The following is a 281,658-nucleotide window of genomic DNA, read 5'->3' on the forward strand; positions in this document are numbered from 1 at the left end:
ATTCTGGCCTAAATGTCGAACTGCTACTAAAATCCTTGAAGCTGCTGAGCCAGGTGACCAGTGCCTCGCTGTGCCCTGTTTCCAAAGAACACAAACCACCCAGGATACCGTCTCTGGCTCTGATTTCTATAACTTCCCAGCCAGACATCCCCTTTCTTGCGTGTGCGGTGCCTCGATTTCCACAACAGCGTCGTTCACACCCGCGGTGTCTCTTGCCGAATGATTGAGGCTTTGCAGGTCCGCGGCTGACGCTTTAGCCCCGCTCAGCTCCAGGCTCCGCGGGGACGAAACACGCCGGAGAAGCCGGCCGTCTGGGCGGAAGGCGCCCCGAAGCTGGGCAGCGGGCGGGCCGGAGAGGTTGACAGCTCCCTCCCTGCCCAGCTGTGCGCCGGGGGGGCAAGCAGGCGGGTCACGTGCCCCCGCAGGAGCGGGGTGTCCGTGGCGCCGGCGGAGGGAGGGAGAGAGAGAGGCCGGTCTGCAGCCGTCCCCGCCCCTTCCAGCGGCGGAGCAGAGACTGGCAGGAGAAGGAGCCAACCGGCCGGCGGAAGGGCTCCGCCGCCCCTCCAATCGTGGGGAGGCTAGTCCCAGGGTAGCTCGGCGGGCTGGGTGGTGCTGCGCTGTAAGACAGTTGATATGTTTTAAAAAGGGGCGAGCGAGACCATTGGTCCCGCAGCCGCCGCGGTGAGGGGGGGGCCGCGGGGCCTCCGAAGGTGCAAGGCAAGGGGCGGCTTTCAGAATACGCCGCAGCGCTCGGTGCGTGTCGGCTGGTGAGTGCTGCCCGGGACCGGCTCTCTTCGCGTGGGTGGGCGGCTGAGGGGAGGCAGCTGTGTGCGCCGGGGCGGGGGTGGGTGTAAGACTTGGGGGAGGGGGGCAGGGAGAAAGTTTAGTGACGTGTCTGAAGAGGGAAACTAACGTATTTTGCAGGCAGGATGGCATCCCCTTGAAGATGGATGTCTGAGGTCCTCCCCCCCCCAACTACACACATGCTCTCTCCCCTTGTGTGGAAAAGTTTAAAGCTTGTTGTAATGGAAGCCTTGCCCTTGCATTGCTTCGTGGACAAGTGAGTGTGTCTTAAATCATGGATTGTGGGTCTGTGTGTGTCGCCTCTTGTGGATTCTAAAATAACTGGGGGGCAGAGTTGCCTTCAGGATGGGCACGCACAAGAAGAGCACCAAACTACAAACACATTGCACGTTAGTGTGCTTCTGATCTCATCGGTTCTGTTTAAAAAAAGAAAAAAACGTAAGTCCTGCTTTGTCTGAGTGCAGGGTATTTTGTATATTTAATTCCTAGCAAATCGTCTGTTTTTTATTTTTTGAATATGTAAATAAATAGTGCTTCTCTGACACTGGAGTGCTGGGGATAACCTCCTAAGTTAAGTCTTTAGAGAAGAACGATCACCTTTTTCTGTAGAAATGAAAAACCCAGCCCTTTTGAAATCAGGTTGAAGATGTTTCTTTTTTTCTTTTAATAAACTTTCCCAGAGAGAAAGTGTTTGTGAGCTGTAGGATGATTGGCAGACAGGTAGAGATGCGCGGAGTCCCCCATATCTTTCAACTGAGATTTTTCTCCATTCGGGAGTTAAACTTTTCATGCAGTTTTAAAGACTGCTCGTTTATGTTTTGGCACCTTTTTTCTTTTGTCCATTTTTAAAAGGTCAAGCACATTGGGCCAGAGGGTATTTTCATGTCCCTAAAATTGTAGTTTCTCTGAATTTCTTATATTGTGCTTAAAATTTCCAGTGAGCTAGAATTCATGTGTATCCCAGTTGACTTGTGGTGTAAAAACAAAATATAACAGAGCAATAATTACAAATCTTCTGGGTTGTGGACAGCTGGGTTAAAGTTATTTCTAAAAAGAATCACCAGTGCGTGTGAAGGAGTAGGAGAAAATTTGTTTGTATTGTTGCTTTCTTGTGTGTGTTTCTATTAGGACATGTTTTACCTACAAAAATAAGTGATCAATGATGGCATGTGCTACTTTTCCAGACTAGTAATATTTCTGATATATGATAAGAACACAAAAGAAACTATTTTCACTGGTTTTCAGCTGTAAGGTAGCAAGTGCTCAAGATGCAGTTAAATGTTTATGCTTAGATTTATTAGCAGAAAATATACATTCTCCAACTTTGGGGTTCTGCCCAGTTTTCAGAGTGGCACCCACAAGTTACATGGGCGTGATTAATAAAAACAAAAATAATTTCAAGGACATTGTATCACTTTAGGCTCACTTATTTTATTTAACAATGTACTTGTCCAACATTGGCTTTTTGATAGGAAATTAAAATCAATGAAGTTATGTAAAACTAATGACAAATATGTATAGTTATAATATGGTCAAACAATTCCTTCCATATACAGTATATAAGAGAGATAAAGTAGATGATGTGAGAGAGTATTTCCTCCTGGGATCAACAGGGCTACAACAGCACTGCAACACACAGTATATAATCTTGTTTTTCTTTGTAGTTGAAATTTTTGGATACAGAAGCAATCCCATAGAGTGTGTGATCTAAGAACATGTGCTTTACAGAAGATGCCTTTCTCTTCCAGTATTAGATTGGACTATGGTCCATCTAATTCAATACAGTGACTTCAGCAGTGGCCAGTACCACGAGCTTGGGAATAGACAGTTAGGGAATAACTTGCCCATAGGAAAAGTTTCTTCCTACCCTGATCAGTTAGTACTTGGCTTGGACCTTGCGGCATGAGTCTTTATATCCCTCATAAATTTACCTCAGTACAACTGTGAATGTTTTTATTCAGTACTACTTATGAATCCTACTAAGATCTTGGCCTCAGTATCTTGTGGCAGCAAGCTCCAGAGATGAATCAAGCTAGGTATAAAAACATATTTCCTTTTATCTGTTTTAAATTTGATGCTTCTTAATTTCACTGTTCTACTAAAAATGATTTTTCCTCTTCTGGCATAAATCAGTTTTATTAATGGAATAGGAAAATGTCATAACTATAAACAACTTATTCTTGTAAAGAAATGGGATATTTTCCCAGAATCCTCTCTTGTCTTTAGTAAACCCTGATGAGCCATGCTTTCTGCAGTAAAACCAAAGTCCTGCATTTTCCATTTTTGGACGCATAGTATATGTATTTCCTGCCTGATCCTGAGAGGTGCCATTGTAGTCATCCACTTCTAGGAGAGTTGTGCTCATTCAGCTGCTTTCTCCTCTGTATCAGCCCCTTCATTCTTTTCACTTGGGTGATCTGTTTGATCTTAGCTTTGATTATATGACTTCAGGCATTGTTCAGTTTAATGCATCTTATCCCATTCCACCCCTAGGCTCAGTAGCCCATGAACTGTTTACATGTGTAGCTGGTCAAGGACAGTAGTTCTTTAGACACCAACTTGACATTTGATATTTGTGAAGGTTGTACGAACAGGAGTTTAACATTTTTAAAGTAGAGGTTAGCACAGCAGTACAACACACGGTTTTCTCTGTAAGCAAATATCTGTGGATATTCTTTTTCACGTGTACACGCACAATAAAAAAAATACAAGTTACTTAAAAATGTGTAAAGCAATCCCTAGTATATTTGAATCATTGACTCTTAAAGCAAATAGCCTTCATTCAAAAGTTATTTCAGTGGACTGACTCCAAGGTTTAAAATAAAATCTGAGCACAGTTATAGCCTGCATTTGTATTATACCTAAATCTTGGGATTTCCTCAAGGTGTAAGGGAGGAGAGGGGAAAACTAGCAAATGGAATGAGCAGCCCAGCTATGGAAAGGAAGGTAGTTTTTAAAAAATGCTTTGTTTTAGTCTTGTCTTATAAAATAATTTAGAGCTTTATCCTGCAAGGTGCTAAGTGCCCCCTGGAAGATGCTACATGACCTCAACTTCCATGAAAACCAACATAAGTTACGGGTACCCAATGCCTCTGCTATCCACAATTCTACTCTAAGCTGCAAAGACCAGGCTACCCCATTCACCTCCTCTCCACAAGCAATATACTTACTTTCTTGAGATTGGTCTGCGATTCTACTACCCAATAACCAGGTAGCTACCCGGACCCCTCCCACTCTACGTCAGGGGCTCGTTCACCTGCACATCTACCAATGTGATATATGCCATCATGTGCCAGCAATGCCCCTCTGCCATGTACATTGGCCAAACCAGACAGTCTCTACGCAAAAGAATAAATGGACACTAATCTGACATCAGGAATCATAACATTCAGAAACCGGTAGGAGAACACTTCAACCTCTCTGGCCACTCAATAAAAGATTTAAGGGTGGCAATTTTGCAACAGAAAAGCTTCAAAAACAGATTCCTATGAGAAACTGCTGAGCTTGAATTAATATGCAAACTAGATACCATTAACCTGGGTTTGAATAGAGACTGGGAGTGGCTGGGTCATTACACATATTGAATCTATTTCCTTAAGTTAAGTATCCTCACACCTTCTTGTCAACTGTCTAAATGGGCCACCTTGATTATCACTACAAAAGTTTTTTTTCTCCCGCTGATGATAGCTCATCTTAATTAGCCTTTCACAGTTTGTATGGCAACTTCCAACTTATTTGTATGTGTATACATATATCTTCTTATTATATGTTCCATTCTGTGCATCCGATGAAGTGGGCTGTAGCCCACGAAAGCTTATGCTCTAATACATTTGTTAGTCTCTAAGGTGCCACAAGTACTCCTGTTCTTTTTGCAGATACCCCAAAGTAACTCTCCTGGAAGCTGACTAGACACCCTGTGACCTAGAGGAGCTGACATACATCCATTATATTACATTTTCATTGTTAATCATTTTTAAAAATAGAAAAGAGGCCAAATTCTTAGTTGGTGTAAATCAGTGTAGTCTCACTTACTTCAATGACCCTATGTCAATTAACACTAGCTAAAGAGCAGGCCCAATAGTTTAAATACTTATAGACATGGGTATAGGATGTTATAAGGATGGTCCACACTGTGATAAGGATATAGGGACAGAGTTACAGTTGTTTTGGCTATTTTAACTCTGTATTGCCATACTTCCAAGCTTTTATATTTATGTCTAACCTTAGTTTTCAGTTTCCTGACTTTCTAAGATTAGATTTTTAAAACAGTAATGTTCTTTTAAAACGTTGGGTTTTTCCCCCCTTACATTTATTGATGTGTATTTCATCCTTAAATCCATTTTAACAGGTTTTTTCCTCTGGAAATTTCCTTCTGTTGTAAATGCTTGTTTTGAATTTTTCCCTCCCAGGACACTTTAGTTATTGATCTTCAGACATTGATGGTATTTACCTGTGCATCATCAAGTATGAATGGTGTGTAATATAAACACCACAGATGCTCCTGTTGTGAATTTTGGTCCTGTTGGAGCCCCTATATGGCTTGTAAATATTTAAAAAGCTAAATAAAGCATGATAATGCTCACTGGAGCTTAGTGGTATGTACTTATGTTAAACAATCTTATAACAGAAAATTGCTTACAACCTTAGCTATGGAAAGGCTAGTGTCTTTCTATAATGAAGTAGATGGAACTTTTCTATTGTTTGTAGAAAAATTATCTGCCTCTAATTTGATTTTTGTAGAGATCATTTTTCATTAGCACTCTGTTCTGAAGTGCATAAGCCAAATTACATAATCTCGATATGAAGATATTTTGATGAGATCTTTCTGTTTTTAAAAAAAGTCTTATTCAGAGCTACAATCAACTGGATTATTCAAATATTTTTCATTCCTACAAAACTGAGGGCACTGTATGTGCTGAAGTAATTGGTTTTGTGGAATTCATGCCTTACTTCATCGCTACACTTGGAGGAAGAGATTTTTCATTCTGTTTCTCACACACCGTTTCTCTTTCACTTTAGGCAATCTCAGATTTATTTTAAAATAAATAGTTTCCAGTGGCATTTCCAGGTTAAAATTGCATAAGCGACTCCAGAACCCTTCTAATGCACTTGTTAATTAAGAACACTTTTGAAAGTGCATCTTAGTCTTGTCTGGCCACATGTGCCTTTTCTCAAGTCTAGCTCCTGTTTTGGTGTGCCCTGGAGCAATTGTCCTGTGTGACTGCTTCATATGGAAGATGGACACTGTTAAATTAACAACTATGAATGAAAATGTAAATGTCTCTTACTCTGAATTCTTACCATTTTCAAGTTAGTCAGTAACCCTGCAACCCAATGGTAGCGGTACTAATAAGTGTTCCACACATTTTTTTAAAGAGCATACATAGATAATGGGTGTTGTGTTGTAGATGTATATGTATAGTCATATTACTGAAAAATGTACACGTGGGTTCACAGAATTTTAAGTTCATCGAGTGATGGTCCCTGTGTGCAATTCCATATGCATGTTATGCACCCAAGTCTGGAAATTCTTCAAAGCAGTGTCCTTTGACCCACACATGTGCAGTCGTTTCCTTCATGCTCCTGACTGAGGGCATAAGAGGCAGTGCAGGTCAACACCTCTCCAGTTCCTTTTTACTGCTTCGTGGCCTGAGTAGGAATTGTCCTTCACTCCATGCATAATTTGTAAAGTAAAATTTTTGTAAATAGTTTTATATCTTAGCTTAGTAGTTGTAGTTAGTCAATTAGTATAGGATAGTTCCCTTCCCCTTCCCTGCCATCGGAAAATCCTCCCCGCCCTGGAACTATGCCCAGAGTCCCAAGATGCAAGAATGTCTCCTGTCCTTGCTCCTTCTCCATCACTGATGAGCATCAATGGTGCCTATACTAACAGAGTGAGGCACATATCTCTGAAAAGTGCAGAATCTGTCTATTCTTTCCACCCAGAACTAGAGAGGCTCAAGAGCGCTAACTAAAAAAAGTTGCTATGAGCCCCCACTCTGACGTGGGCCAGGAGACCTTGTTCCCCCGTACACAGGCCTCAACTGACCAGCCATGCCCCTCCAAGCACAAGCCTTGGAGCGGAGCCTTTACCACCAAAGCCCAAGGACTCCTACTACAAGGCTCCCCATGAGAGTAAGAGGTACTCTAATGGGTGCAGGGACAGATCCCCACAGAGGACTGTCCAGAAGAAATGCGTTTCCTCCCTGAGTTGTCACATATTGTACCCATAGAACCAGCTCTGCTGAAGAGCCCCAGGCTGGAGGGCAAGGCATGGGGGAAAAAAGGGGATCTGCTAATTCTGGTGGTGACTGCAGTACCAAAGCAGAAAGACAGACGTTTGCCAGTCCCATCTATGAATGCAGATCTGGACTCCTCATCGGTGCCACCTCATTCATCCAAAAACTGTTTGGCTGTGACAAACAAGCTGCATCCTTCAGGCATCTCTGCTGGAACTCCCTGGACTTGGGGCTGTATGGAGACCTTTGTAGCACCGGGGGATGTATTCCTCCCCTACTTGCAATCTCCACTCCTTTCAGGCCCTTCCCTCCTGAGGGACTTCCTTAGTCTGGAGGAGGAATCGTTACTGGTTTCTCAGGAACAGTTCCATCTCCACTCATCGGGCAGGAGCACCCTGGTACCAGCAGTACCCCTGCTACCGATGGAACCATCCTTTGGAATCTGAGGAGTCAGAAGAAATAGTTGCACCAGTATCTCTGCAAAGGCACAGGAACCCTGACAGACAGTTCAGAGGCTGTACTTACCATCTCTCCAGATATGACCCCCAGACATGAACAGCAGGTACTGATTCCCTTAGGATCACGATGACCAATGGACCCTTCCTCCTGGTGTTATCGGGGCCTTTGGAGCTCATATGGCAGGCACGCAGACCCCTCTCAGGAGTCATACTGCTCTTTCTCTTCTCACAAGCCAGTTCCATAGGTGTACGAGGAAGAAGAGCGAGAACCAGTTCTGCCAGTAGTAACGGTTCCAGTAGGGGCTTTCTCATAATCTTTGGATGATACCATCACTCCTTCATTGTGTTCTTCACTGGAAGACCAGCATCAGTATCAGGAGCTGTTCCAAAGGGTTGCTAATGATCTACACATCCATTAGAAGAGGTCCAGAACCTTCAACACCGGCTCTTGGACATTTTGCAGCCACAGGGACTGACTGGCGTGGCCCCTTCCAATTCATAAGGCCACATTAAAACCAGCCAGAGTGGTTTGGCACAAACCAGCATCTTGTGCCCGTACAGCAAAAAGACGTTGTTTTGTTCCTGCCAAAGAAGCTGACTTCTTGTTTTCCCATCCTGCTCCTAATTCGCTGGTGGTACTGGCAGCTATGGAAAGAGCTCATGTGATTTCAGCACCTACGTCAGGATCGTGGCCTTTAGAGACAAACTTCACGTGGAAGACCGAGTCCAATGCAGTCCTTTCTGGATGAGGGGAGCTTAGTAGCTTAGGTGGCTCTCCAGGCTGCCATAGATGCTGCAGATACGGCATCCAGAAGTGAAGGGACTCATGGCTCTGGTTGTCGGGCTTTCCTAGAGAGGTCCAAAACACCATCCAACACCTTCCCTTTGAGTTCAATCTTCTTAATGAAAAGACAGATGAATCCTTGCATTCTCTGAAGGACTCGAGCCACTCTGTGATCTCAGGGGATTTATGCTCTAGTCCCTAGAAGGAAACACCAGAGAGAGTCCTTTTAGACTACAACCACCCCACTTCACACTCTCCATATTACCAGTGTTAAGGTGACCAGATAGCAAGTGTGAAAAATCGGGATGAGGGTGAGGAAATAATAGGCACCTATATAAGACAAAGCCCTGAATATTGGGACTGTCACTATAAAATCGGAACATACTGGTCACCCTAACCAGCGTCCACTTGAGCCTCCATATAAATGACCGAGGATTCAGAGGTCCTGTTTCTGGGCTCCCTCTACTGCCACAGCTTCTCCTTATTCCCAACTACAGGCCAAGGGCCACTTTTGACATGCTGATTGAAACCCGTGTGCCACCATTGTTGCCACCTACTTTCTTTCCTGTCATCTTTGGAGGCTGTCTTACTTTCTTCACCCAGCTGGAACAAGATCACCAAAGACAGTTGGATCCTGGAGATTATCCATCAGGGCTACTCCATAGAGTTTTTTCCTTTCCTCCTCACAAACCACCTTCCCTATCCCCCTTAGGGTACCACTCTCATCAATTGTTCAACAGGAAATTGAATCCTTTTAAAGCCAGAGGTGATAGAATGCATCCCGCCTCAGTACCAAGGGAGAAGGATCTACTCCTCATATTTCCGGATTCCAAAAAACACTGAGGGAGGAGACCCATCCTGACCTATGCAACTCAACATCTTTATTCAAAAGCTGAAATTCAGGACAATTATGGTGGCATCTATAGTCTCCTTCCTTCAGGAGGCAATATGGTTCATGGCTCTTGACATCACAAATTCATATTTCCACATAAATATTCACCCATCTCACAGGGCTTCGTGCTTGGACACAAGCACTACTAGTTTTGCATGCTCCCTTGGGCTTGCCATGGCACCCAGAGTTTTAATAAAATTTTTCACTGTGGTAGCAGCCAAGATATGACACAGATTCTTTCTTGTATACCTCTATTACTAGCTAAATGGTAAACATATACCTAAATTCTTAAAGTATAGGCCTTTACAGGCAGGCCTGAATATCTATATCCTAACAGTAGGCCAATCTTTTCAAGAAGTTATGTCAGCAACTTGATCTCTTCAGCTCCTTCTTGTTACCTTAGCCATTTGCATAAAAGAAGAAAAGTCTGCTTTGTCACCATAATTTTTATAGGAGCACAGCTGGACTCAGTCTCTGTGAGAGCATTTCTCCCTGAAGACCGGTTTTACATAATGAGCAACCTGATCTCTTGTGCCACCCACAAATTGCAAACTACAGTGTGCTGATGTCTTTCTCTGTTAGGCCACATGCCCCATGTGACTCCACTTGCGGTGTCTTCAAGCTTGGCTCCACTCAACATACCAACCAAATAGAGATCGTATTGACTCCTCGTTGTTTTTGGGAACAGTGATGGAGTCCGATGGCACCTTAAAGACTAACATTTATTTGGGCATAAGCTTTTGTGGGTACAAAACCTACTTCAGATGCATGGAGTGAAAATTACAGATACAGGCGCAAATATACTGACACATGAAGAGAAGGGAGTTACCTTACAAGTGGAGAACCAGTGCTGACAGGACCAATTCAATCAGGGTGGATGTGGTCCACTTCTAATAATTGATGAGGAGGTGATGAACATGACTGCCCCTCTGATATTGTTCCCAAAAGAGTTCTCATCTTCCATGGTTGGTGGTCCAACCCAAACAGTCATGGAGGGGACTCCCTTCAGCCCCCTCATATCAAGGGCCACCATTCTGACAGATACCTCCCTTATAGCATGGGGTGCTCATATGGACTACCACATTGCTCAGGGTACCTGGACCCCAAGAGAGGCCAGGCTACACATAAAACTTACTGGAACTGAAAGAGGTCCACCTTGTGTGCAAGGCCTTCCTTCCCCTCATATGCTCACTCCATGTACAGATGTCACAGTATAACTACAGTGGTCCATATAAACAAACAGAGGAACGAGATCTTGTCCCCTCTGCCTGGAAGCAGTCAGACTTTGGAACTTGTGTATCAGATGCCACATTATGATATAGGCTGTGTACCTTCTGGGTGTTCACAACTCATTAGCAGACAAGTTTTGCAGAAGCTTCCCTGCAGACCACAGTTCTAACCAATGTAGTTGCACAATGGGGAACTCTGCTATGGGATCTCTTTGCATCGCAGATGATCAGAAACCTTCCCACGTGTTGCTCTAGGGGAGCCCAAGACTGCAGTTTTCAATATGATGCTTTCCTGGATGGATGACCTCAGATACCCCTTTCCCTACATCCCCTTATTACAACAAGTTGTACAGAAGATCTGTTGTGACAGAGCTCCTATCCTTCTCCTAGCAACCTACTGGTCCAGACAGTTCTGGTTCACGGAACTCCTAACGATGTCCGCACACCCACCTATCAGGATCTGCCCATTTCAGGATCCCCTAACCCAGGATTGGAAAATCAAGCAACTCCCAGCCTGGGTTTTGGATGGGCATCCAGCTGTGTGATGTTCCCCTTGTGTTATCTGGACCAGTGATCTGCTAGGTCACTCCAATCCTTCACTCTAGGAGCCAGCCTTACCCTGCTCTGCTGTGAGAACCACCACTCCTGGGTTGTTCACGCACAGCCTCTAGCATGTAAGCTGCTCCCAGCTACTTGCAAGCGAATGACACTAGCCAATGCCTCCGGTCCCAGACACAACCCTGGGAACCTCTATCTTGTAGTGTCCCGTTATGCCCGCTGGATGCTGCACGCTTTTATGAGTTTGTCAATTTAACAAAGAAATTTGATATGTCAGGCATGTTATCCCAAGGGGAGTCTGACACGTTTCAAACCAAACATACTAACTATGAAAGATAGATTTTTAAGTGATTATAAATCAAAGCATAACAAGTCAGATTTGGTCAAATGAAACAAAAGCAAAATGCATTCTAAGCTGATCTTTACACTTCCAGTGCCCTTACAAACTTAGATGCTTCTCACCACAAGCTGGCTGGTTGCTCTTCAGCCAGGCTCTCCCCTTTGATCAGCGCTTCAGTTGCTTGGTGGTGATGTCTGTAGATGGAGGTGGAAGAGAGAGGAAGAGCATGGTAAACATCTCTCCCTTTTATCATGTTCTTTCTTCCCTCCTGGCTTTGCCACCCACCCCCCTTTTCTGAGTCAGGTGAGCATTACTGCATCTTAGTCCCAAACTGACCAAAGGAAGTTGGGTGACTCTCTCTCGAGTCCAACAGATCCTTTGTTGATGCCTAGGCCAGTGTCCTTTGTTCTTATGAGGCTGGGCTGGGTTTGTCCCATACGTGCCCCGATGAGGTGTGAACTGCCTCTCTGCTCTTGGAGAATTTTTGCCTGGGCTTGTTTAAAGCCATGAGAACACATTTTCAGACTCATAACTATATACAAGAAATTACAACCTATAACATTACGGTAACAACCATTACTATAATAACAATGTTCAGTACATCGTGAGCCTTCTGAAGACACTTGACATGACAAACTTTGCATTGGATACCACACAGTCATTTTACAAGGATGAATATGGGGGTGCTGGGTGTCCCCCCGAGGTACAGAGCATCACAAGGTGTCATTAGAAGAGATTTTGGAACAAATTGATAAATTAAACAGTAATAAGTCACCAGGACCAGATGGTATTCACCCAAGAGTTCTGAAGGAACTCAAATGTGAAATTGTAAAACTACTAGTCTGTAACCTATTATTTAAATGAGCTTCTGTACCAAATGACTGGAGGATAGCTAATGTGATGCTAATTTCTAAAAAGGGCTCCTGAGGTGATCCTGGCAATTACTGTATTGGGCAGACTGGTTGAAACTATAGTCAAGAACAAAACTGTCAGACACAGATGAACGTAATTTGTTGGGGGAAGCATCAACATGGTTGTTGTAAAGGGAAATCATGCCCCACCCATCTGCTAGAATTCTTTGAGGGGGTCAATAATCATGAGGGCAAGGGGTATCCAGTACCTTTGGTTTGACCCAGTATAGCCATTCTTATCAGAAATAGAATGCGTATGCTCTTCCCCTGCCTAGGAAATCCTTAACCAAAGTAGAAAAGATTCTACCGGAGCATGTTACTGGGCTAAATGACACTGCCTTGACACATTGCCAACAACATTTGCTTGATTCTGCGGGCATTCCAGTTATCCTAGACTATCTTGTCTCCTTAAAGACCTCTGGTCTGGCCCTTCACTGGCGTGCACCTAGCAGCGGTTTGTGCCTTCCTCCCTCTGTTGAAAGGGCGTTTTGTCTTTAACACTCCTGGCTACTGTGCAATTTATTAAGGACTTGATCAGGACATTTCCACCCATCATTAAGGTCCCTTTGAGGTGTAGGTTTAACCTTGTTCTGTCAACACTCACATGTCCACCCTTAGAACCTATGGCAACATGTGCTATGACCCACTCATCTATAAAAGTGGCGTTATTAGTAAGGATATAATATGTTAACCGATTAACCAATAAGCCACAGGTCCTGGCTGCCCCCCCACCCCTGAGGTCTTGGCTGCCGGCCCTGGGCTCTGCGCGGGGCTGGCAGCGGGATCCCAGGCGCCTAGGGAGGCAGTGGAGCCTAATGGTTAAATGTTTAACCAGTAAAATTTTAATAGTTTAAATGTTTACTTTTTAAAAATGTTATTTACATCCCTAGTTCTTAGTGGCCATTGCTTTGGCCAGAAGGGTGAATGAGCTAGGAGCCATGATGACAGACATTTTTACAGTATTCCACAAAGAGAATGTCTCCCCTAGGTTACATCCCAAATTCCTCCTCAGGATTGTTTGAGGTTACACTTGCCTCTGTTTCTGCCGAAACCCCATGCTTCTTCTGAAGACAAGAAACTTCATTCCGTTGGTGTCAGGTGCATTCTACCTGCAAAGAGCCAAACCCATTAAAAAAAACCTGAGACTCCTTGTTGCTGTAGCAGAAAGAGTGCATGGGCAAGCCATATCCTCACAGAGATTTCTTAGTGGCTTTTGGGATGCATCTTAGAGTGCTACAAAATAGAAAAAATTCCTCCTCCTTGGGGATTTTACAGCTTACTTCACACACACACACACACACACACACACACACACACACACACACACACACACACACACACACACACACACACACACACACACACACACAAATGGCCTTCATGACATCCTTTTAGGACGTTCCACTGCAGGATATTTGCAGAGCAGCAACTTGGAGCTCTGTCCACATGTTTGAGACACACTATGCTCTAACTTGAGCTACAATGGCAGATGTAACCTTAGGAATGGCAGTACTACAAGCATTTCTGCTACCAGGTTCCTCGCACCCATCTCTAGTCTGAACACTGCTTGCCAGTCACCCACATGTGGAATATACATAAGCACCGTTACTCGAAGAAGAAATGGAGACTCCTTACTGTAACTAGATGTTTTTTGAGATGTGTGGTCCATATCCACATTTCGCTACCCACCCTTCTTTCCCTCTGCTTTGGATCCTGTTGGATTGCAGTAAGAAGAGCAACAGGAGAAATGTTGACCCACATTGCCTCTTATACCCACAGTTGAGAGCGCAAAGGAAGCTACTGCACATGTATGAGTCAACAGACACTGCTTTGAACAATATCTGGACTCAAGTGCATGGAGCGCACGGACCCATGTGTGAATACAGATAGGGACCGCACATCTCAAAGAACTTCCAGTTATAGTAAGTAATCCCTATTTTGTTACCAAACCCCCAGGTATATTTGTTTTCCTGATGCTTGTCAATTAATAAGGTTTGTGCTAGATATACAGCACATTTTAATAAGATCAAAGTTATGGATGCAGTATAGGGTTTCTCAAATTTTTCTTAGTGTGGACCTCGTATAGACATAGAAATTGTCATATGGATGTTGTCTTCTCCTATTCACAGAACATCCCTGTTGTAACTTTCATAGAAAATTAATATCGAGAAAGTGCTTACTGTATCCTAACTGTATGTTAATGTAATTTAGAGGGTGTAAAATGGAGGAAAGCCATCTTTTCGTGGACCACCAGCAAATGTCTGGAAAACCACCAGTGGTTTCCAGATCACAGCTTGAGAATCACTAATATAATGTACAGACATATTGTGACAGGTTTCAGAGTAGCAGCCGTGTTAGTCTGTATTCGCAAAAAGAAAAGGAGGAAAGCCTGCTGCAGTTTCCACGATATGCATCTGAGGAAGTGAGCTGTAGCTCACGAAAGCTTATGCTCTAATAAATTGGTTAGACATATTGTGGTAATTATGTTCTTCATACATGATGAGGAAGGGAGATGCATTAATCAGTTTAGGGCAAAATTCCCTTCTCAGATCTATATAATGGATCAGGACTCTAATATTCTGCTCCAGGGATATTGGTAGGAAGCTCCTGTCCTGAGGAAGAGCAGAATCTTGGGGTCAAGATCTGTCGTGTGTCTCTGAGAGGAGAATTTTGCCCTTAATGTCTATCCAGAATTAAACCAATTATACATTTTCTTATAAGAAGGAATCTTGACATGATTAGAAGTAAAAGACTTAGTGAATGGTATTTTTGAACCTCAGGATTAGTAAGCATGACTAGTATTTTTATTTATTTTTTTATTTTTTATTAAAGAACATGAATGATGCTAAGTGGGGAAATGCAAAATGTTTTTGCTGACTTTCTCAGTCCCAAATAAGAACATGGATTCATTTTTTTTCTTAATTGCATGAATCAGCAAAAGTGTGGGAAGCAATGCATAACTGCATAATGTTGATTCATGTCCTACACATTAGCTGCTCAATCATGAAAAGTTAAGCTGAATGTCATGTGCGTGGGCAAATAGTTAACCAGACCAAAAGAAATTTGTTCTGTTGAAGTGGTAGTGAATAGGAGTCCTATTTTTGGAAAATCTGCTTCAGTGACTTACTGTATTGTACAGTACTTGTTACTTGGAACTAAACTCTGAATGTGTGCTATTTGGTTCCAAGTTCAAGATTAAACTTTCGCCCTGGTTTCTATTCTCTACTCTTTTGGAAAGACTGTTCAAAGAATAAAAAAGTTAAGTTGAAACTTTCTAGTTAAGAAAATAGACTATAAACATTCTCTGATGTTACCATATTTTCTTTCATCCTTCACTTATCTAATTAAACGTGGATAATGCATCCATAGATCTCAATATGCATTACAAGGGAGGATAAACATTATCATCTCATTTACAGATAAGGAAATAAGGCAAAGGAATGAAACAAGCTGTTGACCTAGCCCAAGGTATAACATGGATGTCTCTCTCTCTCTCTCTCTCTCTCTCTCTCTCTCTCATAGGCCAGACTTAATTGTGAGCTTTCAACTTTGTAGTTTACATACATTTTTTGGGTGCTCAATTTCTCAACCTTAATATTACAGGAAAGCAAATTTTTTGCATTTACTTTTATATTTTATATAATTGTTCTTGATGCAAACCAGTTGGTCAAACAACCTGTGGTTCAAATAAAATCCTATTGGCATTGGTGACACTACTTTTAAGAATCGAATAATAGATGTCAGATATGTAAAAGACTCTACCCAATCACTGGGTCCATCCAGTGATGAGCTGCCAGAATCTTAACAACCGGTTACCTATAAAAAGTTCTGATGTAAGGGATGTGCCTCTGTCCTGCCCCCTTGCCCTCCCCAGACCTGTTCTCCATCCCAGGTGCCTGCTGGTGGAGCAGGAGTCCTGCAGCCCTTCCTTCAGTGGGTCGCTCCCGGCATGTGGGGCGGCGGCTTCCTGCAGGCAGCCGTCGGCCCGACTCCCCACCGCGGGATGTGAGTGCCCCCAAGCGGTGGAGGCTGGACAGCCCCACAGCTCAGGAGTGGGAGAGACTGGGGCGGGGCTCACCCCAGCATGCCCAAGGCAGCCCCCAGCCATGGCACCAGCTGGTGCTGCCCGGCTCCTGGGGCAGAGGAGGCTGCTGCTGCTGCCAGGGGCTTGGCACCCCAGCCCTACGCGGCTCCCAGTCACATGGTGCCTGATCTCCCTGCCCAGCGCAGCCGGTCGCGCTTCCTGGGCCGGGCAGGAAGCAGCATGGAGCTCGGCTAGCATCGGATCAGCCTCAGCGCGCAGGGCCCTGGAGTGGCTGCCCGGATGGCGGCTCAGTGTAGGTACCAGCTGCAGCGTGGCCCCTGCCCTGAGACAGGACGTGGGGCTCCGCAGCCCTTCCATAGCCCCGCGCCCTCCAAATGGTACTGCTCCATGCACCCTCCTCTAGCACCGAGCCCATTCTCCAATGAGGGCTGGCTCTAGGATTTTTGCTGCCCCAAGCAAAAAAAATTTTGGCCACCCCTGCTTTCTTTCGTGTCCCTCCCAGCTCCGCCCCTTCCCAACCCCTTCCCCAAATCCCCGGCCCTGCCTCCTCCCCCGGGCGTGCCGCATTTCCCCCCCACCCCATTGCTTCCTACGGCTCCCCCCCTGCAACCTCTTGCCCTAGCTCACCTCCGCTACACCTGCTTCCCTGAACATGCCGCTGCTCCGCTTCTCCTCCTCCCTCTCAGGCAAGGGGGAGGCAGCTCATTCAGGGCAGCAGGTGGAGCGGAGGTGAGCAAGAGTGGGCGGGGAGCACAGGAACTAACGGGGGGGGTAGAGGAACCGCTCCCTGCCCCAGCTCGCCTCTGCTCCGCCGCCGCCTCCCCCGTGCGCGCTGTCGCTCGGCTTCTTCCCCCTCTCTCCCAGGCTTGCCGTGCCAAACAGGTGTTTGGCGTGCAGCAAGCCTGGGAGGGAGTGAGGAGAAGCAGAGTGGCGGCGGCATGCTCAGGGGAGCAGGCGAAGTGGAGGCGAGCTGGGGCAGCGGAAGCACATTTCTAGGGGCGTCATGGCCGACGCCAGAATGCCACCCCTAGAAATGTGCCACCCCAAGCACCTGCTTGTTTTGCTGGTGCCTAGAGCTGGCCCTGTCTCCAACAGCCCCCTTCTATAACACTGAGCCCTACACCATGCACCTGTCTAGCGCTGCGTGTTGGGGCCCCCTTGGCCTGGGGGGCTGCCCTAGCCACGGCCCAGCCTGGCTGGGACTTTCTGGGGCGGCGACTGCCTAGCCAACCCACCCCCCCATCCCATGACCGCCTCTTCTCCCCTCCCCCCCAAACCTGGGAGCTCAGGGAGCCCTAACAACCGGTTCTAAAACTGCTTCTAAATTTAACAACTGGTTCACGGGAACCAGCTCCAGCGCACCACTGGGTCCATCTGCATGTAAATTAAGAAGTGAAGATTGTTGGTATCGGGGTTAGGAGCAGAAGTCCCAATATTTTAAAATAATATTTGTAAAGCTTTTTGAAGATGCAGTATACTGTATGCTAGTATTTCCTTTTTGTGTTCTTCCTTGCTTTAGTTACAGTAGAAAAACAATGTCTGCATTGCTACAATATTTCTGATTTGTTTGGATAACATTTCAATATTACAGATAATTGAGTGAATGCAATTATTGATAGTTTTCTGGATTCCACATTCCAATCCTGTTTGTAGGACTAAGTTGCAAAAGCACTTCCCTGTTTACTTCAGATTCTTTGTTAGAGCTATGGAGAATGAGAGATTTTATTGATTATGTTCTTAGTGACCTGTGTTGTTGTTGTTTTTTGTTTTTCTTTAAATGAGGCTGCTGAAAATATTGAAGAACTATGTAATTTTTCAGATGTAGTCAACATTACTTTTCCTGACAGGAAACAAGACCATTCATTTTTCCAAAGGCGATTAGATCCAAAAGAACTGTAAATATTTACATTAACTGCCTCAGTTGGATCCTGATCTGCTAAAATCAATGGGAGTAGAATTAGGACTTTGGTGACTCACATTGACTTGAGTGGGAGGTTGGAGCAAACCCTTCCTTATTTTCCTTTTGTTTTAAAAAAAATAAGTAAATTTCATGTATTGCATCCATACGCTTTTTTTTTTTTTTTTTTTTTTCATTTTGTTTTATTCTGGAAGCCTAAGTTAATTCTGGAGTCACTGGGTGATTTGCTGGGGAAGTAGAATTGTTCTCAAAACAGAACTTTTTCTTTCTCTCACAGCAATCACAAGTCACTTGTGAAAGAACAGAAAAAGCTAGTGTTAATTTTGGTTCTGATGTGGTTTTTATACTAATAAAAATAAGTTTTGACTTATGTCGTTTTAATATGTATGCAGTCAAATAGTGTATAGATCCACATTGTGATTGGAATGTTTTGTGTGGTGTGAAGCATTTTTCTGACCTAATTAAGAATGAAAATCTTTACAAGAACAATTTAGTTACTTTGGTACTTTGACGTCAAAGTATTGAGAGCAAGAGCATTTGGAGGATGAAAAACATTGAATACATTTGGAAAATAATCTATATTTTTCCAAATAGTTATTTTCATTTGAAAGAGACATATAAAGTTATTGACTCTTCCTCATGAGTTAAGTCTTTAGACTTCTCTTTCAGTTTCCAGCCAAACTGAGAATAACTAGATAAAAGAGAAGATTTCTTGTATTATTATTTACTATCTGTATTGAGGTAACACCTAGAAGTCCCATGTTCCTTATTGCGCTAAGCTCTGTAGAAGCAGAGGGGGGAAAAAACCATGGTTCCTGCATACAAGAGCTTCTGATCTAATTTTGCTCTTTTTTACCTTCCATGGTGCCAAGAGTCTTTTTTTCTCTTTGTTTCGGTTAGGCAGATAAATAGATATCTGTGCTATTTTAAATACTAATATGGTCACCATCAGCTCACAATCTTTAATAGAGTTATCCTCATGACACCCAATTCTGTCAAGTCCTAGGTCAGTGCCTTAACCTTTGGACCATCCTCTCTCCTCGGGTAGAAAGTAGAGAATGAAATAGGGGTGGGGGACAATGGTAACCTGGATGACTTGATTAGTTTTTTTTTTTTTCTGGAACGTGAATTCTACTTATTTAGGGTTCAAGTTCTGCAGCTGCTGTTGATGGTGAGTAGTGCCTTATTTCTGAGAGATAGCATGGCCTAGTGGATAGAACACCACACTGGTCCTCAGAGTCTAGTCCAGGCTTTGCCTCCGGCCTGTTGTGTGACCTTGGGCAAGTCACTTCTTCACTCTGTGCCTCCGCTTTTCCCATATGTAAATTGGGGATAATGAAAGTGACCTCTCTCAGCATCGAGGGATGAAAAGCGCTATATAAGAGCTTATTTATTTCTTATAAATAGTCCCACTGTAATCAATGAGGCCATTCACAAAAGGCCAGTCTTTGGCCCATCTTTTCTGCCAACACAAGACAGTAAGGAGATATAAATACTCCATAATCCACAGCACTTCCTACCCCTCTCATGGGTAGCAGTGTGTGAGAGATAAGTGACCATGGAATTGCTCCAGTCTCTCCTACACAGGTGAGCAGGGAGTGGGCAGAGCCTTCGATCCTCTCCTTTTTCCCCAACATATGAGCCATCACATGAGCTGAAGTACCAGGGAAGATAATCTGTAACAGGCACAAGGCCGCTGCAGATAATATCTTCCACTGGCGCAAGGGGGGAGCCAAGAAACAAAGTATGAATCTGAGCCTCAGTATGGTTCTCTGTCCACTCCTTGAACAGAAAAAGTCTGCATTGCTCATTGCTTAGGGCTCGTTGCAATGCCATAATCTATCCTAAAGCAAGGTGCTACTCCGTGTTTGTATAAAGGTGGCAGAATAAGGTTTGAAGGGGTTTTCTGGTAGTTGAATTATATATAAAATATCTCCTGAAAAATGTTTACTCACTGCCAATGGAGTGAATAGCAATAGTTCCTTTGATTTTAATGGGATCAGGGTAGGACCTTGGATACTGAAACATTAGGTCTCATGCTTATTGTATGCATATATTGCTAAGGAAATGTTTTTCCTTATTTTAATTCATTCCACCTATGGTGATTTGGGAAACTTCTTACAAAGATTTTGTTCTATTCCTGAATTTATTAATGTTTTTATTTTGTAGCCCTTGGTATTTCCTTTAATATGTTAGATATTTGTTATTCAATCCAAATATCAATAAAACAATTAAGAATGAAAATTTTGTGATTCATTATTCATATACTCTCGCTATAGGGCTCCCACTGTTGAAAATAGCTGCCCCAGTCTGAATGCCTGCTTAAGTCACCCTTCATAGACAGGTTTCAGAGTAGCAGCCGTGTTAGTCTGTATTCGCAAAAAGAAAAGGAGTACCTGTGGCACCTTAGAGACTAACACATTTATTTGAGCATAAGCTTTTGTGAGCTACAGCTCACTTCATCAGATGCATTCATAGACACTGTCTTTGTAACATGAATCTTGCTTTAATACACAGGATCCGTGGTTCCTAATTATGGCCTTACAGAGAACAAACTGTGCTTGAAATATTTATTTCCTCTCTGCAGAAATTTCAACTTTAGAGATATTAAAAAAATACAATGAAACAAAACCAAACAAACCCCAAATGCTATACAGCAAGATTTATCTCTCAGAGGGAGTTCTATAGTTGGGTGAACAAGGCTCACAATTAGTCATTAACCAGACCATGTTCAATAGTTGGAGTAGGCACAATGGTGTTTTTGACATTCACATACTTGGTGTGGGCAGATTCTTCACTTCCCAGCCCCACTCCCTACAACCTTTCTTATAGCCTTACCGGCTGTCTCACAGCAGTCATTCTACAGCTCACGTGCACAGCACTCTCTTTCTCTCCAAGGGGCAGGCTTGCTTGGAAAATAATCTGCTTCCCTCTTTTCTTTCATGAATTAGGGTATGCTTACTAGCTCATACCTGTTGCACCCTTAGCAATAAAGAATCTTGGTATGACTGCAACTGTGATTCACTCTGTGTTTTAAAGGGCTGCCGTGTAAAATATGGTCTGTGCCGTTGTCAAGTTTGTAGAAATGGCCCTTTTGGTGGAAATGGAAAACTTGGCAGTTTGTGTAATGGCCTGTGCAGGAGGCAGTCCTGTAGTTGAGTGTCTGATTGCCCCTCACAGTTTTGGAGACACTTGTACAGCTCCTGTTTCTGTGGCCTTCCTTCTGTTGCACAAGTAAGTTTTTGGATGAGATTTTTTTATGAAGTGCTCACATGATATATTTGCCTAGAATCAATATGGAGGGATTTTCCTGTGCTGGAAACCCACACAGGACACAGAAACACCATACTCCCAGCTGAAAAATGGTGGTACATTTAAACCATGTGTGGGCAATCTTTTTGGGCTGAGGCCCACATCTGGGAATAGAAATTATATGATGGACCATGAATGCTCAAAAAATAGGGTTTGGGGTGCAGGCTCTGGGGTGGGGCCAGAAATGAGGAGTTCAGGGTGTGGGAGGGGGCTCCAGGCTGGGATACGGAGGGGGTGAAGGCTCCAGCTGGGGGATGCAGGTTCTGGGGTAGGGCTGGGGATGAGGAGTTTGGGATGTAGGCAGTACTCTGGGCTGGGATCAAGGGGTTTGGAGGGTGGGAGAGGGATCAGGGCTGGGGCAGGAGGTTGGGGCGTGGGGAGACTCAGGGGTGCAGGCTCCGAGCAGTGATTACCTCAATCGGCTTCTGGAAGCATCGGCATGTCCCTTCTCCAGCTCCTATGCAGAGGTGTGGTGAGGCGGCTCTGCACGGTGCCCCATCCGCAGGCATTGCCCCTGCAGCTCCCATTGGAGCGCCTGAGGGCGCCATTGGAGTGCGTAGGAGCCAGAGGGGGGCCATGCTGCTGCTACCGGGAGCTAAGTGGTGCGGCCCCCAACCCTGCTCCCTGGCTGGAGCGCCGGAGTGCCAGAGCGGGGCAAGCCCCAGATCCCGCTCCCCAGTAGGAGCTCACTGCCAAGGTTATGCCAAAATTTGAGAGCTTTCTCAAGCAGTAAGATAAACGTGTTCATTAAGCTGTACTACTGGATAGCGTGAGGACTCACCAGTGATCATCCTGACATAGTTATGAGAGGGAATTGGTCCATAGAAAGCAATGGTGACTTTCTTTCAGTGTCCTTTGGGCAAGACTTGCAATGGTTGGAGTTTTGTTACCCTGCCAAGTAGCACTTACTGCTATCAGGGTTTTAGTCTTTTCAATACCAGGAAATCAGACCTTTTCACAAAGAGGTTGGTTAGCCTTCATAAAACCTTAAGGCATGAAGGGCAAGCGCTCAGCACCTCTGAAATTTAGGCCACACCGGGTGTCTTTCATGGTCAAAGCCATGAGATACAGGGTTTACCTTCAGGATGTAACTAGTTATTACGTGTTTCATCTTTGGAAATGTGAGTCCAGTTACTACTCAAGCTGAAAAGAAATGGAAAAATAACCCTATCAAGTGCTTTAGATTGAATTGGGGTTGGAATTCCCACCTTGTTGCCTTGTGATAGGAGGCTATCCTTGGACATCATTCCAGCATCCTATTGCTTTAAACCAACTGTTCTCAAACTTCATTGCACCACGACCCGTTTCGGACCATAAAAATTACTACACAACCCCCGGAGGGTTGAGCCTGAGCTCTGCTGCCCTGGGGGCATGGGGGAGCCAAAGCCGAAGCCTAAGGGCTTCACCCCCACCGCCCATGGCTGAAGCCGAAGTCCGAGCCTTGTTGCCCAGGATGGGGGGCTTGGGCTTCACTTTTGGCCCTGGGCCTGAGCAAGTCTAATGCCAGCCCTCGTGACTCCATTAAAACGGGGTCGGGACCCACTTTAGGGTCCTGACCCACAGTTTGAGAACAGCTGCTTTAAACCATCTTGGTAGCTTTCTGACTCCACTTTCCTGTCGGATGGTTCTGCTTATGTTGACAGAGAACTCTCTCAATGAGCAATCATTGTCCTGGGATGTCCAGACAACACAGCAAAAAAGGCTTGCTGTCCTTAGCGCTTTTTGTTGTTGTTGTTTTGGTTTGGTTTTTGTAGAGTATGGCTTTTGGTTTTGCCACCTGTGGGTCCTTAAGGGGTGTTCCATGACTATAGATGGTTTGACCTTAGGTAGGTGGGGAGGGAATTGTTTGTTTTGCTGTGGGAGTCATTTGAACCCAAAATACAATCTCTCTCTTGTATGACTATGGATGGAACATCAGGCTCTGCATCCAAAATCCAAATTGCACAAAAACATAAAACAAAATTTTTAATGTGTGGAAGGAAAGTCAAATTATTGTAAAGATATATCTATCGGGGTCATAAGACATTCTTCCACGAGCAGCTGCATCTTCTATGGATAACTGCAGGGTCCAGTGACTAGTGTACTAGCCTAGGATTTGGGAGATGTGGATCCAAGTCCCTGCTCTGCCACAGACTTCCTGTGTGGTTTGGGGCAAGTCAGAGTTTCTCTGCATCTCTGTACAATGGGGCACTTCTTACCTCACAGAGGTGTTGTGAGGGATTAAAGATTGCAAGGTACTCAGGTATCAAGGCAAAGGGGACTATGTAAGTATCTTAGTTAAGTAGAGTGTTGTTTTAGCTGTGTCGGTCCCAGGATATTAGAGAGAGAAGACATGTGAGGTAATATTACCTCACCCATATTCAGAGATACAGGGTTTACCTTCAGGATGTAACTAGTTATTACGTGTTTCATCTTTGGAAATGTGAGTTCCAGTTACTACTCAAGCTAAAAAGAAATGGAAAAATAACCCTATCAAGTAACCATAACTCTCTTCCTTTATTTCACATGGTAATTTTGGTGGGGAAAAAATGCATTCCTGATAACACCATTTGAAAGTTTAATAAGCATGCCTTTCTTTTCCACAGAAATATATGGGCGTGAGAGAGGTTTGAGGAGAGACAGGGTGGGGAAATGTTTCCTTTATATTTTAAGGGAAAACACACTTCCTTCTTAATGGATAGATGTTGTGTATGGATGTCAACCCTCTTCAGCCTTAAGCACCAAATGACTTAATAAATATCTATGACTTGATTGAGAATTAGTAATGATGGGTAAAACGCAAAGCAACTGAGAAGAGTGTTTCTTTCATGTAGAAATGTGAATGCTTATCTGACTTATCTGAATACTTTGAGACTGCCAGCAGCTTCCCTCCTAAATCTATAACAGTATGGCAAGTACACTCAGGAACATTTTGTACGTACCAGCTAGGTCTACACACACCAAGTAATGCACAACATGTTAGTGCATGTATAAATCACAGCCCTGTACAGTGCACTACCTCACCATGTAGACAAGCCCTTTGACTTTCCATACTTTTATAGACTCTGAAGACTTTCCCACTCCTTGCATTGTGGGATGATCTAGGCCCAAACCCTGTGAAATCCTTTCCACTCACTGCTTTCTTGAATGAACCAGAAATGGGCCTCTTGGGACTGGGACTCAGGAAACCTGGGTTCCCATCCTGACTCTGCCACTGACTTGTTGTGTAATCTTGGGAAAGTCACTTCACTCCTGTCTGCCTCTGTTTACCCTCTTTCCCTTTGACTGTCTTATCTGTTTAGACTGGAAGCTCTCTAGGGCAGATCTGTCTCTTACCATAGCGTCTAGGACAATGAAGCCCAGTTGGGCCATGTAAGCGTTGCTATAATACAAACAATAATAATGTTTTGGGAAGAGAGAAAAGGCTCTCTCATATTCTGGGATTTTTCTCTTCCATGGTGCACTCTGGGTCAAAATGTGGGGGTGATCCAGAGAATCTTGTTACACTTAAGTCATTGAGAACATTAGGCCCACTGGAGTGCATAGTAGTTGTATTGCACAAGAGAGGAGGGTGATCAGGTTGCCTTTAGAAGCTCAGGCTGGAAGTGGGATACCCAGACACGCTTCTTGTTCCATTCCTTTCCTAAAGGTAAATAGAGGTAAAGGGGGGGCTTAATCAATTTTTTCACACTTTCCAGAAAAGTTGAGTTTAAAAGGGGTTTTTTGTTAGAACTTTTTAAACAGAACCATTTTTTTTCTGGACTTCTTTAAGTCAACAACTTGAACAAAAACTAGGGAAAGACAGTCAAAGTGGTAAAATGCAATGGTTGTTACTTCTCAAGGTGAACAAAGGCAGCCTTATCTGGCACTGCAAATTATTACTGCAAGGTCAACATAAGTTAGTTATTTGTTGCAAGGAAAAAGATACATCAATGTGGTATTTGCTAACAAGCAAGTTTAACTCCATGGTGTTGGGACTGGTGATTTTTGGATGTTAACTGCCAAGTGGAAAATGAATTGTCATGCCTTTATGAGTATTTTAGCACTCCTGACCCTGTGTGTGATGGGAGAAAGGATTTTACAAAAGGGCTTGGCACCCATAGTTTGGGGGCAGATTTTCAAAGCATGTAGGCACTGAAACATGCTCAGTTTATCAAATGAACTTCAGTGTTACAGTGGGAGCTAGCAGTACTGGGCACTTTTGAAAATCTGGCTCTCGTTTAGGTGCCCAAATGAGAGCTGAGCTCTTCAGAAAATCTGACCACAATTGTGAATGCTGAGCACAAGAAAATCAGGCTCCAGGGCCTTTTGCTCCCCCTCTCTTGTCCGAAGACGTTAACGATGGTATTCGATGGCTTAAGTATGAGACTCTGCTAAATCAAAAAGCAGACTCGCTAAATCTAGAAACAATGCTTACCTTCAAAAAATGTGCTTTCTTGCAGAGGTATTTGTTCTGTTAAAGGAACAGAAAATTAGTGGACACAGCAGTATGGAGGCAGAGGATTTCCCTCCCCCACCACCTGAAGGTAACTGGAATATTCCAGCTTTTTAGTTACTCAGTGTGACAGATATATCCCCTCCCCACTAATCACTCCCAAAATCTTTAGTCAATTTGATCTTTTTTTTTCTTTTTCTCCCCAGGTGTTTTTGTTGTACATGTTGGCATTATCCTCATGAACACATTTTGTGTTTGTTCTTTAACCATTATTCCTCAGCCATTCTTCAGGGGTTATGTATATTTAAGGCCTAATTGCTGGCGCATTATGTCGGATTCTTTCCAATGATTTCTGTGAGCATGGGATCAAGAATGAAGTTTCATTTTTAACAGTCTCTCCATTGCTATGAATTTCCTCATCTGTTGATCTGATTTCTGAGCTCTGCCAGTTACTGTCTCCAATATGAGGTGTTAAAAGTTGATTAGACTGATACACAATTATTGTATACTCAGAAATGTCCTCTTTGAGGACTCTCACTTTGTTGTGGTGAAGGGGCTTGTGTGTTCCAGTGATCCTCAGAGCTGAGTTGTTGGGAGCTTCATGTTCCTGGGAGGATCTCCCAAGGCAAACAGATCTGAAGGGAGGTCCCAGACAAAGCACAGTCCAATCCCCCAAGTCCTCAATGATGGATCAGGCGGAAGGGGGATCTCCACAGCTGTGAAAGCGGATGAAGGCTGCAGCAAGTGGAGATCCATAGTCATCTTGGACTTTCTCTGCCACTGGGCCCCAGACCTCCAACTTGTCATGACTGTGAGGTTGCTGTAGGTGCACCAGCTTCCCCATGTTAAACAAAATCATGCACAAGCTTCTACCATGGGAAATAACATCTCTCCAATCTTCCAAGCCCTGTGGTGACAGGGACAGGATTAGTGAATTTGGTAGTCCATAGCCATGAATCTGCACACAGGCGGTGGTAGTTAGATGGTCATCTGGCACCTGGACTGAGACAGGGGTGCAGTTCGGCAGCTACTATCGCGACTGAGCAGTCCTGTTTAGGCTCCCCTCTGTTCACCCTGCGTGGGGAGAGGGCTAGAAAAGGTGCTGTAAACCTAGGCTGTCTCATACACTCCTGGGTGGATTACCACGTCCAGTGGGATCATTCTGCCTTCGGTCAAAGCTATAAAAAGACAGTGACTTTTGCTATATGGAATGTTCGCCCTCGAAGCTGAAAAGAGTGAGAGAGGAGGAAGGAAAAAGAAATAGCTTTCTCCTGGTAGGCCGCTGGCCTGCCAAAAAGTGTCTGTATCTACTGTGGGCGGATTTGTGGTTCCAGGATCGGACCCTGAGTCATCTCAGGACCCATATGTACATCCATGGTAGAGATATCTCAAATTGAGGGATTGCCAATCAATCACTCAGAAATGCGTCAGTGCTGGTTTGATTTGGATATAAACTTTTCTTTTTGTTAGTATTATTAAAAGTAAAAATGGAAATAATTTACATAGCGCCTTCAACTTGCATAGCTCTTTAGAACATGCAATAGGACAAGTTTCCTACCTCAAAGATCTTGGGGACCAATTCTGTCCTTGAGCCTGTCTGATCTATGATTCTTGTGGTCTAACGGGGGCTGCTGTAATGTGGCCTAATAGAAGCTGAGGGAGACTTCCCTAGGTGCAGAGACTACATTTGCCCTCTGACAAGACCTGGCACAGGGGGCGTGCAAAGGCGGAGCAAGGAATGGGAGAGGATGGGGCTGTCCACTATAGCATGGACCACTATGGAAGATTCTGGGTGCTCCAGATTGTGGAGCAGTCTATAGGAAGTTCTTGCAGGTCTCTGGCTGCTTTGATTTATTCTGAGGGGTAGAGTAGCCCAGAATCCTGAGAGCTCAAAGATGGCATTACATACAAAGCTACCTTTGCCCCTCCCTCTCCCATTGGTCTGTGTATACTGTGCTGGAGAGAGAATTCACCTTTAGGCTTTTTCTGTTTCATTTGTGGATTTATGGTGAGCACAGTAAGGTATGTAGGCACTTGTGTCCATTATGCACCATTTGCATCTTGACAGGACAGCCAGAGGAGTGAGTTTCTACATTGTTTCCCTAGTTAGCATCACCATCTTGTTTCTTCCCTGAGTTATTTAACTATTTGTATATGTAACTATTTCAGATTGTCTGAATCTTTCTCTTTTATATATATTACATTAAAACTTCATTTTACTTCATACCAGCTGAGAAGATTCTCGAGCAGTGTAGATTTTCTATCACTGACCATTTTAAAACCGAAATTGGATGTTTTTCTAAAAGCTGTGCTCTAGGAATTATTTTGAGAAAGTTTGATGGCCTGTGTTATACAGAAGGTCAGACTGGATGATCACAATGGTCCCTTCTGGCCTTGGAATCTGTGAATCTATAAACATTTTCCAGTTGCCATAAACATTAAAAATCACTTGTCTTGGTTTTGTTGAGTGATGACTAGGTAGGAACATAGGAATTCCCATTCTGAATCAGAGCAGTGCTTCATCTAGCCTAGTATCCTATCTATGACAGTGTTGCATACCAGATGCTTTAGAGAAAGGTGAAAAAACTCTGCAGTTATGGAATAACATGCCCATAAGGAAAGATTTCATCTGGCCCCACTATTTTGAGGTTGACTTTTTGCCTTGAAGCATGAGGGTTTAGATCCTTCCAAAATGCACACGCTCTCTCTCCCTCTCTCTTAAATCCTTGCTATTATTGCTCTGGATGTGACTCTTGGTTTTGTTTAGTGATGAATTATGAGCATTGGCAGGATATCCAGTTACTATAGAAAGATGAAAAAAATCCCTTTATCAGACTGCTCATATCTAACGAATGTACGTTAGCAGGGGAAAGGCCCATTCTGCACATGGGCTGAGCCTATTATTGAACAAAGAGATCTAGCAAAATAATTGTAGTTGTGGCATCTAAGGCTCCGATTAGCGAAGCATTTTAGCCCATGTGTTACTTTAAGCATGTGCGCCTGTCATAAATATAAAGGGAAGGGTAAACCCCTTTGAAATCCTTCCTGGCCAGGGGAAAGCTCCTCTCACCTGTAAAGGGTTAAGAAGCTAAAGGTAACCTCGCTGGCACCTGACCAAAATGACCAATGAGGAGACAAGATACTTTCAAAAGCTGGGAGGAGGGAGAGAAACAAAGGGTCTGTGTCTGTCTGTATGCTGCTCTTGCCAGGGACAGAACAGGAATGGAGTCTTAGAACTTTTAGTAAGTAATCTAGCTAGGTATGTGTTAGATTATGATTTCTTTAAATGGCTGAGAAAAGAATTGTGCTGAATAGAATAACTATTTCTGTCTGTGTATCTTTTTGTAACTTAAGGTTTTGCCTAGAGGGGTTCTCTATGTTTTTGAATCTAATTACCCTGTAAGATATCTACCATCCTGATTTTACAGGGGGGATTTCTTTATTTCTATTTACTTCTATTTTTATTAAAAGTCTTCTTGTAAGAAAACTGAATGCCTTTTCATTGTTCTCAGATCCAAGGGTTTGGGTCTGTGGTCACCTATGCAAATTGGTGAGGCTTTTATTCCAACATTTCCCAGGAAAGGGGGGGTGCAAGTGTTGGGAGGATTGTTCATTGTTCTTAAGATCCAAGGGTCTGGGTCTGTAGTCACCTAGGCAAATTGGTGAGGCTTTTTACCAAACCTTGTCCAGGAAGTGGGGTGCAAGGTTTTGGGAAGTATTTTGGGGGGAAAGACGCGTCCAAACAGCTCTTCCCCAGTAACCAGTATTAGTTTGGTGGTGGTAGCGGCCAGTCTAAGGACAACGGGGGGAATATTTTGTACCTTGGGGAAGTTTTGACCTAAGCTGGTAAAGATAAGCTTAGGAGGTTTTTCATGCAGGTCCCCACATCTGTACCCTAGAGTTCAGAGGTGGGGGAGGAACCTTGACAGCGCCAATGGGTCTACTTATGTACTTAAAGTTAAGCACATGCTGGATTGCTTTGTTGAGTCAGGACCTAACTTCTGACTCACATTTTAGACAGATAACAGCAAATTTTAGTTCCTTTATTTACTGAGATCTGACTTATTTAAAATGTGCCAAGATGTTGCTCTAGACCCTACTTTTACTGACACTGTTGCCAATGAACATAAAACCCCTGTTCCGAAGAGCTTACAGTCTAAAGATTCCTGAAGCTAGAGTACTTTTTAATTAATGTGGTGATTTATATGAGCTCCAGGATGTGAATGACTTTAATGAACGCACAGATTTGAATTTACTAATGATTTCTCGCTTGAGAAAACCCGATGCTAATAGAAGGCCTGGAAGTTAGATTACAGGAAAGATTCTATGATGCTGAATACAATAGGAAATCTCAGTAATTGCCCTAAAATGCCCTTGTTTTCCAGCTCAGACACCAGTGTTGCTAAGAAGATATAGTGACCTGTGCCTCACGGGGGAGAATACATGTGTTATAGGATGACTGTTTCTCTTATGACTGGGCTCATAGGATCTTTCCCCCCAAAGTGTTCATAGCAGGAGACAGTCATGAATTTGGGTGCTGGGAAGGTTATATCTGAGTTTCTTTTGGATACTGATCTAAATATTGATGATGGTTAATTGGGGAAAAGAAACTCAAATAAAAAGTTCTCTTTAAGCAATTGGGTCAAAATTTTCAAACTTGGGAGCTGAACTTTAGGAACCTAAATCCATATTTAGGCACCTAAATCCATATTTAGGCACCTGAATGAAATTGACCTGACTTTCAGAAAGACAGTCCCTGTAGAATGTATTTGAGAGTGCTCAGGCCCCTCCTTTAAGATCTCTAAATGAAGATGCAGGTGCCTAACTGAAGCGTGTGATTCTGGCTCCTATCCTAGGCAGCCAGGATACAGGGCTAGGTGGACCATGGATCTGATGCAGCATGGCAAACCTTGTGATTTTTTTTAACGCTTTGTAAAATGTTGGCCTTATTTTCCCAACTCCCTTTCTTCCCCTTTTCTATACTGGGATCTTTAGGGTGGCATTTTTGCTCCTCCTACCCTCTTGTTCCATGCTAACCTTGCTATGTTTTTGCTCTGTCCCATCAAAACCCACATTTTGTTCGCTCTCCTGTTCACATTGCAGCTACTAGAATGGCATGACTCGAATATCATGGGGTGCAGGGCAAGAAGGTGGGCTCTCAAGATGTTCCCTGCCACTTGCTAAGGAGATATATGGGGAGGAACTGAAGTCCACGCTTAGCAAACTGGACGTCTCTCTCCCCTTCCCTCTGCTGATTAGTTGGGGAGGTGGCTAAGTCCCCCTGCCCAAACTCATGTGGCTGAGAGGTGGAGGTAAGGCCTGTGGTCAACATGTAAACCCCTCTCTCTGGCTCTGGATGGACATAGACACACAACAGCAGCACAAAGGGAGCTAGAAACATTGAACAGATGAGCACATTGCTAGGATGCTGAGCAGGGGTGGCACTGAGATCCATGCTGTGCATTGACTCCAGTGGCCTCTGGTACATGGTGGTATTCTTTCTCGGAGGATCCACAGCCATCTTAAAGTCCTGAACTATAGTCTAAGGGCCAAATTGTTAGAGGAGGGGAAAAAAATCTAAGTAAGTCAATAGATATTACTCAGCATCTCTGTCTGCCACCCCCACAAATGCAGCCTGAGATTTGAAAGTTATCTGGATTCTTTCCTGTTGATGGGAGGCAGCATGATCTGCAGTGCAAGGCTGGGCATCAGGTGTCTTGAATTCTATTCCTGGCTCTGCCCCTGACTTCCTGTGTAGCCCTGGACAAGTAACTTCACCATGTCTCTCTACCTCAGCATCTCCATGTGTAAAATAGGTTAGCAATATTATCCCCATCTTCCTTGTGGGGGTGATATGAGGGTGAATTACAGTTGTCATGTCAATGCAAAGTATGATTGTTTTAGGATTTGTCTACCTGGTGCATTAGTCTGCACCAGAAGGGTGTAAATTGTAGGGTGCATTAGCATGTCACACACTAACACTGATACGTTAATGTTGTACTGTTTGAAACAAGATTACATTAACACCGCTTAGGGAACTTTTAGTGCATGCCAGCAGGGTCCATCCGGGCCAGTTAGTGCGCAATACACTAGTGCACATTAGAATTCACATACTTCTCCACACGTTACGTTAATCCACACCAGAAGTCCTTACGCAGAGTGGGCAGTAACTCTGTCCCAACTGAGGCATATTATAGGCATGTTTAAGAGGCAGCTGAGGTCTACAGGAGGAACAATATCTGGGAAAGTGGTGCATGTGTTTCCTTCATCTCCTCCTCCCTTTATTGTGCTCATACAACATAACTAACTGTAGCAAACACATGCTGCTGAATTTCGTGTGTGTGTGTGTAATACTGACATTCCATTCATGCAACAATTTAATTTCATGGTGACAAGTTTATATCAGTTAACTCCCACAGAGCAAATGGAGGCACTGCAGAAAATTTTAAAAGATGGTTGTTGTCATGCTCCCTTACCCCTCCCAAGTGACTTGACTTTTTTAAAAGTGATTCTCCTTTGAGGCACAAACATCTGGAATTCCCCAGTATTTGTTTTTGTTCATTTTCAGTGGGCATATGTATTAGCAGGAAGAGATTGAAAAAGGACTCTTATTTAAAAAAAAAAAAAAAAAAAAAAGGCAAAACCAAAAAAACCTGGCACTTGTGAGCTCGGATACTGCCAGCCCATGTTCACTGCTGTCATATATGTGTGTTCATGCATGCATATACAAGAGGTGGAACATTACTTTTAATATTTGTTGATTCATTTGAGACAATAATTAAAACATACTGGTGGCCTCCCCACCAGCAGAGACGAGACTTTAAAGATTAAGCATTAAGGGTAAACAAAGACCATGTACAATGCACTATTATGTTTCTTATTAATTACTGTAGCCAAGTATGTGCTCCACACCCATCTGGACAGTGAAGGGACATGTTGTGGAATGCAGACACTGCGGTAGTTGCCAGGCCTGGAAGGAAAGACTTGCAGCCAGAGAAACAGATGGACTGGTGATTTCTGCGCACTGCATTTCTCTCTGTAGCTGTGCTTTCTTCACACTGACCAGCAAGGACTTGGGTCTGGTTGCTCTGATGCCATCTATTTTGTACTTGTTTATGGTACTGTGTTGAAAAGGGTATTACTTCTCCTACTACCCTGTCACAAAGGTTTTTTCTTCCTACCCACATGGGAACAGTCCTTTTGACCCTGTGAACTGGGATTCCCTCTGCTACTTGCCCTTCCCTCTGGGAGGAATTAGAGATATGTATAGGGACCCTGTTGCGAAGGAAACTGGCCTACCTGCTTCCTCAGCAGGAATGGGTACCAGAAAAATTGTTGCCTGCCTGAAGGAGAAAAATCATCGATTTGTTTTTAACAGACCTTTTTTGGTGTGTTTGTTTCCTCACCTTTTATTTGGTTGCTACCTCTTATTCCTGGGGCAAGGTAGCATCCCTCATCAGTGCCAGATTCAGAACATATTGAAATCTATGGGAGTCTTTGGATCAAGCCCTCAATACTTTGCGCTAATCAGAGTTGTCTTAAAAATAAATCATCCTAACCAAATGGTGTAGCAGCAGAGCAGCAAGATAGGCTACTTAGTAGCAATTAGCTTTGTCAGATTGCTCTAAAAAATTTCTCTTTAGTTGTATTAAAACTCCAGAACCATGCCTATATAGTGCATTCTTTTGTTCCTTAAATATCTGTTTAAAACTGCGTTGAAATTTCATGTTTAGTGTAAAAACTCTCCAGTTGAATGTATTCTTCTTCTGCATTTCCTTACTTCAACTGTTCTGTGCTATTGTAGTGAGCTTTTAAGCAGCTGCCACGCTTTGCTCCAGAGATGGCTGTATGTCATTGCCAGATGAAGTGAATTCCATACTGTTTACAATATGCACTGTGAGATTAAAGGTGCTGTGTATATATATCATTATTCATTTACCTTGTTTCAGTTCCAGAAATATCATATTATTCAACTGGCAGCATCAAGAAATATTTTTATTAAACTTGTGTTGTGAATGACACTGAAACGAGGCAGTTAAACTGGAGTTTTCATAATATTGGTAAGAAAATCAATTGATATGTGTCTTGTGATTTGGTTTATGAAGGTTAGTGGCTGTGAGATAAGTGGGCCCATATTTCATGTTAAAACAGAATAAGTCAGCATTACCATGCTTGCTTTGGGCGTTTTAATAAGATCATTGCCTAAATTAAACTGCAATCATAAAGGGAGTTGGTCTTTGGCTATGCTGCATTGTTTGTAAGAGGCGTCTGTTTTCAGCAGACAGTTAGAAATGATGGTAAAAAATTAAGCCAAGATTGGAGAAGAATGAGAACAGAATATGAATTGTAGTTATGAATAGTCCTTTGTTTCGGAAGCTGTTTGCAGCTTGATGTCTGAATCCCATTTAGAATAGAAAAACTTAAAAGATCACATTACTCTCAATAAATAACAGGAAAGATAAATCAGTTAAAGTAAGGATCAATTAATTAATGAACAGTACATTCAGGGTCTCTAAGTGCAGTAAAAATATTTAGATGGTCAGCAAAACATCTGCAAATTTACGTCACCCCAGACGTGTGTTTCCTCTAATCAAGTGAGTTAAAGACAAAAAGAAAATTGCGAAGTAAAGATTTACTTCCAAATACAATATTTAAAATACAATATTTACAACCCTCGCCCACTCCACCCCTTTGAAAGAAGCCAGCAAACCAGTCACTACTCATTTGTGACTTGGAAACTTATCAGATATGGACCATTCATTAATATTGCAATAAGAAAGGCTAGCTTGTCCATTTTGATGTTTCCTGATATCTCTCTGCTAAATAATTTTTAATTGATATCTTTAATCCGAGTGAATCTTTGTACTGCTCCGTAATGTGCTATTGTTGCCTGACTGAACTTGAGTGAACTAAATATGCTGGAACAAGTCTCAGAGATCTGAATTGAAATCTGTTTGACTTCATGAGACCAAAGAGAGGCTGATAAACATTAATAATAGGGGAAAAGAAGATGAACTCATGTCTGGCCTGGGTAGAATTATAATTAATTTGTTTTTGAAATGAAAAGGGAATATATTTATAAAGGGAAATTTTATTGATTTGTGTATTCATGGGAGAATGTTAAAAGATATTTCTGACATTTGAAGTCCAACAGCGAAATCAGAGTACAGTTGAACCTTGATTTTTATTAACCAGACTTAGAAGAACCATTTATCCTGACTGAAAAAAAATTGCATAACAGACATGATGTTGCCGAAGAACAAATTGACATTCCTTTACATTCTGATGCCCTCAAAACATTGGGAATTACTTTGCAATTGTTTCCAGGACAAGAAGAAAGTGATACAGGGTCCTGTGCTGAAAGGTATACACTGTACCTACTGTAATTTTAAGGTGTTCAATTTTATGAGCTTTTCTATTTTTATGAACTCCTCAATCCCCAATTAGTTGGTAAAACCGGCATCCTACTGTATAAGGGGAAGCTGAGCTTACCTCCCTCCCGTACTTTGGGGCACATAACCAGGACTCATTGGCAGGAGGCAGAGCAGATGGTTTTGCAATAGGCAATAATTTTTTTTCTGCTATACTGTAGGTCCAGGTCAATATTTCAGTATTCCATAACTAAGTCTAGGACCAATCAAGTGGTGCTTTTTGTAGAATTTGCATAGACAAGGTTATATGTCTTATGTGTTGTTGTTATGATTTTTCTCTCTAGGTATAAGATTGTCATTTAAAGCTTCTTTGAGTTAAGCTGAAGATGGTAGCTGAACTATTGAATGAGGCATTTGTTGGTGCTGTTTTCCTGACACCAGAGAGGAAATAAAATACGTGGGCCTTTTAAGGATGGCTGAGGAAAAAGTAGACAACTGCATGAGTAGTAGAGCTTCTCAACATTTTCCCATCTAACCCTTTTTTATGATGGAAACTCAAGTTTTTGGTGAATCCGAAATTTTTACAGTCTGCTTTCCTCAATGTTGTGTTTTGCTGTTTTTATCATAAAACCCAAACCCCTGATTGATTTAATTTTAGATGAATTAGGTGATGGGGGGGGGGGGAATTCATTTGCATCAAAACTTTCTGCAGGATCAAAAAAAAACATTTCTCAGCCAGCTCTCTTGGATACAGATTCTCAGAGATGGTTAGGCTAAATTCTCCTCCAAACAATACCAAACAAGCTGTTGTGAACATGGGGCAACTGAATTGCCCCTGGGGTTGCAGACATGGTTATGAACATACAGAATATTCCAGCATACTGAATTTTTTTAGCCAACAAACAGTTTTGACAAAAAATGGCTTTGTGTCTAGACAGACCTCTTTAATGGAAAAATTTCATTTTTGGTGAAATTTTGCCAAAAGTGTATGTTAAAAAGTGATCCCCTCCCCATTTTTTCTTCTGTATAGAAAATCTAATTTTTAGTGGGGAAATTAGAACAAATGAAAAAAATTAAACCTTTTTTTGAAGTTTTCTTAGAAAAATAATTGGTATTTTTGGATCAGCTCTACATTCCTCCCCTGCCTTGTGGGAAAGAAGAGGGGAAGGTAACGTTTTACAATTTACTGGACACTTAGATGGGGAAGATGAGAAATAAACAAAATTTTGAGCATGATTAAAGCCAAAGCAGAGGTGAGAAGTCCGGTGAATGGAGTCTGAAAATGTATCCCTCTTTCCCCCTCTTCCTTCCCAATTTCTGTGGCTTACCACCCCAAAGCAATTTTTAAATCTCTGGTAGATTCTGTACAGAGAGAAACTGGATATACTCCAGACCACTATCAAAACTTTTGAGGTCATTTCAAGCACAGTCTACCAAATATGATTGTCTGGACAAACCAATGGGAGAATATACAGATACTTGAGAGCAGGTTGCAGTGCTGAAGAAGCAGATTGAGAGGATATGGTCTTTACTAAGTGTCTTACTGCAATGGTTTGGCCCAAAGTAATTTTTTTTCTTTGTTTGCATTGTGATAACTTATAGGCAGAAGCTAGATTAAAAAAAAAAAAATTCAGAGAGAAAGAACAGGCTTTACAGGTGATGTGCTGAGATAGTATCCAAAACATGAAACCTCAAGAGATGGCATTTCTTGAACAGCTACCTGCTTACACTTTCACATAAACAGAACTAGCAAAGCCATCTGTATTAGTATCCCCAGTGATTCACAGTAATATTAAAGCTACTAAAAAAATTACCATGTAGACCGTGAATCAGCAAGATATTTAAGCACTACCCACTTTTAAGCTACGAATAGTCCCATTTGAACTAGTGCTTAAAGTTAAAGTGCATGCTTAGGCACTTGGATAAAGCAGTGACCTAGGACATAACTACACGGCAGTCAAGATATGGAATTGCAGCAAGTGTAGACATGCCCCAGATAGCTTTGCTTTGAGCTAGCTCAAAGCTAGTTCAAGTAGTAATAGCGGTGAAGCTGTGGCTGTACAGGTCATGGCATGGCCTAGTCCTGTACACCGGGACCCTGGGTACATACCTGAGGGGCCACCACCCATGCTGCTGCAGCTTCACTGCTATTGTTACTTGAGCTGCTTTACTTGAGTTAATAAATAATTTTTCTTTAACTAGCTTTTGATTAAAGCGTGGGTGTACTGCAATCACACCTTCCAATTGCAGTATAGAGAGGAGCTTAGTGACTAGAGATGGTCAGTAACTAGAATTTCTCTTCTGCAGGAAATTCTGAAATTTCAAAGTTTTTTTCATTCAGAATCAGAACAAATTGCTGCAGTTCTGAAATTTCCCAGAGAATGCAAAATAAAATTAAAAAATTATATTTGGAACCACTGAATAATTTAGCTTGGACTTTTATGATATTAAAATACTAACTATATTGTACGAAATATATTCTATCAAATATAATCATGTAAATGTATTTAATTTTACTATAAATAAAAGTTTGTGAATTGAATTGACAGTCAAATGTCAACTAATTGTTTTTACCTTATTGAAATGAAATGTTTTCATCTCATCAGAATAAGAAAATGAAAGTGATTTGTTCATAATTCTTCCTGTCAACATTTCCCATCAAAAATTTCATTAAAATCAACATGTTTCCACAAAATATTTAGATATTGACAAAACTGCATTTTCTGATGGGAGTTGTTTTGTTGAAAAATTTTCTGCCAGCTCTGTTGGAGACAGATAATTCAGTTGAGAGCCAGAAAAATACAGGGCCAAATTGTGTCCCCCGATTGGGGCCACAGTGTAGTGGGAGGAGTTCAGGGAAGGACTGTGCCTAAAGGGATCCCCCTGAATGGTTGAGTACCTAGGGGGTGGGAAAAGGGAAAATGTGTTGAGCGGCCCATTTGAAGGGAGTGGGTACCACCTTTGGGACAATATGCAGAGGGCTGGCTATCATAGGTGGCCCTTATGCATGGCATGCAAAGGGTTTGGATTCTCCTTGCATGTTCCTCCTTTTGCTTGCTCGCCTGTGTAAGGGTCATTCACAATCTTACTTCAGATTTCTGGCTTTGTGACTGAAGATTAAGGTATAAAGAGCCCTGATTTTCTTTTACATTTACAACCTACAACTTTTCTGTGTATTCATATTGGAGAAAACCCAATTTATCAATAAATATGGATATAACGTCACGGTAAAATTAAGCAAAATTCACCCAACAGTCACAGGGGGTGCGGGAGGACAAAATTAGGGTCTGGTCACAGCGGGGCTGTAGTCACAGCCCTGCCACCTGGGTCTGACAGCGGGAGCCCGAGCAGAGGTCTGTGACAATCGTATCCTTATCAATAAACAAAACAATAAAAATCTGATATTGGAGAAAGGGCCAGATGTTAAAACAGGCCAGAGAGCAAACAAATTTACTTTTTTAAGGCACTAAAGAGTTAATGTTCTTTCATTTAAGACCACTTACTCTGACCTTGGAGAAGGAGCTTGCTGAAGCAAGAAGTGCATTCAGGGATAAAAGTAGTGGGCTTTTACCCTTCACACGGTTAGGCTGGGAGCATACAAAGACAAATGATTTGGGAAAAGTGAATCTACAATTTGTCTGTCAGCATGAAAGCCAAGGGAGGATTTGGTATAAAGCTTCAGAAATTCAAAGACTTAGTGAAAGGACTAAACTCCTTGAAATAGATTTTCCTGAGTTTGCATAAATACCATGGCATGTGCTTTTTGGAATGTAATAGAGCTGTAGCTTCCTCTGGTAAAGAGTTACCCAAACACGTTCAAATACAAATGCTAAGAACGGTGATGCTATATCCAAGATAACAATAGCCTAGCATTTCTTCGAGTCTTTTTTTTTTAAATAGAAGACTAAAGGATAAATGCTCTGAAAAGAGAACCCTGCTTTATCATTTGTTATCTGTGATTTTATTTGACTGTTGTGAATTTGAACATGTTTAAAAGGCTTCTGCTAGTTTAAGAATCTGTTTCCAGGAAGGTTTTTTATACGATGTGTCAAATCCAGAACATACACACGGCCCAAATGAGTTGGCCTTAGGGAGAAGAGGAAAGAGAATCTTCCTTCACAGATCAGAGTAGCAGTGGAGCCACTGTTAGTGCAGTCACAGGGCCACAATGCTCTTACAGCTGGTGCACTCCCTTATGATGGGAAGAATGGCTTAGGCAAAGAAGATCAGCATGGTTGCAGATTCACTGGCTCCACCACCCATTGCTGACCCCAGCAACTCACGCCAGGTCCATGTATCACGATCAGTGGAAATGAAGTCAGAGGGCTCATGTTTCCTGGAGGAACTATTATTGATGGGACTGTCAGAGACTGGGACATGGGCAGTCGTATCTCATGGTTGGAGCAGGAGTTGGTAGCCGGGAATTGGAGCATAGGGTTAGAATCAGAGGCCAAAGCCAAGGGTCAGAGCTGCAGCCAGAAGTTGGAGTCCAGGGTCAGAACTGGAGTCAAAGGCCAGAGCTGAAATCCGGAGCCAGGAATTGGAGCCAAGGGTCAGAACTGAATTACCTGGAGTGAGGCAAGGTGGCGGCAAGACAGTACCCTCCCTCCCCCACATCCATGGCATGTGCCTCCTAGTTGCCCCGGGGCCAAGCTTCTCAGAGAAGGTACTGGAAAGCTCACAGCAGATCTGGGGTGTAGATGTGATCTTCTGGTTCCCAGGACCATTTGTTCAGATATTGGAGTAGTCCCTTAACAAGTTGGAGGTCAAGGATTTGTCATACTATTTACATGTCTTGCCCTTGGACCTACAGGTAGGGGTGGAGACTGGAATGGTATGGGAAGGGGTTCTTGGTATATGATTTCCGGATGGAGACATAAAACATGGGATGAATCTCAGGGATTTGGGTAATTACAATTTGAGTGTTTTCGGGTTGATCTGAGCCTCAGTCTTGAAAGGGCCTAGATACTGGTGGTCCAGTTTGGCCGAGAGGTGAGATGATTTTAAGATTGTAGGTGGACAGCCATACCTTGTCTCCTACAGCTTGTCTCCTACAGCAAGGTTGGGCGCAGCCTGGTTGTCCTCGTCAGCATGATGCTTATATGCCTCCTTATGGATTTGTAATTGCTTCTTGAGTTCCTGGTGTACTTGGCAGAGATGGTTAGCTAGATCTGTGACGGTGGTGCCGGGGATATTGTGGATGGCATACGGAACCAGAGACAACCAGTTGTACTGATAACTCAGGAATTAGTGAAGGTGTTGCTTGATAATCTGGTTGATACGCTCCATCTATTCATTGGTATGTGGCTGGAAGACAGATGAGAGGAGGAACTCAATCCTCAGAAGCCTTAGAAATTCCCACCAGAACCGGGAAACAAATGGAGAACTGTGGTCTGACATGATGCCTGTTGGTAATCCGTGGAGACGATGAAAGATCTTCTCCATGAAGAGAAGGCAGTAGGGATGATGTGGCAGGGGATGGAAGTGTCATCTTGGTTAGGAGCTCGACCATGATTAGGATTGTTATATGCCCCTGGGAACATGGCAGCTCCACAATTAAGTCGATGGATATGGAAGCCCATGCTGAGATGGAATGGGTATAGGCTGGAGAAGGCCGAGTCGTTCTGAGCATTGGCATTTGCTCTGTGCGCAAAGGTCTCAGGATCTTATATAGTTCTTGACTGAGGTGTGCAATTTCAGCCACCAGAAACTCCTTGGAGTTAGGTTCCAGGTCTTGAGGTGGCTGAACCATTCTGCAAGGGGCATGTGTGACATTCTATACCTTTGGGGAGCATGCTGTAACACCCATATTCCTCATTTTTCATATAATCGTGATCTCACACATAAGCATGCCTTGTAAGGTATCAGGAGAAAAAGGTTATGATCTGCTGAAAGTCATTTCTCTATCCCAGAGGTGGGCAAACTATGGCCTATGGGCCACATGCAGCCTGTGGGACCGTCCTGCCTGACCCCTGAGCTCCTGGCCTGGGAGGCTCGCCCCCGGACCCTCACCCGCTGTTCCCCCCTCCCCCACAGCTATGCCGCTGCGCAGGCAGCGGGCCTGCGAGCGCCTGCCGCGCCGAGTGGCATGGTAAGAGAGCAGCAGCACGCGGCAGTTGGGGGGGTTGGGTTGGGGGGTCGGGGGGCAGTTAGGGGACAGGGGGTGGTTAGGGGTGGGAGGTCCCAGGGGGAAATCAGAGGACAGGGAGCAGAGGACGATTGCATGGGGCAGAGGTTCTGGGGCGGTCAGGGGATGGGGAGCAAGGGGGGTTGGATAGGGTGTGGGAGTCCCGGGGGGCCTGTCAGGGGGCGGGGGTGTGGATAGGTCAGGGCTGTCAGGGGATAGGGAGCAGGGGGGGTTGGATAGGGGGTGGGATTCTGGGGGGTGATGGTTTGGGGCAGGGGTTCCCAGGAGGGGGCAGTCAGAGGACAAGGAGCAGGGGGGGTTGGATGCATCAGGGGTTCTGAGGGGGACAGTCAGGGGGTGGGAAGTGGGAGGGGGCGAATGGGGGCGGGGGCCAGGCTGTTTAGGGGGCACAGCTTTCCCTACCCGGACCTCCAAAGTTTTGCACCCCAAGATGGCCCTCGGGCCAAAATGTTTGCCCACCCCTGCCCTATCCATATATATGTATATACACATATGATACGTGTGTATCATTAATGCATATGAAGTTGAGAATTGTGTTGTATGATGGTCACTAAAGCATGCTATGAGTTCGGGAATCAGTCAGATATTAGCTCCCCAGGGGCAAGAGCAAAGAAAGTAACCAACGCCCGGACGGGGTGTTGAACAATCCATCAGCAGCCATTGTCCAGCAAGGGAGCTACAATGCAATGACTCAATTGCTTGAGGCCACAGCAGGGGAATAGCTCAACTTTGCTTGGAGAGACTCAGCAATGCCCTCCAGATATGCCTGGATTTGTGCTCCCCAGGCACATGGACTGAAAGTATAAAAAAGACAGAGTGGACACATACTGGTCCCTTCTTCTGCCCCCACCTATGCTGCAAGCAACCAAGACACTAGAAGAAAAGACTCCTACACAGGAGATTGGCCCAGGTTTAAGGAACAAACCTATATATTAAGGACTGCAGTGTCCAGGGAGGTGAGAAAAACTGCTTAATCTAGTTGCTGCCAGTCTAATAGGGTTGAGAGTTTAGACTGTGTGCTTATATTTTATTTTGGTAACCACTCTGACTTGTACTTTGACTTATAATCACTTAAAATCTATTATAATTAATAAATTTGTTTGTTCTACCTGAAGCAGTGTGTTTGGTTTGAAGCATGTCAGAGACTCCCCTTGGGATAACGAGCCTGGTACATATCAATTTCTTTGTTAAATTGACGAACTCATAAGCTTGCAGGGTCCAGTGGGCATAACAGGATGCTACAAGATGGAGGTTCCTAGGGTCATATCTGGGACCGGAGATATTGGCTAGTGTCATTCACTTGCAAGTAGCTGGGATCAGTTTACATGCCAGAGGCTGTGCGTGAACAGCCCAGGAGTGGAGGGTAAGGCTGGCTGCCGGAGGGGAACAGCCCAGCAGAGCAGGGTAAGGCTGGCTGCCAGAGGGGAACATCACAGCATGTCATGGCATAACTTCAGAACCTGAAGCCATGGCTGTCCCTCCAGGATGTAGATATGGCACATGTGTCAGAGAACACCATCTTGGAACCTGAACGTGGGGGCTGGTAAGGTGCCAGCTTTGTCTAGGGTCTGGTAGATCCAAACAGAGAAGGGGTCTTGAGCAACCAGGAACAAATTGACGCAATTCAACTCTTGTCTATTGTGCTGTTAATAAAACTGGATACCTTGAAAATTATGGAGGAAATCTTCCCACCAGGGTCTAGGTAGTTGTTCTTACAGTACAGGTTGTTAGCCTTCCTGTTTCTTGTTCCCAGGTGATAGGTAAACTACAAAGTCAAAGCAAGTGAAGAAGAGGGACCAGTGGATCTGGTATTGGTTAAGGTGTCTGGCCATTTGAAGATACTCCAGGTTTTTATGATTTGTGAGAACCTGAATGGGGCACCTGGCTCCATGCAGTAGACTATGCCATTCCTCAAACACCACTTTGATGGCTAAGAATTCCTTGTCCCATATGTCATAATTCTTTTCTGATGACTCTAGCTTGCAAGAATGAAATGCATAGGGGTGAAGTCAACCATCAAGATCCACTGGCTAGGACAGTACTGTACATTCTGGGGTGAATTAACAAAGTGTTTATATGTAACACATGGGAGGTAATTGTCCTGCTCTAGTCGGCACTGGTGACACTTCAGCTGGAGAACAGTGTCCAGATCTGGGCACCACACTTCAATTTGTCCATATTTTTCTTGGAGAGAGTCCAGAGGAGAACAACAAAAAAGATAGATCAGGTTTTCTAAACCTTTTATGAAGAAAGTTTAAACATGCCCACTTTTTTTAGTCTTGAGAAAAGAAGACTGAGAGGGGACCTGATAATAGCCTTCAAATATCTTAAGGGCTGTTACAAGAAGATAGTTATCAATTGTTCTCCATATCCACTGAAAGTAAAAGACAAGAAATAATGGGCTCAATCTGCTGCAAGGGAGATTTAGGTTAGATATTAGGAAAGCTTCCTAACTATAAAGATAGTGCAGCTCTGGAATAGGCTTCCAAGGGAGATTTTTGGAATTCCCATCATAGGCTGTTTTAAAAACTGGTCAGACAAACAGCTGAGACCAATGGTCTAGGTTTACTTGGTCCTGTCACAGGGCAGGAAGCTGGACTTGATGACTTCTTGAGGTCCCTTCCAGCCCTATATTTATGTGATTCTATGATGCAACCCAACTGTGTTCATTGGGCTGTCAGGAGACTGAGCAAGCACAGCTGCGGGACCTTATTCCTTGTCAGGGACACCAGGGAATGCCAGAGAGTTAGGCTGGAAGCAACTCAGCCACATGGACCAGAGCAGTATATAGGATTTAATAAGTTCCACTTGTTCAACCTAACCTGTATTCAGATTCTCTCTTTGTGAATAAAAATGTGGGTTCTCCATTACTGTGGTTAGGAGTATGGTACAAGAACTTAGATTCCACTGGGTCAGGCCCTCTCCACAGCTACAGAGCAGAAAGCAAGGTCAGGCCCTATGAAAAGACTGAATAATCTATTATATAGTGGTTGCCAAAAATAACTACTTAAAAAGTTGATATCACTGTACTGTGGTATTTCATTATAGGGTTAGGCTAGGACAAGAGCACAACTACTGGGAAAAGTCGATATTGTGAAAAGGTGGATGTTGGGAGGGAGTCAGTTAAAGCGGCCTCGAAGCTCCAGACAGCAGTTCTGAGGGGGAAAAGTAAGACAGGCACAAAAACCCTGCCTCGACTAAAGAATGCTGGCATTCCTAGTACTAGTTCAGGCATCTGGCAAGCTTGTGAGATATTTTATATCCACAAATCAACTTTCCTACTATCCATCTGAATTGGAGAAGCTCCAGAGAAGCCTTACAAATGTGCCTGCCTGCCAGTTTAATTCAAACTGTTGCTCAGCTGTTGCTGATGGGAGGAGGCTCAGGTTGAAGCCACACTCATCCAATTGTTCATCCTAGTTCTGTGTCTCAGTGCTTGTGGCCAACCTTCAGATAAAGCTTTGTCATCTCTGAGTACTGACTCTATTACCGGTCAAATCCCTCCCTCGCCAGCAGCATCTTGTGACTCTGCTCTTTCCATGCGGATGTGAGAGGGGTTGAGAAGGTGACTCCCTTCTAAGGGGGATGGAGGCATACAACTGCAGGCCTGAACTGGGAGGTGGGCTGTCTGCCAGGGGCCCATATGGAAGACATTATGGAAGGATTGCCTGGGGATCATCCAACCCTCTGATTACTACCTCATGCTGCTCATCCATGTGGGCACTAATGATACTGCAACATATAACCCTGAGCAGATCAGAAGTGACGAGAGGGCTTGTAGTGAGGGTGAAAGAGTTGGGGGTACAGGTGGTCTCATTGAGCCTTCAGGTCAAGGATAGGAGCCCAGGAAGATATGGAGACATCCTGGAGGTAAATACATGGCTGCATGGATGCTGTCACCAGGAGGGCTTCAGGTGCCTTGACCATGGGATCCTGTTCCATGAAGGACTGCTGACCATAGATGGGGTCCACTTGTCAAGTAAGGGGAAGAGTGTCTTCTGATACAGACTGGCTAACCTAGTGAGGCTGGCTTCAGACTAGATTTGACAGGGGAAGGAGACAAAAGCCCACAGGTAAGTCCAAAACACATTGACCTGAGTGAAGGGCTGGAGTCTGGGGGGAACATGGGCAATCACAGTATGGACAAAGGAGAGACGAGGGAATATAGAGGGGAAATCTAATAAACATCTTAGATGTCTGTATACTAATGTGAGAAGTATGGGGAATTAACAGGAGGAACTAGAAATACTAGTGAGTAATCACAATTACAACATAATTGGTATCACAGAAACTTGGTGGGATAATTCACATGACTGGAGCATTGGTATACAGCTTGTTCCGGAAGGACAGGCAGGGGAAAAAAGGGAGGAGGTGTTGACTGGTATATTGAAGAGGTGTATACTTGCCTTGAGATTGAGATAAGTGTTGAAAATCTCAGGGTAAGGATAAAAGGGGTAAAAAACAAGGGAGATGTCATGGTAGGTGCCTATTATAGATCACCTAACCAGGAAGATGGTGTGGATGAAGCTTTTTAAAAATAACCAAGAAAATTATGTAAAACACAGGAGTGGGTGGTGTTGGGTGACTGCAACTATCCAGACACCTGTTCAAAAAATAATATAGCAGGGCACAGATTATCCAGATAAGTTCTTGGAATGCATTGGAGACCACTTTTTATTTCAGAAGGTGAAGAAAGAGATTAGGGAAGAGGCTGTTCTAGATTTGATTCTGACAAACAGGCAGGAACTAGTTGAGAATTTGAAGGTAGAAGGCAGCTTGGGTGAAAGTGATCATGAAGTAAGAGTTCATGTTTTCTGGGATTGGTAGAAGGGAAAAGAGCATAATAAAGACAATGGACTTCAAAAAGGTAGGCTTCAGCAAACTCAGAGAACTGATAGGTAAGATCCTGTGAGAAGCAAGTTTAAGGGAAAAAGAGTTCAAGAGCTGGCAGTGTTTTGAAGAGACATTGTTCAGGGCACAAGAGCAAACTATCCCAATGTGTAGGAAGGATAGGAAATATGGTAAGAGCTACCCTGGCTTAAATAGGAGATCTCCAATAATCTGAAACTCTCAAATAGAGCCATATAAAAATTGGAAACTAGGTCGGATTACAGAAGATGCATCTAAAAGTACAACCATGTAGGGACAAAATTGGGAAGGTTAAAGCAAAAACAAGACTAACCAAGCTACGGATCTAAAGGGTACCAAAAAGCATTTTACAAATATATGAGAAGCAAGAGGACAGGGTAAACCCATTACTCAATGAGGAGGGAAAGACTATAACAGAAAAAGCAGCAATGGCTGAAGCATTAAATGCTTTTTTAGTTTCAGCTTTCACCAAAAAAGTTAGGAGTCATTGGATAACTAACATAGTGATCAGAGTAAATGGGTTAGAAGCTAAGGCTAAAAAGGAAAAAGAACAAGTTTAAGAATTATTTAGACAAGTATTCTATCACGCCCTGCGGACTTGAAGACATTTAGGGAACTGGCTGAAGAGATCTCTAAGCCATTAGTGATTATCTTTGAGAACTCATGGAGGATGGGAGATACCTGAAGACTGGAAAAAGTCAAACATATAGTACCTTTGTATACAAAGGGGAATTAAAAACAACTCAGGGAATTGTAGACCAGTCAGCTTAACTTTGGTATTTGGACAGATAATGGAGCAAATAATCAAACACTCAATGTATAAGCTTCTAGAAGAAAGTAACAGTCAACATGGATTTGTCAAAAACAATTCATGTCAAACCAACCTAATAGCCTTTTTTGACAGGGTAACAAGCCTTGTGAATAGGAGGGAAGCAGTAGATGTGATTATTCTTGACTTTAGGAAACTTTTGATACTGTCTCACATGACCTCATAAACAACCTAGAGAAATATAGCTTAGATGAACCTGTTAAAGGTGGGTGCACAACTGGGTGGAAAACCGTACTCAGAGAGGAGTTATCAATGGTTCAGAATCAAGCTGGAAGGGCTATCGAGTGGAGTCCTGTAGGGTCCGGTTTTATTCTGTATCTTTGCAAATGATTTGGATGATGGCATAAAGAGTACACTTATAAAGTCTGTGAATGATAACAAGCTGGGAGGGGTTGCAAATGCTCTGGATGTTAGGATTAGAATTCAAAATCATCTTGACACATTGGAGTGTGATGAAGCAGAGAAACTACATACCAGCACAGAAGGGGTTAAAGAGAGCCATTGGGCCCAGCTAACCCCACCCTGTTATACCTGCAGCCAGTGCCAGGCCTGGAGGAGAGAGAAAAGAAGGGAGCCTGACTCAGTTGTGGCTGACTGATGAAAAGGCAGGAGGTAGCTGCCTCCCTACATGAGGGAAAGGATCACTAGCCTGCCAGCCAAGGCAGCCACCAGGAAACAAGCACCATCTTCCTGGCCAGAGGAGACTGAGGAAGAGGCTGAAGAGCACCCAGCCTATGACAGAATGGGGTGACCAAAGCATGGAGATCTTGTGGGGTTCTGACCCCTCAAAACTTACAGCTGCCCCATGGAGGAACCTGGGACCTCAACAGGAAGCTACCCATGGCCCATAAGGGGGCACTAGAGACAAACCACCACTACAACTTGGACCAGGGGTGGGCAAACTTTTTGGCTCAAAGGCCACATCGGATTGCAAAACTGTCTGGGGGGCCGGATAGGGAAGGCTGTGCCTCCCCAAACAGCCTGGCCCTTGCCCCCTATCTGCCCCCTGCCTGCCTCCATCAGAACTCCTTACCCATCCAACCCCCTTGGCCCCCCGCCAGAACCTCTGCCCTATCCAACCTCCCCTGTTCCCTGACTGCCCCCTGGGACTCTCTGCCCCTTATCCAACCCTCTAGCCGCCTTACCGTGCTAGTCAGAGGGGCTGCGGGGGAGGGGAGACAGCGGGGGAGTGGCCAGGGCTAGCCTCCCTGGCCGGGAGCTCAGGGGCCCGACAGGACGGTCCCGCAGGCCGTAGTTTGCCCACCTCTGACTTGGACTGTAGGGGCCAGTCCCCAAACTGAAGGGACAATAGGCCAGGAAGTAGCCCAGAGCAGTGGACATAGACTCCCTGCTGGGAGCTCCTCTGCTCAGGGGTTGACTTACTCAGGGCGCTGGGCTGGGACCTGTGGAGTGGGAGGGTCTGAGTCCCTCTAATTCCCCCCCAGCCTTAAAGCTCAAGGCACCTTGACCAAATAGGGGGCCAAAAAAACCAAGTGCTCCAACCACTAGGCCGCCCGGCCTTCTAAGGTCCCTGTTACATGGTGAATTGGTCAGAATTAAATAGGATGAAATTCAATAAGGAGAAATGCAAAGTACTTAGGAAGGAATAATCAATAGCACAAATACAAAGGCCATTACAGAAGCAGAGTGGCTAGATTCCTTCTTCCCCAGGCCCAGAGATATTCCCCAGCACACCGCCTGGCTGTTCATATTGTGCATTGAAGCCAGGATGTAGGTTTTACGTTGTCTGTCTGAAGATTTGGATGGCAGTACTGCATCAGTTTATCACAGTCACAAGGGGTAGAAAACCCCCTGTTGTTACGGGACAGATTAAATTCTGCAGAATTTGATGGATCGAGCCCCCTGCACTATCCCACTGTTGAAAGTTCTCTGAGCCCCATTCGTTAGTGAATTTACCACACTCTGGTGCATATTAAACTTTATCTCTGTTTATAAATCAGTCAACTCTTTATAGTGCTTTGTAGTCTGTGGGGGGAAAGATGAGAGAGCTGGCAAGAAACCAGCTGAAATCCATACTATTAACATGTGTGGCCTCAGGGTTGTGTAGAATAAATGGCTGAACCTGCTCCAGTACAAGAGGACATGAAGTTTTGTGGATTGTTTCCTTATACAGATTACACCAGGAGGTGCAAATACAAAGTATATGTCAGCATTAAATTAAACTAGATGTTTAATTAAATATCAGCATAACATCACTTAGTAGCTGTGTGATAGGAGATATATAGGTATCAGTTTTGTAGGATAAAATCTGTCCTTGGGATTCAATTTACCTTTCTTTGGGGAAAATAATTTTTTGTTGCACTGAGTCCAAAAAGTAAATTCAATCCCAAATAGAGATTTTTATCCTACAAATTATGTATAATAAAATCTACTATCTTCGTGCTTCTACATTCAACATTTTAAAATATTTCACTTGGATATATATTTACTGATTCTTGGAATTCAGTATGTGCAAGGAGATAGACGCATGGATTTTAGGGCCTATCTAGTCTGACCTCCTGCACATCCCAGGGCACAGACCCTTCCCACTGCCCCCTTTCCCCCCCTCCTATAATAGACCCATCACTTCTGGCTGAGTTACTGAAGTCCTCAAATCATGACTTAAAGACTTTTAAGTTACAGAGAATCCACAGTTTACTCTAGTTTAAACCAGTAAATGACCTGTGCCCCATGCTGCAGAGAAGGGAGAAACCCCCCAGAGTCTCTGCCAACCTGACCTAGGGAAAAATTCCTTCCTGATCCCAAATATGGAGCTATTTATATATAACATAAAATCTACAAAACTGCATGTTGTGTTATGTTAAAACAGGTATATAACCCTAAATCACCCTTTGGGGAATACATGTTACTAATAAAGATTTTGCAATCTTCTTCCCAGTGCTGAAAACGAGTAGGATGGCTGGGTGTGGAGGATCTCCACAAGCTTACGGCCAGGGAGGAAGTCTCTGTAGGCTTGTGGTGCAGTACTGCTGTTCTGAGGAGATTGGTTTAGGGCACTGTTCAGACCTAATGCCTCTCTAATAGGCAGAAGGATTGGCAGTCCACATAGCAGTAGACTTATAGCAGTAGGGCCAGTCTCCCTAAATGCAGTGGAAAAAGGAGCTCAGTTTTACAGGGGGTCCCTTGATAGGGGCTGTGGCCTTCTGAAAACATACACTCCACCACTCTGTTTGCTCAGAAGATCCTTGTTATCCAAAGCAAAAAGAACGATATGTCCCTAAGTGTGTATTAGAGAGGAACATGCCTGGAACACTGGAGCCAAATCCCTTCCAGCTTTGGAGTTCAGATCTGAATCGGAATCCCAAATTTGCAGCTCAGGCCATTTTTCATGTCCATCGTGAGAGAGTTTAAGGCAGATTCTGCCCATTAACAGTAATTGCTTCAATGCACAGGAACAACAGTTTATCTTGTTACTCATATTGTTAACTGGCAACTGTCTCTGAAAATCTGTTTCAAAAATAACCTTTACTTTAAAAAAAAATGGTGACCTCAATTTCAGTTTAAAATTAAATGATTTCAGTAGGTCTTTACCTGGTTTGCTAACTTCTCATTTTCCTCCTCAATGAAATAATATCAGTTCCTTCATACTTCTCCCAAAATCGCAGTTTCGTATCAGGTTTATGGGTTGCTTGGATACATGTGCTGGCAGACTTTGTTGTCAATCTAACAGGTATCAGAGTGGTAGCCGTGTTAGTCTGTATCAGCAAAAAGAACGAGGAGGACTTGTGGCACCTTAGAGACTAACAAATTTATTCGAGCATAAGCTTTCGTGGGCTAAAACCAGCAACCACACCCCACATAACAAAAACACTAACCCAGGAACCTATCCTTGCAACAAAGCCCATTGCCAACTCTGTCCCCATATCTATTCAGCGGACACCATCGTAGGACCAAATCACACCAGCCACACTATCAGAGGCTCATTCACCTGCACGTCTACCAATGTGATATATGCCATCATGTGCCAGCAGTGCCCCTCTGCCATGTACATTGGCCAAACCGGACAGTCTCTACGTAAAAGAATAAATGAACACAAATCAGACATCAAGAATTATAACATTCAAAAGCCAGTCGGCGAACACTTCAATCTCCTTGGTCACTCTATTACAGACCTAAAAGTTGCATTATAACAACAACAGAACTTCAAAAACATACTCCAATGAGAAACTGCTGAATTGGAATTAATTTGCAAACTGGACACCATTAAATTTGGCTTGAATAAGTGAATGGGTCACTACACAAAGTAAAACTATTTCCCCATGCTTATTTTTCCCCCTTACTGTTACTCACACCTTCTTGTCAACTGTTGGAAATGGGCCATCCTGGTTATCACTACAAAAGGTGGCTTTTTTGTTTGTTTTTTTCCTGCTGATAGTAGCTCACCTTAACTGATCACTCTCATTATAATGGGTATGGCAACACCCATTTTTTTCATGGTGTGTGTGTTTGTGTGTGTAATCTTTCTACTGTATTTTCCACTGCATGCATCCTATGAAGTGGGTTTTAGCCCATGAAAGCTTATGCTCACATAAATTTGTTAGTCTCTAAGGTGCCATAAGTATTTCTCATTCTTTTTGTCAATCTAATAGTCACTAGGTTACAAGTTCAAATGATGGCAGTGGTGGGCTGACTAGATTTAGCACAATTCCAATAAGACATTTCCATTATTTTTAATGTAACAAAATCTAGTGCAATTAAAAATGTAAAATCAAGTGTATAATCTACTTGTTAGATCACCTAATAGTTTAATGCCTTCATTATATATCGGTACAAATTAGTTATGTATGATGTCAACCTTCTTTGAATTAATAGTTGTGTCCACACAGTTTGCCAGTCTGTAACTCCTCTCCCCATGTATCATGATTGCCTCTCACACCAATTCTCTATACAGCACAGTGGATTTCCATCCTCTACTTTTGACATACAGATCAATCCATTTTATTTCGATGAGAGGTATTGTACTAATTTAAATGGAATAAATAGGCTAAAGGTATTAACATAACCCAATCACTGTCTAACATTAACAGTGTTAAACAAGATCCGGGATGTGAAATACAGAGACCTCAGCCTGCTTAGCACCACAGCAAATGCACCTTTAAAAATCCTTTGCACCTTTTATTAAAGATACAGAAAAAAGGAAACCCAGTTAAAGCATTTGAGAAGTAAAGTATTGAATAAGGCTTTCATTTTAACAACGTCCCTTGATCTCTTTTTTTAGCTGTAGACAGCTTCTAGGTGGAAAAAACCCATGTTATTTGACAGTCTTTTAGATGGTATCAAAGATGGTAACAATTGTCCTTTTGGGGAGAAGAGAAAAAGTTAGTTTGAGATGGGCTGGAGATGCTGCTGCTGCTGTTAAAGTCCAGCCTAAGAAGGACCAGCCACTTGTTTGACAGCCTCTGGGATGATATCAAAAATGGTAATAACTGTCATCCCAGGTGATGTTTGGGATTCAGCTGGAGCAGGTACATGTGCCTGTGTCATCTGGGTCCATCTCTTTCTGGTCAGGACACCTCTTAGGTTCAGGATATTGAAGGTCTGGGGTCTCAGGAAGTGGTGGGGGTGGCAGCCATGATAGTGAAGCTTACTCTAGTAGCTTCTTTCTTTCTTTCTTTCTTTTCTTTCTTGTTGTTTGTTTGTTCATTCTTTTGTTCTTTCTTTCCCCACAAAATCTTTCTTTTAAGAACCCCAAAAGGGAGTGATGAGTGTTTTGTGCACCAATTAGGCCTAATATCAAACATACCAATTTTGGCTTATTAACTATTGGCTCCCTATCTTCTGTTTTTTAACCAGCATAATTTCTACTCAGTCCTTGAATCATATCAACTTCACCTTTCTATTTAGACTAGTTCAGTTACTCTGTCTCTATTTCATAAGTTTTCCCAGCAACATTGTTGTTAGAGATTATTATAACACCTTATGAACCTTTACATGCTTTTTACAGGTCAGCTCACAACTGGGGTAAATTTGTAGGACTAATTGTCACAACAGAGGCCATTAAAGAGGCTTTCAATCACAAAGCTCCAGTCTCTATTTGCCTGTACAGCATATAGTCCTTTTCCCATATCATAGAGCAGGTCTACAACAAGAGCCTGATTTATGGCATACTTCTGTTTCCATTAGTGCTATGGTTATTCTGCCCTGTATATAGAGACCCTCTCTCACTTGCACTTTTTCTCTTTAGAAATATGACCAAAAACTTTCATTCGATATCAAGTACTCCAGAGGACTAGTTAGAGCAGTTTACAGTCTCTTCTCTGGCTAACTAACCAGCTTCTCTTGAATGGTGAAATATGGGAGATGGTGCAGAAAAGATCCACAAAAATTATTTGTGGGATGGAGAAAATGCCTAACTGAAAGAGACTTAAAAGAATGCCATCAGTTTAGTTTATTAAGAAGAAAGTTTAGAGGTGACTTGATTGCAGTGTATAAGTATCTTCATAGGGAGAAAATACCAGATAATTAAGGGTTCTTTAAGCTAGCAGAGAAAGGCTGAACAAGAACCAAAGCAGAAAGCTGAAGCCAGACCAATTCAAATTAGAAATGAGGAATAATTTTATAACAATGAGGGTGGTTATCCTGAGGACAAACTACCAAGGGAGATAGTGAATTCTCCATTTTTTTTTTTTTTTTTTTTTGGTCTTCACATCAAGAGTGGATGTGTTTCTGGAAGACATAGTTTAGCCAAACACAAATTGCTGGGCTCAATAAAAGGGTAACTGGGGGAAATTTAATGACCTGTGATATACAGGAGGTCAGATTAGATGATCTAATGGTCCCTTCAAGCCGTAAGCTTTATGAATCTATGAAATAAGCATTTTTATTGAGTATATCATATTTTCATTAGCTTATTAAACATCAGTATTGTTTCTTATATGTGATGAACTCAAAAGACCTTGCACACTCTGGTTATGAATGGTCAAATCTGGTCCTGGGTTAAATTCTATATGCTGTCACTACCAGGTTCCTTAAACTCTGTTTAGTGGGTTTAACACTTTTCCTAGGCTCTTTAAACTCTGGAAAGTTTTTATAGAAAAGGAAAATCTCAGGTCATTGCTGCTTTACATCTACAAATGAGCTGACTTTGAATGGTTATACTTTTGCTAGTCTTTGAGTTATATTAGTATTAACACTTCTGCGACTGATTTGAATTCCAGTTCCTTTCAGATATTAAATTTTGCTTCTTTTAGACTTTGGTTTAAGTTTAAAAAGTCACATTACAGCGCAAAGGCCATGATCCAAACCACACTGAAGTCAACTAAAAGACTCTTATTGACTTGAGTGGACTTTTGATAGGGCCTGAAAGCATTATTTAAAGTGGAATGCATAACTTTGTTACTTACCAAGAGGGTTGAAGATAGTTCTCTACAAGAGCAGATAAAAACATCTTTAATTATTTTAAAATCTCATTCTTCTTCCCCTTTTGGAAAGAGTGTATTTGATAATTACAATCTGTATTAATCTGTGCTAATTTCTTCCATTTCTAATAGCATTTTGGACATAGAGAGATAATTAAAAGCCTACCATAAACCCATATTTTAGAAGGTTTGAAAGGCAACATCACAAAAACGTATTACTCTTTTCTACATCTTAGCAATTAATATCTGTTTAAAGTATTGGCTTGGTTATTTTTAAATTATAGGAGTGCAAAATTACCCTAATTCTTCAGAAAGTGCCTAAAAGGAACAGGTTTTCCCTCAATCGAGTATGCAATAATAGCTGAGGGAAAATAATTTAGTTTATCATATGGTAAAACAATAATAATGTATTATTTTTTACTTAATCATTAAAATGTATATTTCAATAGCATTCAAAGGTCCCAGTCAGGGGCAGTGTTCCTAATGTATTGCACTCTACAAATATAGAGCTCAATTCTGCACTAATGATGATAAAGGGAGTGCTCCTGTCTATTGGAATGGGTGCAAAACCAGCTCACAGCAGAGTGTCTCTGCTCCAAGTAGCTTACAATAAAAGGGGCAGCTTGTGAATTCCTGTCTCACCCTGGTGAGAATTTACTCATGCAAGTAGTTTCAATGGCATTACTTGTATTTTTAAGTGCTTACCCAGGAATAAATGCTGTACAATCTGGCCCGGACTCTAAAATTATGAAGGAGATAAAATGTTCAGAACTTACTCATTCCACAGTTGGTTTCCTAAAATCAGAGTTCAGTACCAATGCCAACCAAGGTATGGGTAATACCTTGGACAGACTTTGTAGCTATTGCTCACATTTATCCTATCCACTTGATGTTGTGAGTTTACTACAGTTTGATCCTGCCTACAGGCCTATTACAAAGTTCTGCACTTTTTGGTGTATTTAATCCACTAGTTTAATTAAAGCTTGTGTCAGTTTTCCGTAAGTTTTTAGTTTGTTTCACAGCACGTTTCACTGTGTTTGAAAAAGCCTGTGGTCTAAGCCCACATCCATTTTATCTTGGCAAACAGAAATGGATTTTTATCTCGCTCAGTCAATTACAGCTGCAATAAAAGCTAGTTCCTAAGATTACATCAAAAAGTCCCTCTTGTCCTGGCATAAAGCAGTGTTACATCAGGATGTGATTTCCCCCCCCACCCCCTTTCTGTGATTAAGGACTGATAAAAATGTTGTTGTTATAAAGGACTTCACATTTATTCCACTACACACCAAAAGCTATGTTAAAGAACATCATTAGTAAGGTTGCAAAGTCCATCACTCAGAAGTTAGGAAATGCCAGTATTAAGGTTGCTTGTACAACCTTAATTTGGCGTGTGTGTGTGTGTGTGTGTGTGCATTCTGATACAGTCTTTAATGACTAGTTCTGAGTCCTAGTCTCTGTGTCCCGCCAGTCCCAGTTTGCTCCTTTTCCTCCAGTTCCTTGTCAAAGCTCAGTTTCTGCCCAGCCCCTACTCCCAGTCTCCTTGCTGAATCCATCTCAGTCTCCCATTGTAAACATCCATTCATGCTTTTATGTCCTCACACCAATTTCAGTCTCACCAGACTCCTTGTCCCAATCTACTCCTTTTCCTCCATCTGTCCCTGGGTAGGGTTTCCAACCCTCCCGGTTTTGCCGGCAGTCTACCGGAATCACATGCTATCTCCCAGAGGCTACTGCAGCCAGACCAGGAGATTTTTGGCACCGACAGTCTGGCGGCACAGCGGGGAGAGCCAGCACATCTCTCTGGATCCTAGGGGGGCACAGGGGGTCTCTGTGCTGCCCCCCCCAAGTGCTGACTCCGCAGCTCCCATTGGCCGGGAAATGTGGCCAATGGGTGCTGCGGGGGCGATGCTTGCAGTTAGGGGCAGCGGCGCACAGAGATCCCCTTTACCCTCTCCCCTGTCTAGGAGCTGCTGCCAGAGGGATGTGCTGGTTGCTTTTGGGTGCTGCCCAAGGTAAGCACTGCCCCCCCCACCTCCTCCTGCACCCCAACTCCCTCCCAGAGCCCACACCCCCTCCTACACCGCAATCCCCTGCCCCAGCCCACACTCTGCACTCCCTCCTGCACCGCAAACTCCTGCTTCAGCCTGGTGAAAGTGAGTGAGGGTGGGGAAGAGTGAGGGAGGGGGGATGGAGTGCAGGGTGGGGCCTCAGAGAAGGGGCAGGATGGGGGTGTGGCCTTGGGTGGGGAAGGGAGCAGGGCAAGGGTGTTTAGGTTTGTGCAATTAGACAGTTGGCAATCCTATGCCTGGGAGGCAGCGGGGGGTGGGGTTCAACAGGAACGCAGGAGAGACAAACTTTGCTCTCAGTTCCAGTGCCTTGCCCTCAGCAACAATGATGAGGGAAGTCCAGCTTTGTCCCGGTATCTCTGGGCTGGAGCGAGCATGCTCAGTCACTCTGTGGACATGGCACATGTGCAGTCTGGTGACACACAGGAGCTGTGAGAGGAGGGAGCATGCTCAGTCACTCTGGGGATGGAATATATGCTGTCTGGTTAGCACTAAGAGCATGTGCAAACTAGAATTTTTCAGAAGCTTGTAACTTGGCCAAATTGGGGTGGATTTTCACAGGAACATCAAAAAACTCATCCCTGACACAATGGCCACCCGGCACTGCCAATTTTCAAGTCCCTGCTCCACTTGGGGATGTTAGAGCTTTTTGAAGAAAGAGTCACCAGAATTTTATAACATCGGCAGAACAACATATTTTTCCCTGGCCTTGTTTTTGGAAATGGCTGACCTCTTTTGGCTGAAATAATAATTAAAAAAAAAAAAAAGCAGTCTGAGTGCTGTTCGTATATCAAAAGCAATGTGTGGGAGGGACACTTGCCTAGAACTGCAATTGGCTATGGGTGTGGGGAAAGAGACAACATTGATCAAAATTTTGCTCTGTTACTTCACTGTAACTACTTCTCATGTGGCTGAGAGCAATATTTCCCCAGTGCTGCTTGATTGATGCCTGCCCTTTCAATGCCCAGTTCCATTTTCTTGTGCTCCTCCCTGCCACTGCACACCTATGTAAGAACTAGACAGAATCTGACCCTTTATAGTAATGGTCTGAGAAAGCCAGTAAGTCAGTAAACACTTTCTCTGCTCTTTCTCAGAAGAGGGACAATGAAGTCATCTCTGGCATAGTCCCAGGCTAAGTAACATGCAGGAGATCATGATTCCTGCTGGTTTCCTTTGATTCAGCTTGGTGAATTGGCAAACATCACAATTTTTATGGTAGCTAAATGCATTCCTGGCCAGTAAACATATTAATGTACTTGGTTATTCAACTTTTCATTATATCCATAAGTAGATGATCATGAAAATATTTAAGGAGATTGACTTGAAGGAAACTTGGCACACAGCATTTCAAATATTTGAATAATCCAAAAGGTTTTCATGAAAAAGAAAGAGAAATATATTGGGCAAAAGGCAGGCTGGAATAAGCATCTGCAGCTCCCATGGCAGTCTCTAGGCTAGATTCAGCAATGAAGAACAAAAGCCATGCAAGTACAACTGTCCCCCAAACAAGTATGAATTTTTCAAGACCATTTGCACAAAAAAAAAAAAAAATTCTGTCAGAAAATCTGAATTTGGTAAATTTCTGCTAGCTCTAAATGTAAGCTACTTCTATCTTGCGTGTAAGTGACAAAGAAAACTTGTGCTGATTTGGCATTTGGTGGGTGTGCAAAACAAGTATAAGCTACACACCTGAGAGGTAAAAAAGGTTGGGTGTACAAGAAGAAGATTGATGAGCGCAACTTATTCATTTTGCACTCCCACTATCCTCCAAATAGGTCTCAGTTATGCTTGTGTCTTGTATGTCCTTTTACACCCGTTGCCTGATCAATTTACGCCTGGGGGATATCACTACACCACTATTTTGTTCACCATTGTTCTCGCCCTGTGGTGGGCAATCTACAGTTTATCATCCACTTTTGGCAATGTAGTCGTATTGACTGGGTTCCAGTAGATTTATATCAAAGTGGATGTAACTTACTATTGTAGAACACAAATGCACCACTTGGAATTGGGCCCCATTGTACTAGGTGCTGTGCAACTGTATAGGGCATGGTCCCTGCCTTGAAAAGCTTATTATCTAATTTCAAAAAAAGGCTGCACTATGTAAAGGTAAGGAGCAATAGGAGGGAAATGGGTAGGGAGGATGAGGGTGACAGTAATAAGATAATGTGTTTGAATAGACCAGCAAAGTGCACAGACTTCTTAGTGCTGAATCATTTTAAAGTCTTATAAAATTACTAGGGCTATTTATTAATCGCAATTAACTCACACGATCAACTAAAAAATATTAATTGCTATTAAAAATTTTTATTGCAATTAATCACCGTTTTAATTGCATTGTTAAACAATAGAATACCAAGTGAAATTTATTAAATATTTTGGATGTTTTTCTACATTTTCAAATATATTGATTTCAATTACAGCACAGAATACAAAGTTTACACTGCTCACTTTATATTATTATTTTTATTACAAATATTTGCACTGTAAAAATGATAAACAAAGGAGACAGTATTTTTCAATTCACCTCATACAAGTACTATAGTGCAATCTCTTTATTGTGAAAGTGTAACTTACAAATGTAGATATTTTTGTTACATAACTGCACTCAAAAACAAAACCATGCAAAATTTTAGAGTCTGCAAGTCCATTCAGTCCTACTTCTCATTCAGGCAATCACTAAAACAAACAACTTTTGTTTACATTTTTGGGAGATAATGCTGCCCACTTCTTATTTACAATGTCACCAGAAAGTGAGAACAGGCGTTCACATAGGACTTTTGTAGCCAGCATTGCAAGGTATTTACATGCCAGATATGCTAACCATTCATGCTTCGGCCACCATTCCAGAGGACATGTTTCCATGATGATAATGCTTGTTAAAAAAAAAAAAATGCGTTAATTAAATTTGTGACTGAACTCCTTGGGGGAGAATTGTATGTCTCCTGCTCTGTATTTTACCCGCATTCTGCCATATGTTTCATGTTATAGCAGTCTCAGATGATGACTCAGCAAATGTTCATTTTAAGAACACTTTCGCTGCAGATTTGACAAAACGCAAACAAGGTACCAATGTGAGATTTCTAAAGATAGCTACAGCACTCAATCCAAGGTTTAAGAATCAGAAGTGCCTTCCAAAATCTGATGGGGACGGGGTGCGGAGCATGCTTTCAGAAGTCTTAAAAGGGCAGCATTCCAATGTGGATGACATTCCTTTTGTTTTTTACAGTCCAAATATTTATAATAAAAAATAAATATAAAGTGAGAACTGTACACTTCGTATTCTGTAAAAAGAAAAGGAGTACTTGTGGCACCTTAGAGACTAACCAATTTATTTGAGCATGAGCTTTCGTGAGCTACAGCTCACTTCGTCGGATGCATACCGTGGAAACTGCAGCAGACTTTATATATACCCAGAGAATATGAAACAATACCTCCTCCCACCCCACTGTCCTGCTGGTAATAGCTTATCTAAAGTGATCATCAGGTGGGCCATTTCCAGCACAAGCTATTACCAGCAGGACAGTGGGGTGGGAGGAGGTATTGTTTCATATTCTCTGGGTATATATAAAGTCTGCTGCAGTTTCCACGGTATGCATCCGACGAAGTGAGCTGTAGCTCACGAAAGCTTATGCTCAAATAAATTGGTTAGTCTCTAAGGTGCCACAAGTACTCCTTTTCTTTTTGCGAATACAGACTAACACGGCTGTTACTCTGAAACCTTCGTATTCTGTGTTATAATTGAAATCAATGTATTTGAAAATGTAGAAAAACATCCAAAAAGATTTAAATAAATGGTATTCTGTTATTGTTTAACAGTGCGATTAATCACGATTAATATTTTAGCAGTGCAGTTTATTGTGATGAATTTTTTAATCGCTTGAGAGCCCTAAAAATTACCATCATAAAAATATTCTGGGAAAACATCACCACCTGTGCTCCCTGTCTGTCCCGCAACAAGAAAAAGGAATCCTGAGTTCACTTTACATACCCTATTATCTTTATATTTGTTGTATGTAGTTTAAGAAAATTCAGAATTACTGAATGGGCATGGTACCAACTGGCAGCACAGCCAAAAGGAGACCATTAAAGTTCATGTTAAATTTAGCTACTCACAACCAAGTCTCTATAAACATACTCTGTTTATTTCTGAGGCCTGTTCTGAAGAAAGTAACTTCATTAAATAATATATTGCACAAAACTTTTCATAATTATAACTAATTATAATAATATAGACATAACTAATGTGTGTCATGTTAATAATTATAAGATAATATAACATTCCTTCATTTATCCTGCAATTCGTATGTTCATACATGTACATAACATATAAAGGGACACCAAAGGGACAAAGGTCACATTTGGAATGACATGTTTGGAAACAAAATATGCTTTTGCACCAGACAAATAGAAATGTCTTCATAATATTTTCAGACTTCAAATGGAAATAGTTTTTAAACAAATAAACATTCCCTAACTGTATTTGTAAGTGTAGAATTGTGCTAGCACAATTCTACACTTAAAAGTTAAACTGATTAGTCTATTTTTGTTCGTCAGGCTCAGAAAAATGTATGAAGTACACATAAAGTTAGTTTCTTCCCCCTCCCCCCCCCACTAACTTTTAATAATCTAAGGTGGTGGTTGTCACACAGGGAAGGAAATTTTATACTGATGCCATATTATTAACTATGAGCATTCCAAAATCATGAATCAGGCCCTAAATCATCATGAAATTGGCTTAAGAATCACTAAATTTAAAATAAAATATTTTGGGTCTTTTTATTTGTCTTGTGGTTATTTAGCTTCTGGGATCCCATTTTCAAGCTCTTCTCTGCAACCACAAAGGCTAAAAATCTACTTTCTTTAAAAGAAAGCTGAGGGTCTCACCTCTTCACAAGCTCTCAGGAGCTGGGGCTTTCTGAAATGCACTAAGTATTGCAAGAGAATTGACAGTACTGTACTGCCAGATTTGATTCAGGATTGAATCTGGTTTCTGCCTTCATAAACCCTTGCAGAGCATCCTGGTGGCCTGTTTGTTTGTGTGTAGAGGATTATTGCAGCAGAAAAAATTGGCATAACTGGCATGATAAGAGGAGCCAGGATGGCTGAGGGATTTGCTGAGTCAGTACATTTCCCCCAGTGGAAGAATGTCTTTGGAGCCTTGTTTCTAACAAAAAGAAAAGGAGTACTTGTGGCACCTTAGAGACTAACCAATTTATTTGAGCATAAGCTTTCGTGAGCTACAGCTCACTTCATCGGATGCATACCCGATGTTTCTAACAAAGTTAATTTCCTTGGCAGAAAATCCCAAGAGAGAGCAGCAGCAGTACAACTGCCTGCCGTCCCTTGGTGTAGATTTTCCACTAGGGAGAAGGGGGCAGGGATGATTTCCCTTCATAGATTTCAATTTAGCATTTTCTTTAACTAGATGGTGTCCCTTCAATACAGTGCATTAAGATGAAATAGGCTTTGGGTGCAAAGTCTGGACCTGGAAATGAACTCTTCCAAAGTTTGGGAGTGTCTTGTGGCTGGAGATTTAGTGTGATCTATCATAGGCACACCGGCTACAACATTTGTATCTGAACTTCCTTTAAGTTTGTGGCTATTCAGATCCAGAGCTTGAATTTATCACTAACTGATCTATTTGTAAACAGGTATGTTGGCAACTTCTAGATTGCCTGAGTGTCCAAACAAGTTTAAGCAATATCAGTCAGAACAATCCAATACAATTCCACTGATAAAATTATAAAATAATTAAATGGACAGGATTATGAAAAGAGTGACACTGCCCTACTTGGGCAAATTCTTCCTACTTAATAAACAGAGATCTATGTCCAAAGTTTGAAGAAAACAAATTTCTTTGCTAAAGATTATGATGACTAATTTTGTGTCTTGTTATTGCACGTTAGGAAAAGAAAGGATCAGTGTATGATGGAATATCCTTGGGCCTGAGTCTTCCTTTCCTTTTACTATTACTATTATCTGTTTTACAGTAGCATTTACAGTAGCATCTAGAGACCTTCACCAAGATAAGGACCCTGTTGTGTTCCAAAGAGCTTACAACCTATAGACACAAGACAGAAAAGAACTACTATTACCTTCATTTTGCAGATGAGGAACTGTGACAAAATGAGTTTAAGTGACTTGCTCATGTCACACCAGAAGCTTGTGGCAGAGCCTGAAAATAAACCTAGATCTCCTGAGTCCCAGTCTAGTGCATAAGACTATTAGTTTTCTCTGGATAGGGTAAACCATATGTAACTCCACTGAAGTGGTTAAAACTGGTGTAAGTTAGAGGGTTCTCTCACTGTCTTTCTGGTATAGGTAGTGTTGTAGCGATGTTGGTCCCAGGATATTAGAGACACAAAGTGGGTGAGGTAATATCTTTTATTGGGCCAACTTCTGCTTAGTGAGAGAGAGACAAACTTTCAGGCTTACACAGAGCTCTACTTTAGGTCTGTGTAAGCTCAAAAGCTTGTCTCTCTCAACTCAGAAGTTGGTCCTTCTCTGTCTATTTGATGAAGACTGCTGGGTAGTGGCCTTTGCTTAGCTCACAAGCACACAGCCACAAATAATTTTTTTCTTAAATAGTTTTAATCAAATTGAAACAATTATAAGAATACTTATTTTCAAAACCATATAAAGGTCAGATGTGCTTTCTGTATAAATATAATTATGGGGTTCTACGTTGTGCTATAATATGGGTTTTTATGTTTCAAGTGAAACAATGTGCCCTCAGGATTAAAAGATTCAAAGGAGTAACATTTTTATTATTTATTAGATTCGAGGGATCAATGAAGGTTTAAATGAAGATTTAATTAGCTTAAAGCTATTCATGTTCATACAGAAGAAAGGAAGGAATGTGGCAGTGCCATAAGATAGAATCTAGTTTTAAAATTTTCCTGAAGGAGAATCACTGGTCCACAGATTTAGTGTTTCTAAAATGTGTGTAATATTGTAAGGAGTGTTCTCTCTTTATTTCGCCCCATCACTGGACTGGTGTGGGTGGGAGAGCTTCAACTGTCGGTGCTCTTCAAGTTCTGTGCAGAGGTCATTTCAGAAATGTGGTATGGGGCAATCGATCTATTTAAAAAGCAGGGGCTGCTGTAAAAATTGTGGTTGGACTTTTCAAAAGTGCCTAAGTAAGTTAGAAACAGAAGTCCCATTGAAAGTCAATGAGACTTATTCTTCTAACTCACTAAGGCTCTTTTGAACACACTCCTCTGATTGGGTCATAATCTTTACTTATATCGTTTTCAGTCCCTCACCCTGTTTCTCCTTCCACTTCGCAATGTCTCAGATAAATTTTCTGGAGATGGCAGTTCTTGTCAGTTCTGGGCTACATTCACAGACAAAGGAGGTACATCACTGTAAAACTGGTGTGATGGAATAGTGCATTAAACCTATTGTTTCCAGATGAATACATCTAATCTTATCTGTTTTCTGCCTTCTTTTTTCTGCTTCTCTTTTCGTCTTCAGTGGGCCAGATTTTCCACTGCCTGGCTCCATGTGTCACCATTTACCCTTGTGTAAAGTAGGTGTATAGTGCTACCAAATCAGAATTCTCTACTTATCGGCAGGAAAGGGGGGACAGTGGTACCATGGCCCTGAGCTCAAGCCCTCTCAAAACATCTGTAACAGCTGTGTAAATAAAGAAATGGGAGGGGTAGGGTCACAAGACACATGATATTCCAGGGCCCCAAAGTTCTCTTCATGGGCCTGATCCACTCACACTTCTGCTAGTGTTTTACACAACATTGTTCAGGTATAAATGGCTACACAAGGTGCAAGACAGGAGAATCAGACTGAGATCATCAGGACCAGCAGTTAGATGCATAGCTCAGCAAGAGGTTTGATGGAGATCGGCAGGATAGGCAGCAATGTATATTAAGAGCTGTGGTGTGGCCAGTGGGTTATCAGCTGTACTTATCCACTGACATGACGCCTTCATACACACACAAAAAAGTTTACTCAGACTTTGCACAGGAGTTGAGATTTGAGTTTTCCAATAGCAAGTAAAGCATCTGAAAAAATTGAAAACCATTTTTTCCCCTCCCATGATCTGATAACTCAAAAATGATCACCTAGGCCTAATCCAAAGCCCACTGAAGTCAGTGAAAGCCTTTCTATTGCCTCCAATGAGCACTGGATCAGCCTTGTAGAATTTTATCAATTTGGGGGGTGGGGAAATCACATTGGGACAAATACAAATATGTAAAGGTTCAGCCCCAAAGGTAGCTTTTTACAGTATATAAGCACATGAGTAAAATGGCTTGAAATTAAGTGTCCTGTTGCCTCCACCATAAGATGTGATAGTAAGAAGGCAACTTATACATTTTTGTTCGTTTAAAAAAATGAGTCAACTTTTCCCCTCTAGAGAAGGACTGTGTGAAAGGTCTTGTTATTGTTGTATAATCATAAAATATGCTGTCTCAGCCTGAAGAAACTGAAGCTCTGGCAAGAATGTTTATAACCATGACAATCTTAAACAGTCAAGAGCTGTGAATTGTGTGGGTTTTATCATAAGGATATTGAGCATGTCCTAGCTGGTGAAGATGGTGATAAAATCATCACAACTCAGGAGATTTAATAAGCCCTGCAGGAGTTTGCTTTTACCTCCTATTACCTCAAGAAAAAAATGGTAAATTTTACTTCTCTTACACACTTAGTATGTTATTGAAAAATATGTACTTTAAAAATATATTATGGAATGTGTCATCCTGCTGCTGTGGAAAAGCGTGGGGGAGGCAGAGTGTGTGTGTGGGAACAGGGCAAAAATCCACTCGTTATTACCTCCATCTCATGGGGGTTTCTGGCAGTTTTCTCCTCAGGAGGAATGGGGCTTGGAATGGGGTGTTATGGCAGGCACAGAGTGGAAAGGGGTAAGGTGTGTCTCAACCCTTTGTATCCTGGTGACCCACAAAAAAGAGAGATTGGTGGAAGCAGGTACCACTGCTTGAGCAGGCTTCCTCTTTCTGCTGCTGTGTCCACCATTTCCCTGGCACAATGGCTCCAGTAGGAGCTGAGGCTGCCATTGACTAAGTTCTCTGAACTCAGGCAGTAAGAGCAACAGTGGCAGAATTAAAACTTAATGGGGTATCCAGGATGCTGCTGTCACACATGGATAGTGACACAGACAGCAGCTGGGTCCCAGTTCCTGCCACATAAACCCTGCTGAGACTGGTCTCTGCCAAGAAGATAGAAGGGCCAATGGGGGAAACACCTCCTCCTTCTGCACTTCATCCCTCCCAGATTTTCATGGACAGAGTCAAGGAGCTCTCCCTGTCTGGTTGGTCGCAGGAGAGGTAATTACATTGACTCAGCTGTAACTTTTACAAAGATCAGGGTTTAGAAAAGCGGGGTGCGGTTGACCTACAGGTTTGCTGACAGAATTGAGAGCATTTCACATTAGGTCACTTGCTCAAAGCCAGCTCAGGCTGGTACTGAGCACAACTCAATACCATCTGATAGATATTTGATGGCCTGTGTGAAGAGAGTTTCTGCTATTGTCACACTGGCACTAACTGGTGCTGTTATTGGCAGTTTCAGCAGAGAAACCAAAGTTTGAGTGGGCAGATCTAAAATTAACATGGCACACATTAAATGGATTAAAAACTGAATAACTGATAGGTCTTAAAATGTAAATGGGGAACCATTATTGAGTGGGTGCGTTTTCAGTGGACTCTGTATGCTATTTAACATTTTATCAATGACCTACAAGAAAACATAAAGTCAACACTGATGAAGTTTGCAGATAACACAACAATTGGCGGGAGTGCTAAATAATGAAGAGAACAGATCATGGTACACAGCTATCTGGATCACTTGGTAAATTGGAGCAAGCAAACAATATGTATTTTAATATGGCTAATGTAAATATATATACCTAGAAACAAAGAATGTAGGTCATATTTACAGGATTGAGACTATTCTGGGAAGCAATGAGTTTGAAAAAGATCCACCACACACCCCAAAATAATTAGCTGAACATGAGCTTTCACTGTGATGATGTGGACAGAAGAGCTAATGTGATCTGGGATGCATAAAGAGGGGAATCTTGAGTAGGACTAGAGAAGTTGTTTTACCTCTGTAGAATCTAGCCAGTGGTATGACCATTGCTGGACTACTGTGTCCAGTTCTGGTATCCACAATTCAAGAAAGATGTTGATAAATTGGAGAGATTTCAGAGAAAAGCCACAAGAATGATTAAAGGATTGGAAAACATGCCTTGGATTGATAGGTTTCAGAGTAACAGCCGTGTTAGTCTGTATTTGCAAAAGAAAAGGAGTACTTGTGGCACCTTAGAGACTAACCAATTTATTTGAGCATAAGCTTTCGTGAGCTACAGCTCACTTCATCGGATGCATACTGTGGAAACTGCAGAAGACATTATATACACAGAGACCATGAAACAATACCTCCTCCCACCCCACTCTCCTGCTGGTAATAGCTTATCTAAAGTGATCACTCTCCTTACAATGTATATGATAATCAAGTTGGGCCATTTCCAGACAAATCCAGGTTTTCTCACCCTCCGCCCCCCCCCCACAAACTCACTCTCCTGCTGGTAATAGCCCATTCAAAGTGACCATTCTCTTTACAATGTGTATGATAATCAAGGTGGGCCATTTCCAGCACAATAATGTCACGGCTAACCTGGTGGCTGAACTTTGTGACTTTGTCCTTACCCATAACTATTTTACATTTGGGGACAATGTATACCTTCAGATCAGCGGCACTGCTATGGGTACCCGCATGGCCCCACAGTATGCCAACATTTTTATGGCTGATTTAGAACAACGCTTCCTCAGCTCTTGTCCCCTAATGCCCCATCTCTATTTGCGCTATATTGATGACATCTTCATCATCTGGACCCATGGAAAAGAAGCCCTTGAGGAATTCCACCATGATTTCAACAATTTCCATCCCACCATCAACCTCAGCCTGGACCAGTCCACACAAGAGATCCACTTCCTGGACACTACAGTGCTAATAAACAATGGTCACATAAACACCACCCTATACCGGAAACCTACTGACCGCTATTCCTACCTACATGCCTCCAGCTTTCAACCAGACCACACCACACCATCCATCGTCTACAGCCAAGCTCTGCGATACAACCGCATTTGCTCCAACCCCTCAGACAGAGACAAACACCTACAAGATCTCTATCAAGCATTCTTACAACTACAGTACCCACCTGCGGAAGTGAAGAAACAGATTGGTAGAGCCAGAAGAGTTCCCAGAAGTCACCTACTACAGGACAGGCCTAACAAAGAAAATAACAGAACGCCACTAGCCGTCACCTTCAGCCCCCAACTAAAACCTCTCCAATGCATTATTAAGGATCTACAACCTATCCTGAAGGATGACCCAACACTCTCACAAATCTTGGGAGACAGTCCAGTCCTTGCCTACAGACAGCCCCCCAACCTGAAGCAAATACTCACCAACAACCACATACCACACAACAGAACCACTAACCCAGGAACCTATCCTTGCAACAAAGCCCGTTGCCAACTGTGCCCACATATCTATTCAGGGGACACCATCACAGGGCCTAATAACATCAGCCAAACTATCAGAGGCTCGTTCACCTGCACATCCACCAATGTGATATATGCCATCATGTGCCAGCAATGCCCCTCTGCCATGTACATTGGTCAAACTGGACAGTCTCTACGTAAAAGAATAAATGGACACAAATCAGATGTCAAGAATTATAACATTCATAAACCAGTCGGAGAACACTTCAATCTCTCTGGTCATGCAATTACAGACATGAAGGTCGCTATCTTATAACAAAAAAACTTCAAATCCAGACTCCAGCGAGAAACTGCTGAATTGGAATTCATTTGCAAATTGGATACTATTAATTTAGGCTTAAATAGAGACTGGGAGTGGCTAAATCATTATGCAAGGTAGCCTATTTCCCCTTGTTTTTTCCTACTCCCCCCCACCCCCGCCCCAGACGTTCTGGTTAAACTTGGATTTATGCTGGAAATGGCCCACCTTGATTATCATACATATTGTAAGGAGAGTGGTCAGTTTGGATGAGCTATTACCAGCAGGAGAGTGAGTTTGTGTGTTTGTGTGTGTGTGTGTGGGGGGGGGGTGAGAAAACCTGGATTTGTGCTGGAAATGGCCCAACTTGATTATCATGCACATTGTAGAGAGAGTGGTCACTTTGGATGAGCTATTACCAGCAGGAGAGTGAGTTTGTGTGTGTATGGGGGTAGGGGGTGGGGTGAGAAAACCTGGATTTGTGCTGGAAATGGCCCACCTTGATTACAATGCACATTGTAGGGAAAGTGGTCACTTTGGATAAGCTATTACCAGCAGGAGAGTGGGGTGGGAGGAGGTATTGTTTCATGGTCTCTGTGTATATAATGTCTTCTGCAGTTTCCGCAGTATGCATCCGATGAAGTGAGCTGTAGCTCACAAAAGCTTATGCTCAAATAAATTGGTTAGTCTCTAAGGTGCCACAAGTACTCCTTTTCTTCTTGGAATGATAGACTCTATGAGCTCAATCTATTTAGCTTAACAAAGAGAAGGTTAAGGGGTGACTTGATCCTGTCTGTAGGTATCTATATGGGGAACAAATATTTAATAATGAGCTGTTCAATCTATCAGAGAAAGGTATAGCACAATTTGATGTTAGTTGTGGAAGTTGAAGCTAGACAAATTCAGACTCGAAATAAGGCATAATTTTTTAGCAATTTTGAGTAATTAATCATTGGAACAATTTGCCAAGGGTCATGGTAGATTTTTCCGTCACTAACAATTTTTAAAGTAAGATTTTTGGAAGTTCTTCTAAAAGCTGTGCTCTAGGAATTATTTTGGGGAAGTTGTATGGCCTGCGTTATACAGGAGGTCAAATGATCACAATGATTCCTTCTGGCTTTGGACTTTGTGAATCTATAAGGAGAGAAGGGGCTTACGTCACAAAGTTTAGATTTGGATCTGGATTCAGATCTGAATTTTTTCAAAGTTTTCAGAGGAAGCTATTGAAGTTTATTCATAACAAGTGTTCTGGTTCTGGCTGGTCTCTATTAAAAATAGAAACATGTTGTGTTATATATGTATTTACGTGGCATGGTTTACATTAAAAAGATTACTAAGAACTTCATGATCTTAGAAATATATCAAGGAGCACTGTTTTGTCCTAGAGAGCCTAAAATTCTAGGACCTAATTCTGCAACCCCTATTCACAACAGTGAGCCCTTACTCATCTCATTAAATCATTAATAAAAAATGGTTCCTCTCTGCTCAGTTCTAGAAAATGAATTAAAAGGCAGTGATGAAGAGGAGGAAGAAGGGGAACAATTCGATTTTGATAGTGGCGATGAAATACCAGAAGCAGACAGACAAGCACTTGTGCCACCTGCTTCAGACTCTGGGATTAACGTAGAACACGAAGACACTAACTCCACAGGTGAGCCTTTGTGTCCAGTAGGCCAGGGCAGTACTGCTCAGGTAAGAATCAAGCCCCATGTTCATCAGATGCTTTTCATGCTGACAGAATTGCTGTAGGTCACAAAGATATTTCCATAGACCGAATGTGAAAGTGATTTATTTTACCTCAAATACTTTAGTTCCTTGTGGACTTAACAAGGAGAAAGGGTAGGTATTGTCCCTGACTGGATTCTTATTCCCCTGCTGCACCTCACCTAGGAACTGGTTTCCTCATCCCTATCTTGTGCAGGCATCTGCTGTCACGGTAGGGTCTTTGTTACAGTGATTATCTGTGGGTATCCCTAGGGAAGCCTCATGGGGTGTGTCTGCACAGTCTGCAGAAGTGAGCCTCCCCGCGGGGCTCACACTAGCCCTCTAAAAATAGCTGTGCAGACAGTGCTTTGAAGTTGTGGCTCAGGCTCTGAAGGCTAGAGAGTGGGGTGGGCTTGAGAGCCTGAGCCACTTCAAGGCGCTGTTTACACGGCTATTTTTAGAGCGCTAGCGTGATCCCCACAGACCAGATCTGACGACCTGGGCTGTGAAGACGTAACTAGTGGCAACTTGGCAGCAGGGGGGCATGCTTCACTCAGCTTGGGCAACCTGGTTGGTGGCATTGAGTGGATGTGCTCTTAAAAATAAATGGAGCATATTTTTGTCCCATACATGAAAACAAACCTTCTTTCTTTGACCATTAGGAGCTGTGGACCTGTGTGTCTGTTAAGAGCATTCACCATGTCCATCCACTCTTAGACATGATCTAACCACCAGGCTACAGAATCACTCCCTTAGGAGGTGGGAGAACCAGGATCCCATCCTCCCTGCTCCAATCACTCTTTCATTATTTGTCCGAACTGAAAGGAACATCTTCAACAGGAGAGATTGAGGGAGCTCTGCATCAGACTATCTCATCGCCCCATGGTTAGGACACTCACCTGAGAGGTGGCAGAGCTCTGTTCAAATCTGTTCTCCTTGTCAGGTGGAGGGGGGACTTGAACCAGAAGTCTCCCCCCATCCCAGGTGAGTACCCTAACCACTGGGCTAAAAGGTACAAGGGACATCCCTCCCGCCCAGTGTATTAAAGAAGTTCTGTATTAAAATCACAAATGAGTTTGATTCCCCAGAGTTTAAATTCCAGGGTATTACTAATTAAGAGGTCTCTTGGTTTTTGGTGCTGTTTCTCTCCCTCTATGTGTGTGAAACTTGCAAGCTGCTAATTGTGTTAGTGCATTCTAAGACAGAGTCTGTTCTCAAAGCAATTCACAGAGAGAGAGACTCAAAGCAATACTCTAACAACAGAAACAGCACCCAGAGACTCCCCGCCCTTTTGTTGTATTAACAATTGTGATTAAAATAGAGATAGAGGATGTATGTGGATGGATGCTTGGTGTGGATAATAACTGAATGATCAGGGAGGTGCCAGCCTAAGAATCCAGTGTCCATCGGCTGAAGGAGGCGTCAAGTGGAAATAACCAGAGGACCCCCCGGAGGGCAGACTGGAATCCACCCAACAGCCTCAAGGATGGGAGAACCAAAGAACAAGATAACATCTTGGAGCCGTCAGGAATGTGCTATCTGCTGATTGATTCAGCAACAGCATGATGAAGCAATTCCCATAGACGGGCATAGGAAGAAATTCCTATAAAAATAGACTCTAAAAAGTGAGAACTTCGGGGTCTGATTCTGCAAACCAACTTCCAGGAGCATCAGATGAGCATCTGACAAGGCCCTGCTCCCTCCTCATGTCCAGGCCACCTGGCCAGTGGCTTGGCATGAGCAACTCTAAGGCTGGTAACTATGATAACAACCTTGCAGAACCTGTATGTGTGTGGGTGTGTGTTTGTATGAATGAATGTGTGAATAAATATGAGATTGAATGGAATGTTATAGCTATAACTAACTGCTTACTATGATTCTTTCTGTATTTACAATAAATGTGGTATTTTGCCTTTTCCCTTTAATAAGATCCTGCTGGTTTTTATTTTATTGGTACAACATTTTGGTGGAGAATTGCGAAAGGGGGAATATTGGTTTTTCACACCGCCAGCTCTAGTGAGCTAGGCATTTCTATTAGGTTAAACCAGACCTGCTGGCCTCCGAGAAGGTAGCAGGGGACCTGCTGGCCTCCGAGAAGGTAGCAGGAAAAACAGATTAAACCAGACCTGCTGGCCTCCGAGAAGGTAGCAGGGGACCTGCTGGCCTCCGAGAAGGTAGCAGGGAAAACAGATTAAACTAGACCTGCTGGCCTCCGGGAAGGTAGCAGGGGACCTGCTGGCCTCCGAGAAGGTAGCAGGGAAGAACAGGTTAACCGGACCTGCTGGCCTCCGAGAAGGTAGCAGGGAAGAACAGGTTAACCGGACCTGCTGGCCTCCGAGAAGGTAGCAGGGAGAAATAGGTTAACTGGACCTGCTGGCCTCTGGGAAGGTAGCAGGGGACCTGCTGACCTCCGGGAAGGTAGCAGGGGAAAAACGCATAGATTAAGCTATGATTTCAGAATCTAGGCTGTGTCACTTGCTAAGTAATACCAGCAGTGACAAAGAGATTGAAATATCCATGTTAAGATGTTTAAAAGAAAACAGGGTAAGCGAGTACCAGAGGGAGGAATGGAGTCAGAAGGAACTCCAACCTCACCTTTTGTTAAAGAAATTACACCTTTTAAACAAATCCTTCAAAAATTTGGGCACAGTCCTTGGACTAAACAAGCCCTAGCTGATGTCTGCACTATTTCGGACCTAGAGGATAGATTGGCTCAGTATATCCTCATATACAAACCTTCTAGTGCTGCCAAAAGAGATGCAGCAGCAATTTGGTTGTTGTGGGAGGCATGTAAGGATTCTTCCCTCCGCTTGTCTTCATGTAAAGTGGAAAAGGCACAAATGGAAAAGGGAGCAGACAATTGGAAGGTGCTGGCTACAAATATCCAAAGCCAGCTGAAAATAGTGAAAGAGGCACTCCAGGAATACAAAAAGAGTGAAAAAGTTAACTCTGCAAAGGCTGGAGGGAGGCAGGTAAAGGGGGAGAAGGTCCTATGTACGGCACCCCCAGGCATAATTACAAAGAGAAAAGAGAGTAAAAAAAAAAAAAAAGTTAACTCTGCAGAGGCTGGAGGGAATTAAGCAGTTAAACTTTGTATTTCACCCAAACAACTTTTAACCGAAAATGTTAAAAAGGAAAAGTGTTAGAGCATTCTTGGTTTCTTTGCAGCCATTCTGAAAGAAAAATGGGCCCTTTTCCAAAGGAATGTCTGTAAATTAGCCAGGCAAAAATAAACTATCTGATTAAAATCATTTGACTGGACAATTTAGTCAAATTTGCTAAAAGAACATAAGAGGGTTCTATTGGAACTTAACTGCCTCAAATGTATAAAGGGAATGTAAGATGTAAAAAAACAGAGCAGTGTGGAAGGGATGTTAAGGAAAAGAAAACCACATGGAATATCCTGGACGATCAACCCAGGGTCTTCCCGATCCCATCCAGCACCCGCAGCTCCAGCACCCTTGAGTCCCCAGCAGGCATGAGGAAGAAAGAAACCACGGTGCTGCTGGCAGCCAACTTCACTGCCAATAACAGGAGTAACAAAGGGGCCATGGGCAACTGTGTCACCACCATGGTGCATAACAACTACTCCATTACAGACAAGGCCTCCACTCCGAAAAGTTCCAACCAAGCAGCAACCTCCCTCAACAACATGATCAAGGCAACCTCAAACGAGGACAGTGAGAGCAGCAGCTTCAAGAAGTCTCAGAAGAACTTTTCCAGCAACAACATAATGCCCGCATTCTCCACCAAAATGTTGTACCAATAAAATAAAAACCAGCAGGATCTTATTAAAGGGAAAAGGCAAAATACCACATTTATTGTAAATACAGAAAGAATCATAGTAAGCAGTTAGTTATAGCTATAACATTCCATTCAATCTCATATTTATTCACACATTCATTCATACAAACACACACCCACACACATACAGGTTCTGCAAGGTTGTTATCATAGTTACCAGCCTTAGAGTTGCTCATGCCAAGCCACTGGCCAGGTGGCCTGGACATGAGGAGGGAGCAGGGCCTTGTCAGATGCTCATCTGATGCTCCTGGAAGTTGGTTTGCAGAATCAGACCCCGAAGTTCTCACTTTTTAGAGTCTATTTTTATAGGAATTTCTTCCTATGCCCGTCTATGGGAATTGCTTCATCATGCTGTTGCTGAATCAATCAGCAGATAGCACATTCCTGACAGCTCCAAGATGTTATCTTGTTCTTTGGTTCTCCCATCCTTGAGGCTGTTGGGTGGATTCCAGTCTGCCCTCCGGGGGGTCCTCTGGTTATTTCCACTTGACGCCTCCTTCAGCCGATGGACACTGGATTCTTAGGCTGGCACCTCCCTGATCATTCAGTTATTATCCACACCAAGCATCCATCCACATACATCCTCTATCTCTATTTTAATCACAATTGTTAATACAACAAAAGGGTGGGGAGTCTCTGGGTGCTGTTTCTGTTGTTAGAGTATTGCTTTGAGTCTCTCTCTCTGTGAATTGCTTTGAGAACAGACTCTGTCTTAGAATGCACTAACACAATTAGCAGCTTGCAAGTTTCACACACATAGAGGGAGAGAAACAGCACCAAAAACCAAGAGACCTCTTAATTAGTAATACCCTGGAATTTAAACTCTGGGGAATCAAACTCATTTGTGATTTTAATACAGAACTTCTTTAATATGATCCAACAGTGTGTCAGTTCGCCATCTATAAATTGGGGATAATAGCATGGTCACAATTCACAGGGGTGCTGTGAGAATAAATACTTTAAAGATTCTAAGGTGCTCGGATATTCCAGTGGCAGAAGCCATATAAATACTAGTTACTCTTTAGTGCAATATACATTTGAGCTTGGAAAAGAGATGACTAAGGAGGGATATGACTGAGGTCTACACAATCATGACTTGTGGAGAAAGTAAATAAGGAAGTGTTATTTACTCCTCATAACACAAGAGCTTGGGATCACGAAATGAAATTAATAGGCAACAGGTTTAAACAAAAGGAAGTATTTTTTCACACAGTGCACAGTCAACCTGTGGAACTCCTTGCCAGAGGATGTTTTGAAGGCCAAGACTATACAGGGTTTAAAAAAAACTAGATAAGTTAATGGAGGATATGTCCATCAATGGCTATTAGCCAGGATGGGCAGGGATGGTGCTCCTAGCCTCTGTTTGCCAGAAGCTGGGAATGGGCAACAGGGGATGGATCAATTGATGATTACCTCTGGAGCATCTGACATTGGCCACTGTCTGGGCTCGATGGATCTTTGGTCTGAACCAGTATAGCCATTCTTATGTTCTTATATTCTTATGTGATAAATGAAAGCTTATGCTTCTTTTATTTGTCAAGGGGATGACAACATAGGTAGAACTGAGAAAATACAAACAACAGAATCCCGTGCAGAGGGCGCTCCAACAAAAGTAAACCCGTATTCAGTCATAAATATTTCACCAATCCAAGAAAAGGATCATTCCTCCTCACCAGAACCCAATCCTCAAGATGAAAATGCAAGCCCTAACTTGTCTGGTGGATATTCTGTTCCCGTGCCCTGTGGCTATGCTGTACCATCCAATTTACCACTGATGCTGCCGGCATACTCCAGTCCTGTCATAATACGCAGTGTTTCTGTGGATGAAGAAGGTACACTATCTCTTGAATTTACTTTCTCTCAGGTACTGACCTAGTTTAATTTCAGTGAACCATATTGTCTTCTCCGTTTTTATGTAGCACTCTTCCTTGAAATCTGTGGGGAACTCTGTAACAATTGAAAATCATCTCCATCACAGAGTACACAGCTGAACTTCTCTGCCAGTCATCTGAGAAAGATTTTTGTTTATTAAAGAGAAAGAAAATCCATGAAGGACTCTGTATTATTAGGAATGGGCCATTTAAGAAAACACTATTCAAGTGGGATTAGTTCACTTCAAAGCAAGCGAGCAAACACACAATTTTTTTAAACAAAAAATCCTTCTACGTAGTAAGTTTCTTTAAATCAGTGGTTCTCAGCTATTAGTCAGTGGAGCAAGGACATGAAATTGGGTCTCCCAGGTGAGTACCCTGACCACCAGAGTCACTTATTTTCTCTCTGAATAGTTTCACCTGGAGAGATTGAGAGAGACCCATAACAGATTATTTGATAGGCTAGAGCAAAGTGGGAGACCAAAGTTCACATCTCTTCTCTACCTCAGGTAGTGGCGGGGCGGAACTAAACCCTGATCTGCCTCATCCCAGGAGACTGCCTTACCACTGGACTAAAAGCCATTTTGTACATTTATGAAGTGTCCAGAATCAAAACAAAGCAGTTCATTTTGGTTGAATGAAACATTTTGTCTGACTTGAAACAAACTAGTTGTCAATTATTTTTCAGTTCATCCACATTTTTCTAAATTTTCAGATTTAGTTTCACCTGAAGCAATTTTTTTAAAGATTTTTTTTTTTTTGGAACTGCTAGCAAACTGAAAAACCTGTCATTCATCCAGCTCTAGGTTCTGTTAACAACTCTGCCACTGACTTGCTGTGCCCCTGTGCCTTAGTATCCCCATTGCCAAAATGGATATAACCAACATGAAGAAGCTTAATTATTTTTGAGAGGTGTTCATAAACCACATTGAGATCTGTAGATGAAGGGCATTTTATAAGAGCAGATGATAATTAATAGTAGCAGTATTGTTAATTATTTAAGTTAGAAGCTAATGTGAACCAAAAAAATGTTTTAGTCCTAGCATTCTGGTAACTCTGCTTTCTTCTACTCTTTTTAGTGGGTATGCAGTCAGTAACTGAAGATGGCAATAGTAATTCCCTGAGCTCAGAGGATCCCCCAAATAGGTAATTGGCAGCATTTATCTGTCTCCAAATCCTTAATTCATGAGATGGTTTATTGGTTACTTTTATATTTTTAGTTTTATTTTTTCTTGCCTGACATAATCATTGCTGGGTTTTTAACAACTTCAGCTTTCATTGTGCTTTGTGGTGCCAAATCATCTCTGTTTGTGTACCAGTATCAGCACTGAGTGAACTCTTGCATATAAAACCATTACAAGTGGCCCTTTGACAACTGTGAAAGAGAGAAGTTTAATTTTCTGCCTTACAGGGAGACTGCAAACACAAAGAATTTCTTTGGAAAATGATGAATAAGTGATTTATTTATTTATTTAGGCTAATATTGTCAGCAATGGGTTGCTAAAGTTAAACTCTTAATTCCATATTAAGTCACTTAGATCTTAAAAACAAAAACATAAAACTTACATATTAAGTCTGAACTATCCGACAGTTTTCTAGTATCTTTTAATTTCAGAATGAGAGGGAAAAGGTGAGTAGAACTTAGCTACTTATTGACATGGTTTAAAACTAACATTGCAATATTTTTAGTACATTTATTTTGTGGGTTTTTTTCAAGTGAAGATAACCAGGCCAGTAAAGAAGAAGATGCTCTAGCCAAATGGGTTGCAGATCCTGCAAACACATCATGGATGGAAAGTAAGTGTCAATCAGTCCCAGCAGTGTCACTGTGTCAGTAGGTGAGTCAGCTGCATCATCAGTCACAGCCTGGGAACATCTGCATTATCTTTTCCTGCATTTTTCAAACATGTTCCAGAGCTAAATAACAACAATTAAAAACCACACTTCTCCATTTTTAGTATAAGGATCAAGTTCTGTTCACAATAAGTGTTTGTTGAAGTAAGTGGAGTCATGTATCAGTAGCTGGGGAGATAATTTGGCCCCATCTGATGGATGTATGTTGAGGAAGAAATTTGCTTATGACCGCTAATGATTCCATTAAGTCCCCAGTCTTGTCTTTGGCTGCAGGCCTGTTGGCCTCCTACAGTGACAGTTACGGTATCCCACCCCTGCCTTAAAGGAGGGTACTCGTACCTTGGTAGAGTCACTTGAGGCTGAAACTGACATTACACAACTGCCCAGGTCTATTTTGCCACGTATGACAATTGGATCCATCATGGCGAGGTTGGGAGTGAAAAACTCCGGGCAGGCCAAATGAATCCCTCTATATCCTAATGTGGGAAACTGGCTCTTAGCTTGTTGAATGAGTCTGTCTCAGGGCAGGAAATTGAAAGAGGCCCTGTAGCTTAAAGAGAAAAGGAGTACTTGTGGCACCTTAGAGAAAATAAATTTATTAGTCTCTAAGGTGCCACAAGTCCTCCTTTTCTTTTTGCGGATACAGACTAACACGGCTGCTCTGAAACACTAACTAACACTCTGAAACTTATAGCTTAAAGAGGCATTCTCCCTGCCTGAGCGGTGTTACATAGCTCAGCCAGGACAAAGAGATGGTTCCCACTGATCTGCAAATGTCCCCCACATGGAAATTAGGAGGAGTGGGGAATTACTTCATCACACCAACCTATTTCTTAGTTTACACAACATAATCATTAAATTACTTCCAGTGAGGGTCTGGGTCTTGAACAGTTATATCAGGGATTCTTGACAATGACACCAGCGCCCGCAGTTTAGCACTCATGACAACCTTACGGGTAACAGTTCTCTTGGCTTGCACAAAGGAGGAGAAAACATTTGGCCAACGAAACAGATTTCAGTTTCAAGCTCCCGAAAGGTTATAAATGAGGAGGAAAAAATTGTTAAAAAATTTGTGACAAATACCATGGATAATGTGTGTGCTAGACAGATCTAAAGTCATGGTAAAGAACGACTTTGTGTGGTCCCTGGGGATAGAGTGACTCTGTCCCAGGAAACCAAGAATCTTTTGATTTTCAGGGCCTGTTGTCCTGCCCAGACTGTTTAATGTAAGACCGTGTTTTGCCCTGATTTTTTTTAAACCTTGTAGCCTGGCCCCCTGAAAGAGCCATGGTCCAGCTTGGTCAGTGAAATTCACAGCAGGTTGGGGGAGCACATACATGCCATGTCTGTCACGTTTGCCACCCTGCTGTGGATGAAGATTGTCAGTGAGCACCCCTCCTGCCAGCCCCCCTCTCAGATGGAGTCAGATTCCAGGCAGTTCTGTAAGTGGTGAGCCTATTGGTGGCCCAGCTGTACACAATTATGTCCAGCAGCTTCTGAGCCAGCTGGATTGTGTCAGGGTGTGGGGTGGAGTTGGAACTAAAAAGAGTAAGAAGGAAGATGTAGGATTGAGCGTGAATGAGACAGACAAAGAACTGAATACCTGTGGCATGGGGGGGGGGGGGAGAGAACATTGTAGGGTGGTGAATGTCAGGGGGAAGTGAAGAAATGGAAGAAATAAACAAAGCTTAAAAAATAGAGAAGGATGAGTGTGGGCTGCCTTTTCCTTCCTCCCCACTCCCCTTGGCCCACCCCAGACCCTGGGACAATAGGCTATTTTTTCACCTTGTAAAATCAGATCGAGCTGCAGGGTTGAGGCTGGTGCAGGGATTTGGAATGAGAGAGTGCTGGGAGAGAGCAAGAAAGGAATCGCAGTATATACAGGGGAGCCCCCTGAGTGCACTTTGCAGCTTAACTGAAATTCCTGCCAGACACATGATCATGGCCACATGAGTCATGACCGTTATGATTAATAATATCTATAATAAATATTATTATAATACTTATACTTTATTTATGTTATTTGATTGAATAGAAGTACTGGCAAAATGCTGATATTTCTATGTAAGCGGAAAATAGGGTATGTCTCTATTATACACATATTTGCTAATAAGACCCAAGATCTTTGTTGGTCTGAGTCAAATCTGAAAAGCTTTTCTCACTGTTTTTCCTTTTTGTTATTAGACCCAGATGAAGTAATTTACGACGATGTGCCAAAAGAAGATTCAGACACTGAACCAGGTTTGAGTTTATGTGGGAACTTAGATGATGATGATTTAATACAATCACGGGTTTTATTTTAACGCACACATAAAACTATAATATGATCCAGGGGCATTTGTATCAGACACACAGACAGGTGTAGGTTACATACCCCAAACTGCATGTAAATGCCATTAACATGTCAGAAATCATCAAGTCCTACGAAGTTCCAAATTAAGGACTATGCCTGTCAAAATTTGCCTGCAAAAGCCTCTTCTGTTATGCTGTTCAAAGGCCTGATTCATAGATTCCAAAGCCAGAAGGGACCATTTTGAACATTCAGATCTCTGCCACAGTCACAGTCTTGCCCTTGAGCATTGTTGTTATTAAAAAAATCTAGAATTATACAGAGAACTGGCCTAAAAGAGTATTTTCAAAACCACAAGACTTGGGGTCTTCTTGGGTGAAGGTCACTGCATGCGGAGGTAGAATAGCACTTGATATCTAAATGCAGCAGAGCTTTCTGATGTCTAAAGCTCTAGCTGCTGACTTCCTGGCAAGTCAATCCACTCAAGGGTAAAGTTAGCCAGCAGCCAAGTCTCAAACAAAATCTGCTCTTTGACCAACCGTAACATCATAAATCAGGAGGAGAACTCATGCCAATGAGCTCCTTGTACCCAGCAGTCCACTACTCTACTACTACAGCTTACTGTACATCAATCAGTCAAAGAAGAAATTCAAAGAGGCGGCAACCCACCTATGTATACCTCTGTAGAAAAGTTGTACTCTAAGTCCAGACTAACCTAACTCCTTTACTGGATGGAGGGACAAGAATAGACTTTGATTAAATCCTGGCACCATTTGTTTTTACCTTGAAAATTGTGAGTAGTGGAATGCTGGGTGCGGTGTTGTTTAAAGATATTAGACAATGTGATCTGCAAAATCACACCTTTCTCAGGTGCTTTCCTTACTGGGAAGTCTCCATTTGGACTACATCCCCCATCATACACCAGGACCAGGGATTCTTATGATGCACCATGGTGGTTCCACAAGAGAGGAGACCAAGATGTAGTTCAGTATCTGAGCCCAACCCATAGAAGAGAATGCGGCATGAGGCACCTGAACTGCAATCAAATCTGAATCATACTCTTTGGTTTTAAATCAAATGTTTTCAGCTGAAAATTTTCAGCTTTCTATTTTTAGCTGAAAAATCTAAACTTTCCATAAGGGAAAAAACCTGTTTTTTGTGACCACCTGAACTGATCATTTTGCAATTAACATTTAAGGATGTGTTTCTTTTTAAATTGAGAACAGGTTGGGAATGCATATTTATCCTATTGGATGAATTAATTTCTTGAATTTATAAGGAATTTTTAAAGCAATCACACCATATTTAACAATGAATAGTATTAGGAATTTAGAATGTGTGCTGTTGGTAGTAATGTTTGTACCTTTATAATCCTCAATCTATATGCGTTTTAACAGGAAGAGACTGTCCCTGTCTCATGAATTTCCCATATCTGAGGCTTCCATTCTGCAATTCAGGCAGATCCATTGAATTCACTGGAGTTTAGCTTGGGGGCAGGGTCTACCCACACTGCTGTCATTGTGGAACTGGGGCCTATGGCCCCATCTCATAAGTGCTCTATTGTGCAGATCTCCCCTTGGAGTCAGTGGGAGTTTCACACACAGATTGTTTACAGGACTGGTCCCTAAATCAGAGCTATTTAACTATATGTGATCCACAAATTTTAGAGTTCACTGTTGTTACAATGATTTTTTTGTTAAATTCTCTGTTTTGCTGGAATGCTATTGAACGGTGCCGTTCAAGAAGTGTGTGTTTAAGAACAGACTCTATATTTATGGAAAAAAACAAGCTAGATTCAAAAGTTGAGTTTCAGCATTTTCAGGAGTTCACTTTTTGTTAATACCAAATGCTTAGTTTAAGTAATATTAATTAATATTACAAAACTGTTACTTGTCAAATTTTAGTTTTTGAATTTAATAAGTATTGGACTATTCAAATGTGCAAAAATAAAGTCATTTTTTTCTCTGAAACAATTTGTCATTTACATATAACCTAAATCTTGTCTCTTTTTTGTAGACTGTTGCATAAATCAAACATTATCTCCGAAGTGCTGGTCAGGTGTGCTGAGATTTACAGCAGAGCAGTTTTTAATACTAAATTATAATCCCCCTGAAAATAGGAATTTGTAATAGAAGTGCCTGTCTACCTTAATTGTAGTGGTACAAATATTGCCATTTATAATTATGGCAGCAAATACCTGCTTTCTCTTGATTATTTGGCAGTAAAATCTTTCCATTTCATGTAGAATCAATGTGTGATAGCTAATGCCTGTGCCAGCTAAAACATCAGTTGCAGTAAAGATGGAAAGTAGGAGACAGAAATTAATAAAGCCATTAAAAGCATTTCCCCAAACAATGCAGTCATTGTTAATAACTTATTCAATAAGTAATTGTGCAAACTGTTTTTCATTAATAACTTGGAGTGGCTGCTGATATGAAGCCACTTGGTCAGTGATCAGAAAAAGCTTAAAGTTTTGAGCTCTTATTCTAGTTTATACATAAGGTAATGCTCCTTGGTAATTTGAGGTGAGGCATTCATGACTGCTGAGTATGAATGTAGTTGGGAGGATGAAAATGGGTTTTGGAGCATAGTTCTTGCTATACTTTGGTCTAATTCATTTTACTTAAAGTGGTAACTTTTTAATTTGTCCCTAGCCAAAATATGTCGTCTGTTGTGTGTATTGATCATGAAAAGGTTCCTAAAGTGAGGTGGTATGTGTGGTAGCAAGATACATCAAGGGGAGTTTACATATAGAGGGTCAATTCTTGCTCACCATATACATGGGAGTAATTATGTTGACATCCCCCTGAACTTGGGTGCACAATGAGCAGCATTTGTACAAAGATCTACTGTATATAAAATAAAACATATAGAGGCAACTCCTGCCTGAGCACCAGCAAACCAGCACAATAAAGATGAACGCATATATTGGACACCCTTCTTTGAAGAGGCCACCCTCCCTAGGGAGCAAAGTGTGAGCACCAGAGCATTAGCCATACATGGTACTGTGGTGCACCAAAGAGATATCTGCCTGGAAGCTTGAATGCTGAGAAAAGACTTCCTACTGCTACCTATGTAGTGCAGCAAAGGGCAGACTATAGCCCATAGTGAACAGGCACTTTGGAATTAAAACACATTGGAACTTCTTTGATGCTTAAGTAAAATGTTGTATTTTCTTTTGTGTTTCGGTATTAATGCACACAGAGGAAATGATTTATGATGATGTTGATAATGGAGATGAAGGTGGAAACAGCTCTCTAGAATATGGATGGAGTTCAAGTGAGTTTGAAAGCTATGAAGAACAAAGTGACCCAGAGTGCAAAGATGGAATTCCCAGCTCCTTTTTGCGAGGCAACCACAAAAGACAGGTATGTAACCTACAGCAGCCTTTTCCCTTATTCGGTTTTTCTAATTACCCTGATTGCTCAACATTTACCTTGCTCAGTTGTCCCCATACACTCTCATGAACCCAGCTTCCAAGTACAAAGAGCATCTTTGCAAATGAGTCTGAACCAGTAAGAGAATGAGGACTGAAGGCAAAACATAAAAGGAAAAAACCTCGTGAAAACATAAAGGGAGACAGATCCGCACATGGGCTATGAAAATGGGTTGTTTGTTTCCCATGAACAGTTCTTGACCTTTTCCACTTCTGCAGCTGCTGACATAGTGTAAGTGGAAAATGAGTATGGGAAGTAGTGTGAAGAGTAGAACTGGGTGACCTGCATGGATTTTGAGGCTGTGCAATCCGCATGAATGGGTTTGCAGAATTCACAGAACTAGTCAGTTTGCAAACATTTCTCTGCCCCCTTTGATTTTAACCCTTTATTTTATTGTTCAACTGTGGTTCAACTTTGAAAAAAATGTTTATTGTAGCTTTAGGGAAGCCTCATTGACTCATAGACTTTAAGGTCAGAAGGGACCATTATGATCGTCTAGTCTTACCTCCTGCACAACGCAGGCCACAGAATCTCACCCACCCACTCCTGTAACAAACCTCTCATCTATGTCTGAGCTACTGAAGTCCTCAACTCGTGGTTTAAAGACTTCGAGATTCAGAGAATCCTCCAGCAAGTGACCCGTGCCCCACGCTGCAGAGGAAGGCGAAAAACCCCCAGGGCCTCTGCCAATCTGCCCTGGAGGAAAATTCCTTCCCGATCCCAAATATGGCGATCAGCTAAACCCTGAGCATGTGTGCAAGACTCACCAGCCAGACACCCAGGAAAGGGTTCTTTGTGCTATGTATTGGGGGATAGAAAGACTCAAAGACTGCCTGGTGAGGGTGGATGGTCTGTATACAAGCTGTATAGTGCCTGATTTTCTGGTCTAGTACCTTTGTTTTCCATTGCTCCTGGAGGCAGCTATGGACTTGTTCAACACCTAGAGTATGTTAAACTCAGGCTGCTCTAATTTCTACCAGCTGTTAATGATCCTCTAGTGGTCTTTTGAGAGCTGGGATTTGTTAGAGTGCATAATACTCCAGCCACCTATGTATGCCAAGCTGGTCAGGACTAGATATTGCAAAGCCAGCTGTTGCAGCAGATTGGCAGAGGAACAGAAAGATGCGGATAGTATCAAGGTTCTGAGATGTAGACTATACACTGAATCTGTATTTGAATTACATGTTATATCTCTCCTGTCCTCTGGGTTTTTTGTTTGTTTGTTTGTTTTGGTCTTTCTTCCTACTCTGTCTCCAGGTTTTTTGCCTTATATTTAAATAGTTAAATTTTCTCTCTGCCTTTACACTGCTCTTTTTTCTTGCATTTCTTCTTACCAGGATTGTAAACCCAATAATGTAGCACTTTCAAACACAAAATGTTCAAGTGGGTACAAAGTTAGGGGGAAAAATTCACCTTGGAGAGAAGACTAAAAAGAGAAAATGTTGTTATACAAAGTTGATATAAGACCCAATATAGAATAGACTAGAACAGAATTCCACAGGATCCACATTTTGATTTCACAGATTTCTTAACCCACTGCTCTTCATATCCCTGCTCCATCCATTGCACTATATCCTATCCGTGCAGAATCAGGATCAGGAACTGTGGTAGGGAGGAGGAATGACCGAAGAACTGTATCTACTTAAAAGAAACTCTGTAAGTTAAGTGCTGTTGTTATTTCCCCTGGCTGAAACAAGCTTAAGCTTCTGTACCTGATGCTTGCTGGGGTAATTCTGGACCTGGCTGAAGAAAGATCTGGTTCAGATTCTGAATACATTAGGCTAAAGTTGAGAAATGCTCTGCACATAGTGTGCCTAAAGTGGCAGGATATTTTGTTTCTTCCCTCTTGTTACCTGTGGTGACAGCTTGAAACACAGTAAGAACTCTTTACATGTGTACACAGAGCAAGGTTTACAATAATTTTTAAATGCTTATAAATATACATTGACTCCCCCCACCCCACATAGACTCTAGGTAGGGACTGGGACTGAGTGGGCAAAAAGATTTCCAGGAATGGAAGGCAGGAGTGTGAGAGAAGATGGGCAGTGGTCTGGGAAGGACACACCATGAGTTAAGGGACTGGGTAGCAAGGAGCTGTGCTACCTTGTCCTGGAATGAGAGGTGCCAGGGAGGGGAGGAGGGACTGGTAAGAATAGATTGGGGGGATGGGGAATGAAGGAGATGCAGGTGAGTGGAAGCCATAGGTTGCAGGGCATAGTAGGAGTCATAGTAGGGAATGGAGGGAATCAGAAAGGGGGCTTGGAGGAGTACAGGGAAAGGCAAAGATTCTTTAAATGCTTAACATTTTGTACATATAAATCCTTAAGTGCTTACAGTTTGCAATGTGGATAAAAGCTCCCCCTCTCTAATTTACTATTCACATTCCTATCCACATGTAAATTCCTCCCGCATCTTCACCAACCTTCTATATAATGTTGCTAAAGTCTGCAAAGGGGAGAGGGGGTCTTGCTTTTATGGGTCTCATAATGCATCCTGTGGCCCATATATGCCAGTGGGGGGATAGGCTGGCTCCGTTAGTTGTCCATTTCCAAATATTCATAGGATTGTGCCTATTAAAAGGTCTAAGATTTCTGAAGTGCAATTTTGTTTGTAGGTGTTGGTGGGGCTCCAGTGAAACCTTGTCCTTTTTTTTTGGTGGGGGCGGCATGTTTGCAAAATGAAATGCCCTCTTGTGTGTAGATCAAATTCTGCTCTCATTTACACTGCTGTAAGGCAAGAGTGGTACCAACAGTGTTAATTACATCTTGACCTATAAGGGTGTAGCTGAGGGCAAAATTTTGCCCTTTGTTTTCAACTTGGTGGACATCTCGTTTCATATTACCTCGATTTGTTGTCAAACAATGCTATTGATGTCAAGATGGGAAGTTTTACACTGGATTTTTTCAGTGAATATTTTTCTTTGTACTTTCACCTGAGGTTCTCAGAGTGCTTCACAAACATTAATTAATAAGTCTTACAACAGCCCTTGGCAGGTATTGTCCCTTTATTACAAATTCATGCACATAGTGATTATATGACTTGCCCAAGGCCTGCAGTGAATCTGGATAAAGCTGTGAATAGGGCACAGAATTCCTGATTCCCATTCCTGTGCTCTAACTAGTAGATTATGCATCTTTCCCTACTGGACTATGCTTACCCAGCACTGCAGTGCAATGAACCTCCAGTTTCAAAGATATTCGGAAGTTCTGCAGATACTTTGGCCTATTTTGACAGTTTTTCTTTCAGTTCACCATTCTTGAGGATCTTCAGAAATATAGAAGATAGGATTCATACTTGGCACAATGGAGTGGTGTTCTAGGTTAAAGCTAATATATTATAATAGCAGGAGGTGCACAGTATAACTTTAAATTTAGTTGAACTTAGCACAACTGCTATTCTTTTGGATTGAGGGAAGCTTCCTTTTCCTTCACCATGTAAAGCACTTGCCAATGGATCATGAAGGCCTCAGTCTAAGCCTCAGTGGGTACTCTACCTGGGGATAAAAGACCCACGGCATGGCTGTGGCTGGCCCGGGGTCAGGGTCACAGAGCTTGGGCTCCACCCTGAGCCCGAATGTCTACACAGGAATTTTTCAGCCTGAGCCCTGTGAGTCCAAGTCAGCTGACCCAGGACAGCCATGAGTTTTCATCCCTGTGTAGACATACTCAGTAAGTGCAGCAATGCGTAGAACACACAAACAAAAAATCCAGCTCCCCTAATTGGTTACAGTCTCTCTATTGACTGGACACTGATAGGCAGACAGAATCGCATGCATGATACTTTTCAAGTACTTCAGTGTTAAGTTTGCACTACAGGTTTTTTGAAAAGATTGTATTTTTTTATACACTGTAGCTTTCTCATGACCTAACCCGTTTAAAGGAGCACTATGAGAAAAAGATGAAAGATTTGATGGCAAACACTGTGGGAGCGGTAGAGATTCAGCAACTAAAGCAAAAACATGAGCTGAAGGTAGTGTAGTTAATTTTTGTAACAAGCTACGTGTTAAAATGATTGTTCTTCAAATGCAGACAATGTTATCTTTTTTTGTTAAACAGCAAGTTGAATATCAAAAATGGAACAGTAACTTATTTAAAATTATTTCTAAATGTACTGGATATTGTACAGTTTTTCTTACAAGAACATTGTCAAGGACTTCTATAGTGTTTACTGTCTGTCTGTAATACTTTTACAAGGTCGGCTAGAACACTGTGTTTCCTTAATGATTGAGGCCCTGATCCTGCTACCTGATCCATGTATGCAGATCCCTTCTGCCCTTGTGGAGCCTCATTAAAGTCCATGGGATCTATGTGGGCAGAGGGGTCGTCCCACATGGATCAAATTGCAGGATTAGGGACGTTCATGCTTTCTACAGAATGGAGCTGAAATGAAGGAGGTTGTTTTTTAATAACAACTTCGGCTCATCTACTGAAAGTGCCTTGTCACAACAAGATACTTTTGTTTATGCCCTGTTATAATTGACCGTGTCAGCACAATTGTGGGAGTAGCGTTCATTTTTGCTGTGGCTGCAGTCAGGAAAGGGAGAGCAGTTTTCTGAATGAAGATTTACTAGGAAAATTGTATCTCGGCGTAATAATTATAACACTTTTTTCATGTGTGCCTAAAATAAAATAATGTAGACCCCAATGGGATGTAATTTAAACATCCTTGCAATGTAGTTCTTATTTAAGAATGTAATTAATTATAAATGGAACCAGTGTTCAGATCAGTTTCAGTTTGGGATAGGGTTAATAGATGGCATTTGTGGTTGAACTTGGACCAGGTTTCAGCTTCATGGCAGTGACATTTTGTGATCTATTCTCAGTATATGTCTGCCCAGCTGAACTCTTGAATGGTGGAAATCTAGTGGTTCTTGTAAAATGTCCACCATCTTGGATTGCATCCAAAGCAGATTCAGAAAATAGGTCTCTTCCAGGTGTAGATGTTATCCAAAAAAAATCAGAGGATGGGAGAGATCAGTGTTCAGATTTGAAGTCCCACCTCAATTTATATATTTTAAAATATCCATATATATTCATAACACCTGGAGTAGTTTTTCTTCCATAAGATTATAGTCTTTTGACCATAGGTTAGATTTTGGGCCTAAACTACTTGACAATGTTCTTTTAAAAGGTGACATCTTTTAAGAAGATTCATGCTACAATATGTTGAATTCTACTCTTTTTATTCACTGAACATGTAGAATATGTTTTTTGCTGTCTTGCAGATGCAAAATCTCATGAGGGCTGCTAGGGAAGGTACCAAAGATGGCTATGAAAAGACTAAAGCAGCTGTGAAGAAAGGTCGGTCATTCATCAGAACCAAATCCTTTATTACCCAGGGTAGGTGTAGATTCTTTAAGTTTCTCTATAAAGTTCACTTAGATACCTAGGTGATTGTCTTAGCATGTTATTTATTACCAGCAGTATACTGGACACGTGAGAGCAGAGTTACATTGATAAAGCATGTCTCAGTCACAATCAGGGCTCTGTTAGATCTGTGATTGTGGAATCTCCAAGAGTTTTAAGATTTTGAAGGCAATCCTGAGGACCTTGGAAATCCACTAGAAACCTGAGTCAGCCATATTATGCTTCAGTCAGCCTTGCACAGACATGTAAGCATGATCCTTTACAATAAGCAGTGTCATAGACTCTGCCTAGTCCAAAGCTCATATGCAGTATGGCAAATGGGACCATGGGAAATGTCAGGGGATAAGTGTCCCCCATTGCCTTGTTTCACATACTACCACTATTTCCTGTCCTAAGCATAAAGGGAAACTGTTGTACCTCCATGTCATGCTGTAGGGGATCATTGTGTCAGCCCAGGAAAGAGGAGTCTAAGGATTGCAAGCTGAATGCCACCACCTACCATCCTTCAAGAAATGGAAATTGATAGGAAAGGAAGGAGCTTTCCCAGGACACTGCTGATCTGAATAACCCCTGTCCTTGGTAACAACAGATACACAGCCCTCCCCACTATGAGCTCACCATCAGCAGCAGATCACCATGATAGTTTTTAGCCAGGGAATGTGTCAGGGAGTACAAAGTTCCTTCTCATCCTGAATAAATTCAGGGAGCTAGTCTGTCTCACCTCTCAAGATGCCTGGCAAGAGAATTATTGCAGCCATAAGGCTGTAAGGACTGACACACAGTGCACATCCCTGGTGTGGACTCAGACTGGTTCCTGAACACAGGAGTTTGAGTACTGGAGAATGGGAGGGGTTTTTACACAACTTTCCTGCTCATAAACTTATCCTCATTCATTAGTGTGGCACAGGTGGATTTGGAGTTTCACTATCAAGTCAACCTATCATTGTTTAGTCTGCCATGAAACTAACATATCTAGTTATCTAGGACCTATGTAGCCCAGGAGAAGGGCATGTACATTTCTGGCTGGATCGAGCTCTCAGCCAGTTTCCTGGTTTGTTTTACAGATTCTGTCTGAAGAAACACATAGACTTCGCAAGCTAGCAGAACTCCTTCCTTAATTAGGTTTTTCTAAACCATATCTGCTTATGCTCTTTGTTTCCTGGAGCATTACTTCTCTCATATCTGTATGTCTGTGTGTATTATACTACCAATCACTGTACTATCTGAGTGTTTTCTAGATAAAATCAATAGCAATTGTGAAGTCCCTAATGGAATCGCTGCCTCTCTTCCTTTTCTCTGCTTGAGGAATTTTTGTTTTGGTTGGCTGATTTTCTTGTTTGTTACAGGTTTATGTATGTTGTTTTTGGGGGGAGGGGGTTAGTATGTGTTAGTAGTTAGTGTCAGTATGTGAGTGTCATTCTTGCTATGGTGAAAAGTATTTCTTAAGAGAAAGATTTTGCAGCATTTCTTAAAGACAGTCAGATTATGGATCACCGAATCTCCTGTGGAAGTTTGTTCAACAGATGCATCCCTTTGAACAAGACTGCTTTGTCCCCTGCTGTCATATACTTCATTCTGGGCAGGGAGGAACAAATGGAAGTAAAGCAAAAGACGCAGAGGCTGCCATCTGCACTGAGGATGCTGGGGAACTCTCCCACCCTTGCTATACCATTGATGCACCCCTATCATGGTGAAAACATCAGCAGTTATTCTCTGCATGGCTCCCACGGTTTCTGGCACTGAAGGAACTACACTGGTGCTAGAGTAATGATGGCAGAGTTCATTAACATGCTTGGTGTAGACAAGACTGTGGATACCCCAGTATAATGACTGTGCATGGACAATGGATTCTGGTTTTTCTACCCAAAGATATATAAAAATTGACTTTCTGCTGTATTTAATTATATGTAGATCATAAAGCATCCTGTCTGGAAGAAGAGGAACTAAATTTATTTATTGATGTTGACTGTATGCATACAGAAGCAATTATGACTCCAATGCCTGAAGGATTATCACAGCAACAGGTAGTACTTTGTGTGTGTTTAAATATTATGGAAACATACAGTAAATGTCTTATAGGGCATTTGCATGGACAAAAATCTGTTTTGTGGTGAGTAATTGTGCATGTAAATTAAATAGACAATGCTGCATTCATTGTAGCTTGCATGGTCGTTCACCTGATTTAGAAAGTCATGCCCTAAATCCCTTACCCGTGGTCGCACAGGTAATCTGTAGCAGAGCTTGGACTAGAACCAAGGTTTACTGGATTCCAGCCCTTAACCGCAAGATCATCCTTTTTCCCGACATGGCTGCCATTGCCTGTCTGTTACTCTATACTTCAGTCTAGGTTCAGGTAGGTGAAGAACAGAAATCAAATTAACAAGAAAAATCTCCCTTTCATCCAGAGGGGAAGTTACTAATTTGTATTTAAGAGGATTGGTTTAAATCTAATAATTACTTAAGTTTACTTGAAACTAAATCAGAGAATACAAGGTTTGCAAAATGAAACTATCCTGAGTTTTTATTGGTCAGAATTACCACCTTTGATAAATACACCGTGGGATTTCTAGAAGAAAATGTTGCAGTTGTTAAAAATTACAGGCACTAGAAGCATGTTTAGAAAATAATTATTCTCCACCCTCTTCAGAACCCCATTCTCAGGAAACAAGCATTTTGGATGTTTCAGTTCCTATAACAGGGGTACTTGAAGCAGAGCACGATCTAGAAAATAGTGACAGAAGATAAGCGTAATATACTGTAAGAAAATTAATGAGCCAATAATATATTCATTCTTTAGATGAACAGTGAAGTACCAGACTGAAAACAACTTCAGTAATGCAAAAAGTAATGTCTCTTTTACATTGACTTCTCTTTATTCTTAGGCTTCTGTAATCTGATCTCCTGTCTTCTTCCTTACCCCCTTCAGTTCTGTACAGTTCCACTTTTGAGTCACATTTCTCTTGGATCCATATCCACATTTTCAGATAGATTTGGGAGGTTGACCATACAGATGGTGTGAATTTAAGTAGCTCCATGGAAATTGGTAGACATGCATGCAGTTGCACTAGACATAAGCTTAGCCAGGGATGCGGAATGATGTCCATGATTTTGCTTTTTTAACATTAAAACTTAAAGTTGAATGTGACATAACTTCGGGTGAAATACAGCAGATATCCTTAAACATGTCTATTGGCCTGAGAGATGTTACTATTGCTCTTGGTTCTCCCTTTAAAGTGTAGAAAATCTCTCTCAAACCCCCTGAATCTTAAAAATGTCTTCTGGTTATAATCATTGTCGTTTGAGTAATGTTAAATATTATATATCCACATGTAATACTAAGTATTATCAGTTAAGTATTTGATGTAATTGGATGACAATATAACATTTGTTCAGCCTTCTTACCTGCGGCAGCTAAAGGAGGGTTTTTGCTATATAGTGGGAAGATGTCAAAGACAATCCCTATGTACTTGGGCTCTGGGCTCAGTGCTGGAGAGATCCCCCCAGTTTGTCCCCAGGGAGTGCACAACTGATTGCTGAGGAACTTTTGTTAGTTCAAGGTGCAGAGCTCAGGTTGAAGCTGGCAAAGGAAATTCATACTGGATGCAGACTGAGCTGACAGAGAAATGTGGTGAATGGCTTGAGGAACTTGGAAGCAGACAGATAGAAGCAGGCAACTGTATGATACCTGAAGTGATGAGAAATTGACAAGCAGGGAATCCATTCACACTGGGCACCCTCTATGAGGAGAGGAGAATTAAAACTCCCACTATTCTAGGGACTGCACACTGGTGGACAATGTATAGGGCAGTGCTGACATCCAATTTAAAGGAAGCCATTCTCTTTCTGACATTCTCCCCTTTTTGATGAGAAGATGAGAAAAGTGTTGGTGCCTGGAGGTTATGGTTATTATTGGTATTGGAAGAAAGTATGATCCAACAATGACATGATGAATGAACTTCAGGTCCCAGTCTGTACAGACCTGAAATGACAAGAGAGGACGTATTGTCCTCATGGGAGTGAATAGTCTCTTAATCAAAAAGAGAAATATTTTTGGAAAAACACTAGAAGTGTCTTTTAGTGATGGGGAGTTAGGGCTGGTGTTGTTTTTTAATGGCTACGTGATAAGAATATTAAATTATTTGTGTATTGAGCATAAAATCCATATGCTTCCCACACACGTGCACATTTGTACATGGTGTTTCTTTTTGAATGAAAAATACATTATCGTGTGTGCACTTGGCAATACAATAAGTAGATACTGTACAATTTGGTCTTTTAGACTTTTCTTCATGAACCTGCTGCTGTCAACCACAAGGTGGCATAACAGTTTTTGTTTAAATCCAGGTCCTGTTTGAATTCCTGTTTATATACTGTGTCATACTGTGAGCCTGGAAATGTTGGATCACTGAATCAGTCATTTTAGTGCTTCAATCATAATCTCTGTTACAAGTTTTATACTTTTAGGAATAAAAAATGCTGAGTCATAATTTATTATTTTTCCCACCCATCCATACCAGCAAAAATATGCGTGCAGCAGACTTGTAATATTACACCAAGTAGATAACAGAGCTCTTGTTAGTGTCTCCTAGATATCTGTCTGTATTAGGCATTAATAAGATGTCTATCACAATGATATGTAAGCACTGATATTTTATGTACCGCATTATGTTTTATGTACCACTGGGTTTGATACATGTCAGAAAATTATTATAGTTAAAGTCACAAAACACAACATGCTTTGGAGAAAAATTCAATGGAAATTAGTCATAGAATCATAGGACTTGAAGGGACCTCGAGAGGTCATCTAGTCCAGTCCCCTGCACTCATGGCAGGACTAGGTATTAATATATATCTATATCATGGAACCTATTACAATCCTGTTACACTGTATGAGAATAAAGAAGTATGTTTTTCCTCATGTAAAGTAGCACAGTCAAGGTAATGGGAACAAAGCACTGACCCTACACCAATACTTTTTCACTGTTGTTTATAAGTCCTTATCTTCAAGAGTCTGTCACTGGATTTTTTTTCTCTAAATCAGTGTTACTATGTTATGAAGATGTAAAACAACAAAAACGTGACACTTGAAGCCTGATTTTGAAAACTGGCCAACTATGTTGCATCTGTATATCAAGTAGCTAAGGTTCTATCACCATCTGTGCCCACAGCTAATTGTACCCCAAAAATTGTGGGTAGGAAATAAGAGGCCATATTTTAAAAGTGAACCTTTAAAATGAGACAGTCAAAAAAGAAAACACATATGACTACTGCTATTATAGTATTTCATGCACAATTTAAAACATAATTAGAGTAATAGTAAGTTTCATGAATTTCTGAAGAGATATGACATTTATTTTATTATAGTTCCAATGTCAGGAATACTTTAGCTTGACATATAATACAAGGGTTGATTTATCAGTGTAAGAACTTTATGGTTAACGTTTAATATGAGTCTGTGATTTTGCCTAATACTCTTAACTCTGTTTCCATTTTAGATATAGGGACAACTGGATCAACTGTGTCGTACCCCCCCCCCCCCCGAAGTTAGCTATTTCAGACTAGAAAACAAAAAAGAATTTAGTAAACAAACTCCACATATCTGTTCGTAATCATCATTATTTTCAACAAGTCCCAGAAATGAGGGGAGCATCAACTACTTTAAGTTTGACAGTTTAACTTTTATCACTTTGAACAGGTTGTGAGAAGATATATTCTGGGCTCTGTGGTTGACAGTGAGAAGAATTATGTGGATGCTCTCAAAAGAATTCTGGAGGTATCTAAATATTTTTTGCCTTTTACTATTTGGAAAGGAACCAAATCCTCAAAGAATTATTCATTAATTATACTGTGAATCATATGCATAATGTTAGAGGGGCATCAGATCAAATGTGTTTTCTTTTGACTATAAGTCAGGATTTGGCATAGGTTTACTTTTTGATGTTAAACTCTAATTTTTTTTGGGTTGTTTGAATGAATCTGTTTTCTTTGCTCAGCAATATGAGAAGCCTCTCTCAGAAATGGAACCAAAGCTACTGAGTGAAAGAAAACTCAAAATGGTCTTTTATCGTATTAAGGAGATTCTTCAGTGCCATTCAATGTTTCAGATAGCATTGGCCAGCCGTGTCTCTGAGTGGGATTCTGTTGAAATGATTGGAGACGTCTTTGTTGCTTCAGTAAGTAAATACATGTGAGCAGAGGCATGAAAAATGTCGATTTTTTTTTAATTGTTGATATGTCTATGTACTTCTCTATCTAATTTGGATACCCTATTATTTTCCTATGTTCCCCACTGCTGGTGGCTTTTGTAATAGCCCATGTACCCATTAGGACAACTACATTGACACCAACTCATGTCTTCTGTTTGGTTGGTTGCAAGTGAAAGAGCTTTGGCTAATATTTTCAAACATATGTGCCTCATGTTAGCCACCTAAATCCGCATTTAGGCATCTAAATAAGTGGCTTTGTTTACAGAGATGCTGGGCCTGCACAAATCCACCAAAATCAACATGAGCTGCAGGTGCTTGACACCTCTGAAGAACAGGAGAGCATGGAATGGCCCTTAGCAGATTTGCTTATAGAATCATAGAATCATAGAATATCAGGGTTGGAAGGGACCCCAGAAGGTCATCTAGTCCAACCCCCTGCTCAAAGCAGGACCAATTCCCAATTAAATCATCCCAGCCAGGGCTTTGTCAAGCCTGACCTTAAAAACCTCTAAGGAAGGAGATTCTACCACCTCCCTAGGTAACGCATTCCAGTGTTTCACCACCCTCCTAGTGAAAAAGTTTTTCCTAATATCCAACCTAAACCTCCCCCACTGCAACTTGAACTATAGCTAGAAATACTGCAGACCATGGCCTAGACTCCCAAGTCTGTCCAAGTTGAGCTTGGTGCAGGAAAGGGTGGGGAGTGGATATGCAGGAAAGTAGCTACCCCAATCCTCAGCCCAACAAGGGGCTGAACCAACCTCTGGTTTAACTTAGAGCAGCCTAAGGGATTGTATTAAAGCTGACTCCATCAGTTGGAGTTCAGCACATGTTAGCTCTGCTCCTCTTGCCTCCACTCCCCCTAGACATCCCCTCCTTTGCACAGGAGATGTAAATGCTGCAATGCATAGTGCTCTAAGGCACCCCAGGTACATCAGAGGAATCTCCACTTGCCTTTCTGGGCAGTTGTCTCTCCACTTTGTCCCATATATTTAATGTGGCTGAGCTGAAGTGGCTACTAGAACCATACATTTTACAATTCATAAGTTGTCATAAATATAAAGGGAAGGGTAAACCCCTTTGAAATCCCTCCTGGCCAGGGGAAAGCTCCTCTCACCTGTAAAGGGTTAAGAAGCTAAAGGTAACCTCGCTGGCACCTGACCAAAATGACCAATGAGGAGACAAGATACTTTCAAAAGCTGGGAGGAGGGAGAGAAAACAAAGGGTTTCTGTGTCTGTCTGTAGTCATCTTGGCCAGGGACAGAACAGGAATGGAGTCTTAGAACTTTTAGTAAGTAATCTAGCTAGGTATGTGTTAGATTATGATTTCTTTAAATGGCTGAGAAAAGAATTGTGCTGAATAGAATAACTATTTCTGTCTGTGTATCTTTTTTGTAACTTAAGGTTTTGCCTAGAGGGGTTCTCTATGTTTTTGAATCTAATTACCCTGTAAGATATCTACCATCCTGATTTTACAGGGGGGATTTCTTTATTTCTATTTACTTCTATTTTTTTATTAAAAGTCTTCTTGTAAAACACTGAATGCTTTTTCATTGTTCTCAGATCCAAGGGTTTGGGTTTGTGGTCACCTATGTAAATTGGTGAGGCTTTTTATCCAACATTTCCCAGGAAAGGGGGGGGTGCAAGTGTTGGGAGGATTGTTCATTGTTCTTAAGATCCAAGGGTCTGGGTCTGTGGTCACCTATGCAAATTGGTGAGGCTTGTTACCAAACCTTGTCCAGGAAGTGGGGTGCAAGGTTTTGTGAAGTATTTTGGGGGGAAGGACGTGTCCAAACAGCTCTTCCCCAGTAACCAGTATTAGTTTGGTGGTGGTAGCGGCCATTCCAAGGATAACGGGGGTAATATTTGTTACCTTGGGGAAGTTTTGACCTAAGCTGGTAAAGATAAGCTTAGGAGGTTTTTCATGCAGGTCCCCACATCTGTACCCTAGAGTTCAGAGTGGGGGAGGAACCTTGACATGGTGGCACAGTGGTGGGATTAACCTGAAATCATTTTGAGATCCAGTTGAGATTTTTTGAACTAGAAATACAGATTTTAAAAAGGAATTTTTAGGAAGTCCAGAAGGCAGCTTTGAAACTGAAAGCAGCTTGGTTTCTCTCTGCTTTGTGGCCAAGCAGAGACAAAAGGGGATTATCTTGTGAATTGCAGGTTTTCTTGCCTGGAGGCAGGGTACTTAACTCCTGCAGGGAAATTCACAGTCTTCCAACCCAGAGGTTTTTTTTTTCTTTTCTTCCTAAAAGTAAATAGGGGGTGTGTGCTCTACCCATTTGCCTGGAGACAAAAGTGGCAGGGTTTTTTTTAGGATTTTGATTTTTTTTTGTTTTACAAGGAGCACAGGTTTGAAAAGAAATTTTTTTCTTTGGGCTGGGTAAGCAGTTTTCCGAGTAGTTGGAGGTTTTTTGCTTTAATTTGGGCCCAGAGCAGAGACAAGGGAATTGTCTTTTTCTGTAGGCTGACAATCACTATCAGAGAATAGGTATTCTATTCCAGCACAGCAAAATTTTACAGCCAAGTTTTGTTTGTTTATTTCTAAACCTCGGGTGTAAAGTTAGTTAAAAACAGAGAGGTTAGAATGGCCAAATCCTCAGCTCGACTACAGCTGGAATTAGCCAAATTTCAGGCTGAGGAAAAACAAAGGGAACATGAAAGACAGATAGAACTCATGCGGCTGAAGGAGGAGGAGAAGGAAAAAGAGAGGAAGCATGTGGAGGAGATGGAGAGGATAAAGGCCCAGCAGAATATACCAACAAACCCTAGCAATCCTTCTCCAGGTACCACTTCCCATCCCAGAAAGTTCCCCACCTACAAGGCAGGTGATGATACTGAGGCCTTCTTAGAAAACTTCGAAAGGGCCTGCCTTGGGTACAACATCTCTACTGACCAATACATGGTAGAGCTGAGGCCGCAGCTCAGTGGACCCTTAGCTGAGGTGGCAGCTGAAATGCCTAAAGAACACATGAACAAGTATGAACTGTTTAAATCCAAGGCGAGAGTCAGAATGGGGATAACACCCGAGCAGTCTCGTCGGAGGTTCAGAGCCCTAAGGTGGAAACCAGACATGTCATTTACCCGACATGCCTACCACATTGTAAAACATTGGGATGCCTGGATATCAGGAGCAAGTGTTGAATCTCCAGTAAATTTGCCCTTCCTAATGCAAATGGAACAATTCTTAGAGGGTGTTCCTGAGGAAATAGAAAGATACATCCTAGATGGGAAACCCAAAACTGTAATTGAGGCAGGAGAGATTGGAGCCAGATGGGTGGAGGTGGCAGAGAAGAAGAAAACTGGTCGCAGTTGGAGCGGAGACCAGAAGGGACCACCCCAGACCACACCCTATTACCGGGGGCCGCCCAAAGCCCCACCTACCTCCCAAAGAACCCTCCAGACCCCTTATCGTCCCACCACCCCGTTCTCCAGCAACCCTTCTCGCCCCAGTGACCCGTCAGCTGGACGATGTTTTAAGTGTAACGAGCTGGGGCATGTAAAGGCCAACTGCCCCAAGAACCCCAACAGATTACAGTTCATTGCACCGGAATCACACCAGAGGTCCACAGGCCCAGATACCTCCCAGGTACCCTTGGAGCGGAGGGAAACTGTGAGTGTGGGTGGGAAGAAGGTCACCGCGTGGAGGGACACCGGAGCACAAGTGTCAGCTATCCATGCTTCCTTAGTGGACCCCAATTTAATCAACCCAGAGATCCAAGTGACGATTCAACCCTTCAAGTCCAACTCTTTCAATTTGCCTACAGCCAAGTTGCCTGTCCAGTACAAGGGCTGGTCAGGAATGTGGACTTTTGCAGTCTATGATGATTATCCCATCCCCATGCTGTTGGGGGAAGACTTGGCCAATCACGTGAAGCAGGCCAAGAGGGTGGGAACGGTCACCCGCAGCCAGGCTAAACAAGCCGTGAGGCCTAGCTCTGTTCCGGAAACTTCTATCAGGGCCCGGTCAGAGGTGATGGACCCGGACCCCAGGCCAATGTCTGCAACAGCAGTAGTGGATCCAGTCCCAGAGACCCAGACGGAACCAGTCCCAGAACCGGAACCAGCCAAACAACCAACACCAGACCCCGTGCCAGCACTGAATCCAGTACTTGCAACCTCAACACCAGAGGGCCCCACCGAACCTGAACTGGCAGCAGCCGATAACCCTACACAAGAGGCTCAGCCGGAGCCTGAATTCCAACATAGTGCACCAGCGGAGAGCGGTTCACAGTCAACAGAAACAGCTCCATCCCCTATATCGCTTCCAGAGGGACCAAGCCTAGGTCCACAATCCCATGAGGAACTGATGTCTCCAGCATCAAGGGAACAGTTCCAGACCGAACAGGAAGCAGATGAAAGCCTCCAGAGAGCTTGGACGGCGGCACGGAGCAACCCACCGCCTCTCAGCTCTTCTAATCGATCCAGGTTTGTTGTAGAAAGAGGACTTTTATACAAGGAAACTCTTTCTGGGGGACACCAGGAAGACTGGCATCCTCAGAGACAGTTGGTAGTTCCAACTAAATACCGGGCCAAGCTCTTGAGCTTAGCCCATGATCACCCTAGTGGCCATGCTGGGGTGAACAGGACCAAAGACCGTTTGGGGGGGTCATTCCACTGGGAGGGAATGGGCAAGGATGTTTCTACCTATGTCCAGTCTTGTGAGGTGTGCCAAAGGGTGGGAAAACCCCAAGACCAGGTCAAAGCTCCTCTCCAGCCACTCCCCATCATTGAAGTTCCATTTCAGCGAGTAGCTGTGGATATTCTGGGTCCTTTTCCGAAAAAGACACCCAGAGGAAAGCAGTACATACTGACTTTCATGGATTTTGCCACCCGATGGCCGGAAGCAGTAGCTCTAAGCAACACCAGGGCTAAAAGTGTGTGCCAGGCACTAGCAGACATTTTTGCCAGGGTAGGTTGGCCCTCCGACATCCTCACAGATGCAGGGACTAATTTCCTGGCAGGAACTATGAAAAACCTTTGGGAAGCTCATGGGGTAAATCACTTGGTTGCCACTCCTTACCATCATCAAACAAATGGCATGGTGGAGAAGTTTAATGGAACTTTGGGGGCCATGATACGTAAATTCGTAAATGAGCACTCCAATGATTGGGACCTAGTATTGCAGCAGTTGCTCTTTGCCTACAGAGCTGTACCACATCCCAGTTTAGGGTTTTCCCCATTTGAACTTGTATATGGCCGTGAGGTTAAGGGGCCATTGCAGTTGGTGAAGCAGCAATGGGAGGGATTTACACCTTCTCCAGGAACTAACATTCTGGACTTTGTAACCAACCTACAAAACACCCTCCGAACCTCTTTAGCCCTTGCTAGAGAAAACTTACAGGATGCTCAAAAAGAGCAAAAAGCCTGGTATGATAAACATGCCAGAGAGCGTTCCTTCAAAGTAGGAGACCAGGTCATGGTCTTAAAGGCACTCCAGGCCCATAAAATGGAAGCATCATGGGAAGGGCCATTCACGGTCCAGGAGCGCCTGGGAGCTGTTAATTATCTCATAGCATTCCCCACCTCCAACCGAAAGCCTAAGGTGTACCATATTAATTCTCTAAAGCCCTTTTATTCCAGAGAATTAAAGGTTTGTCAGTTTACAGCCCAGGGAGGAGACGACGCTGAGTGGCCTGAAGGTGTCTATTACGAAGGGAAATGTGCTGGTGGTGTGGAAGAGGTGAACCTCTCCATGACCCTTGGGCGTATGCAGCGACAGCAGATCCAGGAGCTGTGCACTAGCTACGCGCCAACGTTCTCAGCCACCCCAGGACTGACTGAACGGGCATACCACTCCATTGACACAGGTAATGCTCACCCAATTAGGGTCCACCCTTACCGGGTGTCTCCTCAAGCTAAAACTGCTATAGAACGGGAGATCCAGGATATGTTACAGATGGGTGTAATCCGCCCCTCTGAAAGTGCATGGGCATCTCCAGTGGTTCTAGTTCCCAAACCAGATGGGGAAATACGTTTTTGCGTGGACTACCGTAAGCTAAATGCTGTAACTCGCCCAGACAACTATCCCATGCCACGCACAGATGAACTATTAGAGAAACTGGGAAGGGCCCAGTTCATCTCCACCTTGGACTTAACCAAGGGGTACTGGCAGGTACCGCTAGATGAATCTGCCAAGGAAAGGTCAGCCTTCATCACACATCTCGGGCTGTATGAATTTAATGTACTCCCTTTCGGGCTGCGAAATGCACCCGCCACTTTCCAAAGACTTGTAGATGGTCTCCTAGCGGGATTAGGAGAATATGCAGTCGCCTACCTTGACGATGTGGCCATATTTTCGGATTCCTGGGCAGACCACCTGGAACATCTACAAAAAGTCCTTGAGCGCATAAGGGAGGCAGGACTAACTGTTAAGGCTAAGAAGTGTCAAATAGGCCTAAACAGAGTGACTTACCTTGGACACCAGGTGGGTCAAGGAACTATCAGCCCCCTACAGGCCAAAGTGGATGCTATCCAAAAGTGGCCTGTCCCAAAGTCAAAGAAACAGGTTCAATCCTTCTTAGGCTTGACCGGTTATTACAGACGATTTGTACCGCACTACAGCCAAATCGCTGCCCCACTGACAGACATAACCAAAAAGAAACAGCCAAATGCTGTTCAGTGGACCGGAAAGTGTCAGAAGGCCTTTAACAAGCTTAAAGCGACACTCATGTCTGACCCTGTACTAAGGGCCCCAGACTTTGACAAACCGTTCCTAGTAACCACAGATGCATCCGAGCGTGGTGTGGGAGCAGTTTTAATGCAGAAAGGACCTGATCAAGAATTCCACCCTGTAGTGTTTCTCAGCAAAAAACTGTCTGAGAGGGAAAGCAACTGGTCAGTCACTGAAAAAGAATGTTATGCCATTGTCTACGCTCTGGAAAAGCTACGCCCATATGTTTGGGGACGGCGTTTCCACCTGCAAACCGACCATGCTGCACTAAAGTGGCTTCACACCGTCAAAGAAACTAACAGAAAACTTCTTCGGTGGAGTTTAGCTCTCCAAGATTTTGATTTCGACATCCAACACATCTCAGGAGCTTCTAACAAAGTGGCTGATGCACTCTCCCGTGAAAGTTTCCCAGAATCAACTGGTTAAAATCGTCCTTGAGATGTGGAAAATATTGTTAGTCTTTATGTACTTGGTAGTATATTTAGAGATGCATGTGTCTTATTAACTCTGTTTCCCTAGAGCTCTAGGAAGAAATCCCAGCCAGTGTTTCACCCTAGCTGAGATTTGGGGGGCGTGTCATAAATATAAAGGGAAGGGTAAACCCCTTTGAAATCCCTCCTGGCCAGGGGAAAGCTCCTCTCACCTGTAAAGGGTTAAGAAGCTAAAGGTAACCTCGCTGGCACCTGACCAAAATGACCAATGAGGAGACAAGATACTTTCAAAAGCTGGGAGGAGGGAGAGAAAACAAAGGGTTTCTGTGTCTGTCTGTAGTCATCTTGGCCAGGGACAGAACAGGAATGGAGTCTTAGAACTTTTAGTAAGTAATCTAGCTAGGTATGTGTTAGATTATGATTTCTTTAAATGGCTGAGAAAAGAATTGTGCTGAATAGAATAACTATTTCTGTCTGTGTATCTTTTTTGTAACTTAAGGTTTTGCCTAGAGGGGTTCTCTATGTTTTTGAATCTAATTACCCTGTAAGATATCTACCATCCTGATTTTACAGGGGGGATTTCTTTATTTCTATTTACTTCTATTTTTTTATTAAAAGTCTTCTTGTAAAACACTGAATGCTTTTTCATTGTTCTCAGATCCAAGGGTTTGGGTTTGTGGTCACCTATGTAAATTGGTGAGGCTTTTTATCCAACATTTCCCAGGAAAGGGGGGGGTGCAAGTGTTGGGAGGATTGTTCATTGTTCTTAAGATCCAAGGGTCTGGGTCTGTGGTCACCTATGCAAATTGGTGAGGCTTGTTACCAAACCTTGTCCAGGAAGTGGGGTGCAAGGTTTTGTGAAGTATTTTGGGGGGAAGGACGCGTCCAAACAGCTCTTCCCCAGTAACCAGTATTAGTTTGGTGGTGGTAGCGGCCATTCCAAGGATAACGGGGGTAATATTTGTTACCTTGGGGAAGTTTTGACCTAAGCTGGTAAAGATAAGCTTAGGAGGTTTTTCATGCAGGTCCCCACATCTGTACCCTAGAGTTCAGAGTGGGGGAGGAACCTTGACATAAGTTTTGCAAACTTACAACTTTAACTCTGCATTTAATGCATTTGTATGTTGTAGCTTATCAGGAGTTAACTGGTTAGTTCCAACTATGGACTCAATAGAAGTTTAAGGTATTCAGCAACTCCTGTGTGGAGCACTCAGCTCCTCACAGCACCAGGCACCTAGATGTCAAAAATAAAAATGAGCCTGTCTTCAGCTGGATTTCCTGTTGATGACTGAGGTTTGTCTTCTCTGCGTTTCAGTTTTCTAAATCCATGGTTCTAGATGCATACAGTGAGTATGTAAATAACTTCAGTACAGCCGTGGGGATTCTCAAGAAAACATGTGCCACAAAGCCTGCCTTTCTAGATTTTTTAAAGGTGAGTGCATTTAAGCTTGAAAGAAAGCTGAAGAAAATAACAAAGCACAAGATGAGTTAGAGAAAAATTTGGCCCCGTGGTGTGTAGATTCTGATGAAATTCAAAGAGAACAAAGCTCACCCACAATTCTAGTGTTGCAGGAGGATGACATGATTTTAGCTCCGAGGAATATTGTGCCGTGCACCTCAGTTTTATTGATCTTCCGAATGACTGTGCTTGGCAAGCTGTTGGGATTCTCTTGCATGTTAGATGAACATTAGCTAAGGTCACAAGCTGAGGCCTCATCTTTCGACAAAGTTTATGCATTAGCTACATTGTATATAAAAGTCTTAAATTAAAACTCACTCTGAACCTTTCTGGGCATAGTAACAGAACACACAGGGCTAGTAGCTCTCAGTCTCTTCAGTCTGACTTCAGTGGGATGTTTGCCTGAGTGAGGACTGCAGATTTGGGACCATAATCTTCAATTCTGGTCAGGCAAAAGTGTGGATTTTAGAAGGTCGGAGCTAGGGGGCACAGGAGTGGTTGCAGGTCAGCACTGTAATGATGGGCACCAGTATAAGTACTTGAGCTGTTCAACATTATTTGCATTTTGAAATGCTGATATAATACTTGCCAGAAGCTGGGAATGAATGACAGGGGATAGATCACTTGATTACCTGTTCTGTTTATTCCCTCTGGGACACCTGGCATTGGCCGCTGTTGGAAGACAGGATACCATTGGTCTGACCCAGTATGGCTGTTCTTATGATTCCCCCCCTTCCCCACGGTTTTGGACCAAATACACAGTGTTGAAAATATTTCAGCATTTTGAAAAAAATGAGAAAAATCTTTAAAAATCATGACATTTTCCCCGTTTGTCAACCAGCTGTAATAACAACCTGCCTCCTGAGCATGCACAGAACTAACAAAATGACAAATCTGTTTTTTTCCTCCTTTCCCTTGGTGTCCTTTGATGTTATATAAAGATAACTATGGACTTTACTTTGTGTTTACATACATTTTGAGATTGAGAGTTTTCCCTAGAATTTCTCTTTTAAAATACCAAAACACATGAATAAATATAGATAGTACTGCATCAGCTGGTAGGGTTTTACCCCAGATCCCATGACAGAGAACAGCCATTGTAGAATGTAAGGCCATGATCCAACAAAGCAGTTACTTTTATGGTTAAATTTAAGACATGGAACAAGTGAATGGGAACACTTGCATGCTTAAAGTTAAGCTCATGCTTAAATCTATTGTTTAGGCAAGTAGAAATGTGCTTAGTTCAAACAGAATTTAGTTTCCCATTTCAGCTACTCTTGTACTGTTGGGATTTGTCCCTTTCCTTGTTTTTGAGGAGGAAGTTTTCTTTTTTTTTCACTTGCCATTATGACAAATTAAATGGTAAGATTTTTCACAGAAGCCTAACTAATACTTCTAAATGAGTTTGTGAAATTTTTGTTGTATTCCTGGTACAAAGAAAGTTATTGATATAAAGAAATCCTGGCAAACATTTTAAGTTTCTGAAAGACAATAATAGAAATCTACTAACATGAGCAAATGCAGTGACTTTCTCATTTCAGCAATGCCAGGAGTCGAGCCCTGATCGAATTACCCTCTATGGTTTAATGATGAAACCCATACAGCGCTTTCCACAGTTCATTCTTCTGCTTCAGGTAAACAATATTTACCAATGAGGCTTAGCTGATAAATGCTTCTTTTGTATTCTCTTAGTACTCAGCCTCTGGGGGGATTCTGTGGGATCTATGTTAGACTGTAGCAATATATTAAAATTGGAGTTGTTTTTGAGTCTTGGGATCAAACAAGTGAAAAATTAAATATGTAGTAATGAGAGCTATGAGGTTAACTGATTTTTTGTTTGTTTCAAGTCAGCTCAAAACTAAATTTTTTAAAAAAATTTCAGCAAGCCAAAAAGTTAAAATAAATAAATAAATAAATACACCTTGAGTCAAATAAAACGCCTTCTTCAACCCAAAATGAAATATTTCAGTTTGTTTTTTGAGAGGGTTTTTTATCTTCTGAAATTGTTAAGATAAAATTGAGATAAAAATCAAAACAAAATGTCATTTCAAATCAAAAAGTCAAAATGTTTTGTTTTGAAAATGTCAGAATGAAACTTTTTAGCTTTTTTCAAATCTTTGTTTTTTCTTCAGCCAAAACAATTTGGCAAAGTTGACACACATTCACCAACTGTTTGGGCCAATGCAAATCTTTATTTTTTGGCAAAAACAAAAAACAAACTTTGTCTGAAAAATTTCATCCAGCTTTAGTAATCTCTTGGTTTGACTTGTGAGGATCTACTGAAGGAAAAGTTACTAGAGCTTGGTACTTTACCTTTGCATGTCAATAAATATTTCTTTAGGTATCCCTGATTAAAAAACAGTTGTGCCATGTATTTGTGTACAGCTGTTGTTTTAAAGGGCAAAATACACTACATTCAGGTAAGGGCCAATTGTTCTTTGTGGAGTTTGAACACTAGTGGTTCTTCTCTTTGGGAGTCTTTATGATGTCTGTACAGTGATCAAACATCCTTCTTAAAACAAAAAAATGTTTATTTTGCTGTAGGAACAAAGCATTTAGACAAAAAGGATTTTAAAATAACAGTCCACATGCATGTCTATTTCACCCAAAGGCTTACCATTCTCTGATGGTACCCTACAAAGGCATAACTACTTCACACCCCCAGCAGTTGCGTCTGTCTCTGCCTGTATCCCCTGAACATCTCCACTCTCTTTGAGAAAATGTTCCTTCTTAAACTGCTATAGTTCTTTTGATCTTTTGGCTCCCAAGCCTTTTTCTATCTTGACAGTGTCTCTTAAGAAGCCTCAAGTTTTTGCAGGGAAGTGGTTTATCTTGAGCCTTTCCATTTTCTTCCTGTTTATTTTTCCTTACAGCCCCCTAGTAAACTGAACTAATATATTTGTACAGTGGACATCCCAATAATTGACTCAACATACAGTATTATTAAATTATTACAGAGCAGCTCCAGTTCCATCCCACTAGCCATGATCAGTTGGTTAATTTCTTCTAGAGGAAGACTGGTTTGAGGATGGTAGGCCATGTGTAAGTGTGGAATGATGGTTGAGGGAAGGAGTTCACCAATGGACAGACAGGCTAGCATCATTGATGCAGTGGAGGAGATGGGGCAGTTTGATAAGAAGTAATAGTGGGTATATAGGAATGTCTGAGAATTGTCGGCAAAGGGAAACTGCCCAAATGATTTCAGTGTATGCCTCAAATATGGAAATGTTCAGAAATTATTTCAAGATCCATAGAGCAGGCACTGTTTCCTCCACTGTATTTCATACAGCATTAAGCTCATTGTTCTCATTTAGTAAATAATAATAAGGATAATGATGAGAAATAGTTTCAGTATGACCTTACATTAAATTAAAGGTTGGGAAAGTTTTTCAGGTTTATTGGATACAGGTATCTACATATTATAATGCATGTTGATTTTCAAACTGTTTCTTTAATGTCATTTGTATCTTTTATATTTTTCTTCAATTTGAACTCCCTTCTCCTTACCTACTTACTGGAAAATAAACTTCACAGGCTAACATCTCTTTGAAGAGCAATTAGAATATTCAGCCAACCAAGGATCCAATGGGATGAAGATTCCAAAGTGTTCCATTATTTGCATCAGAAGTCATTAACAGCATTGGGCTTATCGCTGAGTAGTCATCAGTTTCAGAGCAATGCAATAACTTTAGAGAGAAGTTGACAACACTATGTACCATCTTTAACTTGTGCCTCAGAAATCATAGCTGTGCTCCTTTTTTTTTTTTTTTTAGGATATGTTGAAAAATACTACTAAAGGGCATCCTGACAGGCTGCCACTGCAGATGGCTCTTACAGAGCTCGAAACATTGGCAGAGAAATTAAACGAAAGGAAAAGAGATGCAGATCAGCGCTGTGAAATAAAGCAAATCGCAACAGCCATGAATGAACGTTATCTGAACAAGGTTGGGACCGAATATAGTTTATACTGTGGAAGCTCATACGTTGCAAATTTCTTATTACCTTCTCCTGAGCCGCTAGTGGGGTGGCTACCTAATCTGCACCCCTTGGTGTGATGGTTCTATTTAAAGCATACGTGGATTTGGGGGATAGAATGGCTGGAAAATGTAAGGCATCTCTAGGATAATATAGGTCCACTGGCCAAAACCACAGTGTGCTGTGGGAGCAGGATTATGTGTCCAGTGCTGCAGCCTAGCGGAGGTACTAGCAGCCCAATGGTGTTCTATGGTCTGGTAAAGGGAGAATGCTAACTCCTTATCCCACCTCATACCTTCACATAGATCCTCTGTACAAGGACATCCTAATTTGTTTTCATGGCAGGATCCAGGATTTGGCCATATAGGCAGTGTAAAGTATTTAGAGATCCATTTCTTCCCTTTGATATTTCAACCCAGGAAAGCAGTCCCAGATGTGCTGACAGATGTATCTAATAGTTTCTTGTTTTGCCTGTATTATTCAGTTATTTGGATTGTAAAATAGAAATATCCTCACGAGAATGGTGAGATACATTTAAAAGAAATTGAGACAGGAACAACCTTCTTGTCTTACTGTGCATCATAAATGCCTCTGTTCTTTCTGGAAGATGAGGTATCACATACCTGAATTACTGCTCATTGCGATTTATTGTCTTTAATACATCTGTATAGGGTGGTGAGTGCCTAGACCTATTCTGAGAAAAAAAAATGCTAACTGCACCTCATATTTTTCTCAAGTGGTGTAGAAAGTCCTCTCATTTTTCTGGAGAGGAAACAATCAACCAAAGCATAGGCATTTTGCATCATTAAGATCAATATTTCAAAAGAAAAAAAGCACTGAATTTATCACAGTATTGGGATAAGCATGGATGTGCTTTATTTACCTGTATAGCCAAATGGTTAAAAATTGTGTACTCTGCTGACAGCGATAGCAGGGCTGCATCTGGAACACTGGTTTCAGTTCCAGATTCTCTGGAGGTAGAGGATTGACCTAGGGCTTTTAACCTTTCCTCCTAATTATATATCTTTACACTGTACTGTAGCTTGTCTAAACAGCAACATGATGATCATCGACATGTAGTTAAAGGAGTTAAACATAGAGACAAATTTTTCCTAATAGGCACTGGTTCATGCTTTGGGGACAGGGAAGAGCGGGGCAGTGCTCCCAATGGGAGTTCCAGGTGACATTGTACTATCAGATGTGGCAGCTTTGTGGCACGCAGTGGGAGCCTGTATACTGCATTATGTGCTTTCCTCAACTGCCAGTCAGCTCTGTAGACCAGTGCAGGCAGAGGGAGTAGCCATGACCCTGTCTCCTCCTGCTCCTTCTTGCCTCCTTGTAATAGTTGACACCTCAGAGCATATGTGAATTGACTGGAAGGGAGTAGAGAGAAAGGAATTGTAGAAATCTATGGGCCCAATTCCTATTTTATGCCAGAGGGGTGTAAAAGGGTCTTTATGTAAATGGGAATCAGTCCTAAGAGTTTAACAAAGACATTGAATCCATGTCCTTAAATCCACCTATAAACACTTTTAATACGGTATAGAATACGGTGGCCCATTATATTTGCTTCTGTTTTTGCAGTGGATGTTGGCTATGTTGTGTATACATTAATATGTTGATCATTTTAAAACTCCAGTTACTCAGCAGTGGAAACCGATATCTAATACGGACTGATGATATGTTAGAAACAGTTTACAACGAGAAAGGAGAAATTGTCAAAACCAAAGAACGACGGCTCTTCATGTTGAACGATGTATTGATGTGTGCAACAGTGAGTGCACGGTAAGGCTCACTTCATGCTGTTTGAACTGATCACTCGGAAACTTGAACTGGAATGGACTCTTAATGGAAACTTTAACCATAGATACTAGTTTCTATAAATTTCAATAATGTGCCAGTAGCTTTGTTGTTCCTTCCTGATTGTATTTTAAAGAACTAAGATAAACCACTAGAAAAAAGTACAAACAGAAAATTACCAATAGACAGAAGCAATTTGTCCAGGTTCCAGATCTTGGTAAGATTTGCTCTGTAGTGGAGATTAGGTGGCACGGTTGCTTAGTGCACTAACTCTTCACCTCTGAAGACCTGAGTGTTGGCCTTGAGTTAGGTAATGGGTGAAAGTGAGTTAATAGGAGCTCAGTCTGGTGTTGATTCTTTGTGTGCACATGCACACACACACAAAACTGTAATTTGGTCGAGTTTACTGTTAAAAAATAAAAAAGCTGGGGTGAAATCCTGGAACCATTGGAGTCGATAGCAAAGCTCCCATTAACATCAGTTGGGCCAGGCCTTCATCCCTGAAGCCTAAAACTGAAGGATTAAGATTGAGGTGCTTAGAAAAAAGTATCTTTTGCATAGTGCTTTCTGTCCTATTGCTGGCTATAACTGGTGCTATTAGCCTGTCACTTTCACGTGTGCCAAGTCACACACATTTTAACATGTAGGTTGTATTGTAATTTTTTTCCCTTTGTGTATGGGTGCATGGTGACAGAGAACATATAGAGAGACCATTAAGTTCTTTCTTTCTTTCCTCAAGGAACGTCTCTAACTATCTGTCTGCCTTTAACTAACTAAACTAAAACTAGCAGCTTTTCTCAGCCCAATGTGATGTCTTCAGTACACTTCTGAAATGTGAATACCATGAAGTATTCCTTACCTGTTTTGTGTAATCTTACTAGTGCTAAGTCTCAAACGATACCAGCAAGTGAAAAGTGACTTTTAATAACACTTTGCTCTTCAGATGTTCACAAGCTGTTTTCCTATTAACCAGGAATTGTGATTCTTCTCCTTTCCCTTTTATTCAGTCCTTCAGTCACACCTGGCTATTTTCTTGTGATTCACTGAAAGAAAATTGCTTTCTTTTGCCTATTTTAGTCCTTCCTGTGACACCTTGTCCTGGATTCTGTGTAATTGTTCCTAAAGTGGCAGAATGCAACCTGTTTTCTTTTCTCATGTGAAAAGTCCATGATTTTGCTGAGTCTCTGTGTTTGCTATTAAGGTGATTGTTACAGTAATCAAACACAATGCTCCTCTTCCTGTGGGCTTGACCATTACTTAGCTCCCTGCTTGGGGGTGTTGTCTAATGTGGTACACATGTGCCATGGGGATTTGTTAACACAGGAAAAGATGTCTCATTAAAATGTACAGGGTTATTTTTTCTCTAGCAGTTCAGAATTGAACTAGCTCTCACAAGTTCTCCACCCACACCTTTCCTATAATAATGTGTTTATAAAGGCTTTTCTCACATCAACAATAGGGCTTTCCACCTCCAACCGCTGTGCATTCCACTTAGGGATGGGCCCAGCTGCAAGCTGTTTATCCAGATCAGGAGCCATACTATTCTGCAGCTTTGAGGCGTCCGGATCTGGGGCTTCTTCATAGATTTTAAATCCATAAAGGATCAATGTAATACTTGCTCGTTTCTTGTAGGGTTGGCAAAGGAACAACACTGCTGATAGTGACCACTCTCTGCCCCTCTAGCCCATCCCCTCCTATCCATGAAGCTTGATTTCTTGGCACATCTGCTGATGGGATTCATCAGGGAAGAGGAGACAAAGATAAATCTCCTTTCTTCAGAGGAAAGAAAAACCTAAAAGACATAGTATTGTGCCACACGAGTGGGGTTGCCAGGCATCTGGTTTTTGACTGGAACACCTGGTCGAAAAGGACCCTGGCACCTTCGGTCAGCACTACCAACTGGGCTATTAAAAGTCCGGTTGTCAGCACAGCTGAGCCCCAGGGCTAAGGCAAGCTCCCTACCTGCACTGGCTCCGTGGTCCTCCTGGAAGCAGCCACGAGGTCCCTGCAGCCCCTTGGTACTGGGGCGGCCAGGGACTGGGAGGCTCTGCATGCTGCCCCCGCCCTCAGTAACAGCTCCACAGCTTCCATTGGCTGGAAACTGTGACCAATGGGAACTGAGTTATTCAAGGGGCAGTGCCTGCAGGTGCGAAGGCAGCACGCACCATGCAGAGCTGCCTGGCTGCCCATGCGCCTCATGGCTGCAGGGATCTGGCAGCCGCTTCCTCAGAGCCGTGGTAAGCACTGCTGGGATCCCATGCCCCACAACTCTGGCCCAGCCTGTAGCCCCCTCTCACACCCCAAACCCCTCATCCCCAGCCCCACTCCAGAGCCTGGAGGTCTCACCCCCCTGTACCCCAACCTCCTGCCCCAGCCTGGAGCCCTCTCCTGCACCCTAAATCCCTCATTCCCAGCCCAACTCCAGAGCCCGCACTCCCAACCAGAGTTCTCACCTGCTGCACGCCAACCCCCTGCCCCAGCGCGGAGCCCCCTCCTGCACCTCAAATCCCTCATCCCCAGCTCCATCGCAGAGCCTGAACTCCCAGCCCAAAGCCCATACTCCCTCTCGTACCCCAACCCCATTCCCAAGCCCGGCGAAAGTGAGTGAGGGTGGGGAAGAGTGAGTGATGGAGGGGGCGGGGAATGGAGTGAGCAGGGGCGGGGCCTCAGAGAAGGGGCGGGGCAGGGATGTTCAGTTTTGTGGTGTTAGAAAGGTGGCAACCCTACACATGAGAGCTGAGGTCAGATGAGAATCTAATACTGTTTGACCGGTGGGAGCAGGGCATTCTCGAGAGGTTCAGTTCACCCATCAAAGTCCAAGTCTTCTGAGCTTGAGGGCATGATAGGTAATCCCTTGGGTAATATACTTTAAATAGTTTGTGAGCCCTCTAGTGACCCTCTCTGTCATCTGTGTTCCAAATGTCCTCAGAGGCTAGCCTGAGCAGCAGTGTGTCTATGTAGCTAGGCCTTGCATGATATATACAGTTAGTAAACATGTTTACCTGGACCCCACTGTACCCAGTGTAGTTCCTTTACATTATGTTTGTTGTGTAAAGAGCAAAAGACACAGCAATGCTGCTCAATGTGATGGGTGTGATTTTTTTAAAAATAGTGTTGCACATGTTACAGAGACCTATGTAGTAGGCATATTTTTCAAATCAAAATAGTAAATAAAATGACTACTCGTATGAAAGACATACAGGTGCTCAAAAAATCAAAAATTTATGCATCTTCCAGCTCTTCGTATGAAAGCAGTGGCATCATGGCAACTGGCCTAAGGTATTTATTAAAATGGAGTGTGCCACTTGGACAAGTGGAAGTAATAGAATATGGCAGCAGTGAAGGCTCAGGAGAGAACTGCAGATTCCCACCTCAGCACTCGGCCGAGAATGTCATCGTTAATGTTAAGCCAAGTAAGTGGCAGGCACCATTATTGATGGATTTTACTTCTGATTAAGGCCCTGGTTCAGATTTAGATGGGTGACTGAAAGCAAAAAGGAAAGCATTCTGTGTATGTTTATTCTTGCATTATGTACAATAATTTTTAAAAAATTCTGAACATGCATGAAGTTCTAACCAGACTTTTGACTTAGTATGTGTCTCACCTTTATTTATGCCACTCAGTAGTGACTATGATTGGGAAATGCAAGACATCAAACTTTACTGTATTGATTACTTCTGGCTCCTGTCCTGGGTCTAGCAGCATCTGTGGTTCAGGGCCTTCAAGAGCTTTGGAACCCCCCTGAGCTTTGCAGCTACAGGGCTGTAAGAAGATCATGGCTAGTGGTGGGGAAGATTCCTCCAGAGGTGATCGTGAAACGTTTCTGGGAGGTTTCTTCACAGCTGAGTGGCAGTCAGGAGACACCATATATACCAAAGAAGTCCCCCTGACCAACACCTCCAAAATAGAGCTTGTTTGGTGGGAGCTTGCCATAGCATTTGGCAGTGGGGGACGAAAAGGTGACATCTCCTCCAGAGATCCTTCCCACAAAGGGAAATCTTTCTGTTTATTCTGGAAAAGTACAGGCTTCCCTCCACAACCCTCCCTATTCTCCTTTGCCCCCATTACTGCTGGAGCCACACAGATGTTACTGTAGGCTTAAGTGTGTACTAACTGCTGCATTCTCCATAACCCTAGCAGGCATGAAAGAGAGGGCTGGGGGTATACAATGGCCTGCTTGGAGGGGCTTATTTACACAAGTTCCCTGTCGCCCTGCCCATTCAAGCAGCCCAGAAATCCTACCTACTGAGCAGGTGCAGATCCCTTCCTCTGCCAGATCCAACCAGTAGTCCATATAGTCTGGTAGCCTGTTACTGACAGTTGCCAGAGCCAGGTACTTCAGAGAAAGGTGCAAGATTTACTGTAGTAGGCATTAATGGGATAACCTGCCTATAGGGGAATCTTCTTCCTTAAAGAAGTGATCTCATGCCCTGAAGTTTAAGAGTTTATTTCCCTTATACACTGTTTAAGATACATCCTATCTACATGCTGTGCCAACTGTCCCTAGAATTGGTCAGCCTTATGCGCAACATGTAAACTGGCTTCAATCATTAGTCTTTCCATATGCAATGAATGAATTTTTTATCCTGTATTTTGCTTGGGTGCATTTATTTTAAGCTCTTCTCTTTGTGCATTCTAAACCCTCGCTGTTAGCTGGCAGTACTCCTTCTGAGTTATTCAAGAGCTGTGGTTTAGAGCAGTTTCAGTAGTGAATCAATGCAGTATGTCACTCTGTACTTATTTAATGTGGCTTTCTTGGCTTTTGCTTCATGCCATTCACCACAGTTGTGCCCGAAAAGAAATATTGTACCTCAGAGCCGTTTGGGATCTATCTTTAAATATATAGCACTTTCCTGATCACCAAGGGTAGTAGAGTTCTCTTGCCACTCCCTCCTAAGTGATTCTGGGTAAAATTTTCAAATGTGCCTAAGTTACTTAGGAGCCAATGGGACTTAGTCCCCGAAGGCCCAGTCCTCAAAGGTATTTTCAGTGGAGTTAGACACCTAAATACCTTTGAGGAACTGGGCCTAAGAGCCTGTGTCATTTTTGAAAATGTTACTCTCTGTGTTACACCTAGGGTTGCCAACTTTCTAATCGCACAAAACTGAACACCCTTGCCCCACCCCCTGCCCTTCCCCAAGACCTCATCTCTGCCCGCCCCTTCTCTGAGGCTCCACCCCCGCTCACTCCATCCCCCTCCCTCTGTCACTTGCTCTCTCCCACCTTCACTCGCTCATTTTCACTGGGCTGTGGCAGGGGGTTGGGGTGCAGGAGGGGGTGAGAGCTCCAGCTGGGAGTGTAGGCTCCGGGGTAGGGCCAGAAATGAGGGGTTTGGGGTGCGGGAGGGGACTCTGGGCTGGGGCCAAGGGGTTTGGAGTGTGTGAGGGAGTTCCGAGCTGGGGCAGGGGATTGGGTTTGGGCGGAGTTCCCAGGAGGGAACTTGGGTGCGGGATGGAGCTCAGGACTGGGACGGGGGTTGGGGTGCAGCATGGGGTTGGGGTGTGGGCTCTGGGAGGGAGTTTGGGTGTGGGAGGGGGCTCAGTGCTGAGGCAGCGGGTTGGAGTTTGGGGGCGGAGAGGGTTCTGGCAGAGGGGTGCAGGCTCTGGGGTGCGGGGATGTGGGTTGTGGAGTATAGGAGGGGGCTCTGGGCTGGGGGCAAGGGGTTCAGAGTGTGGGAGAGCGCTCCGGTCTGGGTCAGAGGGTTGGGGTGTGGGAGGGGCTGCAGGCTCTGGGAGGGAGTTTGGTTGCGGGAGGGGGTTTAGGGCTGAGGCAGGGGGGTTGGGTGCAGGAGGGGGTGTGGGGTGCGGGCTCTGGGAGAGAGTTGGGTGAAAGAGGGGGCTCAGAGTTGGGGCAGAGGACTGGGGTGCAGGAGGGGGTGCGGGCTCTCGGAGGTAGTTTGGGTGCAGGAGGGGGCTCAGGGTTGGGGCAGGAGGTTAGGGTATGGGAGGGAGTGCGGGTGGTGCTTACCTAAGGCGGCTCCCAGAAGCGGCCGGCATGTCCCCTGGCTCCTAGGCAGAGGTGCGGCCAGGCGTCTCTACGTGCTGCCTCCACCCACAGGCGCCGCCCCCACAGCTCCCATTGGCCGCAGTTCCTGGCCAGTGGGAGCTGCGGAGTTGGCACTCGGGGCGGGGGCAGCGTGCAGAGCCCCTTTGGCCGTCCCTCCACCTAGGGGCCATAGGAATGTGTTGCTGCTTCTCAGGAGTCGTGTGGAGCCAGTTAGGAAGCTGCCAGCCCTGCGCCAACTGGACGTTTAATGGCCTGGTCAGCAGGACTGGAGCCACCAGGGTCCCTTTTCAACCGGGTGTTCTGATCAAAAACCGGACACCTGACAACCCTATTTACACCAACAGGCTCAGGGTCTGTTCTCCTTTGCTGATAATAAGCCTTAGGCTTAGCTTAGCTGGGCATTGATTAGGTAAGTGGCTAAGTTCTGTTCATTTTGTTACCCCCATTCTCTCACCCACCATCCAAAACAGGATCATTACATCAAAAAGTATGGGAAGTGGCGTAGCGAGAGGAAGGAGATAAAAGAGAGAAGACAGACCAGAAGGATAGCAGATATGCAAAGGAATATATGAGTCCTCAACAGTAGTCATACCCTTCCTTCCCAAATAAGGAGCACCCCCCATTAAGCTAATGAAACATAATCAGAAACCATGAAAGAAAAGTGAGAGCAACCCCACAGTCTACCTGCATGCATGTTTATGCGCTACCAACCACTCTGAATACAGACTTGTACTGGATTGGTCTGAATCTTGCTTAAACCCTGAGGAACTTCCTTCCTATTTCTTGCTCTCTTCGTTGCTAAAGATTAAAGGAACCCAGAAAATATGATCTTGCTACATAGACAGAGAACTAGCAAAGTTCTTAACATGCATGTGAGTATCATTGCATGTATACTGCAGTAGCTATGCAGTTTACCTCTGTACTTTCAGAATGCTTCAAAGAGCTGCTCCGGTGGAACCCCAAATGCATCATATAGGTTGTCGTTAAACTCTGAGAGAAAAAAATCTTATTCAGACAGTTCGGGGTCCTATGGGCAAAATCCTGGCCCCATTGAAGGCAACTGGGAGTTTTGTCATTGACTTCAGTGGAACCATTATTTCACATCATGTTTCCAGTTTCTAAAACTACTAGCAATTAGAGAGAGAAGGAGAGAGACAGAAATTATGATTAGATGTAAGTGCATTAAGTGCATGAGGATTAGCTTTGCCTTGTCTGGAGGACTGAGAAAAGGAGAATTGTAGATGCAGCCTTGGCAGTGAAGTATTTAGACTTCATAAGACTGATACTCTCATGTTACTGACTGTCTCAGCAAGGATTTTTGATGAGGTACAACTGTATCCTTACAAGGATTGTTGGTAATTACATCTGTTTTACCATAGCATTCCTTCACCCACACAAAACCTTCTGTATAAAGGGGCAACTGTCACATCATATCTTGTTATTATTGGCCTAATTTGTGTAGCTCTGTACTCTGTTCTATTCTCTCACTGTAGTCATTTCTGTTAATCACTACAGTGAGTCAGTGGGATTCTTGTAATGCGCTCAGGTTCATAAAAATGCTGACTAAAATGTCGTTTGCATTTTAAGATTATTGCTTGATCCATGTGATGAAAGATGGAGATAAAAGAGGAAAACATCATCTTGTCCATTGCAGAGAATTGAATAGCCTGCATTTAAATTCATCCTATAAGTTATATTGCACTAATGGAGGGTGTTTTAAAGGTTTTATGAATACATTCAAATCAAGGGCCTGCGTTAACTGCCACTGTTAGTCTGAAACAAGAGCTGTGTGAACACCTTTTGCACTCAGCAAATTTATGACATTTGTTCTCAAATTTTAATACTAGCAAAAAGCTACTTTGAAGTACAAATCTGCTTTTTTCCTTCGCTAGGCATGAAAACGTGTGTAGCCTGGGCAAAAAGGGAGGGAATTCTTCCCTTTGGAGGGAGCTCCTTGCTATGCTGTGGCTTTTGGATTTCATGTTTAGTTGCCTTAGTTTGAGCCCTGTTTTCCTGAGTAGCTCTCATTATTGTGAATGTGGGGAAATACAAGGTCCCCATTGTTTTGCAGAATCCTTCATGCAGGGATCTGCCTATATGAAATTAGTGCAATATACTATGACTTCCAACAGCCGCTACCACTGCCTACATCCTCCAACTATATTTAAAGCAAAATATTTTATGTTTGCAGTTTGAAAATAGGGCTTGATTCTGATGTCATTTATACTGGTGCAAATCAGAATTATTTCCGTTTATCTCACTGGAATCACTCTTGATTTACAATGGTGTAATGGATCAGAACCCACATCTGCAGCGTTTCAAATGAAAACATTTATCTTAACTCTGTATGCTAACAGCTGGGTTTCCCCATTGAATCCTTCCAAGCAAATGTATTACAGAAGGTTTTCCTAGTGAACTGTCTGCAGAATGAGTCTGGATACAGTTCTGTCTTTAAAACACCAACTATAAGGTCATATAGGCCATCACCTAGTATCCTCATTTCCTTATCCAGTAAACTGTCAGTCCATAAATGAACTGTTCACAATGCTGAAGAAGCTACATTCAGGTGCATTTCTTTGTGCTTGCCGTTTCTAACACAAACATGTAGCAATGTGTCTATGTGTGTATTATTTTTGAAAAATCCAAAACAAAACATTCCACTACACACACTTCTCCTGGAGGGAGGATGAGAGAACAGAAGTGTGCTAAATGTCGGACACATGCTAAATGACATGTGCTAGATTACTCATTGGACTGCTGAAAGGAGCTCGGATACTATGGGGATGAGTGCAGTATAAGAAACTATATGGAACAGAACATTCAGACATGAAAGTAGAAATATTTTCAGAGTAATCCTGCTTCTTTGTTAGTGTGAAATACAATTTGGATAGTCTCCTTCTTCTTGAAGTATTGTGTGCCAGAAAAATTATGGTGATATTTAATTGGGAGCTTAAAAATATCATGGATGAGTTGTCAAAGAAAGCTTTTGTGTGATATATATGCATTTGATTCATCCCCATAATATTTGCAAGATCTTAGTGTTATGGCTTGTCACCCTTGGGTGCAATCTGGGGTCTGTGGGAACCACAGGGCCCCTCTCCAACACACAGCTGGGTTGGGGACACAGCCAGCCTCACCCAGGCCCTGTTATCATCCAACACAACAGCAGGTGGTGCCACTCACCTGAACTGGGCTACCCACATGCAAACAGTAGACCCCAGCCAGTTTCCCAGCTCCCCTGGCATGCACCCCCCTCTGGACTATAAACCCAAAATTATATAGTCTTGCATTGCACAGGGATCTGTACAGTGTAAGCTTATTAATATGCCTGCCCCTCCCTCAATGGGGAGAAGAATATACACACTTGTGGTAGCTAATCAAGCTGAGATTTTTCCCCAGACACTTCATTTAAAGGCACACTGGTTTAAAACAACTTTATTAACTACAGAAAGATAGATTTTAAGTGATTGTAAGTGATAGAAAACAGATCAAAGCAGATTACTTTGTAAAATAAACAAAACCGCAAACTAAGCCTAAGATACTAGAAAGATAGGTTATGAGTTAGGAAATTCTCTCCCTGGCTGATGATACAAGCAGGCTTGCAGATTCTTAAGGACCAGCTGCACTTGCTTTGTAGCTTGGGATCTTTTTCTTTCGGAGCTTCTCTCAGGTGTTGAGTTGTGATGGAGTGAAGAACAACAGATGATGCCACTGCCAGCCTTATATAGCCTTTCTATATGGTGGGAACCCTTTGTTCCAAACTCAGTTCCCAGACCAGTTTGTGGAAAAATACAGGTACCCAAAATGGAGTCCAGAGTCATGTGGGCTGGTCACATGCCCTTACAAGTCACAGCCCCCATTATCCATAGGCTGTCAGGAGTGTTCTCAGCAAGGTTCACCAGGTGGGGGATAAGCTTTTCCTAAGGCGTATTGTTTTCCTTAATGGCCCATTACCCTGAATGAGCCCTTTACAACCAGCTATTTAGATTGGAAGCATCTTGCCTAATGGGCGTCACCCAGGTGTGACTACATGTGAAATACTGATACATAGTCAATATTCATAACTTCAGATACAAAAATAATACATGTATACAAATAGGACAATCACATTCACCAAATCAGAACTTTTCCAATGACACCTTACGTGACCCATCTTATACAAAATGAATCATAATTACACTATAATCATATCATAATAATATCACTATGAAGAAGAGGGGGTGCAGTGTCACAGCGGGCATTATTATAAAGTTCGACTTTGTATCAAAGGTGAGAAGCAAATGCCATGATTTTGGACCCAGAGAGAACCAGGCAGGGGAAATAAATAATATGGAGACATCTTAGACTAGGAAATTGCTGAAAATCTCACTAGACCAGATACTCTTGGCAATGTATCTTTCCCATTCAGTAGGGCCAAATAGTGAACCCTTTTCTCCCACTAGTGAGTAGTTAGGAACAGGACTCACATGAACTTTGGTGAGACTATTCCTGTACATAACTGTTTACATGTAGGAGTAAAGGATTCACTATCTCTCCATAAGTGATTTTATCTTCCATGACAATGTGGTCTGGGGAATGGGCATGAAGTTCAAGAAGTCCCGAATTTTAATATTTGGCTGTCACTGACTTGCTTGTGTGACCTTGGGAAGGTTGCGTCACTTCTCTGCCTCAGTTTTCCCATCTCTCAAATGTGGATTATAATACTAATCTGTTTCCCACACAGTAATGTTGTGAGGATGAATTGCTTTGAATGTTTTAAGGGCTGCCCAAGTACAAGGTATTTTGTGAATTATTATTCTTTGTTTTAGTATTTTAAGTGTTGTTATATGCTAAACAACTCTCATGCTCTGAATTTCTTTAATATGCCCACTCCTCTTCCTCTTGGATGATCTTTGTGGGTGACTGGATTTGTTTGTGGGTTATTTTCTGCTGTGTTGGTTTGTTGCTCTTTCTTGGTCCAGAGGCTTTTTGAAGAGGTTGATCACACATGTAGGGCCCAGTGGAATGCCATTTGATTTAAATTTAATAAAAGGGATGCAAGTTAGGTCCAGTTCACTCAAAGAAAAGTGTACAGTAAGTTAGAGCAAAAAGACGCCGCCCTACATTCCTGTAATAAACAAGGGGACGGGTCAGAATGCAGTGGATATGACTTACTGATTTTTGGTGTATTCCTGTTGGAGAATGGTTGTCTCTTTCCAAAATAAATAAAATGAATGTCCTGTGCTAAATCCCTTATATTCACCAAATCCAGAATATTCCCCTCGAAAAGCAGTTTAACAAAGGGAGCAAGCTACTTTAACTTACACATTCTTCCCTCTGCATGTAGAAGCACAAGTTAATATTAATGTCAGTGTAGAATCATTGCTCTTTAGGGGGGCTTTATGGGCAAGTGTCAAATTTTATGTGGCTGCAGTTTACTTGATCTTTAGCAATTGGGATTCCAAATTAGCATATTGCTTGCTTTTGTGGTGATGGATCTGCTGTGTCACATTTCTAAATGGTGCTGCAGAGAGAAAGGCCATTTAGGAGCTTGTTACAGCTCCCTGATTCTTGGGACAGATCTGTGCCAGTCCCAGTGTAGGTTAAAGCAACCTGGGGCAAGAATACCTAGAAGGACTGACTCTAAAGCAAGAAAAGGGGAAGTGATCCAGTGAGTCATAAGGCCTCTTTTGAGTGGGAAGCATGGGTCTGCCAGCTATTGCTTGGCTTGCCACTGCTGGCCACATTGCTCATTAATGACATACAGTATATACTGTTACCCAGGCAACAGCACAGTTCATTTCTGGCTACCTGGCTAAAAATTAACTGAGATTTAGAAAGAGGGAGGGAGAGAGGCCCATCTCTCCTGTGTGTTCCCATACAATGCTGAGCATGTTGTCAGTGCTCAAGAAATAATAATATGAGAGAAAGAGTCAATATATTGTGTCTTATTGGTGGAAGTTTGGTGCTGTTTTACTTTCACAGATTCACCTGTGGTGGTGAGGACCATGGTTTAATCCCAGCTAAATTATATATTTTCTCCCTTCATGAGCAAATTTTTGAGGATAAAATTCAGATTCCACCCACATCTGTTTGTGGTTTAGATCTCTGTGGTTTGTATTTGTTATGTTGACTAACAAGAGCATATCAAAATGCAGATATGATTCTCTCTGCTGAGTTTCCTTCTGCTTTCTGCAGTCGGTTTATGTATGTCTCCAAGAGTTACCATGGAAACAGATGCAGGCGTGAGTTTGACTGGATATACTGGATACTTGTGTTTCTGTTAGTGGCTTGGAGAATATAAAACCCTTGCAGCATTTTCATCAGACGTGGCAGGAAGGTTCCTTTTGAAAGCAGAAATAATACTACTCTGAGAGCTGCAGTAGAAATGGCTGATTTTGAACAGTGAGTCTAGAAGGGGAAAAAATAAAAATGAAAAGATCAGAGCGTCTGTCTCGTCAGCTCCTGAAAGCAGGACATCTGCAATAGAGTGTCCAGCAAAAATGAGGCAAGATGTAAAAAATTGTTTCATATCCCTGGTTGGTGGCAAATGTGTAAATTAGTGATGTGGTCTAAATTACTTTCAGTTAAAAGGGCAGGGGTTCCTGGGCCATTCTGCTTTCAGTTCCTCCTCCTGTCCTGAAGAAGGAGCAGGAGCAGCTGAACGATTGAAGCAGCTTTCCTTCCTCCTAAGGAAACAGTGCCCTCTGGGTTTTGCTCTGCTCATAGCCACAATTCCAGCTGGTCTGCTCCTGGCCCTACTTGGTGTGTGGTGATACAAACCAGTGCCCACGGTTATGGGCTGCAATATTGGTGAATTTTGGTCCTAAATTTTCCAGCGGAGATTGAAACTCCCAGTCCTTTACTCTCCCCAATGCACTACTTTGCTTCCTTCGCCTTTGCAGAATGCAGCTCCTCTCTCTGAGAAATGTTTCTAGCATGCCAGATTAAGTGGAGTGTTTTATGTTCTTTAAACTTCAATCCCAATGCATGAGCTACTTCTCACTTCCTTTTAAAAACCTCTGCGTTTCCTCACTGCTATTACATAATCTCACACACTAGGGACCCAGTGCTGCAAACACTTACTACCTTGCACAGTGTTTGCAGCTGCAAGAAATCTTGTAGCTTGTAATGGGGCTGCTCACATGAGTAACGTTACTCGCCTGAGCAAGTGATTGCTGGGTTGGGTGATTGTGAATATAAAATTATCTCCAGTGTTAAGATCTGTCACATCAGGTGCATGCTGAGACAGCTCTCCAATGTTCACATTTGTAGTACATGAAGATGAAGGAGTAGCACTGACAGGGAGGTGAAGGTTGATCCAGCGGTCAGGGCATTAGCCTGGGACTTGGGTGGCTCTGGTTCAGTTTCCTAGCTCTGCAACAAAGTTCTTGTTGTACCACAGACAAGGCTCTGTGGCTCTGGATAATAGTACTTCCATACCTCATAGGTGTTGTGAGGGTATATACATTAAAGATTGTGAGATGCTTGGGGCCATATAAGTACCTTAGATGAAGAGGGTGTTCTGTATGATAGGAGTTTATTTTCTTGTAGAAGTTAGAGTGGGTAATGCAACTAAATTTTCATGAGAAGGCTCCTCAAGTTGTAGGGTGAGTATTCCTCCTGCCCCAGTTGTTAAAGGGGTTCACCCAATCTCTGCTCAAGAGAGTCACAATTTGAGGGCACTATGTGCTTCTGGAATCCCAGGTTTTGTTGGTGACCAAAAGCACCTAATATCATCAGTGTTTGCATCCTTTTTCTTTCCAAGCTTTTCTTTCTACCTAGACTGGATACCCTACTGTACTCTATTTGGAGTTGTACTTGAAGACCGCTCCAAAGCTGCAGCTGGTATAGCACATAGCTGCCAAACTGCTTAGCCAGGAAGATGTATTACACATTTTCTAAAATCAGCACTGACTTCTTGTTCGCTTGTGTCCAATTCTAGATGTTGATTTTAAACCACATACACCTATATGGCATGGCTGTGAGTTTTATGGAATTAAAGTGAGCAGAATTTGAATCACAATAGCCCAAATTCACCCCCCACTTAAATTTACAGAGATCATTAATTTGGCACAACGTATTAAAGCACAAGGGGCCTTCTATATGATAAGGTAGAAAGTCTGGGTCTGTGGCATGAACTTAAAACTGACATCGTATGGGATTGTTTTGTAGAGATTTTCTTCTATTTCAGGATCCTTATGCAGATTGGATCTATATTAACATTTTAGAAGCTTATTTAGATTCTACTTCATAGGTAAACTTTAGGTTTTGGATTGAAGGGGGCTAGTTGTGTAATATTGTTGTTATAAAATTCCACTTAGCTGGTAAAATGTTTGTTGTCTTTAAAACACACAAGTTACAGAAGTATCCATGGGAACAGTAACATTGTGTGTGACTAAACTGAAAGACACATATCAATGACTATTGTGGTGGTGGTGCAGATGTAAAGCACTTGCTTATGTAAGAGAATGTTCAGGAACTTTTTAGTGCAGTGCCTAAAAATAAAAACTCATTTGCTTTGTCCCTGGCTTTAACATTAATAATGAATTTTCAGAGCCAGGGAATTAGAGACACACAGCTAACTGCAAATGATGCTTTTCCCCATCTGTTTTTAGTGTATTTTAATAGTAGAAAGTGAATGGGGGTGGCTCTTTATGGAATGAGGGGAGTGTGGAAATTTGTTGTTAGCTTTTTAGGTGATTGTCTGTCATGTTGTATAGCTCATTCCCTTTATAAGTGAAGAACACTCAATACTGTACTTGACAGTGGGTGCCAGCATCGGTTTCCAAATGTATAACAACATCCATGCCCATATTATATTCCTTTCCCTAATCCTAATGATCAGTAGTGGACATAGCTGGCGTATTTGAAATCATCATATAAAAGTCTTGTCCTTTTTAGCTACTCTCTTCCAGGTAAATAATTCTACCAGACTTTTACTTTCTTGTGGAGGAGTACCTTTCTCTAATACACGAGGTCTCCCAAATTCCATGCAGCTGGTATATTTATCCTCCTGTGTCTTGCTCTCCAAAGTGGAACATCTATAGAAGCACGATCTAGTGCCCAGATATCATGAAGAGGTGTCGGAGGCCCAAAACCTTGGGGCTTCACCGTAACAGTTTCAATTTTTTCCTTCGTTAAGTTCCACCCATTTGGTGCAGTGAACAGACACCTGTCTCTCCGGGCATCATACTGACTCTCCAGCAAGATCCTAGTCCTACCCAGACATCCTTAAATGGAGCTGAGGATCTCTAGGCTCATCTGCCTCCTGCTTAAATCTGCCAGTCATTAAAAAATAAAGCCAAAAAAACCTCCATCTGTTATCTGTGAAAATGTTCACAGAAAGGCCACTCTTCATCAAATAGAAAGTTTAGAATGAAAAGTATGAAACATCTGCAGTTGTATTCAAGTAGTATGAGCATATTATTGCTGCATCATTCCTAAGATAGATTTTCTTAGCCCAAACCTGAGATCTGAGCATCCAAGTCTAAATCCAGATCTGAATTTTCAGAGTCCCAATGTCTGTCATGAGTTGAACCATAATCCTGGATCCAGAACACCTTTGGAACTTGGTGGTTGAAATCTGGATTCAATTTTTGTGGCAAGTACTCATCTGTGCCTTATTCCTTTGGAGTGCAGGAATCGGTAACAGTTCAAATTTAGTATAGTTTTCCCAAAGACAGTAATTTTGTCTATACATCAGAACCCTTTAAAAATACAATTTCTCCCCAGACCTCAGCTGATCGTCTGTGTTCAAAATCAGATTTAAATCTTCCTCACCCTCATAGTGTTGGATTCTTGTAAGTTTCAATATACTGCAAGCAGATGGCTCAGTGGGAGGAAGAAATAATATGTACACTTGCCCTCACAATCCAGACCACAGCTAGCATGTCAAATTATTGGCCAGATCGCCTTCCCAAGATCATTTAAACCTGGCATCACCTTCAAGCTTACAACTGACTTTGTGTTGTATCGCAATAACATGCTGTAATTGTAATCAGGAAAATATCCCATCTTAGTTTTGACTATTGTTTTTAACAGATGAATATTTATCATCAAATCCAGTTTGATTGGATTTTTATGGTCTGATTTTGAAGAAACTGTGCTCTTCAGTGCTCAAAAAAAAAGAGCTATTTCATATTTATTATAAAGTTGAGCTTTTCTTAAGCATTATTTTTCTGTCTTGTGTTTTTACTTCATGTCAGTACATCTGTTTCCAAGGAATTTATATCAATGCCTTTTGCTTATGTACTGATTGCATGAAACTAAAGTAATTAATGGTAGGTTTCAGAGTAACAGCCGTGTTAGTCTGTCTTCACAAAAAGAAAAGGAGTACTTGTGGCACCTTAGAGACTAACCAATTTATTTGATCATGAGCTTTCATGAGCTACAGCTCACTTCATTGGATGCATACCGTGGAAACTGCAGAAGACATTATATACACACAGAGACCATGAAACAATACCTCCTCCCACCCCACTGTCCTGCTGGTAATAGCTTATCTAAAGTGATCATCAAGTTGGGCCATTTCCAGCACAAATCCAGGTTTTCTCACCCTCCGCGCCCCCCCCCCCCCAAACTCACTCTCCTGCTGGTAATAGCCCATCCAAAGTGACCACTCTCTTCACAATAAGAAAAGGAGTACTTGTGGCACCTTAGAGACTAACCAATTTATTAGAGCATAAGCTTTCGTGAGCTACAGCTCACTTCATCAGATGCATATCGTGGAAACTGCAGCAGACTTTATATATACACAGAGAATATGAAACAATACCTCCTCCCACCCCACTGTCCTGCTGGTAATAGCTTATCTAAAGTGATCATCAGGTGGGCCATTTCCAGCACAAAACCTGGATTTGTGCTGGAAATGGCCCACCTGATGATCACTTTAGATAAGCTATTACCAGCAGGACAGTGGGGTGGGAGGAGGTATTGTTTCATATTCTCTGTGTATATATAAAGTCTGCTGCAGTTTCCACGATATGCATCTGATGAAGTGAGCTGTAGCTCACGAAAGCTTATGCTCTAATAAATTGGTTAGTCTCTAAGGTGCCACAAGTACTCCTTTTCTTTTTGCGAATACAGACTAACACGGCTGTTACTCTGAAACCTCTCTTCACAATGTGTATGATAATCAAGGTGGGCCATTTCCTGCACAAATCCAGGTTCTCTCACTCCCTCAACCCCCTCCAAAAACACACACACACACAAACTCACTCTCCTGCTGGTAATAGCTTATCCAAAGTGACCACTCTCCCTACAATGTGCATGATAATCAAGGTGGGCCATTTCCAGCACAAATCCAGGTTTTCTCACCCTCCCCCCCACCCCCATACACACACAAACTCACTCTCCTGCTGGGGTGAGAAAACCTGGATTTGTGCTGGAAATGGTCCACCTTGATTATCATGCACATTGTAGGGAGAGTGGTCACTTTGGATAAGCTATTACCAGCAGGAGAGTGAGTTTGTGTTTGTGTTTTTTGGAGGGGGGTGAGGGAGTGAGAGAACCTGGATTTGTGCAGGAAATGGCCCACCTTGATTATCATACACATTGTGAAGAGAGTGGTCACTTTGGATGGGCTATTACCAGCAGGAGAGTGAGTTTGGGGGGGCGGGGGGGGCGGAGGGTGAGAAAACCTGGATTTGTGCTGGAAATGGCCCAACTTGATGATCACTTTAGATCACTATTACCAGCAGGACAGTGGGGTGGGAGGAGGTATTGTTTCATGGTCTCTGTGTGTATATAATGTCTTCTGCAGTTTCCACGGTATGCATCCGATGAAGTGAGCTGTAGCTCACAAACATTTATGCACGATATTCCTGTCATATAAGATGATAAATTTGCATGCTGGGATCTGTAAATCTGTATTTATTCATGCCATATATAAGCAAATAAAATTATTTCCTCTAAGCATATAGAAACGTTTTCATTTTAAGAATAACTGAAAGGTACTAACATGAAGAAATTGAACTGTGCACCTGTATTGGGTGGGCCAGTGTGAAATAGTGTTACAGTCAGTGACTGCCTTAGAATGTTAACCCTTTAGTTGAAAAGGTCACTTTTCTCACCTTTAACCTCACGAATTGAAGCACAGCATCAGAGAGATCCAAAGACTTGCCAATGGCATTTTCAAGTGATAAAATAGCAAGTGATGTCAGTCTCTCATCAGCCATCATCGATGGAAGATATGTTTCAGTGAGCCAGAGCTTCAAAAGGCTGTGCTCACCACTTGCGACCGTGACTGGCAGCTTGAGCAGAATCCTCGAAGCTATCCACACATAAGAAAAAGTGTCTTTCAGCTCTGCATCACAAATGAATTGGAGAACTTGGAGTGGAGAATGCTTCCCGTGTTGCAGAATGGGATGAATGTTGTCCAATTTGGCATAGAGGTCTTTATCATTGACGTCTGAACATTCCCCATGTGTCAACGTCTGTGAAGGTCCATACAAATATTCAAGAGTGTTTTCCTGTCCACCAGCAGCTTACTAAGGGAGTGATGGGTGAAATAGCCCATCTCCTCATTTACTTTTTCCACCAGTGAGACCTAATATCTGACATACCAATTTTGGCTCATTAACTTCTGGTTCCACATACATCTCCTGTTTTTAACAAGCATTTTTGCAACACAGTCCTGAATTTATATCAACTTGGCCTTTTTTGTTTAGACTAATTCAGTTATTCTGTCTCCCTTTCATACCTTTTCCCATCACCATTAGTTATTATAGGTTATTGTGACTAAGGCCACGTTTTAGTCATGGGCATTTATAGTAAAAGTCATGGACAGGTCACAGGCCATGAATATTTGTTTACTGCCCGTGACCTGTCCATAACTTTTACTATATATCCCTGCCTAAATCTTCGGGGGAGAGGGGACAGCCCAGGGGCACCAGAGATTCTCTGGGCGGGGAGCAGCCCGTGGGGGCGCCACGGGTGCTGTGGTGGGGGCTGGGACCCGTGCGGGGGTGGGGGCAGGCAGCCCAGTATTGTTGGTGTTTGGTGGGACTGGCAGGCTGCCTTCTCAGCTTCACGCCTCCCCAGAAACAGTGATATCCCTCAGCTCCTATGTGGAGGTGCAGCCACGCAGCTCTGCTGGCTCCGCAGCTCCCATTGGCCAGTAACTGTGGCCAATGGAGCTGCGGGGGTGGTGCCTGCAGGTGGAGGCAGCACATAGAGCCCCCTGGCTGTGCCTCCCCCTAGGAGATGAGGAATGGTCCCGCTCCTGGGGAGCCCCCTGAGGTAAGCGCTGCCCAGAGCCCTCACCCGCACCCCAACCCCCAGCCCTAAGCCCCCACCCGAACTTCTGCTGCTGCTGGCGGAGGGGTGGCCATCGCAGAAGTCCCAGAAAGTCACGGAATCCATGACCTCCGTGACAAACGTGCAGCCTTAATTATGGTCTGCCGCATCCTTTCTCCCCATGCACGTCATTGTCCAGAAGGGCTAGGCTGTTTACAGATCCTTGCCTCTTCTGTGCTCATTGGGTACATCTACCCTTTGAGCTGGTGGTGTAAATTCCAGCTCAAGGAGATGTACCCCCATTAGCTCTGATTGAGCTATTGTGCTAAAAACAGAAGTGTAGCTGCAGCAGTGCGAGTGTTGGGAGGGGCTAGCTGCCCCAAGTATGATCTTGTCTGAGACCACAGATATGTACTGAGGGCGGCTAGTCCCTCCTGCAGCTCATGCCGCCCTGGCTACATTCTATTTTTTTAGCATACTGGCTCCATCCAAGCTAGAATTTACATCTCCAGCTTGAAATGTGTGACGTACGCATTTAGGCCTTGACTACACTGGGAAAATAAAGTTGTGCTGGAGAGCACATTAACTAACAAGAGTTAATTAACGTGTCATTAGCCACCTCTTAGTACATAGTATAGGCAAAGCCATTCCTATTTCAAAACATCTTACCTTGTAGTGGTTAACCCCACGGGGGATCAAATTCAGAGGTAATGTAAATGTTCATGTAAATTAAAACCCAGTATTTGGGAATAAGATTTGTTTTGAGGCAGAGGGCGGAGATTGTAACAGGAAAAGCACCTCCTTTGTAGTCCCATAGGCATGTAATTTACACCTGCTTATTTTGTGTTTTATGTTCTTGATATAATATATGCCTACTAAGGACCCATCCAAAGCCAGTACACCCATTGACTACCATGGACTTTGGATCTGGCCCTTAATGAAAACTTACACTATCATTTTCATTTCCTCTGAATTTGGCCCTTGGTCAGAGGTGGGCAAACTATGGCCCTCGGGCCACATCCGGCCCATGGGACCCTCCTGACCTGCCCCTGAGCTTCTGGCCCAGGAGGCTCGCCCAGCCCCTCCCCTGTTGTTCTCCCTCCCCTGCAGCCTCAGCTCACTGTGCCGCCACAATGCTTGGGGGGTGGGGCTGGGAGCTCCTGGGGCAGCGCAGCTGCAGAGCCCGGCCTTACCCGGTGCTCTGGGCTGTGCGGTGGCGGGATTGGCTCCAGCCGGGCAGCATGGCTGTAGTACCACCAGCCAGCGGTGCTCCAGGCAGCACGGTCATAGGGCAGAGAACAGGGGGGTTGGATAGAGGGCTGGGGAGTTTGGGGGGGTGGTGTGGATAGGGGCCAGGGTGGTCAGAAGGCAGGGAACAGAGGGGGGCAGTCAGGAAGGAGGAGGGGTTGGATAGGGTGGCAGGGAGCAGGCAGGGGTTCCGGGGGCAGTCAGGGAGAAGGGGTGGTTGAATGGGGCAAGGGTCCTGAGGGAGCAGTCAGGAATGAGAGGAGGGGTTGGATGGGGTGGCAGGGGGCAGTCAGGGGTGGGGGTTCCGGGAGCAGGAAGGGGGACAGGGAGCCGGGGTGTGTGTGGATGGGGCAGGGGTTCCGGGGGGGCCGTCAGGGAAGAGGGGAGTTGGATGGGGCAGGAGTCTGGGGGGGTGGGATAGGGGGCAGGGGCTGGGCCATGCCTGGCTGTTTGGGGAGGCACAGCCTCCCCTAACCCACCCTCCATACAATTTCCGAAACCTGATGTGGCCCTCAGGCCAAAGTGTTTGCCCGCCCCTGCCCTAGGTTCTTAGGAATAGCAGAAGATGAATAAATATTCTTAAACTATTATTTGTTCTCCTTACTTCTAGCATTTGCGTCTCACTCATACCATTTGCCTATTAGCTTTTTCTTTTTTGTTGTAAAACTTTTGGTCTTTAATGAATGAGCCTAAAATGTCTTTCATTTAATCTTCTGCATTATGGACTCTCAATCCCTGAGTTAATTGATTTGTTTTGATACTTTTATTACATCCATTTATTTTGAAGTATTATTAAAAGCCTATAAAACATGCATAATACAGAGAAAATAGACTGAGATGACAATTATTGAGTCAAATTCAAAATCTCTGTCATTATCTTCAAGGCATTCAATGGTCTGAGGCTAGGATATCTGTAAGATGATCTAAAGCTCCAGGAAGAGGACCGCAGTCAACAGCTGTGCTCCTCAGGCACAATCTGTCCACTGCAAGGATAAAGCTCATCTGTGCAGGAGACAGAGCTTTCTTAGTGGCCCCCTCTAAGGCTGTGGAGAAAACTCCTGCAGAATCAAAAAATAGCCTCAAACTTCACCCCTTCCCATACCATGGAAACGGGGCTGTTCTCTGAGCTTGCCTTCAGTCATAAAATAAAACACATAGTGCTGTAGATATTTAAACATAAAATAAATAATAAAAGGAGCAACCCTCACAGAAGGGACTGAACGAAAACCACATTTGGCATATGCTAGTCACATCCCTTAATTTCACTTCTGGAAGGTGTTCATTAGCTATCGTGGTTAGGGTGATATAAGAATATGACTAGGATAGAATAGAATAAAATCATCATGAGGAGAAGAGGCATAGTCATTTGCAACTCATCAGTTATCTCCTCCCTCATAAAGTTGCAGTAAATGGCATCAGTTTTACAACTGATATGGCTCTGCACATAACAAGAGAAATTGCACAAACTTGCTTTTTCAGCCTTGTGCAGCATGGAAACTGAGTGTCTATTTTCCCCCCTTGAATCAGGTCCACAAGCTTTAAATTTTGTATGAAGTTTTTATATTTAAAATTTAAATTTAAATGTTTGCATTTGAATAGCTATACTTATAAGTACCAACACAAGTGGATTATGGCTACTAGATGTCAACTCATGTATTAACTATACTAATTGTAATTAGGAATATATTGGAAACAAATCTGGTATAGTTCATAAACTAGCCTTTGTAGTGTTCTTTAATAGAGTTTTTTATTAAGATATTTACATATATTAGGTGTTTTAAATGAAGACAAATTATCTTACAAAATATTTGCATATATTATCTATTAACTTATAAATTATCTTTCTCTGCAACTGCATCATCAATGATGGGTCAGTGGGCCTAATCTACAGAAAGGTGTCCCTTTTAGCACAAACTCATGTTTTGACCCATTATATAATAAATTAACAAACCATGGAAATGGCACACTGCTAGTTTGTTTTCTACCAGAGATAGGTGAACCACAGTGGTTAGGTTTGCATTTGGATTTGAAACTCCTAGAAGTCTGAAGAAATTTGGATCTGGTTTAACCCACTATATAGATCCATCTATGAAGTTTAGACTGTATCCAGGTTCAGAATTGAGCTTCAGCAAATTTCATGGGTGTTTGGTTTATGTCCATACCTAGTTACTGATCAGAGAAGGTTGCAGATACACATGAATGTTAGGGAAATGGAGGTCAAAAATAAGACAGGTAAGTAAATGTGATCCATCACAAATTCCTTGGCTAAATTACTGACTACCTGGGAGCAGGCTAAAATTCATTTTACACCCTTAGTCTTTGCATTGTAAGCACTGGAGGGGTAGAGGTTGTTTCATTTTGTGCCTTGTACAGTGTTCAGCACATTCTCACTGTTTGGGGTTAGAGTTTTCCAGTCTGTTATTCACATTGCATAGTACTTTACTTTGTGAGTAGCCCCGCTGAAAAACAACAACTACATAGGAATAAGAATGGCAAACTCTGGTCCTTAATAAAAAATTATGACTTATGGACATTGATTAGCCAAAACGTAAGAGAATAGGAAGACAAAAGAAGGGAATGGGGAAAGAACTGTTTAGGAATTTCAAATGCAGCTTTTTCTGGAAGCAGAGTTAGTGGGAGTCGACATGCATTAATTCAGTTATTTCTCATGTACAAAGCAAATTGTAAAAAGATATCAGATACAAATCTTCCTCTTCTCAGTTTCTACTTGGGAATTAATTATTTGCATTTTATGTAATAAACTAACTGTACGCTTTCTTTCTTACACACTGAGTTGAATGTGAGGTTAAGAAAGGCTACATTGTACTTTCATTAACATGCAGCACAGGGGAAAGAACACTGGATGAAAGTTACGGTCATTCTGTAGTTGTATAAATCGAGGTAAACCCAACGGTTCCCTATTTGATGCTCACAGGCACTACACAAAAATCTTGTGTTTTATATTTTCTAAGGTGTCAGACACACCTATGGTTAAATAAGTAGATAAATATACGTTAAATAATAAATGCACGTTAAATAAAATAATTACAGCTGTGGCCTGAACCCACAATATCTATGGGGAAAGGGCTGGTATATCTAGTTGTTCAGAGCAGTTGCATTCATATAGAGGATTATATACTAAACCAAAGTATCCAGGGAGTTCTCATGGTTGCTCACTATAATGGATTCCAAAGTTAATTAACTGGAGCGGGGGTCTTGGATCAGTGTTCATGTTGCACTCCCTGTCAGTACCCAGCCTGGGCCGAGGAAGCTAATGATCCACCCAGTGGACCAAATTCAGTGATGAAGCCTGATCACTTGCCACCTGAGGCATGTTGCGCATACGCTAAGTAGAAGATTTCAGAGTAGCAGCCGTGTTAGTCTGTATCCGCAATAAGAAAAGGAGGACTTGTGGCATCTTAGAGACTAACATTTATTTGCGCATAAGCTTTCGTGAGCTACAGCTCACTTCATCGGATGCATTCTGTGGAAAATACAGTTGGGAGATTTATATACATAGAGAACATGAAACAGTGTGTGTTACCATACACACTGTAACGAGAGTGATCAGGTAAGGTGAGCTATTACCAGCAGGAGAGCGGGGGGAAAACACCTTTTGTAGTGATAATCAAGGTGGGCCATTTCCAGCAGTTGACAAGAAGATGATGTAACTGGAGCTGCTGTGGTCGCTCTCTACTTATTGATTCTGGCTTGTTTTATGTTTTTGGTATTTTTTTATCCCTTGTCAATTTTACCATGTCTGTGGAGTGGACGTTGTGTGCTGAGCTTTGGAGTGCCTAAGTCCCCCTTGTGAATTCATCCTCAGTGTCTCTACATAGCAGGACACTCATCTGTTTTTTGTGTATGAGAAGAAGCAAGCTAGCCCTGTTTAGCCTGGCCTGTATATAGAATTAAATACCAGCAGCTTGTAGGTTGATATTTCTCACCTTCACTTTTTCTTTGGCTGCAGAATTGGATATTTTGTTGTATATAACACACATTTTTATGTATTTCAGACAAACTTTATATGGGACCAGGACAACTGTACCATGATTTGCAGAATCTTTTACATGATTTGAATGTTGTCAGTCAAATTAGTCAACTGATAGGCAGTCTTAAAGGAAACTATCAGGTAACATCCAAAGCCTGACATTTTCAAAATACACTTCCAGTCCTAAAGCTGTAGAATCAATCAGTCCTTCATGAGAGCTCTGTACAGCATTCTTTAGTTCTCCCTGGAGAGCGTATAATCATGTTTAACTACAGTAATTGATTTACTGTTAAATGTTTAGAGTTATAACTAGATTACAGCTCGCTTTCTAATCTTGTTTCTCTCTGTTGTTTGGGGGGGTGGGGTGGGGTAAAAGTGTCTGCATTTGTCCAGTAGCTGCTAAGCGAATATGAGTACAAGAATGCTTTCTTAGGATTGGGCCACGTAGGGGTGGGAAGATTGTTTTACACAGCATTACACTGCTGCTTTATCATATCTGTCTAAGGATCTTAACACCCACCCCAAATACCTAGTCCCACTCTTTTTGTGATGGTACAGGAGTTAAAATTGGGTGAATACTGTAACAAAGTTATTCATGAACATCCATTTGTATTTTTACACTAATTTGCTTAAGCTGTGTTCACACCACATTTGTGTTCTTTTTACCATATATTCCAGCAAACAACTATACTATTGCTCACCCTGAATGTTCAAAAATCATGAGTAAGGCCCCCAAAATCATGAGATTGTACAATTTTATGATTTTTAAGCCAAATAGGGTTTTTTAATTCACCTTCTGGTTTGAGCCTTTTAGGGTGTATTTGGGACACATTCTCAAGCTTTACTTTTGCAACCATGGGGGCTAGAAGCTTAATATTTTGATAAATGAAAGCTGAGATTCTCACATAATCTCTTGTCTCCATTATCGGAGCATTAAGTAAAACATAAAATATTGCAAGACTTGTGATAACACTGCAGGTGATGGCAACACTGCTAATGTACTGTTAGGAATTTTCACTGAATCAATGATTTTGATGGGAATTTTGCAAAATTTTGGTGAATTTCAGGTGCATTATTGTAAATATTCAGACTGGAAACTAGTCAGGAGCTAGGAGCATACAATACCATGCCACTTACATAGCCAGTCAAAGAAGCACCAATTTTGAATATTGAATACTTAAGCAATACTTACTTGCAGGTGGTAAAGGGTGAACTGTTCATATTTATTTGAAGAATAAGGCCTCTCTTTATTTTTGATAGAAACTTTGATTTATATAAATTTCTTAGCGATTTGAAATTAATCTACTTCAGGATATGGACTGCTCACCATCATTATTGCTTTGAGTGTATCAGATATACTCCTGCAAGATGATGGATCACCTAAATTACATGGTATTGTCTCTGCTACCTGACTAAATAACTCCCAACCCCACAGAGAACTTTCAAGATGCTTAAACAAGTACCTCTGCTTTGAATATTTGAGCAAATGTGGCATTTACACAAGGATTTGAACTTTTTTTCTACAAAAAACGTACAAAACAAAAGTTGGCTTGTATAAATGTTCAGTGAAAGGTAATTAAAGGGTCCTGAATACGGCTGAAGCAAATTTATATTTTTTATTCCATCAGATGTTTGTGAATATGTTCTGCTCTGTTCACCCAGCTGTACTTGCAATAAACTGTTTGAAAGTCCATCATCAGATGAAACATGTTGACAAACATTTGTCGAATAATTTTGACTGGCATTAACAAATCTGTGTAAATTATTCCTGTGCAATGTGTGCAGAGAAAAAAGGTTAATGTGTCATTCATAAATTGTTAGTGGCAGAGTTAGCTTAAAGGAGAATGTGTTAGTATTGTACATGGACACCTTTTCTTTTAATCTTGCAGAACTTAAACCAATCAGTGGCCCACGACTGGACGTCAGGTTTACAAAAACTTATATTGAAAAAAGAAGATGAAATCAGAGCTGCAGATCGCTGCAGAATTCAGCTGCAGCTTCCCGGGAAGCAGGACAAGTCAGTAGAGATTTTAAATCTAAAACTTTCTCAGTGTGTGTATGCATAAGAAAGGAATAAAGAGCTCATCGTGTTCCTCAGCATTCCTAGCCCTGACTGTGTCCTGTACTTGTTAGAACAAGATGTTTCATTTAATTTTTAGAGAGTTTATAGAAAAGTGATTATTATTTCTTTAATGTCTCACAGGTCTGGGCGGCCAACTTTCTTTACTGCAGTGTTCAATACATTTACTCCTGCTATCAAACAGTCTTGGATCACCAATTTACAAATGGCTAAGCTTGCTCTTGGTAAGACTTAGTTGCCTTAAGCTAACTGAAGCACTGTATCAAGTTGAGAGAATGTTAACTCTTTCTCTAGATAGTTTTTAGGTTACAATATAATGTGTGTTCAAAGATTAATTTATTTATGGAAAGACTTCCTGTAGAAGTTGGAAATCAAGTTACAGTATATAGTAATAAGAGTATATCGCTAAAGAATCATAGAAGATTAGGGTTGGAAGAGACCTCAGGAGGTCATCTAGTCCAATCCCCCTGCTCAAAGCAGGACCAACACCAACCTACCCTGGCCCAACACCGCTCCCGGAAGTGGCCAGTGCAGCCTCAGGGGTCGGAGTCCCTCTCCGTGCTCTGCTCCTGCCTGCAAGCCTCACCCCTGCAGATCCCATTGGCAGGGTAAGCTGTGGGGGTGGTGCTTACAGAGAGGGGCAGCACGTGGAGCCACGCCCCCCCCCCCCCCCGCAGGGGCTCCAGGGGCCTGTTGGCCCCTTCCTGGAGCAGTGTGGGGCCGCGGTAGGCAAGGAACCTGCCTTAGCCTCGCTGCGCCTGCTGCTGACCGGGAGCCACTGGAGGTAAGTGCTGGCCAGCGGGAGGCCGCACCCCAACCCCCATCCCTGAGCCCCCTCCCGGAGCCAGCACACCATACCCCCTCCTGCACCCTGAACCCCACCATGAGCCCCCTCCCAGAGCCAACACCCCAAACCCCATCCTGCACCCCAAGCCCCAGCCTTGAGCTCCCTCCCAGAGCCAGCACCCCATACCCCCTTCTGTATCTGGAACCCCTCCTGCATCCCAAGCCCCAGAGCCAGCACCCTGGACCCCCCCCTGCACTCAACACTCTGTCCCAGCCTGGAGCCCCCTCCTGCATCCAAATTCTCTCCTAGAGCTTGCACTCCTCACCCCCTCCCGCACTGCAAACCCCTTGGCCCCAGCCCAGAGCCTGTACCCCGTCCTGAACCCCAACCCCCTGCCCCAGCCCAGTGAAAGTGAGTGAAGATGGAGGAGAGCATCCCCACCTCTCTCCGTTGGTTGAGAGTGAGCAGGGCGGGGCGGGGCAGATCCTGGGTTGCCTTTAGATTCAAAAAAGTGATCTTGGGTGTGAAAAGGTTGGAGACCACTTATCTAGACCACTCCTGACAGGTGTTTATCTAATCTACTCTTACAAATTGCCAATAATGGAGATTCCACAGCCTCCCTAGGCATTTTATTTCAGTGCTTAACCACCCTGACAGTTAGGAAGTTTTTCCTTATGTCCAACCGAAACCTTCTTTAATAAAACCAACTTAAGCCTATTGCTTCTTGTCCTTTCCTCAGTGGTTAAAAACAAAAATTCTTCCCCCTCCTCCTTGTAACAGCCTTTTATGTACTTGAAAACTGTTAGAATGTGCCCTCTCAGTCTTCTCTTTTCCAGACTAAACAAACCCAATTTTTTCAATCTGCCCTCATAGGTCATGTTTTCTAGACCTTTAATATTTTTTGTTGCTCTCCTCTGGATTTTCTCCAGTTTGTCCACATCTTTCCTGACATGTGGCATCCAGAACTGGACACAATACTACAGTTGAGGCCTAATCAGTGTGGTGTAGAGTGGGAGAATTACTTCTCATGTCTTGCTTACAACACTCCTGCTAATACATCCCAGAATGATGTTCGCTTTTTTTTTTTTTTTTTTTGGCAACAGTGTTACACTGTTGACTCATATTTTGCTTGTGGTCCACTATGACCCCCAGATGGTCCCTTTCTACAGTACTCCTTCCTAGGCAGTCATTTCCAATTTTGTATATGTGCAACTGATTACTCTATTTAGGAAGGAACACTTTGCATTTGTTGTTATTGAATTTCACCCTGTTAACTTCAGACCATTTCTCCAGTTTGTCCAGATCATTTTGAATTTGAATGGAATGAAATTAAAGAGTTGTAGATAGCTCAGTTCAGATTTACATATTAGTGTGTTATTTTACATCTCATATACTCCCCCAAAATACAGATGTAATAACAAATAATATTCTTTCATAAACTGGGGCTGTTTGGGATTAAAAGATTGATAGAACAGTTTGTTTTATCTATATTTTTAGTGAGCTGTTAGGAACTATAAAGTGAAAGCACTGTGGGGTATTTTACGTTTTGCCATTACAGCAGAGGAGAACCTCCTGGGGTGGTTCTGTGTAGAAGACGATGGGAATCAGATCAAAAAAGAGAAGCATCCTCTCCTTGTTAGACACATGCCAGTAATGGTGGCCAAACAACAGGAATTTAAGGTGAATAGTTTTGGTATCTTACGTAATACGTGTGAGCTCACTGCTAAGGGTTTAACATACAATCACATCTTAGAAATACATTTGTTTGGTTTGATTCAGGCTTGCTTCTGCAAGCTTCTGCTAACGTATCCCAGGGTACGTGGTTCTTATGTGAAAATGCAGTTTTACTTTAAAAAGTGATATAAAAATGGTACTTGTGCTTAATGGATCTTTCTTGAAGTCTGTTCAAAATCATATCTGCTGCTGACTTTAGTGACAAAAATAAACTGAGCACATTTGATTTATAAATTGAGATATTAAACATGAACCACCCCATGATGTCATATTTGCAGGGTCCCTTTTCAGAGCAGAACCACAACTTATAGTAACCAAAATCCACTGTAAAACCTCCAGTCTCCCATAAAACCATACATGTTCGGGTCCCATAAAACAGTGGACTATTGCTATATTGAATAATTTTTGACTCCGAGCCTACTGAATGCTAATCAAATTCAATTTTAAAATGTAAATTGAGACCTAGCTGCTGGGATCATGTGATTACAATAGAATCTCAACCTATTTAAAATAAATAGGAAAGTCTCTAGCCCTCATAGTTGCAAAGAAAAGCTTGAAAGTGTAACTCAGTGAAACACGTGCAGTGACATCTGCCTGAGTCTGCAGAGAGCCTGATACAATAGGTCTAAGATGTGTCAATTTCTCTATGCATCTCAAAGGGGAAGTTAACTCTAAGACTCACTACTCTAGGGGGCACTACCCATGCCACCATTGACGGGAGGAGAGTGTAGAACTCCCAAGGAGGGAGCCATCCTACCACCATCCCTACTGTTTCCAAGAGGAGGGGGCCCTGCTGTCACTCCTTAGACTAGCATGGGGAGGCATGGCCACTTGTTTGCGGAGCCACCTTGCTACTACCCTGTCTCTCTGCAGTGGGAAGGACTCCCTCTGCTGCTGCTGCATGGAGGCAGGGCCCCAGCATATGGGCAGTCCACAGGAGCCCCATACCACACTGTGCTGCAAGTCTGGTGGCCTTGCCTAGCATATTTCACTATGCTATGCATACTGTTTTATAGTACATGGATGCTGTTCCTTTAAAACAGATTTCCTATCAAAGACCCTGATCTTACAGGCGTGCCAAATTGGGGGTTAAAGTGCCACTAATTTAGTTATGGAAAACTTTTCATCAGATTTGACCAAGTCTTGAATAAAGGCACAAAAAGCAGCCCAAGAGATGTCCAAACCTCAAATTCTGTCTCTTTCACCAACAATGGATGTAGCCATTATAGCAACGAGAATACACTTTGCTGGGGTTTGCAATTTCAGCAAGTGTCAGCGAGCAGTGCACTGAATTGGACTTGGAGAGCTCTTGTTTTTCTTGATCTCTCAGTGGCCGCCCTCTACTCTTTTAATGGGCTGCCATGCAAACAGATGTTGGTTTGCTGGAGAATGCAGATGATAAAGCTTGCCTTTGAGAAAACTATCCATAAATCCTGATGTGGGCACCTAAAATGGGTGACCTTATTTTCAAAAGTACTGAGCACTCAACAACAACTATTGACTTCAGGGGAGTTGCTGCTAGGTGCTCTGCAGTTTTTAAAATCAACTTGTTTATATATGTACCTAAGGTAGGATTTTTAGGAGCCTAATTTATGCACCCATTTTTAAAGTCTTTTCCTTAGTGAGTAGATAGTGCTGTATATGAAGGAGTTTTAAAATAGCCTTATTTCTTAGTTTTTAAATTCTCCAATTTTATCTTGAGTTTTTCCTGTCACATTGCAACAGCGACAGCAAACTCCACAACTTTTTCTTTATTAGAGAGAAGAGCATTAGTGAACATTTCAGATGGAGACTATCTACTTAAAAGCATAATTTCTTATTTAATGCCTTCAGAAAATACATTTTTACTGAATTGAATATGCTGTGATGTGTAAATGTTAGTTTGGATTAATTAAACACATTTTAAAATGTATACCTAAACTTTAAAGAGTAATTCCAGTGGTGTTATACTGAGGATGTAAATCCATTACTCCTCATAAGGGTCCCAATTCTGCAAAGCATGTAGTGTGGTACTTAAGTGCTTTGCTGAATTAGGACGAACTTAAATGTATGCTTAAAATGCTTAGTTGACATGGGGCCTTCAAAAAGGATGGCTGTATCTTCTTCATTGTAAATATGAATAATTTTTCATTCTTTCTTTCAAGATTGAATGTGCTGCTTATAATCCTGACCCTTACCTCTGTAGTGAAACTGAGCCAGATTCCTGTTCCATGGAACATGGTTTTCTGTGGGTAAGTTAAGTCTTCAGACACCAAGTGAGGCGTGGGTTTTCTTTTTCAATTTTTCTTTCTTATTTTTCTGTAAGAATTCACACTACATGGATTTGATATGCATGCACATTCTGAATAGCTAAATACTACAACAGAAATCCAGTAGTTTTGTCCCCATAATCTTGTTACTTTGTGAGCTCACATCCATGCTCACAAATTATTTGGTGACATGGTTTGTTAGAAATGCCCAAGAACTCAGCATAGCCATGCAGCTAATCTCAAATGAGTTGCAATAAAACTACATATGAGACCACAACGTACCATCATCCATTCCATAATTTAGAAATGTTTTAAAGAGTTTTAAAAAATTCGATTGGGACTATTTTTTATATCCTCTAGATGTAAAACTATGCTGGCATAATATTATTAACCCAATTATAAAGGCATTCCTACAAGCCAGAAAGTATAACTAATGGATTTTTTTAAAACCTCTGCCAATTTGAATAGCTTTTCCTTACATAATCAGATTCATGTTGTCACTCTTTTAGAGGCTGATATTTTGGCAACTTTCAGTAGTAGAAGCAAAAGGTGGAAATACTCTTTTTCAAAGGTCTGATTTGAGATGATCTGTGTAACTCACTCATGGCTTTGCTAATTATGAATACAGTCATCACAAAATCATGCCAATAAAATCTTTATACCACACCAGAATGTTCTTTTCTTCTCTTATAAATTATATATTATAATAATAATAATATAAAAAGTATTCCTATGTACACATTTATTTCTTTGCCCTAAAGTGGAAGTTCTCCCAGCATTCCCACCTCCCTAATGCACACTGGTATGACGTGCAGGGTTGGCAATATTTGATCTTTGTGCCGTGAGATATGTAGGGTCCAGTACCTCCCTAACCAACAGAGATAGAAATGGATAGTTAATACCATGGGGAGCTGGTAATCCTTTCCATTAGGGTACAGTACTTGTTTCAGGCCCTCAAATTATAGAAAATAATTAACCTTAAACTTCCAGATCTAGGTTTTATAGTGAAGCTATTATAGAGAATAGCGGGGAGGCGACTCACCCTTGCAGCGCCTCTTGCTGGCTGTCTAGGAATTAGCTCTTTTTACCAGCTCTGGAACGCCCTCTGTTGTTGGCCCCCGTGTCCCTCCCGGACCCCAGTGCCTTTTTTCCTGGGGTGCTGCCCCTCCAGGCAATACCCCACAGATCTGGGTCTCCCCTCCCCAGGGAACCCCCCACCCTCTATCCCCACCTTGCCTCAGCCTATGGACTACGGCCAGTCATCATCTAGCCCCCTTTCACTGGGGCCAACTGCAGTCTGTATAAGCCAGTCATCATAGGCAAGGGGGGTTTGGACCTGCTGCCTGTGCCTACCCTTGGGCTGCCCTGTTGCAACCCCAGTACCCTGTTTTAGGCCATCTGCCAGGCCTGTAGCTTGGGGCTTTTCCAGTATGGAGCCTTCCAGCTCCTCTGGCCTTCCCCAGCCCTGCTTCACCTCAAGTACCCTGGTACACTCCCCAGCAGCCAGGCCTATTTTCCACAGCTAGAGGAGACTCTGTGTGCTCCTGGCCCACTGCCCTCTTATAAGGGCCAGCTGGGCCCTGATTAAGTCAGCCACGGCCTGATTGGGGCGTGGCCCCCAGTTGAGGCTGCTTCTCCCAATCAGCCCCACTTTTTCTTCCCTGGCACAGGCCTCTCCCCGGGCTGTTTTAAGCCTTTAAAGGCAGGAGCAGGTGACTGCCCCGCTACAAGAGCTTTCTAAAACTTATTAGTTACAGAAGCATTATATCACACTAATGTTCTGTGTTATATTTGTATTACATTGCATTATGTATACACACAAGTCTCAAAAGGGTATATAATAACCTTCCTTTAGAAACAGAAGTGTCAGAACTGTGTATACAAGTGTGCTGAGAAAACCAATTTCATGGTTTTTTTGCAATATTTTAAACTATATTATGATTGGTGTTTTCTTGTAACTTTTTTTGTGTGCTAAATTAATACATGAAAACTCCTTTAAGTGCTTAGAACCTGAGAAGCTGTCTTTAATTAGTTTGCCATGTGTTTATCATGGTTAACTGTGATCTTGCCCTGGAAGGATGTTAATCTTTTCCTTTCTCGTTACTCTCTAATTCAGATTGGCAGTTGCACTAATCAGATGGGCCAAATTGCAATTGTCTCATTTCAAAACTCCAGTCCCAAGGTTATTGAGTGCTTCAATGTGGAATCACGCATTCTCTGCATGGTCTACATTCCAGAGGAGGAGAAACAGAAAGAGTTAAATGTGGCTCCAGAGTCTGAAAATGTGGCTACGAAAACCTCAAAAGTGCCTACTGTCTGCCTGGGCATGGAGGAAGGAAGGTGATAGTCAATTTCAAAATACTGCCTATAATTTACTTTGTTTACTACTCTACAATAAAAATTGTCCACCCAATTCTACGGGCACTTCAGAAAATCATATTAAAATAACACCTATGAGTAAACGGACGCATCAGTTATCCCAAGATCCTATCACATAATCCAGTAACAACATACATGTAATAAAAATTAACCTCCACACAATTTTTTTTAAAACTTATCATACATGGGATAAAAACCATAGAGACTAACAAATACCTCTGAAGAAAAAGGATTAATTCCTTTAAATAATGTAAAGACATAAGTACAGATTTTTAAGGATATTACATCATTCCATCATTTTAATAATCAGGAGGGTTTGAAAATGATGAAGTGCTGTTAGCAACACGAAAAGCAAGTAATTATTTACCTTTTTATAATGCTGCATTTGCAGGATTTGACAGAAATTTGTCATGCTAATAAAATAAAACACGTTGATGTTGTTTGTCATGTATGAACTTAGTCTTTTGACTAGGTTATCTCTGTACAGTAGTGAAAAACAGAAATAGGTTTATGTGACGTTGTTGGTATGGTAAGCAAAGGATGGAGGATGTAACTGTTGAGAACATAAGTATGAGAATTTGTGTTCTCTTCCTGCCAGTGTAAATAAGGGACTACTCTTTCTATAAAAATAATGCTGTAAATTTTCTAAATTTAAAGCAATAAAGCATAATCAGACTAGTTCTTTGCATGTGTAAACTGCTGTTCATGTCAGAGCTATCTATTTCCCTATCATTTCTGGCATATCCATCATGATAGTATATAGGTACCATGACAAAGAATTTAAAATTAAAATTGATTTCTGGTACTGAACTATTTTCTTCTTTCTTCTGTCAGGTAGGGCTGGATCCAAAGCTCACTGAAGTCAATGAAAAGACTTCACTGGGTTTTCAATCAGGCCCTTGAGAGGTACAGCTCTGGGTCCGTAAGGGGACAGTATCTTGTAAAAGAAGCGTCTCTCCAGCTGAAATGAAGTCTCCGTAATACAGGGAATTTATTGTTTGGGCATAAAGTAATAATGAAAAGGACTAGATGAACAGCATTTTTTAGCGTAATAAAGGGCCTTTATTTTTCCCCAATACTTTTATTACCATAAAACCTTTTGTGACCTTTATTGTAAGAACTGAATAAGACATATTTAAATTTTTCGCTTGCCTTTTTTTTTGGTAGCATTTCTATTTACAAGAGTCATCAAGGCTCAAAGAAAGTTAGACTTCAGCACTTCTTCACCCCAGAAAAATCAACTGTGATGAGCCTAACGTATCTGTCGCAGTACTTGTTTGCTGGTCTGGTTAATGGGAACATTGCAATCTACACAAAAGCAGAAGGTAGAGTAATAACATCCTGAGGAACTCCTGTGTCAATATATTTTGGCAGAAGCAGATTTCCACTGCTATATTTTTCCTTTCCTGAACAGCTTCTGAATTGAAGTTACTACAATTTGATGCAAACATTTACTTTTGAAATGTTTTCTTTATAGCCTTATGGCTTTTGTTCTTTCCAAAGGATGGTGTGTGCTTGGCTGTTAGTCCTGATTTATTATTGTTCTTTCAGTATTGTTGTTATGCACATTATGTTATCTGTCAGAGGCCCCACTCAGGATCAGGTCCCTGTTGTACTAGCTACTGTAAAACATATATAAAGACTGTTTCCTGTCTAGAGAGCTTACTATAGGTGATAACAATCAAGATACTGTATTTAACACAGTACAGATGCTAATGTCAATCTAGTTCCCAATATCTGAGAAGGGAAATGGTTTCTCTTTGCTAGCTCTTTTAGCAAATCCAAATTGAAATGGTGACTACACTGTGTTGGGGGATAGATAGTTCCTCTCTAGATACATTGCTCATGCACCTCACAAAGAGGCCTCCCTTTCCCATTGCTCTTATTTGAGAAGGTTTTAAGGTATGGTTCAATTTGGACAGTGGGGAATCCAAAACAAGAGGTGTGAAGGATGCTTCTTTCCCACCAGCTACCATGTGTAGCCCAATGGCCCTCTCCTTGCCTCCCTCACTGAGCTCTCTTGTGGACTTTGCTCCAGGGACAGCTGCATTAGACCACAGGCCCTTTTAAGAATATTCCCCAACTGAATGTCAGGCCTGCTCTACACTACACAGTTAGGTCAGCTTAACTACATTGCTCAGGGCTGTGAAAAATGTCATGCCCTGTGCAACATAATTAAGCCGACCTAAGCCCTGGTGTAGACCCTGGAAGGTCGATGGAAGAATTCTTCTGTCGACCTAGGAACTGCCTCTCAGAGTGGTAGATTTACCACAGCAACAGAAGAACATCTTTCGCTTTGGCGCTGTAGCATTTCTACTTCAGACTTACGCACAGATAGGGAAGAACCTGTCCCTAATGTAGCAATGGGGTGGACTTGATCATGCTCAGGTGCATCCCACAACATCATTCCGATGGTCCCAATTGCTATATATGGCTGTAGGGCTGGGGACAAGGAGTGAATTGACAACCTCCTCAGAATGTGGTGGGTTTGAGCAGTCATTTAAGACTACAGTTGTCTTCACACAGCTGCTTCCAAGAAGGATGCACTCCACCAAAAAAGGGAGTTGCACCCCTTTGTAGGCGAGAAGAGATGCATGGATTCTCTGGGATCCACTTCTGCAGAGGCAATTAAGGAGAGGACAATCAGATAGCAGTACTGTACAGTATAAAGAACTTATCTAACAAGGATTGTGTTCAGGTTGCCTGAACCTTTGACATGGAAAATCTACATCCAGTCATTTCTGACTCATCTTGCAGTGTCTTCCCCTACCGTTTGCCTCACATCTGTTGTTACAGCTCTTTTTATGCCTAATAAAAATGTTACCAGTCATTTGTTTTCATATTAACATCAATTTTCCATATAGTTTGCTGCTGTGGTCATGTGTAAGACACAGTGTGCTTATCCAGACACAGCCAGTCCTGAAGGAGTGTTGTTATGAAGCACTGACCTATTTTATCAGACAGACTATTCTGAACTGTGGAACAAACGACACGGAGAATGTGGCCTAATAAGTATTTCACGTAATTTATCAGCACAGAATCAAAATGTCCCCTTTAGTTTTACAGTGTGTGTCAGTTTCCAGTCACAGACATCAGTTCAATGCACTAATAATTTGATGTATACAAATTAAAAGATTACACCAAAAAGTGAAATATTGGATATTTTCTAAATAAAAGCGTCTTGCTACACTAAGAATCATAAAATCATAGAATATCAGGGTTGGAAGGGACCTCAGGAGGTCATCTAGTCCAACCCCCTGCTCAAAGCAGGACCAATCCCCAACTAAATCAGACATTCTTAACTGCTTGCCCGTATTCAGAGAAAGGCAAATGCGAATCCCAGTGCACACTTTATGTAATTGGGCAGTGCGCTGGGGAGTTCCATGGGGTAAGGAAGGAAAAATCTTTCTTCCAGGCTGCATAGCCACTTCGCAGCTGCTATTGCAGGTTCAATCCTTGTTCCGTCCCACAAAAAACAGAATGGGCAGTGGATGTGTGTAGTCACAAATCCACCAGGTCTGCCTCATTCTATTTCTAGCCCCAAAATGATTCTCACCTGCCCCACTGCTTTCATCTGGTACAACACAAGCACAGCTTCAAATTGTCCAGTGTGTACAGATGCCCATTTGCGTTCCTGCAGGCCTGCCCCTCCCCCTTCTTTGCACCTACAGAACTTTTACCCATTTCACTGCAGTCAGAGCACACTGTGGCTGCAGGAAGGGGGGCAGGAATTGTCCCAAATTGTTCCTTTAAAGGGAAATTTAAAAGGCATGTTTAGCAAACTGAGGGGATGAAGAGGAGGACTGGGGAATTTTCACAGCCAAACTACCTCTCTTGCATATTTCTGTATGGACAACAATGTTTTATGTAACTAGACAGCCATTTGTCAAAATGTTTTTACTTCCCCATTGTAAATCAGCTAAACAGCAGTAAGTAATGAACAAAGGTAAAGGAACATGGTCTTCTTAAAATCTAATCAATTTCAAAAAGTGAGCTATAAGTAATTTGAGATACTACCTGTGCCTCAAACTTCTCCTAGTTTATTTTCCTGATGTTCTATGAAACAGCCACACAGACAAAAGGACATTGTCCTAACAGTACAGTCCTATTTTACACATGTGAAAGTAGTGTTACTGGGGAAAAAATGAAACTGCCCATAACAAAGCGCTGTCGTTATAGGCAGTGTGGGTAGCACTGCTTTTTATTAAGGTTGCTTGACACTTTTCATTGTAAGACCCTGTTTTCAGTTGCTTAAAACTTTGCCAAATTTTAGCTGTTCGGGCTGAAATTTTACATGCTGGGTATCTGATTGAGGCTGATTATTTATTTATTTTCTGCCAAAACAGTCCAGACATTACTGAGAACGAGGTTAAGGAAAAATACATCATTTTGCCCAGGCTACAAAAATCTGTGGCTCTTTCTTGAAAAGCTTTAGCTTCTCTATACTTTGGAGCAGAGACTTGAAATATGGCCAGAGGGTTGCCTTTATGGGGAGTAAATAGGGGTGTGCCTTTTGCCATCCTCATGTAAATCCACCAAAATTTGACCAAGTTATAAATCTTTGAAAAAATCACAGTTTGCACAAGAGACTTGGTAGAGCTTATTAGTTCAGTTCCCTTAAGATTCCATCCAGGCCTGGGGCTTAGCAGGACTTTCTATCCAATAGCAATTCCCGGCTGCTCTAGAACATACTAGGTCCAAGTAAAGGCAGTGGAACTAAGAGCAAGAAGCCTGACTCTCTTGTGCTTTCATTGACCCTGACCCTGCTGGGCCCAGACAGGCTAGAGGAGGAAGCTACCTGGTTTGAATGTATTGGGGGAACCTGGTGAAACAGGAAGAGGATATGGGATTGGATGCTGGAGGAGGGGGAAAACGGCGACTGGGAGTTGGGGAGAGATTGGGACTAGCTGGGACTGGGACGTGGAGCCAGGGAGAGAAATGAGGTGGTAGGGACTGAAAGCCAATGGGTGGAGGAAGAAGACTGAGATCAGATAAGGAGCCTGGGGAGTGGAGATTGGGATTAGCTAGGCAAAGAGACTAAGACTGGGAACCATGGGGGGAGGGGAGGGAAGACAGATCTGAAGAAGAGCCAGGGTATAGAGGTGAGAACTGGGATTCTCTGGGCACAGAAGTTTGGACAAGGAGTGTGAGGGTGGTGGACAAGAAACCTAGGGAATAAGAGAGACCTCCAGTGGGAACAGGGACAGTACAGGGTTAACTGGAGGTTGGAGGTGTGGGGAGGGGAAAGACAGATTGGACGAGAAGTCAGGAGGGGGGAAATGGCTGGGCAAGGGAACTGGGCATGGTGGGGGGGAGGAAGAGGAAACTTTTTTCCTCTTTCAGTTGTCATAATTCTACACATTAATGGTAATAGGTAGTAAAACTATTACAGTGTCTTGATTTTCAAGTTCACAATGTTACTTTGAGTTATTTCGAATATTTGAAATAAATGCACCAGTCACTTAGCAAAAGTTTTGCATTTTGCTTTAAAATTCATGCTAACTTGCTTCTCTTTTCTAGTTTTTCTTTTCCTCATTGAATGAAAGGGCAAAATTGTTAATCTCATTTGTATTATTACTTTGTGTATTGGCTTTGTATCATCGTTGTTGCAATTGAAAGGATGCTGTAAAGTAGCGTAGCACCAGCCTATGTGTCTTAGGTCATCTAATGACATGTGCCAGTCAACCATTATTGCTTTTTTGGTAGAATTACAAAATGAGAATTAGTGGATGGAGAAAAAGTGGTAAATGAAATACATATTTTGATTTTAATAAAGCATTTGATACAACATCTCAGTCTTACAATCAGAACTAATCCAAATCCATTTACGTATGAAAATTCTCAAGTGGATAGGAAAGGGACTGAAGGACCATAAACAAAAGATAATAAATGGCCAAGTAGGAAGTTGAAGGGAAGGGTGGAATTTATAGTGGGTTACTGCTGAGATCTGTATTAGGTCAAGTCTTTGACCCCATTCCTGCTGTATGATTTTAAACTAATAGGGCTCCACAGGGTGCAAATGCAAAGGTCACTCATGCAGATCCAGCTGCAGGACTGAGGCATTGTCAGGGAAGAGTAAAGAACCCATTAAAGAAACGGTGATGATCCTAAACTAAGAGAAGCTGTAAACACCAGTATAAAAAATCATATATAGGAAAGTAGAAGCATGGCCAGAAGATAATATTACAGTCCAACTTGGGGAGGAAAAAAAACAAAAATACTTAATGCATTGGTGAGATAATTATGCAAAACACAGATATTCATGGGATGCAGGCAGAAGAAACTTGGAAAGTGGAGATTTGGGAGTGATTGAACAGCCAAGTAGATGTGTTAGCTATGAGATATGGTAGCAGAAAAGGGTCAGTGCACATTTGTCTTGCATTCCCAGAGGCTTTGTGTCTCAGGACAGGAAAGTAACACTCAATTTTTATACAGTTTAGGTATGTTGCACCTGGAATATTGTGTTCAGTTTCAGGCACTTCACTGCCAGAAAAACGTTGACTTAGTGTGTGGAATTCAGAGAACAATAGCAGCAGTCATCCGGAGACTAGAAATATTGATTTATGAGTAAATAGTGAAAGAGTTTAGCTAAACAACCACTAAGTAACACCATGATAACAATCTGCCAACATTTGCAGGGGATTAACACCCAGGAGGATGAGGTATTATCCTGCAGAGTTAAAGGGGAACATAATGGGATGAAATTAGGAATGGGACAATTTAAATTCATAACAAACTTCCTGACAGTGAGACCACTCAGTCTGTGGAATAGTCTCCTAATGGAAGTGATGGGAGCCCCCTTTGTTTATGAGATTTAAACCTGGACTGAACAAAATACTGTTAACTGTATTTATATAAGTATTATAACATTCATAAACCAGTCGGAGAACACTTCAATCTCTCTGGTCATGCAATCACAGACATGAAGGTCGCTATCTTAAAACAAAAAAACTTCAAATCCAGACTCCTGCGAGAAACTGCTGAATTGGAATTCATTTGCAAATTGGATACTATTAATTTAGGCTTAAATAGAGACTGGGCGTGGCTAAGTCATTATGCAAGGTAGCCTATTTCCTCTTGTTTTTTCCTACCCCCCCCCCCGCCCCAGATGTTCTGGTTTAACTTGGATTTAAACTTGGAGAGTGGTCAGTTTGGATGAGCTATTACCAGCAGGAGAGTGAGTTTGTGTGTGTATGGGGGTGGGGGTGTGTCAGAAAACCTGGATTTGTGCTGGAAATGGCCCACCTTGATTATCATGCACATTGTAGGGAGAATGGTCACTTTGGATGAGCTATTACCAGCAGGATAGTGAGTTTGTGTGTGTGGTTTTTGGGAGGGGGGTGAGGGGGTGAGAGAACCTGGATTTGTGCAGGAAATGGCCCAACTTGATTATCATGCACATTGTGTAAAGAGTTGTCACTTTGGATGGGCTATCACCAGCAGGAGAGTGAATTTGTGTGGGGGGGTGGAGGGTGAGAAAACCTGGATTTGTGCTGGAAATGGCCCAACCTGATGATCACTTTAGATAAGCTATTACCAGCAGGACAGTGGGGTGGGAGGAGGTATTGTTTCATATTCTCTGTGTGTATCTAAAGTCTGCTGCAGTTTCCACGGTATGCATCCGATGAAGTGAGCTGTAGCTCACGAAAGCTCATGCTCAAATAAATTGGTTAGTCTGTAAGGTGCCACAAGTACTCCTTTTCTTTTTGTTAACTGTACAAGAGCGATGGACTAGCAGTGCTACTGAAAAAGATAAATACTATTATCCTGGTGTTGGCTTTATGTCCTTATCCATACTACAGGAAATACCTTGTATACTGCAAATATTGAGTTAGTTACCTAATCTTATTTACTTACTTAAGGCAGATACTTTCAGTGCCACCTATGTAGGTGACTTAAAAGAAGTTGGAGTCAGATAAAGTCTATGATGTTTTATATTCGACTGGAATCCTGCCATTTGATATGCAATATTGGTTCGTATTTGGAAAATACTGTTTACTGTGCTCACCATTTGCACGTGCAGCGAAGGGTTTTCCTAGGCATATGAAGATGCACTCTGTAATCAGAGGAAAGCAGGGATGAGCCCTAAAATAGTTATCCCCAGATGATGGGAAATGTGCTATTATTTGCAAACATCATTTTGCTTTTAAATCCATTGTCCTATCCTCAAGAAATTAAATAAATCACTCACCACTGTTCATATACCACGTGATATAAAAATGTGTGTGCTCCACTGCACAAATAGACTAACAAACCCTATTCCCAGGGTTGTGCTGGCAGCATTATTGAAATCATCAATGGTGCTGCTGAGTAAGACAGGAAGTTACCAAACAAAAAGATGCATGTTAAATTCAGCTCAGTTGACAGCACCAGGAGCGGGGTGGTGGAATGAATGCAAGCTATAAATGGACATTTTGACAGGGAAAGTAATTTTTTAAATCGTGTTGTATCATACCAAGAACCGAGAATAAAACTAAATTATACAATAATACAGTTTGCCTTCAGACTATTACATGGAGAAAAAAAATGTTCCCCCACCCCAAGAATGCTGTTCTAGTCCCTGCTTGTCCCTCCCCACCCATCCACTGGGACCCGTGTCTCCCTCAGCTGGGGAGTTTCCCTTCTCTTACCCACACAATGCATGAATTGGTGATGCCAGGAGTTGAGTTCTCAGTGGACTCTGCTGTACAAAAGTAGATTCCCTGTTCACCAGCTCACAGCACCATTTGGCTCAGCTGCCCCTCCATCAGAACAGAAGGGTGGCTGGGCCAAATTTGAGTGGTGTTACAACCCCATTCACCGGGTTGCAACCAGCCTTTTGTTCCACCTACCTGATTTACAGGTGCAATTAGGTAGTTAAAGGTCAAGTATTACCACCTGTATCCTCAGTTTACTGCAGCATAAAACTGCAAAAATAATTATTTGTAGGTGCAAATGTTACACTGACAGACCCCTGTTGTCGCGGTCGGGATTGAACCTGTGACCTCTGGAGCTAAATGCATGAGCCTCTACTGCACGAGCTAAAAGTTACATGGCTGTTAGCTAAGGCTATAGAGGAGACTCATTAATCTATCTCTCAGTGGTCTCAGTGCCACTAGATGGGACTGAACACCACATCCAGGAGGTGTGTGGGTTACACAAAATTAGAGAATGATATTGAAAATCAAGCACATTGCACAAACACATTATAGCATCAAGACCATTGAGGTCCCAATCCGGCATTTTTTGCATACCCAAAATCTCACTGAAATGCTGAGTTTTGGATTTTCACAGAATGTAGATGTGAGCCCATTGTGCTATCAGTACCAATAAAAAATGACTTTTGGAAAGTAATTTTTGATCCACATAAATGAAGAGTCTCTGAAGAGAGTTTTCAGAGTAACAGCCGTGTTAGTCTGTATTCGCAAAAAGAAACGGAGTACTTGTGGCACCTTAGAGACTAACCAATTTATTTGAGCATGAGCTTTCGTGAATAAATTGGTTAGTCTCTAAGGTACCACAAGTACTCCTTTTCTTTCAGAAGAGAGTGACTACTAAAACCAAATTCTGTTAGGTCAAATTGGATTAAAGTTTTTTAAAATTTTGAAAACAAAATTAGTATCTGTAATGGATATCAGGTGGTGATCTTCCTTTCTATTTTAATGCATATATGACATATTACATATAGTGACTATATATGAAATTTGATCAAAATTAACTAAAGAAGGACTTGATTCTGCAATCCCTTATTCACATGAGTAGTTGTATTGAAGTCATCATGAGCACTAAGGGCATAATCCAGACACTTTCTGAAATCAATGAGAGTCTTTTCATGCCCTTCAGTGAATGAAGTAAGTGGAAAAGATATCCACTGTCTTCAGTTTATATTGAATCAGGCCTTAAATGCCTAACTTTTAAAAATAAATGATGACCCTGAAAGAAACGAGGTAGGAATACATTGGGAATCATTATACATTTCAGTTATGTTTTACACCAAATTCAGACATGCAGGAAATAAACAGACTAGTGCATTTATGTCTCAGAAGAAATGGTGTTGTCAATGAACAAGATAGTCTCTAGTTGAATTTAATGTGTGATTCATTTCTGAAAAGCGACTATATTAAAAAAAAAAGCAGCTTTTTACTCAGCAGATCTACTCGTGGTGCAAATTCAAAGTCTGTGTACTTTAGCGGACATAGTAAAACTATGCCATTTTTTACTGCTCTTACCCCTGAAGAAGCAAAATAGCTCGGGGACAGTGAACTGGATTCTGTTTTGACTTGCACATAATCAACGTAAATAGACTTCCAAGTGTAGGGCACTTGTGCATCTCTGTTATCTTCAAATTATGTCCTCAATTATACAGTTATTCAATCTCCACCTCAGTGCTTAATTTGAGGACAATGTGGTTGAAGTGAGGAAGGCACATGGCACTAAATTTTGTTATTATTGGTGGTGATGCCTGAGTCAGAGGGAACACAGATTAGCTTTACATCAAAGGTAGAGTTTGCAGGGCTATTAATTGGAAACACTCTTCTCACTCGTAGACTGAATTCATTTGATATGGAATTGTTGTGATACAATGAATACGGAACTCAGTGTCTTCTATACGAAGATACTTTTCAGATTAGAACCACATTCTAAGCATGTGTCAAGAACAGTAATATAGATGCAGATATCAGAGGCAATACAGTTTATGAGTGCCACAATTTTGTTTGGGTCCTGATTCTGCAAAGCACTTATGCATGCGTTTACCATTATTACTATTGTTGTATTACAGTGGTGTCCAGGAATCCCAGACAGGGATTAGTACCCCATTGTTCTAAACACTATATAGGCGGGTAGCAAAGATAGAGTCACTGCCCCAAAGACCATATAATCTATATAAGAGTTTATGTAAGTATATGCTTAAATTGAGCACATGTTTATGTGTTTTGTTGATGTCAATAAGTGGGCAATGTTACTGGAGCTCACACAGGCGACAGATAGGTATGCAAGTAAGGTGACATTTTCTCAGTGTAACCACACAGATATTAGAAACAACTAAATTTTATATATCTTATTAATAAGACAAGGAACATAAAAGGCAATAAGAAGAGGTTCTATAAATACATATGAGCAAGAGAAAGATGAAAGAAAGTGAAGGTTCGCTACGTGGCGGAGAAGGAGAGCTAACAATGGACAGTGTTAAGAAGGCTGAGGTGTTTAATGCCTATTTTGCTTCAGACTTCACTAAAAGAGATAATTGTGACCACATGTTTAACACAATTAATACGAACAACAGGGGGGAAAAACACAAGCCAGAAGAGGGAAAGATCAGGTTAAAGAATATTTAAATAAATTAGATGTATTCAGGTTGGCAGAAGCTGACGAAATTCAAGGTATTTAAGGAATTAGCTGAAGCAATCTCAGAACCATCAAGTGATCATTATCAAGAACTCATGGAAAACTGGTGAGGTCCCAGAGGACTGGGGAAGGGTGAACATGTATCTATCTTTAAAAACAGGAACAAAGAGGACCCAGGGAGTTATAGACCAGGAGCCTAACTTCAATGCCTGGAAAGATATTGGAACAAATTATTAAACAATCAGTTTGTAAGCACCTGAAGAATAATAGGGTGATAGCGTGGGGGAAATTGCTGTTGATCTAACCCCTTCCCATTCTGCGGCACAATCTATGCACTGTATGCAACATATGCAAGAGCTGTAACGCAAGAGGCCTACAGGCCTGTATCCTGTACGACTTGGCTTAAGCTAAAAGCATTTACGTATGCTAGGCTGTGGCACTTGACCCAGATAATGGACTAGGCCAATCTCTAACTAGAAAAGAACCAAAGGGCCTCCGGAAAAGACCCTAGCTGTCCATTATATGCACCCTCCACCCTGCAAAAGTCCCTAGTCAAAATGCGCCACAGCAAACCGCAGATCTGCATAATAACAAGGTGCGTCAGCACTGTGCTAATTATGAAACTGCCTTTCCATTATTCCTTATAAGGCTTTATTAATAATGCTTGAGCGGTGGGGCAAAAAAAAAACTAATAAGGAAATGCATCGTGTGGCTTGGATTTGGACCTATATAAGACTGGTTTTATAGGGACAGGAGAGAGAGAGAGACCAGGGTGGCACCTGCGTGTGATCATCTCTGTCTTCCTCTCCCTGCATGCTTGTATTCAATAAAAGGCCTCAGACTGTTTGAACCAAACAGATGGTGTGACTCATTTTCCACAACATAAGTAATAGCCAAACAAATCATGCCAAACCAACTTAATTTCCTTTTTTGACAGGACTGCTAGCCTAGTGAATAGCAAGGAAGCTATAGACTTGATATATCTTGAAGTTGGTAATGCTTTTGACATGGTCCCACATTAAATTTTCACAAGCAAACTAGGGAAATGTGAAATTACAATAAAATGGGTGCACAACTTGTTGAAAGAGTAGTTATACATGGTTTGTTGTCAAACTGAGAGGATGTAGCTAGTGGGATCCTGCATGGGTCTCTCCTAGGTTTGATACTATTCAATATTTTCATTAATGACTCGGATGATGGAGCGGAGAGTATGTTTATAAAATTTGTGCATGACCCCAAGGTGGGAGAGATTGCAAGCCCTTTGAAGGACAGGATCAGAATTCAAAATTACCTTATGGGAGAATTGGTCTGAAATCAACAAGATAAATTCAATAAAGACGTGCAAAATACTACATTTAGGAAAGAAAAATCAAATACACAAATACAAAATGGTGAATATCTGGCTAGGTGCTAGTACTGCTGAAAGGGATATGAGGGCTATAGTGGGTCACAAATTGAATATGAGTCAGCAATGTGATGCAGCTGTGAAAAAGGCAAATATCATTCTGGGTGTCTTAACAGGAGTGTTATATGTACGACCTGAGTGGTAATTGTCCTGCTCTACACAGCCCTGGTGAGGTCTCAGCAGGGGCACTGTGTCCAGTTTTGGGCACCACACTTTAAGAAAGATGTGGATAAATTGGAGACGGGCCAGAGGAGAGGAAAAAAAGACCAACAAAAGGTTTAGAAAACTTGACCTATGAGGAAAGTCTTGAGAAAAGAAGACTGGTTGTGGAGGGGATCTGATAAGTCTTCAAATAAGTCAAGGGTTGTTATAAAGAGGACTATGGGATCAATTGTTCTCCATGTCTACTGAAGGAAAGACAAGAAGGAATGAGCTTAATCTACAGTAAGGTAGATTTTGGTTAGATACAAGAAAAAAAACTTTCTAACTATAAGAATAGTTAAGCTCTGGAATAGGCTTCCAAGGGAGGTTGTGGAATCCTGTCATGGGAGGTTTTTATGTACATGTTAGATAAATACGTGCCAGGGATGGTCTAGGTTTAATTAGCCCTGCCTCAGTGCAAAGGGCTGGACAAGATGATCTCTCAAGCTCCTTTCCAGCTTTACAATTCTATGGTTCTACGAGAACATTATAGATGATAGTGCAGTATTGTGGGTATTTAATATTGAGTGTTCACAACAGAAATAAACTAATGTATGTGAAAGCTATTAAAATTATTATTTAATTCTATATGCGATTCAAAATGTAGGTATGAAAGTAGCATGCAAAAAATATTCAAAACAAGGTCATGTTGCTAAAAACAAAATCTCTGACAAAGCAATCTGCTGTGATTTCTTTAATCTTCAACTTCTGCTTCAAAAAGATGTCAAACAGCAGTCTGGCCACTCTGATAAGTGGTGGCATGGAGGCTGAAGCAGAAGGATACTGTATTCCTGATCTTACAACACGCATTTAGGCATAATCTAATTTTGGCCTGCTATATCCAGTCTGAATCAATTTCTGGATGGTTTGTAACCAGAATGAATTCTCCATAAAACTGAACTATACACAGAAGATATGGCACAAAATGAGTCTATAATTTCTTTTAAAATGCATTTCTGAAAGTTAAGAATCTAGTAGCAGAAAGTCCATCCCATCAAGTTTCTGATAGACAGATACTTTAACATGGTAGTAGAAGCTGTAGTAAAACTGTCATTGACTGCTTCATACATCTGGACTTCGAGCCTTGCTAGCACGAAAGGTCATTCATCTTGTAATAGGCCAGCTATGGGCTCCTTCTTCCTGGAGAACGACTATAGTTGTGTGAAATTCTCATAAATGAATGCTTTGAGATTTGGACTGCAGTTAGTGGAGAGTTAGATGAGACGAACAGTTGGGTTCTGCTCTGTAAAGCGCCACTTTGAAAATGGCAATGTGGTGTTCCATGTTAATAGCATCCAACTGAATACATATAAAATTTGCTTAAATACCAAACGAATAGGGTTTTTTCTGGCTGCCATCTCTTCAAACTCAGCATAGACTCTGAAAGTCCAACTGTGTTCTTTCCTTCTCATACATCATCACTACTTGTAAAGATACCGCAGGCCAGTTGGATGCTTGGTTGCACTTCTGCCTCCCCAAAGTCTTGAAATTGTGCCCTGCGTTACACCTGCACAACCCACTGATTTTACACAGGTCTAACTAAGGCCATAGTTTGGACCAGAGATGTTACACAGTTGTCAACAAGAAACCAAGTGAGCTTGCAGTGTCACTACTTGTATCCTGCATGTAGGGAAATGCTTTCTTGTAACTGATAATTTTTACTTTTACAAGTTTCAGGTTGATTGCTAGCTAGTCATATAGTAAGTCTCTGTGTTTGTCTGTTACTACTTTTGTTTTATAGATGCTAATAGCTCAGTCACTGCTGGGTGAGGCATACTGCTTTCCGAACTATTTGTTTTTAAGTGAATTTGAAAATCAAAAAGTACATTGTTATTGTGTGTAACATTTCATCTTGCTTCTTTTCTTCTGTAAAGATGGAGCCTGGAATTCAGACCCCCAGAAAGTAGTGAAATTAGGGGTTCTGCCAGTTAGAAGTCTACTCATGATGGAAGATACCATTTGGGCTGCGTCTGGTGGACAAATTTTTATAATCAGTACTGAGACACATACTGTAGAGGTAAATGCTTTTACAAGTATTATTTGCGTATTGTGCCATGAAACATTATTATTCTAAATAACAATGGGTAGACTTTAAGCATTAAAATTTGGTTCAGAGAACCTATAAAATCCACTGAATCCTCTAAGAGATGTAGTTTTGAGTTGTTTAACTTTTTTTCGGTTAGATTTCACTTTCTCTGCACTTTGAATTTCTCTTATATTGGCATTTGTTGCCAATATAATTTGTATGGATTTTTGGTCTGCTTTTTACCCCCTTAAATTGTCATGTAACTTCTGGAAACTGCAGGGTATTTTGTGTAAGGACTAGCTCTAAAAGCTAGACCCAAGAGAGCTGACAGAGAGAGTGAGTGAGTGCTGGAAATCAGCATGAGTTGTCTACTAATTTGGAGACCAGGACTCTTGGGGTACGTATATACAGTAATTGGGAGGTGTGGTTCCCAGTTTGGGTGGCCATATCTGTGCTAATTCGAATGCTGCTCAAGCTAGAGCACTAAAATTAGAACTATAGCTGCAGCTGCACAGGGGGTAGCTCGGGCTAGCTGCCTGACTACTATCCCTTAACGAGATGAGATAAGGAGCTTGGCTCGTTTAATCTAACAAAATGAAGGAGGAGGGGAGAAAGGGCTGCTCTCTATAAATACATCAGAAGGATAAACGCCAGGGATGGAGAGGAGTTATTTTATTTAAGGGCCAATGTTGCCACAAGAACAAATGGATATAAACTGGCCATCAATAAATTTAGCCTTGAAATTAGATGAAGGTGTCTAATCATCAGAGGAGTGAAGTTCTGGAACAGCCTCCCAAGGGGAGCAGTGGGGGCAAAAAACCTAACTCGTTTTAAGACTGAGCTTAAGTTTATGGAAGGGATGCTATGATGAGATTGCCTACAATGGTATATGGTCCATCCACGACTGCTGATAGCAAATATCTCCAATGGACAGAGATGGGACATTAGATAGGGAGGACTGTGAGTTACTACAGAGAATTCTTTCCTCTGTGTCTAGCTGGGTGACCTTTCCCATATGCTTAGGGTCTAACTGATCACCATATTTTGGGTCGAGAAGGAATTTCCCCCCAGGTCAGACTGGCAAAGACCCTGAGAGGAAGGGGGTTTGCCTTCCTCAGCAGCATGGGGCATGGGTCACTTGCTGGTTTGAACTAGAGCAAATGGTGGATTCTCTATGACTTGAAGTCTTTAAATGAAGAGTTGAGGATTTCAGTAACTCAGTCAGAGGTTAGGGATCAATTTCAGGAGTGGGTAGGTGAGGTACTGTGGCCTGCAACATGCAGTAGGTCAGATGAGATGATAATGATGGTCCCTTCTGGCCTTAAAGTCTTTGAATTTATGAAACACCCTGTATGGCTAGCTATGGCTCGAATGCAGTCTGTAGGCACTGGCTCAAGCAAAGCTACTGGGCAGACAAACCCTGAAAGACAAGCTTGGGTCCAGGCAACAGTTCTGCTTCTGTGCAGCTAGGTGTGGCTTTTTGCCTTGTGGAGACTTCTTAACACACCCATAATCCTCCCTGTCTTCTCTCCTCAGCCATCAGTAAAATCTTCCTGTGTCTGACTGTGGCAGGCCAGTTGAAGCAGTGAATATACTTGGGGGGTATGGGGAACTTCCATCACAAGGCTGATTGGCCAAGCACCAATGTGGAGTGCTCTCTCCAAGTGATCAGTTCAAATTAGCAACAATGAGTGAAGACTTTTGTCTGACAAAAAGTCCTTGGACACGGTTTCAGCTTTTTTCACATCCTGAGGGCTGTCAAAGGAAAGGAGGGAGTCACGCAGCATGTTCCTCCATATCTTTCTTCCCTTCTCCCTACTGCTCTTTCCTTGTTGCAGGTTTATATCGCCACACACTCTGGGACCCAGCTGTACACTGCCTCAGTAGGCTCATTAACATTCCTCTCACAGAATTGCTTGGGCCAAATTCTTACATGATTTGCATGTAGCCAAACTAACATCATTGATTTCAGTGGAGTTGCATGTGTGTGACCGGGAGGAAAATTCACTCTAGACTGTTCACTTAGGCTAGCTGTTAGACTGGGTAGCCCAGTCCCAAAGTGCTGTTCCTCTTCACAGGTACAATGGCTAGTGCAGGAGCATCTGGCTGAAGAAGAAAGGATCTTTCACGTTTCTTTTACACTCAGAATAGGGAAAGGAATACTGGAGGATGAATTCCAGTGAATCATGCTGACTTCTGTAGAAAACCCTTCTTTCAAGACAGATGGAATTTCGAGAGTCCAGGCAGTTATTCAGGATTGCTTTGCCAAAGAGATTTACACCCTGTGCCTGTTCCAGATCTTCCACCACTCTATCGGGGGCATGGCTTAGTGGCCTAAACATAGGGGGCTTAAATCCTAACAGGAATAAGTCTTTCCTTCCCCCTGCCAGGAAGATACTTTATGTTCCATGAATTTTATGACATGGAATTCTTTCAGATGAGAGTCTGCGGAGAGAGCCACAGTCTCCTTGCTTGTGTGATTTATTATAAATTTTGTTTCACTGTTGATCGTGGTTCTCCTCACTGTTGTCTGTTTGGTATGCTTGGTAGCAGGATTCATGGCTTGGGAGGTGATAGTGAGTTTTCTACTTCCTTCTTTCTATAGCTACAGTTGCTGGGATGACTTGTTTGATCTGAGTGAATGCTCCCACTTTTCAATTTTTTTCTATTTTGTCTTTCTTTGAACATTTTTTTTGCTTGTGTGCATGGTTCCATGTGGTTATGGGAAAGGTGAATTGGTGGGAGATTGAGGTGAACTACCTATGGGTAGGAACCTTTACAGGACATAAGCCCTGGGATATCTGAAGCTCTTAAACAGCTTTGGTAAATCCCCTTGTCTCTCACTGAGACATGCCCTGAGTGACTCCTTTCAATGAGAGGGGACGTGAAGGAGGAATGAGCATCCTCTACCCTGCAGCAAAGCTTCTGCTTTAGCTGGATAAGAATGAGGCAGCTTGGATGCACTCAGCTGGTAATATTGTTAAAGCATTCCTCCAGGGCAGAGACCAAACTTCCTGGGATAGGATGCTGTGCATCTGTACATCACTAGTTCATGTGTAGAAATGATAATGCCAAATCCTCATCCCACACCTCTTCCTGATGAGGCACTGCCTGCCTTTTAGGGATCTTATTTTCATATATTGCCTCAGCCAGCAATCCATGCCTTTACTATGTGTGGAACTCCCTCTCCTCTGAAATCTATCTTACTCCACCTCTCCCTGCTTTTTCAAAGCTCTCTGAGCCTTCATTTCTCATGCTGTTGTTGTTTTTTTTTTTTAAATCACCACTGTTGGCCCTTTATATATTTCTGTTGGCTCTCATTCTCCACCCCCTTTTTTCTGTATGGATTGGGCTCCCTCAAATTCATTTTGTTTTAATGTAAATATGTTTTAATGTAAATAATATGTTTTAATGGTAATGTTTCAGTGTGTTTTTGGAAATGGCACAGTGCCCTGAGCCCCTTGGCAAGGGATACTTTGGAAAGCAAGGAATTGCTGTTGCCTAGTGTTAAGGATCCCAGTACACATTTTGCCCAAGTGTAGGGGTTTGCCCTTGCCCACTACTTTCTCTCCCCCTAATGTACTATTTAGCATTCTGGGTCCTGTTTCCCTGCAGACCTCCCACCAAAAGGTGGCAGCATTTCAGTATTGCTGTTGGGTCTAGACCCTGATCCTGTGGTTATCTCTGTGCAAACAGACTCATGCAGGATTGGGGCCTCACTTGTAAAATATCCCAGTATTTTATGGGCTGAAAGTCACTGTGTAAATGAAAAATAATCCTATTTTTCAAGACTTGGCTAATTATAGACAAACTACTTTAGTTTGGAAGATTTAAGTGGAATGATCTGAAATGTGTTAAACAAACAGAAATTTCCTGTGTTTATGTTGCCCAAATATTGTAATTTTTTTAAAGTATCAAAAGTCAATCACCATTTCATGAACAAAGAGACCCATTATGTGGAGCTTGCTATGCTTGAGAAACCATGGTTCAGTTTTTGGCATAGCTATTTAGGCCTGGAATCTCAACTGAGTTTGCACTGTGCAAGTGGGCAACCTCTGAAAAGAAAGAATTCAACTATGCAATACACTGTCAAAACAATAGTGGGCCATGTCAGGCTCCAGTGTTGGAAAGACCGATTGTGGCATCCAAAATGTGTTCTGCAGCTCTGTTGTTGCTATAGAGTTGGAACAAGAGAGTCTGAGGGAAAAAAACCTGGGCTTTGAATAGAAGGCAGAGAGGGAATGCGCTTATGAAAACTCAAGAAGGGGAAAATGTAAAATGCTAAACTGAGAACTTGTGATTGTTTACATAAAGATTGAGGATAGATCCGGTTTTGTCACTCAATAGTTGCCCTGCTTGTTATATGAACTAAATTCTTTAAAGATAAAAATCAACTACTGTATTTCACATGGGCAATGCAGTCGATGTAGATGCCAGCAGCTACTTTCAGTGAAATGATTTATGCGCTGGCAAAAGAATGTCCAGGTTTTCGGTACATTCCTGCTCCTACTCAAAATTAGAAGACCATTTGGTTGAGAAGAATGGCTTTTTGTGCATGGCAATTGATTTTTTTCCCTAAATGTCTCAGATAACTGTACAAACAGAAGCACACACTATGTGGTAGTTTAATGAATTAACTGGTAAATACAGATGAGTTAGAGACTCTGATGTGAATTGTTTGCAGTTGTGCTAATAGAATCATCTTCCTGCTCATGGTCAGAGCAGAACGCTTCAGAAATGGTTCATTTTTAAATTTTATGTCATTAGTTTAATTACCTGCCTGATCCAAAGCCAGAAGTCTAGAAATGAGCTTTGGGCTTTGGATCAGTCCCTAAGAGGATTTAACAACACACATTTGACATTATAATAATTGTGTGTGATACTATAAAGCAAAAACACATTATTTTTGAAGCCATGATTGTCATGAAATTTTTACATGTACTATGGATGTATCAGGAAATTCACTCATAAGAAGGATGAGCAGCTTTCCTAGGGCTCTGCCGGCAATGTGACAAATGAGGGTCTCCAACTCTTGCTCTGTTAGACAAATGATCGATTTATCTTTTTAAATTGTGTATCTTATTGAAGAAAAACTGAGATGAGGTAAGATAGACAGTTTAAAGAATGGGAAAATGTATAATACCATGCGTCATTAAGTGTCCAGTTTTTCTATGCTACTTGAGTAAAAATGTCACTTTAAAATTGTAGATATAAATGCATACAGCAGAGATGCTCTCCGTGCCTTCTAGAGTGTGGTCACTAGTGAAGGCCAAAAGGTAATACAGTTTGACTCACCAGAATTGAGAATGTGAGCATAACTTAACAGGCAAAGAGACACCTTCTCTATTCATTTACTATAATCTGTGCACTTGAGGAATATTACAGTTCCTTAACAAAAGAAGAGAAAAAAAAACTCCCCCTCAAAACCCACTAAACAGCAATCATGAAAATAGGAATAAGAAGATAAGATAGACTATATTCTCCTCTGTTACACTGATGTGGGTCTGGAGTAATTCTATTGGCATAAGTGGAGTTACAGTTGTCAGGGATGTTGTCAAGTAATGTGACAAGTGACTGAAAGGAAGGATGACCCATTGGTTAGGACATTAGTAGAGGAGTTGGGAGACCCAGTTTCAATTCCCTATTCTCCCACAGACTTCCTGAGTGATGTTGGGCAAGTCACTTAGACTATCTGTGGCTCAGTTTCCCATCTGTAAAATGGGGATAATAAAGCTTCCCTACCTCACAGGGGTGTTAATGAGGATATTTTAAATTGTGAGATGCCCAGCTACTGTGGAGATGGGGCCCATAAAAGTACCTAAGATAGACTGAGAGAAGAATTTGGCCTGATGTGAGTGATCTTTGAGAAAGGTGTGGATTGGATGCTGACGCTAAATTACCAGAATGTAATACGATCTGGTTAAGAACCATAAACAGGGAACGTTTATTTTTAAAAGTGAGAATAAAATTGAGAGTGTGTCTCGGTATTGTGAGACATAGAACAGTTATATACTTGTAAATCCTTGAGGCTGAATCCATGCAGGGGAAGTATTTGTCATTTATGCATTACAATGATTCTTTATCGTATGAACAGCTCTGTACACTCCAGTAAGCAGCCTGCTGGCACAACACATAAAAAACAACAACAATCTGTTACTTCAAAGACGATTCACTTATAATAGTGAAGAGGAAACAAGTTCCAAATGTTATAGCCAAACTTTGCTTTTAATGATTGAAGGGCTTCAATTACACATGAGAGTTCTCTCTCATACCTTAAAGACAGGACACAGATCAGGTCCTGCCTCATAATGGAAACCTTGCTGGAGCTTGGGGAGAGTTCTTGTAATTGGCCAGAGTGGTTACTTAATTCAGGAGTAATCACTATGTGACTCCAGATTAAAGTGGCCATGCACAATTTGAATAGTGATTATATTCTCTAGTAAACAAATTATCTCAGTTAAACTAGCTCTCCTGCATTTTGATCAATTTAAGAGTGACATGGGCTTGCTACGTACTCCTGTGAACCCGCTGGACACAGTGCAGGGCCTTGCCTTCAACAGAAGATGAGAGCACTCACCACTCTGGCAAGAGGCACCCATCATCTTAAAGAACCAGGCTCAGACATTACCAACATTTATAAAGCTCATACCTTAATAAAAAAGAAAGCAATAATATTACATAAGACTTACCTATTAATATATGTAATTGAGCAAGTAATGATGCCTTTAGATCCTTAAATAATCTACCTTTTAAAGATCAATTTATCCCTAATCTCGTCGTCCATTTTACTCAGTAGAAACAGAATTAAATAAAAGACCAGAAAGAAAATCCTTGATATTATTAATAGTATTTTATTTCTTTGGAAAAGAAATAAAAATGGAGTAATTGAGTTCCCCACTGAATCCTCCCAGGGCTAATATTTGTAAATCAAAGGTAATTTTAGCCTCTAGGATTTTAATCCTGTTTCACCTTCTCCTCCATATAGGGTGTCCTCTAAAGCAGGGGAGATTGAGTGAATTTTCCGCATAATGAAATGACTGGCAATGTTAAATTTGACCCTTCTTAATGTGTACTTTTGTTCAGATATTCTTATCTCAGGGAGGTCAGAATTTTCTCAGTGACAACAAAACCTACAGGGACATTTTGTTGTATATTTTTATGATTAGGTGCTAGGTTATGTCATAGCCACCAATCTTACACTAATAGGCTATTCCCTGCTATATATACTTAGGGCCATGAAAGACTGAGGCAATATTTTCAGTACATCATGATGATATTCAAAACTTAAAATTGTTCTTTCAAAAGAAATTTAATTGACTGGTTTGTTCAAAGAAAAGTTTAAAATAGGAGAGATTATTCATAGAGACTGTCTTTTAATTATGTCTTTGAACTGGACCTAGTGCAGGGGGGGCCCTAGTTCATGACTAGGGCTCCTAGGCGCGTTGGTAATACAAATAAAAATAACTATTAATAATTACAACAATAATGGTTGGATCACTATAGTCACCATTTGGCAGATTAGTAATGCCATTGTGTGAAGTATGAAAGAGATTGAGTTGAAGGAATTAGCAAGTGTGTGTGTGTGGAGACAGCTGGGCCCTTCAAAATGACGGGGAGTCTTTTCCCATTTACTGGGTAAAATGGTGGGCAGGCACAGAAACCCAGTCCAAAGGGGATTTAAGGCAACTGAAACTCCTAGCAAAAAGCAAAATGCATCCCAGGGAAGTTAAAAATGCACCAGGAGAAGTTACTGTGACTGATTCAGTCTCACTGCAGTGATGTTCTGTTCTGCCTTCCAAGTGAGTGTTTGTCTATACATTCCACCCAAACCCAGGCCATGTTTACACTAGGGAGTCGTACAAAATACCCTACTGGTGGGCGCTGTACTGCAGATTCAACTAACATGATGGCGAAAATAAGTCTCGGGAGCCTTGTCTGTACTTGTGTTCCCATTGGAGCTACGAAACAGAAATGCAGAATTCCTGTTAAGTAACAACGCTTATCAAATTCTAAATTCCCAGGATGTAATCAGATGAGGGGCTATAAAATTTTAGTGGCAAGAGCTTGGGATTCCCTATTTAATATTTATGCAGTTTTTTCCAAAACAAGTGGCAATGAAAACTAGCACCATATATGCAGCAGAGTCAGGACTTGCTCTTAGTGGAGCAATGGGATCAGGCAACCTACACAGAGAATAAAGGCACATTTCCTACTCTGAGAAGTTCATAAGTACAAATGAATGCTCTGTCACTGGTGAATCTGTTCTAGATCCTTTGTCTTCTTTGTAGCGCCATTTTGAAGCTCATCAAGAAGAAGGGATGGTGATCTCGCACATGGCTGTTGCAGGAGTGGGAATCTGGATTGCCTTCACATCTGGATCTACACTCCGCCTGTTCCACACTGAGACACTGAAACACCTCCAGGACATTAACATTGCCACTCCTGTTCACAATATATTGTCAGGTAACTGCATTCTACCCTCACGGTTTTGTTTTGGCTGAGTCACTCCCCTGTTGTTCTTCTACAGTATCTCATAGATGTGCTGGAAATGGCCCACCTGATGATCACTTTAGATAAGCTATTACCAGCAGGACAGTGGGGTGGGAGGAGGTATTTTTTCATATTCTCTGTGTATAAATAAAGCCTGCTGCAGTTTCCACGGCATGCATCCGATGAAGTGAGCTGTAGCTCACGAAAGCTCATGCTCAAATAAATTGGTTAGTCTCTAAGGTGCCACAAGTACTCCTTTTCTTTTTGCGAATACAGACTAACACGGCTGTTACTCTGAAACCTGTCATAGATGTGGGTGTGAACTAGAACCCTAGTTTCATACTTTTAATTGTATCTAGATGTCAGCTGTGCAGCTAGAGTCTATCTCTTTTGACTAGTTGGGTAGTGTGTGTGTCAGATCGTGAGATACTATGAGCGTTAACAGAAAGACAATCTATTAAGAAACTAAAGAGCAGGATTCATATAATTCAGTTCACTGTCTGCTTTTCAGAGCAGGGTATGCAATTAATTCCCTCCATATCTACCATCCCCATTACAAGACATAGAGAAAATAGTAAATAGCAAATAGGAGGCCAGTTGCGGGCTCCAATTTTGTCCTATTTTGTAGCACTGTACAAGAATATATTAAAAAGATTTGTTGGGAAGAGCCAATCCAGCTTTTGTAAGGGGAAATCATGCCTCGCCAATCTGTTAGAATTCTTTGAGTGGAACAACAATCATATGGACAAGAGTAGTCCAGTGGATATAGTGTACTTGGACTTTCAGAAAGCCTTTGACAATGTCCCTCACCAAAGGCTCTTAAGCAAAGTAAGCAGTCATAGGATAAGAGGGAAGATCCTCTGATGGATCAGTAACTGGTTTAGACAGGAAACAAAGGGTAGGAATAAAAGGTCAGTTTTCAGAATGGAGAGACGTAAATAGTGGTGTCCCCCAGGGGTCTACTGGGACCAGTCCTGTTCATCATATTCATAAATGATCTGAAGAAAAGGAGTAAGCAGTCAGGTGGCAAAATTTGCAGACGATACAAAACTACTCAAGAAAGTTCAGTCCGAAGCAGACTGCAAAGAGTTACAAAGAGATCTCACAAAACAGTGTGATTGGGCAACAAAATGGCAGATGAAATTCAGTGTTGATAAATGCAAAGTAATGCACACTGGAAAACATAATCCTAAATGTACATAAAAATGATGGGGTCTAAATAAGCCGTTGCCACTCAAGAAAGAAACCGTGGAGTCATTGTGTATAGTTCTCTGAAAACATCTACTCAGTGTGCAGCAGCAGTCAAAATAAAGCTAGCAGAATGTTAGGAACCATTAAGAAAGGGATAGATAATAAGACAGAAAATATCATAATGCCTCTATATAAATCCATAGTACACCCATACCTTGAATAATGCATGCAGTTCTGGTTACCCCATCTCCAAAAAGATATATTAGAATCCGGGGTGCTGAGAGCTATTGAAACAAAATTGTAAACCCTGTGTGTGATGGAAACCACTTCAAGCCAGGGGATGCTGCTGCATCCCCAGCACCCCTAGCTCCACCTATGATTTGAATTGGAAAAGGTATAGAGAAGGACAACAAAAGTGATTAGCGGTATGGAGTAGCTTCCATATGAGGAGATATTAAAAAGACTGGGACTTTTCAGCTTGGATAAGAGACACCTAAGAGAGGATATGCAGCAGTGCAAGTACGGTGGTACAGTACGCCGTACCAGCAAGATATTTATAGCCGGTACTGCGTATCGGAAAGACATAGGAGGAGCCAGCAGCCTCACGCCAGCAGCTCCTCTGGCGTGGCTGTGCCACCCTCTGCCCCCCGACCCCCGCTCTTCCATGGAGCTGCATCTCCTCCGTCTGTACAGCAGCAGCCCCGCTGGAGGACAGGGCTGGGTGGACAGGGCTGGGGGCAGTACAGCCACCAGAGGAGCTGCTGGCATTCTGCTCCTTTCCCCGCTGTGGTTCCCAGCGACTGTCATAGGCAGGATATCAGGCTAGGACTGTTGGTCTTTTCCAATGTCATAGAATCATGGAACTGGAAGGGACCTTTGAAGTCATCTAGTCCACTTCCCTGCACTCATGGCAGTACTAGGTATTATCTAGACCATTCCTGACAGGTGTTTGTCTAACCTGCTCTGAAAAATCTCCAATGATGGAGATTCCACAACCTTCCTAGTGCTTAACCACCTGGACATTTAGGAAGTTTTTCCTAATGTCCAACCTAAACATCTCTTGCTGCAATTTAAGCCCATTGCTTCTTGTCCTATCCTCAGAGGTTAAGAAGACCAATTTTTCTCCCTCCTTCTTGTAACAACCTTTTATGTCCAATGAACAGCTAGGGATTCCCCTTATATAAGGGAATCCCAGGGTGGCATAAAGGCACTGGCTGCCAGGTGCCTGGCACAGGGGCTGTTACAAATTGGCAGGCTAGCACAGCCCCAAGTCTGCTCAAATATATACCAGGAACAGAACCAGCCCTCACTTGCCCCGGAATTTGGGGGACTACAATGGTGAGTGGCTTACAGACAACTTTGACCCACCACACAGGGTTCCTGTGCTGAGCTTGACACCTAAGAGTCAGGATTAATTTTCTTGTTAGAACTGAATAGTTGATAGCACAATAAATTATACTGTTACATATGTCACTGTACATTCAATCTTTTCCTACAATAGGATATAAATAATAAAATCAGTGCTGAAATAGTCCACCTGATAAACTCTCAAAATAGAATAGCTTTGACCATATTTCAAAAGGGTACATGTATACACATGCACAAGTAACACACAGGCACCCTAATTTGTGTGTGTCCATTCCACTGTATCTGGGCCTTGAATGACTGAAAGCAAAAATGCATTTTTGCATTCATCTCTTTCCAAATTTGGGCAATTAGTTAGAGATTACTTTTCCTAATACTTCTTGGTTATAACTTGATGGTATCCCCACTGCACACCGTGACATGCAAAAGCAGCACTGCACACAGAACATCTACTCTTTATTTAACAGGTTGCTAGAATTACAGCTAATCCTTAATCATAATTTCATTAAAGGTAGCTATTCTCTTTTCTTACAATGACATCTTGGCATCTAATCCTATTCTGAAAACAATTATTTGTAATAGAAAGATTGTTTTTTTGCTGTAACAATTAAAGTGGCAACCCAGTTTAGTTTTTTTTAAGCACACATATAATTGTTTTACTACAGAAAATAAAAGGTTGAAGGCCTTACTCCAAATGTTCTTTTGTTTATGTAGGTTTCTTTCTACCCTATGGGATTAAGTTAATGTGTTAAACCATGTGCTCACATTCACAGCTACACAGCTACCAACAGTAAAGTTTGTAGATGATAGCAAAATAATAGTTTTAAAGCAGAGATTGCATGAGTTAGGAATAAGAAATGTGACCTCTGTACTGACTATAGAAATGCTTCGAAGGGTCTAGGATTCCTGAAAAGAAAGAGGGGAACTGGTTTTGGTAGCAGAGTTGGCAATTTAACAGGGAAAAACTAGTTTAGGAGAGGGCACTGGTAAATAAACTGGGAAAAATAAAATAATTACTAGAATATACTAGTGAAAATTACTGGGAAATATCTAGCAGTTTGATAATAGTTTTTCAGTATATATAATAGTTAAATAATATTGAAAACTGAAATATTAGTCATGATATGTGAAAGTTCCTTGAGAAAATACTGAACTAAAATGTATAGACATTCCGATGTTCAGTATTATATGACATATATTAATATTACGCCTCCTGCAGTTTTACTTTTTATTTGTACAACCCTAAATTAATCTCCAAATCTCCAACCTTATGTAACCACAATTTGAATATGTAACTACAATGAAGTGTAATGTGGTATGCACTAATGAAAGTTTTTAAAATAGAAAATACCTTGAACTGGAATTGGTAGTTTTTCCCATGGCAGTAAAAACCATTATTTTATCTGATAAAAAACACCTCTGGTATGCATGCTATCCCTTTTTGGAAAGTAAGCAGGAGGAGGTTTTGACACAAGCAGTTGATCAACACTTGGAAGAGACAAGGGGAGTCTTTTGCTGGGAACGTGGAAGGAAGCAAAGGGGAGAGACTTTCACTTAGGAAAGACAGTGGGAGCCTTGGGAGTACCAGGAAAGGGAAAAGCAATGGGAAGGAGGGAAACAATTAGAATAGGGTTGCCAACTTCTAATCGCACAAAACCGAACACTCTAGTCCTGCCCCTACCCTGAGGCCCCGCCCCCTCCCTGCCACTTCCTGAGGTCCCGCCCCTGCTCACTACATTCCCCCTCCCTCGGGGGCTCACTCTCCCCCACCCTCACTCACTTTTACTGGGCTGGGGCAGGGGGTTGGGATATGGGGGGGAAGGGCTCTAATGAGGGTGCGGGCTCCAGGGTGGGGCCAGAAATGAGGGGTTCAGGGAACAGGAGGGGGCTCCAGGCTGGGGAGTTGCAGTACGGGAGGGAGTGAGGGCTCCAGCTGGGGTGCAGGCTCTGGGGTGGGGCCAGGGATGAGGGGTTTGAGGTGTAGGAGGGGGCTCCAGGCTGGGGGTCGGGGCCAAGGGATTCGGAGTGTGGGAGGGGATTGAAGGTTGAGGCAGGGATTTGGGTTGCAGGAGAGGGTATGGGCTCTGGGGTGGAGGGGTGAGTTCTGGGGTGGGGCCAGGGATGAGGGGTTAGGAGTGCAGGAGGGAGCTCCAGGTTTGCGGGGGGCTCAGGGCTGGGGTAGGGGGTTAGAGCTTGGGGTTGGGACGCAGGCTTACCTTGGCAGCTCCCGGTCAGCAGTGCAGAGGGGCTAAGGCAGGCTCCCTGTCTGTCCTGGCACTGCGCTGCGCCCAGAAAGCGGCCAGCAGGTCTGGCTCCTAGACATGGGGGCCAGGAGGCTCCGTGCCCTGCTTTCGCCCGCAGGCACCACCACCCAAACTCCCACTGGCCGCGGTTCCCAACCAATGGGATTGCGGAGCCGGTGCTCAGGGAGGGGACAGTGTGCGGACCCCCGTGCTCCCCCCACCACCTAGAGCCTGACCTGCTGGTCTCTTTTTGACCGGGAGTTTCGGTCGAAAACAGGACACCTGGCAACCCTAACTTAGAAAGGATTGCTCAGGAGAGGTTGGACATGACCTGGCCGTGAGGAGGAGGGAGGAAATGGCAGAGTTGGCTATGATGGAAGGGGAAACTTCTATCGGGAGATTGACATTTCCTCAATTATTCACAGTTCATTAAGTGTTTGGAAACAATTATTGGCCAAAGCAGAATAATAGAATTTAGCCTGAAATCTGGCTACATGCCTCTCTGCAGTGGAATTTAGGCTCATGCCTGTTATTCATTTATTTCCAGTCTGTCTCCTTGTCAAAGTTCTCCGAGTCCAAAGTGTTTCAATGGTATTAAAATATAGGGTTTCATTTTTCTTTCCAATTCTCCCTATTTGTACGTAAGGATGATATTCAGATCACTTGCACCCATGTGCCCCCAAGTGCAGCTTAGCCCAGCACTGGGGAAGGGGGTAGGGGGAGCCAGTGTCCTGCTTTGATTTGAACAATGATCAGGTTTTTGGCATTGAATGTATTTTTTTCCCTTAAACAGAATAGTGTATAAAATTTTAGATTTTAAAAATAAATCCCTTTCTTATCGACTTACTGTCTCACCCTACCTACTATATATTGCATTAGCTTCAAAATAAAGCTCCACTGTAAATGGTGTCATTAATATCTCTTCATTTTTACAGTGCTCTATTAAGAGTCTATTCTAAATTGTATGTAACTCCCACGCTAAAGGCTGGTTACTGAATTTTCTTCTTGCTCTGTGTTTAAATGGGCCATTCCATTTAATTTGTCCTATTTGTGCAAAAGGATGAGGATCAGCATAAACAGAAGATTAACACTAAGTTAATATTTCCTACAGTGGTGCAAAGAAAGTGTTGAATTCCTTGTTGAAAATGTTTGTTCTCTAATGGAAAAAAAAGTCATCTTGAAAATATTTAGTTTAAGCTGTCATTGCCATGGTAATAAAATAGGCTGATGTAATTGATGTAATTGACCAACATTTTCCTGTAAAAGAGTTTTGGCTATTTTTAATATCCTCTGGTGTAATTCTCAAAACTTTAGGTTTTTTTTTTTCTTTCAAAAACCTCTCCTGTGAGCCAAAGGGTTTTTTAAGAGTGGAAATTGTGCAGTAAAAATGCTACAATCGCATCCATTTGAAACATGAAATGCATTCCAGTTATTCAGTAGCAGTTCTTGGATCTTTGAGCATGATCCCACAACATTGTAACCAAAAAGGGTAAAAGAGAGGGAAGTAGGTGGTTTGCATTATAAATTTGCTCAGAGCCTTTTACAATTAAAAACAAAAACAGCCAAAGACCACGTCAGACTGTGTGTAATATACTAGGAGCTCAAAAGGAGTGGAGTGAAATGACTGCATATTTAGAAGTCTTTTATTGTAACGTGTTGTGCTGAGAAATGCTTAGGGGTGTGTGGGCATTTGATTCATGCTGTCCATCCAGGGCTCGGATGTGTGCTGCGATGGAATGTTTGTATTTTAAATGGGACAACCCAGTTAATTGTATGCAGTTTGACAGAGACTCATTAACATGCAAAAAGAAGAGTGAGTAAAAGCTCATGGTTTATTGAACTCGGGGATGAGAAGAACAGGGGGAAGAAGTTAGTCTAAAAATCCGCGTAATGTGCCTATGAAAGAGAATGTTTGCTACAGGAAGAATAGACCCAATGTCATGACAAGTCTTTCAAGAATCTGGACTGCTTGGATCAGATTCTCAGAGCACGAAGGGGCCGTAAAACCAGCTTAACTGGCTCCCTGGGGATTTGCTGTGATTCTGCTCTTCTTTACCTCAGTAGATCCATTGTGGCTAATGGAATTACATTTACTGTAGAACCAGTATGAGTGAGAGGAAAATTATAAACCTTTTGTCTGTCTCCTACTGCTCCAGGAGGGAAAGGTCACTGAATTATATGGCTCTGCTGAAGTAACACAACACAAAGTAATTTAGCATTAGGTTATCACCATTTTATTGCCATCTGAACACAGCTTTGAATGTCATGGTCTGCCTTCCCTGTCACAAAGAATGTTCCTGTTCTACCTTGGGAAAGGTAACATTGCAACCTACTACAGAGTGCAGGGTAAGACAAGAGTGAGATGTGGAGGAAATGGCAGAAGAAAGGATTGTCTTCCTAATAACTGCAAGCTGGCAGAGTTGAATAATAAAAAAGCAGACATAGCCCATAACAAACATGAACCAATAATAGTGTTGTGCTTTCCTCCATCTGATACAGTGTCAGGGAGGTATCTGATAGCTTCTGGTTGGGGAGGTGGTGCCAGGGGAGAGGAGATCTGTAGTGGAAGGCAGTTACTCCCATGATCTTGGGAGCTCCTGAATACTGCCATTTATGGACTGGATGTTGGTTGTATTCTGGCCCTTTAGACTACTTATGTGTCTCAAAAGGAACAGGAATCAGCTAGCTGAAAGTTTCTCTGGTGCAGGAGAGTTCTCAGTTGGTGTCAAACGAGCACCCACACACTTCAGCTCCAGAGGGGAAGTGGCTCGAGCATGCTCCAATCTATCTATGTTCTCTGGGTGTACTGTTGTTTAAACATGTAGACAGCTGACATAAATTAGAGCAGCTCCTAGATTACTCTGATTTATCCAGGGGCTCAGTGCAACACAGCCTCGCCCTGGGAATCAGGGAACTATAAATGACATCCTGATAGATCCCTTTCTCTGCTGCAGGGCCTATGTTTTTAATGCAATGGAACGTATGGGAGTGGATTAGGTTGCAGGAGATGAAACAGGTGAGGGATCTAATGGGGGTCCTGGTGTGGGGAAAAGATGAAGCTGGGAGAACTGTCAGTTTCTAGAATACTGGAAAGTTTAAAAATAGCAATTGTTTTATTGCAAGATACCAGCAAACACAAGGGATTAGAACCCAGGCTCTTCAGCTCAGAACACCCCACTACCACTATAGCCAAAGGAGGAACCCCTTTAGCTGGCAACAGAAGAGGTCTAGTAGCCTTTGTAGAAAAGACACTAGGGGTGACATGAATATACACCTCTTGCCAATATGTTATATAAGTTTCCTTTGAGGGCAAACTTGTGCCCAGTATATTTGGTCCACAGTTCAAATAGGCAACTTTGCAACACCCCCTGTCACAATTCATCTAGTCTTCTTAAGGCATGTATACTATGCTTCCTTGTTCACAAGATGTTTTTAAAGTATTGCTAATTAATAGTCATACTATACACATGCCACATTTTTATTAATGAGCTTGTGTTTTTACTCATGGTCACACATTTTATTTTTCAGTAAAGAACACTGATATTTAAATATCCTCAAACCAAACAGTTTCCCAGGTGTTTTTAAAATTTATAATATGGTCTGTCCTTTGAGAGAGATTCTGCTGACCCTGAACTATCTGATTTCTTTGTGCTTATGGATGATGACAGGTTATCTATTTAACAAAGGGGTGGTTTCCGTTCTTTATCCTCTAACATTCCGAGTGTGTTTCCTGGAAACTGATGAGAAGGAGAGACAAAGAAAAAAACATTTTCTCATTTCCTCTCTATAGAAAATAAAGTACACTCATTTGTAGTTAATAAACTCTCACTGCTGTTAAAGGTTTTTTTTTTTTATCAAGTTGCCATCCTAAAAACGAGTAAAAGGAGGGAGAGACATGAGGGTAGTCTGATACAATAAGCAGCACTGTAGGCTTTTAGCCAGTTTAATTTGCAGGTTGGGCCAGATCCTGCAGCAGAATCTGTGCAGGGGCATCCTTACATAGAACTGACTGCAGAGGGCTCTGTGAAGGGGCAAAAGTTTCACTTACACATATCCAGTTGCAGGACTGGGGTCAAAAGCTGATACTTGAGGAAGATAGATGGAGGCTTGAACCCAGAAAAAACAGAATAAATGAGCCTGCTCAATTAAGCATGTCCATAAGTCTTCGCAGGATCAGAGTCTTATTAAGTTTACTAGTTTAACAATACCATTAAGTATTAATGCAATTTCATCTGAAAGATTTAATTTAAAACAGGAATAATAATATTTAGCTTTTATATTTATTACCTTCTCTCGAAAACTGTAATGGTGAATATCTTCTTATTGTAGATGTTTTTAGATAGAACACATTAAATTAATCAGGGGCCATTGCTTGTTTGCATTTGTTTCCCCCTGGGATAAAATAAATAAACTTTAAAAATCACAAATTTGCACACCATAGCAAGATTGCAAACCTTATTTTGCAAACAACAAGTAAAACCTTTTTATGAGTGGTTTTATTTAGCATCATGTGTTACTATAAGTTATGTCAAAAATACGTATTCACATGCAGATGTTTCCTACTTTCCCAAGATTTCAAAGCAAGCACTTTTCCTTTTGACCTCACTTTTAGTGGTTCATGCATAAGATTGTGTTCTATATATAGGACTCTAGGTTGCCTGCAAATCACATACTGTTTTCACATATGGAAATAATAATGTTACTTCACAGGTGCAAATTACCAGTTGGAATTCGCTTCAAGGCTAAAGTGTGAAGACAGGCATTGAAATTTTTTCCCAGTGTTGAACACCCTAAAAGGCATTGCAGACATTACATACCCAAAGATGTTATATATTTAGGAACATTAGCTTGTTTGCATTATGGATGAGTTAAGCCAAGAAGAAAGTCAAGGAAAGTGTGGGCCCCTTACTGAATGAGAGAGGCAACCTAGTGACAGAGGATATGGAAAAAGCTAATGTACTCAATGCTTTTTTTGCCTCTGTCTTCACGAACAAGGTCAGCTCCCAGACTGCTGCACTGGGCAGCACAGCATGGGGAGGAGGTGACCAGCCCTCTGGGGAGAAAGAAGTGGTTCGGGGCTATTTAGAAAAGCTGGACGAGCACAAATCCATGGGGCCGGATGCGCTGCCTCCGAGAGTGCTAAAGGAGTTGGCGGATGTGATTGCAGAGCCATTGGCCATTATCTTTGAAAACTTATGGCAATCAGGGGAAGTCCCGGACGACTGGAAAAAGGCTAATGTAGTGCCCATCTTTAAAAAAGGGAAGAAGGAGGATCCTGGGAACTACAGGCCAGTCAGCCTCACCTCAGTCCCTGGAAAAATCATGGAGCAGGTCCTCAAGGAATCAATTCTGAAGCACTTAGATGAGAAGAAAGTGATCAGGAACAGTCAGCATGGATTCACCAAGGGCAAGTCATGCCTGACTAATCTAATTGCCTTCTATGACGAGATAACTGGCTCTGTAGATGAGGGGAAAGCAGTGGACGTGTTGTTCCTTGACTTTAGCAGAGCTTTTGACACGGTCTTCTAAAGTATTCTTGCCAACAAGTTAAAGAAGTATGGGCTGGATGAATGGACTATAAGGTGGATAGAAAGTTTGGTAGATTGTCGGGCTCAACGGGTAGTGATCAATGGCTCCATGTCTAGTTGGCAGCCGGTATCAAGCGGAGTGTCCCAAGGGTCGGTCCTGGGGCTGGTTTTGTTCAATATCTTCATTAATGATCTGGAGGATGGTGTGGATTGCACCCTCAGCAAGTTTGCAGATGGCACTAAACTGGGAGGAGAGGTAGATACGCTGGAGGGTAGAGATAGGATACAGAGGGCCCTAGACAAATTTAGAGGATTGGGCCAAAAGAAATCTGATGACGTTCAACAAGGACAAGTGCAGAGTCCTGCACTTAGGACGGAAGAATCCCATGCACAGACTGGGGACCGAATGGCTTGGCAGCAGTTCTGCAGAAAAGGACCTAGGGGTTACAGTGGACGAGAAGCTGGATATGAGTCAACAGTGTGCCCTTGTTGCCAAGAAGGCCAATGGCATTTTGGGATGTATAAGTAGGGGCATTGCCAGCAGATTGAGGGACGTGATCGTTTCCCTCTATTCGACATTGGTGAGGCCTCATCTGGAGTACTGTGTCCAGTTTGGGGCCCCACACAACAAGAAGGATGTGGAAAAATTGGAAAGAGTCCAGCGGAGGGCAACAAAACTGATTAGGGGACTGGAACACATGACTTATGAGGAGAGGCTGAGGGAACTGGGATTGTTTAGTCTGCGGAAGAGAAGAATGAGGGGGGATTTGATAGCTGCTTTCAACTACCTGAAAGGGGGTTCCAAAGAGGATGGATGTAGACTGTTCTCTGTGCTAGCAGATGACAGAACGAGGAGTAATGGTCTCAAGTTGCAGTGGGGGAGGTTTAGGTTGGATATTAGGAAAAAAATTTTCACTAGGAGGGTGGTGAAACACTGGAATGCATTACCTAGGGAGGTGGTGGAATCTCCTTCCTTAGACGTTTTTAAGATCAGGCTTGACAAAGCCGTGGCTGAGATGATTTAGTTGGGGATTGGTCCTGCTTTGAGCAGGGACTCCTGAGGTCCCTTCCAACCCCGATAGTCTATGATTCTAAGCCACAAAATTCAGATTCTGCTCTTGAAAATCCCCAAATTCAGAGGTGTTTGGAACAAAGGATTTGGTTCATTTTGGTCTACTCTAAAGATATTTGCCAAATTTGGACATCTGGAATCAGTTGTGTATTTTGAGATGTTCTCAAGTTCAGAGATAACTAGAAATGATTTTGGGTTGTGTCCATCCCAAGCTAAGCCTGATGAAATTGTGCAATTCTGAAAATCATAATTAGTATATAGAAATAATATCTGCATAATATCTGAGTATCAAAGGCAAGCTGATAGTAGAAGATGTTGTGTTTGGTTTGGTGGGTACCATGTATAATACTTACTGTTCTTTGCTTCGTAGGTTCTTTGTTTCAACAAGGAAATGTGTTTGTGTTTTTATTTGCCTTCACTTTCACAAACAGATCAAGGCTGTAGGCTCTGGCATCATTCTGGGTTATGATGAGTTTTCCTCTGATAGATGTCTTCTATTCTCAATTTTCATCCAGCTGCCATCACTTTAATGCCACCTACCCTCTGACTGTAAAGGTAGAATTTTCAGTCTCCTTCAAGGCTGTCCCTCTGATCAGCCATGAAGGGAACACGCTTACATACTCCCCTTTGGAAACCTAGCACATCTCCTCCTTAATATTTCAGCTAAAAATATTAAGCTTTCACAAGACACATAATAATTTACTTGTAGACATACAACTTTAATTGTATGCTAAGATGACTTCTTATTGTTTGCTATACCAGAGGGGGAGAAAGAGAGAAACTAATATTATGGATTTTTTCATTATGCCTGATTTATATTTGTAAGTAGATTTGACTAGCTCTGCTAAATGTTGCTTTGTAAGACCATATTGTTTTTCTTACATGCTTTTTGATGACTGTTTTGTCTCTTTCATCCTTACACATTCTAACATGCCATTTTCTCTCCAGTGCTTTTGCTCTCCAGTGCTCACCAGGCTTTCAATTAATTTATCAGAATCTTCTGTCTCCTGTTTATTGTTCTCAAACTTTTTTTTCGAAGACCACTTGCAAATTGCTGAGGGTCTCGGTGGACCACTTAATGATCTTTCCAAATGTTGTTTGTACTGTTAGCTAACTATTGTAAAGCACTTTGGATAAAAGCGCTATATAAAAAACCCCTTAATAATAATTAAAGTTTTTTTGGTTCTACAAATAAAAGCACACAACTCGTATTGTAATATCAGTGGTCTTACCTTTCTAATGCAATGGATGTGCCCTCTCTCCCCCGCCACAGCAGCCCCCGAGCTGGGGCTGGGAAGAAGGGGGTTCTCTCCCCGGCCCAGCAGCCACAGAGCTGAGGCTGGGAAGGAGGGCCATCTCTCCCTGGCAGCTGCAGCCCTGGAGCTGGGGAAAGTCGCCTCTTTCTCTGACTGCCACAGCCCTGCACGTTCCAAATTGCCCCACCCCCTCTTCTCACCCCACTGCCCCCTCCCATCTACCCCCTATTCCCACCCCCCCAAGGCCACCACCTCACCTTACATGTGCATCTTCTCTAGGGTCCAGGCACCTAATTAGTGGAGCCATACCTGCCTGGCTTCACTAATTAGGTGGGTGGCCCTTCATTCTCTTGTGTGCGGCTGCCCAGGTGTGCATCTGAGAGGGAACTATCCATGGACCACCTGAATGGAGCTCGCGGACCACTGGTTTGAAAACTGCTGGTTTAATGAATAAATCTGAAGCCATTTTGCTCTGGCATACATTCTTACTCCAGATAGCTGAAAAATCCATACTATTACTTTACAAAAGAGATACAAGTTATAAGGACCACCAAGGAAGGGAACACTGAAGAAATGACACCATAGAGGAAAGTTTTTACGTTGTCAAATGTAAAATAATGTAATGCCATCCTGATATTCTAATTATTATCTTCTATCCTTTTCTATATGTAACCTAGCTTTTTATTTATTTTTTATTTTTTTTAGCATGACTCCACAACTGTCCACAATGAAGATCTGGTCTTTCTTCCTGAGTGGTTACAGTTAACGTGGAACCTAGCAATGTGTATGAATAGTTCACATTATTCCTTTCCATGTGCGCTATTTTACATTTGTCAATGCTGAATTTCATCAGCATCATGCTGTCCATTCACCTAATGTTGTTAGGTCTCTTTGGAGTTCTTCACAATCTTCTCAAGTAATGGCCATACTAAAAAATGTCCTGTCCTCTTCAGATTTTGCCATCGCACTCTTCACCACTATTCCGGAACCTCACTGAATATATAAATCAATACTGAACCTAATATGGAGTTTTGGGGGACCCAGGCCAACACTTTAGTCCAACTCTTTGTTTCTGTCTCTTAGCCAGTTTCTAATTTAGAACATAACTTCACCTCTTGTCACTGAACTACTTCGTTTCCATTTATGAGGGAGGTTGTTAAAGACCTTTTGAAAGTCCGTGTGCATTGAATCAATCAGTTGTCCTTTTTCCCCCTCAAAGGCTATGAGGATTTTGAGCAATCCCAAAATGCACCAAGTTGTTACAGAAAAGTAGAAAAATATGCAATTATGCTCAGGAAATATGGACAGTGTTGAGGCTTGAACACAGTGTAACGCTGTAGTCTTGTGTAATTCTATTGTGTATTATGTCGTATTATATATTGTAGTGTGGCTATGAAGAATATGTAAAAGTAACCTGTTTGTAAAAGTAATATATAGCTGATTACTTTCTACTGTAATGCAGGGTTTTATAAGAAAACACAAGTTGAATTATAGCATTTCAGAAGTAATTTCATTTCATGCGGGTTATATGGCATGCAAGTAAAATTTCAAGGCCTTGCTTCAGCAAAATATTTAAGCTTCTGCTTAAATGTTTTGCTGAATCAGAACCTATAACAATGTAATTATGTGCAGTTTACTGTAGGTTACCTTTACCAAATCAAAGGTTATATCTGTTAAATAATGGAGCTCTCCCTGAATTTCACAGGACAGCAACGTGTTTCTGTGACCAGTCTGCTGGTGTGCCATGGGTTATTATTAGTTGGAACAAATCTGGGTATTATAGTAGCACTCCCAGTGCCTCGTTTGCAAGGAATTCCAAAAGTAACGGGTGAGTAAAATTTTTCATATATTTTTGTATGATGGTATGCTGAAGACTGGCTTTTCAGTACATGATTTAGTCAATAAATCAAGTAAATATGTAAAATTTTAGGTATTGTATAGACATGGTTTGAGCTTTTTTATGAGGATTTGTTGATCCTACTTAATTTTATAGTATATCTGTAACATATTTCTATTGTCCTCTGTTATTTTTGCTTTATTAAATCAGCATCCATGACTACAACTGTTGTTGTTCTTTTGAGGCAGAGTAGGATGGAGGTTAGCTCTTCAAGCCATGTATTGTATGGAAATCATAGTTAAAGTCATGCAAAAAAACCTTTAACTCTTAACCTCCCATTTCCACTTTGGTTACTTTCTCTGAACTATATATTCTTAAATTTATTTTTGGATTGAGACTTTTTCTATGGGCATTAAGAGGTCCAAAGCTCCAAGCATATTAAATTTGGAGAAGATATACTTTTATAGTTTGCAGGTTGAGTATCGGGAATGTGAATCTCAGAGCACTGATTTTTATAATTGCTTCACTTCATATGTGTGTCTCTAATAGCAATAGTGATAGGTCCTCGTTACACCTTTGCACTTACTATATAAGCGATTCTTTGGGGAAATGCGCTTTACAATCTGGTTGACCCTGGCAGCTCCGGTCAGCACCACTGACCAGGCCGTTAAAAGTCTGGTCGGCAGCACAGCGGGCTAAGGCAGGCTCCCTGCCTGCCCTGGCTTTGCTCAGCGCCCAGAAGCAGCCAGCATTTCCTTGCAGCCCCTAGGTGCAGAGGCGATCAGGGAAGCTCCGCACGATGCCCCTGCCCCAAGCGCCAGCTCCGCAGCTTCCCATTGGCCGGGAACTGCAGCCAACAAGAGCTGCAGGGACGGCGCCTGCGGGCGCGGGCAGCGCACACCGCACAGAGCCACCTGACCACGCCTCCACCTAGGGGCCAGATCTGGACATGCCGGCCACTTCTGGAAGCAGCGCGGAGCCGGGGCAGGCAGGGAACCTGCCTTAGCCCCACTGCACTGCCGACCAGGAGCCACCTGAGATAAGCGCCGCCCGGCCGGAGATCGCGCCCCAAAACCCTCCCACACCCCAACCCCCTGCCCCAATCCAGAGCCCCCTCCTGCACCCTGAACACCTCACCCAAGAACCCAGCTGGAGTCCTCACCCTCTCCTGCACTCCAACCCCCTGCCCAGCCCAGTGAAAATGAGTGTGGGTGGGGGAGAGCGAGCAACTGAGGGGCTAGAATGAGTGGGTGGGGCCTCAGAGAAGGGGCGGGGCAGGAGCGGGGCAAGGGTGTTCAGTTTTTGTGCAATTAGAGAGGTGGCAACTCTAGCTTTACAGAGTATGATTTCTAAAGCGCACCAACATGGTGTGCATTAATTAGTCCACGTGCTGCTGCACATTCAGTGTTCCATATTGCGCTTTAACGTAGTGTTGTTTGAAATGGTACTGTGTTAAAGCACACTTGGGAGCCTTTACTGCGTGTCAGTAGCAGGGGTGCTGGAACAATTTGTATAGTGGGGCTGCTGAGAGCCATTGAACCAAACTGGAAACCTCGTATATAATGGAAACCACTTCAAGCCAGGGGTGCAGCAGCACCCCCAGCACTCCTAGTTCCAGCATGTATGCTCAGTAAGGTCTACATCAGTGGTTTTCAAACTTCTGTACTGGTGACCCCTTTCACATAGCAAGCCTCTGAGTGTGACCCCTCTTATCAATTAAAAACACTTTTTAATATATTTAACACCATTATAAATGCTGGAGGCAAAGCAGAGTTTGGGGTGGAGGTTAACAGCTCGTGACCCCCCCATGTAATAACTGCGCAACCGCCTGAGAGGTCCTGACCCCCAGTTTGAGAACCCCTGGTCTACATGGACCAATTAATGCCCAACGCATTAGCGTGCTCTAGAAATCACGCCCCTGTGGAATGTATTACCTCACTGTGTGGTAATACATTCCTAAGCCCTAAGTGATAGAATTTCAGGATCACAGCCTGACGATATGTCTAGACATGGGAGATAATGCAAAGCTTTTTGATGCATGTCTGGTAACTCGCAGTATGCAAGTCGTACCAATAGCATGCACATGGGACACCTGTTCTGATTTCAGCTTGCATCAGGTGAACACATGGCGATGGTTTGCAGTGAACTGAGGGAGTAGAGTTCTCAGGGGTATCCCATGGTCCTTTGCTTCATGGCTGAGAAATGTGCATCATGGGATTGTTTTTGCTGTGAATTGTCAGATACATAGTGGAAGCCAGGCAGGTTCAATTTTTTTTAAAAGCCCATGTTTCCACTGTCTCTGCCCCATGCTTCCTTTGTGGGCATGCTAGTGCCTTTTTCCAATTGCTTTCTGCCAGCATGGACCCAGAGATGCATTATGCTGGCAAATGCAAATGCATGGAGGCTATTTGGGCTGTATTACAGCATTAAAAGCCAGCTGCATTCGGCATTGGACTTTTTCCGCTGCACCACCGAGCAGATGGTGCAGGTCCATGAGGATATTTAATACCAGCATTGGCAGCTCCCCCAGCTGCAGGAGAACACAGTGAAGCTGTTGCAGCAGGATGAGGGCACTGACACTGAGCAATTGGAGCTAGGGAACCAGTTCCTGCATCAGCTACATAGACTGCAGCACCATTTCTGGGCCCAGCAAATCAGCGTGGATTGGTGGGAGAGGATCATTCTGCAGACCTGGGATGACCAGCAGAGGTGAGAGAACTTCAGAATGGGGAAAGCTACCTTTTTTGAGAGCTGTGATGAACTGATGCCAGAGCTAGAGTGACAGCATACCATATGCGCTGCCTCACACCCATAGAGGAGCTGGTTGCCTTTGTTATCTGAAAGTTGGCCATCCCATAACATTACCAGTTTGTAACCAATCAGTTTGGCATGGGGAGATCAACTGTTGGGGCCATTTTCATGCAGCTCTGCTATGTTGTTGATATGATGCTGTCCAACTGGGTCACAAAGCTGGATAATGCTCAGGAGATTATTGATGGGTTTGTAGGCATGGGAGTCCCAAACTGTATTGGGGCCGTTAATGGAACCTATGCTGAACATTGGACCCCTACCAGGGTGCAGAATTTATAACAGAAGGGGTATTTTTCTCTGCTGCTCCAAGGGCTGGTTGACTGCCATGGCAGGTGTACAGACATAAATGAAGGGTGGTCTGAAAGGGTCCATGATGTGAGGATCTTTCGGAACTCCGTTCTCTTTACATTAACGGAGAAAGGACTATTTGCCCCCGGGAACACTGTGGACATTAATGGTGTGGAGATTGGTCAGGTTATTCTGCGGGATCCAGTTTACCCTCTGATGCCTTGGCCAAGGAAGCCACACACAGGCCACTTGGACAGAAAGAGAGAACATTTCAGCTCCCACCTGAGTAGTTGCAGAATGGTGGTCGAGCATGCATTTGGCTGTTTGAAAGGCAGATGGTGCTTCTTATGGAATTGTTTGGAAGCATCAGATAAAGTCCCAACTGTTATAGCTGGGTGCTGTGTTCTCCCCAGTATTTGAGAGACCGAGCGGGAAAGCCTTAGCGATGAGCAGGAGACTGAGGTGCAGAGACTTGCCCGGGGGTTTGAGCAGCCAGTAAAGCATCCCATCGAGAATGTTAACCTCTGGGGTCAGGGATGCCTATTGTTTGTGTTTTGAGTCTTGTGCTTTTACATGTGTAGGTGGACGTCCGGCTGCTAATCCATGGAGGCGGGGTTGGGATAGTCTGTGAGCGGTGTAATAGTGTTTATGGGTGGTGGAAGCGGGGCATTGCCCATATACCTTTGTAAAACTGTATGAATTATTTTAGCTTTATTTAGCTACTTGTATGTGTTACATGCAGTGATGAGTCATAATGGACCAAAATCAATTTCAAATGGTTTTTATTATGAAACAACAGTAACAAAGCCAAAAATCAAGTTTTCATTGAACTAGTGGATAAATAACCATACATTTAATCTGAAAATACATTTACCAAAATAATCTATTGACTCACCAAAAAAAGAAACCCTTTAAATAAAACATTAGTGTGAACCAAACTGAAAATGCAACAGTGCAAAGAGTTTAGAAATAACAAGGCTGAAGGTGGGGGTCTTAAAGTTACAGGTGCATATAGGACCCCTCTGCTTCTTCATGTACACGGAGGTACTGCGGTACATGGCTCAAAATTGTCAAGTGCATTGGAGGGCTCAAAAGTGCTGGGCTCCCAGAACCCAGTGTTCTCGGTAAGCAGATGTTGTGCCTGAAAGAGGAATGGTCTCTAGTACGTGCACTGTGTGGGTACAGAGGAGAGGAGTTGCTTCTAGTTTCTGTAGCCAGTATTGTCCAGAGACTGAAGGATGCAGCCGGGTCCTGGTTTATAGAACTGCAGGACCTGCTGACCTAGCAGGAGCATGTTTTGTAGGAGAAGCCTCTGGCTCAGGATAGCGTCCATGAGTTGTCTCTGCATCTCCCTGCCTTTTTCCATGCTGTCCCTGGTCATGGCAATGCCGTCCTTGTCTCCAGCCACACTTCTCTTGGCCACTGCCATACCCTGCTGGGAGAGCTCCATTTCTTTCGCCCTTGGGGTCATCACATACTGTCTCCACCTCTCAGCCAGTTTGTTTTTTCTCTAAGAGTCTGCCATAAGTTCTCCAAACATTTCCTCCCAAGTCTGCCTGTTTCACCCCCTCAGGTTGGCCAGCCTCTCAGCAGTAGATGGAGGCCCTGTCCCTGACAGTCTGGCTGTTGCAAGCACTGTGGCTGTGGGCATATGAACAAAAACCAGTCGCTTATTGTTCCTATTCCAGACAAGCCATGATCGTATTTTTTTAGTATGCATATGTGACTTCACCTCCCTGAGACTCTCCCAGTCTTGGGGGATCCTCAGAGATGGTTAGTGGTCTGTCTTAGAGTGACCAGATACCCTGATATTAGAGGCTTTGTCTTATACATGCGACTATACCTGCACCTGAAAAAAATAGTCTTAATTTTTCATACTTGCTATGTGGTCGCTCTGTCTGTGTGTGAGGAAGCACTGGAGCAATTGAGATATCTGTCTGCTGTGTGTGCTATTTGCTGCTGTGCCTTAGCAAGTTGGGGTGTAGGATGGGTTGGAATATGCTGCTGTTTTTGTTTTGCAGTTTGTTTGTGTATTTGAGGCACTTCTGTGGTGTCAGAGGGATTGGGCAATAGTGGGACCAAACCAGATAGTGATTCACATTAGACTGTCCTGATTCATAATAATGTCACATTGGGGCGGGTGCCACAAAGGCAGAGAATGATCTTATTCAAAAAGGAAAAAGGCAAACCAGTGAGAGATACTCTGTGAAGTTATTCACCAGGATGATCCCCTCAGGAGTGCTGCAGGAGTGGAAGGGGCTTGTGAGCTATAACGGGGTGTGCAAGCTGTTCCCTATAATGTGCAAACCAAAATTGAGGAATTCCTTGCTCTTAAGTTCTGCTTTATATCCCCTGCAGAGAAAAATAGATAAATTCCTGCAATGATTGTCAGCTAGAATGTGTGTTACAGGACATTTAAACGTCAGCAGGAAACAGTACTGTTTGTACCTTTACCAGTCATGCAGTATCCATGTCTACCTCATGTAAACTATGAACACTAACCAAACTTCTTTTCCTGTAACCACTGTCTCAATAAACTGTTGCTTTTTTCACAAATGAATGTTGTTATTTGAATGTGCCACAGGAGAGGAGTGGGCTAGAGGTGGATTCTGCAGCATGCTACCGGTGCCATTTTGGGGTGGAGATCAGGATGCGGGGTGGGGGGTGTGCCAGGCAGGACAGAGGAGGGAAGGGGAAAGGAAAATAGGCAGATGGACAAGTGCCCTCTGTGCCATGGCCCTGAAAATGGTCGATAGTTGTGGCTTTAGCATGAGACAGACTGATTATAAAATGGTGGCTGCTTCACCCAGGCAGACATGTATGTGGGGGGCAAACGGGCAGCATGGACTGATGGAAAGAGGGTGGGACGTGGGGTCTGGATATCTGGAAGGGCTCGTAACTCACATCTGCTACAACGGCTGCAGCGATGGGTCATCCCAAACAGAAGGTAGAATGATAGTATAGCATAATAAATAAATAAATAATAAATTGTAAACCCTGGGTTTCTGGCTAGGACTCAAACTCGGCATATGCCGGGCAGTAGTCAGAGTACACTGCAGCAGGGCATGACTGTGGCTGGTGTTCCAGCTGATCTGCATCAGGGTCCTGGGTTTCAAAGAGGATCCTGGTTCTCAGGGGACAGCTCCTTTCCAGCATCTTCCCACTCAACCTTTACTGGACCTTGCTGGTCATCCTCGAGATGGGGGAGATTGCGGCCAGTGGGCTCCACATGGTGTCTTGAAAGGGTTGTGCTATACTTATGTAGGATCCTATCCAGTTTATCATAAAATGGACAGGTCACATGGCTCCTGTCAGATTGCCTCCTTCTGTCCCTCATTTCAATTTACTTACTCCTGAATGGCTTGCTCTTTATCCAGCATGGGTCAGCATCTCAGGCATGACACCTTGTGGACATCTGCTTGGCAATGTCCACAGAAAGGTCTTTATCCTTCTGGCTGGCCACAAAAGTGGCATACACTGAGGCTTCTCCCCAGATAGTGATGAGATCCAGGGTCTCAGCACATCTCCAAGCAGCTGTGCATGGCATGTTGTTGGGCTTCTGGAGTGCAATCGCAGTTGTATGGCAGAATATTGAAACACTCAATAACGGGGGGGCGGAATGGACATGCAAATTGGCAAATTCTGGCTCTGTGTCAGCTTTTAAAGAAGGGGTGGGGGGTGACCTGGGAACTTGACACCAGAGCGTGGGAAGGCACACAGGTGAACAGATAGATCAGTAATTGTCGACCCACAAGGCACAGTGGGATAACCATTGGAAGCACGGAGAAAGTGGTGTGCAGCAATTGCGTCCACATGAACAATATAGACCACACTAATTCAATTTGCAGCAAATCCCAGAGTTAGCAGCAAATCTGGAGTTAGTGCATGGTGATGATCTACATCATGTGTATGCAACCATTTTCAAACTGAATCAGCTGGGTTTGATCTTCTTTAAAAGCCTTGTGTAGATATGTTAACTCTGTTTCTCTTTACAGTTTACTCATCTGAGATTTACTATATATGCATTTGTCACAGATTGACATAATCCGTCTATCTTTGGGTATCTCACAGCATTCTCTCATTCCAAATTATGCCTGGTTCTTCCTGGGGCCAGTGATCTTGTCTGAGGTACAGGCACATCTCATGATCACATCCACCCACCCAGGTGGGAGTATGTATGGCAGAATGTTGCATCTTTTCTCCCCTCTGTAGAAAGATCCACATATTTTCAAGTTATTAAAGATCTTCTGAATTTAGCCCTAACAATTTGCTTTTTGTGCCATCTTTTGACGGACCGTTTAAATCCTTCTTTTCTCCTCCAATGTCCCACAGCCTAAATCCTTTTTAAAAAAATTAAATTGATATTGTTCATTCATCATTTGTCCTATGAATGCACCACTGCAACTAGAGATCAGTGCTTACGGGCAAATCCTACCCCCTCCTCTGTGGGTGTGGAGTGCACTCCACTCCTGCACTGGAATTGATGTGTTTATACTATTCAAGAGGGGAGGAGTAGGATTAACTGAAAACCTTTCATTTTGTTGTGGAGTCTTGGAGAAAGCATGTAATGTTAAGGTAGTGACAATGCCAGTTAAAACAAGTCAGCTGAGGATTTCTCTACTCTTGCTGTTGTGAAAACAGAGTACAAAAGTATGAACTAAATGTCAATTTACTCTGCATGTCCTGCTTTTAGCAGATTTCTGTTCTAACCCAAATGCATCTTCAATGTACTGTAGTTTTTTTGTAAATTATTCCATGTTTCAGTTCAGTAAATATATGAAAAACCTGTTACGTGCTGTGTTTCTTTTGACAGGGTTATGCAAGTCTAACTGAAATGATTTGTTGTGAGAATGAGGTAGTTGAGGTGTAAAACAGTGATCCAAAATGAGTGAGATTAATATTACATAATCTTTTCTTTTTCCTTTGGCTTCAGGAAGGGGAATGGTATCCTATCATGCACATAATGGCCCAGTCAAATTCCTCGTAATGGTCACAGCTGTAAACAAGAAAAACAAAAGCAAGTCCAGAAACAGCCTGCCTCCTAACTCCGAATCTAAAGAAGATGACCAGAAAAATGTCTTGCACAATGACAGACCAAGCTCTTCCCTAAGTAACACTCAGGACACTGCAGTGTGGCTAGGCGGTTCAGTAGGATCCATTGCACAAAGAAGTGACATGTCTTCATCTTCTGGGTCCCTAACATTGTCTCATGGATCAAATTCCCTAGAACGTAGGCCGGAGGACAGCACCATTTATGAGCTCTTGAAGGATCAAAACATCTCACTCAAAAATAAAAGGCAGCGATCCAGGAAAACGAAAGCAAGTTCAGTATTAGTCATCTCTGGAGGACAAGGACATAGAAGGGTGAACAAGAAGTCCAAACCGCAGCGACAGGATGAACTGGTATCTTCTGTGATGGTTTGGCAGATTCCGCTATTAAACATCTAAGTGACTAAAACCATGTTAAATGGTGACTTTTTACAAAGTCATTCGATTTCATTCCTAAACTCTAAATTTGTTACGATGGTTTGTCTTTTAACGGGATTTCTGATGTAATCTTACTACAGTGAATGCCAAGGACCAAACCCTGCAGCCATTATTCATATGAGCAGTCCTGTTTAATTCAATGAGATTGATCACTTGGGTAAGGGCTGCAGGATAGATTCCTAACCTATTTAGAACATCCTACCTTATTACAATATTGAAAATATTTAGCTGCTGCTGAGGGCTCTGCTAGTTAAAATATTGGGGATATATCAGACCCTTTTAAATGGTTTTAGAATCTCTACTTTATTTATATTCAAGTTTATATCTGTCATTATTATGATCTGTAGCACTTAGGAGAGGCAGGGAAGATATACCATTTCACATGCTGTTTTTTGCTTTCTTAAGTCAGCACTTTTTTCAAAAGTGATTCTTGCATGTACTGTACATTTTAACAAAGTAGCAAATATTTTGAGCAATAAATATACTAATAAAGGGTAACAGGTTAATTCAGTAATCACTATATAATATAATTCCACAAGAAAGTATATGGCTTCGACCAAAAAACTTAACAGTCAGATGGGCTAATTGTTTTGTATCTTTCAAAGCAAAAAATACGTTGTTAATTTCTAATGCTCAATATTATTAAAAAAGAATGTTGGAGGGGGGAAAAAGTGTGTTAACAGCACTGGAAGATGTGATATCTATCTGTGTTGTTTACCTTTACTCTTTAGTGGAGGTCCTTGCACATGATGATTTGGAACAAACAGAAAATACACTACAGGTTGAAGATACAAAAAACAGATGTGCATTCTGGTTAACTTCTTGGTGCCAGTACTGGCCGTGCATTCTGTTTCTGGCAATGGGGTGTACTTCTAGCATCTAGGGTATGTTAAAAATGCCATTTTTAACAATACATTAATTTGCATTCTGTGATGGCAGTGAAGCAATTAAAACATGAAGCGGTACATGGTTACATAGTGAGTAATGCAGGGAATTAATACTGAGCCTAAATTCATCTGAATCTATCAATATCTACAGGAAGTGCACATACTAATGCAGGCATTCATCTGAAATCAATGAATGTGCACTTTAGGCATGACTACAGGCTAAAATCCACTACGTAATGTCGGTACATAGAAGGGCGTTCTAGTTCTCATCTGCAAGCAGCAGGGACATGGCGATCTCTCAGCAGTAGTCACCCCTCCTAAGCCTGCCAGAATTTCAGATGAATAGCTTCTTTTCCTAAAATGAATGCCGTACTGTAAAGACAGAGTCAGATTCTCTGCTGCACCCAGTCTTTGCTGATGGTCACAGGGCAGGGAGGGTTCAAATGGATTAGCTGGGGGCTTCTCTAGACTACATCAGCTGGTAACTAACCCCAAGGGACTGTCCGCCAGCTGAGAATGTCTGGATCTTTGGCCACCTGCCCGTCCACCCTTCTGGCATATCCTGTCTCACCCACTTCCATGTCCAGGGCCAGCGTGGAAGAGAACTATTCTGGGGGAATTCTCAACTGGAAAGATCCAGGCATTTTCCAGCCAGTTTATGCCACTCCGATAGTGGTAAGGGGCCAAATTGCAAAAGAGAACCTGGCCATATATTCTCATTTAACAAGTAGAATTCTATGTTGCCTCATTAAGTTAGAGTGCAGTGGGAATTTTATTAGAATTTAGGGTGCTATAGGTCAAATTACTTTAAGGGAGGGCGTAGCCACCTCATTGGGTGTGACAATGAAACAAAGCCTCCAATTCAGAAAAGGACTGTACTGAAGCATGTTTATCTTGAATATGGATGCTTTCCGGAACTGGGCCCTAACTAGGGGATAGCCTGAGTTCTAGAAAACATAAGAGGCCATGTAAATCTATGCCTATCAAGCTTCATTTGGATGTAGTAAACTCTACAGTGCATGACCATCAGCAGAATGTAAGCATAAAATATGAGCAAAACATTTCCTAAAGCAGAATAAATGCCAAATGTTTGCATTGGCTAGAATCAAGTACACAACATAGGGTTTTGATTACCTAAATAAAGTACATATACTTCGGGACTATTTTTATTCCAGCTTGGAAAAAAAGGTTTTCACATATTTCAAATGACGTCCATCACCTCTGATATAAACTGCTTAATCTCACCAGTTAGATCTGTGTGGGCAGACCCTTGTGCCAGCGCAGAATCCCACTGACTTCAGTGGAATTCTCCACAAGCATAATGATCCACCTGTGCAAATCTGATGCTGGGTGAGGGCCTAAATTCTTATTCCATGCCCATCGCCAGGGTATCTGATTCTTTCAGTTGGGTGTTGTCCCTTGCTTATTTTATTAAAGTATTAAATTGTGATTAAAATTTAACTTCAGGATAAAAAACATATGTTGACAGGCTTTTATTCATAAACTATGTGTAACCCTTGTCCTTCTGCTTCTCCTCAAAGAGAAGAAACCAGTTCTGATTCTTCCTGGTGTCCATATTTGGAATTCCATTGCCAAGCATGCATGGCATGAAGGATTGCACCCACTGTTACACAGCTCTTTATTATTGGTAACAGTGGGCTGAGTCCACAAGCCCCCGCCATGTTGAACTGGAATTCCATGCATGGAAGATTTGCAGGATCCGCCAGCACAACTACACAACTATATATTTTAACATTTTAGGAGACAACCCCCTTATATTCTAGCCAAAATATACTTTTCTTTTGTTTATGAACAATAGAGACACAGCACAGTCATGCTCCTATGAAAGTCAATGGGAGTTTTGCTCCTGACTTCAATAGTAACAGGACTGGGCCCATGATTTATCTTTCTTTAATTATAACTTTTTGCAACTAAGCACTATTTAAGTATTACTAGGCTATGAGGCAGAGAGAAGCTTTACAGCATGTTATAAAACTATACATCAAAGTTCTAGCCAGTGACCAAACTGTATGTCCAAAGTGCTTTGTGATATACTGCTAACTTGTATTACATTAACACCAAATGCAAGCCAAAGGTACTTTTACAGTCAATAAGAAAACTTAATAGATACATTTGACTGTGTTGCTAGGTAGGTCAGATTTGGCATCTAATGTCACTTTAAGATATGGAAAAAACTTAAGAGGAAAGGGGAAATAGTGTAATCACTACAATACATTACATGTTATGTTTTTAACAAATAATATCTATGTTCTAATGTGAGCCATAACTGTGTATTTATGTCCAAAGTAAACTCAGCAAAATGTTTAATTACAAAAAAAACTGTGAATAAAAAAAATTAAACTTCAAAAATATATTTCTTTGTTAATCATTTTACCAATGGAAAACCTGAGGGCTACAATTTGTGGTGTACAGAAATATACATCAAGAAGAATGTGCATTCTTTTCAAATGGATATATGAAGGGGAAAGTAGAACATATACCTAAGAGACCAAAGAGATATATTTTTGAATTTATTCCAGCTCTAGGAATCTAGTCCCCACCAAATACATTTTCTCTGGATGCCAGATACTGAAGGCCCCGTGGGCTTTCAAAACTTGGCACAGTGTGTCTGGACCCTAATGCTGATCCACAGTAAAATTTCCACCACACTGTCCCCATGGAATAAAATGTCCAAGTCTGTAGAGCATTTGTGACAGAGCATAAAAAGTGAAATCCATTAATGAGGGAAATGAGCATGGGGAGGGAGTCAATTCATGTTAACACAGGAAATGAGTTTTCAGAGGCTGCCTGATAATTCTATTGCAGTTAATCAGCCCTAAATGGTAAATAGAAGAGTTCATGATCAGGGCTGGATTAACGCACGGGCTTTAGGGGCTGCAGCAGGTTAAGGGGGCTTTAGGGGGCTCAGGCTAAGGGGGGCCCCAGCTCAGCAGGGATCAGGCAGGCTGCCTGCATGCTGTGGCTCCATGCTGCTCCTGGAAGCGGCCAGCTGCTGGCATGTCTCTGCAGCCCCTGGTGGGGTGGGAGAGGCGGCTCCATGTGCTGCTCCCGCCCCAGCACCGTCCCCACAGCTTCCCCATTGGCAGGGAACCAGCCAATGGGAACTTTGGGGGCAGCACTTGCGGGCACGGGCAGCGCATAGAGACACGTCCCCCTCACCACAGGGGCGTGCAGAGATGTGCCAGCAGCTGGCCACTTTTGTGAGCGACGTGGGGCCATGGCATGCAGGCAGCCTGCCTGAGCCCTGCTGAGCCGCTGGCTGGGAGCCGCCTGTGGTAAGCACCTCCCAGCCAGAGCCTGAACCTCGCACCCCGCTCCTGCACCCCAACCCCCTGCCCCAGGTCAGAATCTCCTCCTGCACCCAAACTCCTTCCCAGACCCTGCACCCCAACCCCCTGCCCCAGGTCAGAATCCATTCCTGCACCAAACTCCCTCCCAGAGCCTGCATCCCTCACCCTCCCCTGCACCCCAACACTCTACCCTAGCCTGGAGTCCCCTCCTGCACCCAAACTCCCTCCCAGAAAGAAACTAATATAACAGCTGTTCTAAGTTAAGAAGTAGGCTATTTTGAATTAACTTAACTATATTCTACATGCTTTAAGACTGAAATGTAACCACAGAATGGCTTTATGTTAATTAAAAGGCAAGTTTAGTATAGCGTTAATAGCCTCGATGCCATAATTGTGATTGTTTTGTTTTAAATTAGGAAAAGGACTTGTAGGGGCCCCACAAAATATAATCGCCCCCGGATCCACAGGAGAGTTCATCTGGCCCTGTTCATGATTATAGTATTTAGATTCAGCCATGAGGCTTGCATCTAGCATGCATAACTTTGTGGTACCTGGGACTGAGCCTAAGAGACTTAGTCCCTTTTGTCTTTATGTGCACTATCATGAACAAATAATAAATAATACTACGATGAGCTATTGATTCTTTGCCACAATGAATTATAACTAAAGCTTATCTTTTCATTATTGTTATACTATTCTCTTTGCAGTTGTGACAGTGCTGAACTTTTTTCTTACTTGCTTTTCCCTCCTCTCTCTCCAAGGGCTGTAGGTATCACTGATAGTTTTCTGTGTACATTTTCCTATCATTGCTATTGTTACAGTAGAAACAATAGACCCCAAACAAAATCAGGACCCAGTAGTGCTGTGCACCATAAATACACATAGCAGGAGACAGACTCTGTTCCTAAGAGTTTACAGCTGTAGACATATGTGACCGTGGGCAAGTCCCTTATTCTATCTTTGTCTCAGTGCCCCATATATAATATATCTACAGTTGTAAACGCATTGTAGATGGGGCACAGAGACACAGAAAGAATAAGAGATTTGCCCATGGTCACATAAGAAATCTGTAGCAGAGCACAAAATTGAACCACATCTTCTGAGCCCTATTCACAAGACCATTGTTCCTTTCTTCCCTTCCAATCTGGTTTTCTTTTCTTAAACGAACACACTACTGTGAGCAAAGTGTATTTGGGTGTATGCAAAGTACACATAGGTTTGAAACGGACAGTTAATTCAAATGCTGTACAAGAATTAGTTTGAATTGCAGCACGTGACTTTGTCTGTGGAATTGATTCAGTGTTTATATGGAGATGAAGAACCCGAGTTACCAAGAGCTTAAATTACTTACCCAAAGCTACACAGTGTGTCAGACAGTGAATGCAGATTAAAACCCAGGCCTGACTCCCGGGTCCATGATTAGCCCTCTAGACCAAGCTGCCTACATGGCTGTAAAAGTACCTCACCTTCCCAGGGATCATGTAGATTCTGTTTCTAAAACTTGACCTGACTGTTGATAGGAGCTTAAGATAGTGTACATCACCTAGGGTCTGAGGAACCCGGGCATCTTATGCCATAGCACAAAATGCTAGCATTAAGTCACTTCATCATCCAGGTTTAGGAGTTTTCAGCAGCTGTATTGGTTAATCCTGCCTCCCTCAAATGTGAAACACGTATCTGTGATCAGTTTGTCCGCTATTTGATGCGAGAGAACTAGCTTGAGATCTTCAGGTGGCTTCAGTTTCTTCTGCTCCCTCTTATTTACACTTGCTGAATATAGCATTTTCTTCAAAGGCATGCTTAGCAACCAGAGAACTGCCTCTGCCAGCAATATCCTCCTTTCACTTCTTGTCTTGTCCCTTGGAGGCTAGCTAGCTAGTGTTGTTGGTACCCAACAGGAGGAGAAAATCAAAATACTGTAATGATGGCAATGAAACTCAGGCCTCAGATTAAGGCATCTCAGTACTGACTAGGCATCTGAAGTCTTAATAACTGACTCTGTTTCGAAATCAACAAGGTGGACGCACACACACACAAAATCCAAGAGGGATTGGAATTGTTCATTTCTGAGCATAAATTCACTCTAGTTGGTATTACTGAAACCTAGTGGGATGATTCCCAAGCTTAGAATGTTAAAATTAATGGTTGCAACCTATTTAGAAAGGATTGAGTGGGCAAAAGAGGAGGGGGAGTGGCTCTCTCTCTCTCAAAAACGTCAAATGCCGTCAAAAACGCCATTACCTGTTTCCGAATCACTGATAGCTAAGAAGGAAATTATCTTGAAATCATATGGGTCAATATGCTAACAGATAAAGCACAAGATAGGGTGTTGGTGTCTACTACAAACCACCAAATCACACTAGGGAACAGGTTGACCTATCTATAAAGTGTAGGGGGGAAAAGCTCTGTGATCATGGGGGACGTCAATTTGGAGGACCTACGCTGGAGACCTCTTGCTGCTGTTACTAAAACATCCCTGGACTTTCTAAATATTATATATGATGAATTCCTAGCTCAAAAAGTTGCATACAACACAGGGGAATTCGATATTAGCTCTTGTCTTGACAGATAAAAAGGAACTGATCACAGAACTAAAAGTTAATGATCATTTAGGTACAAGTGATTATGGCTTGATCACATTTATAATATGAAAATACAGTCAAGTCCAGACCAGTAATATATATACTTGGTGCTTTAAAAGGGCCAATTTCACAAAACTGAAAACAATTATGAGCCAAAACACCTGAGAGGAAGAATTTAATCCGAAAAATGTGAGTAATAACTGGGAGTTTTTAAAGAACATTTTATTAGACGCTGTGATAGGCTGCTGGGCAACAGCAGCTGTACCAGCAGTCTGATCACTGGACCACCAATTAAATCAGCCCAGAGTTAACCGGAGGGGCAATGCTGTGCCTGACTGATAGATTGGGGATAGACGAAAGAGATTTTTTTTTTTAATTAAAAAAAAAAGTTATCTTTATTCTTCATTTTAAACTAGTATGCTAATCAATTACACAAATAATTTCATTGCATTACCTCTTTCTCAAGGAATTCTCTACCTTGTGCCATGAGCTAATGTCACCGATAACAAGAGGAATTTTTTTGTTTTTTTAGCAGATAGACTGAAGAGATACAAAGCTAACAAATCTATTACCCCAGAAAGCTGAAAGGCGCAGGGAAGATGTGCTTGGAGGAGGCAGGCTTTTGTGAGTCAGAGCCAGAACCAGGAAAGATTTCTCAGAGAGAAGATATGGGCTGTCTCCCCCATCCTTGGCAGAGAGAGATAGAAAGTGTATGCTATTATAAATACTGAGCAGCACAAGATTGTAAAGGTGGTGGGGAGAACACTATAAATAAATTACACAAGGTGTTTGAGAAGGAGACGGTCTCTGAGGGGTCTGAGGCTAGAAAAGAGACAGGAGTTGGATGCAGCCCTGTCTCATATGCCCTAAAAGCCACAATCCAGAAAGAAAGCCACAGTGGTTTAAAAAATGACCTTGTTTAAAGAGGAAGTGATGGCATCTATTAAAAAAACAACAACAACAACAAAAAACACCACCATAACAAATGGAAGAAAGGGGAAGTTGATAATAATGAATATAAATCAGAAGTTAGGAATTGTAGAACATTGATAAGGGAAGTAAAGGAACATATGGAGAAATCTCTCTGACCAGCAGAGTTAAGGACAATAAGTAAGCATTTTTAAGTATATTAGGAACAAACAAACAAACCAAAAATCCTAACAATGGCATTGGTCCATTACTAAATAAAAATTGTAGAATTATCATTAATAATGCAGAAAAAGGTATATGTGTTCAATAAATATTTGTGTATTTGGAGGGAAAAGATGATGTGATGTGACTTTCCACTGCACTAGTATCTCAGGATACTGTTCAACAGCAACTAATAAAGTTAAACATTTTTAAATCAGCAAGTCTGGATAACTTGCATCCAAGAGTTTGAAAAGTGCTGGCCAGACCTCATTAGACTGTTGATTTTCAATAATTCTTGGAACACTGGGGAAGCTCCAGAAGACTGGAAAAAAGCTAGTGCTGTGCCAATATTTTAAAAAGGTAAATGGTGTGACCTGGTTAATTATAGGCCTGATGTTGATCCCAGGCAAGATAATGAAGCGGCTGATATGGAACTTGTTAATAAAGAATTAAAGGAGGATAATATAATAAATACATATCAACATGGATGTATGGAAAATAGCTCTTGACAAACTAACCTGATATATTTTTTGATGAGTTTACAAGTTTGGTTGTTAAAGGTAATAATGCTGGACTTTTGTAAGGCTTTTGTAATAATACTTGGACTTTTGTAAGGCATTTGACTTGGTGCCACATGACATTTTGATTAAAAATCTAGAACAATATAAAATTAACATGACACACATTATATGGATTAAAAGTTGGCTAACTGATAAATCTTAAAATGTAATTGTAAATGGGGAATCATCATTGAATGGTTGTTTCTAGTGGGATTCTGCAGAGATCATTTCTTGGCCCTGTGCTAGTTAACATTTTAAGAATGATCTGGAAGAAAACATAAAATTATCAATGGTAAAGTTTGCAGATGACACAAAAATTGGGGAGTGGGTAAATAATGAGGAGGACAGGTCATTGATTCAGAGTGATCTGGATTGCTTGATAAACTAGGTTCAAGTGAACAATATGCATTTTAATACAGTTAAATGTACCTATTTAGGAACAGAGAATGTAGGCAATACTTATAGAATGGGGGACTCTATCCTGGAAAGCAGTGACTCTGAAAAAGATTTGAGGGTCATGGTGGATAATCAGATGAACATGAGCTCCTAGTTCAACATCATGGCCAAAAGGGTTGAATACATATGCAGGGGAATCTTGAGTAAGAGCAGAGAGGTTATTTTATCTATGTGTTGGCACTGGTGTGACCACTGCTGAAATGTTGTGTTGAATTTTGGTATCCACAATTCAAGAAGGATGTTGATAAATTTGACAGGGTTCAGAGAAGCACCAGGAGAATGATTAAAGGATTATAAAACATGCTTTGTAGTTATAGACTCAAGGAGCTCAATCTATTTAACTTAACAAAGAGAAGGTTATGGAGTGATTTGATCAGTCTACAAATACCTACATGGGGAAAAAATGATTGATAATGGACTCTTCAATCTAACTGACAAAGATATATACGACCCAATGGCTAGAAGCTGAAGCAAAACAAATTCAGACTGGAAATGCGTACATTTTTGACAGTGAGGAATAATTTACCAAGGGTTGTGGTCAATTCTCCATCGCTTTTATGATGTGGTCAATTCTCCATCAATTTTAAAACCAAGACTGGGTGTTTTTCTAGAAGCTATGTTCTTGGAATTGTTTTGGGGAAGTCCCATTGCCCGCGTTATACAGGAGGTCAGACTAGATGATCACAGTGGCCCCTTCTGGCCTTGGAATCTATGACTAAACCTGAGGCACTGTTAAGTGCCTTGGCCAGACTCCATGAGCTGCTCTGTAAAGGAGCTTAGGCATACGTGGCATGACCTTCAAAAGGTATATATAAAAAGAACCCTTTCCTCCAGGAAAAGGTGCCTCAATTGCAGAGCTGCAGGCCTATACTCCTATGGAATGTGGCCTCTGATATCCCAGAGGTAATCATGAGCTTTCTTAATACATCTGCTAGCCCTAAAGATGAGGAAGAAGACATTAAGGTAAATTCAAACCTTTGAGGTGAAGAGAATTGTGAGATAACTCATTAGGGAGGCCAGAATTTTAAGGTATTTAGACTACTAAACACCTCTTGGGATTTTCAAACGTGCCTAGGTGCCTAATTCCCATTTGGGTCTGCATCTTTAAGTGCATAAATACCTTTTAAAATCTGACCCTAAGTCTTTAAATCCTTCTCAAGATACAACTTAATTATAAGGTTAACTAACTTACACTCTGTCTTTCAGAGAACTGTCACTGCAGATCCTGACTCTAGGAGTCTATGCCTTTGCACTTCGAGTATCCGAGCCATCTTAAATGTCAGTACACCTGGGGTGAATGCACACTGACCCACAGATCCAAACCTCCCAGTGGTAGTTGTAAAAGGCCTTACCATTGATTCCCACTGTTCCCATTTTTTTGCCTGCACTGCAGGTCACAGAACAGTCCTTACAATCCAACTCAGATGCCTTTTTAAGGTAATTTTTTTTTTCATGTTTTCTTTCCAAAAAGACTTTTGCACAGGCTTGTGTGTACCATTGAGGATGATTCCTCATCAAGGACTGACCAAGACTGGTATGTGCAACAACTTTGCCATTAACACTCTTGGGGGCAGATTCTGAAACCCTTAATTCCAATGAAGAGCAATTTACACCATGGTTGCTGCCACTGAAATGAGTCTGAGTAAGGATCTCTCAGTCTGGCCCTTGGTGTTACCTACCAAGCTATTCATGAAGAGGAAGTTTCATTAGACAATTAACTTATATATATTCACAACCAGGTTGGTTTTCTTGGAGAAGGAAATTATAGTTATGGATTTTTGTAGGAGAAATGAGTAGAAAAAGGATTCCAGGGACAGTTATGATGGGGGAGGAATCTTGGATGGATAATTTCATATTGAAAAGTGGGGAAGAGGAAGAAAGGAGGGCAGGTGGTTATTTTTAATTTTTTAAATAAGCTTTGGAATGATTTGAAAATAAAAGTTGGCAGGTTTGAGATGTATTTTACCTGATTCAGTCAACTGTAGAAAATAATACCCTCCACTTGTCTTTCGCCTGGCAATTTATATCTCAAAGGTTATAACTGTATTAATTAAAATATGGTCTACCTGTTTTATTTTTTAGGTTAAGGAGGGGTGGTAGTTATATAACCCAACATGGCGTTCCAGTCTCATGTCATGCATGTTTTTCTTAAATCAATATTAATGTCCACGTCTCTAGCATTCTATGGTTTCGGTTTCACAAAAAATATGAAACCCAACATTGGAAAAAGTCTTTCTTGAGCTACATTTCCCCTCCATCTGCTGCAGCTAGATCTGTCACAAGATGCTAAAGCTTGTACACACAACACTTGCCCTTGTCTTTTCATTCTGCTAATTTAGGTCTGTCACATGGCTGCATGAAATTCAGTAAACCAGAAGGCTAAAAAGCAGATCAGCTGAGGTGGGTATGAAGTGTAGACTTCTGAAAATATAACCACGTCACTTACCTATATGATCTAGAAGATGTATGAATTTTGCAAAGAGATTTAAGATTTTAATTTAGCTGTGCAACAGAAATAGAACAAGCCGATTGTTTGTGTCTGGCAACATTACACTTGTGATGCTCAGTAATGGAAAAAAGCATGGCAAACCCTGGATGGTGTTGTGTTAGAACATCTTGGAGCTTTTCAGACAAGGGTCTACAGCTTTCAAATTGGAAGAAGAAAAGAAAGAAGAAGGAATTGTTTATTTTAACTTCACTTTGGCTCCTGGCAGTGGAGCAGACACTTCAGAGGCCAGCATTGTCAAATCTTGTCACCATTATCCTGCGCCTACTCCTATATGTATGTACAAGGAAAATGTGTTTGATTCACCTCTGTCAGTTCCAGAATTATGAAGCATGAAGAGGGTCAAAATGCTGATATGTTAATGTAGGTTGTACATTTAGGTACCTGAAATACCAAAGAGCAGCCTACAACTGCTGTAAGTCTGTCTGATAAGGGGTAAATGTCTAATATTTAGATACACCAGCTAACAATTGTGCTTAGCAGCAGCTTTGTATGAATTCTCTTGCCCGTTTGTTACATAGGTGTTATAGAGCTTGTATCTCCCAGGAAACACATTTCACCTCACAAATAGAGGAGATAATACCTATTAAGATGGATCCTGGCACAGGGGACTTATGAGGCTGAGTGGAGGCTTTTGATGAGAAACTGCCTTAGACAAGGATTGTAGCCTGTTAAGTTTTAGTCACTAGGATATGTGTTGTACTTTTATTTTATTTCTGTTTCTATTATCCTTGCTTCGTATCACTTGAATCTCTGTTCTTTATTAATAAACTCATTCTTGGGTTTACTATGAATTCCTCGCAGTGCAATATATTAAAACATGCATCCTCAGCTGAGCTAACAGGCTGGCGTGAGCACTGTCTCTCCGACACACCGTTTAGCAGCAGCAAACCTCTCTCTCCCTGAGGCCAAGGGGTTAACAAGGTGACTTACAGTTCCGGATGCCCTGAGAAAGCACCACAAGGCGGATACATTTTCTTCCATTTCTCACCTGAAATGTGTCTTTATACTAGGGACATGTTCTGATACTAAGGGTTTTCTGAGCCCATTGTATTCATTCATTTATTTTTCAGGGCTTGATCTGGCTATGTACAGAGGCCCAGATCCTCACAAATATTTAGGTATGTAACTCGCAGTAATGTCAACAGGAGTTAGGTTGCGTAAATACTTATGAGCATCTGGGACTGGGTACCTCTGGGAGATGCTATGTGGGAGTTTAAGATTCCAAGTTACTCACCAAGTACCTTGCAGAACTGGGCCCAAAGTTACTTGTTTCACCTGCATATGATCCTCATGCACAGGCACCAAATTTTGCACTGCTCCATGTGTGACATGAGCATAAATATCAGCTTATGGTCAATACAAGCAGCAGTAGACATAGGCATGAAACTGTATGAAACTTGGCAGCTATGGAGCCTGGATGCATGCTGGAGGGTGTCAGGATAGATGAGTGAGTGCTTGGTAGTGTGTCTGGGACCACAGGCACCAACTTTCTGATTTCCCCGGGGGTGCTGGACCCCCACTTCACCCCAGGCCCGGCCCCCACCCCACCGCTTCCCCCAAGACCCACCCCTGCCCCACCTCTACCCATCCCTGCTCTGCCCTCACCCTCCTCTTCCTGCACCCACTCTGCCCCTGCCCCACCTCTTCCCATCCCATTCTGCCCCCTCCCCCGAGTGCACACCGCCCTCCTCTGCCTCTTCCTGCCCCCGCTCTTCCCCTCCCCCAGCGCTTCCTGCCTGCTGCTGAACAGCTGATCAGTGGCGGGCAGGAGGTGCTGGGGGAGAGGGTAGGAGCAGATTGGTGGGGCCCACTGGTGAGTGCTGAGCATCCACTATTCTTTTTCTGTGGGTGTTCCAGCTCCAGAGCACCCACGGAGTCAGTGCCTATGGCTGGGATCAATAGGTGCTAGAGTGTGCGGGTACTGGGTGTCTGGAGGGAAGCAGGGTGGGGGACTTCTGCGGGAGACAAAAGCTAGTACTTGGCTCCTAACCGACTGTCTCTATCACCACTGCTGCCTCCTCTTCTGCTTGCCTTTATGGCTGCTGTCTGATTGCTTCTTCCCTATGCAGATCCAGCAGTCCCCAAAGTAGTTCCAGGTGGCCAGCAGTTTCAAGTCATTCCTGCAGCCCCACTGAATGCTTGACCTACCCCAGCTGGGCTACATGATGACATGACAGAGCTATTACATGCATGTGTGTCATATGAACTGTGTGATACTTGGCAACCCTTATATGCAGTGTAGTGGTCAAAAATAAAGAAACAAACAAACGTATTGCTGCAGGGTGGAATGACTGAAATATCAACCGCTGTTTGGGCAAATAACCTTAATCGGTGCTAATATCATGTTGGAAAAGTGCAGCTGCAATGCAGCAGCTGGAAACCCTCATGGCCTCATTGGTAGGCTTCCAATACATTTATCAATCTACTGTATTATCCTCGGTTTCCTTCTGGTGCAAGGATGCTGATCCTGGAAGTGTGCCCATCCACTGGTGCCCAAGGTCTCCAACATCACCCGCAGTTCTATTGAAAAGAAAAGGTTGGTTAGTGGGTCAGCCTTTCCCTCTGAGGTAACCTTCCACAAGGCAGAACTGGGACCTGTTACCAAATTTACATAGGGTGACATTCTCCCCTGTACAGAGGGGCAGCATAAAATCTATGCACCTCTTAAGTCTGTGAGAATCGTAGCTAAGACCTATGTGCACAGTGACACACTGGAACATGGTGTAACTGTTGTACGTGAAGAGAAGCTCAGTGAACACAGCATTGCTTAAAAATCATCATGTATGTGACAAGCATGAGCCAGATGGATCATATGTGATCTGGTTGGTACAGTCACATAACTCTTAGTGGGAAGGGGAGTCAAACATATATATTGAGGGAAGTCAACACACCATATATGAAAAGTGGGGTAAGGTTTATAAAAAAGAAAATAACTCCCGAGTGTCTGAGTTTTTGCATTAGTTATTGGGTTTCAGTCTGAACGTGAGATATACACCACTGAACAATATCAGGAAGGAGATTAGTTCATGACGTCAAGTGACAAGAATTATTTTTGGCAGGCTTTTATGCATCTGTTTATGTTATATGGAAGCATCTTTCAGTGAGCTGGGAATAAATTGCAACACTTAAATAATGTAAAGGATCTGGATTAGACAAAAACCAGAACATGAAGAATTTGGCTCAAAACTCTAACCATCTCCACATCCTATTATATTAAATTATTGCAGGGGACTTTCCATGGCATATTATTATTTATTTTAGTGGCATTGAAAAGTGTGCTTGGTGTCTCCTAGTACAGATGAATGGTAAGATCCCTGCCTACAAGTAATGTTCCAGTCCAGCAAAGCACTTAAGTACATGCATAACTTTAAACACGAACAGGAGCAGTGCCATTGATTTCAAGGGCTTAAAGTCATACATACATGTAAGTGCTTTTCTGGACTACGGCCTAATATCAGACATGACACAATAAAGGTTGTAAAAGACAGTGGGTAGTGGAGAGGTAGGGAAGATGGGGCAACATGACTAAGAGGATATTGCTACTAAGCCACCATGATACAGCACGATGGAGCTAAAAAATTATATCAATAGATAGAATGGAGGAAGTGAGTCTCCAGGAGGGATTTAAGAGAGGGGAATATAGTAGCTTTGAAAATCAGCTCCTGAAGGGCCTTCCAGGGGAAAGGAACAGCATCATAGGCAGTTGTGGAAGAAACAGACAAACCAGGGTAGTCGCTTTTGGAGCTGAGTGGGTGAGAAACAAAAGTAAAAAGGGAAGAAGGAAGATCCTGGGAACTACAGGCCAGTCAGCCTCACCTCAGTCCCTGGAAAAATCGTGGAGCAGGTCCTCAAAGAATCAATCCTGAAGCACTTGCATGAGAGGAAAGTGATCAGGAACAGCCAGCATGGATTCACCAAGGGAAGGTCATGCCTGACTAATCTAATCGCCTTTTATGATGAGATTACTGGTTCTGTGGATGAAGGGAAAGCAGTGGATGTATTGTTTCTTGACTTTAGCAAAGCTTTTGACACGGTCTCCCATAGTATTCTTGTCAGCAAGTTAAGGAAGTATGGGCTGGATGAATGCACTATAAGGTGGGTAGAAAGCTGGCTAGATTGTCGGGCTCAACGGGTGGTGATCAATGGCTCCATGTCTAGTTGGCAGCCGGTATCAAGTGGAGTGCCCCAAGGGTCGGTCCTGGGGCCGGTTTTATTCAATATCTTCATAAATGATCTGGAGGATGGTGTGGATTGCACTCTCAGCAAATTTGCGGATGCTACTAAACTGGGAGGAGTGGTAGATACGCTGGAGGGGAGGGATAGGATACAGAAGGACCTAGACCAATTGGAAGATTGGGCCAAAAGGAATCTGATGAGGTTCAATAAGGATAAGTGCAGGGTCCTGCACTTAGGACGGAAGAACCCAATGCACAGCTACAGACTAGGGACCGAATGGCTAGGCAGCAGTTCTGCGGAAAAGGACCTAGGGGTGACAGTGGACGAGAAGCTGGATATGAGTCAGCAGTGTGCCCTTGTTGCCAAGAAGGCCAATGGCATTTTGGGATTATAAGTAGGGGCATAGCGAGCAGATCGAGGGACGTGATCGTTCCCCTCTATTCGACATTGGTGAGGCCTCATCTGGAGTACTGTGTCCAGTTTTGGGCCCCACACTTCAAGAAGGATGTGGATAAATTGGAGAGAGTCCAGCGAAGGGCAACAAAAATGATTAGGGGTCTGGAACACATGAGTTATGAGGAGAGGCTGAGGGAGCTGGGATTGTTTAGCCTGCAGAAGAGAAGAATGAGGGGGGATTTGATAGCTGCTTTCAACTACCTGAAAGGGGGTTCCAAAGAGGATGGCTCTAGACTGTTCTCAATGGTAGCAGATGACAGAACGAGGAGTAATGGTCTCAAGTTGCAGTGGGGGAGGTTTAGATTGGATATTAAGAAAAACTTTTTCACTAAGAGGGTGGTGAAACACTGGAATGCGTTACCTAGGGAGGTGGCAGAATCTCCTTCCTTAGAGGTTTTTAAGGTCAGGCTTGACAAAGCCCTGGCTGGGATGATTTAATTGGGAATTGGTCCTGCTTTGAGCAGGGGGTTGGACTAGATGACCTTCTGGGGTCCCTTCCAACCCTGATATTCTATGATTCTATGATTCTAATAAGAGAGAAAGCCAGCAGGATACATGATGATATTGGTATTATTCTAAAATATCTAGACATCATTCATGGATCAGCAGGTTTCTGAAAACAAAATCATTGTAGTCATGTGTGTAGCACTGTGCACTGTCTTGATAGGAGTCATGTTAGCCCTTGCAGTAGGGTGCCATCTATGTAAGTAACACTGACTTCATTGGGAGGAGGCTGAGCCTCAATGTCTAATTGGATGTCTAATTGGATTTTAGTAGGAAACAGGAAAAAGTTAGAGATGAGCCAGATCTGAAGCCCTGATTACTAGTTTCAACTTTGGAGACTTGGATAAAATTGGACCGAGATCCAAATCAGAGCAAAATCAAAAACACCAGGCTTTTGCCAAACTCTTAAGTAAATACATTCTCAGCTGGCGTAAGTCGGAGTAGCCTAAAAGATCTGGGTTGAAGTCTTTCGTATTTGTTTTTTGTAGAAAGGGGGGAATGGTACCACAGAAGTGGCTGTCCTCCCTACCAGCCTGGGAGTGGGTAGATCTAGGGACACCATCTGGCACAAATTTAAGACATTTCTCCAATGCTGTAGACACCTTGGGCTCGTAGACACCACCAATGCACCCAAAGGGTGTTTCCTCCTATTTTTATATAACATACAGGTCAGGATATGTTATATAAATGTTGACATTAAAATAAATGAAAAATGGAGGTGACTAAACAGGGGCATGTGGAGAATCCATTTTGCATTTTGGTTTCAGGAAGCCATTTTCTCTCCCCATTGATATATTCAGAGAGCTAAATCCTGTATTTTATTCACAAAATTATCTGTTGTGTCATGTAATCTCAAACATCATCTTTCATAGACTGCATCATCCACTTGTGCTAGAAGCTATGTAAATGTATTAGGACCTTTGTTAATTCTCTCATCACCCCAACTTACCTTCTCTTTGACTAGGTCACTTTCAGATAAATGGGAGATCACTTACATGTCTTTCAGAAGAAGTTTTGCAAGTATTTGTGTACTGAATATCTAATCTAAAGTTTTAAGGGAAGTTCGCAGGACAGGTTGCCTGTATAAAATTTTATTTTTTACACTTCAGGGTAATATAGTTGGGGAAATTTGAGGATCCATAACAGTGTATTTGTATGAATACTGGAGGATCCATACAACTCCTGTAAGAGCAAGTCTACACTACAAAATTAAGTCAGCCTAAATTATGTCAATGTACAGCCACCACCGTAATGAAATTGCTTTTGCAAGTCCACGCTATGCTCCTTGTGTTGACGGTGTGCACCCCCACTAGGAGCACTGTCAGGGTGGGGCATTGTGGGACAACTTCTGAAAGGTAGCAACACTCAATGTAAGGGTATGTCTACACTACGAAATTAGGTTGAATTTATAGAAGGCGTTTTTTTAGAAATCGTTTTTATATATTCGAGTGTGTGTGTCCCCACAGAAAATGCTCTAAGTGCATTAACTCGGCGGAGTGCTTCCATAGTACCGAGGCAGGAGTCGACTTCCGGAGTGTTGTACTGTGGGTAGCTATCCCACAGTTCCTGCAGTCTCCGGAAATGAGATTCAGAAGTTCGCAGTTCTTTTCCTGTCTACCTGGCCAGTGCATCTGAATTGAGAGTACTGTCCAGAGCGGTCACAATGGAGCACTCTGGGATAGCTCCCGGAGGCCAACACCACCAAATTGTGTCCACAGTACCCCAAATTCGACCCGGCAAGGCCGATTTAAGCGCTAATCCACTTGTCCGGGGTGGAGTAAGGAAATCGATTTTAAGAGCCCTTTAAGTTGAAAAAAAGGGCTTCATCGTGTGGACGGGTGCAAGTTTACATCGATTTAATGCTGCTAAATTTGACCTAAAGTCCTAGTGTAGACCAGGGCTTAGCAACACAGTCTACCATCACACTGTGTTGAGCTAACTAACTACATCGACCTAAGCACTACTCCTCTCACAGAGGTGGAGTTAAGCCAGTGTAGTGGGCAAGTGACATCGGTGGGAGCTGCCTAGATGCTGCGTTAGTGTAGATGCTAACAGTTAGGTTGACTGAAGCTGTCTTTTGGATGAATGCAGCTGGAAGCACAACTTGGCCATGAAGGAAGGTCCCTCAACACTTCCAGGGTCAGCATCCTGGCACCAGGAGGAAACTGAGGATAATACAGTCGTTTGAGAAATGCATGGGAACCCTACCACTGGACCACGAGGGTGTCCAGCTGCTGCTGACAAGCCACTGCATTGCAGCTGCACTTTGCCGGCCTGATCTGATGCTCAGCCCCCATTAAGGTTACATACCGAAAGAGCGGTTGACACTTGAATCCCTCCACTCTGCAGCAACAGGTTCGTTTGTTTTCTGACCACTAATGAGAACAAATAGGTGCAGGGCGGGGGTCACTTGTAACCATTAGATGTTAAGTGCAGATTAGCCACAATGCCGGGGTTATAGGCCACTGAAGATGAATGAGCCATGATTTAGCGGGAGGGGACACTGGAAATGTAAGCAAACGCCTAATCGCTCCCCTAGGAAAGCAGACCTGTCCAGCCGGGCAGCCGAACAAAGGCGCATCAAGAAGATAAAGAGGCCGAAGCGGAGGGCTGCAGCGCGGGGCCCCGAGCGCCGCTCTTTGTGTGTGCACGGGGCGTGTAGGTGGGCTCACACAAAGGACTCCCCAGCCCCTTTTGAATCCAAACCTCTGACCCTCCCGCGAACGGGGCGACCACGTCGGCGGGTGGCCGTGTAGCCATTTGCACGGCGCGCCCCGCACCCCGGCGCTCCCGCCCCGCGCGCGCACACCACACACACACACACACCACACACGCCACACACACACTCCCGCACTCGGGCAGAGCCGCGCGCGCACAGGCAGCCCCAGCCGGGCGGAGACGTGCAGATCCGCGGTGCGTGCACACGGGGCCGGAGCGGCAGCGGCACCTCACCCACCGATCCGCTCCCGGCCCTGCCGGCGGCTAGCTCCAGAGCGCGGGGAGCGCAGCGGAGAGCCGGCTGCCGTGTCTATCCCCCGGGCGCTTGCAAATTCGACACCCCCCCGCCCCCCGCCGCGGCCGGAGCAGGACACCGCAGGGAGGGCGCAGGGATGCCTCCTGCCACGGCCTGGCACTCGGCCGGCCCGCGCCGTTGTCTGGCTCACTGAAGCGAGGCGAGGTGGAGGTGCGGTTGGGACTGACTGGCGCAGGGCCGCAGGAAGCGCCTTGTCCCGCCGCTGAACCTGACCAGATCCGCTGCTGCAGCTGGGACCGGGTCGAGGCAGCCCCCCCCCCCCAGTTCCCCACCCCCGCCAAGGCACTGGACACGCGGAACCAACCTTCCCGGAGAGCCGAGGCGCTAACGTGACACTCTCCCCGCTGCCCGGAGGTAAGCGCTTGGCTAGCCCTGTGTTGCACAGCCCCGCCACGCAAAGGCGTCCCATCCCCAGGCCACGGCAGCTGCCCCGTTCAGGTGGAGAGCCCAAGCGGCCCTTGCTGGCGAGTCAAACCTACTGGTTGTCCTCAGGAACGGAAATGCAGCCCCCTGGGGCTGGGTTTGGCAGCTTCTCGGCGGCCCTGGTTCTCTGCCCCCCCCCCCCCCCAGTCCAGCGGATTTCTTGAGGCTGGATGGAGAACTTAATTCCCCGCGAAGTGTTGATGGGGCACTTGCTCTAAGGATCTCAGGTAGGAGCAAACTGTTCACGGAGTGGGAATTAAAGGCATGTCCTCTATGTCTGCTGTGCAGGATCCTCTGAGACTTTTTATTTAAAAAAAAATCCATCACAACGCAACAGTTAATTGATAGACAACCTTGTGACTTTGTTCCTAAATTTGTTTTTTTTTTAAAGCACCCGACAACAAGCTAAGTGTGTTTATTAATGGAGATTTGGAACTCTGTCCGTTTTAATCATGCTTTTCTCTTCTGTCAATCCTGATTAATCCAGTTCACTGCCTACCCTGTATAGCACGGCCGCAGCAGCACTGAGCATGCTCCCATATGGAGAGGCATATTTTCTTGTCTCTTCTCCGGCTCTCCCGTAGTAAGCCACATTAAGATCCGACCCTTCCCCCCGCCCCCCCTTTTCCTTTTTGCCTTTACTCCTGCTGACCTATTAGAAATCTGAATGACTCAGCACCTTTACGGTCATGTTTAAGCCTGTTTAACAGCAGCATAATAGTAGATTCCCTCATTCATTTTTACTGAACAGTTGCCCAACCTACTGAAAATCACATGAATGGTACAAGCCTTCGGTATGCGTACACATGTTACTTAACATCATGGCAGGTAACGCCTCAGGAAGAATTCTACAGAATTTAATAGAGTTGAAACCAATTGGGTTTTCTAAATTTTACTCTTAAAAACATATAGAACAGAACAAAAAGCAATACACTTTATTTAAATTATAAATTAAACTAATATTAGGAGTCTTTAAAACTACAGAAAGGTTATGATTGTAACTTAATTCAGTAGGGCTTTTCCACAGTGGCATGCAAAGGCAGGAATACAGATCAATGTATATATCCTTTTCTCTGTCTCATCTGTCTACAAAGCTAAAGGACTCTTGCTATTTCACAAATTGACAATGTCCCAAAAGAAATAAATGAAATATTTACTGTAAGAAAATCTTCATTGGCATTTATTAAGACATATTTATTCCATGGTTTAGGTGGCCAATATATCCCTCTTCCTGCCAGTAAAATTCTTCCAATTCTTCCCTTGCCTTCTCAGATAGCATTTATTCATTCTTTAATTAGGAAATCCTAATGCATGTCAATGGGGCCCTCCAGCTGTCCAATACTAATGGTGTCCTATGATAGGAAGCCCTCATAAGAAAAAAGGTATTGGAACCCCATCTTGCCAGCCCTCTCTGATGTAAGTAAATGTTCCTACTGTGAATAGTGCTACTGAAGGCAATGGTTACACTCGTGAGTTAATGGGTACGGGTGGTGGAACTGGGTCTTGGCATTGTGAAAAGATGGGTTCCTTTAACAAACCCTTTTCTTCTGCAAGTTTATTATTCACATGACTTTCCCATATAAAAACAACAACAAAAACCAAATAAAAATAGGTTTCAGAGCAGCAGCCGTGTTAGTCTGTCTCCGCAAAAAGAACAGGAGTCCTTGTGGCACCTTAGAGACTAACGAAAGCTTATGCTCAAATAAATGTGTTAGTCTCTAAGATGCCACAAGGACTCCTGTTCTTCAAATAAAAATAGCCATTTTTTCTACAACCCAAAACCTTTTAAGCTTTTAATGTAGATAGATTTAAAACTTGCATAAACATTAGGTCCCAAGTATTTGGCAGGCATATTTAATGAAAGCCTTTAACAATCCCTATAATAAGGTAAGATTATAGTGTTTAGAACTGTCCTCGGTTTACAGAGAGAGGGATCCAGTTAAAGTAGAGAACCCAAATCTATGAAAGCTGCTGAGCATGCTCAGTAGAGTATCTAACATTCTAAATGGTCCTGTTGCATTCAGAAACAAGGTGGGTGAGTTAATCTTTTGTTGGGCCAACTTCTGTTGGTGAGAGAGACAAGATTTCAGACTTACACAGAGCTCTACTTCAGGTCTGGGAAAGGTACTGAGAGCATCTCAGCTAAATCCAAGGGGGAACAGATTGTTTAGCATAAAGAGTTAACATGTAAGAGACCATTCAAGGTGAAGTGGGCAGATAACACTTCTGCAGTCAGAGGACAGAAGAGGGTTAGTGGGTTATAGATCATTGTAATGAGCCTTAAGTCCAGTGTCTTTATTGAATCCATGATATTTAGTGTCTAACAAAAGTTATGAATTTAAGGTCCCAGGCTTGTCTTTTGCAATAGGGCATTTCATTAGTGGTAGCTGGCTCCTAAGAATTTGGGTAAGAGGCCAAGACTGGGGCCAGTCTACTCCCATAGAAGTCAGTAGCTTTTTTTTTTTTTTCATGTAGAGCACCATCAAGCAAATTTTTTCTTATGATATTGAATCAGAAACTGATGCCATTTATGCCTATGGAGATTCTGCAGCAGTGCAGTCAAGGAAGCTATTTCTTTTCAATGAACAGAAATTTATATACCTAGATCCATGGAAATTTTCATTTAAAAATATCAGCTAATTTTTCATTTTATTTAGTCTGATTAGCCATATTGGAACATCACAGTTTCTATGTCTTTTTTTTTTTTTAAATAGTGCCATCAACACCCATGTTTAGGGTTCCCTGCATCAAATTTTCTCACAATTTGTTCTTGTCAGAGAACAAACATCCCTAGTTCTCTTTTTTGAAAAATAATTATTTTCACAGTCCACCGTGCCTTTTTTCCTGGGATCTGATAGTTAGAAACAGAAAATCAAAATCCCAGTTCAAAAATGACTTACAAATAGTGCAATGACAAGACCAGCATTTAGCTTGGCACAAGAGGCCAACATTAGAAATGTAAATCCTGCTTTCTGTCACTTTAAGGTGCATGAAAAAGATGTACAAATGTTTTTAATAACTTAAATTGAAGAAAATCTGCTACATATAAGGCAACTTGTGCCCTTGCACAATTCCCATTGACAGATGCATATCTGAAAGCAGAATTTGGTTCTAGTGCTTAATTTAAAGAGACAATAGCAAGAGGCAAAGTTTCACTGTTGGCCTAGTTGTGTCACATGTACATAAAGCTCTCTTTCCCATAAATGGGATTACAATTAAGCATTTTCGTATGTACCAGATGTCTCATTGTGAATGACCAATTCAAAATGGACTTTTTATGCCCCAATCCTGCAAAGGCATAAGCAAATGTGTAACTTTACATGTGTGAGTAGTTCAGTCCTATTGAAATTAATAGGACTATGCATGTGTGCAAAGTTATACATGTGTTTATCTTTGCAGGATTGGATCCTTAGTAATTTTTTTGTAGACATAATGGATGATCCTGCAGTTCTTTCTCAGGAATGGTCCTTGGATATTATGGCTAATTTTGCCTTTGTAAGGACTACAGGATGGGGCCAGTATAATATGGAAATAACCAAACAATTATTGTCGAAAAGTGTTGTCCAAATATCTTATGCAACATACACATAACGTTATACATTATATATTCTAAATTATCAGACGCTAATGATCACAATTAAGTTTATAACATATATCTACTGTCCATCAGTACAAAGCACATAATCAATACTGCACAAACAGCAAAAAACTGCTGTAGAGTTACAAATTTTGCCTCTGCGAGAAACAAAAGGACAGTTGTGTGTTAGTTTTTGCGGTGTGACATTCCACAAGCTAGTAGTTTTAGGCAAAGGGACAGCACCTGTCAAGCCTTTCACAAAGAAACATGCAACTTCCCCTCATATATACACACATATTTTATACAAGCAATTTCTATTCTGTTATGTTGACTCACACATGGTAATTAGCCACAAAGGACATTATAAATATTATTTTAAAAATACAAAGCTATGTATTTTCAGATTAGTTTAATCTGTTTATTGGTTTCTGGTCACCAAATCCTCCAGGGAGTGTCTCAAATCCAATCATCTAGCTGACTGCTGGACTTTGCATTTGTATCCATGAAATAGGTAAAACTTCTGGAACCTGATGGGCTCTTGAACCATTCAGGATATCAGCCTTCTCAGACAAGCAATTCTAGCGAAGGTCTGAAACGAAGTTGCTCAATAAATTACCTTGAGAGTTGTCTTCCTCCCACTGTGCCCCCCCCCCACACACACACAATGGAACAACAAGGATTAACCATTGGAGCTAAACTATTCCTCTTTTTGTGATCTGTATTATTAATAGGGAGGATACTAAAAACTGAGGACCAACTCTTTGGCATTAAGATAGCATGAAGCAGTATAACTATTTTCAACAATAGCTCTCAATCACTCAAAGTCACAATTTGTTTCAAACATACCAGAATGTTCACACTTTGATCCAGTGGCTCTCAACCTTTACAGACTACTGTACCCCTTTTAGGAGTCTGATGTGTCTTGCTACCCCCAAGTTTCACCTCACTTAAAAACAACTTGCTTACAAAATCAGATACAAAAGTGTCCCAGCACAGTATTACTGAAAAATGGCAGACTTTCTCATTTTTACCATATAGTTGTAAAATAAATCAATTGGAATATAAATATTCTACTTAATTTCAGCGTATAGTAAATAGAACAATATAAAACAAGTCGTCTGTATGAAATTTTAGTTTGTGCCAACTTCGCTAGTGCTTTTTATGTAGCCTGTTGTAAAACTAGGCAAATATCTAGATGAGTTCATGTACCCCCTGGAAGACTTCTGTGTACCCCCAGGGGTATGTGTCTCCCTGGCTAAGAACCACTGCTTTAATTCCACGGTGAATTCTTCACTAGGGTGTTATGGAAACTCACTAGATACACAAGTCATTTGGGATATTCTACCAAAGTCAGACTACCTCTCAGAGGGGACTGTCTGAAAGCCATAACTTCCACTGCTTTAAGGAAGTGATCGAGTGGGAAAGGGGAGTGACTGCTATGTACCCACAGTCTATGTATAAGTTTGATGTGTGTTTGGGTCCAAACCAGGGACAATTCCAGGGTAGCTCTGATTGACATTCGATCCCTTGAAAATATATTGAATACAAGATCGCCATGATGATGAATCTTAACAGCAGTTAGCTCTTACATGGCACTTCATCAGTAGATGTCAAAGTGCTTTACAATGGAGGTCAGTGTCATTATCTCCATTTTTACAGCTGGGGAAACTGAGGCAGAAAGAGGGGAAGCCCAAGGTCACCAGGCAGGCCAGAGCCAGGAATAGAACCCATGTTTCCTGAGTCACTGTCTAGTACTTTAGCCACTAGACAATGCTGCCTCTTGATAACCCCTGGACTAGACTTGACAGAAAGTTCATTAGTTCAGCTAGGAATCAAGAGAGATGGCCTGTACACCACTAGATAAAGAGAGAACTTTTTCGGTTAGTTCATCCAGGAGTGACTGGCTTGATATAGGAAGTACGGAGTGAAATTCTATGGCCTGTGTCATGCAGGGATCAGATTAGATGATCACAGTGGTCTCTTCTGACCTTTAAATCTATATATTCATGGGTCTTTGGTACTGTCAATCTGGCCCCTTGCATGAAAATTGAGTGTATTTTTTTAATCAGGCCAGCAGTTAAATAAGTAGCAGTAAATCATAATCTAAACAGGGATTAAAATAATTTTTAAAGAAAAATAAAGGTAATATAGACAAAATACCCTTTTCTTGACCATTTATATCCAGCATATGGAATTCCCATTAAAGTCAGTGGGAATAATCCTCATCAAGGCCCAGCTCCTCAAAGGTGTTTTGTATCTAACTCTAGGTGCTTAAATACCTTTGAGGATCTGGGCCCAAGTACTCACAGGATCAGACCCTGTAAATATTAGCATTTTCATGGAAGACTCAATTTTCCACCTCAGCCCAGCCTACGACTGTCTTCTTAGTATGTGGTAAACTTTCACTGTAATGTAAACAACATCGATTTCAATATAGTGTTTATGATGTTTTTTCCCCACTTCTGCAGTTGTGTTGCCCAGATGGACTAGGCTCATATTTTGTTAAATCTCACTTATATAGTTGCTGTTGAATACAGTCCCATCTCCTGTTGAGAACAGAGCTGACAGCCTGCAGGTTTCTCAGACACCCTTGAATTTGGCCACCAGACTGCCTCTGACTTCACCGTGTGTTGCTGTTCTGAGGTCAACAAATGTGATTTTTTTTCCCATCCTTGCGCAAGATGTCATGGGCCAGACCCTCAGCTGGTGTAAATCAGCATAACTCCCCTGAAGTCAATGGAGTGATGCCAATTTACTGCAGCTTTGGATCTGGCCCAGTGTCTTCAGAAGACACTCCCTGCAGCTGGGGAGTGCAGTGGGCAAGAACAATAAACTGTTAAGCTGCTCTGGCACTAATTTTTCTTAAAAGTTGCATACACATTAGGCACGTTGTTGTTTTTACCACCTGTGGGTTCAGCCAAAGGAAAGTGAAGAGCATTTTGGAAAAGCACAATGCTGCAAAGTCAGCAGAAAGAAAAATCCAAACAAAGCAAATGACCCAGCCGTGTCTCGAACATTAAAGAATTACAAAAATAACAGACCTCCCCAATCCCCTGATCAGTAAGACATTTATGGCTGTTGGGAATGTAATTGAAGTGCTGTGTCAGAAGCAAATTATTAGTTTAATTTAGGTTTGTACATTAAGGAATTATATATATAGTATTTCCCATTTATGTCTTTTTAAAAAAAATTGACTTTTCCTGTATATTTTTTGTTTGTTTAATATAGTGTTACTCAGACCTCAGTGGTTTGAGAGCCAAATTAGTGATCAACATTACCCAAAAGAGTGACAGTAGTATGAATTCATATATTTATTATTTTATCAACTGCAATTGGTTAATAACATAGTAGAAGCATCCTGAAGGGTTAATAACTTAGACTGATCAATAATTAAATCACACAGTGTTTTAATATCGTGTGCTGCAAAGAGCCACTGGCAGCTCGTGAGCCGCAGTCTGAGTATTACTGGTTTAGTACATTTATAACAAAATGACATGATGCCCTATGTTCATAAGGCAAGAAAAAATGGACACATTGTAGCATTTCATACTGGTAAATTTCCTTTTTTTTTATTGTTCATTATGTATTGTTACTTATTGTTTGTATTGCAGCGGGACCTATAGGACCCAATTGGGATCAGAACACTACTGTGCTAGACACTGAGCAAACACATAAGAAGTCATGATCCCTGGCCTAGATATGAGGCTTAGAGTGGTACAAAAAGTACTACATGCTGGAAGACTATGTATATTTCCATGCATAGAATACCTTCCGATAGTGAGATATTAAACACAGATCTAGAATTTCTAAAGCTCAGGATGAGTAAACTCGGGGGTTCTGTTAGTCATAAGATTTTTTAACACATGGTAAGAAGACCCTTTAATTTTCCAAGTGTGGGATTGGTCCCTTAGGCCCAGATTCACCTCTGAACTAGAACTAAGGCCAACACAGGTATTGAGAGCAGTTGATTTGGGGGACTAGTTAGGCACCCAGTGCAATTAGGCCAGTTTAATTTGCACCCCTGTTGCAATAGCCCTTATAAATGCCCTAACCACTCCCCAGTTTACCTATGACCCACCTCAGAATGTGTCCTGCACTAATGCCTCCTGTGGAGGTGAGTTGAGGCCACACATTGAAACAACTGAAGACAGTTGGCAGTTTTTTAAAGAGACCTTATTAAGGGCACAAGAGCAACCTATCCCACTGTGCAGGAAAGATAGAATCATAGAATATCAGGGTTGGAAGGGACCTCAGGAGGTCATCTAGTCCAACCCCCTGCTCAAAGCAGGACCAATCCCCAACTAAATCATCCCAGCCAGGGCTTTGTCAAGCCTGACCTTAAAAACTTCTAAGGAAGGAGATTCCACCACCGCCCTAGGTAACGCATTCCAGTGTTTCACCACCCTCCTAGTGAAAAAGTTTTTCCTAATATCCAACCTAAACCTCCCCCACTGCAACTTGAAACCATTACTTCTCGTTCTGTCATCTGCTAGCACAGGGAACAGTCTACATCCATCCTCTTTGGAACCCCCTTTCAGGTAGTTGAAAGCAGCTATCAAATCCCCCCTCATTCTTCTCTTCCACAGACTAAACATCCCCAGTTCCCTCAGCCTCTACTCATAAGTCATGTGTTCTAGTTCCCTAATCATTTTTGTTGCCCTCTGCTGGATGCTTTCCAACTTTTTTACATCTTTCTTGTAGCGTGGGGCCCCAAACTGGACACGGTACTCCAGATGAGGCCTCACCAATGTCGAATAGAGGGGAACAATCACGTCCCTCGATCTGCTGGCAGTGCCCCTACTTATACATCCCAAAATGCCATTGGCCTTCTTGGCAACAAGGGCACACTGTTGAGTCATATCCAGCTTCTCGTCCACTGTCACTCGTAGGTCCTTTTCTGCAGAACTGCTGCCGAGCCATTTGGTCCCTAGTCTGTAGTGGAGCATGGGATTCTTCCGTCCTAAGTGCAGGACTCTGCACTTGTCCTTGTTGAACCTCATCAGATTTCTTTTGGCCCAATCCTCTAATTTGTGTAGGGCCCTCTATGTCCTATCCCTACCCTCCAGCGTATCTACCTCTCCTCCCGGTTTAATGTCATCTGCAAACTTGCTGAGGGTGCAGTTCATGCCATCCTCCAGATCATTAATGAAGATATTGAACAAAACCGGCCCGAGGACCCTTGGGGCACTCCACTTGATACCGGCAGCCAACTACACATGGAGCCATTGATCACTACCCGTTGAGCCCGACAATCTAGCCAGCTTTCTATCCACCTTATAGGAAGTGTGGCAAGAGACCACCCTTGCTTAACCAGGAGATCTTCAATGATCTGAAACTCAAAAAAGAGTCCTACAAAAAGTGGAAACTAGGTCAAACTACAAAGAATGAATATAAACAAATGACACAAGTATGTAGGGACAAAATTAGAAAGGCCAAGGCACAAAACAAGATGAAACTAGCTAGATACATAAAGGGTAACAAGAAAACATTCTACAAATACATTAGAAGCAAGAGGAAGGCCAAGGATTGGGTAGGTCCGTTACTCAATAAGGGGCGAAAACAACAGAAAATGTGGAAATGGCAGAGGTGCTTAATGACTTCTTTGTTTTGGTTTTCACCAAGAATGTTGGTGGTGATTGACATCTAACATAGTGAATGCCAGTGAAAATGAGTTAGGATCAGCTGACTGAGCAGATTTCCGAGCTATTAGTGATTATCTGTGAAAAGTCATGGAAGACAGGAGAGATTCCAGAAGATAGAAAAGGGCAAATATAGTGCCAATCTATAAAAAAGGAAATAAGGGCAATCCTGGAAATTACAGGCCAGTCAGCTTAACTTCTGTACCCGGAAAGATAATGGAGCAAGTAATAAAGCAATCAATTTGCAAACATCTAGAAGATAATAAGGTGATAAGTAACAGTCAGCATGGATTTGTCAAGAACAAATTGTGTCAAACCAACCTGATAGCTTTCTTTGACAGGGTAACAAGCCTTGTGGATGTAGGGGGTGGGAAGTGGTAGACATGGTATATCTTGACTTTAATATAAAGTTTTGATACTGTCTCACATGACCTTCTCATAAACAAACTAGGGAAATGCAACCTAGATGGAGCTATTATAAGGTGGGTGCAAAACTGGTTGGAAAATCGTTCCCCGAGAGTAGTTATCAGTGGTTCAGAGTCATGCTGGAAGGCTATAACGAGTGGGGTCCCACAGGGATCAGTTCTGGATCTGGTTCTGTTCAATATCTTCATCAATGATTTAGATAATGGCTTAGAGAGTACACTTATAAAGTTTGCGGACGATACTAAACTGTGAGGGGTTGCAAGTGCTTTTGAGGATAGGATTATAATTCAAAATGATCTGGAGAAATGGTCTGAAGTAAATAGGATGAAATTCAATAAGGACAAATGCAAAGTACTCCACTTTGCATTTGGATGGAACAATCAGTTGCACACATACAAAATGGGATATGACTGCCTAGAAAGGAGTACTGCGGAAAGGAATCTGAGGGTCATAGTGGATCACAAGCTAAATATGCGTCAACAGTGTAACATTGTTGCAAAAACCCGAACATCATTCTGGGATGTATTAGCCGGAGTGTTGTAAGCAAGACACAAGAAGTAATTCTTCTGCTCTACTCTGCCACGATTAGGCCTCAACTGGAGTATTGTATCCAGTATTGTGTGTTCTGGGCACCACATTTCAGGAAAGATGTGGACAAATTGGAGAAAGTCCAGAGAAGAGCAACAAAAATGATTAAGGGTCTAGAAAACATGACCTATGAGGGCAGATTGAAAAAATTGGGTTTGTTTAGACTGGAAATGAGAAGACTGAGAGGGGACGTGATAACCGTTTTCAAGTACATAAATGGTTGTTACAAGGAGGAGGGAGAAAAATTTCTTCTTAACTGCTGAGGATAGGACAAGAAGCAACGGGCTTAAATTGCAGCAAGGGAGGTTTAGATTGGACATTAGGAAAAACTTCCTAACTGTCAGTGCTGGAATAAATTACCTAGGGAGGTTGTGGAATCTCCATCATTGGTAATTTTTAAGAGAAGCTTAGATAAACACCTGTCAGGAATTGTCTAGATCAGTGCCACTGGAAACTGCAGGCGGCCATGCCTGCGGATGGTCAATGTAAACAAACTATCTTGCGGCCCGCCAGCGGATTACCCTGACGGGCCGCAGGTTGCCCGCCACTGGTCTAGATAATACTTAGTCCTGCCATGACTGCAGGGGACTGGACTAGATGACCTCTCAAGGTCCCTTCCAATTCTATGAGTTTATGATTGCTGGTATAGCTGCTCTGGGATACCTGTAGTGAGCCCCCTCGAGAGGCTCATGTCCTCTTTGTGGCTCCTTTACCACCACAAAGGGGCCACAGCCCAACTAATTCTCCCCTCTCTGTGCAGCATTAATGCTGAGCTCGTATTTATTTTTATTTATTCATTTATTTAAACAATAATACAAAAATCCTCATATGAAAGATCTAGGTACCCTAAGAGTTAGACTTACACCACTTAAAAAAAACCCCACCCATCAGGGGAAAAAAAATCTTATACAGTTAACAAGTTAGCTCAGCCATTAAATCAAAGAATAAAAAAACACTTTCACTCACCACCCCCAAAGCCTACCGTTCAGCCTTCCCCAGAACTTTATTTACTGAATGCCTTTGTTTTTCCGTTTTCCATCTAAATCAGTACAGCTTTCTTCAGAGCTAAAATTCTTGGAGGGGAAATATCTGTAGAAATCTGGAATTATTATGTAAACTTAATTAGAACCCACAGATTATTTTAACTTCAGCGAAAAAAGCTTGGAAACCTTGTGTTTGAAAAATATTTCTGTAAAATAGCACAGAATGAACCCATGATCTCAGAGAAGGGGACAGAAGATACAAGACTATAGGTCTCTGTGATTTCTGTCCTGGTTTGGCATCCCTTATTTTGTTTTCCCAGAAATCACTGAGCCAATCAGTATCTGATTTAAAAAACAAGTTCCTTTTCTGAGTCCCAGAGTTTGGCTGGGAAGATTATTGCTGCTTCACTGTCCCCTTCTTCAAAAGCTTTTGTATTAGGAACATCTTTCCTTTTAGCCTATGTTCCTGCTTTTAAGGCTGGGAAACACCAAATATTGTAGGTTTTCTTAAGGAATATCTTTCATTTTCTTAGCACCTGCCCAGAATGTCTCTTTGTGATGCATTTCTGTGACAGTAAATATCATAGTTCTTCCTGTGCTTTGTCAGAGTTCTCAGATTCTGCTCACCTTTTTAATCTGTACTCTTTCTATAGGTATGTCAAGGGAAAAATCTTGCCTTAACAGTAACTATGGAGCACAGTTCTCTAGATCACTGGCTTATCTGCTATATGAGGGCGTAGGGGTCTACTTTTTCAAGAATGCAATAAGGTTGGTTGCTCCTTCAGTCCTAAGAAGCACAACCAATCGCACGGCTCTTACTTGAGTTTCCAGAATCTCTAAGAATTTTTTTTTTTAAGGCTGCAAGAAATCTGCTGATTTGCTGGATTTCTCTTTCACACATTTTAGTGAAAAATTCTGCTCCTGCTGTATTGTGGTCTTAACTTTAACAAAATGGCTCTCTTAGACCTTGTCTATACTGTGAAATTTTACCTTGTCTGAACTAGGATTACCATATGTCCGAATTTTCCCGGCTATATCCGACTTTTTGGTTCTTAAATCGCTGTCCGAGACGAATTTTTAAATATCTAAAAACGTCCAGGATTTTGCCATTATTATTTTTCCCCAAAGAAGAGTTGATCATTCAAGAAAGAAGGTGAATGTGGATCACTCGAGAGTGCCTGCTTTTTCCCCCTAGCTCCTGCACTTGCGCTGCGAAATAGCTGTTTCACGTGGCTGGGAGGGAAGGGGGAGGACGGGGAATGCAGCATGCTCAGGGGAGGAGGCGGGGCCGGGGGGGGATTTGGGGAAGGGTTCCAATGGGGCAGGGAGGAGGCGGGGTTGGGGCAGGGACATTGGGGAAGGGGTGGTTGGAATGGGGGCGGCACGAGCAAATTCCCTCCCTCTCCCCCCTCCCATGGAGAGTCCTCTTTTTTGAATGTTCAAATATGGTAACCCTAGTTTGAATCCTAGTTCAAATATGGTAACACCTAGTTAGGTGTTAACACTGTTTAATGGACAGCGTTGACCAGAACTTTACGTACTCAGTTTCATGTCAGCTGTGATTTAAACTCCAAAGTTGAATGTTCCATCACAGTTAGCTGATACTTACACCAAACATAGACTGTTCTGATCTACATAGATTAATAGAGTTTAAATCGCTAGCTCAACTAGTCTGATAGCACAGGCCATTAAATTTTACCTTTTCCCCTGGATTGAGCCTAATAGCTTGTGTCTGCCTAAATCATGCATTCCAAAAAAGGACCTGTTTTGATTTGAAAACATCAAGAGATGGAGAAGTCACCACTTCCTTGGTAATTTGTTCCCTCACTGTTAGAACGTTGTGCCTAGTTTCTCATTTGAATTTGTTTTGGCTTCAGCTTCTAGCTGAACAATGGGTTCTTGTTAGGCCCAGATTATAAAAAAAACCCTAATGCCCAATATTTTATACCCATTAAAGTACTTGTACAAGGTAATCAAGTCACCTCTCTGTCTTCTTTCTGATAAACTAAACAGATGGATCACTAAGTCTATCACTGTAAAGCATTTTCTCCAGCACCTTGAATCATTTTTGTGGCTCTTTTCTGAACCCTCTTCAATTTTTCAACTCCTTTTTTTTTAAATGCAGGCACCAGAACTGGATGCAGTAGCCCATTATCAGTCTCACCAATGCTGGATTTCACCTCTGAGCAGAGGTAAAATCACCTCCATACTCCTACTCATTATATCCTGTTTATACATCCATAGCTCACATTAGCCCTTTTTGCCACAGCATTGCACTGGGTGCTCATGTTGAGTTGCTTATCCACTATGGCCCTATAATGTCACTATAGTGCATCCAGCTTTGTGTCATCTAACATGATTTTTGGTAACCATGTGCGGACATGGTTAAAAAGTAATAATGACCAGACTTAAATTTATCTATGTGTAACCATATTGTACATGTAGAACTGCAAGGCAGTCACTCCTGGAGCTTGCAATGATTTCAGATAAGAGGCTCTTTAACAGATTCAGTGTCCTATTGCTCTGCCTTCGTATTCTGCTCTTTATTACTTTTGTGACACAAATGGCAGCTCTAGGGTTTTCCCATCACGTGCTGTAGTCTTTTAAAAAAATCTTGTTTCTGCTATGCTCTTTGTGTTAGACATTTTTTCTTTTAAATTATATTAAGACAGTATTTGCATTTAAAATTGTTAGCTTTTCAGTTCCGTAGGTGTATTATTTCCTGTATGGTGTGAGAGCTCTTAAGAGATGTTTTGCCTTCCTACGCACTTTTTGAAGAGTTTATATGAAAAGGAACTCAATAAAATATCTTCCTTGTAAGAATTTTTATCCCCATTAACATGGTATTTAGGAAAGCCTGTATTTTTTATGGCCACTATGAATGGTCAATATTTTTTTCTTTCATAGTGCAGCCATATTAGTGATTCCATAGTTACCTTTTTGACAATATTTCTATTATAAGACCAGTTTTTGCCATAACCCCTACCCTTTCCTCTTGAATTTCTGAGGAAGCGCTCCTAGCTATATGAAATTTATCATGTGTTGTCTTCTCGTCAGAGGAGAATTTTTTATGAAAGTTTATTTTCTTTATTAAGGTTGTATGGAAAAAATGAGTTGTTAGATGAAAGAATGCATTTCTATTAAGAGCTCTGAAAATATAAAACTGGGAGAGGTCATGAAGAAGCTTTATAAGCAACTTGAGAGAGGATACGATGCTGTGAACTCTATGAAACACATCCTGTAGTAAGGGCAAATTAGTAAATTTCCATTATAAGGCCAATTTTGAGCACCCCCAATTTTCAAAAAAAAAAAGCTCCTTTCGTTCTGAAATTTCTCATGGGTCTGTCACTAGAGGACAAATTGTTTTTTTTCCCCAAAAGTTTGAGGTTAATCAAACAAACAATTTTTTAGGATATAAACTTAAAAACAATAGTTGTTTTTCTTTTTTTGTTTGTTTGTTTGAAGTGGTTTGCATGGACAACATCAAGTTTGTTTATACAATAGCCCTCAATAAGCACTAATGCATAGGACTACTTTTAATAAGTCTGAATGGAAAATTCAGGAGTTATAAGTTAGAGGCTAGAGTTGAACTTCACAGAGAGGTTTGCAAATATTATAATTTCTCTGAGAGGACTAATACAAGTTAGGAATAACAATGGAGCATATCTGCAGAGCTTGTTGGTTCCATGAGAAGCAGATCATGGAACTTACAAGACCGACTACTGTAGTTAGTGTAGCTCACAAGTTCCATGAAAGACTGACAGTTGTACAATGGCCTAGCACCCTTTAGCTCTCCCTATGGCCACACTGGCTTTCATTAGCTTTCCTGCAAAACAGCTTGGGGAAGGAGATCTGCAAAGCTCTGCAAAACTATCTAACTGAGAATTCCCCCAGCCTAGAACAGCATTCAGCTGGTGTAAAGCTGGCATAGCAAGATGCTATGCCAATCACTCACTGTTTCCCATCCTGGCATTAAAGATATGTTGGAGCGGGGTAGACAGCATGTACACTCTTCCAAGTCTCTGTATGGTCCATTGTGGACCACAGCTAGCCAATGTAAAATAGAGCAGCTTAAGAAGCGCAAATGCTGTTCTGATTTATTCTGGGGATAGGCTGAAGCTGATTCGGGTTGTGAATCAGAAAACTGTAACCAGCTCCTTGGCATAGAGTGGATCTTGATGTAAGAGATAATCTGAATTATCTGTGTTCATTGGCACAGCTCAAAAAGTAGAGAAAAGAAAAGGTAATTGGAAACATTCATCTAGTTGGATGTTATGAAAGAACAGCTATGTGGGTTCAGTACAAAGAAATATTACCCATAATATGTTCTTATAGCATCTCTCTCTTAGAACAAGGCCTCTCCCTCTGTCAAAAACTCCCTCTTGCAGTCTAAGTGTCTTTAATCAAGCTATCTTATCTCTGTTTGCTAGACTGATGGGTACACATGCAGGATGATGCAAGTGTATCACTGCCAAGCATGTGGATTCAGTTCATGGTTGTTGGCAGTTCCAGTGTCCATTAACATGCTGTCATTACATCACCCTAGGCCAAACCCAACCTAATAAATACTGGTTTGAGTCCATTTAATATAATTCCTACATTAGAGGCCCCAGCCTACTACTGAGATAGGCCTACTACTCCTGTATCAGCCCACAGATACCAAAATACTTCTAAACAACTTTCTTTCTTTTCCATCACCTATTGCATTTGAAAGCTTTGACCAAACTAATCCAAAAGTGCTAAAAACACATTTGATTGAAGCCAAGGTGATCTTTTAAAAGTTGGCAAAATTGTGAACTCAGCTATCTTCTATTATTTCCATAATTCTTGGTGATTTTGTTGAAATGAAAAACCCTCCTTCATCACTTATGATGTGACATAAAAAGTTGGATTTCAAAACTATATGCTGGAAGACAAGGATAGAATACAGTTTTACATTCCATCAGCTTTTCAGCTTCCTCTTGTTCTATGCTCGACCTATGATTTTGGGATCCCTCATGCTGGCTAAGGGAAAAGTTCTATAACTTCTCTGAATTGTTTTCCAATTTTATCTTTGTGTGATTCCAAGTTTGTTTTTAATTAGACCAGATTTCCACTGCAACAGCTGTCATCAGCCTAATCTGTCAAGTCCATCCAAAATCTCTTACTTAAGTTTTTAGTTTAGTGTGTCCTTTGTTATGTAAAATGTATGCTATGATTGATTGAAATCCTCCTCATGCTCAGTACAAATTTCAGTATACTGATAGTCATTCAATTAAAATAAATCTAGAGACAATTTTTCTGAAAGTTTCACCGAGTGTCATTGGGAAGTTGGGGCATCAATCCTTTCAGTTTAGTGACTGAAGATTTTAGTTTTTTTAAACTCTCACAATGTTTGCTAGGACTGTTAGGTTCCTCTTTTTTAACAAGGTTTCAATGGTGAGCTGAACATCCCAGCTAAACGTGTGTGAATATGTGAAAGGTTTAGGGCTCAGCAAGTGACATTAGACTTCTGTCATAATTTTCTCTGAATGGCATCTTCTACAACTTGGACACAATATTTGGTTGTTTTCTTTTTGGATGTTGTATCAAGCAGGAACACATTTTTCCATATGTAGATGCTTGTAACCATTATCTAGTCACTTCTCAAACTCAACCCATAATCATGCATCAAAGTCAATATTAATTATTTTAGTTCTTCCTTTAACTTCCCCTCTCTTTATTTACTTGCAACTAGTAGTAGACTTGTGACTGTAAAGCTTTTTTGAAGGAGTCTGTTGTGATGAATCTACTAAGCAGTAATAGTGTGAGGAATCTGCTAAAGGTCAATCTTTGACTGCTTTTTCCATCCCGCTGAGGGCAGATGTAGGTCAAGAGGATGGGAAGTTAGGAGGAGTGGATCACAAAGGCAGGGAGTCTGATATCAGATTGTGATATTGAAGGCAATTAGTAGTGTGTGTACTGGGACCCAGAAAGGTGTTAAGGCCATTGCATCCTTAGCAACTCAGGAACCTACAATGCATGCCTAAGCCAAGGTGCCCAAGGGCTGATGCCCCAGAGGTCTGCAGGGACCTATAAAGGGGTAGTATTGACAATGCATATCCAGGGCAAAATGCTCCACTCATTTATTTAGATTGTTCATTGTACTCCATTGACAGTTATGTTGTTAGCTTAAAAAAATCTGAAAACCTTCTTACATTCAAGACTATGCTTTTCAGAGTTTTTTAACAGCATAATTGCTGTATGATCTTTGCCATATTTAGGGTGTAACTTGATTTAGCATCATGGCTATGTTGGGATGGGTTAGAAAGCAAAACAACTACCTAGTGAATTTAATATTGTGAAGACTGAAGAGTATATAGAAGCATGTTATCAAATGCCCTGCTCACAATGAATTACGAATGTCTCAACGTATCTTATATTTATTCACCAATGTCACTTCTCCGGTGTGGAGAAAACCTGGGGAGAAACAGCAGAAGCCCAGGTCCACTGGGGTCTGTTGCTGTTCCCCAGATTTCTCAATAGATGAAGAGGATCAGAGCAAATCTTCATTTGCACTCTAGGTTACAAAGATGTGTAATAGATCAGCTGCTGCTTAGGGTAGTGAAGGGGAGCATCTAGTGTGTTGTTGAGCAGAGAGGGAAGAAGAAAAAATCTGCTTCTCTCCAGTGCCCAGGGATTTGGGGATCAGCAGAAGCTCCTCTTCTTTAATTAAAACTACAGAGAAGATGAGTTGCTTAGCTAAACTTCAGAAGGCAATAAAGTCCAGTCTAACTGGTTCAACTGGATCACTGGAAAGTGATCAGGAACAGCCAGCATGGATTCACCAAGGGAAGGTCATGCCTGACTAATCTAATCGCCTTTTATGATGAGATTACTGGTTCTGTGGATGAAGGGAAAGCAGTGGATGTATTGTTTCTTGACTTTAGCAAAGCTTTTGACACGGTCTCCCACAGTATTCTTGTCAGCAAGTTAAGGAAGTATGGGCTGGATGAATGCACTATAAGGTGGGTAGAAAGCTGGCTAGATTGTCGGGCTCAACGGGTAGTGATCAATGGCTCCATTTCTAGTTGGCAGCCGGTATCAAGTGGAGTGCCCCAAGGGTCGGTCCTGGGGCCGGTTTTGTTCAATATCTTCATAAATGATCTGGAGGATGGTGTGGATTGCACTCTCAGCAAATTTGCGGATGCTACTAAACTGGGAGGAGTGGTAGATACGCTGGAGGGGAGGGATAGGATACAGAAGGACCTAGACAAATTGGAGGATTGGGCCAAAAGAAATCTGATGAGGTTCAATAAGGATAAGTGCAGGGTCCTGTACTTAGGACGGAAGAACCCAATGCACAGCTACAGACTAGGGACCGAATGGCTAGGCAGCAGTTCTGCGGAAAAGGACCTAGGGGTGACAGTGGACGAGAAGCTGGATATGAGTCAGCAGTGTGCCCTTGTTGCCAAGAAGGCCAATGGCATTTTGGGATGTATAAGTAGGGGCATAGCGAGCAGATCGAGGGACGTGATCGTTCCCCTCTATTCGACATTGGTGAGGCCTCATCTGGAGTACTGTGTCCAGTTTTGGGCCCCACACTTCAAGAAGGATGTGGATAAATTGGAGAGAGTCCAGCGAAGGGCAACAAAAATGATTAGGGGACTGGAACACATGAGTTATGAGGAGAGGCTGAGGGAGCTGGGATTGTTTAGCCTGCAGAAGAGAAGAATGAGGGGGGATTTGATAGCTGCTTTCAACTACCTGAAAGGGGGTTCCAAAGAGGATGGCTCTAGACTGTTCTCAATGGTAGCAGATGACAGAACGAGGAGTAATGGTCTCAAGTTGCAGTGGGGGAGGTTTAGATTGGATATTAGGAAAAACTTTTTCACTAAGAGGGTGGTGAAACACTGGAATGCGTTACCTAGGGAGGTGGTAGAATCTCCTTCCTTTGAGGTTTTTAAGGTCAGGCTTGACAAAGCCCTGGCTGGGATGATTTAACTGGGAATTGGTCCTGCTTCGAGCAGGGGGTTGGACTAGATGACCTTCTGGGGTCCCTTCCAACCCTGATATTCTATGATTCTATGAACTCTGAATTTAAGGAATCTGCAAACTATGTTCATAAAGTCCATAAGCCTGGCCAATTCAGCTCTAGACTTCAAAATATCCATACTAGAAATGCAGAGATTCTGAAATCTGTAAATTCTATCAAAATGTACAAGTTACATTAAAACTTTGTGGAGTTCTCACAGGTTCAAATATTCATAGCAAATAATTCTAATATTAATCTCCCATCTTTCTAAGAAGCCTTCAAAGGAAACACAAATCCTTGGTGAGGACAGAATAAAATGAAAGCCCAGTCCTTCAAGCCCTTATGAACATGATAGTCTTTATTAACACACATCTTGTTAAAATAAATGAGACTAGTCATGTAAACAAGGATTATCCATGCCAGCCTGGGTTTGCCAGCTGCAGCCTCACATTTGGAGTTTCCAGACAAAGTGGTGTTTGAGTTATGATATTTTCAAGAAAGAAAGTCAAAGTAAGTTAGGCTTGTCTAACATTAAAATAGTTTTCAAACTCATGTTTCCAAAATGCCTTGTTTGAGTTACCTCAAATTTTACTAAATCCATAAATAAATAATCCCTACTGGCAAGAAACCATACGGAACATTTTGGGCAGAAATTAGTGTGTATGATTGAGGAAGTAGAAAGTGGTCAAGTTAAAATTATAATAAACAGTTAGTTACAAATTATGGAGACAGTACTGCAGCTCCATATAATGTGAAATTAAACACAGACAATTTATTGACAATATGATCATTATCAGTGATTGGAACTTAAACAAAACCTAGGAAAATCCTTTTTTAAAAAAGTCTCGGTTAAGCTGTTACTAAAATTCTACATTTATATAACAAAGATTTTAAAAAAACTCCTTGGTTGTGGTACTGTTGTTCGGAAATCTAATCTAACTTTCAACCATGGCCCACAGACCTCCAGTTTCCCAGTGAAAACTTCGTGTACTGACCTATATACTGTGAACCTACCCACTTCTTATTCTTATGAGCAAGAGGCCTAAACCCTCCCAGAATGAGCTGGAGACTATAACACTTCATGTATCCATATATGGGACTACACAGCAACCCAGATCAGTCAGTGACACATTTGTCAGTTTACTTTTTTTTGTTTGTTTTCATAACTGTATCAAGCAATTCTCTAGTATGTATTTTGTAACAACTGTGGTTTGCATTAACCTCATTTTAGTCAATTTCATAATCAAATTTCAGGATGCAATATCCACCATTAAAGAACATTCAATTATACTAGTACAAAACTCCTCTGGAATAAACTCTAATAACCATAAACTGAAGATTTTGTTTTAAACTGATCAACTTTTTTACATTTTCTTTTAAACAGGAACGAGAAATGCATAGAATCCTGTAAGAAACAGTGAACTGAAGAAACCACCTTGAATCTCAAGGAGCCTATAATTCCAAGGAAATCTTGACTGGTTTAAAAACTGTTCATAACTGCAGTTAGTTTCTCCCATTAAAATAGTTGCTTAAGGTAAATAAATTATGGACATAACTATATTTAAGACTCTAATCTTAAAGGATCAAATTTCCTCAGCACAGTCAATTGAAAAAACAACACAAAAGGATGCCACCGAGCACGACAGCTTCCGAGGGTGGGGCAATAATCGCAGAATACAATCACACATCCGTGTATTTAGTTGACTCTGTTGCTGCAAATTTCAGAGCTGAAAGTCGGAGGAAAATCTTTAGCTCCTCTTTGAGCTGAAATAAAACAGTGCAATTAGTCAAACTGATCTTGGGAGACCCATGTAGGCTGAGATGAACATCTAGGTAAATCAAAACTGTTAAAACTGAATGATCTTTGACTTGTTAAAGAACATATACCCCTTACTCTGAAGAAGAAGAAAAAATAGGAAAAAAGCTCATAGAAAGCTAAATTGCGGAAGGAAAAAAAAATCAAAATCCTCCAAGGTACAGATACTTTATTACTTTTCATTGATCTGTCAATGCCACTCACGGAAAGTCTGACCAATCAAGCAAACACATTATGGTTATAGATACCTGTACAATGTTGAAATTAGTCAAGTTCAAAAGTTCAGCAGCGAGTGGCTGCAGGGACGGCTGCCGCCACACCCCTTTCTGCTGTCAGCATGTGAGAGGAGTCTAGGCTTGGAAACAAGGCTGAAATTGACCATGTGCCAAGAAGGAGAGTTGAGCAAGAAAAACCCACAGTAACATTCAACCTTAAACCACAAAGGGAAAAAAAGTAAAAAGGGAGAGGGGAGAAGCGGAAGGCGAAGGGGTGGCTGACTGTGCGGCTGGGAGTGTGTGTGTGTGTGGGGGGGGGGACATTAGCCGGGCCCAGCCTCTGCTAGAGCCATGGAGAGCCCAGTCCTATCCTGTGTCCTTTATCCAGGTGATGGGAATATCAGTGAGGCAAAGACCTGTCCAAAGAGGCTCTGCGGAGAAGCGGAGCAGCAGCTAGGGCCACCGGGAAAAGCTCTGGGGGAAGCGGAGCGCAGCAACGGCGGCCAGCCGCAGCCCGGCTCCATGGAAGGGAGCGCAGCAGCGGGGGAAGAGGAGCGCGGGGGTGGGGAAAGCGGCGCGCTCCCTTTGCAAGCCCCCTGCGGTTTCAGCTCCTCCTTGTGCTTCAGCTCGCCCGGGGCGGGGGACAAAGCCCCGCAGCAGGATCCCGGAGCAGCCGCCTCCTGCAGCCGGGTGGTGAAGAGCCAGTGGGAGATTAACAACGCGGCGTCCGAGTCCGAGGAGGAGGGGGGGGAAGCGGGAGGAGGCGACATCGCCCGGCCGCCGCCTGGCACTTACTGTCCCCAGGCTGGAGCGCAGCCCAGGAGCCCGCAGCAGCCGGTCTCGGAGGAGCCGGACCTGGTGATCGAGGTGTCCGGCCGGCGGATCCGAGCCCACAAGTCGGTGCTGGCGGCCAAGAGCGACTATTTCCGCGCGCGCTCGTCCCGGGACATCCTGCGGGTGAAGGGGGTGAGCTACGGGGCGCTGCGCCTGCTCATCGACTACGTCTACACGGCCCGCATGGGCGAGGTGCGCCACGACAACCTGGCCGAGGTGGTGAGCGGCGCCCGCGTGCTGCAGATGCCCTGCGCCCTGCACTGCGCGGCCGAGGCCATGCGGGCCCAGCTGCGCCTCGACAACTGCTACCAGCTGCTGTGCCTGGCCAAGAAGCAGCGGCTGGCGGAGCTGCGGGAGGCCGCCTACCGCTTCATGAGCGACCACTACCTGCAGGTGCTGCGGGAGCCCGCCGTCTACGGGCGCCTGAGCGGCGCCGAGCGGGACCTCATCCTGCAGCGCCGCCTGGAGGCCGGCAAGCGGAGCCTGCTGGTGGCCGAGGTCAGCGACGCCTTCGAGAGGCTGAGCGCGGGCAGCAGGCCGCAGAGCCGGGAGAGCAGCCGGCCGCAGAGCCCCTCCTCCGTGGTGTCGCTGGAGGAGAGCAGCTACCTGATCTACTGCTACCAGGAGGCGGCCAAGGAGTGGAGGGTGCTGACCCGCCTGCCCGAGGAGGCCAACGCCAAGGGCTGCGCCATGTGCGTCCTCTACAACTACCTCTTCCTGGCTGGGGGCATCGCGGCGGCCCCGGGCGAGCAGCGCGCCCGCCTCTCCGACAAGGTCTTCTGCTACAACCCGCTCACCGACACGTGGAGCCAGGTGCGGCCGCTGGGCCAGCCCCGCTCGCAGCTCAAGCTGCTGGCCTTGGACGGCTACCTCTACGCCGTGGGGGGCGAGTGCCTCTTCACGGTGGAAAGGTACGACCCGCGGGCCGACCGCTGGAGCCCGGTGGCCCCGCTGCCCAAGGGCGCCTTCGCCGTGGCGCACGAAGCCACCACCTGCAACGGGGAGATCTACGTGTCCGGCGGCTCCCTCTTCTACCGCCTGCTCAAGTACGACCCCCGGCGGGACGAGTGGCAGGAGTGCCCCTACAACAGCAGCCGCCGCCGCTCCGCCGACATGGTGGCCTTCAAGAGCTTCATCTACCGCTTTGACCTGAGCGGCAGCCGCGGCGAACAGGGGCAGGCCGGCGGGGTCGAGGTCTTCCGCTACAACACCGTGGCCAAGCGCTGGAGCCAGTGCGCCTCCCTGAGGCCCAGCAGCGGCCCCCTGCAGCCCTTCCGCTGCGCCGCCCTGGGCAGCACCATCTACTGTGTCAACCGGGCCGGCACCCTACGTTTCAACCTGGCCCAGGATGGCGAGGTGGAGGCCGACGGGGGGCTGCCGGGCAGCTTCGATGCAGAGCTGCTGAAGGCCCCCTTCGAGGCCAAAGGTGTCCTCCTGCCCTTCGTGCTCACCCTGCCAGAGAAGCCAGACAAAGCTGGGGAGCCGGAGAGCCCCGTGGTGTTCTGAGTGGGCCTGGCGTGAGGGCAGCCAGATCAACTGCGGGAAGGGGCTGTGCTTGGTTTCCGCGTGGTGCCCTGATCAGCTGGTTTGGGGCCTCTCCACTACTGCACAGCAAACATCCAGCCAGGGGCCCGCACCAGCTGGCAGGATTAGAGGGAGCTGGGCTTGCCCCTAGCTCAGCAGCCTGCCCGACAGCCACAGCCCCTGACTAGGGGCACCTTCAGAAGGTATGCATGCATTAGAGGGCTGGGGTGCCCCTCTTGAAATGTTGATCTAGGGCCGGTGCTGGTTATAACTACTCTAATCTTTACTTTGCTTCATGCGGGAAGAATTCACTCCTTGGTGCTGGTGAGCAGCCAAGCAAATTAAAGAAAAGCTGCTAAAATAGGATAATCTTTGGGATAATGTGGGCCAGTTCCCAATCTGGAGAAGACCTTTTCTCCTGGAGTTATGTAAATCCCTGAAAACAGAAGCTTATAATGGAATATTTAATAATAGTGTTGCTCTTGTATATATACACAAGAGGGGCTGCTTCTTCTGCCTTTCGTTTTCTTCTCTCCTTTGGATATCAGTTGTGAATACTGCTGGCTACATAAAGGAATCCAATTTACTCAACAGTTCATATGTTAGAAAAGTGTAAGGAGATCATCTGAATTGCATTATTTCATTTTTGGTTCAATAGATTCTTTAAGGAAGACATGGCACTGTAGCCCCAAGAATCCGCATGATTTAACAGAGACCAGATTTAAAGTTTTTAAGCAACACAAATGCCTGCCACATGTTCAGATTTGGAATACAGAGGAAAAGTCAGTTTACCATAGCACAACAGAATTGTGGCTGAAAGAAATGATAATTTCTGTAAAAGACAATGCTTTACTTTTTTATCAGAAGTGTTAAATCATAGTAATCAGGAAGCAAAGCTGTTCAGTTCATGGCAGATTGAAATGACTGTGGATGCCACTGAGTGTTGGGGGAAACATTTTGTATTTCACTGCTCTTTAATTACCTGAAAATCAATGAAAATGAACCTAAACCAAATGTGAATTCGTTGAAACTGATTGCATTCAGTTTACATATTACACTTTATGTCCAGTAGCCTGTGGTAGGAGACTATACCAGCATAGAACAAGGCTATCATGGGAGAACAAGAAAAACAAGAGTTTGCTACACAAGCTGATTATACTTACGTACTAGCATAATGTTAAGATTTCCCTATCTTTTAATTGAGAGGCTGATTTATTTATTTGAGGTAAATGAGTGTTGTAATTAATAATTCACTTGTCAATTATAGTTCTTACTGATGCCATATACTTTCATTTGGATTCTGAATCTTTTGAGAATAATTGTTTAGGAAGCAGCATATAGAGAGAAGAAAAATGATATAATGGGAAGTTGAAGCATACTTTTTATCATGTTGTTATTCAGAAAAAAAGTGTAGACCTTCTGGACAGGCATGCTGTATTAAAAAGCGCATTTGCATTTATTTTATACATTTTATATGTAGACATCCAATAGAAGGATACAGCAAATCTGTTTAGCTTTACAGTAATTAATGAGAAACCATTTTCTTAAAATAGACCCAGTGTTTTTGCTGTTGTTAATTCAGCCTGGAATTGTCACTTGATAATGGAAAAAAATTGTTTATGAGTATTCATCATTCTACAAAGACATAGCAACTTCACATCAAAGAACTGCAGTAGAAGAATCTTTGTTTTATTAAAATATCTTATTTTTAGCAGTGTGCTAACAGTAAAGTTCTTATATCTCATTGCTAATTCTAAAGAAAGGCAGCAGATTCTACCATGAGACATCATTTTGACAGACAGAAGCCACAGAGTTTATCTTTATGATTTATTTGATGTTTTATATAGTTGATCTGATTAGAATACTATTTAGAAACCAGTGGTGCAATCATGAAGCCTTTAGTCAAATAATCTCCCCCAGTGAATTCACTATAAGTGTTGTCTGAACAAGGACTTTCTGACTGGGCTATATACATTTTAGCCTAGTCAGCATGCTAGTTGGTTAAATAGGATTTAACACTGCCGTTAGAATTTATGTTGTGCATACATGCAAAAGTTAGATATTGATCTTTTACTTCCTGATACATTTAACAGATTAGTTAATTCCTCAGCTGGACAAATACAATTTTGCATTTTGCTCCTAATTATATTATTGCCTTCTAAGTATCAGAAGAGCTGTGAGGCTAACGAAAAAATGATTTGTGTGCATTAGAATTATTTTTCATATCATTGTAGCACAGGTAATGCTTATGGTTCTGTAAGTGCAAACCCTTCTGCACGTGCTTAAAGCTAAGCAGCGTGCAAATATTGCTGAAACAGAGCCTGAACCAGGATAAGGACCAAATGCACATATTGAAATGTCAGTTTTATCTCATAGTACAATTATACAATTGTTTATGTATTTGAATACCTTATCTAGTACAGTATTTATACTACATTTCTAGTGAGGAAGCTAATCAGGTTTGTAATTTTTTTCCCCTTTGCATTTTAATTTGGTGGTATTTCATGAAAATGCTGCTTGATTAGTTTTGGGAAACCACTGTGACCTTAAATGTATAAAGATATTCCACAAACATCCAGCAAAGGTTTGAAATTTACCTTTATCATAATTAAGATATTTGTTGCTGTCTATAACTAGAAAACATGTTTGCAAATACATTTTACAACAAAACCAACCAAAAATAAACAAACAAGATTAAATCAAAAGTGCTACAGACACCATGAAGACATTTTCGCTATTTCATTCAGATTAAGAATGATAGTATTGGGCCAAAATGTTCTCTCACTATTTACCCTGTGAAAGTGAGAGCACAATCTGGTTTTAATTAGTAGTAGTCAGTCAAATAGAATTTCCTTTATACCCTAGTTGCATAATCACAGCCAGATGACTGATTTTTCTGGTAACTTAAAGACATTTCTAGCTGGTTTCCTATTCTCTGCCCCATGTTTCCGAAGTAGATCTGTGATTTTTCCCCCCATTATATATTCAGTACTAAATTCAGTTATGAATGTACCAAGTGAAATGAAATGCAAGCCTTACTAACAAAGTTAGCAACAGACGGACAGCTACTAAGCAATGACATGAGAAAGAACCTTAATTCCTGCAACACAGTTTATAAAACTCCTGTTTATACCTTGAAACCAGTTAAAAGGAATAATTGTCAAAAGAATATCCCTATTTGCTCAACACAAGAAATGCTAAACAATATGCTAATCATAGCTGTTAAATCAATAAATCTGTTGTGCAGTAGCTAATGTGAATTCCATGCACAATGAAATCCCTTGTAAATAAACAGCTGATAGAATTTCAACTGCAAAAAGAATAAATTATTCACATGAAAGCTGTACTTCTCCTGTGCTGTTTGGTTAGGTATCAAAGTGGTTGCTCTCAGTACCTTTGGTTATTTATTGTTCATGAGTAGCTTATTGCTTTTCATGCTTTAACAGCATTGATTCCAGTGACTGCTCCACAGATTCTTTCCATTTTACAAGCACAGAGCTTAAACTGTGTTGATTTGCTTTGTGTCTCTGTAGTGACACCTAGCATTTGTTACTTGAACAAACACCAGAAGTTCTATAGTGAGTTTTTTCTTTCTTAGTTTCAGTTTTTCTCAATGACATTGATTTTGGTACAGTTATTAAAGCATAAGAAAAGAGGAGAAACTCTTACTTAATATCCTATCCGAAAGGTACCATTAAAGTAACTGTAGTGAGTCATTTAATGAATCTGTCTGTAAGGGATAATATCCTGCCTTTGTTCTGTGCACTGAACTCACAGTGGATTGAAAGGCCTTTTATGTGTGGTGTGATAGCAGAATGTAGATCTAAGTAATTTCTAAGAAAAGTACCTTTTAATCTAAGGCTGGGCAGATCCTGTTGCATGATACCCAAAAGTAGGAGGCTAGGGTCGTATGTACACTTAGAGGGCCAAATTCTGCTCTCAGTTAAATCAGTGTAAATATAGAATAATTCCACTAATTTACACCAGTACGACTGAGAACAGAATTTGGCCCACAAACTGTTTGAGTCACATTCTGCACTCAGAAATGTCCAATCCCACTGATGTCACACCATTCATTTTGGCCTAAAAAAAGTATTGTCGTAGGAGCCGCTAGAGTAAATTTACCAGAATTAGGAATCAGTATTCTATTTTGTGTTTTAGAGGCACTCTCAGTTTCACTAGTTACCAGCATTTATCCAGCGGATAGGAGAAAATGTGAATTTGTCTTCTGTTCTGTTTGTTTATTTTGAATTACCATATATTTAGCCAAAGCAAACAAAATAATGGTTGGGGGAGAGCAATGGGGGAGCCAAAAGTAGTATTTTAGCCAGTGTAGAATACATGGCCAGTCGTCTTAAAATAGTTTAGTAAACACATTTTCCTATTTATATTTTTTCCATAACTGGAGCACATTTCAAACAAATACAGTATTTTTCAGTGAGCTAGTTTATTTGCTCATGCTTTGCTCTTAAGCATTAATGTTAGTGATGAATAAACCCTAGACAAATTTGTGAAACTATAAAATGACCACGTTGATACAGTCATTTATCACAGACTAACGAATGCAAATGCTTCAGACACTGTGTACAATTCAGGTGAATTACATTTGTAACTGATGTATTTATTAACCTTTCAGTTTTAAATATCTAGGCAAAAATCACTGTAAAGCTTTTTATGTAGTCTAATTTATGCTGTAATGGAATAAATACATGCAAACGTAAAAGCTCCCCTTAGGGCTTTGCGGGTAGTCGGTGTCCTTTCTTTATGAAATTTCTTTATTTTATATACAGTAATCTATATCGTTTACAATACGTAAACAGTGTTGTGTACATTCTTAACATACAGCAGGGGATTGAAGTTCTAAGTACAGTGTAATTGGCACATACATTTTAATGGTATTCATGATCATGCTACAAAAGTTTGAAAAAATGCACTGTGCTTTGAAAACAGTTGCTACTCCAGCTGAAAGACCACATTTTCTTTTTGTAATGTGTTTGTACTACAAGGTTGAAATACACTTTGCTATTAAAAAGCCCAATTAATTGACTGCTATGTAAGTGCAATGGTGGTACTAGGTTGGGGAAGTGATATCACTCCCAAACCTGGAGACAAATTTTGGGGGCTACAGCACAGTTAATTTCCACTTCCTGTTGCTTCCATAAAGAAGCTAAAATACATTAATTAACTGTATCTAAAGTTACAGTTAAGTTTGCCTGAGTGTATTCTGATATTTAATATGTCAGATTCCTGATAGTTGGCAAATCTAAGGGAGGCATAGGGCCTGATTCTCCACTTACACCAGTTTATTGCCACTCCTTTGACTTCTGCAGAGTTACTGCAGAGTTACTTGCCAAACTCATAGGCAAGATGAGATGGATTCAAAGATGGTGTAAATTTAACTCTTCCCAAGCTACCCTAATGGGCAGACTATACCAGTTTAGACTCCCTTATGTTTATCTAATTAGGACCAAATTCTGCTGTCAGTTGCACCAGTGTAAATATGGAATAACTCAACTGTCCTCACACACACCTTGCCACTGTGCAGTTTGCCTTTCCCTTACTCCTTACACCTCATCACTGAATTTGGTCCACGGTTTGCAAGTGTGTTTCATCTGCTGTAACTTACTGAGAAGCCAGAAGAGAAGAATGCAGCAAGAAAAGCGCTTAACTGAATAGGGTAAGAATATATAAGTTCAGTGGACACTTTCCCTCCTCCCCCCAGTTTAAATGTACACCATTTCCAGTTTCCACTCTCACGTCCGGTGTGGGTTTAAGTAAGTCTGTTGGAGCCTAATTAAATATCAGGGAATATAGTGCTGACATCAAGCCTTATCCTAAGAGATGTGTGCATGCAAATTACATTGAGTTTAGTGGAAATTGTGTTCACCCATCTCCTTGTATGATTAGGCCCATAGGGTCAAATTTCAGCTGTGTTTACAGTCAATTAGTGATGACTGGCTCCAAACGTAGTTGCTTAATTCTCATATGAGGAAAGTAAAAGCACTGACGCTGCCTGTTACAGCATATAGGCCATATAGCTTAGGGCTTCAAAGTCATCCTGATTTGGGGGTATGTTCTCTGTGGTATCAAGCACAGTAGACTTTTTCAGTCCCCCTCAAATGTTTGCTCTCTGTGCTTTCACAGCTTGATGTGACCTTGAGTATCTCAAAGGTTTCCTTGTAAACATATATAGGTGCCTATGTAATACCGACAGACCCTGGTCATTTATGAGCGGGATCAAACCTGGGACCTCTGAAGCTTAATACATGATCCTCTACTGGATGAGCTAAAAGCCATATGGCCCTTAATGAAGACAGTAGAGCAGACTCATTAATCTCTAAGTGGTCTCAGTGCCACTGATGGGACAGAACACCACACACAGGAGGTGTGTGGGTTACACCTATAGTGTGTACTTTGTAGTCACTTCAAGAGAGAGAAACTTTGCTGAGAACCCAAATAAAAGGAATGTCAATCAGTTTCTTGGCTACAAGTGAAGTAAATTATTACTTATTTCTGACAGCTCCAATGCTCCTCTGGGCACATATCAAGCATATAAGAAGGCACAATCTTTTCCCCGAGGAGTTTATAATCTAAGGGTATGTCTATGTTAAGTTGTTGACAAAACTTTTGTCTTTCATAGGTATTTTAAAAAGCCGCCCCGCGGCAGCGTGAACGTGGCTTTGTCGGCAGGAGCGCTCTCCAGCCGACAAAGCTAATGCTACGTGCGGGGCTGGAAGTATTTTGTCAGCAAAAGTGACAACAAAGTACCGACAAAGAGTGTTTACACACGCTGACTTTTAGTGACAAGGCTGTTGATACAGCCTTGTCGCTAAAAGCTGCATAGTGTAGACAGGCCCTAAGGAGAGACAAACAAAAAGCGCAGTGGATGGGGAGAAAGGGAACAACACATTATTATTCTTGATTATTTATTTTGTATTGTGGTAAGGTCTACAAGGATCGCATTGTGCTAGGTGCTCTATAAGCACAGAAGTAAAAGGTGGTCCCTACCCCAAACCAGTTTACAGTTGAGTTAAACTGTTGTGTTTACAAATGCATATTATAAATAGAACATGACAATTATATCCATATTAGTCCGTAAGCATGACACTGTCAATTTGCAGGTTTTTTTATTGGATCATAGAACTGGAAGGGACCTCGAGAAGTCATTTAATCCAGTCCCCAGCACCCATGGCAGGACTAATTATCTAGACCATTCCTGACAGGTGTTTGTCTAACCTGCTCTTAAAAGTCTCCAATAATGGAGATTCCACAACCTCCCTAAGCAATTTATTCCAGTGCTTAACCACCCTGACAGGAACTTTTTCTAATGTCTAATCATGATAGCATAAAAGGTTTGTACAGTCTAGCACATTGTGGATAGCTACCAGAAACAGTTATTAATATTCTTCGCTTTTTAGGGGAGGGTGAAGTAGGTGTGGCTCAGCAGTGACACCTGCTTGTCAGTTTGGAGTGGAATTACAATTTATGGAAGATGCTGAGTTTTAAATTCATCAAGGTGGTTGTGGTGACAAAAAGGCCATGGAAAGGAGGAGGAAAATATATACGTATACTGGTCTTACATCCACCTTCTCCCCACGCAAAACTTTGCCCTTTGAGTGTGCTAACAGTTTACAATTCTGAATGTAGTCCCCCAATCGTCTGGCATACCCAGAGGTATTTTTAAAATGATGTTTGTCTTTTCCTTTGCAGGTTAGATTGTATTTCTGTTTCTGCACAATTCTTCCAGTAGGTCACTAGGAAGGTGAAGGGACTCTGCTGACTCAGTAACATCCTTCAATTACTGTGAGAATCCAGTAACTTTCCTTTTCTGCCAGGGACTTCTTCTTCCCCTCGCCTGTTTTTTTGTTCTACTGAAAAGAAAGAAAAGGAATGCATGCTAACCTACAAACAACAACAACAAAACTTACTTTCTAGGTGAGATGAAGAAGAGTATTGGTTTATCTTTTCCTCCAGCATAAGGTATGCTAAATAAAAACAGGGGCTGGTTAGTGTGCTTGCTTGAAAAAAGCATGAAAGGAAATCAAATTGATCGTAGTTTCAGAGTAGCAGCTGTGTTAGTCTGTATTCGCAAAAAGCAAAGGAGTACTTGTGGCACCTTAGAGACTAACCAATTTATTTGAGCATAAGCTTTCGTGAGCTAGTGAGCTGTAGCTCACGAAAGCTTATGCTCAAATAAATTGGTTAGTCTCTAAGGTGCCACAAGTACTCCTCTGCATTGATTGTAGTGCTGACTCAGGGCGGTATCAACTAATTTCTTTTTTGATGATGCCATTTAGTGAACCTATGCTTTTATTTATTAAAAAATGTGGTCACCGAGGGCTTTGCAGGGAGGGGCAAGATAATTACAGGATGGCTGCAGAGACTATGCAGGAAGCTACTGAGGAGGGAAGGAAGGAAGAACACATGCTCTCATAGTATTAGATTCTTTCCCACACACTTTAGAAAGCATTATCTCACTGTTCAAGAGCTTAGTCAGTAGCAGCAGATTATCTATCTGCTCCGGATTTGATTCCGTTTAGCTTTGCAGCCATTTGCACATGTGAAAAGTAAGTGCAAAACGAGCCAGTGGAAAATTCTGTTCTGGTAGCGTTTTACACCCAGTCCGTGCAGGTCACAGGTCAATGACTATTCCAGGTACAGAGGTGGATCAGATATCCCACTCAACCCTGATAGAGGAAGAAGGGGAAGTGTTTGCTTAGAATTAGAGACACCTCCTGAACTTCGGGAGGGTTGTCTCAGATATGACATTGAATTTCACAGCTGCCTCCTGTCTTTGTCATGGACCACACCAAGACTCTAGGTCCAAACAAATCCAAACATTGTTTATGGGAGGTAGCGAAGGAATGGAGAAGGGTGACAGAGAGAGATCCACATTTTTCAGCTTGAGGACATCTATAATTACAATGCATGTTTTATCATACAGGCCCATTGAAGTCAGTGGAGCTATGCCAATTTACACCAGCTGAGGGTCAGGAGGTTTTGTTTTGTGTTTATTGTATAAATAATGGTGGCAATTATGCTAGGTCAATAGATAGTACATGAAATACACATTTTAGGTGAGACCCCTATAAAATATCATTTAAAATCCTAAAATTCTGAGAACCCTGCAGAGTCATTTCACTATAGAAGTGGAGTGGTGCTTTATACAAATCCAGACAATCTAATTCAAAACAAAAATTTCACATCTTCCTGTGAATTGGTCATGCAGTTCTCAGATGCTCTTGTCTATTTTTTAACTAAATGGTGAGGTCTGAGTCAGCATTTAACTTCAATATCTGTTGCTCAGCTTAATAATCCATTCCAGAGGTGCTGTACTTGAATTCCTGCCTCACCTCCATGTCTCCTTCCAAAGCAGTTAAAGTTGTTAGGGTTGTCCTGGCTCTCCATGCCAAGGTGCCATTGGGAAAAGACCTTCTCAATTTAAGTACCCCCTACATGAGGAGATTTGCTTGAGTTCATCTGTTGCTGCTTTCACAGCTCTTTCTATACAGCTCAGTACATCTTTGACTAGTTATGCCCACTCTTTGTTGTTTTTCTTTGAAAACTTGCCCCAGCCTCTCAGGCCTTAGTGCTAGTTTACCTTGCATAAAGAGGTATACAGAGATCCAGACACACACAGAGCATTTATTTCACACATCTTGGCTGACATCAATGGAGGAGAAAGAGTAGTAGGAATAAAAAGGGGAAGGGAAGAATTGAGAAGAAGGAATATGGAAAGTGAGCATCACTGAAGGGAAATCTTTGCAAACTGTTTTCCTTGTATGCTGCAGCTATTTCAAGTTTTGTTGCTCCCACATATACATATACAAGATCTAAAATCTGAAGGTAAATAATGGAAATTATTGAGCAAATGAAGCACAGATAGTTTTCAATATTTTCCTATATGAAATATTTTAAAAGGGAAAGGATGGTCTTGTGGCTAAAGCAATGTGGGTTCTATTCCTGGTTCTATGACAGACTTCCTGAGTGATCAGGGACAGGTCATTTAACTTCTCTGCGCCTCAATTCCTCTGCAGAATTAGATAATACTTCTCTGTTTCACAGAGGTGTTATTCATGAATTTGTCCTCTGATTGGTAAAATACTTTGGGCTCTTTGGATGGAAGATACCATATAAGAGTAACGTACTCAATATCTCACACAAAATGGTACTCAAATAGCAATTTACATTGGGATAGACAGTCATGAGCAATTTCAGTTAGTAAAAAACAACTCTCTTTCCTCCCCAGAAAAAAAGCACTCCATTGTTACATTGGTAAGAGTCAAGTGGAGTGCCCCAGGGGTCGGTCCTGGGGCCGGTTTTGTTCAATATCTTCATAAATGATCTGGAGGATGGTGTGGATTGCACTCTCAGCAAATTTGCGGATGATACTAAACTGGGAGGAGTGGTAGATACGCTGGAGGGCAGGGATAGGATACAGAGGGACCTAGACAAATTGGAGGACTGGGCCAAAAGAAATCTGATGAGGTTCAATAAGGATAAGTGCAGGGTCCTGCACTTAGGACGGAAGAACCCAATGCACGGCTACAGACTAGGGACCGAATGGCTAGGCAGCAGTTCTGCGGAAAAGGACCTAGGGGTGACAGTGGACGAGAAGCTGGATATGAGTCAACAGTGTGCCCTTGTTGCCAAGAAGGCCAATGGCATTTTGGGATGTATAAGTAGGGGCATAGCGAGCAAATCGAGGGACGTGATCGTCCCCCTCTATTCGACATTGGTGAGGCCTCATCTGGAGTACTGTGTCCAGTTTTGGGCCCCACTCTACAAGAAGGATGTGGATAAATTGGAGAGAGTCCAGCAAAGGGCAACAAAAATGATTAGGGGTCTGGAACACATGAGTTATGAGGAGAGGCTGAGGGAACTGGGATTGTTTAGTCTGCGGAAGAGAAGAATGAGGGGGGATTTGATAGCTGCTTTCAACTACCTGAGAGGTAGTTCCAGAGAGGATGGTTCTAGACTATTCTCAGTGGTGGAAGAGGACAGGACAAGGAGTAATGGTCTCAAGTTGCAGTGGGGGAGGTTTAGGTTGGATATTAGGAAAAACTTTTTCACTAGGAGGGTGGTGAAACACTGGAATGCGTTGCCTAGGGAGGTGGTGGAATCTCCTTCCTTAGAAGTTTTTAAGGTCAGGCTTGACAAAGCCCTGGCTGGGATGATTTAATTGTGGATGGGTCCTGCTTTTGAGCAGGGGGTTGGACTAGATGACCTCCTGAGGTCCCTTCCAACCCTGATATTCTATGATTCTATACCATGTCAACAGCAGCTTTCCTTATCACAGATCTGAAAGAAGGCCATATTATTTGCTTTATTGGCATTACCCATGTTGGAGGCTGGCAAATCTGGGGGTTCTCCTGTCATCATTTGCCCCTCAGACCTGAGATCTGAAGAGGCAGAGGGTTCTCTGTGCCTCCATACTGACTCCCAGCTTCCACTAGTCCCCTCCAGCTTCTTGACAATGCAATTTCTGTGGAGAGGGAACCAGGTAATGCTAACACACACATAAAACCTGGAAATAACCCAGCGGTTTCTGGGTGCATAGTGCATGTCCATGGCTTTGTCTCCTCTAGCCATTCAGCTTGTACTCACAGAGGGGCTTAGAAAGGTTTGGGGGAAAAGCTGAAGAATGAAGCTCAGTTGGTACTCTCTCTCTTTTTCCTTGGGCTGGTTATGCTGGATACTTTTGGAGAAGAAGAGATGGCATATAATTTTTAGTGTGAATGTTAATTTTCTGTGAAATACCTACCTTTTACAGTCCTTTTGCAACACCTAGTTTGTGATACAGCTGTAGAGGTACCTATACTTCCATACAACTCACAAAGCCAAATGTCTTAAACATACTATATGCCTACGAAGGGTTCTTTAAAGACCACAAATAGTCAGGACCTCAGCTGTATCCCTTCTAAACAATTCTGATAGCCTTATAACCTTGCTATGTGTTATTTTACCATCCTATGGAATTTACTGGAGTTAAAAGCCTGATATATAACTCTACAGGATGGTTTAACAAACAAGCCAGCCAGCCAACCCTCTAGTCTTTCCTACTTTCTATGGGCCAGATTGTCAGCTGGTTAATCAGAGTAGCTCCACAGAAGTCAGTGGATTCAGCCCTCTAAGTTGTTTAGCATGTTTCCCATACAAAGCTGTAGAAAAAGCACAGAACCATATTCCGTAGGACTCCTCATAAAGACAGTGTGAGCACTGTTGTCTCTAGCAGCCCCTCTCACCATGCTGGGACACTGGTTCAATACTGAACCCAGAAGAAAGGCGGTCATCTCATGAATCCCTACCATTGCTGTCTCATTGAAAGACTGACCCAGCTAAACTTTTGATACCTGATGCAATCTTAGCACAAAGTGGAGTGGGTGCTTGACTCAAAGTTGCTATAAATTCATGAGATTACAACTTTTAAAGGATAGGTTTCCTTCTCCTAAATTTAAATCTTATTTCTTAAGGTGTCACTAATATAATAATGTTAATTCTTGCAATTAGCTTTTATTTAAGTCCATTAAAGGCAGTTTTGATGCCAAGGTCCAGAGTCTCAGCTGGTGTAAATTGAAAATTTATACCAGCTGAAGATCTGCCACCCTCCACCCCCCAAACTTTAAATGTTCACTGTCAACAGTTGCTTCCATGTGGAACAGGAGTTGACATTGTAAAGAGAGCCAAAATTTACGACTTAATTTTCTACCCACCCTACTTTCTGTATAATTCACAACCACAAGTTGTTTGAAAAAAATATAGTATAAAGTGTGTGGGGGGGAGGAGGGTAGAAAAAAATCACATTGATTTCTTTTATTATGCCCCATTTTCCAGTTTTTTCTCCTGAATCAGATGGATTATGCAAAAACTGGAGCAACACATATCCATGCTAAGGCATATTCTTTCAGAAGTTATGCAGCAAACAAGTGGTTTTTCTGTTGGGATAGACTATAAGAGATACAGAAAAGAACCTATTGATCCAGGGATGTGATTGTAAACAGTATTTACTATAGACTCATTAAGCTTTCCACTGACCTAATTCTATTCTCATTTATACATATGTAACTATACAAAATCAGGTAACTGAGGACAGCATTTGATGCAGCATCTTCAGTTTTGCATCTGTAAATAGAAAAGTCTTCTGGTCCTGATTGTGGTTTTCCTCGCGTATTTTATTGAGGAAACAAAGACCTTATTATTTCCCTCTCACCCTCTCTGCTATGTATTTGTCTTCCTTGCTGGCTCCTTTTTGATCTAGGAAAATTGAAGGAGATCTCCTTATCAGGTTCAAAGTACAAAGGTTGGTCTACAGAGCAGTGATTTATGTCGACATTGACACATATCAAACAGAAATGAAACTTTAAGGGGTCCCTGCTCCTCTGGGTTTCTTTCTGCCATTTGAAAAGGACACTGTGTAGTTTTAAATAAAATAATATGTTCCCTGCTTTACATGGATGATAGTTGTGAGGCAAACGTGTAGCCAGACCAGGGCTGCTCAAACAGGTGCCATAACTCCCAACCTCCAACAGAGCCTGCAGTGACTCAGCCCTCAGGCATGCTGCGGCAGCCTATTCCTGAGGGGGGCCCCAGTCAGATGACCTCCAGATACAGGCAAGTTAGTCTGTGTAACAGCAATACCTGGCCAGGACCCTCCTGCTGCCTTTCAAGGTAACAGACTCCCTAGGCCAGTGGTTCTCAACCAGGGGCACATCAACTCATCTAGATATTTGTCTAGTTTTACAACAGGCTACATAAAAAGCACTAGCGAAGTCAATACAACCTGAAATGTCATACAGACAATGACTTGTTTATACTGCTCTATATACTACACACTGAAATGTAAGTACAATATTTATATCCCCATTGATTTATTTTATAATTATATGAGAAAAATGGGAAAGTCAGCAATTTTTCAGTAAGTGTGTGCTGTGACACTTTTGTATTTTTTCGTCTGTTTTGTAAGCAAGTAGTTTTTAAGTGAGATTTAACGTGGGGTATGCAAGACAAATCAGACTCCTGAAAGGGCTACAGTAGTCTGGAAAGGTTGAGAGCCACTGTCCTAGGCTTCCAACCTGCCTTTGATCTGGTTCCCATTCTTGCTCCAGCCTTGTTCCAGCCCACTTCAGCCTTGTCCATCCCCTACTCTGAGCTTGCTCCAACCCTACATCTGCTTCTACCCTCAGACTGACTTCAACCTGGCTTTGACCTATGACCTGCAGCTGGACTTTGACTATGATACTAATTTGACTTGCCTACAGACTCTGACCTCAGTTCTGACTCACAGCTGTCCCTGGACTCTGGTTTCAGCATTGCTGTTGGCCCGGTCCTGATTCTATGTCCAGCTTCGACCACTGCTTCAACCACCAGGCCTGACAGCCTGATCCAGAGCCTGACAATAGTACTCAATTATTCAAGAGCTATCTTCTCTATTGCCTATCTAGATTTGGGATAACTAATCTTTATCTTCCTTTATCCTATTCAGTATCATTTTCATGGGCGTAGCACCAGTGACTATGGTACTCATGAATGTTATGCTTCCCAAAGTCCTGAGATTTTTGGAGGCATTCTCAAGATCTTGAGAAATCACTCACAAGCTTGATTCTCCAGCCTCAAATCTGAGGTTAGGCAGGTGTGATACCCAGTCATTTTCTATAGACCCTTTGAATTTCCCCTCACTTTCGAATTGTTCACATCGACTCTTATTATTTATAAAGCACACGCTTAATAAAGATGAGTGTCACCTAAACCAGCATTTTTTCAAGAAGAAATCTATTACCAATGTTCAATATTGCAAAAAGCACACTAACAAGGAAGCTCCTCTCACTCTTCAGTGGATTCATGCTGCAAAATATGATGTGTCAAAATTCTACTGGTCCACCCACATACACTCCCAATCTCCCAGGAATCAAAACCTGCATCTATGCTCGGATTTTTGTTGCTAAAATGTCTCTGTATTACTGCCAGTGGTTCACCGACACCAGTTGTGGCAACACTGGCTAGATAGGGCTGCAGACCACTGCTGGCATTTTAAGCAGTGTGTTCTCTAACCAGGTTCAGAAAAGGTCCACAAGGCAACTGCAGAATGTAGGTTGTTGCCGGTCCCTTCTCTACACTAGCCCTGATGGAGCAGGAGGGACAGTAGCAAAAATTTCCCGATACACAGAAAACCATCTGGGTCTTCTGGCAGATGGTCCCATCACTGCTAAGAGAACTAGAACTCCTGTCCCTCATTCTTTTTTTTTTCAAAATGCAAATGAATTATGAAAGCAAACAACATGGGTATTGCCATACTGATATCCTGTGGGCTGTAAAACTCAATAAACCAAGCAAGCAAGAACAAAGCATTTTTTATGAAAAGGCAGCAGAGATGTGCATAAACCTATCAGCCTATAAATGAGACAACCAAAAAAATTAAGTGATGCTGCCAGTGCAGAAGTGGATTTGAGCACTACGAGGGGATAACCAGATCTCCTGTTGCATTAATAGAACCTAACATCCAAGGGCCGGCAACTCTGTTTAGAGGAGACTGTTCCCATTCACAATGTTAAGTTTCCTTCTTCAGTACTGCTATCTGCTACATCGACAGGCTAATTCTTACAAAGTAAATAAAGCAGAGAAATGAAATGACTTGGCAGACTAGATAAACGCCTTAGGGTCATTGTGTGTTGTATTTCAAAGCTGCATTCAGAAGTCATGTCTGAAAACTGAAACAGCTTGGAGGTCATGTGGTGGTTAGCTATCCCTGGCACTGTTCCCTTAAAATGTTTTGTTACATCAAAACAAGGCAAAACATTTTTCTTCTGTGGTTTCAGATCCAGAAACAACAATAACTGAAGTGCATTATGTACAAATCCTTTGGAAATTTTTTTTCTAAAGTTTTGGAGGATTTTTTTGTAACATTTTCTTTTATCATTGATGTTTGGCTGAAGCGGATTCAAATAGTTCTAGGCAGAGCTGGAAAGTCTTAGGCCCTATCTACATTTAACAAGTTCTGCCAACATAGCTATGTCAGTTAGGAGTGTGAAAAGACTCACTCCCTTAACCAACAGAGCTATGCCCATGAAAGCCCTGGTGTGGATGCAATTATTCTGGCCAAAGAGTCCTTTTGCCAATATAGCTTATTTTGTTCAGGGAACCCCATGGGATTCTGGTAAAAGAACTCGTTGGTGTAAGCTGAATCTCTACAAGAATGGTTTGCTGGTATAGTTATACCAGTATAGCTATGCTGGCAAACCATTTCCAACATAGACAAGGCCTTAGTCTCTTTTCCAAAGCCACTAAAGTCAACAGAAAGACTCCCACTAACTGCAACAGGCAGGCCTTGGATCAGGACCTTAGAGAGGTCACTTGATGGGGAATCACAAAAGTCCTGATCCTGCATTCCTTATGTACCAAAGCATCCCTTGAAGAGAACAGGAGTTTGGAGTGTTTATGGATTGTAAGCTTGGCCCCAGGGTGTTGAGTTAAGATAAACTCCTACAGGACCAGTTAAGATGGGCCATTGGAGCTAGCTCCTAGTCATACCTGCCCAGTACCTCAGTGTGAACAGCCCAACTTTCAGACTAGGTGCTGAAGCTTAATTTAGTGCCAGCAAAAGGTATCTGAGTGATAGCCCTGAAGGGTGCTGTCTTTTAGTTGTCCCTAAAATAAAACAAGCAGCACCAGCATGGGCTGCACCTCACTATGCCACCAAGCTGCTTTACCCTTGATCTTCTAGATGGCCCTCCTCAAGGAGTGAGAGGGTAGTTCATTTGCCAAGTCCATTCAGCCCGTGGCCACTCCAAGAATGGTGCTAATGGGTTGAGATTGTGGAGGTGGCTGGTTGTGTCCATCAAAACTTTTGAGCTACATTTGTTTGGCCTTTCTCTAACTGAATATGTAGAGCCTGAGTCTCTCTCTGGGTATGTCTTCACTGCACAGTTAACCCAGGCTCTTACAGGTTGCATCCGATGAAGTGAGCTGTAGCTCACGAAAGCTTATGCTCAAATAAATTGGTTAGTCTCTAAGGTGCCACAAGTACTCCTTTTCTTTTTGCGAATACAGACTAACACGGCTGTTACTCTGAAATGTGTCTTTCTCAGAGGCATTTCTCTTGCTATGGTAGTGTTGCGGTAAATGATATCACTAATCTCTCAGCAGAGATTCTGTACACCAAATGCTTTCTCCTTGCTGACAACTTGCCTGTGAGAGATTTTGTGCTGCAGACTTTGAAAAAAGAGGAAAACAGAAGCGATAAGTGCTCTTTTTCCTCCTTTGTGTGTGTGAAAATGTGTGTGGAATTCCATCTATTCAGCTTGACAAAAGGCTCTTTCTCTTTGGTAGTCCTTGAAGCTGAATTTCCTCACTGTGCCCAATATTTTTCTCTCTGGATGCCATTCAAGGAACAAATTGGGATAACCAAGTGTCCTCTGCTGTGACCTCAAAGAAGTCATTGCAGCTTACATAAAGTACATTAACTCTTTAAACCCATATTTGATTCATCAGGTGATAATTATTCCTTTTACCACATTTAGGCTCCCTCGCCCAGGTCGAATAGATCTAACCATTGGGAACATCCTTACAGTTATTATTTGTACAGCGCCATACATATGCATTATCTTTTTTACAAATAGATAAAAATATCTTTTGACTGATATAGGCTCTGATCCTGTAAACACACCTGCTTAACTTTATGTGCATAAATAGTCCCATTGGGTGAAATCTTGGCCTAAGGGAAGTCAATAGCAAAACTCTCTGTACTCCAATGGGGCCAGGATTTCACCAGATGAGTTCAGTGGGATTACTTTCATAGAATCATAGAATATCAGGGTTGGAAGGGACCCCAGAAGGTCATCTAGTCCAACCCCCTGCTCGAAGCAGGACCAATTCCCAGTTAAATCATCCCAGCCAGGGCTTTGTCAAGCCTGACCTTAAAAACCTCAAAGGAAGGAGATTCTACCACCTCCCTAGGTAACGCATTCCAGTGTTTCACCACCCTCTTAGTGAAAAAGTTTTTCCTAATATCCAATCTAAACCTCCCCCACTGCAACTTGAGACCATTACTCCTCGTTCTGTCATCTGCTACCATTGAGAACAGTCTAGAGCCATCCTCTTTGGAACCCCCTTTCAGGTAGTTGAAAGCAGCTATCAAATCCCCCCTTATTCTTCTCTTCTGCAGGCTAAACAATCCCAGCTCCCTCAGCCTCTCCTCATAAGTCATGTGTTCCAGACCCCTAATCATTTTTGTTGCCCTTCGCTGGACTCTCTCCAATTTATCCACATCCTTCTTGAAGTGTGGGGCCCAAAACTGGACACAGTACTCCAGATGAGGCCTCACCAATGTCGAATAGAGGGGAACGATCACGTCCCTCGATCTGCTCGCTATGCCCCTACTTATACATCCCAAAATGCCATTGGCCTTCTTGGCAACAAGGGCACACTGCTGACTCATATCCAGCTTCTCGTCCACTGTCACCCCTAGGTCCTTTTCCGCAGAACTGCTGCCTAGCCATTCGGTCCCTAGTCTGTAGCTGTGCATTGGGTTCTTCCGTCCTAAGTGCAGGACCCTGCACTTATCCTTATTGAACCTCATCAGATTTCTTTTGGCCCAATCCTCCAATTTGTCTAGGTCCTTCTGTATCCTATCCCTGCCCTCCAGCGTATCTACCACTCCTCCCAGTTTAGTATCATCCGCAAATTTGCTGAGAGTGCAATCCACACCATCCTCCAGATCATTTATGAAGATATTGAACAAAACCGGCCCCAGGACCGACCCTTGGGGCACTCCACTTGATACCGGCTGCCAACTAGACATGGAGCCATTGATCACTACCTGTTGAGCCCGACAATCTAGCCAGCTTTCTACCCACCTTATAGTGCATTCATCCAGCCCATACTTCCTTAACTTGCTGACAAGAATACTGTGGGAGACCGTGTCAAAAGCTTTGCTAAAGTCAAGAAACAATACATCCACTGCTTTCCCTTCATCCACAGAACCAGTAATCTCATCATAAAAGGTGATTAGATTAGTCAGGCATGACCTTCCCTTGGTGAATCCATGCTGGCTGTTCCTGATCAATTTCCTCTCATGCAAGTGCTTCAGGATTGATTCTTTGAGGACCTGCTCCATGATTTTTCCAGGGACTGAGGTGAGGCTGACTGGCCTGTAGTTCCCAGGATCCTCCTTCTTCCCTTTTTTAAAGATTGGCACTACATTAGCCTTTTTCCAGTCATCCGGGACTTCCCCGGTTCGCCACGAGTTTTCAAAGATAATGGCCAATGGCTCTGCAATCACAGCCGCCAATTCCTTCAGCACTCTCGGATGCAACTCGTCCGGCCCCATGGACTTGTGCACGTCCAGCTTTTCTAAATAGTCCCTAACCACCTCTATCTCCACAGAGGGCTGGCCATCTCTTCCCCATTTTGTGATGCCCAGCGCAGCAGTCTGGGAGCTGACCTTGTTAGTGAAAATAGAGGCAAAAAAAGCATTGAGTACATTAGCTTTTTCCACATCCTCTGTCACTAGGTTGCCTCCCTCATTCAGTAAGGGGCCCACACTTTCCTTGGCTTTCTTCTTGTTGCCAACATACCTGAAGAAACCCTTCTTGTTACTCTTGACATCTCTGGCTAGCTGCAGCTCCAGGTGCGATTTGGCCCTCCTGATATCATTCCTACATGCCCGAGCAATATTTTTATACTCTTCCCTGGTCATATGTCCAACCTTCCACTTCTTGTAAGCTTCTTTTTTATGTTTAAGATCTGCTAGGATTTCACCATTAAGCCAAGCTGGTCGCCTGCCATATTTACTATTCTTTCGACTCATCGGGATGGTTTGTCCCTGTAACCTCAACAGGGATTCCTTGAAATACAGCCAGCTCTCCTGGACTCCTTTCCCCTTCAAGTTAGTCCTCCAGGGGATCCTGGCCATCCGTTCCCTGAGGGAGTCGAAGTCTGCTTTCCTGAAGTCCAGGGTCCGTATCCTGCTGCTTACCTTTCTTCCCTGCGTCAGGATCCTGAACTCAACCAATTCATGGTCACTGCCTCCCAGATTCCCATCCACTTTTGCTTCCCCCACTAATTCTACTTTTCATGTGTAAAGCTAAGTATGGTATAAGTATTTGCAGGCTTGGCACCATCTTGGCTAACAGTTATTACCTTAGGCTCAGATAGAAAGAAATATCACAGGGAGACTAGTTAGTTCAAATGACTGGTAATATTTTAAAGACTCTTCTCTTCTGGAGTACTCATTTGGTTCATTAACAGATTGGGAGTGAGCGAATCAGTTTTGTGTCTTTTGCTTGTTTCCTTAGCCCGCATCCAATCCCCTATTACCTGCACATACTAACAGACTCTGACTCTACAGAAACAAGGTGGAGATGATGTTTTGTAGGCTGGATGGAAAAAGTGGAAGAACTAGAGGATGCCTTGAATAAGTGAATATGACCAACCTTTGTGACACAGATTTCCAACATAGGGGTCTTGTTACATTCAAGCCTACTATTGGATTTGCAGGTAGTTGCAGCTGTAGCTAGTTTTTACCATCTGTGCCTAATGAGACAGGTGTGACTATTTTTGTAGATACACAGATCATGCTTTTTCCACATCAAGATCAAACTACTGTATTCGTTTTTCACAAGGCTTCATCTTGAGACCACCTGGGAGCTGAAGCTGATGCAGAATGCAGCTGCCTGCTTGTTCAGTGGACTTTCACCCTGAGAGCATGTACCGCTAGCGCTCTGTGATCTGCATGGGCTGTCTCCGGGCGTCCCAGTGGAGTTCCAGGTATCTGCTGTTGATGTTACAGCAACTGTATTCAGCAGTCACACTGAGGATGCCCCCTCCCCGGTTTAAACAGGAGGGAGCTGCCAGTAGAGCATTTCTATGAAGATTCCTCAGGTTTGGCATTTTCTTTCCCTGCTGGAGAAGAAGGTGGTGGTGGTGCCTTCCTTCCTATACGTTTGAGCTCAGTAACTCGGGCACTCAGCTGGGACGTAAGAGACCTGGGTGCATGTCCCTGCCCCAGTGACTAATTATTGATACACAGTGGAACAGCTTCAACAGGTGAGTTTGAGAAAACATCACCTCAGAATATCCTGTAGCCTCTTGGCTAGGGCTGTCTCCAGCAATGAGGGAGGCCCAAATTCAAATCCTTTCTCCACATCAGGCGGAACTGAACCCAGACTCCCACATCCCAAGTGTAACCCTTCTGCCCGTCAGAGTTGGCAGCAACAAGGGCCGGGTTCAATATCTAGGGGATCCATTCCAATAACACAATGCAAACCGGCTCGAGCCCCCACCCAGTGACCTGGGACAAATATATACCACCCCCGCTGGGCGCCTCCAAGAGGCAATACTTCCCCTCTCGCAAGCACATAGTCTGAGTGTAGCAAAAAGCCTTTTAATAACAGAGAGAAACAATGTGGCATTATCTTGGGGAAACACCACCAACAGGATTCATAACACAACCCATGAGCAAAAAAACCCCACCCCAAGCAAATTGGGGCATGTCCTTTCCCTTTGGTTCTTGAGTCCAGCAACCCCAAATCACCCAACGTCCCAAAAGTCCAATGACCCAAAAGTCTCTGTCCCTGGTCAGGGCAGCCCCAGAGTTCGAAAGTTTATCTGCGGAGCTTTACCTCCCAACCTGGGTGGAGATGGGACGGGGGTAAGAGGCACCTTACATGATCTGAAGCTGACCGCCCCACAGCTCCATATGCCTTTGCTTCGCTCCGCTCTGCCAGCCGCCCCACGAACTCCTTCGCTCAGCTCCACTCCGCGGCCCACAAGCAGCTCCCGCCGTCCTACGAACTGCTCCACCAGCCTGTCCACAAGGCACTCCAGCCATCCCGCAAACTGCTCCACAATATATCTTCAGGCTCCCCCACTACTTAACACACCACTCAGTGATTTCAGCTCTTAGTCAGTTCAGCTTGTAGTAGGGGAGCCTCAGTGCTGGTACACCATTAGCCCAAAGTGAGCTCAGCAGCCTGTAACTAGACTCCTAATGGAATCAAAATTAGCTCTGATATTCCACAGTGGAGAGAGGAGGAAATGCAATTAGCATGTAAGGCCTTCACCAAGGGTCCCATGCTACCAAGTATTAATACTTGTCCCCAGCCTCTCTCCATTCACAGAGTTTTAAAACCCATGACCCTTGCCTAGCGAGTGCTACTTAGTTGATGGTGAGTCCCTCCATCATAACAAAAGGCCAAGTACAGTTTCAAGCACAGTTTCCATAATCAGGGTAATAACAATTCGTTCTTCCTGCCCCAATAACAGAGACACTGGGGATCCCACAGCAGCCAAAGTGACCATTTGGGCAGCTATGGCCTCATTCTAGGTGGGATGGGTGTGCCTATGCAAATGAGATCGGCCCCTGAAGTTCTTTTCCACAACTTGCCACACCTCACCACCAGATGTCAGGGTGGAGCTCATCCTGACACTGCTTACACAAGTGAGTGCCCTAATGACTAAGATAACCTTAAAAGTGATGTGGCAGCTCGTCCTTCTCTCTGAATGGTGCCTCAGTTGCCCCCCTCCCCTCCCAAATGGTTTTGGCTGAAACCATTCAGTGACTGTGTCAAATGAATAGTAAATTTGCTGAAAAAATTATTTTTTGGTGAACTGAAACTATTAGCCAAAATATGTGCTCAGCTCTACTCCTGAGTGTTCGTGAGTGGGGGGAAAAGAACTGCCTGTAAAGAATCTTTATTTCCCAGAGCCACAAATAAGTGTACGCCTCTGGGTGAGAGCTCAAGCCACTGTCTTTATTTTTAGAAAAGTAGCCTTTGACACATTGATCTCAGCCCTTGTTGTTACTATTGGCATCTGTCAGAAGGGTTGCACATTTACAGATCAACTTGTGCTCCCCCTTATGCAAAATTGTTCCTGGGTTGTTTCAGACAGGAATTCTGATCTTTCCAATACACTGGCGATAGGTAGAGGATGCACAGGAGTTAGTGTTCTGAACACCATTAAATACAGAACCACCTGAAAATAATTGTCCTTTCAGTCCCTGATGACCAAATACAAGTGCAGCTGTAATAATGCAAAAGGAGAAGCTGGCCATTGACCCTGACATTGTCAGTTTTGCTGAGGTGGTCAGTAACAGGAGTTTAATTTTCAACCATAGGCATAAGGGCTAGCCTGTGATATATGCACATCTGTTGTCCTCTCCAAACTCTTACATTTCTGCATGCAAACAGGCACCTGTATTTTCAAACTCAGTAGCAGGATGCATGAATAAACAGTTAGCTGCTCAGTTCATTTATGGCTATGGGTACCTAGAGGCTGCTTTGAGAGTGCCAGTGTGAGAGCTTGACATCACACTCATTCGGGCCTAGAAGCTATGCTGCTTTGGATTCTGAGAGGATTAAATTGGATTAAATTCCCACATACTGCTTTGGATGCTTGGGGTACTGTCGATTAATCAACTAAAAATATCTTTCCTTGAAGAATCACAAGCCCTTAAAGAAAACAATAACCAAAAGGCCAGTGTGTGGGGAAAATAATTGGTCAAGTCATTGAGGTAAGTTGTTGAGAAGGCCTGACAAGAGAAGTTATATGAAGTACGCTGCGGGCGAGGATAAAAAGGAACAGTTCTATATCAGGTGTGAGAAAGTGACCTGAGGAAAGCCAAGCAGTCAGGTCACGACGGAAAAATCTGCTGGAAAGCCTTCCGGGGTAAAGGAAATCAGCTGAAAAGGAACTGAATTGAAAATGGAAGAGTGGGTAGATGAAAACGCTGGCAGATGAAGTGTAGGAGGCAGTGAAGAAAAGCTACGCACATACAGGAAGATAGTGTAATGGGTCTCTCTCTGCCCACAGTTGCTGGATTGCAGAGTGGATCTTGCTTGAAAGAACAGGATAAAAAAAGAACATATCTGAGGGGGCAGGGGAGGCTGCCTGGTGACAGCTCTGGAGAGACAAGTCTTGGCTATGTGAGGGCTCTGGCTGCAATAAAGAACTACTGGATTTTAAGCCAATGTAGTCTCTCCTCATTCATTCACATACACCAATACCGAATCCCTAAGAAGCCAAATAAAGAAAAAAAAAACAGTTTTCTGTGAAACATGCCATCTAAATAGTGGAAGAATAGAAAAGAAAAAGAGGTGATAACATAAAAATAATATTCAGCCCATTTATAGTGCTCCACAGATCTCCAAGCACTTTGCAAAGGAGGGTTATCCCTGTTCTACATATAGGGAGATAAATGACTTAAATAAGATCACATAGCAAATGTGGCTGCAAGACAACCAAGGTTTCCTAACTCCCAGTTTGGTGTCCTAGCCCTTGCATTATGCTGAGTTCACTCTATGCTTCTGTGGTCAAACATACTCTGTCTATTGTGCAGAATAGATTATAAAATTAATTTAATTAATATAGGTAAAAATTATGAACCTGATCCTCTCATTTATGGCCCATTCCTGCTGCGATTGGAGTCAATAGAAAAATTCCCATTGACTTCGGTGGGGCAAGATCAGGTGCATACATTGGTGTAAATCAGGAGTAATTCCACTCAAATAAATGTATTTATTTGTATTGTTAATTCCAAGTGTTAAAAATATATGTGTAAGGCCCTTAGAATCATGAGCCTTTAGTGTTCCCATTTTCAGGCTGCTCTTTGCAATGACCAGGTCTAGAAACTCTTTTTTTTAAATGAAAACTGAGATTTTCATATAATCCCATGACTCCAGCACCTGGGGTTTTCAGTAAAGCACCAAATTGTGAAAGACTTATGATAAAATCATGAGATTGGCAACACTGATTTACACTGGGGTAAAACTGCTGTGAGAGGAGAATCAGGGCCATGTGAGTGCTGAAGAAAGTCTATTTCAATAACAGTTAAATGTGAGGCTGGCTATGCTTCTATTTTTAGCACACTAGTGCACTCAGAACTAGAGTGGATATGTCTACCTGATCTGGAAATTATACCTCCATCTCAAGAGTGGACATTCCTTCAGAGAGATGTCAAATCTAAGCTAGAAGGCAGGTATTTGTGTTTTCTCTTATCGTACCTTGACTAGGAGAAGGTTGAGGTTAGATCATGTGCTAGCTAAACTTGTCCTGAAGTGGGCTGCTTTGCTTAGTTAAGACAAGGCCCTAGAGCTTAGGGAACGTTTAACAAAGGAAAACAATGAAAGAGGCAATCAGGCAGAAAAAATTTAAAAAGCTGACTAGATAATGAACATCTACACAATTAATAAGGAAAACCAGTAGATTAACTACTTCAGGCTGCCTTAATTGTCTTCCAAGCCTAGGTTTGGCTGGGGTTCCTTTTGCAGCAAGCTTCAGCCACAGGCTGTGAGGGGAAAGGGGACAGGCATGTATTGTAGAAGGCTTCTGGCCATTCTTCCTGACCTGCAATCTAGATTCCACGTAGACAAAACAAATAGAGGTACTTGTAATGTCATGACCCACAGGCTTCAAACCCAGGTATATAGTAGCAGCCATGCTCCAACCCTCCACTTGGCAGCCTCCTGTCTACTGCTTACCTAGTACTGATGAAGTCCAGCATAGGTTGAGGATCCACCCCTGGGGTCCTATTGGCCGAGTTCCAGAGCAGCTGATTGGCCCACTCGCCCTAATGAAACAAGCAGCAAAATCAGGAAGCTGTGTGAACAACTGGGGTCCACTGTGCTTTGACTGGGTGCTTCCTGGTCCCCCTTGACTTCCTGGCATCCCGACCTGGCTTGACTCCTGGTGTCTGACTTGTGGTTCTGATCTCCAGTTAGTCTCCTGCCTCTGACCCCCTGGTATCCTGACCCATCTGACTCTTGATTCCTGTCTCATGACTATGGACTCTGGCAGTGGCTCTGACCACTAGGTATTGCTGCCCATGACCTGGCCATGACATATAGTCTGCCTTAGCATACCAAGGTCCTGATGCCCTGGATGTAAAAACCAGGATGCAAATAATTCCCACTGACTTCTTTGGCAATTATTGTATCCTGTGGGGATAGACTAGGGCAGCAGATGCCTATGGGCAATACCTAGTGGGGAAGGAGTTTCCCAGTATCATTTCAATGGCAAACAGATTCAGAGTGTTTAAGGCCTTAATCTTCTTTTTGATAAATTACACAGATTGTGCTCTTTATGTCTCTCACTGTAAGGTATTTTCTCCAGCTCTTGAATAATTTTTGTGACTCTTTTCTGTTCCCTCTCCAATTTTTCAACATCTTTTTGGAAGCGTGGACACCAGAATCGTGTGTGGTATTCCAGTATCAATCTCACCAATGCCACATTCATAAAAATCGTGTCCTTCCTCCTACTTGCTATCCCCCTGTTTATTCATCCAAGGATCACACTAGCCCTTTTTGCCATAGCATTGTGCTTGGAGCTCATGTTGAGCTGCTTGTCCACTATGTACGTGTAAATCTAGGCTGCAGCTGGGAGTGTACCTCCTAGCCCAGGTAGACAAACACAGGTTAGCTCTGATGGGAGTGAGTACACTGCGGCATGAGTGGTGGCTCAGGCTAGCTTCCTGAGCTCAAACCCAGGTGGTTGGGTGGCTTATACTTTAGCTGCTAGCCTGCCCTGGCACCTGTGCAGCAACATCTATATTGCTTTGTTGAGCTGGATCAGAGCTAGCACGTATTGGTCTACCCAAGGCATGATCCCAGCTTCAGTGTACACCTACTCTATAACTCCTAACTCCTTTTCAGAGTCGCTGCTTTCCAGGATACAGTCCCCCACTCTGGAGGGATGGCATGTGTTCCTTGTTTCTAGATGTATAACTCTGTGTTTGACTGTATGAAAATGCATTTGGTTTGAATGGGCCCAGCTTACTAAGAGATCCAGGTCCAAATGCCCTGCCCTTAGAGTTATTTACCATTCTGCCAATCTTTGTCATCTGCAAAATTTGATCAGCAGTGATTTTAAATTTATTTCCAGATCATTGATGAAAATATTGAATCGCATCAGGCTTAGTATCAACCTTGTGGAATGCTTTGAGATCTGTCAGTTAGCCTGTTCTTAAACCATTTAATGTGTGCTTTATTGATATTATATAGTGTGAATATTTTAATCAGAATGTTCCGTGGTACTAAGTCAAATGCCTTACAAAAGTCTGTTACATCTACAGTTACTTTTATCAACCAAACTTGGAATCGCATCAAATTAATTCAATCCAATATTTGCTTTTTCTTGATTTTGCCCAGCACGGACAGCTAGCTAGTCTGTCTATAGGTACCTGGGTCAGCCTGCTTGTCCTTTTTGAGTAGTGACACATGACACTTTCAATCTTCTGGAATTTCCCTGATATTCTAAGATTTATTAAAACTTATATCAGCGGGCCAGAGATGTCCTCTCCTAACTGTCAGGACTCATGAGTTCAAATGATCTAGGCCTGCTGATTCCTAGTAGATTAAATTTAAATTGTAAATTAAAAATCTGCCTCTCTGAATTGCAGGGTGTGTGTATGAAAAGCATTCAAGATGGAGGATCTTACAAAGTGAGGGGCATACTCATCATGGAGAATTGGCCTTTCTTTGTTTCTGCCCCCCAGTGAAATGTTTGCTCTTTGTGGGAAATCTAACAATTTCTACTCTCCTCTGCTCATTAGACAGCTAATACGGAGAGGATTAAAACTTTTTTCACTGCATCAAGTATTAAGAAGGGACAGAATTGAACTCTCCAGCTACTCTCAGTTCCTCCCTTCCTCCAGCTCAAAGGAAATGTATTTTTTTTTCTATCAAGTATATAAGGGAACAAAGCACAATAGATGTTCTTACTTTTTGTTTTGTACTTTAAGTTTTTAAAACTCTACTTAGAACATCAGTTCTTATAGCTTTTTTTCTCATCCTGATACTTTATTTCACTCCTAGAAATGCTATTTCTTCTTGTGGATCTGACACCAGCATCAAATTCTTGCTTTTCAGCAGTCTCTGAAATTTTTGATGGTTTGTGGCTCCATCCAGTGGACATGGTGGTTTACTGAAAATAACAAAAATGAAAACCAAAGCATTATTTCATTTATATTTGCTGAGGAATAGAGGGGATGTGCAGGAGCTGAAATGACAACTTCTGCTTAGAATGTCTGACCTGATAACTGAAAATGGGACAGCAATTGCTTTATCCCAGCTATGCACAGGTGTATCTCCATTGTTACTCCTGATTCACATTGGTGAAATTGAAAGCAGGAGCAGGCCTGCAGCATTTTGGAAAAAAAAAAAAAAACAAGTCTCCAAACATACCATAAGCCTGTTACATTGTTCCTTGTGAATGGATGCATTATTTGGAAATCTGAGAGTCCCACAATGGTAGGTAAATGGTTAATAGATGTACCATCCATAGAAAAGGTACCTGCAAAACAGGAGACTCATGGGGAGACTTTGAATTTACCCAGATTCCATTTATCAAACTTATTAATGCTGTGCTTAGCACCTCCTGGGTCAGATTCAGACTTGGTATAAGAAGGTAGAACTTCAAGAGAACTGGTGGAATTGTAGCTTCTTCTGAACCAAATATTCACAGTCCTGATTTATATGTTGAACAGAATTAGTTATAACCTCTGAATTCTGTTTCCTGAGATTGTAACCATGTTCAGTGAAGACTTATGGTCTGCTGTACTGCATTTTTTTTAAAAATAGAAAAATAAACTTTGATTTAATTGCTAGACACATCACCTTTCAAGTCACATTTGCAGATCTTCTCTTTGATGACTGATCTCTCACACTGGAGCAATTTCAGAGTAACTTCTGGAGGGATGGTGTGGAGGAAGGAAAAGGACAATATGACCCCAATGCTCTAATGGTTCAAAACAGAAATCTTTGGACAGTATAGCTAAACATTTGTAAAAGTAAAGTTGCTCTCAGAAATGCCTTACTAAAGTAGTATTCTTCAAGTCAGTACTTGTAACATTATACTGGAGAGATGTAAACTATATAAATATAAGCCATGTGTTAAGCATTTTCTGACATGTATTTATATCCCCATGGCCTAAGATAGAATCACAGAGGGGAAGTAGACTTGTATAAACTTAAAGTATATGTAAATATCTATACACAACAGGACAAGAAGTTGTTCCACAGTGTGGGCTGTTTTCTTTTAACAGCATACAATATGTATCTAGCAAACGCTACATGAAATTCACAAAGGAAAAGATATTGGAAGACTTGAAGAAAAGGGGTAGATTTTTTTTTAACTTTTTGACTGTTGTGCCATGTCTAGGTGCGTGATCTCTCTTCACTCTACCCTTCCTCCTAGCTTCACTGTGTGTTTCCTTTTCTATTTATAATTTAATTTTATGCCAAAAATTTGGTAAACTCTTTATAAACAGGTACCAGGAGAAGCTCCCCGCCCTGAAGAGCTTACAATATAAACAGGCAGTTTATTGCCTGGATGGAGGGGGAAGGGGAGCAATCGAAAAGCAAGTGATTGTGCAGTGATGTGTATTCTGCCTCTTGTGAATTCTATATAACCACATTAGAGGGGGTACTCCTCAAATACCACAGTGAGCCTCTAGGCCAGGGGATTTACTCCCAGATTATACCAGCAATGAGGCTGAGGACTCTGTTTCCCAGATTGCCTAGGGTCCAGAATGGAGATAGAACCAGCTAGCAACACTCCCAGAACCAACCATAAGCCAGAACTCAGAGGCAAAGGGTTTGGTTTTACTCTTAGTTTTGGCTGTGTTTGGAGCAGAGCAGAGCAAGAAACATCACAACCAGGGAAGACCCTTCTACCCACCACATTCTTACCCAAAGGAGACTGAGTCATTTTGACAGGTTTCAGAGTAGCAGCCGTGTTAGTCTGTATGCGCAAAAAAGAAAAGGAGTACTTGTGGCACCATAGAGACTAACAAATTTATCTGAGTATAAGCTTTCATGAGTTACAGCTCACTTCATCAGATGCATGCAGTGGAAAATCTCCCCACTGTATTTTCCACAAGTACTCTTTTTCTTTTTGAGTCATTTTGGGATTTCTGGGACATTGGACAGTGTCATCTCAGCAGAGACCAGAAACCCGGGAGGCTGAGGAGAGAGTCACAGTCAGGGTACCAAGAATCAGTCTAACTGCACATTTGAATCCAGACCAGAGGGCAAGAAGGACAATTTTACCATCCACCCATCTTCAGCACTGCACCACCTGTCAAAGACTGAGCCTAAATTTGTTAGTTGCCTTTGAAGGTGCTGAGAGGAAGCACAGCATGGTTTGTATTGGCTGTAAATGTTGGCAAGACAGAGTTTATGTATTAGTGTTTTTTATTTTATTTTCCTGATCCCCTTTTCCACTGTTCGCTATCCTGAGTTTGCCATACCTATTAAAGGCCCAGGTACTGTTTTATTACTCTGGCAATTGTGGCAGCTATTTCATTTTGGTGTGTTCTGACTGACACTCCTCTGTATAAGATTGGTGTTGAACATTTCCCCAAGGGGCAGGCCCTCTATGTTCTCTGCAATAGGAAGGGTTTCCTTGGGTGGAGGGACCAGGCACCTTTAGAGGTGAAGCCAGGACCCAAACCCCTGAGGAGAAAAGGGAGAAGGCTGCAGCCATGCCTCAGGGCTGAGTTATACATTCATTTATATTTTTGTTTTCTATTTTAACATTTTCTAATTCCTGGGTTCTTTAGCGGCTCTGTTCTCACTTCTATATTGTGGTGTGTGGCATCTATAGTAGATGTCCCTGTCAATCTTATCAGCTGCAGCACGCTAACAACTCAATCTCCTGTTTTGTTTTTTTCCTGTGTGTCTGGAGAGGCATGGTGGTTGGAAATCCTGGGCCAGATCCTTAGCTGTGATGAGCTTATGCTCATCTGGGTGGATGGAGCTCTAAGCCACCTTTCTGTGCTCCACTGATCCTGGTGTCCAAAATCGCCTCCAGCATAATTTGTTGCAGTCGAGGGCTGCACTTACAACAGCTGGAGTGGTTCTACAGGGCCTGCTTTGCTGGCCATGGACTCGTGAGTGCTCTGGTTCTGCTTTCCCCTCCCTCTGAAATGCCCCCTATGCTAAGGAAGTGAGTGGGTGGAATAAAGCCAGGCCCTCTGTCTTCTAGCTTAGGTGTCTCCCTTCCTAGTGTACTGACTCATGCGAATTCCATTCCAAGGCACCCATCTCTCCCCGCTCATTGTATACGGAGCCAAGGCACCTAACTCAGGCTTTGTGAGTCACAGTGATTTTCTAGGTACCTAGCTGGATTTATGATGTAATTTTCATCCCCCATAAGTACTCAGACATCAAGAGGGCCTCTCTAGGCTCAACACTTTCCCTCTCTACTTCTAGAGTATTTGCACCACTTGGGGAACGCTGCCAGTGCATAAGATCAGGTACAAGTGTAACCAGACAGGCCACTCAAAGGGGGTGAGGGGAGAGGAACAGCTGTTCTAAGCATTCAGAGTGTTACATTCTACATAGCTGTGATGTGATCAAGGCCTTGAGACATTTATTATGTTAGAAGGAAACCTTTTTTGGTTTTGAAGCTTGCTTACTCTGCCTGTCTTATTATTTAACAGGTACTCTGCTGTAATATCCTGAAGCGTGGTACCTAATTGATACTGCTGTGTTAAGACAAAAGAAATACAACATATGAGAATCATACTACCCCTGTTTTTTGGCACAAAAGTACTTTTAATAGCTACACTCTAGTACAATAACATCAAGCTGTCTGTGTGCATTCTGCAGTTTAGAATTAAGATAGCTGAGGGGCATTGCTCAAGTCATGTTTGCCTGTAGATTGTCCTGTCATTGATAAAGTTTTATTTAAAATGTTGCATTTTTAATTTGAGAAAGGATTTAAGTCAGCATCTAGAAGAGCACCTTCAATTCTGGTCGAAGTGTCAGGAAAATACAGACAGATTTGGATGAATATTCAAACGGACACTACATAAATGATTAAGAAGCTGGAGAGGTGACTTATGAGGAAAGATTAAAACAATGAAATATGGATAACATGGCTAAGCCACAGATGGGGGGCAAAATTCTACAGTCCATATTTGGGTAAAACTCCCACTGAAATCGTTGCTTCTTTTCTTGAAAGGAGACTAAAGACCACAGAGTGGTTGATGGTAGCTGAACATAACCATTTGGGATAGACCCAGAGAGGGAGAATAATTAACAGTTAAATAGCAAGGAAAGAAGAATTAGCAAAAGCTTTCTGACATGGACAGCTATAGTAGAACATTGTGGAATAATTGCAAAATGGTAGCTCATTACCTGGAAGCTAGAAAACTTGCCAATTTTTGCCCTGATTTACACCCCATGCCACTTCAAGGAGTTGATTGAGGTGTGAATTCATGGCAGAATTTGCCTCTATGATTCACATTTATTTGTGGTGGTGTAACCGTGTTGGTCCCTCGATATTAGAGATGCTTTTGAACCACAGAGAGACAAGATAAGTAAGGTACATTAGAAACTCAATTACAAACACCAGAGTTACAAACTGACCCGTCAACCACGTACCTCATTTGGACCCAGAAGTATACGTTCCGGCAGCAGAGACAAAAAGAGCAAATACTGTGCAGTGCAGAGTTGTGTTAAACATAACTACTTCTTTTTAAAAAAAGGAAAATTTTAAAAAAGATTTGACGAGGTAAGGAAACTGTTTCTGTGCTTGTTTCATTTAAATTAAGATGGTTAAAAGCAGCATTTTTCTTCTGCATAAAGTTTCAAAGCTGTATTAAGTCAATGTCCAATTGTGAACTTTTGAAAGATCGACCACAATGTTTTGTTCAGAGTTACAAATACTTAAGAGTTACAAACAACCTCAATTCCTGAGGTGTTTGTAACTCTGAGGTTTGACTGTAATATCTTTTACTGGAGACAAGCTGGTCCAATAAAATATATTATTTCATCCACCTTGTGTCTGTGATTGAAAGGCATTTTAACTAATGGCCTGAAACCAGTTGTATAGTTGTTACCTGTGAAGTCATGTGGGGATCCATGCAGATGGACATGCATGTGATGATATGGACAGAGATTTCAATTTCTTCATGAAGTGGCTGCATGTGAATTGGAAGAGGACCTGGCCTATGAAGGGAGGTCAGTGAAAAGAAGGTGCAGGATAGAAGAGAAGAGAAGAATCAGAAGTTTGACTCAAAGCCAAAGGCAATGTGTGGGCCAGGTCAGTGTGAGACTACTCTACCTCCTTGATATGGTAGCATGGAAGTAGAAATCTTATCCAGTTAAAATGGAGTAGCTTGTGTGCCAGGGACCTGAGCCCACTTCCTGTCTCATTCTTGGTCTGAACTCAGCTGGCCAGTGGCAATAAGCTATTCGAAAGAATTGCAGCAGTAGCAATTGTAGGAATTAAGGGTTCCAGCTGTTGCGATTCCTAAACTGGTCTAAGGAGTCTGTTCTGGGCTGAAGATCTTGACCAGATATTAAGAAATCCTGATGAGTTAAACTTTTGCTTCCACCTTATTCCTTCAGACATTTATGGACAGAAATCATTTAGTCCCTGAACCAAAGGTGACTCTGCAGAATTGCATCATACCCTGTTGTCCTGGGGAGAGCTACCAGCTGCTGGCTGCATACTAATAGTTCATTATTCTAGAGCACATTTGTGTATGTCTGTAAGCTCATCCAGTGCTGAATCATAGACTTTAAGGTCAGAAGGGACCATTATGATCATCTAGTCTGACCTCCTGCACAACGCAGGCCCCAGAATCTCACCCACCCACTCCTGTAACAAACCCCTAACCTATGTCTGAGCTATTGAAATCCTCAAATCATGGTTTAAAGACTTCAAGGTGCAGAGAATCCTCCAGCAAGTGACCCGTGCCCCACGCTGCAGAGGAAGGGTAAAACCCCCCAGGGCCTTTGCCAATCCGCCCTGGAAGAAAATTCCTTCCTGAGCCCAAATATGGCGAAAGTGTGTGAGGTAATTTATTGGACTATCCACATGCTGTAAATGACATGCACTGATGTACATGCTAAATGAAACATCAATGTAGAGCCCTGCATGGAACTATTTTTTTAATTTTGCTCCCATCCTGCCCTGCAATACCCACTCTGATGCCCACCCACTCCTGCATTGTTTGTTGCATTTTTATTTTCCTCCCACCTGCAAAAACGTTAGATCTCGCAAATCCTATAAGAGAGAGAGATTCCCCCATTCTAATTAAAAAAAAACCCAACCCAAAACAAAATAAAAAAACAAAAAACCACAATTTTTTCAGACACAATTTTTACCACTAAAAGAATAAAACAAATCTTGCTTAAACCATGTAAAAATACTTTAACTCCTGTTATAATAGACATCAAATCTTTTTCTATCCCTCATTTAAATTTAAGTTCTAAAACCTTTATTTAAAAAAAAAAAAGATTTAGTGTTTTTCCACAAATTACTGCGGTCTGTCTTTTTTGCCCACCCTGCCTAAAACAAAGTACATTTTACCCTCGCCTGCTATTATGGAAGTGGGTCTTGTGGGATTTGTGGGCTCCCGCTGCAGGGCTCTACCTGAATAATGGGAATATGATTAAACCTGCATAATGCCCTATAGTATCTAGTCAAAATTCTGATCTTTATTGTCAGACACTTCAGGTTGTGAAGTTTTTTGAGTCAAACTACATCTTATTTGAGTCCAGCTTTTCAACTTCCTCTTCACCCCTCTTCAAACCTTATGTCGCTCAGGGGTGTGAACATTTCATCCCCCGAGTGACCTAAATTATGCTGGCATAAGTGCTAGTGTGCACGGCTTCTCCTGCTGACATAGCTACAGCTGCTCATTTGGGGTGGATTAATTATGCTGACGGGAGAGCTCTCTCCTATTGGCATAGAGCGGCTACACAAGAGACCTTACAGCGGCGCAGCTGCATCAGTACAGCTGTGTCGCTGTAAGCTCTCTAGTGTAGACACAGCCTAATAAGTGGTCTGTGTAGAACCTGCTTGTGTGCACTAAAGATTGCCTACTGTGCTTTAACATAGTGCTGTTTGAAACGGTACTGCGTTGAAGTGCACTAGGAAACATTCCAAGCTGATTATGCATTACAGCGTATACTACTGTAATAAGTAAGGTATATACATTACTCATTATAATATATACAAAGAGCAAACACCAATCCCCCTCTCTGCTTTCAATTTTTGGATATCTATCTAAAACTCAAATTGCTAAAAATACACCCAGACAAATGAAATTAATCAACCCCTGAAAACAGAAGCCCTAGGTATGTCAGTGGTAGTTTTCCCACTAATTTCAGTGGGTTTTGGATTAGATCCTTAGATAGCAGAATGACAATTGAGAGTTTAACATATATTTATCTAAAAATAATTGGCCTATGCTTGTGTAAACTGGTTAGTGAGTATTACAGGTTCTCCTCTGTGCCCAATCCACAGAGAATATGGGCATCGGACATAAGGGATACAGTAGTTATCATATTTTGCATTTATTTGGTGGTCTGGAGGCACTTTACACACACATGAATGAGTTCGGTAAGTATCAGATCTGGGAAAATGTATCTGTGAACATTCACTGTGTTCTAAATTGAAAGTGACCTTGATAAAATTCACTCGCCCCTTCATTCGTCATGAACATTTGCATGAGCGTGATCCAATTCACAGAAAGAAAAAGCGTTTTGTATATTCAGTACACTTTTGTATTTGCAGTGGTAGTGTCCACCTCGCCGTCCTGAAACCCTCTTGCAGAGTGAGGAGGTGAAAAGGAAAGAGGCTAGTTTTAGATGAGGAGGAGAATGGCTGTAAACAAAATACAAATGAGCAGCAGTGGCAGCAAGGAGGTGGTGGAGCGTGTGTGAGAACTTCCAAAGAGATGGGTGGCGTGAGTGAAAGGTCCACTCTCTGAACTCCCTGTTCATTTTTTCCTTTTTCCTTATGTGGTGATGAGGAGTGTTTCCCCACCAGGATTCCTACCCAGTGCTAATGTGCTAAAGTATTTGCTGTGCACTGCTGTCACCTAAGTCACATGGGGGTGGTTGCTGCTTACTGCCTAGATAACCTTTATAAACAGGAACAGTGCCTAAGGAAACTGCAGGGAACTGAATGTCTCATAGAGGGAGGGTGACAGACACAGCAGGAGGTAATCAGGCCTAGGAAACTTAACCTTTCCCTCTCCTCTTTCAAATAAGATAGAGCATTCTCTCTGGCTCTCCACCTGGACCCCAGATTTAATAATAATACTGAGTTGCAGATTGAGGGAGAGGAGAAGAAAAGAGCCTGATTTATTGACTGTGTAACGAACTTTGCAGCCACTTTTCCCTGTCACATTCACGCTAATTACTACAAGGTAAGCAGCTGTGAAGGAAATCCAAGTGGACTTTCCATGATTTTTCAGTGCACAACACCCACTATCATAAAATGGACCCCAAAAACCTTATCCAGTGACCACATGAATAATGAAGTATTACTGCACAGTTTGAAATGTATTTTCAAATACTTCATCCCCCAAATCATAGAAAACTGTCAATATGCTAGGAACATTTGAAGAAATCAAGAGTTAAAAGATAGAATTTTAAAATCCATTTATAATCTGGGAGGATGCGTTGCTTCCTTAGGAACAGGAGAGAGGTAAACCAAGGGATATATATAAAGACCTGAAAAACCAGCTGAAGGTGCCCAATGATCACCTTGGGATAATTGGTGCAAACACTGTGGGGTGACAGGGACACTTTCCCCTTCCTTGCCAAATTTTTATTATCCTGTTGATGTCCCCTACTAAGCCCCTGCAGGGCTAATATGTTCTCTCTCCTGGTTTCTTCCCTGTCCTTACCATCCAGATTTTCATGTGTGGTTTCACCACTGCTTAAGGTTACCACTGCTTAAGCATCCCAGAACTAAAAATCCTTCTACCTGGTACAGCTTGGAAGGTCTTCATAGAGATCAGTGGTGCAAAGGTAATTACAAAGGCCCAGGTTTTACAAGGTACTTAAGCACATGCTCAACTTCAAGCACCGGAATAATTCTATTGTTACCTTGTTGAATGCAGGCCAAAGAAAGTGCCTCCTGGGGAAGAAGATGAATTTCTACATATCTGAGGGCCAGGGATCTGGGTGGAAGCAACCTTGAGTTTTCAGAGGAAGCCTGGTATATTTGAGACAGTAATCTCCTTTTGGTATCACATTTGATGATATCATTCTGGATTCTTTTTGGATAGCAGGCACCTCCCGTGCTTAAAGTTTATCACCACCTGCCATAAAAATAAAGGGAAGGGTAACCACTTTTCTGTATATAGTGCTATAAAATCCCTCCTGGCCAGAGGCAAACCTTTCACCTGTAAAGGGTTAAAAAGCTAAAATAACCTCACTGGCACCTGACCCAAAATGACAAATGAGGGGACAAGATACTTTCAAGTCTGGAGGGCGGGGAAACAAAGGGTTCATCTGTCTGTGTGATGCTTTTGCCGGGAACAGATCAGGAATGCAGCCTTACAACTCCTGTTAAATTAGTAAGTAATCTAGCTAGAAATGCATTAGATTTCCTTTTGTTTAATGGCTGGTAAAATAAGCTGTGCTGGATGGAATGTATATTCCTGTTTTTGTGTCTTTTTGTGACTTAAGCTTTTGCCTAGAGGGATTCTCTATGTTTTGAATCTGATTACCATGTAAGGTATTTACCATCCTGATTTTACAGAGGTGATTCTTTTACCTTTTCTTTAATTAAAATTCTTCTTTTAATAACCTGATTGATTTTTCATTGTTCTTAAGATCCAAGGGTTTGGGTCTGTGTTCACCTGTACAAATTGGTGAGGATTCTTATCAAGCCTTCCCCAGGAAAGGGGGTGTAGGGCTTGGGGGGATATTTTGGGGGAAGATGTCTCCAAGTGGTCTTCTTCCCTGTTCTTTGATAAAAAGGCTTGGTGGTGGCAGCATAAGGTTCAAGGAAAAGGCAAAGTTTGTACCTTTGCCAAGTTTTTAACCTAAGCTGGTAAGAATAAGCTTAGAGTGTCTTTCATGCAGGTCCCCACATCTGAATCATGAGTTCAGAGTGGGGAGGAACCTTGACACCACCATTATTACAAATGCTGTTTCCTTGCCATCCCCTTCTGTAGCTGCCAATATCCCTGTCATGCCACATGCCGCATCCCTCCCCATGAGCTTCCCATATTGTTTTTCTGCCCCACACCCTGTTCCTAGTGTCATGTTGATGTACAGCCAGGAACACAGAAAATAAGTGAGGTCACAACAGCGGATAGTACTTTTGTAGTGATAACCAGGAGGTGACAGCCAGCCATATTCTTAAGGCACCTAAGGCTAACATTTAGGCACCACTGATATTCACGAAACCACCATTCAGCTGCCACCTAACCCTGTAGGTGCAAAAGTTTCTGCCGGTTAGGCATGTGCAAAACTGCTTGGTGCCTAAGCTCATGCCTAAACCCCAGTGGGATTCTCAAACCACGTGTTCCCCAGATTATCTTGCCTGCAGGGCCCAATCTAGTAGGCATGCTCACAGCACACCTAATCTTCACAGAAGACAGCTGGGAACAAGCAGGTCAGGAATTTTCCCCAGGATATCCAAAAGCATGTTCCCCAGGATTCCCAAAACCCTAGCAGATAGGACACTCCCCTGAGATGTGGAAGATCCAGATTTGAATTATTTCCTTTGGAGCTGGGACTTGAAGTCATGGTTCCCACATTCCCAGTGAGCGCCCTAACCCCACCAAGCTAGTGGGTGTTATGGGGTAGAGCTCTCAATCTCTCCTGTTGAACTTGTTCCACTTTGTAAAATTAGCTATTCATTGGGGCAGGGACTTGTGCCATGTCCACTAGACTATAGAGTCTCTTTGCTTTTTCACAGGACAGGACAGGGCTGACATGACCTAGGTGCCTACTTCCAGGAGATGGTTCTCAGCTAAGAATCCCCAGCAGAGAAGGTGCTTCCCTCCAGCCCATCAGTCAGGTGCCTCAAGCCCTTTGTGGATGTGGGCCTTAAGTCCCACCCCTTTCCTCTGCATTTTACCCCTGGCTACTTTAGGTGAGTTCCTTCTCAGCTCGCTGATTTTTGTGAATCCCTTTCTCAGATGCTTAACTCTACCCACACAAGACATGGGGAGCCTACGCACTGAACTTGGGACTGTGAATTCCACTGGGCAGCAGGGTGCCTAGCATTTAGGCATTGGACCTCTGGGCATTGGATGCCTGTGTCAGCAGTGTGAATCTAGCCCTAACTCTTTCAATGCTTTCTAGCTTATGTTCTTTGCTTGTCTGCCGCCTCACATTGGACCTGATTGAATACCCACTGAGGACAAGGGGACTCTTTCCTCTGCCTTCAACAGGAGTATCAGGCCTGCCTAGCTCCATGTTGTGTCCTTTGGACTCTGGTCCTTTGTTGCAGCCCAGAAGCCACAGCTCTGTGGGCATGTTTGCACACAACTGACATCTCCTACTACACCCTGAATAAAGGGCCTGCAGTTGAAGAGATCCTGAGCGTAATCCAAGACAGGGCAGGCTGTACATTCCTATGGTCAGTTTTTTAAAGACAGTAAATATACAACAAGGCACTAAAAGGCAGAGGGTGTAATCAGAACTTAACAGTACCCCTGAAAACCAACACCTCCACCCAAAAGTACAACAGGAGACAAGAGGGAGCCACGAGTGAGCTATTGCTCTTATATATTACATGTTAATTACTCTAACAGCTGTCTCTGGGGCAACAACCTACATTCATTGCATATGCACTCATACCACCTCATCTGCCTATAGAGATGTAACAGATTTCGTTGAGCTCCCTCTGCTGGACAGTTGCCAAACTGCTGAAAGAGTTTCCCAATGCTGAATCCCACATATTTGCTGGTGCTGGGCAGAGTATAGACACTGTCCCTGGCTTTGGGCCTCTAAGCACACACTCCAGGTGCATGTCTGACACCCCTCTTGGCAGTGGGCACACTATAGCCCAATTGGCAAGGCCATGAAACTATTTCCATCTTCCCAACTCTCTCCAGCACCTCTTGCATGTTTCCCAGAATCCCAACAAAGGTGGGAGCGTTCTGGGTTACAGTTTGCCTCTTCGGGGGGATGCAGAAGTGAGAACAAACAGATAAACTTTGTAAAACATCATTACTGTTTACTTAGGTAGCACGAGAAATACACAGACCTATACAAAACAATAAACACACCTATTGGCATTTCCCTGCCTCAGGTTCCTCCCCACTCCACACAGTTCTTGAGTTTAGGACAGGATCCTTTTCTTGAAGTTGGTGGTTTCTCTTCAGAATCACAGTACCTCTCTAGCTCATCTATTTTCTCTCCCCTTGGTCAGTCCCACAGTCAAACCAAACCCTCCTGCTACAAAATTCCTCCCCAAAGCATCCTGTCTCAGTGAATCTCTTGAGTTTATGTCTCACCAACCTGGTTCCTTATTCTGCTGCTGGGAATTTTTCTCACTCTATTTCTCTAGTCCCCTGCAGAGAAACTTGGTTGAACTGGTTTCTCTAGCCTTCAAGGTTTCTCTAGCCTTTCCACCTAACAAATGACCATTTAAAGATCTAGTGTATCTGGTCTGGGAGAAATAAGCTACAGCCCTGTCAGCAAATGGTGGATTCCACATCCACGTCAAAGCATTCCATGATACAGCAATTTCATACTAACAACTTGTTAATATAAAATAGAATTCATAAATTGCACATAGACAAATTCCCCAGATTGTCACAATTGCTCTAACTCTATCTAATTTACTTTGTAATTCATGGCCAGCTACTGTAAAATAATTCTAACCTATAGTTTACACCTGTCATTCATGGTTGTGATATCAGAGTAGGGAATTGTGATCTCATTATTTTTAAAATATCAAATAATACAAACTATCAACTTTAAAATTCAAGGTGCTGGTCAGCTATTAGTTTCTATAATGCTCTTTTATACCTATCCCAGTGTTTCAGTTTTTATTTTTTGTTCTTTGGGCTCAATCATAGAAAGAAAGGGAAGAGGAAAATTGCTTCCAATTTAGCTTCAAAAAAGATGTAATTTTAACGGTGCTTTTGTTTGGGAGAGAAAACATGGAAACTGGTGGTAAAATTGCCTGCCATCCATTCTCATGCTGGAGAAGACTATCCCAGCAAAATGAAACTGCTGCCTTGTAAGGGTTTAATTAGCATTTATCCATAGCCATTATGGATATCTGGAATCTTCTGACAAAATATTTTTCATTGGAAAGTGTCAATTAATTGAAAATGGAACTTCTTGTGGGAAAGAGTAGGTTTTGCCAAACTGCTTTTTAAAAAAAACTTTTGAAAAGCTTTGACATTTTCAAAACGAAAAAAAAATCAATTTTTCTGGTCAAAAAGATTTTGTTTTGAAGTATAAGCTAATTATAATTAAAAAAGGTCAAAATTGAAACCAAATGTTTCAAAATTATTGAAATAAAGCATTTAGATTGACCCAATCTACGGGTTTTTTTCTGGTTGTCGAGTCTTGAAAAGTTTCAAGATTTCTTCTTATCCCAATTTGGGATGGGAAATATTTCAAAATCTTGAAAATTTTCCAGGATTAGAAAACCATTTTCTGCCCATCCTTAATAGCCACACAAACACTGATTGCTAAGAAACCTAAATTAGGAAGAACAAAAGCCCCTACAAGCCCTGCCCATCTAGTACTCCCATGCAAGTGCCAGGCAAACTAACAGTGCTTGCTATTGGTGGAGTACAGAGATTGCTCAGTCATAGTTAAGGTTAAGATTCTGTCAAGGATATTTTTAGTAAAAGTCAGGAATAAGTCGCAAGCAATGACAGGTCGTGGGCAATAAACAAAAATTCATGGAAGCCTACAACCTGTCTCTGACTTTTACTAAAAATACCCTGGGGAGTGGGAGTGATAGTCAGAGCACTGCTGGGGGCTGACCTCTGGCAGTTGTTCCAGTTCCGCTGCTGCTCCTGCAGTAGGGGCTAACCCAACCCTGGTTGCTGCTCCAGCCTTGGGGGTTGAAGAAGTCCTGGAAAGTCCCAGAATCCGTGACCTCTGTGAAAGAATCCTACCCTTATTCATAGGCCCTGTGTGGATGCATATCACCATAAAGATGACAGGGAAATGTGGGGAGGTGAGTTATAAACCAGCACCCCTACCATACTGACCCAGGGAGCTGGCTGGCAACACAGGGAACAAGTTGCACCATCCTTGGGGAAGGATTAGGCTCATGATGTGCATTTGGTGTCAGGGCTTCCTTTGGGACAGCACATGTTTGGACCAACCCTACACAGGTGTCAAAGTTCCTCCCCCACTCTGAACTCTAGGGTACAGATGTGGGGACCTGCATGAATACCTCCTAAGCTTACTTTTACCAGCTTAGGTTAAAACTTCCCCAAGGTACAAATTAATTTTATCTGTTGTCCTTGGAATAACCACTGCCACCACCAAACTCTAACTGGGTTTACTGGGAAACGTAGTTTGGACACGTCTTTCCCCCCAAAATCCTCCCAACCCTTGCACCCCAATTCCTGGGAAAGGTTTGGTAAAAATCCTCACCAATTTGCATAGGTGACCACAGACCCAAACCCTTGGATCTGAGAACAATGAAAAAGCATTCAGTTTTCTTACAAGAAGACTTTTAATAGAAATAGAAGTAAATAGGAGTAAAGGAATCACCCCTGTAAAATCAGGATGGTAGGTACCTTACAGGGTAATTAGATTCAAAACATAGAGAATCCCTCTAGGCAAAACCTTAAGTTACAAAAAAGACACACAGACAGAAATAGTCATTCTATTCAGCACAATTCTTTTCTCATCCATTTAAAGAAATCATAATCTAACGCATACCTAGCTAGATTACTTACTAAAAGTTCTAAGACTCCATTCCTCTTCTATCCCCGGCAAAGCAGCATACCGACAGAGAGACACAGACCCTTTGTTTCTCTCCCTCCTCCCAGCTTTTGAAAGTATCTTGTCTCCTCATTGGTCATTTTGGACAGGTGCCAGCGAGGTTACCTTTAGCTTCTTAACCCTTTACAGGTGAGAGGATTTTTCCTCTGGCCAGGAGGGATTTTAAAGGGGTTTACCCTTCCCTTTATATTTATGACAACAGGTAAGTACTTAAAGGTACAATCTAGCACACCCTTATTTCTCTGATCAGTAATTAAAAGATGAAATAGCTGCATATAGCCCTATCCATACTAAAAAAAAGGAACTTATCATTAAAACAGTTGGAAAAGCAGGGTACCAAATTGTGCTTAAGCCTGGTGCACACGGCAAACATTATCTGGACTACCATAAGTCACTGCCCTTCCAGGCAATGGGTCAGAAGCTCTAATCCAAAGTGCAAGTATGGGTGTGCTCATCCAGTTTTGCCAACATGGCTCAGAACCAGTAAAGTGGTCCAGTGACATGGGCAGGGCTTTCAAGTGATTATGAAACCTGTCATCACAGGAGAAGTAGTGGGCTGGCAAGATGCAGAGAAGGGAGAATGCTATGAGGGAAGAGGCCTATAGTAAAAGGGTGGCAGCACTCAAAGTGGGGCAGAGTGGCTAGAAGCGTGGGATAGATCCTTTGCCAGAACTCTATAGGAAATTTCTGGGAGTATTGTGAACTTAAGGGAACGTTGTGCATTTAATTATATTCATTTAATAAAAGGATTTAATAGGCCTTTTACACACACACACACACACACACACACACGCACACACAATTTGATTTACAAGAAGCATCATTCATGTAGTTTGTTATGCCAGGCACCAGAAACTCTTGATGCATTTATATTGTCATTCACCCAGTTGTGTCTTGAGTCCACTCCTTAACATGTGAATGGGGGTGCTATCTTGTTGTCTTCATATAAATCTGGTAACAATTAATCCTTCACTTAATAAATGTCTGGCCCCAATCCTGTGAGGTACAGAGGGCATCCAACTTCCATTGTAATCAGTAGGAAATAGGGGCACTCATGACCTCCCAAGATAATGCCCTTTGTGTGTGTATTTTTTCTGCCTCTATATACACTCACATATCATATACATGCACATTCCTTATAAGTTACATACTGTGTATACAGTAGGCAGAAACACCTCTCTTTTTAACCAGCAAGCTAACTGATTGATGATTAAGATTTTGGAGGTAAGTGAGTAGGAGCTGGACTCTTTCTTTCTTCCCATGTTAACAAGGCTTTTTTAATATAGTTGACATGGCTTAACATATGGCGACAATGTTTTTTATAATCCAAGCAGCCCTTAAGGAGGCATTGGGGAGGCTCAATTTACAGCTCAAGGCACCAGGAGGATCTTATGTCTCCACTAATAAGACTTTAAAGTATATGGCTCCTCACTGGCCTTTGAAGTCATTCTTGTTAAGTTTCACCTACACACAAAAAATGAGATTTTTAAATTGTTTTCTTATCCTTGACTTGGATCACTTTCACACAGAACATGACCCTGTGGGGAAATCCTTATCTTTAGGTCAACATTTGCTCTTTTTAGGAGAGAGATCTGTTCCCAGCTCAAAAAATAATATTAAAAAAAAATAACACTGCAGATTTTTTCCCTCTAAATTACACTTTCACGCCTATTAGACTGACCTCACTCTTGGGAGAACCAATCAGTTGATTCTATATATAGCAACACATCTGCCCATAAATGGGCGGGAAGGGGTAGTAGCCTCTCTTTAGAGAGAGAAATTATTTTTGTTTTCCTCAGCCAGAGCCTGCTAAGCTGAGTGAGGCTGTTCGTCCTCTCAGCTGTGCAATTTTTATTTCTCCCTAGGTAAGTATGTTTCCATTTTTTTAAAAAATTCAGAATCAACAGGAATGATGATAGAAAAATGTTATATACTTTTCTGTACAAAATATATGAACCGTATTGGGGAAAAAAATAAAAAGGCATAATATACATTTACAAATAAAAGAAAAATGACAAAAGGAGGGGAAAATATTGCATGGCATTATTCTGTTCATTAATTTTACTTTAATGGATATTATTGTATTTTCATCATTATCTTTCTACATAAATACAAACTCAAGGCAGGTGGGTACATATGCCTTCCTTATTCCAAATACAGAGTTCCTCTTCTGTATTTACTTAAAAAAAGAAGAAAAAATAATTTAATCTTGAATATAAACTTAATATATATATCTTCTTACTAAATGTTCCATTCTACGCATCTGATGAAGTGGGTTGTAGCCCACAAAAGCTTATGCTCTAATAAATGTGTTAGTCTCTAAGGTGCCACAAGTACTCCTGTTCTTTTTGTGGATACAGACTAACACGGCTGCTATTCTAAAACTAGTCTATTTTTGTCCGTTATATTTTCAAGTACCTTTCTTAAAAAAATAGATTTCTGATTGTTATTGCTTTGTGTTCCTTGATTGTTTTGATCCTCCAGAAAATTCCAGCTAAATACCTCTGATAGAGCTTTTGGAATTGCACTCATGCTATTGAAATTATGCCTGCTAGAAAGAGATAGTGGAATTGGATGATTACACATAAGAGCCAATGAAAGTGTTGTAATGAAGGATAATGGATGTTGGAATGCTTGGCAGTGACTCACTTTCACTATCTCACTGTTTCACATTCTTTGTCTTCCAGTTAAAAGGACAGGGTGCATTTACAATGTGACTGGGAATCTCCATACTTTACAGAGAGTCTGTTGCAAACTACTTTTGTATGTGGAAAGTTAGGATGATTACATTTCGTGACATGTGGATTATATTTATTGGGCCAAATGCAGCTCTTGTGTAAGCAGTTTTAGTGACTTTGGACTCGTTCTAAAAATCAGAACAAAATGTTTATAAAATCATTTTTTTTGCTTTGAACATTTAAAATCTTCTGGAGAAAAGTTAATCAGTGTATGTACCCTGTCTGGGCCAGATTCTGCCTGGACCTTACATATGGACACTGTGGAAAGAGTTAAAAAAGGAGCCTTCACCCCTATATAGCCCACATAAGGACCAGGCAGAATTACAGTTCTTACAGTCATGGACATACAAGAATGGTTCCCTCCCTACTCCCCTGAAGGTTCATGGTGCCCTTCAGGAGGGTGCCCTAAGAGGGTGAGGAGGGGTGTCCAGGAGGCAGGGCCATGGCTCCACCTCCTACTTCTGTGCTGGCAAGCACAGCTGGATGGCTGCACAGGGGAGCATATGCACCAATGAAGGGGTGAAGCAGTGTGCAAAGCCTCCCTGGACACTAGGAAGGTCCAGGAGGATCTTGCCTGTCTGAGCCAAACTGCCTCCATATCTCTCCTTATTGGGGACTATGTGCAATTTGCATAATCTAGTCCTAAACATTTTTTCAGTTTGAGAACTCTGTGTTTGGCTCTTGAATACACTAGTATTTACACAGAAACTTCAGCATTTAAGTAGTTTCACAAATAAAAAAGGGAAAGTAACATCAGATCCCATAAATTCAATTCCATCCTGATTAATTATCTCCTGACTGATATTTGAGAGCCACAGATGACCCTTGATCTTTACACAAGACTTCCATAGGCATTCATGTGAGTCCTACATATTAAACTGTGAGAGAATGTGTCTTTGTATAGGAATTTCTAAGAGACCAATGTAGCCATCTGAAAATTACTTGATGTGTTCTGTCTGAGGTCTTAGGGTACTTCCGGAATACGGGCATTTGAATTAAGTGGCAGCTGGGAGTTTCTTTTCTTCCATCTTTTACAAGATAGTACAGCCAACTGGGAATTAAAGATATTCTAGTGCTCTAACAGTTACACATAATGGGGTGTAAAGAGGAAAAACAGAGGACCCAAAACAGAGCATATTTTACTCTTCATTAAGTGATAAAATAAAATAGTGTAATCATTAGTGTAATCACAGCAGGCATTGGACAGCAGCTAGTGTATGGAAAAATATGAGTAGAGGCATATGCTGCAAAATATGTGGAAGCCGTGAGATTCCTACAGAAAAGTAAGAATAAGGATATGTGCAGAAGCAAAGGAGCAGGCTATACTGATCTTTCAGCTAGCATACCCAGGTAGGGTTCAGTCAGAGCAGGCAAGAGCTTGTCAATCACTCTTTGCACTTTTGCAGCCAGACAAGGGCAGAGACGAGCAGAGAAAGTACATACTGTGTGGTGCAGACTTGGCAATGGGGAAAAGATGCAAATCTGCAAGGCAGTTAAGATAGATGAAATGTATGGTAGAGTTGGTGGAATGCAAGTTGTCATGGGAACGCAAGTTGTCTATGGGGAGCACAATCATATTCTCCATCTCACAGCAGTCGATAATCCTACTGACCAGTTTATTGCGGGAGGGCCAGTGCCCAGGGGCTGTGTTTATGAGCTTATTAGAGTTACTACTGGTACTTTAAATCTTAAATGAAATCATTCATCTGACTAGCTAGGGTTACATCTAACCCCACCTCCTTTGCCACAAATGCACCCACTTTTTGAAGGTACTGTCCCGCAGTTCTTGATAAGCTGCTTTTGTACTCCAAATGTTATTATTGTGTAATGAGTCTGTGTATAGCCTGACCCCTGAACTCTGCCTTCATTCTACTTGTGACTGACTACCGTATATTGCATAGATAACACAAGTAAATATTCACGTGTGACCCTCTCTAACTGACTTGAATAATCTAATTACTCTGCTAAATAGAAGTATGAATTAAACTGTTTTATATTTTATTTAGAGTCTCTAATCTTCTGGGCAGGGACCATGTCTTTGTGTTTGTACAGTGCCTAGTGCAATGGAGTCCTGATCTTGATTGGAGACCATGGGAGCTACTGTGACAGAAATATATATATAATATATATTTAAAATTAACAATAACCAATTGACCAGTTATACCAATGGGAGTTCCATATGAAGAAAGAGGGCAGAATGGGGCCCAGATACTACCCTAGAACTCCAGCTCTTCATGTAGAATTCCTTGTGACGTTAATGGGAGCTGTGTAGCTGAGATTCAAGGGCAGTGTTTGACCATTAGGTCATATTGTATGTTGGCTCCATGGGAGGAACTCTCCTTAACATATGTGGGAGTCAAATATCACAAGTAGGGTATGGCCTTGGATGCCAAATTCTGAAATTTTGACTCTTCAATACTCCCTGACTGCCATGACTTTAAGGGGAGTTTCTCCTAGCTAGGACCAAGGACTAAGCAAAGAAACTGTAGGCTTTGCTATCTGTAACTGTTGAATTGAATTGACAGTCTTTAATTTGACGATAACTTTTGGGGTGGCTACACTAGGGTTTTGTGTAAACAATTCCCTCTGCTACTAACACTGGTTCAGCTGCATGGATGGGAGAACTAGTGGAGCCTGGTCTCCAGTCTGCTACTAGTATATTAAGCCCCATGGGTGACATCCTGGATTACTGAAATCAATGGCAATACTCCTATTGACTTCAGTGAGGCCAGATTCTTACCCACATATCGTGTTATCTAGCTCTGTCCCAGGCAACCTGGCAAAATCCATCCCTCTCAGAAAAATAAAATGTCATAAACACAATGTATCACAATAGATAAACAGGAGCAGACCCGAGAAAAGACTTCTCACAGAGAACACAGCATCTCCCATCTCATATCCACCCCATAATACCTGGGGTTAATCCTGACCCTATTGAAGGCAATGGGAGTTTTGCTCTTGACTTTAATGGGGCTAGGATTTCACCCTCCCCCTACCCCAGATAAAAGGACTGACTTTGCAGCACTTCTGAGTATTAAGCATATACTTCACAAGCATTGTACCTAATGATATTACATTTCGAACTGGTGCCAGGCAACAGCTTCCCTCTGTGTTAACAGAAGGCTAAATAAGTCTGGCTGCTCACATGTCCTCTTAATTACTTATA

At 42.3% G+C, this 281,658-nt stretch overlaps 2 protein-coding genes and 1 long non-coding RNA gene across 15 annotated transcripts; 2 read left to right on the forward strand and 1 right to left on the reverse strand.

The window, feature by feature from the left end:
• The first annotated feature begins 560 nt into the window (after window positions 1-560).
• On the forward strand, window positions 561-192,704 carry ARHGEF10 (Rho guanine nucleotide exchange factor 10). Of its 8 annotated transcripts, none has more exons than XM_084624281.1 (30): window positions 562-767; window positions 925-1,060; window positions 25,912-25,995; window positions 69,843-70,004; window positions 75,403-75,693; window positions 76,812-76,878; window positions 77,450-77,529; window positions 79,771-79,827; window positions 83,081-83,244; window positions 87,166-87,282; window positions 88,538-88,652; window positions 90,591-90,703; window positions 94,375-94,452; window positions 94,673-94,852; window positions 103,311-103,427; window positions 104,996-105,088; window positions 107,228-107,398; window positions 109,069-109,214; window positions 112,467-112,642; window positions 133,719-133,834; window positions 135,583-135,710; window positions 135,897-135,997; window positions 138,119-138,240; window positions 140,439-140,525; window positions 142,660-142,883; window positions 144,090-144,247; window positions 157,728-157,870; window positions 166,168-166,342; window positions 180,730-180,852; window positions 188,894-192,704. In XM_084624281.1, exons 3-30 carry the CDS (start codon window positions 25,959-25,961, stop codon window positions 189,406-189,408), a joined length of 4,056 nt encoding a protein of 1,351 aa, XP_084480407.1. In that variant the 5' UTR covers window positions 562-767; window positions 925-1,060; window positions 25,912-25,958; the 3' UTR covers window positions 189,409-192,704. The 8 variants fall into 8 exon arrangements, with proteins under 8 accessions (XP_084480411.1, XP_084480407.1, XP_084480404.1 ...); XM_084624278.1 differs by lacking the exon at window positions 925-1,060 and adding an exon at window positions 13,995-14,137; XM_084624284.1 differs by lacking the exons at window positions 925-1,060; window positions 87,166-87,282 and adding an exon at window positions 13,995-14,137.
• Window positions 192,705-203,155: 10,451 nt separating this feature from the next.
• Window positions 203,156-209,553, reverse strand: LOC311517347. The gene is made up of 2 exons (XR_014710673.1): window positions 209,358-209,553; window positions 203,156-203,403 (listed from the first exon to the last, which is right to left on the reverse strand). It is a non-coding gene; the product is annotated as an uncharacterized lncRNA (long non-coding RNA).
• Window positions 208,309-237,796, forward strand: KBTBD11 (kelch repeat and BTB domain containing 11). Of its 6 annotated transcripts, none has more exons than XM_084622081.1 (3): window positions 208,309-208,374; window positions 222,815-222,881; window positions 230,067-237,796. In XM_084622081.1, the coding sequence occupies exon 3, from the start codon at window positions 231,065-231,067 to the stop codon at window positions 233,051-233,053; it is 1,989 nt and encodes a 662-aa protein (XP_084478207.1). In that variant the 5' UTR covers window positions 208,309-208,374; window positions 222,815-222,881; window positions 230,067-231,064; the 3' UTR covers window positions 233,054-237,796. The 6 variants fall into 6 exon arrangements, with proteins under 6 accessions (XP_084478207.1, XP_084478204.1, XP_084478206.1 ...); XM_084622078.1 differs by lacking the exon at window positions 208,309-208,374 and adding an exon at window positions 208,737-209,407; XM_084622079.1 differs by lacking the exon at window positions 208,309-208,374 and adding an exon at window positions 209,624-209,703.
• Window positions 237,797-281,658: the final 43,862 nt, after the last annotated feature.

Source organism: Lepidochelys olivacea, assembly GCF_965140295.1.
Source record: "Lepidochelys olivacea isolate rLepOli2 genome assembly, chromosome: 3".
Taxonomy (NCBI): Eukaryota; Metazoa; Chordata; order Testudines; family Cheloniidae; genus Lepidochelys; species Lepidochelys olivacea.

Bases quoted from the DNA above. Each gene is read 5' to 3' on its own strand.
- ARHGEF10 (XM_084624278.1), top strand. From the start codon at position 14,071: ATGGAGCGCACGGACCCATGTGTGAATACAGATAGGGACCGCACATCT. The intron at 138,241-140,438 runs GTGAATAGTTTT...CTTTCTTTCAAG, and splicing joins CCAAACAACAGGAATTTAAG to ATTGAATGTGCTGCTTATAA. The intron at 157,871-166,167 runs GTAAATGCTTTT...TCTTCTTTGTAG, and splicing joins CTGAGACACATACTGTAGAG to CGCCATTTTGAAGCTCATCA.
- KBTBD11 (XM_084622081.1), top strand. From the start codon at position 231,065: ATGGAGAGCCCAGTCCTATCCTGTGTCCTTTATCCAGGTGATGGGAAT.